The following is a 279,296-nucleotide window of genomic DNA, read 5'->3' as shown; positions in this document are numbered from 1 at the left end:
AACATTACTGCTATCATTAAAAATGAGATGCCAGTTGGGCATGGTGGCCCATGATTTTAATCCCAGTACTTGGGAGGCAGAGGCCAGCCTGGTCTGCAAATCGAGTCCAGGACAGCCAAATAACACAGAGAAAGCCTGTCTCAAAAAATCACGAGGGGGGGGGGCATGCAATGATACGAATATGGAGAGATTTATTTGGGGAGAAAGGAGATGGAGAGGAATTGGGACCTGAGTGGCCATGAGGGTGGGGAGAGACAGACGGGAGGGGGGCACCCTTAGAGAAAGTGCCGTTTATAGTCTGGCACACACCTGGTGGCAGGCGATGGTGTCAGACGCAGCCTAGAGGGAGGCCGTTTATATGCCAACATTCCTCCTTTTCCCTATAATTAAAAAAATTGAGGATATTGGATTGCTTTTCATGCAAGGTGAGTTAAAGTGTGTGAATATAGGTTCATTGGAAGCAGCTCTTGGCTGCCACACAAGGAGGGAACAGAGAGAGAAGAGAAAAAAGCAAGAGTAACAAAATGCCCAGATGATGAGGGGAAAGGAAAGGAAAAGCTCCGCCCTGGAAATTTCAGGGTAGAGGGCAGGGTATGTCAGCCATGTCCTGCAGCAGCCAGGGACTGAAGAGTGCTGGGAGCACCTGGAACTGAGGAGTGCTGGGAGCACCTGGGCCTGTGTGTCCCGGGCCTGAAGCACCAGCCTGTTGTTGATAATAAATGGATGGATCATCTTTAACTGTCTCCTGCTGACACTAGAGAGGCAACAGAGGCTGAAATGTTGCCCATGTCTGGGAAGGGCAGGCTTTTGTATTTACTGTTCAGGGTCTGAACGTGTGTCGCTCGGAGGGACAATGCAGGTCCAGCTGGCACCATCTGTGAGGTTGGACTGGAGCACCTGTGGGTAGCACCTTTGGCGCTGTCCTGGATCTAGGGAACCTGGCAGGATACTGGAACATATATGTGGGCAGGAGACAAAGTAGGTTAGGGAGAAAATTCCCTCTAGGTGTGTGTACATTTGAAGATTTTGGGAGAGCAAGCAGAGATGGAAGTTTTGGAACAAAGAAGAGAGAAACTTGATCTTCGGGAACTTCTTTCAATTTTACCCAGTTTCTGGCAGTAACTAAAAAGTTCTGAACCAGGTGTGGTGGTGCATACCTTTAATCCCAGCACTTGGGAGGCAGAGGCAGGCAGATTGCTGTGAGTTTGAGGCCAGCCTGGTCTACAAAGCAAGAAAGCAAGTGCAGGACAGCCAAGGCTACACAGAAAGACCCTGTCTCAAAAAAATAGAACAAAATCTGGATCTTTGGATCTGTCATTTAAGGGATAATAAGGCCACATTTGTTTGCAGAGGCACATAAGCTTAGCAGCCCTTAATGTGGGCATAGGGATTTGAAATTCTCCAGAAGGCATGCCATGGAAGGACCATTCCAATGGGGAGAGAAGTCAGTGACCTGTTGGGACGTGCCCTGAGCAAGGTTTGACTCACAGAGATTGGTGCAATCTGTTCTAGCAGCGTGTCAGCGCTAGTCAGAGACCAAAGGCAAGGCCCGAGTAGTCACAAGAAGACAGGCAGTGGTGACACACGCCTTTAATCGCAGCACTTGGGAGACAGAGGCAGGTGGATCGCTGTGAGTTCGAGGCCAGCTTGATGTACAAAGAGAGCTCAAGGACAGCCACGGCTACACAGAGAAACCCTGTCTCGGAAAAGAAACAAACAAACAAAAAGAACATGAACAAGAGGGGAGGGAGATCTCACCCAAAGAAGAGGGTTCTAGATGGAGGGTTTGGCTGATTGGCAGTACTTATGTGGATTCCATTTGACCTGAGTGCTGGATTTCCTGTAGCTTACAAGAATCCTTTTAAGTTTACAACAGGAGATAAATTTTAGACATGCCAGCATCACCACTATTTGTAATCTGCACTGAAATAGGAATTGTAGAAAGAGGTAGCAAACATATATTTATGTGTTATAGCATAGCAGAGGCTTGGGGGAAAAAATCATGGGTTAAAAGCACGAATACTCCTTGGGGTGAGCTTAGGAAAGGCCTCAGGGATCTTCTGATGTCTGTGAAACGGCAGCAGGGGGAGGACAGGAGGACAGGAGAACAGGAGGACAGGTGCCTCCTGTAGAGCAGAAGGGCAGCAGTTCACTTGTTCTTAATTTTCAGCGTCAGTGCACAGCATGAAAGAGAGACATCTACCTCTGTCCAGAAGACAGAATGTATATCAATGTAGCACAATGAGAAACATTTTACCTATACTTAAAAGACAAACCTCTGGGCGGTGGTGGTGGTGGCGCACACCTTTAATTCCAGCGCTCGGGAGGCAGAGGCAGGCGGATTGCTGTGAATTCGAGGCCAGCCTGGTCTACAAAGTGAGTCTAGGACAGCCAAGGCTACACAGAGAAACCCTATCTTGAAAAAACCAAACCAAACCAAAACAAAACAAAACAAAACAAAAAACCCTACTAGATGCTTGCTCTCTTATTTAAAAAGGCGAACAGGGTTGCCTTACTCACAGACCTCATGTGAGGCTCCAGGTACCTTCTCAGTCTTCTTCATTCGCCAGGGACCAGGCCTTAAGTCTCACTCCTAAACCCGCTACTGTCAGGTCTAGATACAGTGTACTTTCTTACCAGACTTAAAAGACAGATCTCAGTAACAACATTTTACCATTCTGTTTTTAAAAGATGTATTTATTTAGCTGGGCCTAGTGGCCCATGCCTTTGATCGGAGCACTCAGGAGGCAGAGGCAGGTGCATCACCATTAGTTTGAGGCCAGCCTGGTCTACAAAGTGAGTCTAAGACAGCCAAGGCTACACAGAGAGACCCTGTCTTGAAAAACAAAAAAAAACAAAACAAAGATGTACTTATCACTCTGCCTGCATGTACAGCTGCAGGCCAGAAGAGGGCATCAGACCTTATTATAGACGGTTGTGAGCCACTATGTAACCGGTTGCTGGGAATTGAACTCAGGACCTCTGGAAGGGCAGCAGACAGTGCTCTTAACCGCTGAGCCATCTCTTCAGCCTCCTTTCCCTTTCTTTTAGCTAAAGGACAATGACTGCTCATAGCAATGTCACCTGTGTTTTATGGTAAATAATTAGGTAAGGCTACAGAAGTTTATGTTAGAAACTAAAGCTTCTAAGAAAGTGTTTTGAGGCTGGTAAATGCAAGTTATGAAGGTCGGAGAGTCCAAAGGATGTTGTAAAGTATCCTAAATAGTTAAAAATGCTTCAGATTTCTTCCTGTTGCTGTGATATTGTCATATTAACTGCCTAGAGCTTTGGCATTAATCACTGGATCTCTGATTTATTAATCTAACTATGTTTGTAAAAATTCCACTATATGATCCACTATTATAGCTCCAAGCTCAAGATTTTAAATTTCCTTTAGTTTGTCTTTTTTTTTTTTTTTTTTTTAAGGGTCTCTCTGTGTAGCCTTGGCTGTCCTGGACTCGCTTTGTCACACTGGTTCTTAGCATGACTGAACATGTTAAAGGATTTGATCATTTATAAGATCTTAATCATTAAGGATTAGGACTTTAGGTTTTATCCCTGTGAAGTTGGAGCCTCAAAAACCATAGTCCATAAAAAGAGAACTCAACAGTTTCCTGTGTGATTTAGTTTATAAAAAGTCCACATTGTCAGGCATGGTGGTGCACACCTACAATCCCAGCCCTTGGGAGGCAGAGGGAGGTGGATCTCTGAGTTCAAAGCCATCCTGGTCTACAAAGTGAATTCCAGGACAGCCAAGGCTACACAGAGAAACTCTGTCTCAAAACAAACAAACAAACAAAAAACTGCATATCTTATAAAAGTCTAAAAGTATACTAATAGATTAATAACATTACCATATTCAGAAAACAAGGTTAAACATATTTTTTGAGACAGTGTTTCTCTGTATAGCCTTGACTGTCCTGGATTCGATTTGTAGACCAGGCTGGCCCCGAACTCATAGAGATCTGCCTGCCTCTGCCTCTTGAGTGCTGGGATTAAAGGTGTGTGCCACCATGCCTGGCTGGCTAAACATATTTTTAAGGCAGTTACTTTTAAGCTTTTGAGAATGAAGGGAGGCGCTTGATAATCAAGTTGTAACATTGTAAACAAACGAAGGCCTCTAGAATTACCATATCACAGTTTCCAGGGCTAGCAATATAGTGGACTACTGTAGGACAATTTTAAAATTATATTTGAATTCATTATATCAAGCCTATTGGCCAGGAAGAGTGCAGGTGAACCCAGAGCTGCTGGCAACAGGAGAAACTACATTTATCCAAGCACTAGTTAGTGAAGACATATGTAGCTAGACACAGACTTTAGATTAGCTTGTTAAGGTTAATTTTATAACCTTGAAATAAAACATCATAGCTGGGGGTGGTGGCGCACACCTTTAATCCCAGCACTCGGGAGGCAGAGGCAGGTGGATCACTGTGAGTTCAAGGCCAGCCTGGTCTACAAAGCAAGTCCAGGACAGCCAAGGCTGCACAGAGAAACCCTGTCTTGGAAAAGGAAAACAAAAACCAAAAACCAAAGAAAGCATTCTGAGTCAGGGTTGAATTATATATGTATATATGCAGCATGTTGTAAAAATATAAATTTGAATTTATATAAAAATCTATACCAGTTTAAAATGAGACTTTAAAAAAAACCCAGAAACTTAAAAGGCAGAAGTTACATTTGGAGTTGAGCAAGGATTTGAACGGGAATGGCAGCCCTCAAAAAGGATGATTTTGTCATTTGATTTCCCAACATGGTAGATCTGCTGGCTAATTTTATGTCAACTTGACAAAGGCTAGAGTCATGTGCGCCGAGGGAACCCCCACTGAGAAAATATGCCTCCTTAAAATGGGGTGCAGGCAGGCCTGAAGAGCACTTCCTTGTGGCACCTGCGCCACCGAGGTACCGAGTCGAGGGCGAGGAACTGCGGATTTAACACACACACACACACACATACACACAGTGGGTCCTTCGTGCTAAAAGAGCAGCAGCTGCAGCAGCCGCAGCAGCAGCCATGGCAGCAGTTTATTATTCTCGTTTCTTCAGAGTTCCAAAGAGCCTTCTTATACGCAACAAAACAGGAATCCTCCTCCCAGGTGAAATCCCGCAAGAGGTGATTGCACACAGGAGGAAAAGTCTCGAGGAAGGGAGGGGTGTGTTCTCAGAGCACTAAACACAACTAGCTAACCAAGATAAACACAGACATGGAAGCTGCTAGAAACAGGACATGAAACAGCAAGACAGGCCGGCAGCCCAGTCGGGCCTGGTTCGTACACTTCCTTAATTAGTGATTGATGTGGGTGCAGCCCATTGTGGGTGGGGCCATTCCTGGGCTGGTCGTTCTGGATTCTATAAGAAAGCAGGTAGAAGAAGCCTGGCAGTGGTGGCAGATGCCTTTAATCCCAGAATTTAGGAGGCAGAGGCAGGTGGATCGCGCTGTGAGTTCGAGGCCAGCCTGGTCTACAAAGTGAGTCCAGGGCAGCCAAGGCTACACAGAGAACCATGGGAACAAGCCAGTAAGCAGCCCTCCTCCATGACCTCCGTATCACCTGTTCCTGCCTCCAGGCTCCTGCCCTGGCTTCCTTCAGTGATAGACTGTGGAAGTGGAAGTCACGTATACCCTTTTCTCCCCAACTTGTTTTGGTCATGGTGTTCTTCACAGCCACAGTAAGCCTAACTAAGGCAGTAGGTTCTTTGTTTTATGGCTTTTTTTCCCCTGCTTCAGCGTCCTAAGTGCTGGGGCCTTTGTTTTTGCTTTACTTCAGTCCTCAGCCTTTGCTAAGATCTCAACACCTAAGGGACTGGCATGTGTGAGACAAGGGTTAAAGGTTTAGTAGCAAGGACAAAGCCCTGTCCTCTCCAAAGTATGTGCCATCACTTAGGCTGTGGGCCTTTTATTTTTGTTTATTTTTTTATTTGTTTGTTTTTATTTTTCCTTTGAGATAGAGTCTCTCTGTGTAGCCTTGGCAGTCTTGGACCTGCTTTGTAGACCAGGCTGGCCTCACAGATAGCCAAGACAGCCAAGGCTATATAGAGAAACCTTGTCTTGAAAAAATGAACAAGCAGACAAAACCCGTTGCCCTCTGACCTCCACCTGTGCAGCCAGCAAGAGGATGTACAGTAGATAAGGCATTTAAAAAAAATATATAATTCATGGCCAGGTGTGGTGGCACACGCCTATAATCCCAGCACTCAGGAGGCAGAGGCGGGCAGATCTCTGTGAGTTCGAGGCCAGCCTGGTCTACAAAGTGAGTCCAGGACAGCCAAGGCTACACAGAGAGACCCTGTCTCAAAAAAAATATATATATATTACACACACACACACACACACACACACACACACACACACACACACACACAGAGCTCCTGGGGAAAAAAACCTTTAAAATGGCTCACTAGCTCCTCAAATTTTTCTTTTCTTTCTAAAAGAGATATATGTGAGCTGGGCAGTGGCGGCACACACTCTGATCCCAGCACTCAGGAGGCAAAGGCAGGCAGATCTTTAAAGTTTGAGGCCAGCCTGGTGTACACAGCGAGTTTCAGGACAGCCAAGGCTACACAGAGAAAAACTGTGCCTGGAAAAGTAAAACACGAATTAAAATAAAAATATTTATGTGTTTGAGTGTTTTGCTTGCATGTATGTATGTATAAACCACCTGTGTTGTGCCAGTTGCCCACGGAGGCTGGAAGGGTTCAGATCCCCTGAAATGAAGGCCCCCCGAATGATTTGGAGCCACCTGTGTGCTGGGGACTCAACCAGGGTCCTATAGAAAACAAGCAGGAACGCCACCCCACACCTGTTTCTATGGTAAACTATGTAATGTTTCACCAAGCACACTGACATTGTTTAACGGTTGCCGCCTCCTGAAGATTTTTTTTATCTTCAATTGAAACTCTGTTTCATCAAACACTGATGTCTCCTTTTACAGAAAAATTTGCTCTAGTTAATAATACTGATCAGCTTTTGGCTCTCCCCCCCCCACCACCTCACCCCGATCTTTTCCTCCTCCTCCTCCTTGGAGAAGGACAGTTTGGCACAGAGGCTTGCTGTGTAGCCTAGGCTGGCCTCAAATTCTGTTTTCCTGCCTCAGCCTCCTTTCCTTTCCTGCCTCAGTGCTACATTTACAGGCCTTCATTACATGCAGGCCCAGCTGGAGTCAAAACAAAAGGAAAAAAAAATCCTAGTCAGGGTGTCCGGTGGCCCACGCTGACCTTAAATTCCTTACAGACCTAAACTTCTGGTCCTCCTGCCTCCATCTCCCAAATGCTGGGATGACAGGCACGCACCACCACACCTGGGTCACATGGTACTGGGGTTGAACACAGGGCCTCACGCATGTTAGGCAGGCACTCCACCAACCCAGCTACCTTCTTAGGCCAAGTCAAATGTGTGTGCTTGTATGTGGGATCTGTTTTTGTTTCCGTGTGTGGGAGAGGTGCATGGATACTCTTCAACATGCATGTGGAGGCCTGAGGAGTGCAAAGGGTGTCACAGTCTACCGCATCCACCTGACTCCCTGGAGAGGAAGCCTTTCACTGAACCCAGATAGGCTGGCCTCCAGGGAGCTCCGGGAATCCCCGTCGCTACCCTACACAGTCCCGGGTTTACAGACACACATGTGGCCATGTCCTGCCTTTAACATGGGTGCTGGGGCTTCAGACTCAGGTAAGAACCCAGTAAGTGCCCTTCCTCACCGAGCCACCTCCCAGCCCCGAGTCAAATGTTTTTAGCATCACAACCTACTATCTAAATTTCTTGAATTTTTATTTGTTTTGGCAAAGCATTTGCTATATGCAATGTTACTGTTATCTAATAAGTTCTATTCATCTCTACCAGTAGCCACCATTCTGAGCTGGGTAACAAGGCAGGAGACTGGATTTATTTTTTCAGCTTAATCATGAGGAAATTGTGGGGGATTCTGTGAAGCAGAGCTGGGAGAGGAAAACACAGAGAGGTCAGATGAAAGGTCAAGGCTGTGCTGGCCTTAGTCCCGTCACTTTGTTTGATGTCCCCAGAGTCCCTGTCCTCTAAACACACTGCAAAGTGTCACAGCAATGTCACAACACTTTGAGGTTAAGGCATTTGGACTGTCACCGTGTGTTGAACAACTGAGCAGCTTGTGATTTGTATCTGCCCCAAAGATCATCAGTCCTCCATGGGCAGGCGGCTTCTTGGCTTCTCATCACCTGCTGGCCAGGCCTGATGTCCTTTCATCCCCACCCCACACTGATTAGTAGGTAGCCAGCTCTGAGCGACCCAGCCTTTGCCAGCTAAGGTCGTTTACGTCCAAGGACCTGTCTCCACAGCTCTGTCTGTTGACTCCCGCGCTAGCCAGGTTATTTGATGGTTAAGTGGAAACTAGGAGCTCCTGGGGGAAAGCTGGAAAGTTCCTGAGTGCAGCTGAAAGCAGATCCTGGAGTGAATCTATGGGCAGCTACTGGGATTGAAGGCATGCACCACCATGCCTGCACCTAATTTTTTTTTTTAAACCTCATTCTTGTTCTATGCCAGGCTGGCCTTGAGCTCAGATCTGTTTGCCTCTGATTCTGGCTGCTTCCACAGACTTATGCCAATTCAGAGGAGCCTTGTAGTTTCTGCTGGACTATGCCCCTTCTACAGACTCATGTTGCTGTTTGGTGTTAGCTATTGGACTGGACTGTGGTATCCAGACAACACAGGGTGGAACTGGCTTAAGGAACTATGTCAAAACAGGTCCACAGTCCCTTTTTCCTATTAACATTTTTTTCTCCCCTTCTTCTGGTCGGTGGGTTGGAAGTGGGGTTGAAGTGTTTAAAGTAGGTTTTGAAAAATCTAAGTCTACACATGCCAGGCAGTTCACTGTGTAGCCCAGGCTGGCTTCAAACTGGCAGCACTCACTGTGCCTCAGCCTCCCCAGTGGTGGGACTGCAGGCAGGCACTACCACGCTTGGCTTGAAGATGTGCATGGGGCTGGAGAAGGGACATATGCTCTCTGTGTATGTGGGTACCTACGGAGGCCAGAGGAGAAGGGACATATGCTCTCTGTGTATGTGGGTACCTACGGAGGCCAGAGGAGAAGGGACATATGCTCTCTGTGTATGTGGGCACCTACGGAGGCCAGAGGAGAAGGGACATATGCTCTCTATGTATGTGGGTACCTACAGAGGCCAGAGGAGAAGGCCTGGAGTTGGGGCTACTTAGAAGTTCCAGGCCATCATGAGCTACATAACAACACCTTGTCTCAAATAATGAAACAATAACAACAACAAATCTGTTCAGAGCTGGGTGTGGTGGCGCACGCCTTTAACCCCAGCATTCAGGAGCCAGAGGCAGGTGGATCTCTGTGAGTTCGAGGCCAGCCTGGTCTACAAAGTGAGTCCAGGACAGCCAAGGCTACATAGAAACCCTATCTTGTAAAACCAAACCAAACCAAAGAAAAACAAACAAACAAAAAAAAACCAACCGCCCCCCCAAATATATATAGTGTATGTATGTTCAGAACCCTGATGCCAGGCTACAGTTGGGCAAGTTCATAAATACAAAGCCTGTTTGATGACACAACCGTGAATGTCCCCTACAACTAACAAATATTAGCAGTGACAATCGAGGTAGCTGTGTGACTCTGCCATGGGACTGTCATACTTAGTCTTGCTATGAAGCCCAGACTGGGCCTGAATTCATAGCCATGCCCCTGCGCCAGCCTGGCTCATCATGGACATTCTAGGTACTCTGACCAGCGAGGCACAGGCTGTGGAATGGTTGGGTCTACTCTTTCCTGGGGGGCTGGTGGCCAACAGCCCACGAAGGCAGGAGGAGAAGGCGAGGTGCAGGGCTCTGAAGGCCTTGACCACGATGGAGAATGACCCTCCTGGATCCACTTCAGAAAGATAGTTCAGCTTAATTCAGGGAGAACAAAGGCTACATAGTCCTTGGGGAGTTGGGGTAGGGGGCGACTCCCAGGATAGGTGTATATAATTGGCTGGAACTAGGCACTTCAAGGATGCTTGCTTTGGTTTTGGCAGCATGCTATTACATGAACAGGAACACAGCACCTAGTTATCCTGTAGGCTCAGGAAGGGGAGAGCTAGGGGAGAGCTGTGTCAAAGGCCATATGTCAAGTGTGGTCAGAGGCATCTACGCCTAGAGATACTGGCCAGATGAGGTCAGGCAGAGAGCAGGAGGCCCTGCTGGGGAGAGAGAGTCCTGCATCTAACGCTGAGCTCAGAATGGCTGTCCGGACTAGGAGCAGTGCAACCTCAAACAGCAGGGGCCTTCCAACAGTGAGCTGATGTGTCGGGCTCTACACACAGGGCCCTCTCAGGACCTAGGACACATACTGTTCCTTGCTTCCCCGTCACAGTGGACTCCATCTCCTCAAATGGAGTTAGAAAATACACCCTCCTTCCATGCCTCAACTTGCTTCTTCTTGGGAGCTTAGTTCCAAGAATTAATTTAGCATGCCGGGCGTGGTGGCGCATGCCTTTAATTCCAGCACTCGGGAGGCAGAGGCAGGCGGATCGCTGTGAGTTCGAGGCCAGCCTGGTCTACAAAGTGAGTCCAGGATGGCCAAGGCTACACAGAGAAACCCTGTCTCCAAAAACCAAAAAAAAAGAATTAATTTAGCATCTCATTTAGTCCCAGTGAGAAAAGTAACTAATACAAATGTCCAATGTCAGGAGGGACCTAGCAGAACAGAAGACCGAGGCCTTATCCAGCCAGGGGTGGGTGCATTTCTGCATAGGGCCAGACCGACTGTGTCACAGGTTACCCCACCTGCTGTGGAGCACAAAGGCTACCAACATCAGGGCCATGTTCTAACCCAGCTTATTTGTGGACACCACAACTTGAACGTTTATATAAACGATTTATCTGTAATTTGAATTACTTTGTGCCGTGGCCCCAGAGACCAGAGAGGTCTGGTCCTCCTAAAACTGCAGTCACAGGCAGTTGTGAGCTGCCTAATGTGGGCGCTGGGACTAGAACTCAGGTCTGCAAGAGCGAAATGTGCTCTTAACCGCCAAGCCATCTCTCAGCCCTGAGACTTGGATTGTTCTAGATTGCTGTCATGTAGCTTCCTTCTCTAAACTGAGACATTCGCTCCTGTGGGGAGCAAAAAGACTCAAAAGGCTCAGCTCAGCCAAACAGGAGCTGCAACGCCTAGCTCCAAGCTTATAAAATCAGTAAATAACCAGCTGGGTGTGATGGCGCACGCCTTCAATCCCAGCACTTGGGTGGCAGAGGCAGGTGGATTGCTGTGAGTTTGAGGCCAGCCTGGTCTACAAAGTGAGTCCAGGACAGCCAGGGTTACAAAGAAACCTTGTCTCAAAAAACCAAAAAAAAAAAAAAAAAAAAAAAAAATATATATATATATATATATATATATATATATAAAAATAAAAAAAAAAATATATATATATATATATATATAAATAAAACCACCAAGAGACCTGAGCAGACTGCATGCGGTAGCTGCAGCAATGAAGTTCTTCGAGTTGCCACGCAGGCTGCAAGGGCTTCTCAGGGATCAGGCCTGTGAGGAATTAGCTCCCTGGAGCACTAGACTTGGTGTCATTTCTTTGGTCTGTTGTTGGTGCCTTTCTGGGGTGAGTAGGCCTGATCACATTGGCCCAGGAAAAGTCATGTGACACAACTGATGCCTGAACAGGACAGACAGAACTAAAAGCAGAGGGGGACGCTGGTTGAGTGGTCCCCAGCGGGTGAAAAGAGGCAACTGAGGCTCAGCTTGTCTAGCTCTGCCCAGAAAGAGAACCGGCTCACACAAGGGAACAGTTGTGAGAAAAGGGACACAGCGACGCTCCACTCTGCATGAGCCTCCAGTCTGGCAGGAAAGGATGTAAAGGGGGTGACACTGAAGTGTGGCCTTTCTGTTTCTTACAATGTCAAAAGTTGTGGTCAGTTGTCAATTTCACACCTGGGTAGAGAGATGCCCAGTTGAGGAATACCTCCATCAGAATAGCCGGTTGCCATGTTGGTGGGATTCTGTCTTTTTGTTTAGTTTTTTTTTTTTTTTTTTTCTGAGACAGGGTTTCTCTGTGTAGTCTTGACTGTCCTAGACTCGTTTTGTAGACCAGGCTAGCCTCAAAACTCACAGTGATCCGCCTGCCTCTGTTTCCCGAGTACTGGGATTAAAGGTGTGCACCACCACCAACCACCAGGATTCTGTCTTAATTACTAATTCATGTAGGAGGGTCCAGACCACTACGGGCGGCATCATCCCTAAGCAGGTGGGTCTGGACTGTAGCTGAACATGAGCCTGCGAGCAAGAGAGCAAGCAGCCTTCCCCTGGTCGCTTCCACCTCAAGCTCCTGCCTTGGCTCCCTTCGATGGCAGACTGTAAAGTGTAAGATGAAATAAACGGCTTCCTTTCCTAGTTGCTTTTGGTCGTGCTGTTCACCACATTACCATAAAAGAAAACCAGACCCAGAGACCATATTACAGATTAGATGTGTGCTAAAGAGGCCTTTCTGGGTCCAAAGATCCTCCTGCCTCTCAAGTGCTGGGACTGCTGACATGCCCACCACACCAGCAGTTCTGGAAGGACCAGGCATTCGGTCTGGTGGAGACTGCTGTACACAGGTCTTTGTGCAGGTGGCCTCACTGGGATGCTGCAGCTCCAAGTAAATCCGTATGTTAGTTCGTACAGTGGCACAAGCATGGGCCCTTTTTAGCCCCCATGTATGTGTGGGTGCGCGCGCTAAGGTTCACATATACATGGCGGTCAAAGGGGATTGAGGGAATTGGCCATTTCCTTCTCTATGGGTCCCCAGAACCAAACACAGGTTGTCAGGCTTGGTACCAGGCAGTCTGACCTGCTGAGCCATCTCACCAGCACCCCACCCCCCTTTTTGAGACAGGGCCTTGCTAAGTAGCCCAGGCCAGCCTTGAACTCACAAGCAATCCTCCTACCTCAGTATTGGGAATTCAGGTGTAAGCCACCACACTGGACGCAACCCTCTCTCTCTCTTTGTTCTTTATTTTTCTTTTCTTGTTAATAGCAGGGATTGAGCCCAGGATGCTACGCATGTTGGCCAAGCATTCTATCACTGAGCTCCAGGCCCTGGTGGTTGGTTGGCCTCTCTTTCTCCCTTCATTCCTTCTCCCAACCCCACCCTCTTTATAGTGGGAGACAGGCACAATTCCAGCACTGAGCTACAGCCCCAGCCCCAGCCAGTCGACACTGATACCGCTAGCTGGTATAGAAGGCAAGACAGAAGTTGACCACCACACCCTGTAAGCACGCAGGGGGCCAGATGGCCAGGTGGTGGCTGTGTGCACCTCTCAGTGCCAATCTGCGGCTTTCCCTGGAGCTCCATCTGGGTGGGCGGAGGGTGACCTGGAGGCTGTGTTCACAGCAGGGAGAAGGTACCAAGTGGACAGACAAGCCAGTGGTAGGGACAACAGTCACCGCTTCTCTGGAGGCTCTCTGAGGTGCACACAAGCTGGGGACCAGGTGTCCTCACAGCATCTGGAAGATTGTTTTCAAAATGATCTGCAGCAGGAAGAGAAGACAGGAAAGCCCAAGAATGGTTGGCTACCTGACTCACTGGCCAAAATCAATCTATAAGCTTCAGGTTTAGTGAGATGCCCTGCCTCAAAAACGATGAGGGTAATTGGGTGGTGTGTGTGTGTGTGTGTGTGTGTGTGTGTTGTGTGTGTGTTGTGTGTGTGTGTGTGTGTCTGGGCGCGCACGCACGCACCTTTTATCCCAGCATTCTCTGAGGCAGAGGCAGGCAGATCTTTGTGAGTTAGAGGCCAGTGTAGTCTACAGAGTGAGTTCCAGGACAGCCAGGGCTGCACAGAGAAACCTTATCTCAAAAAAACCAAAACCAAAACCAAACCAAGCCAACAATTAAAAAAAAAGAGAGAATGACTAAGGAAGATACCTCATGTCAACTTCTGGTACACACACACACACACACACACACACACACACACTCTCTCTCTCTCTCTCTCTCTCTCTCTCTCTCTCTCTCTCTCTCCCAGGTTCAGTTCCTGGCACCCCAAAACAAAACCAAACTAGTCAGGTGCCCCTCCAAAAGAAAAAGTTGTTCCCCCCAGACAGGGTTTCTCTGTGTAGCCTTGACTGTCCTGGAACTCACTCTGTAGACCAGGCTGGCCTCAAACTCACAGAGATCTGCCTGCCTCTGCCTCCCAAGTGCTGGGATTAAAGGTGTGCGCCACCGCCGCCCGGCTGAAAAAGAAAGATAATACCTGTCAGATTCATAGCACCAGTTTTCTGCTTATCTCTCTCATAGCCCTGTTCTCATGTGTCTGTTATCTCTCTCATAGTGAGACACTGTCTCAATATAAACACTAGCCGGCTTTCACTTCCGCACCGGGACACAGGCCAATGTTTCTCCTCTGCCCCGGCCGCCCTGACCGTGGCCTTGTTTAGCTCCCTCCACACAGAACCATCCCACTGTGAGGAGAAAGTGGGCTACAGAAACCTGGGGTGCATTTGCCTCCTATGTCAGGGGCCAAGGACCCCAAGCTTCTGTTTGCCCAGGTAAGCCGGCTCTTCCACGTAGCCTTCCTCTGCGTTAGGGCAATGGGATCTACCCACCCTGTCCATTCAGAAGGGCTGATGGTGGTGGGGTGGGGGTGGGGGACACAGAGGATGACTGGATGATGAGTCCCACCTGGGTGAGCGCGTCATCCTCCTGGGCCAGATTCTCTATGATGTCAAAGTGATCCACACCGTGCAGCTGCTGGAAAGAGGCCTTGTACCCTCCTCGGAGCAGTGTCTGGATAGGAATGCGGGGGAGCAGGCACAAGAATAAGGATGTGAGGGGCTGGAGAAATGGCTCAGTGGTTAAGAGCACTGGCTGTTCTTCTAAAGTGCGCAGGGTTCAATTCCCAGTGCCCACATGGCAGCTCACAACTGTCTGTAACTCCAGTTCTAAGGGATCTGACACCCTCACAATAACGCACATAAAGTAAAAAAAAAAAAAAAAGAATAAGGATGCGGAGGTGTCCCGTGGGTTCAGTTAAATGCATTTGTTCAATGAGAGACTGACTGGCTTGAGGTCCAGTTAGACAAAATATGTCTACTTATCACAATCCTGGGGGTTGCACCAGGGCCTTGCTCATGCGTAGTGTGAGTACATTACCACTGAGGTACACCCCAACCTTTTTCTCTTTTCTTTTCTTTTCTTTCTTTTTTTTTTTTTTTTTTTTTTTGAGACAGGGTTTCTCTGTGTAACAGCTCTAGCCGTCCTGGAACTCACTCTATAGACTAAACTGGCCTCGAGCTCACAGAGATCTGCCTGCCTCTGCCTCCCAAGTGCTGGGATTAAAGGCATGCGCCACCACCACTGGGGCCCAAACTTTCTTTTAAAACATTTTTAAAGACAGAGTCTTACTAAGTTCCTTAGGCTAGCCTCGAGTTCACTTCACACCCCAACCTCATGGTCCTCTGGCCACAGCCTCTGAAGTAACTGGGATTATCTGTGTGCACCACCAAGCCCGGCTCGTTCGGGAAGAATAACCAGAAAGATATGATGACCTGACACTCCACCAGGGCCATGAGCTAGATGTGGGCAGTACCTCATAGAACTCCCTGGACTGCCGGTGGAATTCTGGGGAGTCATGCTGACCCACAAACACCAGAACAGGGCAGGCTGGAGCCATGGGCCGGGCTGGAGCCACCTCCAAGCGCCGTTGTGGACTGTTTCTCTGAGCATCTTCCCTGAGGTGGGACAGTGACGAGGTCAGGACAGAGGGAGACAGGCTTCCGGTAGGTGCTGGAGATAAGGGAGTGGGGGCAGACAACTCACAGAGTCATGTGCAGAGAGGCATTCTGGGAGGTAGATATGAGGGGCTCCAGATGATAGATCCCACTCACCAGGAGAAAGCCTGTGAAGGTGAAAGTGCTCAGGCCAGGGGCCAGGCCTAGCAAGATGGACCTGCCCACCCTCCAGGCCAAAGAGGAAGACCAGGATCACAGGCAGAGGGCAAAAAGGGTTTGGGGCCTCCAGGTCAGCACTCAAGTTGTCAGCCTTTCCACCAGCTGCTCAGCCCTCCACCTGTCCAGAGAGGATAAGAGCTGCCTGGCCAGGCCCCGTACCCATGGAAACCTTACAGGTTGGATGCTCAGCCTGGGCTACCTGAGCTCCTGTTTTGACAAACATAAGAAACCTTGGAGGTTGGGTGTGACACCATGCTGGGTCCAGTTGGCCAGGAGCACCATGGCGGCCAGGTGGGCTCCTGCAGAATGTCCACAGAGGTAGATTCCCCTGGGGCAGACACAGAGTGGATTACGTCTACTCCCCTAGGGCATCAGAAGTCTCAGGCTGTTTCCAGCTCCACAGACCCTACCCTATGCATCCCTCGGTCTGCCAAGAGCGTCTTCGGAGATACTTACTCATTACTTGGATATCGCCTCTGCAGAAACACAACACTGCGAGTCACCTGGTCCACCATCTGGTCCAGCGTGCCTGGACCGAGCAAAAAGCCGGGTCAGGATCCACCACAGGCTCCGTCCACACAGAGCTTTGCCCCCTCCCCCCACCTCTAGTACCTTTAGGTGCAATGTCGTAAGCCGCTATCACCACGACCACCCCCTGTGCTGTCAGCGGGTTCACCATGAAGGCCGAGTCATCTTTACTGTGGAAAGACCAAGAGGGCAGGAGGGCTGGAGGGCTGGCTCACGGGTTCAGAGCACCCGGCTGCTCTTCCAGAGGGCCAAGGTTCCATCCTCGGCTCCCTCATGGAGGCTCACAAACATCTGTAACTCAAGTTGTGCTTCTAGCTGCGCACGCACCAGGCACGTATGTGGTGCGCACACATAAACGCACCCACACCTATGCACATGTAACAGTAGTGCTAGTAACAGTAATGATAGAAGGAGGAGGAGGAGGAGGAGGAGGAGGAGAAGGAGGAGGAAGAGGAGGAGGGAGAGAGGAGGAGGGGGGGAGAGAGAGGAGGAGGAGGGGAGAGAGAGGAGGAGGAGGAGGAGAAGGAGGAGGAAGAGGAGGAGGGGAGAGAGGAGGGAGAGAGGAGGAGGAGGAGGGGGGAGAGAGGAGGAGGAGGGGAGAGAGAGGAGGAGGAGGAGGAGAAGGAGGAGGAGGAGGAGAAGGAGGAGGAAGAGGAGGAGGGAGAGAGGAGGAGGAGGAGGGGGAGAGAGAGAGGAGGGGAGAGAGGAGGAGGAGGAGGAGAGGAGAAGGAGGAGGAGGAGGAGAAGGAGGAGGAGGGGAGAGAGGAGGAGGGGGGGGAGAGAGGAGGAGGAGGGGAGGAGAGAGAGGAGGAGGAGGAGGAGAAGGAGGAGGAGGAGGAGAAGAAGGAGGATGAGGAGGAGGGAGAGAGGAGGAGGAGGAGGAGGGGGGAGAGAGGAGGAGGAGGGGAGAGAGAGGAGGAGGAGGAGGAGAAGGAGGAGGAGGAGGAGGAAGAGGAGGAGGGGAGAGAGGAGGAGGGGGGGAGAGAGGAGGAGGAGGGGAGAGAGGAGGAGGAGGAGAAGGAGGAGGAGGAGGAGAAGGAGGAGGAGGAGGAGGAAGAGGAGGAGGGGAGAGGAGAGGAGGAGGGGGGGGAGAGAGGAGGAGGAGGAGGAGGAGGAGGCTGCTAGCCTCGGCTACACGAGACCCAGTCTCACCAAACCCAAACAACATAAAATGAAAAATAAAGAAGTGACCCCAGCACTCGGGAGGCAGAGGCAGGCGGATCACTGAGTTCGAGGCCAGCCTGGTCTACAAAGCGAGTCTAGGACAGTCAAGGCTACACAGAGAAACCCTGTCTCAAAAAACCAAAAAATTGGGGCCGGGCGTGATGGCACACACCTTTAATCCCAGCACTCGGGAGGCAGAGGCAGGCGGATCGCTATGGGTTTGAGGCCAGCCTGGTCTACAAAGTGAGTTAAGGACAGCCAAGGCTACACAGAGAAACCCTGTCTCAAAAAAAACCAACAAAAACCAAAACCAACCAAAAAAGAAGTGACAACTGGAGGCAACTTGTGCACACTGTGCCAAGGGAAAAGAACAGCCTGCCCTCAGTACGCACTGTAATCTCTAGGTGACTCCCTCCCTTGGAAGAGGAGACAACCATGTGCTCTTAGCAAGCTGTGAGTTGAAGATGAAAAGGGAGAGTTTAGAGTGGAATAAATGTAGCAGCTGAGTAAGCCGGGGGGAAAAAGATGAGCATGCAGGAGGGCGGATGGATCCAGCCCACAGGCGCGGAGAACGGCAGTGTCCTCCAAGAGCCCGAACACCCGCTTCTCAACTCAGGGACACCAACTGTATTCAGTGTGCACGCAGTGTGTGTGTGTGCTGGTGTCACAGGGATGAGCCATCACACTCAGCTATACGCGGTGCCAGCAGGGGAACACAGGGTTTAGTGCAGACCACAGGCATTGTTCTGGCCTAGCTATATCCCAAGTTCTTGCTTTGTGTCTTTGAAGACTGGGCTGGCCTCAGACTTGCAGTAATCCTCCTGCCTTAGCTTTCCTGTTCTTATTTTCCAAAGCACTGAACCCTCAGTGTCCTTTTGGTCCCAACAAACCTGTGTAATTGGTCACTTAGACACCCTTAGACAAGCGAGTTCAGTGGACGTACAGAGCGGAACTATCTCCTGAAAACACATGTCCGAATCCTGTGCCCGAGAGCTTAGGGCATGGTCGTACATGGAAACAGAGTCTCTGTAGGCTTGTAGAGAAACTTGATCTATTGAGAAGCTGAGGGGAGCGGGCTGGAGAGAGGGCTCAGTGGTGAAAAGCACTAGTTGCTCTGGCAGAGGACCTGGGTTCAGTTCCCAGCACCTACACGGCAGCCAGGATAGCTGATGCCCTCTTCTGGCCTCCTTCAGCACTGCATGCATGTGGTGCGCGCGCGCGCACACACTCACACACACACACACACAAACTCTTTCACAAATAAAAGTGTGTATGCATGTGCGCATGTACATGTTGGGTGGTGCACGTGTCACAGCACATGCGGAGGTCAGAGGACGACGCTGGAGAGTTAGTTCTTTCCTTCCACCTTTACGTGAGCTCCAGGGATCGAACTTGGGTCATCCGGCTTGCATGGCAGGCACCTTTACCCACTGAGCCATCGTGCTGACTTGAAATGGACAATCTTGAGATCATTTAGTTAGGGACAGGGATTTCTAAATCTAAGATAGTGCCTTTAAAAAAAGACTTACTGCCAAGTAGTGGCACATACCTTTAATCCCAGCACTGAGGAGGCAGAGGAAGGTAGATCTCTGAGTTCGAGGCCAGCCTGGTCTACAGAATTCTAGGGCAGCCAGGCCTACACAGAGAAACCCTGTCTCAGAAACCCAAGAATGAAAGAGAAAGACATTACTTTTTTTTTTTTTTGGTTTTTCGAGACAGAGTCTCTCTGTGTAGCCTTGGCTGTCCTAGACTCATTTTGTAGACCAGGCTGGCCTCAAACTCACAGCAATCCTCCTGAGTGCTGGGATTAAAGGCGTGCGCCACCACGTCCGGCTAACATTACTTATTTTTAAGTCTTGTGCATGTGTTTGTGCACATGAGTGCAGTTCCCCTGGAGGCCAGAATAGGGTGTCATATCCTCTGAGCTGTAGAGTTCTGGGAACGAAGCTCCAGTCTTCTGGAAGAAGAGCTAGTGCTCTGAACCCCGAGCCACATGTCCAAACCTAAGATGGTGTCTTCCCCCCCCCCCCCAAGACAGGGTTTCTCTGTGTAGCCTTGGCTGTCCTGTACTCGCTTTGTAGACCAGGCTGGCCTGGGACTCACAGAGATCAGCCTGCCCCTGCCTCAGGGAGTGCCGCGATTACAGGCGTGCGCCATGCCGCCCAGCTCTAAGATGGCATCTTTGTGAGGAAAGTGACCGTGTGAAGATAAAAGCAGAAGCTGGAGACACCGCCACAAGATGAGGGACACCCAGGCAGAGCAGAGTGCTCCTGCAGCCCTCGATTCTGACTTCCTGCCCCACGGATGTGAGAAGTTACTCTTGCTTTCCCCTAGTTCCTACATCCTGACTCACCTTCCACTCTGCCAGTATCCTCCATGAAAGAACACGAAGAGCGGGAAAGCTGAAACAGAAAGCAGGTGGTGCTGGTGAGCCAGACATCCGGCTGCCTCTGAGGGGGACCATGAGCTCTGCTCGGCTCACCCTTAGAATCCTCATCAGGAAAGTAGATATCCATCTTCTCTCCTTCGCCGTCTCCATAGGGGACATCCAGCTGGTTCCTCCTGGTGGCCCGGGCCTTCTGGGTGGCTGCAGAGGCAGATAAGGTCCTGTCAGTTCAGCCCAGGAGCAGCAAGTTCCAGACAGCACCCTCCTCAGTGATACGTGGTCCTCTGAGGCAGCTCCCAACAGGAGGCTTCCCCAGCCCTGACACCTACAAACTTGTGGCTGCCTCTCCTTTACTGTTGTCTTATGACATACACCACCAGAAAGCACACACTTATCTAAGCATTAGAAAAAGCTTTCTTTCTTTCTTTTTCTTTTTAAAGATTTATTTATTTATTACATATACAGTGTTCTGCCTGCATGTACACCAGAACACCAGAAGAGGGCACCAGATCTCATGATAGATGGTTGTGAGCCACCATGTGGTTGCTGGGAATTGAACTCAGGACCTCTGGAAGAGCAGATGGTGCTCTTAACCGCTGAGCCATCATTCCAGCCCCTCAAAGCTTTCTTTTTCAAATTACTTTTTCTTCCAAGACAGGGTTTCTCTATGTAGCCTTGGCTGTCCTGGATTCACTTTGTAGAACAGGCTAGCCTTGAACTCAGTGATCCACCTGCCTCTGCCTCCCAAGTGCCGGGATTAAAGGCGTGCACCACCACCGCCTGGCTTTAAATTGCATTCTTACTCACGCATTCCATGTGTGTCTGTGTGTGCATGTGTTAAGGTGTGAACTCTCACGGCTTGCTGGTGGAGGTCAGAGGACAGCTAGTGGGAGCTCACTCTCTCCTTCCTGCATGGGTTCAGGGGACAAGTTACAGGAGATCGTGTGTGTGTGTGTGTGTGTGTGTGTGTGTGTGTGTGTGTGTGTGTGTCTGTCTGTCTGTCTGTCTGTCTGTCTGTCTGTCTGTCTGTGTGATGGTGAGGGTGTGACTGCCACCCAAGGCTGAACTCAGGTCCTCAGGTTTGAACAAGCGGCCATTTCATCAACTGAGCCAGCTCCCCAGCGTCACCCTCCTCGCCATCTACCCATCTGGGCGTAGCCTCTGCCTCTCTGAGTGCTGGGATTAAAGGCATGTGCCACCATGCCTGACTTAAAACAGTGCCTTTAAAAAAAGACTTATTTTATGATTTGTAACAAAAACTGGAGCTGGAGAGGTGGCTCAGCAGTTAAGAGCAGGTGCTGCTCTCACACAGGAACTGGACTCGGTTCCCAGTCACCACACTGAGCGGCTCAAAGGTAACCCCAGCTCTGGGGTGTGAGACCCCTCTGGCCTAGGTCAGACTGTGTACCATGTGGAAGCTACCTGACCAGCGCGGCTCCCTTTTGTTGAGCAAAAGGTGCCGGGTCACCTAAATATTGAAATGAACCCTACCTCACACCACAAAGGCAGCTACAGATACGTTAAACATGAAATAGACTTTCATAGGAGCCAGTGAGATGTCTCAGCTGGTAAAGGAGCTTGCCACCAAGCCTGAAGATCTGAGTTCAGTCCCCGGACCCGCACGGGGCAAGGAGAGAAACGATTTCCTCTGACTGCAGCACACGCTTAGAAAAGGACAACGGGCAAACAGACCTTCACAGCCCAGAAGTCAGCACAGACCACACATAGCCAAGACCCCGGGGAAAATATTCAGAAGAGATTTGGATGTGACCTGTCAGCACCAAGGAGGCTGAGGCAGGAGGATCTCTGTGAGTTAGAAGCTAGCCTGGTCTCCAGAGCTAGTCCAGGACAGAGCCAGGGCTACACAGAGAAACTCTGCCTTGAAAAACAAAAGCCAACTGAACAAACAAGGGTTCCCTTCTGTAAAGAGCAGGGCTACAGGTTACACAGGCCCCATACGGACGGTCACAGCCATTCCTTCAACCAGCCACATCACGGTGTCCACGCTGCTCTGCCCTGGGGTCCTCTCTCTGGAACAGATGCTCAGGACTCTCTCTCCACAGCCTGTCCTGCGTCAGGCCCCTCTCCCCCCAGCACTGAGACCCCCGTTGACAGCCCTCCCTACTCTCCCTGCTTCTCCGGAATACCGGTAGCCGTCCTGCACCTGCCACAACAGAAAGCCCACGCCATCCCTGGCCCTGTAAGGGGTACCCTGTGCTGCCATAACAACACATCCCAACCCAGGGCCTGAACAACACCAGTTCACTCTCCCCCAGGTCCAGCAGTTGGTGTTTGATGAGGACAGGCCTTTGGCTGGACTTGTTTCCATGCCCAGGGTGTCACAAACCCTGCTGGTGACAACAGCCTTGTCCATCCTGTGTTGACCCTGGGAACAAGTACCCACAGGAAGTGTAACTTCTGGGTCAGTGAGCAGACATGCTTGTCACTAGGAGGCAGAAGGAGTTCAGATAGTTCAAGGCTGGCCTGGCTACACAGAGAATACAAGACCATATTAGTTATTAATATTATTGATAATACATTGTTGTTGTTGTTATTATTATGTTACTGTTTTGCAAACTTTTGTTTTCTCCATCCTAATTATAAAGGTTGCTAATCAGCCAACATCAAATTCCACCTATGTGTACAAACACACACTCACATGAACACAGGCACAGGTGATTAATCAAGGCATGCCTGAACCACAGGGAGCAGGAACCGCACTAAGCCCCAAGTCAGGGCACCTCTGAGGTAAGCCCAGGCTGCTGATACACCCAGTGTCTCCCAACCTGGCTTTTGTGTGTGGGTCACCTGAGCCCTCACACGGCCACTCAGCTCTGCAAACCAGAGATCCCAGAAGGAATTCAGACAGCCACTGAGTAGAGCCCCACACACAGAAGTAAAACAAAATAAATCTTTAAAGAACATAGTTGTGGCCGGGTGTGGTGGTGCACAGGATCCCAGCATTCGGGAGGCAGAGGCAGGAGGATCTCTGTGAGTTCGAGGCCAGCCTGGTCCACACAGACTCTGTCTTAACAGCAAGGTAACTAACACCACAGCTGCTTCCTGCTCTTCTGTCCCTGCAGGGAGGTTTCCTGAGTTGTCAGGAGGATGTTTCTCATTTTCCGCCAACACCATCTGTTTACAGCCCTCTTCCATTTCCTCCTTTCCTCAATGATGCAGCCTCTGAGGCAGCTCTGAAGGAGCCTTGGGATGGTCTATGGACTCAGACGAGGGAAGTGGCTTCTGCTTAATTAATGGGATGGCTAACTTGACCTCATCCTGTAGGCAAATGGGACACAAACTATAAGAAGGGGCTGGGGAGAGAGAGGAAGACAGACAGACAGATTTCTAACAACTCAATAATTAAGGGCAATATTTTATTTATTTATTTATTTATTTATTTATTTATTTATTTATTTATTTTAAGGGCAATTTTTTTTTTTTTTTTTTTTTTTTTTGTTTTTTGAGACAGGGTTTCTCTGTGTAGCCTTGGCCATCCTGGACTCACTTTGTAGACCAGGCTGGCCTCGAACTCACAGCGATCCGCCTGCCTCTGCCTCCCAAGTGCTGGGATTAAAGGCGTGCGCCACCACGCCCGGCGTAAGGGCAATATTTTAATGCAATACCAAGTTTGAGGATTTATTTTAGTGGGAGCAGGCTTAAGTTCTGAAAAGGCTGATTCTATTATTATACATTTATTAGAAGTTATGGCAGTTATGGGTATACCTATACAAATTAAGGCTGACAATGCTCCAGCATATGTCTCTAATAAAATGAAATATGTAAACAATTTTTTACATATTGTAATATAGAACAACACACTACCAGCGTACTGCATACTCAGTCCTTGAATGCAATCTTTGCCTGGTGTGGTGATGCACACCTTTCCTTTAATCACATCTGGGAGGCAGAGGCAGGCGGATCTCTGAGAGTTTGAGGCCAGCTTGGTCTACAAAGTCAGTCTAGGACAGCAAGGACTACAAGAGAAACCCTGTCTCAAAAAAACCAAAAGAAAGATCCAATTGTACTTTAAAAGAGTTACTTAGCAAACAGAGGGGTATCAAAGACCCCCAGAGATAGAGTACATAATGCTTTATTGACTTTAAAAATTGGGGGGCTGGGGGGTTAGAGACAGGGTTACCCTGTGTAGCCTTGGCTCTCCTGGGTTTTCTTTGTAGACCAGGCTGGCCTTGAACTCACAGAGATCCATTTGTCTCTGCCTTCTGAGTGCTGAGTGCCTTCTGAGGCCCCCTTTAAGTCTTGGTCACACACAGAAGACCAAATAGGACATAACTTTCTGATCCCTTCACGTGGGAATAGCTCTGCTGAGACTGACTGGGACATATAAATATCTCCAGCCAGAACTTCAGCTGTGCCTAGTCAATAAATCTTTTGTTTGTTTGGTTGGTTGGTTTTTCAAGACAGGGTTTCTCTGTGTAGCCTTGCTGTTCTGGACTCACTTTGTAGACCAGGCTGGCCTTGAGCTCACAGAGATCAGCCTGCCTCATGAGTGTTGGGATTAAAGACGTGTGCCACCACGCCAGGCTTAAAATCGGGTTTTGTTTTTTGGGGCCAAAAAATCTTGTTGGCTACAAAATGCTCAGGACTTATCACGCCAGTCTTTTAAGTGGCATAAATAAAAATTGTCCTACAGTTTGGCATAAAATCCAGACTGGCTTAAAAAAATGTGGGGTGCTACTGGAGAGGTCCAAGTCTGGCATACCTGGATAGCCCACAAAGCTCGGTCTATTATGATAGACTCCCTTTCTAAATGAGGTTCTTCTCCTGATCTGGGGACCCCGAGATTCCCTAAGGAGCATCACATAACCCTCAGGGAAGATTACAGGCCCAACCCTCTCCTGATAGAACCTGTTCAGCAAATACCTGGAGATTCCTGGAATATTCCAACCTATGCTAAGAAGAGCCTAGCCTTAAGCAAATGACCTTTGGGCCGGGCGTGGCGCACGCCTTTAGTCCCAGCACTAGGGAGGCAGAAGCTGGTAGACTGCTGTGAGTTCGAGGCCAGCCTGGTCTACAAAGTGAGTCCAGGACTGCCAAGGCTACACAGAGAAACCCTGTCTGGAAAAAACAAAAACAAACAACAAAAACAAAACAAAACGAAACAAAAGCAAATGACCTTTAATCATATCTAGAAGTTCTTCCCCCGACCATAGGATAACTAAGTACTGTGTTTTCCTTATAGTGACAGGACCCCCATGCTACTGCACGTAAACGAGGCACTGTACCACTGCGTGAAGATGAAGACTAAGTATCCTGGTACCGTTAACCTCTACTAACCAGACACATTCACCCACAAACCCCAGACAGGATTTCTCTGTGTAGCTCTGGCTGTCCTGGGCTTGCTTTGTAGACCAAGCTGGCCTTGAACTCGCAACGATCTGCCTGCCTCTGCCTCCCTGAGTACTGGGAATTAAGAGTGTACCCCACCATGGCCCAGCTAGTTCTAATTTTTGTAAAAAGCTGCTATTACAAACTGTTTAGGATAATTAAGTAATGCAAGTTAACAGTCAATCAAAGTCATAGTCTTGTCAGTTATTAGCCTAGGTTATTACAGGAATATATACCCTAGGTTTAAGAGATAGCAAATACCTAGAAACAAACGTTTGCCTGTTCAGATTTACTATCGATAGATAGATGATTAAACTCTATGCAAATATAAATAGGTAGATGGTCTTCAAATACTTCAGAGACCTACAGAATATGTCATTTAAAGAAGTTTTAGTATTTTGCGGATTCTTTGACAATGAGACATGTCAGCTCCTGGCAGCGCCCCCAGCTTCAAGCGTGGCCTTTGCCTCCTGAGTGCTGGGATTAAAGAGGTACGCCACCATTCCCCCATCCTACCCCTGTCAGTTTGTTTGTTTTGATCGGGTTTTGTTTGTTTCTAAGACTGGGTGTCATGTAGTCTATGCTGGTCTCTAACTCACTAAATTACTCTTAACTTATGCACGAGGCACGTTACCCCCACCCCCCGACAAAAATAACTGCACACAATAAAAAAGTAATAATTAATTTTTTAAAAGTCACTTTTTCAAATGCTAGGGGCTGGGGTTTGGCTCAGTTGGTGACTGTGCTCTCTGCACCCGCACAAAGAGGAAGACAGCAGGAAGACAGCTGAGGCCTAAGCCTCCCTAGCACACCGGGTCACTGTGCAGCCCTGGCCGCCTTGAGCTTACTGCCTGGATCACACTGGCCTTGCAGGGTCAGCCTGAGGTGCTGCACTGACAGGACAGCCCTGCTAGCATTTGAGAGCTGACCACTGGGGCTCTGAGTGAGCAATGGCCTACACTGTCCCCTCTGAGCTGTCTTCCTTCCCCCTCCAGACAAGACAGGCAAACGGACTCCCTCCAAGCCCACGCCCACGCATCTCCACATATTTACTGACATGGCCACGGTGAGGACCCTTCAGAGCCCCAGAAACAGCTCCAACCCACACTAAGGGGCTAAGGAGCAAGACAGAATACAGATTGTTTGGTCAGTCTGCTGAGATCAGGCAGTTGGCCAGCGTTCACAGTCCCCCCTCTGAGCACACAGCCAGCTGCCTCCACAGCCTACTTCCTCCTTGAAACTGCTTCCCACGCAGCATGGATGCCTCCACGGATTATAGCCACAGCAGCAGAGCACTCTGGGACAGGGGGAAGACTTCACAGTCCCAAGATCTAATTGCTTTAAAGAAAACAACACAAGGGCTTAATCTCCCTTCTCCCTCCCTTTCTCTCTTTCTAGTCATGGCTCATGTATCCCAGTCTGGCTTGGAATTTACTACATAACTGAGGATGACCTTGGACTTCTGCTCTGCCTCTCTGGAGCTAGACTTAGGGACATGACGACCACGCCAGGCTTGACGGCACACTGAGAGTTGAACCCAGGGCTCTGTGCACGCTGGGCCAGAGCCACGCCCATCATGCTGGTTCTCCACCCCCTTAGTTGCTTTCTATACATAGCAACAATATGATCCGGGCATAGTGATTGGCACCGGCGATCCCAGCAGAAGTAGGCAGATCTCTGTAAGTTTGAGGCCAGCTTGGTCTACAAAGTGAGTCCAGGACAGCCAAGGCTACACAGAGAAATCCTATCTCAAAAAAACAAACAAAAAAGACAATATTCTGCTTTCTTTCCTATCTTCAGTTCACATTTCCGTGCCCACCGTAGCATGTCCCCTTAGAGCACTGGTCCTCAACCCTCCTAACCCTGCAACCCTTTAATAAGGTTCCTCAAGTTGCGGTGACCCCACCTCAACCATAAAATTATTTTCACTGCTTCTTCATAACTAATTTTGCTGCTGTTATGAATTGTAATGCAAATATTTGACATTTCTGATGGTCTTAGGCAAACCCCTGTGAAAAGGTCATTCCACCCGCAAGGGATCGCGACCCACACATGGAGAACCATGGCTGTAGAGCTGGGAAGCCCTTGGCCAACCATCACGGCAGCCTGGGTGTCTCACTAGAGGCCCCCACCGCAAGCCTCTGCTGCCTCCAGCTACATTCCCACCTCCGACTCCAGCAGAGGGTTACCCTGACATAAGAGAGGTGCCCCTCCACCTAGGGGTGCAGCCCCTCCCCCACCGTGATAACTGTCCAGTGTCCACAGTACCGCGGCTCCCTATCTGCACGAAGGTCCTGACGACGTCCTCTGCTTTCATGCGGACGACCCATCTGCTGGGCGAGTAGTGCTTCTCCAGCTCCTGTGGGCAGGACAGCTCTGTGAGACTCTCCCTCTCGGCCCTCAGAAGACCCTCTCCAGTACACTCAGCCCCTCCACGTCCCACTCCCTACACTAGCCGCCCCCAACTAGGTATTTCAGGGGGACACAGATTTGTGTCCTCAGACTTGTGGCGAAGGGCTGTTCCAGTGGCAGCCATGCCTTTAACCAACTAACAGCCTTAATGAGCGATGACGTCTGTAAATGTGTTCAGTTAAAGGTAATGGCATGGGGGAGGGGGGAAGGGGGATACACAGGGGAGGTGGGGGCACATTCCTACACAAACTGAAACCACAGGGAAGCAGACAGCTCTGTGGTCACTAGGGATCAAGGCCATGGGCTGAGCTTTCCTGGGAGGACAAAATTCCGATCACAGGGAAGAACTGGGTCACTGGACAGAGGTGAAGAAGTCAAAGGTCCTTTGCTAACGCTGCTCCGCCTGCCGGCTAAAGCTAAAGCGCAGGGTGGGGTGGAGGGGGGGAGGGGATGGGGAGGCTAAGCAGCTGAGGCTCGGCTATGCACAGCTGTAGTCCCAGCACTCTGCAGGCAGGAGAGTTCCTGGGTAGCCAGGGCTACAGACTAAGAAGGAGACAGATTACAGTAAAGGGCTCTAGGCCTCCATCACAGGAGTCCTGCACACCGTCTCCACAACCTTTATCACTTTCCTGTTGTCTCTAGCCTCGGTCTCCTCATTGGGCTAGTGGGGTGCTAGCTGCCTTACGGGCTGTCTCCTCATTGGGCTAGTGGGGTGCTAGCCGCCTTACGGGCTGTCTCCTCATTGGGCTAGTGGGGTGCTAGCCGCCTTACGGGGTGAAAAGGGAGGAGGTGTGTAGGAGAAGCAAGGTAAACTGCTCAAACACCATTACCTCCTCCTGTTCAATGTACTTCAGGTCAGATGTGTTCAGAGCTATAGAGCCCTCTTTTTTTTTTGTTTTAGGTTTTTCGAGACACGGTTTCTCTGTGTAGCCCTGGCTGCCCTGGACTTGCTTTTGTAGATCAGGCTGGCCTCGAACTCACAGCGATCTGCCTGCCTGTGCCTCCCGAGTGCTGGGATTAAAGGCGTGCGCCACCACGCCTGGCTTAGAACCCTCTTATTGAGGTCCATCCCTGCTGGACGCTAGGCTGCCCTTGGCCCCTGACCAGTGTTACTTTTTTGTTGTTTTGTTTTCTTGAGACAGTCTCTTGAAAAACTATGTAGCTGCCCAAGTGCCGGGATTATAGACATGTACCAAAATCTTTTTTTTTTTTTTAATGTGTGTTCCTGTAGTCCGTCAGGGCATCTTCTGGAGCTAAAGCCGAGGGCTGTCTGCTGTGGGTGCTGAGGATCTAGCTCGGGTCCTCTGGAGGTGCAGTGTGTGCTCACCAGCTAAGCCATCTCTCCAGCCCCTTGCTGCCACTATAGTTTTTTACTAGTAGGATTTATGACTGGCAGGTTTTTGTTTGGTTTTGATTTTTCCAGATAGGGTTTCTCTGTGTAGCCCTGGCTGTCCTGGAACTTGTTCTGTAGACCAGGCTGGCCTCAAACTCAAAAGACCTGCCTGCCTCTGCCTCCCAGTGCTGGGACTAAAGGTGTGCGCACCTCCCTGCCGATTGTTGTAAGAAGGAGTACGACCACACAGGGTCCCTAACTTGCAACAGATTTTAAGCAGTGTCTGCCTGTGGCCAAAACAAAGACCTTGTTTAATTAATACAAGCTACCCCAGTCAAGAAACCGGAATGGACTAGTAATTACAGCCGTAAAGTGTCGTGCTTTGTGTATGCTGTTGGTAACTTTTGCAACCACACAAGGCAGACTAAACAACTCCTGAATGCAAGGAATGCTTCTGAGCATGCTCAATGTTTGCCACAAGGATTTTTTTTTTTAAAGCTTTTCAAGACAAGGTTTCTCTGTGTAGCCTTGGCAGTCCTAGACTCCCTTTGTAGTCCAGGCTGGCCTTGAACTCACAGCGACCCACCTGCCTCTACCTCCCAAGTGCTGGGATTAAAGGCGTGTGCCACCACGCTCGGCTAGAGCCATTAGGATTTTAGCAGAAATTAAATGAACATTCCGAAGAAGCTCAATATTGTCTGTCCCTGAAGGTGTTTGCCTTGCTTAGGGATTCACAGCACGGACCCCCCCCCCACTGCCCCCCAGCCTTTCATCTTTCAGATTTTACTTATTATAAACATAGACCCACATTGCAAGACCTCGGAATATGGTCCAAACCCGTTATTTCTGTCGAATTTCAGTTTTCACTGTCTGTTTTCAAAACCGGGCTAACAGGCTAAATCTGCTCTGCAACGTGACAGTGAAGAAACGTGGCGCTCAGGGCTTGGAAATCCCGCACACGGGCACCGGAAGGGGTGGGCTAGTGCCTTCCTAAAATTCCAGTCAGGGCTCAGGGCGGCTGCACCACACCTACCTCTGCAGACAAGGTCTTCCAGGGCGCCTCGCCCGCGGAAAGCGCACAACGGAGCGCCATGGGTGGGTCTGGAGGAAAAAGCTGTGCTCCTGGCTTTTCACCCGGACCCGGGCGCGGGGGACTGCCCCAGACGGGGCTGGTCCTCGTCACGCCCTGGCTTCTGATTGGTCGGCGTGCAAAGAAGGGGGTAAAATTAAAAGGGAAAGAAAGGCGCGCGAAGTAGCCAACGCTCCCATCCTACAGACTCCGGAGGAGCTAAAGTTTGCACAGCCGCTATGAGTTGCATCAATCTGCCCACCGTGCTGCCCGGCTCCCCCAGCAAGACCCGGGGGCAGATCCAGGTGCGGGGTCTGGTCTGCGGGGGTCGGGGTGGAGGCTGGTGCGGGGTGCGCGCTCCTGAGGGACAAGTCTAAGGTGACCTCTCTCCTAGGTGATCCTCGGGCCCATGTTCTCAGGAAAAAGGTAAAGAGGGGGCCTCCGGGGCGGGTGGGCCTCCCTGGTGGTGCTTCTCTCCCGCCTCTGACTACGCGGGAAACCCAGCCAGACCTCTGTGTGGGCTTTCCCGCCTAAATTCTTGTTTCTTGGATTCTTGCCTCCCTCCCGCCCAAGCCTCTTGTCCCCGAGAATTCCTATCTTTGCGGAGGCGGATCACATCCGGGTACAACTGAAGCCCCCAGCTCACACACCCCAGAGCCCACAGGGCTACCACACGTGTCCGCTGGGGGTGGGCGGTATGTGGACCCCCTTCCACCATAGTGTCCTTATGTATTCCCAATTCTCCTGAAGCCGCGGAGCCAGATTTCCTCTGAGGTGAGGGTCTGACCTCTGAGAGTCTCACTGCTCAGGGTTTATTTGTTTTATTTTGAGTCTATTTATTTATTTGTTTGTTTGTTTTGTTTTGCTTTTGACTCAGCGTCTTTCAGTGTGACCCAGGCTGGTCTCAAACTCTTAGAAATCAGCTTGACTCTGTCTCCCAAGTGCTGCCATTAAAGGGGTGCACCAACACTACAGGCACCCCTACTATTCTTAGATGGCCTGATGTCACCTCAGTTTTGTCCCTTGTTCTGAGAGTGCAGCTCGAGATCTGGGGCCCAGAAACAAGTTCTTTGGCACCTCTCTAAAAGGCTTTGTGAGTGAAGTTCATTCCGAAAACTGTAGTTTGTTCCCTACAGCTGGGAGGGTAAGCCTTGATTAATGGGTGCGGTTTGGGCTACCCGCCGCTAGGTGGTGGTGGCTACCCGCCTTTTCCTCGGGGGTGGGGTGGAAGTGGCCTCACCTGCCCTGGTGACTTTTGCAGCACGGAGCTGATGAGACGAGTCAGGCGCTTCCAGATCGCGCAGAACAAGTGCCTGGTCATCAAGTACGCCAAAGACACGCGCTATAGCAACAACTTCTCCACACATGATCGGTTAGTCACGGGTGCCCACTGAGGCTGGCAAAAGCTGGGCGCTCCTTGGGTAGAGGCTGCAGCCATCTTGATTGACCACACAGGTTCCCACCCACACACCCCCCCCCCAGCCCCATTGGCTCCATGACGTCAGGTGGTCATCACCATTCCAGCCCTAGCACTGGACACTTCTGTCTGCAGCCAAAGGGTGGGAGATCAGTGGCTGGGGTTTGGTGGTGTGTGGGCACGCCTTCCTGCGGCCAAGCCTGAGCACAGGCTGGAGCGGCACCCCAGGGCCTGAGCACTGGTGTAGGGCAAGGTTTCGGAAGCAGAACAGGAAGTGGAGAATGTCCAGGGCTTGGAATTGGGTCTGGAATTCAAGCCATGCTTGCTGCCAGACCCTGCTGTGATCTTTACTTCTCCGAGTCTGTAACCGTGGTGTGTCCAGGAGGATGAAAGCAGAGGCGGTGGCAGGGTGGCACCGTGTTTGGCCTGGGCCACAGCCAGCTTGCCCTCCCTCTGCTCGGCTCTGCTAGGGCACAGAGGAGAGGATTAAAGCATGAATATTGTATTAGCTCTTTTTTGGGGTTTGGGGGGGTCAGGTTGCACATGTGCACACATGTGCCTATACACATGAGTTTGGAGACAGCCTTGGTTTGTGAGTTCTGGGTTCCAAACTCATTGGTCAGGTTGGGCTTTTTTTTTTTTTTTTTTTTTTTTTGCTTATTCAAGGCAGGGTTTCCTCTGTGTAGCCTTGGCTGTCCTGGACTCACTCTGTAGAGCAAGCAGGCTGGCCTTGGACTCAAAGAGATTCACCTGCCTCTGCCTCCAGAGTGCTGGGATTAAAGGCGTGCGCCACCACGCCGGCTGGAGCTGCTTAACTTGTAGGAATACCATTGCACACTGCTTGTCTGTTTTGGGAAACTGCTTTTTTCTGAGTTAGTTTCTGAAAGTGAAGCAGATGTGAGGCAAAAGGCGCTGGATCCAGCCCGGCAGTCCCCTCCTTAGAAACCAGAGAGGCCAGTTCCTGGCCGTATCCAAAGTGGCTTTCAGCCGCCTGGGGGGCGGTTCCTCCTCCTGGGAAGCAGTCTGTGAGCGGGGACTCCATGTCCTGGCTCTGCCAGCAGATAGCTGCATGATGTGGAAAGCCCTTTGACCTGGATGGAGGGGAGCGGGGTCGCACTCTGCTGTCTGGCTTCCAAGCCCACCTGCCGTTCCGGATACAGAACAGGACACCCCACTTCCCAGTTGCTGCTCACAGGCATGTTATAGCTTCCTGGGAGCTGGACTCTGGCTTTTGTGGGCTGGAGAGGTGTCTCAGTGGCTAAGAGCACTTGCTCTTACCAAGGACCCAGGTTCATTTCCCAGCACCCACTTGGTGGCTCACAACCATCAGTGACTCGTGTTCCAGAGGCTCTAACACCCTCTTTTGGCCTCTGTGGGCACCAGACGTACACATGACACATACATACGTGCAGAAAAACTGCTAATACACATACCTGTTTTTAGACTTTTGCGGAATATGGTGGCACACACCTTTCTAGCATTTGGTAGGCAAGAGGCAGGCGGGCAGATGAGGCCAGCCTGGTCTATGAAGTGAGGCCAGGACTATAAGAGAAACCCTGTCTCAAAAAAAAAAAGTAAGTGTTGAACCGAGAACTTTGGAGTCTTTGTTGAGCTTAGTAGCAGAGTGTTAATTTTCAGTTACCAGAGGTAACCGGTATTAACTGGTTTTCTAAACGAGGCCCTTTATTCCCCATCCCTCCCCCTGAGGACCTGATACAACACCACAGGCTGCTCTGCCAGACCACGGTAGCACCACACCCTGCATTGAGACCTAGGGGTGCCTTGCTCATCTTCTGGCCTCTTTTTCCAGGAACACCATGGATGCGCTGCCAGCCTGCCTGCTCCGGGATGTGACCCAGGAAGCCCTGAGTGTGGCTGTCATTGGCATCGATGAAGGGCAGTTTGTAAGTTGGCTTGAAGCATAACCCCCAACTCATGGGTCAGGGCCCCCCTTGTACTGCTGGTCCATCTTCTGGGGAGGTCGGGAAGTTCACTTGTCTGCACTGCCCGTGTGCCTACTGCTGTCATACGGGGGTGGGGTGGGGAGGGTATGGAGTGTGGAGCAAGGGTTCCAGCCTTGGCTTAGTCTCGGTGGTGGGGGGTGGGCACCCCTCCCCACAGTTTCTCTGCGTAGCCCTGGCTGTCCTGGAACTTGTTCTGTAGATTAGGCTGATCTTGAACTGCCTCCTGAGTGCTGGGATTAAAGGTGTGTGTGCCACCGCCACCTGGCTTTATCTTTTTATTATTTTTCTGAAAAACTCTTGCTCTTCTCCTCTCTAGCCTGCTGCATTTCTGGTTTTTTTTCCAGGACATCCTCTGACTGGGGTGGGAATTGTCCTTTCTGGTCTTAATTTCCTCCCATGGAAAAATAAATAAATAAATAAATCGGGCCAGTGAGAGGGCTCAGTGGGTACAGGAGTTTACAGCACAGCCTGGTAACCTGAATTTCGTCCCTAGAATCCATGAGAGGGTCAAAGCAGAGAACCACCTCCACAGAGCTGTTCTCTGCCCACCACACACGTGCTGCGGCACACAGGAGCCCCCGCCCCATGCATCATATGTAATGATACACATTTGAGAACAGATAGGTGGGCTGACGAGAAGACTCAAGTGTGAAGAGCACTTGCTTACTTTGCAGATGACCCAGATTTAGTTTCCAGCACCCACACTGGGCAGCTCATAACTGCCTATAACTCCACCTCAGAGCATTTCTTCTAGCCTGTGTGGGTAGCCCGCGTGTACACACATACGTACAAGTACACGCACATATACATGATTCTAAATATAGTTTAGCTGTCAAATAAAGATGGACTATATGTCCCAAGCATGTCACCTGTGGCAACATAATAAACTACTCAATAGAAGATAATTTCTCACCGGGCGTGGTTGTGCACACCTTTAATCCCAGCACTTGGGAGCCCAGACTGGTCTACAAAGTGAGTCCAGCACAGCCATGGCTACACAGAGAAACCCTGTCTCAAAAAAAGAGAAAGAAAAGAATTTCTCGCTGTCCCGTGGCTCCAAGTGGCTTGCTCACAAAGCTGAATGGTGGCCCTGGGTGGCCTGGGGTTTGGGCCAGAAGCAAGGTCACTTGCTGACCTTCCAGGCTGGAATTTGCTATGGCTCTCTGTCCACTACTCTCCCACTGTGCCCTGGCAGGAGCCAGACTGGTTGGGTTTATAAAGAAAGGGGCCCCGTCTGCTCCACGTACATGCCTGCCTCTCCTCATCCCTAACCTTACACACACAGTAAGGCAGGTCCAGCTCTGATGCCCCCAGGGCAGCCTTTCCTCACCATGCTGTGACAGCTCTCAATTTCATTCCCACCATGAGGCTGATGGGGTGACTCCCTGTGAGATATGCGTGCCAGCTGTTGGCATTGCCCATCCACCTGGGCATGGCAGATCTGTTTTGTCCTCAGCACAATGGCTGTACAGACGTTGACTTGGTAGAGTCAGCTCCTCTCCTCAGGCCGCCTGCTGCGGCTCCTGGTGTTTCCTCAGGCCCAGCCAGTCTCCTTAGGCACCACTTTCCTTTCTTAGCTCTTCTTGCTTAACAGTCTCGTACCCAGGTCTAGCACTAGCCTACCAGTTGTCACAGCCCCGCTTCCCATCCTAACCTAATGGAGAGATTTATTTCTACTTCTCCCCACCAATGGCTAATTCATTTAGTAGATATTTTGATTTGGGGTACAGGGTCTGTCTGTGTGGTTTGGGCTGGATTAGAACTCCTGAGTGCCGGACTAGTCGTGGGTTTCCATGCTAGGATCTCCCCATTGCAGAAGAAAGGGACCTCTGTCCCTTCCTGTGTCCTTGCCTTAGACAGTGGGTAGAGGGTTGTTTAGGGCCCCTGAAGCCACAGCTGAGGATCTGAAGCCTCTGTGTGTTCACTTGCCAGCACCAGGGCCCACAGACTTCTTAGCAGGAGAAGAAGCTATGCATGCAAGAAAGAACTTTGCTTCTGCACTCGGGAGGCAGAGGCAGTCAGATCGCTGTGAGTTCAAAGCCAGCCTGGTCTACAAAACGAGTCTAGGATAGCCAAGGCTACACAGAGAAACCCTGTCTTGGGGCGGGGGGAGGAAGGAAAGAAGAACTTTGTTTCTGTTTGACACAAGTAATGACAGGCACAATAGGAACATACTAGAAAAAGGAAGTTTGCCACATCAGCATCTTTGAACCAGAGACCACTGGGAACGCCCTGCATGGGCCATATCGTGGGTTCTAAAACCTGCTGCAGGGCAGACACTAGTCATGGACCGGTGGGACTCTCGGAGAGGGGAGGGGCCCTCTTGGGTCCTTGTGGAAGGGCTGGAGCCTGGCTTTGCTGAGGGAGGGCCCTGTCTGGCTCCTCCTGGCAGAGACTGATGTTCAGAAATGACTGAGGGAGGGGTCTTTATTCATGGTGGCCAGGGTGCCGGGCCTGGTATTGGCCAAAGATACTTTCAGCCAGTGCCAGGACTCTGGTGAGTGCCAGCCCAGCCTGGACGCTTCTAATTATACACGTGTGTTTTTATAGAGCTGGCCATGTCACATGCTGTGACTATTGTGGGAATGGCTGGGTCCAGGGACCAATCACATCTGGTCCAAGTTCCTGCCCTTTGACTGTGGTGTTCTGGATCTGAGGACAAAACTGCAGCTTCCAGCTCACCTGGGAGGGGCTAGGGAGGGAGGAGGACGAAGAGCCAGGTACAGTGGCAGGCTGTAAGCTCAGCACTCTGAAGGCTGAGGCAGGAGGACTATTATACAGTGACAACCAATCAAAAACAAGAAACAAAGGATGGGCCGAGGAGACAATTCTGTTAATGAGCCCTGGGTCTACAAACATGAGCACCTGAGTCTGGGTCCCTAGGGTCCATGTTAATCACTGGGTATAGCCATGTGTCCTGAGTCCCAGTGCTTAGGAGGCAGAGGCAGGCAGGTCCCTGGAGCTCACCGTCCAGGCACCTAGTGAGAGACCAGTCTCAAAAACAGGGTGGAGCCGGGCGTGGTGGCACACGCCTTTAATCCCAGCACTCGGGAGGCAGAGGCAGGCCTGTGAGTTCGAGGCCAACCTGGTCTACAAAGCGAGTCCAGGATGGCCAAGGCTACACAGAGAAACCCTGTCTCGAAAAACCAAAAAAAAAAAAAAAAAACAAAACAAAACAAAAAAAAAACAGTATGGAAAAGCCAAGCTCAGTAGCACTTGCCTCTGATCTTAGAACTTGAGGGGCAGAGCAAAGAGATCTCTGAGTTCAAAGCTAACCTGGTCTGCACAGCAAGTTCCAGGCCAGGCAGGACTACGAAGTAAGACCCTGTCTCCAAAGCAAAAAGAGAAACGAACAAGATGAACTATTAAGGAAAATGTCCCACACTCTTTCCTGATGACCATCCCCAGCCCTCTCCGAAAGTCCACTTTAAAAATGGGCTGTTGGCCAGGTGTGGTGGTGCATACCTTTAATCCCAGCCCTTGGGAGGCAGAGGCAGGTAGATCTCTGTGAGTTTGAGGCTAGCCTGGTCTACAAAATGAGTCCAGGACAGCCAAGGCTACACAGAGAAACCCTGTCTCGGGTGAAAAAAAAAAAAAAAAGCTGTTAGCCTCTAAGGCTACTCTAACGGCACTCAGCATGGGCTTTAAGAAAAGTGTTGGCAAGGCAGTGCCTTCAAAGAACTGTGAGGGAAAGTTCTAGCCTGGTGGTTCTCAACCTTCCTAATGCTACAACCGTAAAATTATTTTCATTGCTACTTCCTAACTGTAATTTTGCTACTGTTAAGAATCAGTAGTGTAGATATCTGAATCGAAGGATATCTTGAGATGTGACCCCTGGGGGGTCGTGACCCACGGGTTGAGAACCACTGTCCTAGCCTTTCCTGTCAGGTGCTGGCAAGCCTGGGTAGCAGCAGGCCTGCGGGCGGGGTGTTTCACAGGAAGAGCGGCGTGGCCTGGTCTCTGGCTCTGGGCTGATCCTTGTGCTCAGATCCACCAGGGTCTCCATGAGGCCCTTGCTCGGGTAGCTCACCACTTCTGCCAACTTTCCCAGTTCCCTGACATCGTGGACTTCTGTGAGCTGATGGCCAATATGGGCAAGACAGTGATTGTGGCAGCGCTGGACGGAACTTTCCAGAGGAAGGTAAAGTGCCTGACTCAGGCCTAGGAGTGGGGTGGAGTTCCTGAGGAGCGTGAGGCAGTGCACAGGTCTCCCCAGGAGTAGGTGTGCTCAAAACAGAAGTATTGGCTGGTGGGCGCTCTCAACTGCCATGGTGCAGAGCACAGGACGGCGTGGCTCTAAAAGCAGGGTCAGGATGATGTAGCCTGAATCATAGGGTTTAAAAGAGAAGTGTTGGGGACCGGGCGTGGTGGCGCATGCCTGTAATCTCAGCACCCCTCTGGGTGCCTCTGGGGAGGCAGAGGCAGGAGGATCTCTGAGTTTGAGGCAGCCTGGCCCACAAAGCATGTCCAAGACAGCCAAGGTTATGCAGAGGAACCCTTCCTCAAAAAACCGAAAAAGAGAGAAGTGTTAGGACTAAGGAGAGCTCGGGCGGTCATGTGTTTGACTTGTAGAACACTCGGGCCTGCGTTCAGTCCTCAGAACCCTCTTTTTTAAAATGCTGGGCATGGTAGTATACATTATTACCCGCCATGGGAGGCAGGGACTGGCAGATCTTAGCTACCTAGCAAGCCAGCCTAGCCTACAGGGCAAGCTCCAAGCCAGCGAGAGACCCTGTTGTTAAACAAAACAAAAACCCACCAAGGTGGGCAGTGCTAGAGGACAGCACCTAAGGTCACTCTCTGGCCTGTACCCACATGTACATGTGAACACAGGCAGGAAAAGGAAGTGCCTGGCTACATGTCCAAACACACCTGCTGTCCTGTGTGTAGGCTTTTGGTAGCATCTTGAACCTGGTGCCCCTGGCCGAGAGTGTGGTGAAGTTGACGGCCGTGTGTATGGAGTGCTTCCGAGAAGCTGCCTACACCAAGAGGCTGGGCCTGGAGAAAGAGGTACCTCCATATGTTTCTACCCAGGGAGTGGGGCGGGCATGGGCTTCGGAGGCCTGCCCTCATCCATCCCTCCCTCCCACCAGGTGGAGGTAATTGGCGGAGCCGACAAGTACCACTCTGTGTGCCGCCTGTGCTACTTTAAGAAGTCCCCCCAGCAGTCTGGGCCAGACAACAAAGAAAACTACCCGGTTCTGGGACAGCCCGGAGAGGCCTCGGCTGCCAGGAAACTCTTTGCCCCTCAGCAAGTCCTACAGCACAACTCTGTCAACTGAGGGGACCTGGGGCCTGCCAGCTCCTGACCCGGTTTGGACTCTCAGAGAGTGGGAGAGGGGCGGGCCCTGCAGTTCCGCAGTGCCCTGGGCAGGCTCATCTGCTTGTGGAAACTGCTTTTGTACCTGTTGGCTGGCAATAGAGCCACGTGGTGCTGGCTTCTTCCTTCTTTATGGCTTTTCACTGCTGTGTTTCCATCTCAGTCCTCTCCCAGCCCTCCCTTTGTGCTGCAGCCTGACCTAGGCTCCCACAATGGTGTCCAGAGCCAGTCTTTGACTCCGGTGGCTGTGGTCTTGCTCTGCTCAGAGCCCCATGCCCTTAGTGAGCCAAGGGACCATGTTTCTTGAATACATTGTATAATATGAACAATTAATATTAAAGTATATTGTTTAATGAGAACATGCCTCTCTTTAGCCTGGGTTCCCCCCAGTCCTGCAGCCAGCACCCACATGACTTGAGGGCAGAGATTTCTTCCCTCATCTTTTTTGTAGTACTAATGGTCTCGTTTCTGTCTGGCTGGTTTTGGGACAGATAGAAAAAGAACCAGCTCAGATAGTCAGGGGCGGCGCTGCTAACCGGCCCAGGAGGTCAGGTTTTGTGAAACAGACACTGGATAGCTTGAGCTGAGAGGACAGCTCAGATATGCCTTGGAAAGTGGGTGGGGCCGCGCTCCTGAAGACCAAAGCCCCGGGTCTAAGACATGCCCGTGTGTCCAGCTTGCCTGCCACCTGACTCATTAACTGCTTCAAAGCATGCTCTAGAGGTGAGGCCTACAGCCCAGAGCCTGGGTGTAGGGCCCTGCCAGTTTATACTTTGGATTTTGAAAGACACTGTCTGGGCTTGCTATTAGCCTCATCATTGCCCAAAAGCCAAGAGCTGCCTCCTGATAGAGAGGTCCACTCCCTGCCATGTCTCTGAAGGCTACAAGAAGGGGCCGACTCAACCACACACACACACACACTGTTGCCCTTCACAGAGGAGGTGGTCAGAGGGCAGCGCCCAGAGGCCCCAGGCAGGCAGCTGAACCCTGGCAAGCTGTCCAGAACAATCCATCTTATTCACAAGCCGACACTGGCTATTTTAGGATGCGGCAGATGGCAGTGTGAAGAGTGAGACCCCAATGTGGGGCGCTGCCACCCCAAGTTCAAAGTACATATTCCATCTGGGCATGACGGCTTACAGCGTCACTCCTAGCAGGTGGAGCTGAGTTCCAGCACAGCCTGAGCTACAGTGAGCCTGGGCGTGGTGGCACATGCCTTTAATCCCAGCACTTGGAAGACAGAGGCAGGTGGATCGCTGTGAGTTCTAGGCTAACCTGGTCTACAAAGTGAGTTCAGGACAGCCAAGGCTACACAGAGAAACCGTCTCAAAAAACAAACAAAAAGCTGGAAGCTAGCTCAGTAGCCTAACATGAGGATGGAGGTTTAAAAACCAAGTGTGGGGTTGGAGAGATGGCTCAGAGGTTAAGAACACTGGCTGTTCTTCCAAAGGTCCTGAGTTCAATTCCCAGCCACCACATGGTGGCTCACAACCATCTATGATGAAATCTGGCGCCCTCTTCTGGTGTAAGGGACATAAGCAAGCAGATTACTGTATAAATAGTAAAAAAAACAAAAAAACAAAAAACCTTTGGCTGTTTGAAGCCTTGTCTCTCAAAACAGTACCATAGTGTATTTCTACCCTAAGCCTAAGGCGCCACCAAGGACAGCACACTGAGAAAAAAATGTTTATTCCATCTCCAAATTAGTCTACAGAACCTGAGGGCAGGGGTGTCCCCACCAAGTCTCCAATACATTCAGTGCAGGGGTCCTGCCCTCCCACTAATACCTAACAATTGCTAGGGAAATATTTACATAAAGCTGGGTGTTATCTCCAGGCAAAGCCCCTCCCTTCTGCCAGGGGTTGGAGTGAGAAGGAAGTGATATCTAGTCCCCAAGCCTGCCCCACAGCTGTCAGGCAAGCAGCCTGGGGACAGTTGGCACAGTGGTGACCCCAGAAGACATGGTGAGCATAGAGCCCAGGCAAAGCTGGGTAGTGAACCTGAGTGAGAAGTGGGGAGCCTGAGCACTCCAAGGAGATAGTGCAAGGATCCCCAACCTTGTCTTTGGATTAAAAAAAAAGTGGTCGGGGCTCCCATAGCCTCCAGCTGAGGGGAAACTGGCATGTGTCAAAAAACCGCGCCTAGCAGGCACCTGCATCTGGCTCTCAGAGATGGGGCTTAGGGTTATTAAAAGCAACAGGGAGCAGAGCACATAGCTGGATGGTAGCACTGGTTAAGCAAATTCAAGGCCCTGGGTACCATCCCCAGTACTGAGGGGGGAAATAAAAAGATTTAGTAAAAACCCTCTCCTAAAAAATACCCCCTGAGCAGCGAGCGGGGCAGTGGTGGCGCATGCCTTTAATCCCAGCACTTGGAAGGCAGAGGCAGGGGGAAATCTCTGTGAGTTCACATGAGGCCAGCCTGGTCTACAGAGTGAGTTCCAGGATAGCCAAAGCTACACACAGAAACCCTGTCTAGGGTGGGTGGCGGCGAAGCCCATCTGGGCACAGGCACTTGAGGTGAGCTGTCTGGCTGCAGCTTCGTTGCAGAAAGGCGTGGACTCTGCTGTCAACTGTAACAGGCAGCAAACCTTGAGAGAGAAGTCCAGGGTAGAGGGGTGGCCCCAAACACCCGCCCTGCCTCTGCCCCTGGCTGCTCAGTACACAGGGGGAGGCTGGTAGCCCTCGGTGGTCTCCACGTTCTGAGTGAAGGGCGGCTGCTGGTAATTTTCCACAGAGGCAGCACTGGGGTAAGAGGTGTAGGCTGTGTTGGGGTCTGGGGTGGGGTCCACGTAGTTCTGAATGAAGGCATCCACTCCGACCTTGTAGCGCTGGTAGGCCAGGGAAGCCAGTACACCCTGCGGTGGGAGACCCAAGGTGTAGGTAGGGCAAGGGGACCTCAGTCTTCACCCAGGCCCCCGCGGTGCCCTCCCCAGCCCACATACCCAGGAAAAGATGGAGAAGAAACTGAAGGTGATGGCTGCCCGTGCCGAGTCTGCTCCCACCCGCACATCTTCAGAGCTGGTGGCTGCCCACTGGTTGGTCAGGAAGCAGAAACCAACAAACCACAGGAAAGTCCAGAGAGCTAGAGAGACAAGGAGGGAAGACGTGGCCCCAGGGCAAGGGGCACTCAGAGAAGAATTCTCTCAAGGCCTTGGGCCGTGTGACCTACAGAAGCGAGGGAAGTGAAGGCTGAGGGGTCAGCTGCTGGGCGGGATGGAGGAGTCCCGAAACCTGATGCCATACCTCACCCTTATGCCCAACACCCTTGAGTTTCTGAAGTCAGAATGCCTTATGTGCCACCCCCAGGTATAGGGGACCCAGGAGGAGCCTCAGGGGAGGTTCATGACCCTGAGCCGCTGACAACAACCCCTCCCAACAGTGCCAAGGCCCCTCAGTTTTGCAGGCTGCATGTACCAGCGCCACAAGCATACCTGAGAAGAGCAAGTCACCAATGACCAGGTACTTGCGGTCAGTGGCATTGCTTATCTGGGAGAAAAAGGCATCGACCACGAGGAAGAAGGCAGAGGCCAGGAAGGCCAGCACCCCGATGGCACTGCTGTAACGGCAGGCATCCTCGTTCTGGTTGAACACACAGTACAGCTGCCCAGACTTGTGTGTGTTGCTGTAGCCCTCACCGAAGATGCAGGAGAACACGATCAAGGCCAAGACCTGAGGGGAGAGGAGCGCTGATGGGCAGATGTGCACGCCTGCGGCCATTTCTGTACAGACCCCTCGTAGGGCCCCGAGGTGAGCGTGTGCTGCAGGGCATCAGATGTCTCTTGTCCCTTCTGAGATTCCTGGGGCTGAGGTGAGAGAGGCCGACTGTGCCCAGGGCATCATCAGTGTGGGTGCTCACTACCAGGGCCCACGGACAGAATGGGCTATGATAGGAGGGGGCTGTCCCCAGCTGGCTGACTACTACGGTCTCATCTAGGCTTGTAACTAAATACATCTCCATTTTGAATGAGGTTTGGGGTCTGAGGGGGGCTGTTTTGGTTTGTTTGTTTGGGGTGAAGGGGGGGGTCTCATTTAGCCTAGACTGGACTCAACTTTGTAACCCAGGATGATCTGGACTTCTGATCTTCCTGCCTCCACTTTCCAAAAGCTGGAATTACAATCACCGTGCTCGCTTGGGGTTCCCCTCATGGCCTATCCCCTCCAGAGTAGAATGCTGGGATTAAAGGCCTTTGGTTGTTTTAAGATAGAGCCTCAGGCTGGAGAGATGGCTCCTAAATTAAAAGCCCTGACTGCTCTTACAGAGGACCTGAGTTTGGTTCCTGCCACCCACACGGCAGCTCACAACCACCTGTAACTCCAGTTCTGGGGGGGGGAGGGGTAACTGCCTTCTGACCTCTGGACACCAGGCATGCACACTGGTCCACCTTCAAACATACAGGCAAACATATACATAAAATAAAAACGAGTAAATAAAAAGACAGGATCTCACTTGGGCTCAGGCTGGCCTGAAGTTCATGACAATCCTCCTGCCTCAACCTCCTCAGTCTTTGAGATTACAGGTGTGAGCTACCACACCCCATCTGAGTGACTCTTTTTGTTTGTTTTGCTTTGTTTTTTTCGAGACAAGGTTTCTCTGTGTAACTTTGGCTGTCTGGACTCGCTTTGTAGACCAGGCTGGCCTCGAACTCACAGCGATCCACCTGCCTCTGCCTCCCGCGCGCACCACCAAGCCCGGCATCTGAGTGACTCTTAAACAAGATGGGCCACAAAATCACGGAGGCAAAACTCAAGCGTTTCATCCAACCCTGACCGCAACACCCTGCCCAATGTCAACTCCACAGCATCAACCAACACCTTCCAGAACACCCTTCAATTGCAGCCCTGGCCCCTCCAGGACTCCCCAGCTGGCCAGGGTCAGTCTCCCTACAAGGACTTCCCTACAAGGACTTCCGGCTTCTTTGGCACGTAGGCCACCCTCTCTTCCAGAGAACTACTAGTCTGGTTCCCCATATAGAATAGAGTTCTTGGGGTGGTCAAATTCACTGATCTGTGAACCAGCCTCAGAACCACCGCCCCCCCCACCCCCCCATCCCCCCCGCAGGAGCCAGGGCGGAAGCGGGAAACTCACCGGCTTTAGAAACTGTCCAGAGTTTGGGAAACAGCCCCTCTGGAATCGTCCTAGTAATTTCGCCTCCTCCCCACAGCTGAAGGCCACTGCCCAGCTAACTTCAACGCGGCAGAGGCAGTCTGTGGGCACCCGGCTGCCTCCAGAATCCCGGGGCCAAACCTAACCGCTCTCAATAGGGCCATGGAAGTGGCAGTCACAAGCCACGCCCCCAGTCGGAGATGAAGCCGGAACTCCAGGACTGGGCGCAGAGTCTGGGTCAGGACTCCTGGCACTGCCATCCTGACTGACAGGGTACAACCCAGGACGGAGTCTACTAAACTCCCTCGCGAGCCTGGGAGGCTCCGGGAAGCCATGCCACTTCCAAGGCTCCAAGCCCAAACTCCCTGGGAGCCGTAGGCCCACCCTCAATCTGGCAGCTAAAGCCTCGGTTTTCAGTGTTTTCGTCGTCCCAAGATATGGAAACCAGTCCTACACGCCTCGTACTAGAGGGCTTGACCCACTTGTGGGGAGGGAGTACATTCCGGGTGCGTTAGCAGACCTGTTGCTAGGCTGAGAGGGCGCCAGGCCCCCCCTGCCCCCCCCTTTGCACCCCACGTGGCTTCAGAAAGTCCCTTCCAGGTGGATTCCCAACGCTGGGAGCTGGCGTGGAGGCCACCTGCTGTGGCGTGCCCCCCCCCAGCCCCTCCCACTGCCAGCAGGGCGACAGGCCTGCCTCCCCGGGGCACCTCGGGGACATCCCGCACCAGAGCGGCCCGGAGGAGTGGCTGAGGGTGCGGCGGGGCCAGGGCCGGAGTGGGGGGTGGGGGGGAGACAAGGTCGGGAGCCACGCTGTGGGACAGGCGACAGGACGCCCGGCCCGGAGGGGACAGAGACGCGGAGGTCTCCGCCAGGCCCGGGACGCGCGGCCGCCGCCACCTGTCGCGCTCCGAGGCTGGCGGCCCACGGGGCCTGGTAGCCAGGACGCGCGGCTCCGGGTCCTCCGTGACCGACTCACCATGCTCACGACACGCGTCACCACCTGAGGCTGCGACACGAAGCGCCGCAAGTCGAAGGAGCCGCCCGCGTTGGCCGCGCCATAGGCCCCGCTCTCCATGTCGCCGTCGCCGCCGAGCCGCGGATGGCCGCGAACCAGCCGGATCACCCCGCCCCGTTCCGCCTACGTGGGCGTGGCCTGCCGCGGACGGAGGGCGTGGTCTACCTCTGGGCGTCATTGTAGAGTTCCCCTCGGTACCTGCTGTGGTGGTAGGTGGCAAAAACTTGGAGCTGCGCCTGCGGCTCCAGAGTGGGGCAGGGGGAAGTCTGTCCTGCTAAGTTCAACCACAAAGGATCAGAGAGAACCCCCAGGAAGAGACATCCTTGGCGGCCCCCGCTTTGCACTTAGTGTCCTGGTGAAAGTCCTCTCCCGGAAGTTCTCTGGACACACGAATCCCACGAATTCAGAACCTAGGCTCATAAATACTCAGATTTCACCCTTCTGCTCCAGACCAAAGGACTGGGGCGTCAAGCTCTTGCCTAGATGTCAACCCCTCCTCCCTGAGTTCCAGCCTACAGTAATAATAGGTATGGCCTCCACCAATCTGGTTACTCTTCTCTGTGTAGCAAAAGCCGGGTCTGGGGTCTGGGGTGGAGGGCAACCCCTTTACCCGTTCTTCCTGGACCTGCCGGGCAAAAGCCTCTGAAGGGCAGAGTCCAAACATCTCTAGATATCAAGATCATTCAGGGCAAAGCACCTGGCAGTTATCTCAGGAGGAGAAGGAGGGCAGGAGAAGGAGTTCAAGGCTAGCCTGAGCTATCTGAGAGCCTGTCTCAAAACAAACAAGCACACACAACACACGGAGTAATGTAAGTTTAAAAATTAAAACAAACAAGGTCATTAGTCCATAGACACCCCCTCCCAAGCTCCCTTCAAAATAACCTTAAGAAAGGGGATTAGGAGCTTACTCTGAAGGGGTGTGTCAGGAGCGTCACACTGACCACCAAGAGGCCTCCAGACATCCTAACGTGGACAACACAAATGTGCTGTCAAGGCACACATGGCTGTTGAGGGGTGTAGAGGGCTGAAAAGTGACTAGGCAAGACACAGGGTGAGCACAGGGCCACTCCTTGCTACCTACCTCCTAAAATCTGTACACACACACACATACCATGAGTGTTTGATTAAAGAGTCCTGGCTGGCAAGACTATCCCACACCTCCCTTCCTTTTTCTTTCTTTCTTTCTTTTTTTTTTTTTTTTTTTTTTTTTTTGGTTTTTCGAGACAGGGTTTCTCTGTGTAGCCTTGACCATCCTGGACTCACTTTGTAGACCAGGCTGGCCTTGAACTCACAGCAATCCGCCTGCCTCTGCCTCCCGAGTGCTGGGATTAAAGGCGTGCACCACCACGCCCAGCTCTCCCTTCCTTTTTCTGTCATTTATTTTTTTTCTATACAGAGAAACCCTCTCTTGAACCGCCCCCCCTAAAAAAACTGTTTTCATTACATTTATTTACTTTTTTTTGTGGGAGGCATGTGCCATGGCATATGTGATAAAGAGGACACCTTATAAGAGACAGTGGCTCCCTGTCACAATGTGGCTCCCTGGAATTGAACTCAGGCTGTCAGACTCGGCAGCAAACACCTTTATGCATCTCAAAGGCCCTGTTTTTAGATTTTTATTTTATTTTGAGAGAGTCTCACTATGCAACCTGGCTGTCCTGGAACTCACTCTGTAGACCAGACTGCCTCTAACTCACAGGGATCCTCCTGCCTCTGCCTCCCAAGTACTAGGTGTGCACTACCACACCTAACTAGCACCTCAATTTTTACTTTTATCTATTTATCTGTTTACATCTTTGAGATGACACTCATACCAAGAGTGACCCTGAACTTCTGCTGATCCTCCTGCCTCCACCTCCCACGCTCTGGGATTATAGGTCCAAGCCACAGCACACAGATACCTTTTATTGTTGCCAAATTGTTGATGACCCCCCATTTCTTCAGTTACGCAACCCCATATGGGGTCATGACCAGAGGTTTAAGAAGCTGGGTTCCAGTGCATCAGAGAGCAGGCACACCCACTCAGTTACTCGTATTTTTTCTGGTAGCAAGAGCCGCTCACTACTCATGTACCAGGAATCCCCCACATACAATTTTATTCCCTTTGGGCCCCATTCACACTAATGCTCTAGACTTCTGGACCCCTTTTGGGGTGCACTGCTTTTGGTACCCTGGTCTGCACCTCCTTTTTTTATACATGCACTCCCCAGGCTCTCTTTTGCTCCACTGGCCGGTTCTTGTGTAGGGCACAAAGGCAACCCCGTGGCTCTGTCTTCCGGTCACAACCTGGTGACAAGGGAGTTGACAGACCAGGTCAGACAGATGCATTCATTCCTGTGGCGCCCAGCGCATCCTTGAGCTTACTCACCCTACCAAATGCACTGAGTCACCAAGAGGCCTCTGCACCCATTTTACAGAGGGAAACAAAGAGTCTCAGAGAGGCAGCGAGCGGCACGCTCTCCTATGAGCCTGGCCTCTGGGTAAGTTAGTCTTCCGAGGAAGAACCAGAAGGTCAGGCAGGTGCCAAGCTGAGGTGTTCAAGGACACAGAAGCCACCACCACTCAAACGTCAGTAGTGTGTGCACAGACATCTGCGGTGCCTGGAGCCAGCTCACACAAAGGCCCTGGACACCTTACATATAATAGATGTGGGAAGCCTGGGAGGCCTCACCTCTGCAGAGAACCTGCCAGGTGGGACAGCTGTGGAGGGGCAGAACTCCTGGCCCACCCCAGGGATGAAACCCACAAGGAAATGCCACCCCCCCCCATGTTGGCTGGGAGCCATGGTTGGGGTGGAGTGTGCAAGGCATCTGCCAGACCCTGTAGGCCTTTGGCTTTAATAAGTAGTTTCAGGTTGGGTCCTTGCAACCCATCTCACAAGACTAACCTGCTGTTCCCACTCAGGCCACTGGCTGATCACAGAGGTCACCAGCCGCTCGCCCACATCAAACTCCCGTGGCTTACCAGGTCAAGCTCAGCATCCCGGAGCTAACGACTGCAATGGAGATGAGGCTGCCAGCCAGAACGTAGGTGGGTGTCAGGGGCAGCTCCCCTGGAAGGAGGGCAAGGAGCTTGGGTCAGGCTTCTGGTAGGCAAGGGGCAAGAAAGGTATGCAGCAGCCTGCTGGTCAGGCCTGCGCTGGGCAGTGGCCATTTCTGCTGTTCCCCTGCCCTGACCACCTGCTTACCTGGGGGCAGTAGGATGCGGGCGCTGCTTTCCACACTGACGTTGTTTGCAGCTTCACAGTGGAACCAGCCCGAGTCCTGGGACAGCGGAATGGAGAAGTTGGCAGCTTTCCCATGGAGTGGCCTTTGCTGTGCGTGTACACGCCCGTCGTTCCCCACCAAGCGGTAGGTGATGGGCGGGCTGCCTGAGGATGCCAGACAGGAGACCTCCCCAGTGGGACCTGAGTCCCCATCGTGCAGAGTGAAGTCAGTCTGCAGCTGAGAAACGGGCTCTGACAGGGTAGGAAAGGGCAGCATTGGGGTGATGGAGAGGCTTTTCACAACCCCCAATAAATTCCTTAGCTTGGGGGGGCGGGGCTGGTGTACACCTAGGATCCCAGCACTCAGAAGGCAGAGCCAGGCATATCACTGAATTCCAGGACAGCCATTGCTCCACAGGGAAACCCTATTTAAAAAACAAAACAAAATTTCTCCTCCTTGTATGTCAAACAAGCCCAGGGACTTAGCGGTGACTGCCACCTCTTCCCTCAAGCAAACTGCCACAGTGTCCTCTGCACTACATGTCTAGGCTCCTAGACAGCTTACACTGTATGTTATTCAATTTTATCTTTAAAGTGTATTTTAAAGAGATTATTGTGGTTGTTGCTGTTGTTTTTGAAACAGGGTCTCTCTGCGTAGCTCTGGCTGTCCTGGAACTCACTCTGTAGACTAGGCTGTCCTTGACCACAGAAATCTACCTGCCTCTGCCTCCCAAGTGCTGGGATTGAAGGCATACACCACCACCGTCTGGCATTGTTAAGTAATTTTTAAAGTTGTTTTGGACTAAGGACCAGGCTAAAAATAAAAGTGGAGTCACAAGAGCTAAGTCCCACATCACCAAGCTAACACCAAACAGTTTATCTGAGAAGGCAGAGAGAGCAGGCAGGCTCCCAGGCAGCTTAAGTTCCTAAACAGGGACCTGGCAGGACCTGGCAGCACATGCCTCAAGTCCTAGCTCTCAAGAATCTGAGGCAGAAAATAATCAATCAATCAATCACTCAATCACTCAATCAATCAGTCATCAATGCAGGGGCTGAAGAGATGGCTCAGCCATTATGAATCTTTTTATTTAAAGATCTTCTTTATTTATTTTATATATGTGAATGCTCTATCTGCATGCCAGGAGAGGCCATCAGATCCCAGTGTAGATGGTTGTGAGCCACCATGTGGTTGCTGGGAGTTGAACTCAGGACCTTTGGAAGAGCAAACAGTGCTCTTAACCGCTGAGCCATCCCTCGAGCTTACCATTATGAGTCTCGCTAGAAGAAGAAGGAGGAGAAGGAGGAGGAGAAAGAAGAAGAGGAGGAAGAGGAGGAGGAAGAAAGAAAAAAATAACAGTGCTTACTGCTTTTGCAGAGGACATAAATTAGATTCTCAGTAGCCATGTTGAGTGGCTCACAACCACCTGTAACTCTTGCTCCAGGGGATCTCATGACTCTGGCTTCCAAGGGCACTTGTACACACCATACATAATTCTAAATAAACAGGCTGGAAGCTGGAAGCCTTTAATCTCAGCACTTGGGAGGCAAAGGAAGGAGGATCTCTGAGTTCGAGGCCAGCCTGGTCTACAGAGTGAGTTCCAGGACAGCCAAGGCTACACAGAGAGACCCTGTCTTGAAAAAGCAAGAAAAAAGCCGGGCATGGTGGCGCATGCCTTTAATCCCAGCACTCAGGAGGCAGAGGCAGGTAGATCGCTGTGAGTTCGAGGCCCACCTGGTCTACAAAGCAAGTCCAGGACAGCCAAGGCTACACAGAGAAACTCTGTCTCAAAAACCAAAACCAAAACAACAACAACAAAAAAGTACTTGCTGTTTTCGAAGAACCCCAGTTTGGTCCCCATAACCCACTTGGCGGCTCACAACAGTCTGACTTCAGTTACTTCATGGGGTCTGAGTTCGTCATCTCGCCTCTACGGCACTGCACATGCGCAGGACACAGACCAACAGGTAAAGCACTCATACACATGACGTAAAAAAGAATCTTTACACTAGGCTAGGTATGTAGCTCAGTGATAGGTGCTGGCCTGGCCTGACACACCTCTGCTCAGGCACTAACGGTGAGTGCTCTGGAGCAGGACAGCAGTGCTTTCTCTTGGTCCAAGGAAAGTCCTTCAGGACAAACGCTGCCACATAGACGATCAAGGTGTTGGAGTTTCTGCCAGATGCCCTGAGCATCCCTACTGACCAGTAGCCAGCTGTCCCACGCCTGGTCTGTCTCAGTGCAGAACACCAGCCCCCTCAAGCCTTTTTAAGCCTGGGGAGGGGAGGGGAGGGGGGAGCGGCCACCCTGTAAGGACCTTGCTGCACAGACAAAGCAACTAAGGCCCAGATGTTGAGAGACTTGTCCACACCACCACAGCCAGCTCATCAGCCTTCCAGCAGCTGGGCTTCAGACCCTGTGCACACTCTGTTTTTGGTTTTGTTTTTCTTCCCCTCTCTATTTTGGTTTTCTGAGACAGAGTTTCTCTTTGTAGCCCTGGCTGTCCCGGGACTTGCTCTTGTAGACCAGGCTGGGCTCGAACTCAGAGACCTACCTCCTCTTCCTCCCACATGTTGAAATGAAAGGTGTGCACCATTGCCAGACCCTGTGTGTCTTCTTTTAGCCTCTTTGTTTTGGCAGGGTTTCCGTTCGTTTGTTGTTTGTTTTGTTTTGTTTTTGTCTTTTGTCTTGTTTTGTTTTATTTTTGCCTGCACATATGTCTATGTGAGGGTGTGAGAGCCCCTGGAAGTGGAGTTACAGACAGTTATGAGCTGCCATGTGGGTGCTGTGATTTGTACCCGAGTCTTCTGGAAGAGGTGCCAGTGTGTTTGACTGTTGAGCTATCTCTCCAGGCCCTCTTTTCTTTCTTTCTTTTTTTTTTTTTAATTAAAAAAAAAAAATTTTTTTTTTTTTTTTGAGACAGGGTTTCTCTGTGTAACAGCTTTAGCTGTCCTGGGACTCTCTCTGTGGACCAGGCTGCCCTCGAACTCACCAAGATCCTCCTGTCTCTGCCTCCCAAGTACGGAGATTAAAGGCATGCGCCACCATGGCCTAGCTTTTTTTGTTTTTTTCTGTCTTTATTTTTATTTATTTTTAAGCCAGAGAGTTAAACCTTGATTTTTTTTTTTTTTTTTTTTTTTTCATGTAGAGAGGGTACTGTGTGGATCAGGAGAGCTGCCTCAGAGTTCTGCCTGTCTTGGTGTTTTTAAGGGGAGGGGTGATGGACCCATGGAGGGAGGCTAGCAATACTTCCTTATTTGTATTAACAAGGGAGTGGCAGCTGTGGAGAAGGGCCTGGGCTGGGTAGTGTAGCGGTGAAACCAAATGTGGCCACTTGCAGGTTGTCTAAGCAACGCTCTCAACCTCAGAGAGCATCAGTTTCACACACACACACACACACACACACACACACACACACACAGCTGATGGAGAACCTGGTGCCTCCCAGTGGGTCTGGACAAGGTAACTAACAGCAATGCCTTGATTACCAGCCCCATGTCAGCCCCACTGTGCCTTCTGGCTCCTGCCTGGAGGCTGTGTCCTTCGTCATCATGAATTGAGTACAGGCTTGGAGGCAGGCAGTCTGTTGTCTGCCCCCACTCTGCTACCCTCCTGCTCTCTCCTCTAATCTCCCCAGCTCACAGTCCACGTTCCCTCCCCCAGCCCCTCCATGCATGCACATCTCGCCAGCCTCACCAGCCCACACCCCCAGTACTCACTGGTCCACAACTCCCAGTACATCTGCAGCCTGGGACTGGGCCCATAGGTGGCCCACTTTGAGGCTGCCTGGCAGGAGTAGGTGAGCAGGTCTGGGCTGGACTTGAGTGTAATGTGGATGTTGAAGGAGGCCGGCTTGAAGTCACGAACAACCTTTTTTGCCACCAAGACACCTCGGCTAGCCACGAGAGAGTAGGTGATGGGCCGGCGGGCCTCCGGGATGTCGCAGGTTATGAGGACTCGATGGCTTTGGGCATAAGCTTCCAGTACTTTGTAGGCAATGGTGATGTCTGGGAGGCAAACCAGGCAGGGAAAAGAAGAAACCAAGATGGGTCAAATACCTTAAAGGGAACTCTGCTTGAGCTGGGCGTGGTGGCGCACACCTGTACTCCCAGTGCTTAGGGAGGCAGAGGCAGGCAGATCGCTGTGAGTTCGAGGCTAGCCTGGTCCACAAAGTAAGTGCAAGACAGACAAGGCTACAAAGAGAAATCCTGTCTCAAAAAAGCCAAAAAAAAAAAAAAAAGGAAACTGGTTAAACAGTTCTTCAAGAAGTTAATTAACTGGAACTGGACAGAAGGCTCAGCGGTCGAGAGCACTTCCACAGGACTTGGGGTTTGGTTCCCAACTCATGTCAGTCAGCTCACAGCGACCTATAACTCCAGGTCTCGGGGATCAACGTGCTTTCCTGGCCTCCAAGGACAGTTGCCCTGAAGTGGCTCACAGACACTCACGCAGATACAAGTACACATAGGCAAATGGAAATTTGAAATTAGTGTAAACCTAGAGGTTGAGGGTGTGTTTCAGTGGTAGATACCAGGCTAACAATCCTATAACCCTGGGTTCTCTCTCCAGCACCATAAAAAAAAGGGGGGGGGGCAAAAAAAGAAAAAAAGGGTAAAAAGTTTAAAAGAATTAGTGATGGCCCAGCAATTGTACTCCCAGACGCATCCCAACAGAATCAAAGACAAACTCGGACAGACCCGTCACACATTCCTGTGAGAGCTACCCGTCACACACGTGTCCAAGCCACCAAGAGAGGTAGAAACAGTTTCAGACCCTATCATTGGAACAAGATCTGTGCAAGAAGTGTGATTTGGGAAGGAGGAAGGAAGATGTGGAGGTGTTTGGTATCTGCAGGGCCTTCAGATTGATTTCCAGTGAGGTCAAAAAGAAAAAGAAAGAAAGAAAAAAAAAAAAGAACGAGCCCACCGGATGCCACAGCACCAAGTTCACATGACCCCATGTCTAAGAAGGGGCATGATGGGAACTGTTGTGTAAGTGTACATTTGGTTTTTTTTGGAGGGGCTGGGGAGATGGCTCCGTGGTTAAGAATGCTTGCAGCAAGCCGGGTGTGGTGGTGCACACCTGTAATAGCAGCACCGGGGGAGGCAGAGGCAGGTGGATGTCTGTGAGTTCAAGGCCAGCCTGGTCTACAAAGCAAGTCCAGGACAGGCAAGGCTACTCGTGAAATGCTGTGTGGAAGAAGAGGAGGAGGAGGAAGTGACTGCCTTCGCTCCACTGGGCCACCAGGAACTGTACTATACAGTGGTGAGGCCGCTCCTGTGGGGAAGAGCTCAGGCCCTCACAAACATTGCCAGGGAGTTTCCAAGGATCTGACCACTGCACACTTTCTTTCAGATCCTGCTTCCCATGTTCCCCTCAGGGGAACTTGTGTCTGTCTGCTGGCCTTGGAGCTGAGTACTGAGGCTAGAGACACACAGCAGGGCACGTGCTGAGACAGCCACTCTGTGGAGCTGCCTGCGACCCCAACACAGCCCACTTCTTCCGGGGTGTTTTGAAAACTTCATTAAGTACCTCTCTTTGTAAGGGGGGATTGCTTGTTTGTTTGTTTTGTTTTGTTTTTTTGAGACAGGGTTTCTCTGTGTAGCCCTGGCTGTCCTGGACTCACTTTGTAGACCAGGCTGGCCTCGAACTCACAACACTCCACCTACCTCTGCCTCCCAAGTGCTAGGATTAAAGCTGTGTGCCACCACTGCCCTGTCTTTTTTTTTTTTTTTTTTTTTTTTAAATCAAAATGGAGTTCTAATTTGAGATACTGGACCTAATGATAATGTTGGGTCCTCTAGGTTTGGCAGACTTGTGACAAGAGTTCCACCAGCTTAGCATTTGGGGACAGCAGATCTCATCAGGGGTCAAGGAAGGTGTTTGGGGCTGGACTCTGCCTCCCTGGGGAAATGAGCTCCAGGCCAAAGTGTGGCTACATGTCTGTTGCTTTTCTCCTTTCTTCCAGAGGGGTAGTGAGCTTGTCTCACAAATGCGAAAAGGCAGCCAGTCTCGCTCATTTCCATTTCGTGGCTAGGAATAGAGGTTTGGTTTGCATGTGTGCTGACTGGACACGCTGAGAAAGTGCAGTTTGCTCCCAGAGGAGAGGACAAAAAACCTCTTCCTCAATGCCGAGCCTGCTGCGCGACAGCTGCTGCGCTCGTGTTGGCGGTGGTGGTGGTGGTTTTGTTTTTGTTTTTTTGAGACAGGGTTTCTCTGTGTAGCCCTCCATGGCTGTCCTGCAATTCACTATGTAGACCAGACTGCCCTGGAACTCACAAAGATCCTCCTGTCTCTGCCTCTTAAGTGCTGGGATTGATTAAAGATGTGCAACCAGGACTGACACCCTCCCCCTTGAGCTAGGGTCTCACTGGCGCCCAGGCTGGCCTCCACCTTGCTGCGGACAACCTTGTACTTTCGCTTCTCCGGGTTTCTAACTCCCAAGTGCAGGGACATAGGTGTGGCCACCCCACCCATGGATGCTCTTAGCTCTAACAGCCTGGAGCTTTCATTCATTCCACTTTCTCTCTCTCTGTCCCTGCAGAGAGGCTGGGTTTTCTTTCTGCACCCGGTTTTAGCCTGAGAGTCCTGGAACAGTGCTAACAACCAAGCATCCTCCTCGAGGATTTGCGAAGGAGAAAGGGATTGGCCAGCTTTTCAGAAGCCTCCTTGGCAGGACTCCGTTAGCAGAGCTGAGCAAAGGCCATGGGCTGAGGGGACAGGAAGGCAGGAGCACCTCGGCCCAGGTACTTTCCTGAGACACAGCCGCCAGCTCTTTTTTTAGCAGTGACATTAATACACTTTTTTCTTTTTTACAGAAAATGAGGAAACGGTTGTCTGGTCTGTGCCTCATCAGAGTGAGATCTGCGTCAACACCGCCCTGCACCACCCCTTAAGCAGAAGAGGAGGGGATGCCCAGGGATACCAGGTGAAAGACTAGACAGAGCGATGACTGCCTGTCTCCACTCCGAGGGGTGCAGGAGCTGCGGATGAGTCTGAGGACCAAGGGTGGGGTCCATTGGGGCGGGGGGGGGGGCGGAGACAAAGAAGATGGAGCTGGCAGAGGATGGGGTAGGCCAGCCAGTGACCTTTTCCTGAATTCCCTCCTTCCTGGCTTTGTGCCTGGACTACTGGGGAAGAGGAGAGAGGAAGGGAGGAAGGAATGAGAGAGAAAAGAGGGGAAGACAAAAAGAGGGAGAGAGAGTTGAGGCCAGCCTGGTCTACAAAGTGAGTCCAGGATAGCCAAGGCTACACAGAGAAACCCTGTCTCAAAAATCCAAAACCAAAACAAAACAAAAACAAAGGGGCTGGAGAGAGATAGCTCAGCAGTTAAGGGCACTGAATGATCTTCCAGAGGACCCGAGTTCAATTCCCAGCAACCACATGACAGATCAAAACTATGTGTAACTCCAATATCTGATACTATCACACAGGCATACATGCAGGCAAAACACCAGTGCACACAAAATAAAAATAAATTATTTAAACAAACAAACCAAAAGAAAGAGGGAGAGAGGGAAGAAAGGAGAGAGAGCTAGAAAAAAAATATATTACACATACATATTTAAAATTTTTGGTTTGTTTTGGTTTTTTGAGACAGAGTTTCTCTGTATATCCCTGTCTGTCCTGGGAACTCACTCTGTAGGCCAGGCTGGCCCTGAGAACATACATATTCTATATAATATATTATATATACAATATATAATATATACACATTATATAAAACATATATATCATATGTAAGCTGGGCATGGTGGCATACACCTTTAATCCCAGCACTCAGGAGGCAGAGACAGATGGATGGCTGTGCCTTTGAGGCAGTCTGGAGGGAGTGGGGCGGGAAGGGAGGGAGGGAGGGAGGGAGAAGACCTCTTCTCCGCTACTTCCAGAGTAAAGCAGCTTCCTCTCTAAGTTCCCTGGACATCCCCAGCTCCCTCACCACCTTCCTCCTCTCTTGAGGGGCCCTCCTCCCTGATCTGTGCACACTGGCACTCCATTCCCTGACCTCTGGATTCCACCCATCGGGCAGAGCTGTGGGGCTCAGAGTAGGTAGATTCTGTTTCCTCTGAGGACCTGGGCCTGGCCCCACCCTGCCCTGGAGAGGTGGAGGCCAGAGTTACCCACCTGGGTCCTCCCACACCACTTCCTCTCCATCTGTAGCCTCTTTCCAGTGAAGGCACCTGCCACAAGTGTGCCGCTCTGGTGGAGGTGTCCCCAGCTAGCTCCTTCTCCCTGCAGTATGGGGGCTACTCACCTCCTGTCTGCTCCTCTGAGAAGCCACAAGCAGCTGTAAAAGAGGAGAGGGTTTGTAAAGGAAGCAGGCAGAGGAGGGAGACAGCCGCGAAGGCTTACCGCCCAGGCTGACTCCTGACAGTAAGGCTACGGGGGGAGGGGGGGGCGGTTGGCATCTCTGATCATGAGTTCTTGTTTTCTCTTACTTTACCCAGGGCCTCTCCTGTATTCCAGGCTGGCTTTGAACTCACTATGTACCTGAGGGTGGCCTTAAACTCCTGATCTTCCTGCCTCCGCTCCCTTTGCATGCACTACCAGCCAAGCTTAAATAAGAGCTCTTTGGCACACTCTCGCCCTTGGAGTCCCCATCACAGGGAAGTTCATGGGAACCAGGGCTGCAGGGATGGCTCAGAGGATAAAGGGCTCGCTGTGCAAGCCTGAGGACCTGAGTTCAGGTTCCCAGTATCCACCAAAAAAAGCTGGGCATGTGCTAGGCGTGGTGGCACATGCCTTTAATCCCAGCACTTGGGAGGCAGAGGCAGGTGGATCTCTGTGAGTTCGAGACCAGCTTGGTCTACAAAGTGAGTCCAGGATAGCCAAGGCTACACAGAGAAACCCTGTCTTGAAAAAACAAAAACAGGGGCTGGAGAGATGGCTTAACGGGTAAGAGCACTGACTGTTCTCCCAGAGGTCATGAGTTCAATTCCCAGCAACCACATGGTGGCTCACAACCATCTATAATGTGATCTGATACCCTCCTCTGGCCTGCAGATGTACATGCAGACAGAGCTCTGTATACATAATAATAAATAATAATAAATCTTTAAAAAGAAAAAACAAAAACAGATCAGGCGTGGTGGCGCACGCCTTTAGTCCCAGCACTCAAGGGGCAGAGGCAGGTAGATTGCTGTGAGTTCAAGGCCAGCCTGGTCTATAAATCGAGCCCAGGACAGCCAAGGCTAACACAGAGAGACCCTGTCTCGAAAAACCAAAAAAAAAAAAAAAAAAAAAAAAAAAAAAGCTGGGCATGGTGCATGTTTTAACCCCAGTGTTGGGGGAGCAGGGTAGAGAAGATGGATTCCTGGGACTTGCTAGCTACCCTAGCTGAAACTGCAAGCTTCAGGCCAGCAAGAGCCTCTACCTCAAAAAATGTGAGGAAGTGACTGAGGAGGAGACCTGATCTTAATGTCTGGCTTCCATTTGCATCCAGATTGGCAAGTGCATGTGTGCGCGCACCCACACACACAAACACACACCATACACATACATACACACACCATACAGACTACACACACTCACACATACACACCATACATACTACACACACTTACAAACACACCATACACACTACGCACATGACAGATGGTACCAAAACAAGGCCATATACGCATAAGCTGTCTGTCTGATGTCAACATCCTGCTCAGAGCTGCCCACAGTCTTCCTCTCTCCCTCTGGCTTCCAGGATGCGTATGCCTTTGGGTCTCTCTGAACTGGACTGTCCAACACCATATTCCCTGAACCGACTTACTCAAGGCCCCTCCCATGATATCTGCAGGAGACTCACCCAGAATGGCCGAGGACAGTAGCCGAAGAAGCAGCCTCATGTTTCTGTGGGATCCGGGCCGTATGGGGCCTCTGGCTTGGGCTGTCAAAAGCTTCCTGGTCTGGCCTCTCCACCCTGAGGCCCCTGGATGCTCCTTGGGCGGCTGCCTGCAGCTAGGAGATAACTTCAAGCTTGTGGCTATCGGGGAAGGGGGAACCCGAGTACCTGCAGAGCAGCCTTCAGGGATGGTCTGTGTCCTCCCCATTACCTGTGGGGAGGGAGTAAGGTTGTCCCTGAGTTTGGGACGTGTGATTATCCTGGGGCACCTGTGTAGGCCTAATGTTAGTTAACACAGTGCTTTCTTTATCCAGGTGCCTGGGAGAATCAGTGAGCTCCTGCCAAGGGCCAGGGAGGAGGGGTGATTGGCTCACTATTGATCTCTGTCTGAGGGCCACTGACTAGGCATCATCTACTGCAGCTGCTGAGCTCTGTCTCCACATTCGACCTCAGGCAGGATGAGGCTCTGGTCACTTGAGAGTGTGGAGCCCTGTGCCCACGTCCTGTACTTAAAGGGGCCTAGAAAATGGTAAGGTCCTCCAGTGAGGGCCTGAGTCCAATCTGATCTGGACAAAGGAAAACAGGCCATGCTCCCAACAGTGCTGTGGCCTGGGCAGTGCCAGCCCGTCCAACCCTAAGGCCACAGCAAGGCTGGACTCACACACAGGGTCTAAGGGACACAGAGAGCCAAGGAAGCAGGCGAGATGGGCACTAGAGCGTGCTACCCCACGGGAGGCTGCTCAGATCTGCCCATCCGTGTGGCTGAACTCTTCACCCCAGGCTGGACCTGGGCCTCCTGCAGACTGGCCTGTGGCTTTCTGGGGAGGCCTAGTGACTGCTTAGGAAACACCCATTTTGGAAGCTGCTTCTTCTTCTCCTCTTCCTCCTCCTCCTCCTCTTCTTCTTTGAGACAGGGTTTCTCTATGTGTAGCCTTGGCTGTCTTGGGCTCCTTTGTAGACCAGACTGGCCTTGAACTCACAGCCATCCTCTGCCTCCTGAGTGTTGGGACTAAAGGTGTGCACCACCAAGCCCGGCTAAAGATTTATTTCTTATTTATACAGTATTCTGTTCTGCATGTGAGCTAGCAGGTCAGAAGAGGGCACCAGATCTCATTCTAGATGGTTGTAAGCTACTATGTGTTTGCTGGGAATTGAACTCAGGACCTCTGGAAGAGCAAACAGTGCTCTTAACCTCTGAGCCATCTCTCCAGCCTCCCCTTTGGCAGTTTCTTCACAGTTGAGGTCCCCCTGCTGCCCCAGCCTGTGTCATGTGTAGATGCTCCATAGAGCCTGGCTGGCAAGTGCACCCTAACCCTGGCCCAGCCTTACCCCCTAGGAAGGCCAGTCAAGCCTGGTCCCCTCCTGCCATTCTTGGGGGACCTACAGAGGCCTGGTTTTATCAGGAAGCTGTCTGATCAGTAGTCCACAGCCGGGAGCAGAGGGAAACGCCATGGGAAGAGGCAGCAAAGGTGTCGTCAGATCACCAGGACACCAGCTGCGTTCCTCGTGGTGAGGCTCTTTGTGCCACCCACCTTGAGTCACCTCTGCCTCTGTCTGTACCAATGCCCATGCCACACCCACCTCTGTTTCTCCAATGGGAACTGGGGGAAGGAGAGAGATTTTGACTTAGTTCACCACAAGATTTCCTTTCTTTAAAAATTAACTTTTTATATTTAAAATATTTATATTTCATAAATATGTCCTGTGTGTGTGTGTGTGTGTGTGTGTGTGTGTGTGTGTGTGTGTGTGTGCAGGAGCCCATGGCTGTAGGAAAAAGGTATTGGAGTTCCAGATGGTTGTGAGCCAACATGTGGGTGCTGGGAACTGAACCCAGGTCCTCTGCAAGTGCTCTTGCTGGCGGCCCCGTCGCTCCAGCCAGGGTCTCACTGGTGCTGCAGACACATCATTGCACAGTGCTCCTGCCATCTAAGCCCCGTGCCATACACTACAGGTGCTGCCTCGGCCTCCAGCTCCCTCACCGCCTCTTTGGGGGCACAGCTGTCCAAGCCTGGACAGTGTAGCTCCTCCAACCCTCCTCAGTCCCTACCCGTCAATCCCCTCCTCATGCCCCCTCTCCCCAAAGCTGAATTTGAGATGACTCCAAGCCACACCCTCCCTTGGAAGCCCTCCGGGCAGAGGGCCCAAGGCTTTTGGTTGGCAGCAGGAGGTCTGATGTCCCCTTCCTACCTCTCCTGTTTGGGTCTTTGGGCAAAATGTTCCAATGTTTTACCCAATTTTGTGATGTTATTTATAGGTGATTTGTTTGTTTGTTTGTTTGAGGCAAGGTCTCACTTTGTAAGTTGTCCTGGAACTTAGTAAATAGACCAGGCCTGACTTTGAACCCACAAAGACTCGCTTATCTGCCTTCAGAGTGCTGAGACTAGACAGGTATGCCACCATGCCTGGCCTTTTTTTTGGGGGGGGGTATTTGGCACAAGTTCTACCCTGTGCCCTGGCTGGCCTATAACTCAGTACATAGACCAGGCCAGCCTCGAACTCATGGCTGTTCCACTGCCTCTGCCTCCCAAGTACTAGGATTATATGGACGTGCCACTGTGCAGCACTGGTTTTGTTTTTGAGATAAGGACTTGCTGTGTAGTCCAGGCTGACCTCAACCTCATAATCCTCCTGCCTCAGCTTCCCAAGTGTTTGAAATAATAGGTGTGAGCCATCAACCTTAGGGTAAAAATACACAACAATAAACAAAACCCCCAAAATGAACAAGTAAGTCAAGAAGACAGTGCTAATTTGGCCCTTAGAGTTCATGGTGTAGACCAATGGGCCCAGACTCTGTGTCCATCCAGCTCCCAGGTGACTCTGCGGCTGCAGCGGTTGTCCTAAAAGCTCTTCTCCCCTGGACAGTTTGTGACCTTCCTTCGACTGAGCACCAGAGACTGCCTGGGCCCCTCCAGATATCCCTGCCCCAGGAACAGGCCCCTGCACCCCTGCCCTGCCCTGTCTTTGTGGCCCTAGGAACGGGGACACCACCTTCCAGGGCCATCTCCTACAGTTCATTTCCACACGTCTCAAAGCATAGACCTGTGTACATGCCACTGAAACCCTGGCATTCAGAAGCACTTAACTGGGATCTGATTACAGGTGGTGGTGGGGAGGCCATGTGATAGCCAGGCAGGTGAGGCAAGGTCAGCCACAGGAGGGCCTGAACTGTAACAGTTCTGAACTCTGGCTGCTTGCGCCTGGGTGCTTTAAAATGTCCCCATGGAGCTGGGAGCACAACTTTAATCCCAGCACCTGGGAGACAGGCAGGAGGATCTCATGAGATTGAGGCCAGCTCGGTCTGCATAGTGAGTTCCAGGATACCCAGGGCTATGTAGTTGAGACCCTGTCGCAAAACAAGCAAACAAAACCAAACAGACAACAAAACAAACAACCCCAAACCCCAACCCCAACCCCGAAACAAAAACTGTCTCTGAGCCTGGCTACATCCAGATCAGTCGCCTCAGAGGTAGTAGATCTGTTCGCTTCTGAACTGAGTGAGCATTTCCTTCTGTGTTCTGGGCTCAAAGCCACTGCAGCAGGAGATGGGATGGGATGGAGAAAAGGAGTTCCAGGCATAGCTCCAGGGGCACCACGAACATATCCCTTTCTGGGGTCACCTCCCACAGCACACCTTCCATAGGTCTCAGACCGCAGTACCTTGCCTCTGAGAGCCTGGTAGGGTGTGCACTTTCACCTGGCGGGGGTGGGGAGTGGGCGGGGCGAGGCAGGGGGGGCTCACAGGGAAGGTGGAGGTACAGAGGTGTGGGCCATGGGCCCTGATCTGCTTTTCCTGAGAGACCCAGCCTGTCACTCAACTTCAGCAAGCCACTCTCCTCAGAGCTGCACCCGGGTTTAGTGTAGCTTTGGAGTCCAAGTATCTGGTTCCAGCCTACCTCCCGCTGAGCACAGCTTTGCCTTTGTGCACAGGTAGGTGGACGGTTAAGCCGGGTACAATGTGGGGTACAGAAGAACCCTCAGCCCAGATTTGTTCAAAACCAGCTCTTACAGCATCACGGAGAGGGGTACACAAACGTTTCTGAGTAGCCCCTTCCTAAGAAATTTAAGTCTTTCGAAAAAAAATTCATATTTTTAAATCGCATCCATGACTTAACATACGTACCATTGTGTACACTATAAAACACTCAGTGAAACATTTGAAGGTATGAGCCAGAATAAAATAGAGGTAGAAATGATCATATTCTTCCTGCTGACCTGAGGACTTGGCCTGCTTTGGAGAGTGTTGACAGATGTCCAGGAGCCAGCTGTATAGGTAGTGGTTCCGGGGGCCAGATGTCGTGGGGGTAAGGAGGTGGAAGGGCTGGGAGTGGAGGAGGGGCTGCAGGAAGCTGCGGAAGAGCTAGGGGAAGTAGGGTGGGTGCTACAGCTCTGTGTGGTTAGGGAAGTGAAATCTGGAGGCGGGAACCGAGGCGCCGGGGGCTCCCAGGCTCGTGGAACTCAGCCTGTTGGAGGGTTCCAGCCGGGACGTCCTGGGACCCGGTGAGCCTGGGCACGGGAATCCGGGGCAGAAGGACCGTGGACGCGAAGCTCGAGAGTGAGGGGACTCGGGCTCCGGGCTCAGCTCAGGCAGCAGCCGCGAAAGGTCGTCCACCAGATGCCACTTCTCCTGGACCTGCTGCAGGGAACCAGAGACCAGGCGTTAGCTCGAAACAAGCTGTAGCCAGAAGCCACGCCCACAAAGCAACCTGAGGTCACGCCCCCGCCAGGAATTGTTCTCACCTCGAAGCCCCGCCCCTGACCTAGGACCGGAAGCATCGCAGCACCGCCCCCAACGCGCCCGGGCCCCGACTTAGACCACGCCCATAACCTAAGGCTTTGCTTCAACCCACGGCCAAGCCTCCACCGAAGTCGGGTGTCGGTTACAGGAGGCAAGGGTTCCTCCCTAACCTCGGGGGGTACACCCATCGCAAGGGAAAAAACCCCGCCTTCCTCAGCCCAGTCCTCCAGTCTAGCTACAGTACACTCGGCAGGGCCGGCCGAAGTGCAGCCACTCACCCACACCAGCTGCTTCCGCAGCGCTTGGATGGCTCTGGCATTCGCCCGGGTCTGGGAGACGCACACGGTCAGCACGAGGCTTAAAGCAGTTAGGACCCCAGATCAGTCATCTCCCAGGCAGGCCAGTCATTCCCAGCTGACTTCCTTACCTCTCCTCTAGTCTGTATCTTTGAGACAGGGTCTTGTCATGTAGCTCAGGCTGTCCTGGAGCTCACTCTGTAAGTAGGGTGGCCTCAAAGTCACAGCGATCCTCCTGCCTCAGGCTCCTGACTGCTCGGACAACATGTGCGCCCAGCTCTAACTGTCTCCATCTCAGGGCAGTGTGTGTGCCCACCGCTTCTCTGACGACCTCCCCTTCTTCCCGTAGCCCCTCACTCTGTGTCTTACAACATGGCAAGGCTGGTTCGCCAGGGACTGTGTTTCCCCAGTGGCCGTGCAGTCCTCACAGCATCTTTGGAGCCTAGAGATGCCTACAGTACACCCCAGGGGTCGCCTGTCTTTGAGCCCATGTGTCCCTAGCTCCTGCACCCCGCGACACAGTCTACAGATGCTCAGGTGTACACCACCCTGGGGTTTCTCCCTCCACGTTGTGCCTGCTGTCTAGAGTCACCTTAGCACAATAAGGAGTGGGAGGCTGAAGGCGTGGGAACTGAGGTAGTGGAGGGCACGCTGGCCAGGGAGCGGGAGCTGAAGGGCCACCAGCTCCGGTACCACTTGCCAGGGGCTGGAGTAGTTGGAGAAGAGGCCGCAGTCCCAGGAGGAGTGGGTGCTGGAGAGATGGGAGCGGGCAGGGTTGTCAGAGTCTAGGGTAGGAGTTGCTGAACCAGCCTCCCGGCCACCAGCCTTCATCACCTGCTGATGACGTAGGCCAGGGGAACTGCAGCCAAAAGCAAGCCTAAGAGCAGCACCAGTTGGAAGAAAAAGGTGGAGCTGGACGCTCGGAAAAGCCTCGCGGATGCCTTGGAGTTCCTCAGGAGGGTGTACTGCAGGTGGGAGACAACAGGACTCACCAGCATGTGTTCTAGACCATGGAGTCTGAGGTCCAGGAAGGGGAGGGTAGAAACAGGATTGCAGAGCTCAGGATGCCCACGGGGCCACCTGCCCCAACCCCCTCACCTTCTTGATGTAGAAGGTGAGAAAGAAGAAGACACTGGTAAGTAGTGGCAGTAAGGGGCAGTAGAAGAGGCCCATCCAGGTGACAGTCTGTGCAGCCACGATGTCCAGCACATTCTTGGGCACCAGGAACTCCTCCCGGTCCAGCCAAGTCCAGAACCAGCCCGAGAATCGCTCCACTAGCAGCCTGGGGTAGGGGGATCAGGGTACACTCCAGGCAAGACGGGTATGCGAGACACATAGGCCATCGCACCCTCACTCACGCCGTCCCCTGGGGCGTCCCCATGTAGCTCACCTCCGAGGCAGGCTGACCAGGAAGGCGAAAGCCACGGTGAGCAGGAAGTTGAAGATGATTAATTTATATACCTCTTCGCCCACCGAATTCTCCCAGCACTGCAATGCAGAAGGAGGGGACCCATCACTATCCTCAGGGTTGCCCGAATGCTCTTCCCTCACCCACTGCTTGCCGGGACTGGGGTGGCAGCGGACTGGTGCCTGAAGTGGGTCTCAGTGCCCGTTTGGAGTCAGACATGACCTCGGGTAGAACTACAGCAGAGGACGCCCAAGCCAGGAGAGCGACAGAACATCTGGAGCGTGGTACAGGGCGCCCCCTGCGGGCATGCCCCGGAATGGCAACTCGGCCTCCAGCTACGCACAGTGAGGCTTTGTTGGGAAGCAACCGGCTGCCACGCACCTGGTAGTCGCAGGCGTTGTAGCCGTAGGACTCGCAGCTGGTCTTGTTTCTGCCTATGCAGAGCACAGTCTGACCCAAGGAGAAGGAGAACATCCCCAAACTGGCCAGCTTCAGCACCACGCACCTGCGGACGGGGCATGGGTCATGCGAGGGTCGGTCGGGTTCTATCCAGACCACAGAGTGGCTGGTGTCTGAGATCCTATGTCCTGGGCTCTGCTCCTTTCTTAATAAGAGCTCAGCCTCCTTTCAAGCCTGCTTCATCTCTTGCCAGTGTTTCCCAAAATGCGTTCCTCAAATCTGACCTACATAATTCTCAGCGAATGGGTCCTGTTTCTAAGCCACAATTTTAGAAACACTGAACCATGCAGCTCTCCTCCCCGGTGCCAACTTTACAAATAAGGCGTATCCCTGTAATCCCAGCATTTGGGAGGCAGAGGCAGGCAGAGTTTGAGGCCAGGCTGATCTACAAAGCAAGTCCAGGACAATCAAGGCTACATAGAGAAACCCTGTCTCAAAAGACAAAAAAAGAAAAAAGATGCGTCTTGCTAGAGAAACTATGCACCTTCCTGGTTGGCTCGGAACTCACTAGGTAGGCCAGGCTAGCCTCAAACATATGGAGATCTGTCTGCCACTGCCTCTGTGGGCTGGTGTTAAAGGAGAGCACCACCATGCCTAGCCGTGCGTGTGTGTGTGTGTGTGTGTGTGCGTGCGCACGCGTGTGCGTACGCGTGTGTTGCATGTGTGTTGGGTACACTCACCTGCACATGTTCATGAAGTCAGACGTTGACTGTGTGTCTCTCTTTATTGCTCTCTGCTTAAATTTTAAAATTTTTTAATTTTGTTTATTTATTGGAAACATGGTCTCACTATTTAGCCCAGGCTCACCTGGGACTCATTCTGTGAACTGGGTTGACCTCAAACTCAGAGATCTGACTGTCTCTGACTCCTGAGTGCTATTTTTATTTATTTAATATGTATTTATTTATTTACTATATGAGTGCCCTATCTGCATGTTCACCTGTAGGCCAGAAGAGGGCATCAGATCCCATCACAGATGGTTGTGAGCCACCATGTGGTTGCTGGGAATTAAACTCATGACCTCTGGAAGAGCAGTCAGTGCTCTTAACCTCTGAGCCATCTCTCCAGCCCCCTGTTTTTATTTTTTTAGTTACATGTTATATGTCCATGTGTGGGTATGTGCATGTAGCTGTCAGTGATGGCCAGAGGCATCGGATCACCCCGGAGTCAGAGCTGTAGGCAGTTGTGAGCTGCCTGATGTGGGGGCTGGGAATGTAATTTGGGTCGTCTGGGAGAGCTCTACCTAATCCTAACTGCTGAGCCATATTTCTACTCTCAATTTTTAAATTTAAGTTTTTGTTTTGAGCCAGGGCCTCTCACTGAACATGAAGCTCAGTGTTTGAAGTTTGACCGGCCAGTGAACTCCTGGGATCTACCCAGGCTGGCTAATGACCTCCCAGGGTCTACCCATCTCCCTGACCCCAACCCTGGTGTGGGGTGTGGAGTGTTACAAGCTCTTACACAGGCACTGGGATCTGAACTCAGGTCTTCTTTCATGCTAAGCACACACCTACGGTTAAGGTACTTCCAAGCCCTACTTGCTAACTCCTGGGCTCAGTGCTCAGACCTTATGCGTCAGAAACACATGCCAGATGTAGTTTCTGGATGTGTCAGGACCGCATTGGTCTGATGGCCTGAAACGATCACGTGTCTATACTCTGGACAGTGCCGTGTCCAGTGCAGTGCTGTACAGTATGGCTAGAATGGCTGGGAACCGAGGGTTCAGCAGAGGCTGAGAGCAGGGATACCTGGGAGTTTATTTGTTACTCTTTTACCTTTGGAGCACCTTTAAGATAAAGAGGGCCAGGTGTGGTAGCGCACACCTTTAATCCCAGCACTGGGAGGCAGAGACAAGCAGGTCTCCATGAGTTCAAGGCCAGCCTAGTCTACAGAGCAAGACCCTGTCTCAAAAACAAATAGAAAATAAAGTCTTGAAGCAAGGCCTCTCTTCTCTAAGGCTGTGCTGTGTACTCCACGCTCACTGGCCTGAGAGCTCCCAGATGATTCTCCTGTCTCTTGCCCATCTCAACACAGGACTGTTGTGGTTACACATGCGTGCTAACACGTGTGGCTTTTTACATGTGTCTCAGGCTCAGGTCATCAGGCTGGCATGGTGTGTGCTTACATCCGCTGAGCCATCCTGCCACATCCTGACTTTGATGGGTTTTGATGGCATCCAGGCTGACTTTGGATTTGTAATCCTCCTGCCTCTGCTTCTCAAGTGCAAGGGCTGTGCCACCGTGGCTGCTACAGTTCGAGCTGTTTCTGTTTCAAAGCAAATCAGATGATGAAGGAGGCAGAGAGGGAAAGAAGGCAAGGCCCACAGAGGCGAGACCGGAGAGAAGCTGGCAAGGCACACAGGATTCGTGGGGAACACCCCGGGTGGGGCTTGCAGTGCAATCCTGACCAAACAGCAGAGGTAGGGGGAAGAGGGTGACCTGGGCCAGGACACGTCAGCAGTGCAAGCCTCAGTTTACCTGCCTCTCAAACAGGCAGGAAACTGGTCCAGTGTTCTTAGGCTGAGTGAGGGTTGTCAGGGTAAGGTGCCCAGCTCTCATGATGTCCAGGAGCTGTGACTCAAATTGCCAGGTTTTTGTTTATTTGTTTGTTTGTTTTGGTTTTGGTTTTTTGAGACAAGGTCTCTCTGTGTTAGCCTTGGCTGTCCTGCTTTGTAGACCAGGCTGACCTTGAACTCACAGCAATCCTCCTGCCTCTGCCTCTCGAGTGCTGGGATTAAAGGCATGTGCCACCATGCCTGATTTTTTTTTTTTTTTTTTTTTGAGACAGGGTTTATCTATGAGCACTAGCTTTGTAGACCAGGCTGGTCTTGAACTCACAGAAATCCTGCCTGTCTCTGCCTCCCAAGTACTGGAAATAAAGGTATGCGCCGCCACTGCCACATGGCAAATTGCCCGATTTTTAAAGTGTACACAGCTGGTTCTTGACTCCCCAAGGCCAAACAGCACCCTGCCCCTCTGAATGGCCCTCTGCTTGATGCAGGTTGCTGGCTCCCTTCAGCAGAGGCCTCGAGTGTGGGTCCCTGAGGCTGAGTGGTCTAGAAGCACTGCCCACCTCCCCTTTGGTGTGGTGGTGAACATGAGGGTCTCCCAGTTCACAACCTGGGGACCCCCATGATGCACCTGCGTGCTCACCAGATCAGGGTGAGGTTGACCTCGGTGCTGGGGGAGAAGTTCTCCAGCTGGATCAGGACTGTGAACACTTGGGGACCCAGGAAGTTGACCAGGGCAATGACTCCAGGAGGCAGGTACTGGAGCACCAGAAAAAGGGACTCCTGTGGGGAGAAAACCAGGAGGTCAGGGTTCCGAAGACACATCCTCCATTTTATCATCCACAAAGTGGGGTCACCTATCTCCTCCCACAGCTCACACCAGAAGAGCGAACAAACACGGAATACAACCAACCATCCCACACCTCCTTGTTGTCCTGTGAGTACTTGGTGGCCCAAAAGATGGCACTGATGGCTCCAACCACTAGGAGTAAAATGAGACCATTGGTCCGCAGGTGGGCGAGCAGGTGGCAGGCCTTCTGGGCCCGGGTCCGCTGTTGAGCCAGCTCCGTGCGGCGGCTCTCTTCCAGTTCCACCTGAAGGGAGGAGAGACGAGGCTGAAGCACTCCACGCCCACACCCACCCTCACCCCGTCACTAGCCACTACTAATCACAGACACGCTCTCGCTCAGCTGAGTACATGGTGCACACATGGAGGTGTGAGTGTGTAAACACCATAGTGTACACATGGAGGTGTGTGTGTGTGAACACCATAGTGCACACATGGAGGTGTGTGTGTGTGTGAGTCTGTGTGTGTGAACACCATAGTGCACACATGGTGTGTGTGTGTGTGTGTGTGTGTGAAGGCCGTGGTACACACATGGAGGGATGTGTGTGTGTGTGTGTGTGTGTGTGTGTGAAGGCCGTGGTACACACATGGAGGGATGTGTGTGTGTGTGTGTGTGTGTGTGTGTGTGTGTGTGAAGGCCATGGTGCATACATGGAAGTGTGTATGTGTCCATGTGTGAAGGCCATGGTGACACATGCAGGTGTGTGTGTGTGTGTTTGTGAAGGCCATGGTGACACATGGAAGTTACAACTTTTAGGAGCTGGTCCCTTCCTCTCACATGTGAGAGCCAGAGATTAACGTCAAGCCAGCAGTCTCCACAGGGTTTTGTGTCATATCTTGGCTGGCCTGGCACTTATGTGACTGTAGCCCAGGTTAGTCACAAACTCATGGCCACCGTCCTGGCCCAGCCTCCTGAGGGCTAGATCAGCCATGCACAGCATACCTAGACCCATTTACATACTGACTTACTTTAAGACAGAGTCTCACTACGCAGCTCTGGCTAGTCTCGAACTCACAGAGATCTTCTCGCCTCTGCCTCCCAAGTGCTGTGATTAAAGATGTGCGCCACCAGGCCTGGCTCACACACCCTTATAACATGTACAAATCACTCTTGTTCACAGTCACACACCACCCCAATCACACCCGTTGTCATCTAAACGCCCTGTCACAATGCTTTCCCACCCTGCACACAGACAGACACACAGAGCCCCTCGCCTGGACAGTCATCACCACACGCGCTCTGCCTTGCACACACCTTCAGTTCATTGCTGATTTCATGTCTCTTTATGGTGGCGGCTTCCCGCACCCGGATGCAGAAGTCCCATGATGAGAACACTTTGGTGCTGAGGGGAGCCCTGTAGCCCCGGCCCAGGAGTGGCTGCTGTGGGAGCCCCTCTACCATCCTGGAGGAAGGGAGAAGGATTGCTGTGGGGTGCTCCTTCACCCACCAACCTTGGAAGTGGCTTGGGTGGGGGTTCTGGCCTCACAAGTTGGGGCAGGGACTCCTGTTCTTGGAGGCCAGCTTCGCTGTACGGGGGGCAGGCTGGGGGACCAGGGTGAGTCTTACAGCGCAGCAATCTGTCTGCCAACTGAGGGGCTCCTTGCCCTGGGGAGGATGGCCAAGGGTAGAGACAGCGTGGGTTTTTTTCCCTCACCGCTGCAGTGTCCCACAGAAGCAGAGGAGCAGGCAGGCCATCGGACTGAGGAGGTAGGCTAGGCGAATGCTGTATGCGGAGCTGTGCTCTGGCTCTGCCCGGTAGGCACCGTAGAAGAGATAGGTGTTGTTGAAGGCCTGGGGACACAGTGAGGGCACGTGAGTGCAGGTGAGGTCTGGGCCTAGAAGGACATGATCTCCCTGTGCTCCCCCGGCGGGCCTTGAACTTGTGATCCTCCTGCTTCGGCCTCCTGAGGGCTGTGTTCGCAAGGTATGCAATGCTGTGCCTGGCCTAATATTGTCTCTGTTTTACAGACACTCAAAGAAGTTAGGTGATTTACCCAAGGCTGTACAGTTTTGGATCCAGATCTCAAGATACTGGCTCAGCGGTCCCCTGGGATTTGGAGCTGCTCTCCCCTCTGCTCTGCTGCCCCCCCCCCCACCTTCTCCCTCCTTCGCCCAAGCCAGACAGGTTTCTCCATTCTGGAACTTACTGTATAGCCCAGCTGGCCTCAAACTCGGAGATCCACCTGACTCTGCCTTAAGTGCTGGGATTAAAGGAGTGCGCCACCACGCCCAGTGGGAGGAGGTGCTTATCTTAGAGGCCCGGACGCCTTCCTCCAGTTTTTTTCTTGCTACAAGCTAGGTTCTGTGGGTCATGGGGACATGTTCCTATTATGTCCCTATATCTGGCCTGGCTGGCCTGTGTAAGACTCTCCCTGAAAAGGAAAAATATCTCCTGAGGAGCTGGGGTCCTTTCAGACTGGAGTCTCCCAGATGCCCTGGAGCATAGCAGTAAAGACCTCACTTACCCTGCCAGTTAAAATATTCCACACTGGGTTGTGGAACCTTGGCATGGCCCTCTGGGGCAGGTGGCTGCCAGAGCACTGGAGGCCTGCTGAGGATGAAGAGAAGACCGTCTGGGTAGGGTCCCCAAGGTACACGTGCCGCGCTATCTTCCAGCCCCTTTGCCTCTACCCTAATATACTGAGGCTGTCTAAGGTTGTGTTGGGAGGCATCCGTGCAAGTCCAAGGCTAGCCCAAGCAGCATGCCCAGGCTGAGGCCCACAGGGTCAGAGCAGTCACAGCACTCACTCATTTTCAGGGCAGGGCCTGGCTCAGGAGGGCCGAGCCAGACCAGGGGCAGCAGCACAAAGCAGGTGGTCAGCAACAGGGTCAGCAGGTTGAGCAGCAGCAGGAAACGAAGGAACGTGAAATAGGACTGGATCCCAGTCCCGAAGAGACCTGTGGGAGCAAAGTAGGGAAGGGTCAGACACCCGTGTGAGAATCCCAGGGTTGTGTGATCTGTTTGAGTGGGGACCAGCCCAGGGCAGCATTAGAGCAGCGTCTCCCAGAGGGCTGTCACCCACCTAGGGGTGCACGGGAGGTATCCGAGGATTGTACAAGGAGGAGGGGCTGACTAGGGAGGTGGGAAGTGAGGGTCGCCATGGGATCCTACCCCCAATCTCGTAGAGAGCTCCCTCCCAGAGCCCGAAGCCCCGAGACAGCCGCTGCGCTGCCTCCCTCAGGTGCTGTCGCGCCGCCTGCCTCCTACGATGCCACCGCTGCCACCAGGTCTTCACCGCCTCGGGCTCCCGCAGTTCCCTACAGGACCGTGGTGATGGGGGCGCCCTTGAGTCATCTATCTGACAGGTGCATCCTCCGGCGCTCCCTCTCCCCCCCACCGCAGCTTGTCCAATGCAGCACCCACCGGATGAAGCGCTTGTCCGCCATGGCGTAGGGCAGCATCCGCACCGGCGCCCGGGAGGCGCACAGCCGGTCCACTTCTTGCTCCCACAGCTCTTCCGAGGCCGCTTGGGACTCAGGCCTTCGGGGAGCTGGTCCTGACTGCACTGACCACTGGCGAAACATCCTCGTAGGCTCTCGGGGACAGACAAACAAGATCTTTGCTGGCAGAAGGAACGAGAGGGGCCCTGGCAATGCCCACTAGTGAAAAGACGCCCGCTGGGGTCGGAGCCTGGGCTGTCCCCTTCCACTTCTCAAACAAATACACAACCAACGCTTAGTCTCCCTGCCTGTCAAGTGCAGTGAAGAGCCTCCAGGATGTGAGGAAAGAGAAGCCTGTCATGAACTTTAAGCTTCGGAAAAAACGCAATCACCACTCTTTTCCATGTGCTAACTGGCTTTTTGGGCAGTCACCCCTATCTGAAACTCCACAGCTCCTAGAGCCCCACTTCCTGCAACACCCCAGCTTTGGATGTACTAGGGCCCTATTCTGTGTGTTCCTTCTTGGCCAGCCTGGGCTTCCTCTGGTCTTCTTAAGGGACTCAGAACAGGAGGTGTTCTCAACCATGAGAAAGGGAGAAACCCCTAAACCGGAGGAAGCTACAGCCTTGGCCTTAATTCTTTCCCCTCTCACAGTCCTTACCTCTACACCGAAGGGGCAAAGGACCAAGCTCCCCAAAGAGCCCCCTCCTGCGACCAGCTCCTAACACACCAGGCAAGGCTGTGAGAGAGTGGGATGGGGTCACGTGACAGGAACGGGGAGGGGGGCACGGCGCCTCCTCCTCTCCACCCACTCCCCCCCCTTCTCCTCCCCCGCAGTTTCCTCTGCCTCTGCGTACAGACTTCCTGCACCGCAGCACCCGAGGGGCCCGGGCACAGGTGAGAGGCACTCAGTGGGCACGCACCCGGAGGACTTGCTTCCCTGTGCTTCTCCTTCTGCCGTTCCCCTTCCTGGCCTCCCTCCCTTATCTGCCCTCCTCAGTCGCTCCAGAGAGCTCGATAGTGACGCGTGGAGGGTTCCAGCGCATGCAGCTGCTAGCTCCCCGGAACCCTGGAGTTCTTTCTTTCTTTTTTGTTATTTCAAGACAGGTTCTCACTGTGTAGCTCTGACTGTCTTGGAACTTACTATGCAGACCAAGCTGGTCTTGAACTTACAGAGATACTTGCCCAAGGCTGGTATTAAAGGCCTGTGCCGCTATGGCAGGCTGGCAGGTTATTTCTGAACTCCCCGCCTTCATCTAGGGACTGCCCTCCCTATTACTACGCCCTGGCCAAGTTCTGGCGCCGAGCCCAGCCTAAGGGCTTAGGAAGCGGCTCCCTGCCAGTCACTCTTTAGAAGTCATCTTGGCCAATTCCCAGTTCTGGGAGCCCCAGCCCTTCCTCCCTGTTCACCTCTTTTAAGGCCTTGTCATCTCAGCTCTGGATTCTCTGAGACTCCTCGTGTCCCTGCCCAGTGGCTCTGTATCGAACAAGTTCATGCAAGAAGGCTCCCCAGGAAATGGCTTTCCGGGTGCGACTGACGTCATGCAAAATTCAGTCTAAGTGCAAGGAGACAGACTGAGGAGGGCCGGGGTCTGGAGGCCAAGACGCCTGGTGCCAAGACACAGCTTGGTAAGCCTACCCAGCCACATAGGGACAGTTGCCAAGGAGCTGTCACCTCCCCCGAGCTCAAGTGAACCCTATTATCTCATCTTTGTACCCCACACGTTTTCTGCGTCTGTTATCCTTTTTTGGGAGGCGTGGCCATTCTGTTTCTCATGGGGGAAGGGGCTCGATGGAGCATCCTGGTCGCCAAGTCCCCAGCTCCAGCTGGTGACACTGGAGGGAGGTAAAACTTTCTTAGGCTCAGTTTCCTCATCTGTGAAATAGAAAGGTCATTGACTATTGTGTTAGTCACAGGCGATTGGCACAGCACTTGGGAGATGGCTACCGGAAACAGCTTAACTCTAGCTTTAGAAACAGACACCACGCCCAGGGCGGAGGAGGCTGTAACCCCGTTCCTCAGTGAGCGGTGGGGGGACAGTTAACCCAGGCTGGGAGAACGGGATTCACGATTGCGTGTGGGAAGGCTGGGGACTGGTAAGTAACTCTAGGACGTGGGTGGGAGTGGAAATACGGTCCCGTTTAGAAACTTGGAGAAACCGACTCCCCGCCAAAATTAGGGACTCCACCTAAGGGTTGTATACATCCAAATACTCCGACGCACCCACTTTGCTCAGTCTTGAGAGTAGATGGCTGGCGGGCACAGGACACTGTTTTGAATGGGCGGGGCCTACACGCGGGCGGGCGGGCCGGCGCAGGTCATGTGACTTTTCCGGCAGCTGCCACGTGGGCGGGTGCTGGGGCTACCTCTACCTGCCAGTCTGAGAATTATCAAAGATAGTTCTTTAATTACTGTACCCTTCAATACTGACTGTTGACTATTCTGGTGGTGGAGCTGAGACTGCGGTTCTCCGCGATCGGTTCGCGCACAGGTGAGCCACTTGGGGGGACGGGATCCTGCCTCCAGCAGGTCGCCTGCATTGGGGTGTAGGGTCGTAGCTCCGGTGTGGGGGTGGCTGCTCCCACCAGGTAGCTGACAGCTTGGGTGCAGGTTCCCGGAAACTGCCGCTCCCGGCTTCTGCTTAGGGCGCAGAATGGTGCGCCGCGGATCTGCGCGCACCTGGCTGGCCCCAGGAGGAACTGATGACCTAGCGCCCAGGCAGATCCGGGGTCCCGGCCCTTAGCACTCCCAGCCCCTTGTGGAGAAGAAGTGTGGGGCGGCCTGGGGCCGTGAGCCTGAGAAGTACTGTGGCCAGGGAGGGGGCCTAGGAACTAAGAGGGCACCACCTCTCCTGGCTGCTTTCCATCCGGGCGGGGCCACCTCTGGCTGGCTCCAGGCTGGCCTGTCCCTGCTGTGCTTCACTGCTGTGCAGGCGGGGGCGTGTCGGGCGCTAGTCTGGTTTGCGCAGGGGACTCTTGGCCGTCGGGAGTGCTCTGGAAAACTGCGAGTTCCTTAGGCGAAGGAAGGCAGGGAGGATCGGCTGGGCTTGCTTTCTAAGGGGACAAACCTTCTGGAGTCAGGTGATTGGTTGCTCTTTCTGCTTAGGGCCTTGGGCCAAGAGGACAATAAGCCCCTAACAACGCTCTCGTTGTAACTGTGCCGGGTGATCGTGCTGGACAAAGGGAGCTTGTGCTAGCTCAGCTTCCTCCTCCAGCCTTCAGCTGCTTTGGAAATGTGGGGAGGCAGTCTCCCGAGGACAGGAGGAGCACCCAGACCCGAGTGTTGGGGATTCGGTTTCAAGGAGCCCTGTGTGTGGACCGCTGCCTCCGCGGCGCTGGGGGCAGGGCTTTGTGGCTGCCTAGCCGCGCTTCCTGCTAGAGAAAGCACTTTGGGGTCATAGGGCGGGCACAGGGAAGTCCTCTGAGCCTCGGAGGCCCTTCTCTAAAGGGGATGGCGCTTTAGGGCCACGCCTGGGAACAGACCTGAAAGGGATAGTGTTCTTAGCCCTCTCCCCCCGGCTTCCCGGGACTGGCGACATCTAGGAAACCAATGTGGGAGCTACGGGCCGCACCCTTCCTGTTTTCTTCCCTTCCCCAGAGCCAGTCAGTCACTGGTGGGAATGTTATTTGGGGCCACTCGTTTAACCTTGTGTTTAGTTAGTTAGGGCTGTGTTTAGTTAGTTAGTTAGTTAGTAAGTTAGGCTGTGTTTAGTTAGTGGGAATTCCTGGAGTGTGTGTCTCTGCCTCAAGTAAGGGCCCCAGGGAGTGGGTGCCAATTATTGAAAGCTGATTTTGTCTCAACAGATGGTCTGTGTGGGGTCCCACAGTCTGCATGTAGTCTCTGAGCTTCCTTAGGTCTGCAGACCAACCGTCTGAGGCTGTACCACAGGCATGGCTCAGCCACTGGCTTTAGCCCTGGATGTCCCAGAGACCACAAGGGATGAAGAGTAAGTACTGGTTCCGGCGGTCTGGGATGTATTTGTATCTCCTGGTCTGATGTGAAACCTTCTGGAAGTGGGAGAGGCCTGAAGCATGGATTCCCACGTACTTCTCCCCCGTAGCCTGGATCCCAGCCCCTATGAAGAGAGTGAAGTTCACGACTCCTTCCACCAGCTCATTCAAGAGCAGAGTCTTCGCGTGGCTGAGGAGGGGCTGGAGCTGCTCCCCTTGGCTCCAGGTGAGCCTGCTCTCTGGCCTGGTGCGGGCAGGACCTGGGAATACCTGCCCTTGCGTGTTACAGACACGAGGGGGGCTGCAGCTTCTCCTTCATCCCTAGGCAGAGGTTACCAGCCCCTCCCAGCCTCTGAAGGTGTCCCTGCCCATAGCACTGCCACTCTCCGCATCTTGGCCAGCATGCCCAGTCGTACCATTGGTGAGTAGGGCCCTCTGCTCTTGTGCTGGCCTTCACCCCAGCCTGGGCGTCCGTTCCTCCGGGCTCCCAGCCTTCCTGTTGCTGGGGCCTGAAGCTCAGCATATCACTCGCCACTCTCACCTTTACTGGATTCTAAACATGACAACATTTGTCATGAGGGGAAAAATACGCTCTTGGGTTTCTGGGTAAAGGGTTTCCCCCGAGCCCTGCGAAGGGCTGAGGGACAGGGAGACCTGGTGCTGAGGGCTTTGTAGAAGGGTCTGAAGCCAGTCCTATTCCTGCCCTCTGCTACCCTGCCACCTGTATTCCAAGGTCGCAGCCGTGGGGCCATCATCTCCCAATACTACAACCGCACGGTGAGGCTGCGGCGCAGGAGCAGCCGGCCCCTGCTGGGCAATGTGGTACACTCTGCCCGGCCCAGCCTTCGCCTGTATGACCTGGAGCTGGACTCCGCAATCCTGGAGGAGGATGGTGAGTGAACACAACAGCCAGGGAGCCTCTCTCTCCTGCTGCCTGAGGGCTACCTGGATGTGAGGCCACTCTTGAGGAACCTTTCATATTGGACCTGAGCTCCAAAGGTCTTCTCCAGGGCAGGCATACCCTCCTCACCTCAACCCAACCTCCCCCTCCCCCATCCCTGAGTGCTGGGGAGGCTTCCAGCCTGTGATGGTGGTCAGGAGACCCAGCTGTAGCTTTTACTTCCTGCTGGGTGAGACAAACACGAGCTGAGTCAACGGGGCATCAGGAGACTAAAGTGCAGAGGCACCGCGGGAGCAGCCAAGCCTAGGGCTCCAGGGCTGCTGCCTTGAGAAAGAGACTGGAGCGGAAGAGGCCAGTGCCAAGGCCCTCAGGCCCAAGGCTCCCGATGATAGGAGCGGAGTGGGTTAGAGTGCCATGGGCTCTGAATTCAGGTGACTGGCTCAGCTTCTCCATGTACTCTGCCACCTGGCCATGTCACATTCCTGAAGGCCGCTCTCCCCTGTGCCTGTCTCTTTCCCTCCCAGTGGATGGGACCCAGTAAACTGAGAACTAGGCAGCCACTGTCACCAATCTGTCTCTAGGTCCTTGGTGACTGAAGACAGGGCCGAGGCCTTGAACTCTGGTGGTCCTGCCTCTGCAGATTATTTGTCTGTAAATTTGGAGTTAGAAAACTCCCCCACCCCCCCAACAAGGTAGTCATCAACATGAAGGTGGCATCTGCCGGAAGTGTGGTTAACAGTTTCTCTTCCTGTCGCCGTGATAAATGCTCTGCCAGAAGCAGCGTAAGGGACACAGGTTTACTCTCCCTCACAGTTGGAACTGCAGTCCAGTGTGGCAGGGTTCCAGGTGACAGGGCTTAATTAAAGCAGCTGGTCATGTGGTATCCACAGTTAAGGAGACTGAGCAGATGCTGGGGCTCAGCTTGCCCCCTCTGTTATATACGGCCCAGGATCCCCTGCCCAGCGGTAGGCTGGGTCTGATTGAAATAATTGAGTATGACCCGGCATGCTCCGGGACCCATCTTCAGGTGACTCTAGACTGTCGCGTTGAGAGAACTAACATCACAGCCCACCTGTCCCTATTCCCCCTGTGACAGGCTTAGGATCTCTAAGATGAGGGAGAACACCACTGGTTCCCCGAACCTCATTATGTTGAGTCCTAAGTACCTTGATCACATGTCCTGAGAGGTGGGGGGATGGGTGGGTAACAGCTCCCCCTTTGGTCAGGCCCTGCTCTCCACTGTTATTAAGTACTGAACACAGCTGGGAAGTACTGGGGTCCCCTGGGCCTTAAGGACGTCACAAGGATCTGGTGGGGCCTGGAGAAGGCCTCCTGAGCTGGAAGGGTAGAAGAGTGAGGGAGGGGGCTGTCGGGAGCATGGTCTGGACTGTTGGCCCAGGTGCGGCTTTGGCTGTATGGGCAGACTGGGAGGCATCTGGGTGGGTCTTAGAGGGTTGTGTTAGGCTGGTGGCTGCCCAGAATCCTGGTCAGCATACAGCAGGAAGGATGCTGGGGACTGAGGGACCTTCTTCCTCTGGGTAGAGAAGCGGAGCCTGCTAGTGAAGGAACTTCAGGGTCTGTCGGTGGCCCAGAGGGACCATATGGTCCGGAACATGCCCTTGAGCCTGGGTGAGAAGCGCTGGCTTCGGTGAGTGCCTCGTGGCCTCAGGTGGCCTTCCTGGGCTCTGGGGGTGGGGGATGGGGACACGTGGGAGGGGGGAGCCACATTCTTCTGTGGTTTAGGGGTTTGTGCTCTAGGTGTTGTTTCTGTCCCCAGAGAGAAAAGTTGGAGCCCAAAGGGCAAGCGGAGGGGCCAGCAGGGCCGACATGGGGCCTTCTCCTGCTGCAGCCGGCTCAGATACTCCTGCTTCTTGGTAGGGAGCTCTGAGCCGTGAGGTCACCTGCTGTGGATGTGGGCAGCTGGGGTGTGGACACCCTGCCCTAATGCTGTCCTATCCAGGGACTTGGAACTCCAGCCTTTTCCGTGTGATCTGTCCTGGCGTCTCAGTCCTCAGGGTGTTCTCCATCTGTCCTTACAGGCTCTGCACAGCCTGGGGCTGGCACTGCTCTCAGGCCTCTATGCCGCCAGGCCATGGCGCAACGCTCTGAAGCAGATCAGCGGGCAGTTTGGCTCCAGCGTCCTCTCCTACTTCCTCTTCCTCAAGACCCTGTTGGTCTTCAACACCCTGATGTTGCTGCCTCTGCTGGCCTTCCTCGTGGGTGTGCAGGCCGCCTTCCCGCCTGACCCATCAGGCCCTGTCCCTACCTTCTCTGGTCTGGAACTCCTCACAGGCGGGGTGAGGCCTTCAGCTCCTGCCTTGGCTGGCCTCTTGTGCCGTCTTGTCCCAGTTTCCCTGGTGGGCTCCTGCCGGTTCCTAGGTGTCCCTATGGGTGGCTTTTCCTTCTGGGGGCCTGAGAATGGGCTAGGACAGTGGTTCTCAATCTGTGGGTCGCAGCAACCCGTTTGGGGCTCGCATATCAAATATCCTGCGTATCGGATATTTTCATTAGGATTCATAACAGTTGTAAAATTACAGTTATAAAGTAGCAACAAAATGATTTTATGGCTGCGGGGGGTGGGGGGTCACAACACCATGAAGAACTGTATTAAAAGGGTCTCAGCCTTAGGAAGGTTGAGAACCGCTGGGCTAGGGGAAGGGAGGAAGGGAGGGTCCGTGACCTTCTGTCCTCCTGCCAGGGCCGGTTCACACACACGGTCATGTACTATGGCTATTACAGCAATACCACGCTGAGCCAGTCATGTGCCTCCCCGCGGGAAGGGGGCCAGTGCAGCCCCAGGTTGGGCAGCCTGCCCTATAACATGCCGCTGGCCTTCCTCTTCACTGTGGGGGCCGTCTTCTTCATTACCTGCATCGTGTTGGTGTACAGGTAATGACCTCAGCCATGTGGCCCTCACTCTGAGCACCAGTCTTCCCTCCAGCGCCTTGCCCGCCTGCCCGTCCCCTCATGCCTGCCACCCCATGTTGCCATCGAGCCGCTCATCCACCCACCCATCTGTTTTCCCATCCATCTCTCTGTCTCGGTTAGTCTTTCCTTCTGTGCACTCGTTCTTCCATTCCACTCGTACCCACCCATCCACTGGCCTGTCCATCTGTTTACCCGCTTACCCATCTAACCATTCCTGCGTCCCCCCACTCCTGACCCCCCGCCGAGTGTTTTCTTCCGTCAGTCTGCCCATCCATCTGCCCATCTGCTTAGCTACCTGCTTGCCGACCCATCCTTCCCATCTGTGCACATCTGCCCATCCGTCCACCTGCCCATCCACCCGTCTACTCATCCGTCTCCCCATCCTTCCCCATGGCTCACCTCCTGCTTGTCTCTGCTGCCCACTAGCATGTCCCACTCCTTTGGGGAGAGCTACCGGGTTGGCAGTACCAAGGGCATCCACGCTCTTACTGTCTTCTGCTCCTGGGACTACAAGGTGACTCAGAAGCGGGCCTCCCGTGTCCAGCAGGACAGCATCTGCACTCAACTAAAGGTAAGCAGCTGCCTGGCCCATCCATGGTCACTCAGCTTCTGCAGACCTGGCCTGAATCCTCTTAGGATCAGATAAATGGTCAGATCTGTGTGGGAGTGGTGGCCAGCTGATGTGGAGGTTCCGGGCTGTGGTGGTCTTTTTCTAATGGTGACCAGGAGCTCCTGCATTCTTTCTTCAGTTGGGTTGCCTCTGTGGCTTTAGTGCTGAGCTCCAGGGACATGAGGGAGCTGGAGTTACAGGTTCTCCAGTGTGCTGAGGCTTGGGCAGGAGGGGCTGTGTCTGCTCAGGGGCCTCTTTGTCGGGGGACTCTGCCTACCTGTAGGAGCTGCTGGCTGAATGGCAACTTCAAAAGTGCCCTCGGAGCGCATACGGGCAGCTGCGGCAGGTTGTCGTCCTAGGTCTGGGATGGCTGCTGTGTCTGGGGTCCACAGTGGGCTGTGCGGTGGCTGTCCTCACCTTCTCCGAGGTCATGATTCAGGTAAGGCAAGGGACAGAATGTCCAGTGGCTGAGACCCCATGACCCCATCAGGCCAGGGTCATACCCCATGGTTCTCACTCTCCTCCTTGATTCCTCTGTGGGTGGAACCGAGGCCCGAGGCGAGCTGTGTTGTCTTGGGGGAGGGTTGCCACCTGCCATGTTACCCCATCTTTCAGCCAGACTGTTCCGGTAGTGCCTGCTCTCACAGGACAGCCACAGTGAACATGTCCCTGTGAGTGGTATGCTTTTTCCAACCTTCTCTGCTCTTACAGTCACCTGCTGCTGGCGGCCAGGGCCTGGAGCTGCTCGCCTTGCCCCTGGTGGTCAGTGTCCTTAACCTGGGTGGCTCCTACCTGTTCCGCGGCCTGGCTGCTCTGGAGCGGCATGACTCCCCTGTGTTGGAGGTATACGTGGCCATCTGCAGGTGTGTGGCTGGGCGCATGGGCTGCCGGGTAGGGCTCCTGGCGTATCTGTTGTCTGGCTTCTTCCCCCTTAGCCTCCCAAACCTTCACCCTGTACAGGAACCTCATCCTGAAGATGGCTGTACTGGGTGTGCTGTGTTACCACTGGCTGGGCCGCAGGGTGGCCGCCCTGCAGGGCAGGTGCTGGGAGGACTTTGTGGGCCAGGACCTGTATCGCCTCATGGTCGTGGACTTCCTCTTCACACTCTTGGACTCCCTTTTTGGGGAGTGGATATGGAGGTGAGAAGGCTTCTGGTGTCCTGCCCTCTGGGCCTCCGGGACCCACCTAGGTCAGTGGGGGAGGCACAAGTGGGCCAGAGCCAACGTGTGCTGGGCTAAACCTGCCAGTCTGTGAGCACTTCTCAGACAAGGAGGGTGGGAGGCCGGATGGGAGGCAGTTTCAGCTTAGAAAGGAAAGTTAAGGTTTCAGTGTTGCTCGCAGGCAGCAGAAGAGAGAGGAGGGGCATCTTTAAAATGTCACGGGCGGGCCCTGTGGGTTCTAGGTCTTTGAATCCTGCTGTGTTTTCTTTGAGAATATAGTTTAATGAGAGTTGAAAAGTAAGATAACTTTTTCAAACTTTTCTTTTTGGCTTTTGGAGGTAAGGTTTCTCTGTGTAGCCTTGGCTGTCCTGAGCTGCCTTTGTAGACCAGGCCGGCCTCGAACTCACAGAGACCCACTTGCCTCTGCCTCCCGAGTGCTGGGATTAAACCCATGTGCCACCATGTCCTGCTCTTTATACCTGCTTTATTGTGTGTGTTTTTGTGCATGTGTGTGTGCACATGTGCTCTGGGGAATGTGGAGGTCAGTCATCTTCTAAGGAAGTGGTCCTGGCGACTGAACTCAGGTCGTTAGGGTTGGTACACCTGCTGAGCCATTTTACCAACCTTTTCCCTCCCTCCATTTGAGGTAAAAGCCTCACGTTAAACTTCAATCTTCCTACCTCATTGTGATTTCTGAGGAGCCGAGATTACAGACCTTATGCTACACAACCCAGAAGGCTTTGTTTTGTTTTGTTTTTTGTTGTTGTTGTCTCTATGTAGTCCCAGCTGGCCAACTCCCTACACAGACCAAGTTGGTATCAAACTTACAGGCCTGTCTTTGCCTCTGGAATGCTGAGATTAAAGGTGTGAGCCACCATGCCCTGCCACTTCTTGGTTTCTTGACACGTGGTCTCACTGGTCTTTCCATGTAGTATAGGCTGGCCTTGGCCTCCTGAGTGCTGGGAAAAAGTAAAGGTTTATTGTTTGTTTTTGTCTTTTCTGAGACGGAGGTCTGACCGCCCTGGGGCTCACTATGTAGTCCTGGCTTGACTTATTATCTCGGCCTTCTGAGTGGTGGAATTTCAGATATGTGGCAGCTTGCCCATTCCATTTTTATTGTATCATTTATGTGTATTTTCTGTGCGTGCATGCGTGCGTGCGGTGATGGAGGCTGTTAAAAAGGAGTGAGATAATCCCTTCCCAACCCACAGCTGGAGCTACAAGCAGTTTTTGAGCTATCTGATGTGGGTGCTGGGAATTGAACTCAGGTCCTTTGGAAGAACAGCAGGTGCTCTTAACCACTGAGCTGTCCCCTCCATTCCTCCCATGCCAATTCTTTGCTTGTTTGTTTTGTTTTAAGGTAGTACATCACTTGATGCTGGGTGTCTCTCTTAGAGGGCAGGCTTAGAGGAGCTTCTGTGGTGACAGCCCCCAGGCCCGGGTGGACACTGTCTCTCTTGACATTTGCTGGGTGCTAGCCTGTAGTGGTGCAGGTGGCCAGGTGCTGTGGGGATGAGGCTCCCCGCCCTCAACCTTCAAGGGCTTCTCCATCCAGGCTCATTTCAGAGAGGAAGCTCAAGAGGAAGCAGAAGCCGGAGTTTGACATCGCGAGGAATGTTCTGGACCTGATTTATGGGCAGACACTGACCTGGTGAGGGGTTCCCACCTGCTTCCTTGGGCTACAACAGCCTTCTTTTGGTGGTGGGTGGGCAGCGGGGAGTCCTGGTGGGTGGCTCTCTGGGCAGGGTTGGAAGGATGCTCACTAGCCGTCCCTCTGCCCTCCTCAGGCTGGGCGTCCTGTTCTCACCGCTCTTGCCCGCAGTGCAGGTCGTCAGGCTCCTCCTCCTTTTCCATGTCAAGAAGGTAACCGTCAGGCTCCTCCTCCTTTTCCATGTCAAGAAGGTAACGTGGCCTAGGTTGGTGTTGGTGGGCAGTTTTACTCCCAGCAGTTGGGAGGCAGAGGCAGCCAGTCACTGAGTCCAAGGCCAGCCTGGTCTGCAGAGCAAGTTCCAGAGCAGTCAGGGCTATATAATGGGATCTTCTCCCCACTGCCCTCCCCCCAAAAAAGAGGGTAACTTGGTAGTAGGCTGGGCCTGTAGCACTGGGCTGTCCCTCCATGCCATTCCTGTTTTAGGCACGCTAGAGACATTTGCTGGTTCCCACATCTCTTGGGAGTGACTCTGGGTCTCTCTCCTCAGGTGGTGTGCTCAGGGGCTGATGGGTATGTCCAGCCTTCTGCCTTCTACTGCCTCTGGAGAAAGCTTTTAGTTCAGCTGTCTCCTTTCAGACTCTAGGCCAGCTTCTACCAGAGTCTTCTCTTGGCACCCACTAGGATGAGGGGAGCAGGGCCTCTGTCCTGTCCTGGCTTCTGGCTTGGGGCCTGGCTGCAGGCTCAGCTTTTGTCTCCCTGCGCCTTTCCTCCCTCTTTGTGTTAATGGAGCTTAAGGGGGGGGGGGGAATGGTTTATTTTGGCTCATAGAGGGTGCTGTCCTCTGTCACAGGGCAGGCATGGCAGCAGGAACACGAGGCAGCTGGTCACGTGGCATCCTCAGTCAGGAGGCAGAGAGGAATGCTGGGGTTCAGCAGGCTTTCTCATTTTAATGCAGTGGAGGACCCCAGCTGTGGGATGGTGCCAGCATTCAGGGTGGGGCTTCCTACATCAGTTAAGTGAATCTAAGTATGCTCACTCACAGGAGTGCCCAGAGGTTTGTCCACCAGATGAGTCTTGGTCTTGTCAGGTTGATAAGCAGTATTAACCATAGTCTTAGAGGACCAGGGTTGGGGGGAAGTAGAGTCTGCGAGGCAGGGCCTGGTGGTCTTGGCAGAGTGCAAATCATGGCCTTTGTCTCCAGGCAAGCCTGATGGCCAACTGCCAGGCACCACGACGACCCTGGCTGGCCTCACACATGAGCACCGTCTTCCTCACCCTGCTCTGCTTCCCGTCATTCCTGGGCGCAGCGGTTTTCCTCTGCTATGCTGTCTGGCAGTGAGTGGAGGCTTGTTCTTTGGCTTGGGGGTGACACAAGGCATGTCTCATCCTGGTTGAGAGTGGGACTGTTGCCTCAGGGTTCCCGGTCTTCTCCTCCTCCAGGGTGAGGCCCTCAAGCATCTGCGGCCCCTTTCGGACTCTGAACACCATGTACGAGGCAGGCACGGTCTGGGTGCGACGCCTGGAGCATGCCGGTTCCACGGCCTCCTGGTTGCCCTGGCTGCACCATCTCCTGGTGGAAAACACGGCCTTCCTTTTCCTGGTGTCAGCCCTGCTTCTGTGAGTCCTACAGGTGGGGTGGCAGTGAGGCTGGCCTGGGGTAGTATCCTGTGCTGTCCTAGTCCTGCCATCACCCTGAGCCTGAGCCTCCACCATCTCCTCAGGGCTGTCATCTACCTCAACATTCAGGTGGTGAAAGGCCAACGTGAGGTCATCTGCCTGCTCAAGGAACAGATCCGGAATGTGAGTGCCTGCCTGTGCACCTTGCTTACCAGGTGCCCTGTGCTCCTTCTATTATTTCTGGAGATAAGAGTTTCACTCTGTTTTTAAATTTTAGACAGGGTTTCTCTGTGTAGCCTTGGCTGTCCTATACTCGCTTTTTAGACCAGGCTGGCCTCGAACTCACAGCGATCTGCCTGCCTCTGCCTCTCGAGTGCTGGGATTAAAGGCGTGCGCCACCACGCCCGACCAAGAGTTTCACTCTGTACCCAGGCTCTCCTGTTTTTATTTTTTTCCCTGAGACAGGGTTTCTTTGTGTAGCCCTGGCTGTAACCTCGAATTCACAGTGATCTGCCTGCCTCTGCCTCCCTAGTCCTGAGATTAAAGGTGTGTGCCACCACACCCAGCTCTGGTTGGACTTTTGATCCACATTTTAAGTTGGTGCTGGGTATTGCACCCAGGGCCTCCTGTATGCTAGGTAAGCACACTGCCGAGTTACATTTCCAACCCTTATTTTTTTTAAGAGTTTATTACTTTGTAAAAATTCTGTGTAGAGTTGGGTTCTCCCACTTCTTTGTGGGTTCTGGGGAGTTTTCTGCGGATCCTTTGGACAGCCTTGGTCTTTATTTTTGAGATAGGGTTCTACTTTGTAGCTCCGATTGACCTTAATCTCAAAATGATCCTCCTGTCTCAGCTGCTTTAGTACTGGGGGTTTGTCCTCACACATCTGCCTGCCTCTGACTCCTTCACTGGAATTAGAGGTGTGGGCCACCATACCTGAGGAGCCCCTCTTTGGTCTCTGTCTACTCTTTGCCATATTGTACTTCCTACATGAGCTCCCCAGAAGCCTGGAACAGGTCAATTCTGGGGTGGAGGGATGAGCAACTTCTGTCTTCTCAGGCTTATGTTCTGGCCTTTCAGGAGGGAGAGGACAAGATCTTCCTGATCAACAAGCTTCACTCTGTTTTTGAGGAGGAGGGAAGGAACAGGTGATGGCTGAGGCCTGGGTGGCCTCTGTGAAGGGACTGGGGAAGAAGGAGGGTGGGTGGAAAGTGGCACTCCCCGTTTCAGTGGTGCTCCCTTGTTGAGGCACCTCTGGATTCCAGGTGTCAGTTTCTGGCTTGCCTCAGCCTCTGTTACCTCAGTTAAAGCTGGGATTGCAGCTGCTGAGATGCAGGGCTTTGTGCAATCAAGGTACCCTCAGGGGTAGGGCATGGGGGAAAATGGAGAGCCACACTCAGGCATCACTAAGGCAGGCCAGCTTTATTAATTTAAATATTTAAAAATAATTTTGTGTATATGGGTTGTGTTTTGCTTGCATGTATGTCTGTGTACCATGTGTGCCTATGGAGGTCAGAGGGCACTGGATCTCCTGGAACTGGAGTTAAGCTGCCACGCTGGTGCTGGGAATTGAACCTAGGTTCTCTTGAAGAGCAACAAATGCCTTAAACTCTGATGCATCTCTCCATTTCCAGACCCGTTCTATAGTGACGTTCAAAGCAGAAGAATCTCTCTGCTGCGCGGCACACAGACACCATGTTACACCACACACACACACACACACACACACGCGCGCGCGCGCGCGCGCGCGCGCGGGGGGGGGGGGGGGGAGGTGGGAGCGGCTTGCAGCCCCATCCCCGTAGTAAACTGAGGCTTGTTCCCTCAGGTCATGTCTGCAGGTTCTCTCTGCAGCTCACAGTGAGGCCAACGAAGGCATCTCAGAACATCCAGTCATCATGGGCCTTGGGCTACCTTGCAGGGACACCCAAGCAGAAGCAGCCCTGCCCTTGACTTGCAGAGATTGAAGTTCCCTTAGTTTTGACGCCATCTGGTCCTCACAGCTGGTGTACGTACTACTCTCCTTGAGCCCATGTTGATGACAGGCCTTTACTGAGGCCCATAAGGCTGCTGATATGCTATACAAGTGGCCAGTCCATATGGCCCAGCCTCTCTCCCAAGCAAATCCTGGAATGTAATTCCTGGTTCTTTACACTACTCTTCCAGCTTGGCCTTCTCCACTGCTCCATGGGCCTTGACATGTATGATCTGACTCGGTTCCTCTGCTGGACCACCACCCAAGCAGCTTCAGGGGCTTTACGGTTGGTCACCCTGACTTTTGTTTCTGGCAGGCCTGGCAGAACCCAGGAGGCCACCATACCAGCTGCCCTGACTGTGGATGGAGGGGACACAAAGGAACCTTGCACCCCGAGTCACCATGACCCTGCAGGCAGAGGCTTGGACCTGAGATCCCCACAGGACATGGCAGTAGAGTGACTTTCTACAGACTCAAACTGGTGAAGGAGCAAGGATGTAGGCCACTCCCCAGGGACCCTTTCCTGCATGGGGTCCCCTTCCCCTGGCCTTTTTTGAGCCCTGGCTGTTGGGAGTGAACTATGTAGACCAGGCTGGCCCTGAACTCATATTTACTTGCCTCTGACTCTCAGGTGCTAGAACCAGAGGAGTGTACTACCACACCTGGTTTTCCCTTTCCCCAACTTTTTAAAAATTTTATTCTGATTAAATGGGTTTTGCAAAATGGGGTTGTGTTTTGGGATGAGCTTGTGACATGACAGGTGCTTGGTGCCCAGTAGGCGTTCCATGGGAAGCTTGGGGCTAACTGAGGGTTGTCCTCTATTGTGGCCACATGCTCCTGGGCAGGATGAAAGGTGTGTGCCTGGGATGAGAAGCCAGTCAGTGGTGATGTTCCATGGACAAAAGTGGAGGGAAGACTTAGGGAAAGACTCTGAAGGGATGACTTGACACTTGGAGTGAGGAGACCCTCAGTAAAGGGACCACAGTGCCCCATCTAGGAGGAGGTGGGTGGTGCCCTCCCTGGGTGGACAGAGAGCTTGGGGAGCCCGAAGGCCACTCTCACTCTGAGACTGCAGCCACAACACCCTCTGAGTGGATGGTCTTCATGAGCTCCATTTGTTGGGGAATCACCTTGGGTTGTGACATGCCAGCAGGGCTGGTCCCGTGTTTTTCTCCTAAGGCCATAGAAAGCTGGTGCCATGGCTGTGTCAGCATGACAGTTTCTCTGTCTGTCACAGCTGACCCAGGCTGCATGAGCGGTGTCTCCAGGCATACGCCGTGGACACACTCCACATTTCCTAACCAACCTGGGGTCTCCACAAAATGAAGAAAACTGTGGATGAGGACGGGACTGCCATCAGTTCAGACCTTCTGAGCCCAGTTGTGTCTCATGAGGTCACACACCACTGAGAAGAGAAAGGTGCGCCCAGGGTGTTTCATAGAATCACCAGCACTGGATTCTATCACCCAGGCCCAGGTGTGGAATGACTCCCAACCCAAGGATCCAGAGCTGCAGAAGCAGACACCACTCCAGCTGGCCATGCTTTGTGTGCCCTGACCATCATTCCTTGCCCTGGAATGGGGCTCCTGTGAGAGCTTACTTAGCACCATATTCATTGGGCTCTACTGCAGCGCGCCCCTCCCCCCCCTTCAGTGTTCTGTAGGCTTAGGGAGGGAGGAAGGATGAGTTGACTATTAAGTGCCAACTTGGAAACTGCAAGCTGCTGCTTAGCAGGTAGTAGTAGTTCACACTGAATACATGTCTTTAGGTTCCCCTTTTTGGAGTGGGGTCTCATGTAGGCCAAGAATGACCTTGAAATCTTGATCCTCTTGCCTGCACCTCCCTAACGTTGGTATTAGAGGCACCATTGCTGTCACCACTGCTGCTTGGCTTTGGCTCCCCAGAGGAGCACAAGGGGGGGGGGGTCTGAAAGCACTTGTCCCTGGGGCTACCCCAGAAGACCCTTAATGAATACACAGGCCTAGCAAAATAGTTCTAAAAGTTTCTGGGTGATTCTAAGAGGCTCAGCAGAGAACTGCTCTGGCGGCAGTCTAGCAGCATCTGTCACACACAGACACCTAAGCTGAAGGCTGTTCACAAGGATGGGTTGGCAGGGCTCAGGCCAGGCACACTTCCCTTACTGCCACCAGGAGACAAGCCTGTGAGGATGCCTTTATCAGCAGTGACTCCCCGAGAAGCACTGGCACCCGAGTCTGCCTTCTTCACAGTAGCTTCTACCCTGTCCCATGCCCCAGTCAAGGGCTTGCCCACCTCTGCTGGCCTCTCCTCTCCTCTGCCATCCCACCACCTTGATTGGGCACCTTCTGCCTTCACTGTTGTGCCAGTCTTGTTAGAACAGGGTAGTGACAAGGCAAGTCCAAACCTGCTTCCTGGATCCTGACATCAGGCCTACTTCATCCACTCCGGTCCCATGAGGCCCTTTCCATTGGTCTTCATCTCTGCTCACTGTTAAAATCCAACACAGTCTTGATGGCCAGGACAGGTGGCACCTTCTCCACAAAACCCACTGTTCATTCCGTGAATGTCTTCAAGGCACTGGGTGGCGGACAACAGCATTTCACAGGTGCAAGCAGGATCCTCTAAGCCACTTCTTGACCCACAGGAGCTGAAAACACCTGTGTATGGCCAGCTCTAGCCTGGCCTCGGTCTGTTCTTCTGCTGAAGCTGGGGCCAGCAGAGCTGGAGGTTGCCGAAAGGCCAAGGGCAGCCTGACATTCTTAGTCTGATTCCTCCTATGTGGTCAGGGCCCCTTCGGTATCTCCGTGGTGGAACTAAGAGCTGCTTCTCTGCTGAGAGTCCCCTGTCCTCCGCACATGGAGGGTGAAAGCTGACCTCGAGTTTCTAGTTGCAGCACCACCATGAGCCGGCTGACAGTGCTGCCGTTTTTTTTTGTGTGTGTGTGTGTCAGGATGTTTTTAGCGGAAGGATCCACATATTATCAGCAATGCCAAAGAGCAAAGGCTACATACAACGCCAAGTCAAACAGCCAAGACTGTGAGATTAACCAGGAATGAACACACACTCAGCAGAGACGTAGGCTGTCTCCACACCAAGTGAAAAGGAAGTACCTGCCTTTCACAGATGAAAGACACAGCAGTATGTCAACAGCCAAGAAAAACTGCAGTTTATTAAGACTCAACACAGCGCTCGGTTTTTGAAAGCGACCTCTGGCGTGCGTCCAGCCACCACACTCCACGAGGAGAGCACTTTGCGCCACAAACTTTTTTTTTTTTTAAGTCTTAGAGACATTTTAAATTCAAAAGGTTCAAAAAGGAAAAGAAAAAAAAGGGGGGGGGGAACCCACAAAAACTGAAAACATCCTTTACTTCCATCCCCAGTTTTAAACCATGAGTTCTTCTACAACTCCGTGCTAAATGGCAGCATGGCAAGCTGTGTGTCTGGGAGCACACGCACGCACACGCACATATTTGATATACATACTTGGATATGCATACATCAAATACCCAGGACGCACGTCAGGGCCATGAGATGCGGTCACTCTGAGGACACAAGTCTTGAACGCAGGTGTGCATAGTTCACGGCCCTCCTGAAAACCAGCGCTTCTCTGCAATCTTGCAGGACTTTTTTGTTTTGATAAAACCATTAAAAAGCTAATTAAAAAATGTAATGCACAAGTTTCCTGACCACATAGGCAGGAGTACAATGTTCATATATTTTTTTAAAAACATACTTGAGGGTGTGTTATTTCATTGTCTTTCTTCCTTGCAAAACAATCAAAACATTGATCATCTTTAAAACATAAAGCAATTTTTAATATATAAAGCACTCTTCAAACATCTATTTCTTTTGAGTCCATTATTTGGTAAATATGTAACTGCTACACATTAGAGATTAGGTATTTTTCTTCTTTGTGTGTGTGTGTGTGTTTTTCGTTTTTCTTTCTTTTCCATTTTTTTTCTTTTTTTCTTTTTTCTTTTTTTTTTAAATAACATCTTCAGTGCTAGGAGTTGGGTTTAAAAATACATGAAATGGTGTGGAGCTGCCCTCTGGAGCCCTGGCTTTCCTGAGAGCAAGCCGGCATGTGCAAGACAGAGACTATAATGCCTCGTCACCTTGAGGAAGGGGTGAAGACAATCAACAGAGTCCGTGATGGCTGGAGGGGACAGCTTGTCCCATCCCAGAGCTCTGAAGCAACACATCTGTATTCTGAAAATAGGTTTTTGTTTGTTTGCTTGTTTTTTTTTTTTAAACGATGAAAGTCTTTTTTTTTTTTTTTTTTTTCTTTTAAGATTTTAAAATTTTTTTAAAAGTTTTATTTTAAAGTCCGAAGGAGAAAAAAAGTCTGTAAACAGGTGGGAGCCCAAACCACAGCTCCTCCAAAAGCAGTCACAACCCACGTCCAAGTGCTTGTTCCTGCTCCTTGCGGGAACACCCATCCTCTACAAGTATCTATGGCCACAGTTCAACAACAGGTTTGTTTTTCTCTTTAACTTTATATTCCAGATGGGAAATGGTGCAATACTCTGGTAATAATCTTCTTGCATTAGTCCACAATGAAAAGCTGCTAAAGGTAGATAGACATATTATTTCTCCAGAGATATACACTGTAACTTTAAATGCAATAACAGAGTCCTTGAGTAAACATTTACACATGAATTGTCACCAGCCCTGTCCCATGAACTCTCTTTACTGTTTTACTGTTTAAGATTAGCTAAAGGACGGGCAGGGACACCTCAGTGCAAAGTTAGAAGCCAACAACAACAATGAGAACGTTTGACCAATGCGCATTAAAAAAAAAAAAAAAAAAAAAAAGCATATACGGAATAAAAGGGAAACCCACAGTTAAATCCCTCACACGCTCTGAAACACAAGCACACAGTAAGCGCTAACTGTGCAAGAGCACGCGCATACACACTGTTCCACACGCGCACGCACACACGCACGTACACACGCACGCACATGTAGGCTATAAACGTAGACATTTCCTAGAGCCTGTTTCTGTGCACAGATGTCAACGTGGAAGTGTTCACATTTCGGTATTGGCCTGCTGGGTTCAAGTATTTGCATGTTTGATATGTCTTTTTTTTTTTTAACTTTTAAAAATATTTTTTTGGGATTAAAAAAAATGACATGAAAAAGTAATGAAACAAGGGTAATGTGCATAGGCAGATCCAGGGGAACAGAGAGCACTGGCCATGTGCCTTGGCTCTGTGCCCACACAACGCAGCCGCCTGTTCCACCCGCTGCCTCTGGTAATGTGCATAATCATCACAGGCTCACTTTAAATAGGCTTCAAGTCTCCCCCCACCCCACCATAAAATAACCCTTTCCAGCCCACAATCTGAAAAGTGCCCTTCATGATAGAACTATTCTAAGCAGCTTTTATACTTAAAACTCAAAATGACAACACACCATACAAACATAAGACAACATAAAATAAAAAGCTATGAGGAACATCCTGTCATTAGCACGTGACACTGACCAAACACAGCCCGCACTGTCTTCAACAGTTCTCAAGGGCTGAGGCCAAGGTTCATCTTCAGAACTGGACAGAGGTACTCGAAGGGGCAGCTTGTCCATCAGGTGGAGCCTCGGAGCTGGGCCTGGCATGGTCAGCTCTCTTCTCCCCAGTACTGTGACCCCTACATGGACTCGCCACTGAGCAGGTCCCCAGGCAGCAGAGTGTTGAGAGGCGTGGGGCTGCCGATCACCCTGGCATCATCAGCACTCGGAGGACCCCAGAGACTGCTAGAGTACTGGGGCACCCCACCCCACAGCAGCTCACTGCTGCCTTTGCCACTGAGGCATGGGGTGTTCCAGTGGGCAGTGTCGCTGCGCACTAGGCCATGGGTGCTGCCCGAGGTGCCCAGCCTGGGCTGGCTGCCCCCGCTGCTGGATTGCCAGCTGGAGGTGGGTGGGAGGGCTTGGCCTTGGGCCAGGAACCGGTTCACTTCTTCTTCACCAGCAAACTCAGCCAAGATGGTGGTGTTTCCCAGTACACACCTAGAAGGCAAGATGCCGTGTAAGCATGGCACCCCTAGTCCTGAGTTCATGCTACCAGGAAAGACAGACAAAAGTATCATCATGTCACAAGCTACCATGACTTAGCCTGTGTATCTTCTCACTTTAGACTCCTGGCAGCCACAGAAGACTGATGTGTGAAGTGCATGCTTAAATTAAATGTACTATACAATGGGGGCTCAGCTGTCACCAATGTCCCACAGCTCAGGTGGCACTCCAGAACAGGTCTATATGTACTCTGCATGGAAAGCTCCCTCAGGGGGGCAGTGGACTGCTGTGAGCAACCCTGGAGGCAGGGTAGGTAGGGGCTCTTTTTTGACTCTTCCTAGGGGACATAAAGACAGACAGACAGACAGACAGACAGACACACAGGGACGACATGAAGACACAGGGAGAGGATGGCTGCCTGCAAGCAGAAGTGGGTCTCAGAAGGAGTCAAGTCTGTCCACACTTTGACCTTCGACTTCCAGCCTCCAGGACTAAAAAAGGCACAGTTCTACTGATGAAGGCACTAGCTGTGGTGCAGTGTTGGGGTGCCACAACACTCATCCACCCTCACCTAACACTACTGGGCAGTGTGGTGAGGGGGCTGAAGAAAAACATACATGTGCAGAGACTTTTGGGCCTTGGCGGCTTCTTCCTTGGAGCTGTAACGGACCACAGCATTGCCTTGGGTCAGATTCAGGTGGAATGTGATGAGAGGCCCATGCTGCAAACACAGTGTCCGCAGTGTAGAACCATCAATCTGAGGAGGAAGCAAAGGGTGGGACGTGATTTCCTCCAAGCCCTTGCTGTGCTTTGCAGCAGCAGTACAGCACAGTATGAAAACTGGATGGAACACATCTCCTTTGACTGCAACTGACACTGAGAGAGCCTCTGTGGCCTGGCAGCTTAAATGTGGGCTGCTGCACTTACATTAGCCAGAGGAAAGGGGCCAAAGTCCCATTCTGGATTCTGCAGCTTGCAAAAGGCACAGCAGCAGCCTGGTAGCCTTGCAGTGATAGGCTAGTTCTGTGCCAGAGAATGGTGATACAAGCTGACCGTACAGCTGAGGTGGCCAAAGCTTCAGAAGGGCAAATGAGCCACCAGGAACATGTCTGAAAGTAAGCCCACACTTAGCTGTATTCACACTTGCCCCTGCCATGTGGACCCTGGGGGGAAGATGTCCAACAGACAGCTACCTGCTCAAGGGGCAAAGTAGGTACCTTCTTGGCCATTGTTATGACATGATAGCCCCCTTGCATGGTAGCAGCTGTACCTGGGGTGTGAGGTTGCGCAGAACGAGCCAACTGCTTGTTCTTCCTGAGGTGTCAGTACTCCATGCAGAACCTGTGTGACAAGTCCATGGGACAAGAATTCAATTGACAGGCTATCCTTCTGTCTGACTGAAAACAATTAACAAGCTCTCGTCTTTTCACCCTGTGCAAGCCATGGCATCTTTGATAAGCCCAGTCTCATAGTCACTGCAGAGTCCAGCCATGGCCCATGAACCCTGACTTCCAAATACGCTTGCCAGCCCAGGAGGCCTGTCCTTTTCTGTTTGTGTTGGGGTGGGGGAGGTGGCAGATTTGAGGGGTACCTGAGATTCTCTACCTCACTCTGTCCAGTCCTCATTTAGAATGCACAGACTTGAATTCTCCTTAATGAAATGAGGCAAAGGCAGCGGGGCAGGTGTGCTGCTCTCAGTGTGCACAGCTCACTTAAGACCAAGTGCTTTGGTTTCTGTGTAGCCAAAGGAGCTCAGTGATTGCACACGGGATACAAACACCTGGGGGGAGGGGGCTCTACAGTGCTACAACACTGCCAAGGGGCCTCAGTTTTTGATGTTTCCACAGAACCTTGCGGAGAAATTAAGACCTCCGTGCTAGCTTAGGTGGGTAGGAAGCCTAGAATGGCCGAATGGTCTTTTTGTGGTATGTGTATCCAATGCCTTGCCCATGTAAGATGCTCTTTGGGGTTTGCTGTTTTCAAGACAGGGCTTCTCTGTGCAGCCCTGACTGTCCTGGAACTCACTTTGTAGATCAGGCTGGACTCAAACTCAGAGATCCACCTGCCTCCGCCTCCCGAATGCTAGGGTTAAAGGCGTGCACCACCATGGCCTGGCTGTCCGACTCTCTCTTAACCTCCCAGGCTCCAGGGGTCTGATGAGAGGCATGGGATCAAACAGGCACATTCCATGAATCATGTGTACAGTAGCTTTGAGTGCCCTGTACCCTTACCCGATGAATAGGAGCTGGTCCAGCCAAGGGGGCTGGTGCCCCAGGTGGAGGAAGGCTTGGGATTGGCTAAGCCTGGAGGTGGCCTGGTGGGCGCAGTAGTGTTTCTGGGTACCTTCCACAGCTCATGAGACAGAGAGGCTTGCGTGTGAGAGGCTGGGCCCGAGGACCATGTTGATTTAATGTCGGACAGTTTACCTAAAGGGAGAGAAACACAGCACATGTATGAGCACTCCCAGAGAAATGACTGCAGTTTGGGAAGCTGGCAGATGAGACACTGCAGATGGGGACAAAGCATCATGGACAGAGTCACTCTCTCACATGCTGTCCCTGCCTCTGTGCTGCCCAAGCTGGCCTCCAACTGCTGGGCTCAGGTGAGCCCGCTGCCTGCCTCACCTCCTGGGCTGATGGACTAGTGACTGCCACTGCACTCAGCTTTACTCTCTTCCGCTTTCTGGTCAAAGACATTGTGCGTGTCCTGTGCAAACTTTGCTGAACTGCTGCTAACATTTGCTATGAAGAAAACAGAGGTTTCAAAGTTGAAATCTTTTTATAATTTATTATAAAAATTATAATTTTATGTGCCATATAGCGCTCAACTGTATGTCATTCAAAGACATCAGGTCCATTTGCCTACTGAGCTAGAAACACGGTATGTAGTTTAACTTTTTAAAATGCAGTAGCTGTGCTGAAATTTTTTTTTTTTTAATCATTAACACTTGAAGTAATAAAACAGGCTTCATTTATTAATAAAAAAAATGTTGTGTTTGTTTGATTGAGATAGGTTCTTCCTTTGTAGCCCAGGCTGGCCTTGAGCCTGTAGCAATCCTCTGATTCTGCCTCCCAAGTGCTAGGATTACAGGCATGTATCTCTAGACCTGACTGACTTGGGAATGGAATCCAGGGCTTAGTGAATGTTAGGTAAATACTCTACCCACTGGGCCACACCCCAGCGCTCTCAAGTTCAGTCTTTAGCTTATCAGCAGCAAGCTGTGCTGGGATGGTCATGGTCAGAAGCATGGCCTCCACATGTGCTTCCTGTGCACTCTCTAGGGGCATCAGTTCCCTGTCAGAGCAATGCTCCTTCTGACACACACTTCCCCCTTGCCACTGTCTAGCTGTGGACACGGATGTGCCCCCTGCTTATGGACTGAAATGCAACACCAAGCATGCTGGCTGGGGATGTAATTATTTGAACTCACTGGGAGAAACACAAAAGCAATGGCCACCACAGGCCCACAAGATCCTTCATCTGCCCAGATTTGACACCATCCCCTGTGTGTTCCAGAGACACATCTGCAATACAGATATGTCCCCCCAGCCTGGCCAGTGGGAGGACTACAGCACTCCCAGCAAACACATGCTAGATACACTGTAAACTAAATGCTAAAAGGAAGGTGATTTTTGTTTTGTTTTTTCAAGACAGGGTTTCTCTGTGTAGCCTTGGCTGTCCTGGACTCACTTTGTAGACCAGGCTGGCCTCGAACGCACCGTGATCCACCTGCTTCTGCCTCCGGAGTGCTGGGATCACAGGCGTGCGCCACAGCACTTGGCTACTTTTTTTTACACTGCTCTCTTCCCCAAGCACAGAGCCTTACAAGAATTCCCCAGAAAGAGAGGTTTCAGAACTATACTCTTGTGGCAGCTCTGTGCAGCAGGGTACATTACACTTTAAATATCTGGATGAGGTTTGATGAAATACAGGTTTGCCCACAAATCTAAGACAGTGTGTGTACATTTCTTCTTCATTTTGGTTTTTCGAGACAGGGTTTCTCTGTGTAGCCTTGGCTCTCCTGGACTCACTTTGTAGACCAGGCTGGCCTCGAACTCACAGTGATCCACCTATCTCTGCCTCCTGAGTGAGTGTTGGGATTAAAGGCATGCATTAAAGCTGGGTTAAATCCAGGATTACATGCCTGGCTGTGTATGCATCATCTTAAGAAAGTTTTTATAAGGCCTACTGTCGTGGCACACGCCTTTAGTCCCAGTACTAGGGAGGCAGACACAGGTGACTCTGAATCTGAGACCACCTAGCAGGGTTACGTAGAGAAAACACTGTTGCGCGCGTGCGTGCGTGTGTTTTCCGAGACAGGATTTCTCTGTGTAATAGCCCTGGCTATCCTGGAACTCAATTTGTAGACCAGGCTGGCCTCAAACTCAAGTGATCCACCCGCCTCTGCCTCCTGAGTGCTGGGATTAAAGGTGTGCGCCACCATACCAGCTCCAATTCTCATTATTTTAAAGTTCAAACAAAAGATACAAAAAAAAAAAAAAAAAAAAAAAAAGCAAACTTCTCAATATGAGCCTTGGTATACATAAAAATGAGAACTTTGCTGATCTGTTCCACCTCCCTCAGGGACCTAGGGTAATGGGAAGGCATCTGTCCCAGGCACTATGTACACCCAGAGCCACAGCCTTCTGTTCTGAGACCCTTGTCCCTGCACCTACAGGACATGTGGGCTACACTTGAGAAACCTGGGTTCCTCACGGCTTGGTGGGCTTCTGACTATGTCTCTTTCTCAACTCTTTTATAAAAAAAAATCAAGACCCTGTGTGAAAATGAGGATGGGGATGGTGCCAGATCTGTTGGAAGCAGGGCAGAAAAGCTTTTCCAACTCAGACTCAGGCACAGCTGGACTGTTATGCCCATATACACCCACAGAATCAATGGCTTCTTAAAAGCTATGGTCCCCCAGCTCAGCCAGCTGCACCTCTGCACATGCTAGAGCTCAAGACAGCAAACATAACTGTGCTGTCTTCAGTTTTACATGACGTCTGCTCTACCAACAATCTTAGCTACTTACTCAGCCCATCAGCCCAAGGATCACAAGATGGGCGGCCCTCATGTCTCACAGAGCTGTGCCAAAAACAGCATTAAGAATGAGAATGAGGCGTGGAGCCGAGAGTGGTGACGCACGCCTTTAATCCCAGCACTCGGGAGGCAGAGGCAGGCGGATCGCTGTGAGTTCGAGGCCAGCCTGGTCTACAAAGTGAGTCCAGGATGGCCAAGGCTACACAGAGAAACCCTGTCTCGAAAAACCAAAACCAAAACCAAAAAAAAAAAAAAAAAAAAAAAAAAAAAAAAGAATGAGGCGTGGGGGCCTGGAGAGATGGCTCAGAGGTTAAGAGCACTGTCTGCTCTTCCAGAGGTCCTGAGTTCAATTCCCAGCAACCACATGGTGGCTCACAACCATCTATAATATGATCTGATGCCCTCTGCTGGCCTGCAGGGGTACATGCAGACAGACTACTGTATACATAACAACACATAATAATAAGTAAATCTTTAAAAAAAAAAAAAAATGAGGCATGGATACCCGGTGCGGTGGCGTCCGACCTTTAATCCCAGCACTCGGGAGGCAGAGGCAGGCGGATCGCTGTGAGTTCGAGGCCAGCCTGGTCTACAAAGTGAGTCCAGGAAGCCAAGGCTACACAGAGAAACCCTGTCTCCAAAAAACAAAAACAAACAAACAAACAAACAAAAAAGAATGAGTGTGGTGCCGAGTGTGGTGGTGCACGCCTTTAATCTCAGCACTCGGGAGGCAGAGACAGGAGGATGAGTGGGAGGCCAGCCTGGTCTACAAATCAAGTCCAGGACAGCCAGAACCACTAGAGAAACCCTGTCTCAAAAAACAAAACAAATAAATAAACAAAAACACCAACAACAAACAAAAAAGAATGAGGCAGGAAAACAGCCTGGAGCCAGCAGTGGTGGTGTTCACCTTACCATGCCTTTAATCTGGATGCAGAGTCAGGGGGATCTCTCTGACACTGAGGCCAGCCTAGTCTACATTGTAAGTTTTAGGACAATATGGTAAGATCTTTTCTCAAAAAAGTAAAAAAAGATCAGAGGGATGAGCGAAGGCTCAATTTCCTTCCAGTTTGAAGACAATTTAAAAAATTTGTCATAAAAGGCTAATGGCTTGAAGTTGTTTTTCTTTTTGGTTTTTCAAGACACGGTTTTCTCTGTGTAGCCTAGACAGATCTCATAGAGATCAACCTGCCTCTTTGAGGGCTGGGATTACAGGCATGTGCCACCACGCCCAGCTAATGGCTGAAGTGATTGTCTAATGATTTAAAAATGATTAAAAAAATACGAGTAACTTGCTGGTTGAAAACTCTTCATCCACAGAGGATTTTTTTTGAGTGTCAATGTGGTGGTTTGAATAAAAATGTACTATAAAAACCCACAGGGCTTGGCACTGTTAGGAGGTGTGGCCTTGTTGGAGGAAATGTGTCACTGTGGCGGTGGGCTTTGAGGTCTTATGTGGTCAAGCTCCACTCAGTGTGACTCTCAGTCTTTCCCCAGCTGCCTTTGGATCAAGGTGTAGAACTTTCAGGTCCTTCTCCAGCACCAGGTCTGCTTGCAAACTGCTACAGCTCCTACCATGGCATAATGGGCTAAAAATCTGAGTGGTAAGCCTGCCTCAATTAAACATTTCCTTTTATAGGAGGCGTCATAGTATCTCTTCACAGCAATGAAACCCTAACTAAGACAGTCATGTTGGGTTTTATGTCTGCAAACTTCCAGATCTGAAGCACATGTGGTCCTGAGCACTCTGGCTAAGGGACACTCAAGCTGAAGCTGTGTTAGCTCACTCAACATAAGTAAACATCTTTGCAGCCTTTCCACAGGCTTTGCCTGTCATCTTCTGATGCCACAGTGGTCAGGTGAACAGATTAGGTACTGACCAACTACGTTTGATGCCACACTTGCCTCGCAGCCCACACAGTCAGCCTGGAGACCTGCTCACAGAAGGCAGGGGTGACGGACCTCCTTACTGCCGTTCTGTTTGCCATTCTGTTTTTTTTTTTTTTTTTTTGAGACAGGGTTTCTCTGTGTAACAAGCCCTGGCTGTGTTTTCTAGACCAGGCTGGCCTCGAACTCACAGAGATCCACCTGCCTCTGCCTCCCCAAGTGCTGGGATTAAAGGCGTGCGCCACTATGCTAGGCTTCTCACCTCCACTCTTGAGGAGGTAGCGGTTGACATCCTGGATGGTGGTGTTGATGGTAGGTCCAGTAGGGACACTTCCAGGAGTGACATCAGGGTCATTCTCGGGATCAATATTCTGAAGCCCTTTCCACGGCACTCCAGGATGGAACTCTGTTCATGGGAACCAAAACGAGGCTGCAAGTAGAGCACCTTCACACTGCATCGTGACATTTAAAACTCAGATTTTTCATATTTGCAGAAATTTTAAGAATCTGATAATTAGGCTCAGAGGCACTCTCTGCTTACATACAGTTCATTAGATCAGCTATTCTTTTGGAACAATCTAGAAACAGCGACCACATTTCAGGTATGAACAACGCTGGGCACCACCACACCCTATGCAGTCTCAAGGGAAACCCAAAAGCTCTAGATTCCACGTTGCAGACCCAGGCTCCCCCAGCCCTAACTAGGCTTGGGGTGCACTTGACTCTACTGTTGCTCACGAGTGTCATGCAGTCTTACCTGGGGGCCAGCTAATGCTGGAGCCGTTTGAGATTTTATCGCTGTCAGATTTGGCACGTGACCAGCTATGGGGAACAGCTACTGGAGGACTGGCTGGTGACTCACTGTTCTGGATTAACTCGTACCGGCCATAGGAGTCATCCATGGAGGACTTACCTGGAGGCCCAATGCTTAGACCTCCAGGGATAGCACCTACAAAACAGGAATCAGGAACATGGTGAACACTCTTCCAAAGACACCCACAAATATAGTGCAACCTTCCCTTCCAGGCCCAGGATCTCACCCCTTGCAGAGTTACGTGGACGGGAAGCCTTAGGCTATGTAGGGTTCTCTAAGAACTGCCAGTGAGCCCAGACGTGGTTCTCAGATGACTAACCGCCCCCCCCTTTTTTTTTGGTGGTGCTAGGCACCAAGGGCCCCATGTATGCTAGGCACCAAGGGCCCCATGTATGCTAGGCGAAGCTTCTACCTGAGAGAGACACTTACTAACCCATGTATTACTAAACACACATCACTATTGTTATTGTTGAGTTTTCTCCCCTTGAGACAGGGTTTCTCTGTCCTGGAATTCACTCTGTAGACCAGGCTGGTCTTGAATTCAAAAAGAACCACCTGCCTCTGCCCACTAAGTGCTGGGATTAAAGGCGTGTGCCGCCACCGCCACCCACATGTGATCATTATTACTTTTCAGTGCTGGGGATCAAATCTAAGGCTTCATACACACTATGTTGTAAGCACTTTATCACTGAGCTTTGCTTTTTTGAGATGGTGTCATTTAGTCTGGATTGGCCTTGAACCTCCTATGTAGCCAAGAATAACTCTAAACTCCTGAGCTTCCTGCCTCCGTCCCCCCAAACGCTGGGGTTATAGGTGTGCGCACTGTGGACTATTTTAGTCTGTCAAGTTGGAAGGTTTGTTTCTTTCTGAGATAGGGTTTTAGGGTCTCAAGTACCTGAGGCTGGCCTACACTTGCTGTGAGTTTAAAGATGATCTCCCTGATTCTGCTTCTCTAGTGCTGAGATTACAGGCATGTGCCACCAGGTTTGGTTTAGTGGTGCTGTACATTTTACCCCAGGTTTCCTGCCTCCCAGGCAAGCACTCTGGCAGTTAAGGTAATGACCCAGCCCATAAACTTAAACCATTTTGACCTGTGTATATGCCTGTGTGCATGCACAGAAGCCAGAGGCTATCAGGTGTCTTGATTTCCTTGAGACAAGCTCTCTCACTGAGCCTGGAGCTGGGCTGGTAGCCAGCAAGCCCCAGCTACTCTCCCATATGCTCCAGGAACACTGGAATCACAGGCATGTGACCACACCCCATTTTCATATTTGAGGATTTGAACTGAGCTTCCCATGCTTGTGCAGCAAGTGATCTCATCTGCTGAGCCATCAACTCCCGTGACACCCTCCCTCACCTTTTTATTTTTAAATTTTCCATCTTTTTTTTTTTTTTTAATTGTATGAATGTTTTCCCTGCCATGTACCATATGTCTGTTTACCATGTGTGTGCCTGATCCTTGTGGGGGTCAGAAGAAGGCAGATTCCCTGCAACATGAGCTACAGGTAGCTGTAAACTACTATTTGGTTGCTGAGAATTCTACCCAGGTCCTCTGTAAGAGCAGCCAGTACCCTCCCCACCACCACTCTCTCTCTCTTTTTCTTTTTTTGGTTTTTTGAGACAGGGTCTCTCTGTGTAGCCTTGGCTATCCTGGACTTCCTCTACAGATCAGGCTGGCCTCGAACTCACAGCAATCTACTTGCCTGTGTCTCCCAAGTGCTGGGATTAAAGGCGTGCATGACCCCCTCGCCCAAGTGCACAGCCAGTACTCTTAATCTCCAGCCCCTCCATGACTTTTAAAATCGACTTGTCCAGGCAGGCTTGAACACTCAGGCTCAAGTGATCCTATTGTCCTGGTCTCTTGGGTAACTAAATTCATGTCAAACATCCAGTGAACATGAATTTTATATACACACACACATACATACATACATACATATAGGTATATATTTTTATTTATTTTATTTTTTATTTTTTATAGACAAGGTCTATTTGCAGCCCTGGCTGTCCTGGAACTCACTATGTAGACCAGGTGCCCTCAAATTCAGAGATCTGCCTGACTCTGCCTCCAGGAGCTAGGATTAAAGGCATGTGCTACCACACATCTTTTGCACTTCTGGCTATAGACATAGATTCTTGGACTCTCATTGACTGAGTTACAACCCTAGCCACATTGAAAAGCTTATTTAAACTGGGTGTGGTGGTACATTCTTTTAGTCCCAGCACTTGGGAGGCAGAGGAAGGTGGATCTCTGTGAGTTCGAGGCCAGCCTGGTCTATAAGGCAGGTCCAGGATAGTCAAGGCTACACAGAAAAACCCTGTCTTGAAAAACAAACAAACAAACAAACAAACAAACAAAAAGCATTTTTTGAGATAGGTCTCATGAAACACAGGCTGACCTCCAACTTGTAAGTAGCCAAGGATGATCCTAAATTCCTGGTCCTCCTCCCTCTAACGCCTACGTGCTGGGATTACAGAATACCCCCTATCCTCCCAAGCTGGAAATCTTTATACTTTGAAAAGCTGTCCATCGTAAGTCTTTCTGAGGACAACATTCGTGTCTTCCTGATTAGTGATCACTTTTGCTGGTATTTCTATGACCCCCCCCTTTCTGTAGTGGCTCCCTACTATGCAAGAACAAAGTGGGTACTGATTTATACAGAGTAAACCAACAGTGATGGGGACAAGTAAAGGACCCAGATGGCACATGGAGATTTTCTTGCTAAATTAAACATTAGGGGAATGGTTTTTCCTTTTAGATTACTTTATACCAAGAGAAAACTATATGCCCTAGTACATTTCTTTTGTTCCTTTTTGGTTCTGGGGATAGAACTCAGGACCTCATGAATGTAAGACTAGTGCCCTGCCACTGAATCGAGGTCACTGGAGGCCAGGTCAGCTCCCTTACACTGAGCTACACCCTAGCCCACTCTAGGCCAATATGATGGTTAACAGTTATGTTTCTTTCTCCTGAGTACTTGATTCTTTTTGTTTTACTTTTTTGAAAGGTAATCCTTTTTTAAAAACCACTATTTTTTGACATTAAGGAAAAAAAAAAATCTTAATTAACATATTTGTACATCCATGTGTGGGTAATATGCACTGAGTGTAGGTACCCATAGAGGTCATGGAACTTCAGTTACAAGCAGGTGTGAGCCACCCAACATGGTGATAGAACTCAGGTATTATGCAAGAGCAGTACCTCTCTTACCCGCTGAGCTCTCTCTCCAGCGCTCAGTAGGCTCTTTTTGTTGGCAGAAAAGGAGTTAACTAAGGAGCACTGGGCTCCGACCTATCCTCTTTGGTGTTCTGGAGCATTTCCAATGGTTTGTGGCTTTGGAGCTAAGATCTGATGGTGAGCTTGCAGGTACTGACAATGGCAGACTCCCATTCTTCTGTTTTTGGAGCTTCATTCATAGAAATGCATAGAATGAACATCATTTGTCAGGGTTCCCTGACAGTATGCAACTGCAACCCTCTGTTAGCCGAGAATTCGGCCAGGGCATACATACCATGCTTGCTAGGATTCTGGTCCAGGGGAGAAGCAGCACTGGACAAGTTACCCATGGAGTTGGGATGTGTCCACTGAGGCAGGCGTGACTGGGACTGAGATGGGTCCTTCACAGACAAACCACTGCTCATGTCTATGCTGTTGACATTCATGTTTGGGTTCAATCCAGCTGAAAGCACAGACATCATTAGTATTTGTCTCTCCCCTGAAGGATTTCACTCAGAGCCCTCTTGGAGAGTCAGCCTCCAGCCTCAGGCACAGTCACACACTTTCACTGTAATTCCATCCCCGGCCTCCACTATGTAGCCCTAGGTAGCCTAAAACTTACAGAGCCTCTGTCTGCCTGAGTCTGAGTCCTGAGGCTATAGGCACGTGCCACCACCACGTCAGCCTTTGGTTTTGCTTTTTTGATTTTGAGACACGATTTCACTACTGTAGTCCCTAACTGGCCTGGAACTCACTGTATAGACCAGGCTGGCTTCCAACTCACAGAGCTCTGTCTGCCTCTGCCTCTAGCCATGTGCCGCCGTGCCCACAACTCTCTCTTCTTTTTGAGATAAGAATTTGACGTACAGCTCCTAACTTCTATCTTCTTGCTTCAAGCTTCCCAAATGCTGGAATTATAGGTGCGCATCTGGTTCAACTGCATTTTTTTCCTTAATTTTAAGTTTCTTGAGACAGAATCTCAGCGTGGCCTAGGAATCATGTCTGTGTAGTCCAGGTGAACCTCAGAATCATGGCAAACCCCCAGCCTCAGCTTCTCAAGCTCTAGGGTGATTACAGGCACTGACTGCCATTTGCCCCCCTTTTGGGTTTTCTGAGACAGTCTTTCTCCATGTCCTGGACCTAACTGTGTAGACCAGGCTGGCCTCCAACTCCCAGAGATTTGCCTGTCTCTGCCTCCCAAGTTCTGGGATTGAAAAAATGTGCCACCACCACTGGGGTTTAACTCTAAATTTTAATGTTGGGGGAAAATGTTTGTTTTCTTCTTTACATACTTTTTTAAAGTTAAAAAAGTATATATATTTACATGTGTATGTGTATGTATGAGTGTTTTTTGTCTGCATCTGTATCTGTGTATCACTTCATGCCTGGTGCCCACAGAGGCCAGAAGAAGGAGTCATGCCCTATAGCTGGCATTACAGAGTTGTGAGCTATCATGTAGGTTCTGGGAATCAAGCCGAGTCCCCTGAAGAAAAGCCCATGCTCTTAACCACTGAGCCTTTCTCCAGACCCAGCTGGGAATGGACTGGACACTTAGCAAGGAGGAACAGTCAACAGCAGAGAAGCCAGAGCTTCTACCCTCTCTCTGGTGTGAGCTCCTGTGCAGCCACAGGACCTGGTGTGCTCACTCCACAATTCCAATGTCACTACAGAGGGAACTCTACCACTTAAGTAGAGTCAAACATTTTAGTTCTTAGTTTCGGGGCAGGGCATGGGAGTATGTGGGTGGGCAATGCAGATGAAGAGCAAGTAGGCCAATGGGCCTAAGGGCTTGTCCTATGGCAAACTGAACAGGTCCTGCCCTGCCAAAATAAGGGTGTGCTACTGGACCAAATAGATGCTGCCATATGCAATGCAGGTTATATGCACCCAGGTGGCTTTTCCCTTGCTCTGTTTTGGAGACAAAGTTTTTTTATGTACATAAACCAGGCTATCCTGGTCCAGAGAATTGGGATTAAAGATGTAGCCTATGACACTAAGCATGCATCCCAGTTTCACTCAACAACTGAAGTGCTTCTACAGTCACATACTTGTGAGATTTACACTCTGTAAAACTGATGCTGCCCAGGCACTGCCTCCTCACGGCCTCTGCTGTCTAGCCTTCACTTCCTCATATAGATCCACCAGGTAAAACAGCAGCAAGGGCTGGGAGTCGCGGGGGTGGGGGGCTCTAAGGTCCTCTCATTGGGACCACCTCTGAACACAGCAGGGCACTTCTTTGCTATACCCTGTTACTAGAAAAGCTTCATTATTCATGAAATTTTACCTGTTTGTTTAGGGCTCAATTTAAAATTTTAATCTTGGACCGCTCAGCCACACTACCTGCATTAAAGTTTTAATCTTATATATTTTTTAATTTTTTTGTTTTGAGGAAGGGTCTTGGTATATGACCTGGTTGGTCTGGCATTTGCTACAGGTGAGGCTAATCTTGAACTGACAGCAATCCTCCTGTTTCAGCTCCTTAATGCTAACACCACAGGTATATTTATCTTTAGCCTATCACAGTGGTGGCAGTGTACCTTTCCTTCTTGAAAGCTCTTTTTTATTTTTTTCGTTTGTTTGTGTGCTTATTTGCTTTTCAAGACAGGCTTTCCCTAGCTGTCCCATAATTCACTCTGTAGACCAGGCTGTTTTTGAACTCAGAGATCTGCCTGCTTCTGCCTCCTGAGTGCTGGGATTAAAGGTGTGTGCCACCACCACCTGGCTCTTGAGAACTCTTAAAGGCCACTAGGGTTACTGTTCCTGTTGACACCATCAGATCCAGTAGGTAAGAGACACTACAGCTTGGACTGTCTGAATGAAAGATGCGGACAAGAGTCCAGAGCAGCATGGGCTTCTGGTTCCTGCCATAGGCTGCCACAGAAAAGCGGTTCTTCAGCATCTGTGCTGTCATAGAGAAAAGCCAAGAGCCAACAAGACAGACCATTTTGAAGGCAGCTTCCTATACCTAATGAGCTGCTAATTTTAAATGTTATATCTTATAGATATTAAATATAATTATAATGTCAATGGTTTGACATTTTTATAAAAATAAATCTTTCCAAGATTCACTGCATGAGGTAATTCCTAGAATTAAGAAGCAGGTCAGAGGGCAGGAACACCAGGTCTGAAAGAGACATTGTGGGATGGTGAATAGAGTGAAATCTGCCCTCAAGAACCATCTTAGGGCCGGACATGGTGGCGCACGCCTTTAATCCCAGCACTCGGGAGGCAGAGGCAGGCGGATCGCTGTGAGTTCGAGGCCAGCCTGGTCTACAAAGTGAGTCCAGGACAGGCAAGGCTACACAGAGAAACCCTGTCTCGAAAAACAAAAACCAACCAAACAAAAAGAGCCATCTTAGAACAGGATCCACCACACACCTGATATGCTTTTACTGTACAAACCACAGACACAGATATACACACATGTTGGGAACAAGGGAAAGAAACTTATTCTAAGTCCTACCATTTTGTTTTCAGACTCTACTTAATAGTCACAGGGAGAAACTAGATTCAAGGTCCCAGGCCCTAGGGCAGCTAAAGACTTCTCAATAGCTGAACAGCTTCTGTTGAAGGAAACAGTTGTCTTGAGTCCAGACACCTTAAGGACAATGTTTCTATCTTTCTGTCAAAGTAAAAAAAAAAAAAAAAAAAAAAAAAAAAAATCATGTTCCAAGGACCTACTCCTGTCCTGACTGATAGAAAACCCCCTGCTCAACCCTTTACGTCAAAATATAATCGGACAATGCTGCAGCCCACCCCACTCCGCCTCTCTCTACGGGTTTTACCCCTTAAATATGCAATATAGCTTCCCCTCAGGGGTGCGGTTCAGATCCCCAACTGGCTGCTTCACTTAGCTCAGAAAATAAAGCTTTAATTTTAAGCTTCTATATCTGAAATGAGAGTTTTCCTGGCTTCTACCCTGAACCCAACAACACATGCAAAAGTGCATGCATACACCATTTTATTGACAGAAATTCTGTAAGCCAGGCTGGCCTGGAACCTACGGCTCCCAGTGGCTCAAACAGCGCTGTACTGGGATCACCGGTGTGAGCCACCAAGCCCAGCCGCACACCTTTACACATTATTAGCTCATGTAATCTTTCAAAGAACCTCGTGTGATAAGTACTTCTATTTCACACGGAAGGAGACAGGATGGAAAGAACGACCAGGCAGTTGTAGGCGTCAGCAGTGGTCCAGGTGGTGGGAAGTGGGAGCCAGGAGGTCTGAGTCCTAAGTCTGGTCTTGCTTCTCCCAGTAAGGGGGCGGTAACAGGCAGGGCAACAATGGAGGGTACAACCCAGCTCTGCAGTGTTTAGCCTGATTGCACAGGCACTGTACATTTATTACATACCAAGCAGGAAGACAAGACATGTAAAAATACATACCAGCGTTCTAAAGAGGGAGGCAATCCACTGCCATCCAGCTGGCCTTTGCTCCTTTGGAGATGCATGTTTGAAGCTACTTATTCCCCTTGCCCTGTGTCCACAGATTTTGCCAGCGATTAGCAACACTCCTCAAACGGTTCTCCTAGCTCCTGCTAACAGTTCTCCCCGGCTGGCACCAGAAGGCCTCCAGCACCACGCCTATTCTGACAGGTCAGATGCTATGTGCTGGGCAGTAAGCACACAGCTGTACTGTAGGGATGCACGCCAGCCGCCCGCTTACGGACACCTGTGTTATCCGTTTGGCCATCCCTGGCCACATGGAACACACTCCTCTCTGTAACTGAGGACGGAGGCCTGGCGCTAGCAAGAACAGTAGAGACCTGAGAGCCAGAAGCAGGGCGAGCGCTCAGGGTTTCAGTTAGCTCGGGCGACAGTCTGAGATGTGTCTCAAAGGAAGAACAAGAACAGAAACAGTCAGCTTAGATGATAAGCCAGAGCAAACTGGACGGACACTGCTGTAACAGAGGGCTTTTCACAAGCACTGCTCCTCAGGCCCAGGCACCAGGAATCAAACCAGACCCTGTTATACAACTCAGGCTAGTCTTGAACTCATAGCTGTCCTGCCTCTGTCTCCTGAGTGCGGGAATTATCAGTGAGTGCTACCGTGCAGGCCTTCCCACACACTGCTAACTATCTGCGGCGCTAGTGAAACCTGTGCTGTGCTGAAGGTGGTGCTGCTCCCTCAAGACGAAGCCCTGACAGGCCCACTCTTTGACTCTGCCAGCCATTCTGTCTACCGCACAGCTTCCTGGTTATCGTAAGAGGGACACCAGGAAACCTCTACCTGGTGTATCTCTTTAATCCACACAAGACTCACCGAGAGGATAAGGAGCAAAGGTGTTGGGTGAAGACTGCTGCTCTTTGGTCTGCAGGTCGGGGAGGCCGGGAGCCTGGGGGTGAGGGGGGAAGCTATCCATGGCCGATTTGCCTGCAGAGGGGTGCAGAGACAGGTGCGGCGGGGGCGGCGGAGGTGGCGGCTGCTTTACAAGCAGAGCCTGGGCCAGCTGGCGCTGGTGCTGCTGGATCTGCTGCTGCAGATTAGTGATTGTGCGCGCAACCTGGTGGGAACACACACAACTTACTCACATGTTAGCCAGGGTTGATGCAGGGCACAGGGCTGACCTGCAGACGGAGTATATTCATACCTCAGCTTCAACCAGCTGGGCTAGCCTTGGTCCAAACCCAGCTGGTCCTAGGACTTTCTAAAGAGGAGGTTCAACTGGAGGAAAGCCAATACCAAGCTAAGAGCTCATCCATTGGGATTTCTTCTACTAGAGTTAGAGCTAATGGCCAAAGTCAGTCTCAGGAACACTTACTTGCTGCTCCTGTTGTCTCATGGGTCCGGAAACATTCCGCTGGGCCTGTAACATCTGCTGCTGGATTTGTAAACGTTGGTATGCCTGTTGATAGAGAAGTTGGAACATCATAAGAAAGATGTCAAAACAAGTGATTTAATATTCTTTACATTTATAAAACTTCTTAGACTGATCTAGACTACAGACTGAAGTGGACAGACACTGTGGCAGCACACTACAAAGCCTAGCTGATCAATATGCATCAAGCAGCCCTGAAGCACTTGGTGGCCGGCTCCTCAGAGGCTGGGTAAAATGAGCAGACTGTGCTCACGCACAAAGTCTCTTGTCTGGTTATTTAAAAATGCTGGCTGAATACTGATTGTTTTTCTGTACAACACATATTTTGGGAGACTTCTTGGCTAGAGGGCCCCTGCAGCTACTTCCAAATCAACAGCCCTGGATTCACAAGGCCCTCAGTGAGGTGACATATGCGGCCGGGAGGAGAGTGCCCTGTGCAGCTGCTGCAAGCTGTGCAGGAAGCTCAGGGGGCAGCCTTGTGAGCTGCCACCCATCCTGGGGTAGCTTGTCAGGGGTACAGCTGCCCAAGCCCCCCATGCTCCTCTAAGTAACTCCATTAAGTTCACTGCTCACCAATCTAGACTCAGGTGCAACTGTTTCTTTCTTTTGTTTTTGGGACCCACTGCTCCCATACAGAACCAAACAGAGGTGCACTACACAGTTAATCATTATCTGTAGATAAGGTTTTCACTTAAGGATTCTCTCGAAGTCCTAAAGCTGTAGCAAGTAATAAATTTCATATCTCTAATTTTTATAAAGAAAAATTTATGACCAGAACACACTAGGTGCAGACAGCCTTTTCCTTCATTTCACAGCACAGGGCAACCATGCTGGGAAACAGACTCTGTATGTCTGCCCCAAACCCAGCTCTGGCCTGTGAATTCAGCAAGCTCTGCAGTCACCCAGACTTGAGCTGTGCAGCTTCCAGTAACTCTTTCCTGTCCTGAGCAAACTCGCCCCCTGCTACTGTTGTTAGTCCAGGAAGCAACATGACTTTGTAAGTGTGTGGCCCACTTCAGGGATGCCTCCCCGCAAGGCCATAGGCATGTGACTCCTTAGTTATGAGTCTAGAAACAGCCTGAGGATGAGACCACAAGCTGTGTGAGTCCAGAGGCCTATGCCCTGAGGACAGCAAGAACATACACGTCTCTGGACCACTTGCCTTTGTCCTGGCTCCCTTGCTATCTACTGAAACGTCAGACCCTTCCATTTCCTAGAGGTGGGGCCAGGGATGCTGTTAGACGCAAAGGTCTTTGGTTAGCCTTCTGTCCCCTGCAGCCTTCTGCTTGACCTTCCTCATTTCTTTCGCTTCCTTCAAGACTCATTTTCCAGGCAACAATGTTCCAAGGTTAGACGTGTAAGCAGACCAGGTGGCTAGACATTGAAGAAGGATAAGCATGTGTGGTGCCCCAGTGGACACACATTCACCGTGTGTGTGGCCAGGGACACAACGGTTGCCATTTAATCGTAAAAACAGGGCTTTTTTTAAAAACTGAAAAATCAAGAATTCATGTATGTTAAATCACACAACTTTTAAGAGCTCCCGGGTCACACATCACCTGTTCTTGACTGAGGTTCTGAGTCTGGATAGGTAGGCCAAAGCAAATGTTCCAGGTATGGCAGTGACTCTTCTCCTCTTACATCCCATGATGGTACTGTGTATACCACCCTTGGGAGAAGTGAGAACATATTCACCCACGTGGTGTTTTGTGTTCTGTGGCTCAAAGGAGAAACTCTGAGCAGTCAAAAGGCAGGTTGCAGATCTGTGAGACCATGAACAGGAAGGAGCTGAGACAATTTCAGAGCTTAGGAACAATATCCTTGAGCAAAAACCTTCATTAACAGTCACAAGAGACAGGCTGGAGAACAGTGTGTTTCTGCTGCCTGCTGACAGAGGTCTTATCTCTAGACTCCATCCCACTTACCAGCTGCAGCTGATAGAGCTGGTTCAACATCGTCATATGCTGAGGGTTAATTGGCGAGGTTAATAGTGCAGGGCTGAGACCAATGTTTTTTGCTGCAAACTGCAAAAGCTGTGCTTGAACCTATTAATAGAAAACATATCATTAACCACCATCTTTATGGAAACACTTACTTGTCTGTGTAGCTTTGCTTTTGGACTCAAACTGGTTACCTGACAATTTTATTTGTTTGACAGCTGAACTTGAGAGGCCATTAGAACATTTATGGACATTTAAACATTAGTAGTTAATATGTTCAGAATACAGAAGACAGAAACTCTTCTAAAACTAATGCACTTTTTCAGTTGGGTGTGGTGGCAGGCAGATCTCTATGAGGCCAGCCTGGTCTACAGAGTTCCAGGACATTCAGAGCTACACAGATAAACCCAGTCTGGAGAAATAGATAATTTAAAACTTTTGTTAATTTCTTGAGACAGGATTCTTACATAGTTTAGGCTAGCCTCAAATTGGCTATGTAGTGAACGGCCTTGAACTCCTCCTGGTCTTTTTGCCTCTACCTGCTGAATTCTGGGATTATGGGCAAGGGTTGCCATGCCAAGCCAGCTTCCAGAAGACTTCTTCCTGTAAATACTTTAGCTGTATATGTGCTTCCCATGGCTTGCGGCCACTGCTATCAGAGGTTAGGACGCATTAAGGCCCGGAGGAGAGAAGATATTAGCCCAGCTAAGGGCTGCCTCAATAGGAGGAAGGTATGTCATTTCATATAGGCCCCAAACAGTCTCCACAGGAGTTGCAACATCCTCACTAATAAGTTTAGCTGTTTTTCTACCAAGTTCCAGCCATTTCAACTCAATATATAGACCTGCTGTTTTCCGCATGTCAACACTGTTTTCCTATGTGATAGGGACAAGATATATGTCCCCCATATTCCTATGTGGTAGCCAGAAGAAGCAGGAATTCTGGCGGTGTCTGGAGAGATGGCTCAGTGGTTTAGCGTACTTTTGCTCTTGCAGAGGACCTGAGTTCAATCCCAGTAGTCACATGGTAGCTCACAACTGTCCGTAAGGAACTCTAGTGCCAAGGCTTTAGATACCTTCTTCTGACCTCTTTGTACATCAAGTACACACGCGTGCACGTAAAACAGCCATACACATAAAGCTAACTAACTAAGGTGGGAATGTTGGGAGGTAACTAGGTTATTGAGGGCTCTGTCCTGGGTGGGATCACGAGTGCCCTTACCAGTAATGCCCAGGGAAGCCTGCTGCTTGTTCAACACTCTGGATGCACAAACATTTAGGATAAATAAGCCCTCCACAGGTGCCAAATCCTCTGGACCCTTGCCCTTGGACTTTCAGCCTTCAGAACGACAAGCTACTTGTCTATTATCCATTTCAACAAACAGCACAGCAATGGGAGCTGAAGGCTTAGCATGCTCTCTTTTTAAAGCAGATGAGGTTCCTGAGCTCTCCCTTAGTGTTTCCTTGGTAACAGAGGTCCTATAAAAAGTAGCTCTACCCCTGTCAGCACAGTGCTAAGTAGAGGTGGGGACCTGAGGTCACTCTTGCTCTTTCCAGGCAGGATCTCATAACTATATATTGACTGAATTCTGGTTACCTCAGGTTCAAAGATAGTATCAATATGGACTAACCGATTACTATGCTCTTAATGAGGGATAAGAAATGTCATTCTGGGAGCTAGAGAAATGGCTCAGAGGTTAAGAGCACTGACTACTCTTCAGAGGTCCTGAGTTCAATTCCCAGCAACCAAATGGTGGCTCACAAGCATCTATAATGTGATCTGATGCCCTCTTCTGGCCTGCAGGCATACATGCAGGCACTGTATACATAATAATACAGAAATAAATCTTAAAAAAAAAAAATTCGTTCTATTGGGAGGCAGAGGCAGTTGGAGCTCTGTGAGTTTGAGGCTGGACTGCTCAACAGAGAGTCCAGGACAGCCAAGGATACACAGAAAAACTGCTGTTTCAAAAAATAAAAGCAAAAACAAACAAAAACATTATTTTATCATTTAAAAAATAGTCCAAAGGCTAAAATTATTAATGTTCCAAAAGTAAATAGGGCTAATGTGAAAAAGTTGATAAATTTGTGCTACATAAATCAACAGTATCCTTTTCTTTAGTTCTGCTTGACTTTTAAGAATTTCTTTCAGCGAACTGGAGAGATGGCTCAGTGGTTAAGAACACTGACTGCTCTTCCAGAGGACCTGAGTTCAATTCCCAGCACCCACACGGCAGCCCCCAACTGTCTATAACCCCAAGATCTGACACCCACAGACATACAAGTAGGCAAAACACCAATGCATATGAAATAACACTGATTAAAATTTATGATAAAAAGGCAGGTTCATGGGAGGAGGTCAATGAAGTTGAAAGGCTGGGCTGGGGTAGGGACTTCTTAAAGGGGAAGGAGTAGCAACGTGATGGCAAGGTATCAGGGTTATGGCCTTATTTGGTGAGTTTAGGGCCCTGTAGGTGGTCTTAGGTTCAGTGGTCATTTTGGAATCCAATGTTTTGCAAGAGCTTTTGCAAGCCCCGGCTCCTGGCCAGAATAGAAGGGCAGGGCATCTCTTGGCCCATGTCATCTTCGTCTCCAAACCTCTGGCCTAACACCCAGAACTAGTGACATCATGGATCTTGGAGAACCTACAACTGCCACTTCACTAAATCAGCACAACCCCAGCTATACGTATTTGTCTTTACACAGCAAATGTGTGCAGCCCTCAGCCCTCATCAAGGAAACTCCTTTTTCCAACAGTCAAGAGACCATTTCAGAGAACCACAACTCATTACAATGCAGAGTTGTGGAGTACAGTCCCAACTAACATGTCTACATAGAACTCCTGCACCTAAGGCTCAGGGTAATGTACAAGTGGGTTGGAGGCTGTAAGAGGCAGCGAAGCAGTAAGTTTGGTGAGTATGGGACTGCCTCCTAGAATGTCAGAGAAGCTGTACAGATGCAGCTTCACCAGCATGGCTGCCTACATAAAATCCAAACAAGGACAACGACAACAGATATGCTGATGTGGAAGTGGACAGCTCACGAGGCTTCAATCTTAGACGAAGAATCACAGACTTCCAGCACTCAGGAGGCAGAGGCAGGTGGATCTCTGTGAGTTTGAGGCCAGCCTGGTCTACAAAGAGAGTTCCAGAACAGCCAGGGTTTCAAGAAACTCTGTCTCGAAAAACTACAGACGACTAAGGGACGCTGAGAGTACGGGAAATAGTTTTCCCCAGAGAAAGGCACACCAATTAGTTATCCAATACCAAATGGTTAGCCCTGAAAACACACACACAAGTAACATTATAGAAAACGAGCAGGTTATATTTAGAAATACACACACACAAGCCGGGCGGTGGTGGCACAGGACTTTAATCCCAGCACTTGGGAGGCAGAGGCAGGTGGACTGCTGTGAGTTCAAGGCCAGCCTGGTCCACAAAGCGAGTCCCGGACAGCCATGGTACACAGAGAAACCCTGTCTTGAAAAACAAAACAAAACAAAACAAAAACAAAAAACAAAAAAAAAGAAAGAAAACAAAAAAGAAACACACACACACACACACCCCACACTACCACCACCAATAACAACAAAGAGGCCACAAATTTGTGTAGTTTTTTTTTTTTTTTTGAAACAGGATTTTGCTGTGTAGCCCTGGCTGGCCTTGAATTCAGAAAACCCTCCTACTTCTAAGAGGCCATACATGTGACTGAGAACAAGGGTGGAGGGAGGAAAGAGATGGGGGTAATTATACTTTAATCTAAAAACACAGACACACAGACACACACACACACACGTATCTCTATGGGTCTGGGCTAGACAAATGGCTTATCAGATAAGAGCACTGACTGCTCTTGCAGAGGACCTGGATTTGATTCCCAGCACCCATCTGGCTCATAACTGTCTGTTACTCCAGTTCTAGGGGATCTGACACTCTCTTTAGGCCTCCAGGGGCACCCAGCATGCATATGGTGTACATACATACATGTAAGTTTGTCGGTATGGTGTTGCACACTGTTAATCCTAGCACTTGGAAGGTAGAGGCAGAAGCAGATGGATCCTTGTTAGGTCAGCCAGGTCTACATAGAAACCCTGTCTCATACATACCCTGTTTCAAAAAAAAAAAAAACAAAAACAAAAAAAACAAAAAACAAGAAAAAGATAAAAAAAAGAAAAATTGCAAGAAAGAAACACATGGTGCTGTATAGTTTCATGTCCACTTGAAACAACTTAGAATCATCAGAGGAATAAGACTCAGTTGAGAAAAAAATGCCTCCATAAAATTGGGCCACAGGCAAGACCAGAGGGCATTTTCTAAATTAATGGGTGATTGGGGAGGGAGGACCCAACCAATTGTGGATGGTGCCACCCCTGGGCTGGTGGTCCTGGATGAGTGGGATGAATGAGGCACAGGGAACAAGGAAGCAAGCAGCTTCCTCCATGGCCTCTGCATCAGCTCCTACCTCTAGGGTCCTGTCTTAAATCAAGAGTGATTTGGAAGCAGAAGCCAAACAGACGCTTTCCTCTCTAACTTGTTTTGGTCCTGTTTCATCACAGCAGTGCTAACCCTAACTAGGACGTATACCATAAAAACAACAAACAAACCCTCCCACCCCCCCATCTCATCAGGCAAAACTGATCAGCTAGTAAATACTAACTATAATCCCCAATCTGCAGCATACATACCCCCTCCCTCAAGGTTTCTTTGGGTAGCCCTGGATGTCCTGGACTCATTTTGTAGCCCAGGCTGGCCTCAAACTCACAGAGATTCGACTGCCTCTGCCTTCTGAGTCGGGGATGACAGGTGTGTGCCACCATGCCTGGTGCACACACACACTCTTACACTCCCAACTGAGATCTCGCTGTGGCTTTCTTGATGCGCTATATCAACAGCAGTCAGCTTGTTTTCTTTCAAAATAACCCAGACTTCTGTCAGGTTTATCACAGTAATTTCCTTAAGCCAGAGCTGGATAAAAACCATACCAAGCACAGTGTACAAAGCTTATTGGCTCAGACCTGAGGGGATAGAAACTGAGGCACTTGAGCGCGGAGGCTGGGCTGGGAGGAGTTAAGAGGCTGCACTGGAGGCTGCTGCATGGTCCTGGCTTGTGCTGCTCCACTATTGCCAAACACACCCAGATTGCCACTCGGGATCTGCAGGAGACAGAACAGCTGTTAGGAGGTGGGGGCGGGCAGGCTGGGGCAGGTTTCCCACTATGAATGCCATGGTTTTTTTTGTTTCCTGTCCCTTCAACTTGGTCCCTGTGTGTACTCTGGGTGAATGTTATTTCTTTTCTTCTTTCTTTCTTTCCTTTTTTTTTTCAGACAGGGTTTCTCTGTGTAGCCTTGGCTGTCCTGGACTCATTTTGTAGACCAGGCTGGCCTCGAATTCACAGCGATCTGCCTGTTTCTGCCTCCCACATGCTGGGATTAAAAGCATGCACCACCACTGCCCAGCATGAATGCTATTTCTTTCTTTCTTTCTTTTTTTTTTTTTTAATTTTTTTTATTAATTTATTCTTGTTCCATCTCAATGTTTTATCCCATCCCTTGTATCCTCCCATTCTTCCCTCCCTCCCATTTTCCCATTCTTTCCCTCCCCTATGACTGTTCCTGAGGGGGATTACCTCCCCCTGTATATGCTCATAGGGTATCAAGTCTCTTCTTGGCAACCTGCTGTCCTTCCTCTGAGTGCCACCAGGTCTCCCCCTCCAGGGGACATGGTCAAATGTGAGGCACCAGAGTACATGAGAAAGTCATATCCCACTCTCCACTCAGCTGTGGAGAATGTTCTGATCACTGGCTGGATCTGGGTAGGGGTTTAGAGTTTACCGCCTGTATTGTCCTTGGCTGGTGCCTTAGCTGAGCGGGACCCCTGGGATGAATGCTATTTCTATAGGTTATGGAGGATGGAAAAAACAGCTCAGAGAGCTGTCTATGATTTTAAACCACAGGACGGGGACACACACACACACACACACACACACACACACACACACACACACACACACGTGTGTTTTAAAGTGCCCCCAACCCAGGCTGCCACAGCTAAAGAGATAATTAATAATGTTTCAAAAATAACAGTAACAAGATATGGCCTGGGTAATACACTCCCTTCCCCAAAGGCTGTGTGCAGTCAGACAGAGAGAATGCATGGATCATTGGTAAGCAGCAGAAAGTCATGTCATAGTGGGAAATGTGGCAGTTACTCTAACAAACCCTGAGGCTGAATCAGTCAGAAAAGATGGATAGTTAACCTGATGTCCAATAGGCCACATATACATGGGTGTGTTCTCCATACTGTGGCACAAGCCGCCTCACTGACAGGGGGGAACATGATGGCTCTCTGTTGGAAAGCTGGCAGAGAGGCGTTGAGTGGCAGAGCCTGCTATGCCTGTGCTGTGCCTCTAATAGGCTGTGTGTTTCTCAAATTCAAACTTGCCACTAAACTTTACCAAAGAGCTGCCAAGAGCCAACAGGTCCATGACAATCCTACAGTGACCTCAGGCATGCTAGGGACAGACAGCTCAGTCTAGTAGCAAGCACCTAGGTCTCTCAGTTTCTTTCTTGGGACCTCTCACACAGAACATGAAAGGATTAGGCAGCCAGAAGTCTCTGAAAGTTTCATAGAAGTACCTTCTGTTTCTGGGGAGAGGGCCCCCATGATGAAGACCACTTAGTAACATACCAGCACGTCAGACAGTTAGCTCTGACTGCAGAGAAGAGCTCAAATACATTTTACTCCAGTATAAAAACAACCCTGAAGCATTCCTGTAGAGAGGCTAAATTTCAAGAACTGTCGCTGCGTTTTGAGCTCCCAGGGGAGTCCCGAGAGCATTTCAGCAGCTTACACGTTCCCTTATATTGTGAGATCAAAGTTGAACCAATGGTTCATTCTCTAAGAGTTTAAACAGTGAGGAGAACGAGTGCAGACCTCTGCTGCTCTTCTCCAACAGCCTTACCTGTCTAGAAGAGTTCAAGTTTTGCATGCCCAGCCCTGAGGCAATCCCACCCAGGGCCTGATTGGGGAGTGCACTGTTGGAAAGGGGGAGCTTCAGGCTTGGGGAAGGCAAAAACGGTGAAGTCGTGGGCTCTTCCACGAGGCCGCCATCCTGATTGGAGAAAGAAAGGGTGAGCTGTGTGCAGTGCCCGCCAGAACGCAGAGCACCAAACAGTTTCCCATGGAAATAGTGGGGGTGAGGAGGATGATGGATAAAGAATTGAACAGTAAAAAAATGTGTGGATAATGAGGGGATGGAGGACATGGGCAAAGGAAGAGGGGAAAAGAAAGAGAGAAACAGGATTAAGATGCTGCTTTTGTTAAGACACTGACAAGCACATACTTTAGCTTCTAGCATTCTCCCCACTCTACTGCCCTGCCCTGCCCTGGCCTGGCCTGGCCTGGCCTAGTGTGGGAAGGGACAGACAGAACAAGTCTAATCTGCAGATTCCAAGAGCACAGCTTCCTAGGGAGGCTAGCTTCCACCTCCACAGAGTGCTTGGTTTCCTCAGAGTGTTCCATAAACAGAAAATGTTACCAAGTGCCACTCTCTGAAAATCTAGCATCTCATTAGCAGCACCACCACCACTCTGCAGACAGAGGGCGCTCAGGGTCCCAGTTACACTTCCAGATCCAGCAAATGAAAATAAGTGTAGTGCTTGACAACTGGAATCTCTGAATTCCAGAGGCTATGACAGGAGTAGGAGACCAGCCAGTAATTTGGAATTTCAGATGAAACTTTTTAGTGTAAATGTGCTCCTGATACATGATACAGCTCACCTGTCTGTGCAGAACATAAGGAGACTCTGGGACCAGCAAGTCAGTCAAGGCATCAAAGGCCCTTCTGTGGGCAGAACTTGGATGGACGCTGGGCTCCAGTAACCACTAAGCTAACATCCCCACAAGTTTTCCCTTTACGTGGAGGCAGGGTCTTGCTCATTAATATAAAGTGGCTCTGAACTTGAGATCCTCCTGCCTCAGTTTCTTGAGAAGCTGGGATTATAGGTTAGTACCCCCTCTTTTTTTTTTTTTAAAGCCTCTTTTTAAACAAAACAAAACAAAACAAAACAAAACATTTGAGCTGTGAGTTCAAGGCCAGCCTGGTCTACAAATGAGTCCAGGACAACCAAGGCTACACAGAGAAACCCTGTCCTTGAAAAACCAAACAAAAACAAAAACCAAACAACCTTCCCCCTCAAAAAAAAAAAAATTGTCTTTTCTTGTTTCAGTTTTATTTTCAGGGCTTAACATTGAAATTGAATTTAATATGGTGTTTTCTCCTTTTAGAACCATGCCACTCTGAAGAAGAGACATCTTCCAGTGACACACTAACGGGGATGGAGCTTTGACTGGAGCTAAAACAAGCAGGGAGTCTCCCATGGGTACTGAATGTGGCTCCTGGGAGAAGGGCCAGCTAGACATAGGTGCCTAACCCTAACTCTACCACTCCCTTCTGTTTGGTTTGGTTTGGGATGCTGTTGTTGTTGTTGTTGAGACAGGCTTTCTCTGTGTAGTCCTGGCTGTCCTGAACTCCCTCTGCAGAGCAGGCTGGCCTCGAACTCACAGCGATCCCTGCCGCTGCCTCCCTATGCTGGGATTAAAGACGTGCGCCACCACCAACCGCCTCCCATTCCTCTTCTAAGGCTAACCCTGCTATCTATCATTTCCAATCACAGGAGCTGAGTACTCCAAGCAAGACAGAAAAATGCAATGACCCTGGCTTAGTTCATGTGCTGACAAACAGAGTCAGGTCTCAATCCCACCACTGTGTACTCCTTGTGAAACCATGTGCAATGCAACAGCATCTGAGGTAAACATCCTCCCCCCCCCCCCCTTTTCTTTTTTTGAGACAGGGTTTCTCTGTTTAATAGTACTGGCTGTCCTGGACTCGCTTCGTAGACCAGGCTGGCCTTGAACTCACAGAGATCCGCCTGCCTCTGCCACCCGAGTGCTGGGATCAAAGGCGTGCGCCACCACGCCCGGTTGAATTAAACATTCTTACGTGTTAGGGAAAACTAAGGTAAAAGCGCTTAAGTGTCACCACTCTCCATCTGACTCATGTTAAGAACACAGCTCAACTAACAAGACTTCCTGTTGAAGGCAGAACTCGGACAGCTGCACAGATCCGTACCTTGTCGAGGAAGGTGGGGCGGTCCATGGAAGACTCTTTGGAGATCGGTGGGCGGCAGCCGAGGGGTTTGGTGACCATTCCATTGTAGTCGGTCATTCCCAGTCCACGTTTGTCCATGTCCACCTTCTTTTCCAGCAGAGCACCTGGGGTACGACATAGAGAGCACAGGATAGGTGGCAGCAATGGCCTTGGGAAGAAGGATGCCTGCTGGCTGCTAACAAGGAGCAGGGACATCGTGAGCCTGAGCTGTCCCCCAGTCCCAGGACCATCTTGTACACCTGTGACTGGGCACCGTTCCTGTCCATTCTGGCACACTGCCCTCTGCCCGCCCCTAAAGAGCTCACTCATCCATCATGCTCACTCCTAGGATGAACTCCTCTGGTCCCCAGGTCGTCCTTCCTCTAAGCCACCATCTCAATGATGTGACCTGAGAAAACTCCCCACTTATTGTCACCGCACTCACTGCCTGTTTTGTGGGGAGCTTTTGATCTAGTGAATTGTGTTTGGGTCACTTTAATTGTACTATAAACATCTAAGCAGTTGGACATCACTGCTTCCACTTGCCTGTTTTCTCTGCCTTATGGTATGTATAACATGCACTGGCATTTTTACATAAACATACTACTGCCTGTCTCCATCATACATGGATTCTGTACTTGCTCACTGTAGCCTGTTATGGTCACTTGTTGACCCCTGTAGGTTGGTAGTAAACTTGACTTTGTAAACAAGGGAGTGCTCTGCATTCTCACTCGACCTTACACTGGAAGTGTCTGTGGTAGATTTGGTGCTACATTCTTCATAGCTGTCTGGTTTTGTTGATTATGGCATTTAAAATGCCCCGTGGTGTGGTGCGATGTAGCATTCCTAATGCAAGAAAGCTAGTTGTGATTTGCAGAAAAACTGTATGCACCAACTCATTTTCTTTCAGGGTGAGCTACATCACTGTGGCTTGGAGTTAGTTGTTGTTAGCAAATCCCAGCAGAGAAACCACAGAGGACAGGCTGTCACTGGGAGGCTGCTCAGGAGGTGCTGAAAGTTGACACCCAAAGCATGACTACAGCTGAGACAGTGTGAGAAGCAGGTAGGGGTAGTGACACTGGCCATGTGGCTCAGCAGTCAAGAAGCTTAGTGTGCACGCTTGGTGATGTGAGTTTGATTCTCAGAGTCCAAAGAAAAGTTGAAGGAGAGATCTGACCTGTGCCATCACATGTGTGCCCACACTGACTCCACATTCTTTTCTTAAAAAAAAAAAAAAAGATATATATATATATATATATATATTCTGCCTGCACGTATGACTACACACCAGAAGAGGGCACCAGATCTCATTATAGATGGTTGTGAGCCACCCATGTGGTTGCTGGGAATTGAACTCAGGACCTTTGGAAGAATAGACAGTGCTCTTAACCACTGAGCCATCTCTCCAGCCCCGACTCCACTTTCACCTATGTGCTATCACACGTGTGTCCACACATACTTCATGTACATACACAATTAAAAATATGCATGATGAACAGTACATTGAGAGTCTTGGTACAAAACAAAGTAACAGCCACATTACCCAGGGTCAGGAGACACTCTAACCCACATTTATTATGAAAACATGCTAAATAAAGTGTTCCAAAATACAAACATACATAAAATAAGGGTGTGTGTGGTTAACAGGCTTGTGGGGGCCTCTATGGGTTACCCTAGAAGAGGGCTCTGTATTGGTTAAGGCAACACTATTACTGGCTTTAGAAAATGTAATAACTTTGGGTGGCCTCCAACACATAGAGATCTGCTTTCCTCTGTCTCTTGAGTACTGGAATTAAAGGCATACACTTCCACAGCAGCTAAAAAGACAGATTATATTTTACAGAAAATTGATACAACAATAACTTTTTGGTAGCTCAAGAACTAGGTTGTTTCCTGACTGGCACTTGCGGCACTGTGTCTGCCAGACTACTCCAGGCCAGGATGGGTGGGTGTGCTCAGTCTGGCCTGGGATGCTAGCACTGCACAACACAGATGAACAATGTAATGGTTAATCTTAACTGTTAACTGTACCAGCTTGAGAAGCCTATGGCAGTGCAGCAGATCTGTGTGCATCTAAGAGTGGTTTCAGAGACAATCTAAGATGAGGAATGGACTGCTTCTATGAATTTGTAATGTGACAACATTACTACAGACACTGAAATACACGGGGCCTGGTTGGAGGAAGCAGGCCACAGGCATGCATGGCGTCCTTGGGGCTGCACCCTTCCCGCCTCTTCTCTTACTTCCCTGTATTTCCCATGTGCCTGTGCACCGCACGCTCCTGTCATCATGATGCTCCTGCTCAAGTGCGAAGGACCAAGTGATCAGGGATTCAATTTTCTAAAATTGTTAGCCAAAAGAACAATTTTCCTCCTTTAAGTTGTGTTTATCATAACATGAAGAGCTGGCTAATATAAAATGAGCCTTTTATTTGTTGAAGTACCAGCAAACAAATAAAACAAGCAAATATGCTGCCTCCGTGGCACTGGCCATTTGTCTCCACAGCTCGCCTGTCCTTAGATACCTGCCATATGATTGATGTGTTCTCTGCTTGCTTTCTCCCTGAACGGCGTCTGTCTACCACACCATCCCTTCAAGCTTAATAATGACTATAAGCAAATGGTTCTACAAAGCAAAACTTCCCAGATGCCCTGTCACTTACTCATGGCCTGGTCAAGGTTCATACTGTTGCTCTTCAAGGCCTCTTCAGCTGGCTCTCTCTGGAGGGGTGGGTGGGGGGAAGAGGTGGGGGTGGGGCGGAGACAAAGCAGAACTCTTATTAGCAGTGCACACAGACAGACCACCAGAGTAATTCTGGAACATCTCAGCACTCTAGCAGAGGAAGCAGCTACTAGTACTAGTTTTTTGTTTGTTTGTGGGTTTTTGTTTTTTGAGACAGGGTTTCTCTGTGTAGCCTGGCTGTCCTGGACTCCCTTTGTAGACCAGGCTGGCCTCCAACTCACAGCGATTTGCCTGCCTCTGCCTCCCAAGTGCTGGGATTAGAGGCATGCGCCACCACGCCCAGCTTAGTACTAGTTTTTGGAATTGGAAATGTCTGTTTCTGTTGTTGAGGTCAGAGACAGCATCTTTTTTATTCTTAAAAACAAGGTCTCAAAACAAAACAAAACAAACCAACCAGCCAACCAACCAAAAAAAAAAAAAAAAAAAAAACCCAAGGTCTCATCAGGCATGGTGGGTTATCTGTATGTAGATCCTGCCTCTACCTTTTGCATGCTACAGAAATGGGATCTTATTTTAAAAAAAAAAAGAAAAGAAAAAGAAAAAGAAAGAAAAAAAAAAAAAAAAAGAAAAGAAAAGAAAAGAAAAAGAAAAAGAAAGAACTAAAACGGATTGCACTGAGTCTAGAATGGAGAGCCAAGAGCTCATACTTAGCTCGACACTGCAGGTCATGACTTTAATCTCAGCAGACACATCTCTGTGCATTTGAGCTACTCTGGGTTACAAAGGAGATCTTGTCTCAAAAAGAAAGAAAACTTGTATTTAACATCCTAGAGACGAAATGTGGGGTTGCTTGTGAGCACTCCCACACTTGTTTCTGCATAGCACTGAACAATGACAATCTGGCAGAACTGCAGAGCTGTAGACGTTCACATGCAGGTCCCTCTTACTCTGAGTGCCAGGAGGTAGGGAACACCAGCCTATTGAATATCATCAATGCCAGCTGTTACCATTCAAACTTTGCCCAAGAAACAAAAAAAGCAATCAGATCAGATTCATGTTGGCAACTGTCTTTTTATCAGAACAGACTAATTTCTGAAGAAAACCAAAGTTGCTTGCTAGGGGCCAGAGAGATGGCTCAACAATTAAAAACTAAAACCATTCTTGCAAAGGACCATAGTTCAGTTCCCAGCATCAACATTTGTTGGCTCACAAATGCCTATAACAAGTGTAGTTCCTTGGGGCTGGAGAGATGACTCAGAGGTTAAGAGCACTGTCTGTTCTTCCAAACATCCTGAGTTCAATTCCCAGCAACCACATGGTGGCTCACAACCATCTACAATGAGATCTAGTGCCCCCTTCTGGTGTGTAGGTGTACATGCAAGCAGAATACTGTATATACAATAAATAAATAAATCTTTAAAAAAAAAAAAAGGGTAGTTCCAAGAGATCTGACTCTTCTTTTTCTGGCCTCTGCAGACACCACACTCATACATACAAACCTACACTCAGGTACACATACATACACATGAGAGCGCAGGCTGCTCTTTCAGAGGAGCTGGGTTAGACCCCCAGCCCCCACAAGGCAGCTCACACCAGTCTGTAACTCCAGCTTTAGAAGATCCAGTGCCTTCCTCTGACCTCTGAAGGCAGCAGCCACATGTGTGGGATAAAGACACAAAGCTGACAAAATATCACACACATAAGCAAATTAATGAATTGAAAAATAAAAATAAGGGATGGATAGATGGCTTAGAGGTTAAGAGAGCTTACTGCTCTTTCAGAGGACTTGGGTTCAGTTTCCAACACCCACAAGGTGGCCCACAACCTTCTGTAACTCCAGTTCCAAGTGATCCCATATCCACTTCTGGCTTTTGTAGGCTCATAAACTCATATAGGCTCACATACATGTACATAAATTTAAAAATAATGTAAACATTTGAAGCAAATCTTAAGAAAAAAGAAAGAAAACCAAAGTGAGCATGCTGCGATGCTCAATAAAATCTTTTCTAGACCTCCAGAGAGGCTGTTCCATAGGGTAGTGGCCTGCTTAGCTTATATATTACAAGTGTAAGGCATGAGGTCACTCTGGACCTTTTCTTTTTCAGGCACAAGTACAGTGACTGAGTAATAAACGTGTATTAGAGCAAGGACTTGGGAGGAAGGTATGAAGGGCTTATGTGTGGAACACGGGCAACAGCCTGCTCTCTGGGCTGCTGTCACCTGACTTGAGCACTGAAAAGCTGAGGTGTTCCTTCAGGGGACACCTGGGCTCTGAACTTAGCAGAAGAGACTGACTTGTGAGGCTACTGTGGGGAGGTGTGATCCTTAACTGTACTCAGCTCCTTGCTGGGGCTTTTCACTTACTATATATGGAATCAAACTAACTTGTAATTATAAATCATAAAGAAACATGAAGTTGTCTACAGCTGTGGAAATTGCAAATCATGTACAGTCTTTTGTTTAGGAAATGCATTCTTGATGGAAATTTAGCAATTCTTTGCTGTACTTATGGCCCAGGTCAAAAGGAACTCAAGAAATGATTAGCTAGTGACTTCATTAGCAAAGCATCTCTGCTTCATCACACAACAGGCTGGCTGGGGAGGGCTTTTGGGTTAGAGCATCAAGATGCCAGTTACCGGGAAGCCCATGTCTGTGAGTTGTTTGATCAGTCGGCTCATAATCCAGGCCTCATCCTGCTTGCCAGGTGTCTTCATGCCCTGGAACAGAGTGGGCAAGGGAAAAGTCAGGAGTTATTTTTAATGTGTCTTAGAAATGGGTGCCAGCATCTGGTGGTGGTGTCGCATGCCTTTAATCCCAGCACTCAGGAGGCAGGGGCAGGAGAATCTCTGAGTTCAAGGTCAGCCTGGTTTGAAGAGTACTAGGACAGTCAGGGCTATACAGAGAAAATATGTTTTAAAAAACAAAAACAAACAAACAAACAACAACAAAAAAAAAACACCAACAACCAAAGCAAAGCAAACCAAACAAAACAATCCAAAAACAAACCAAACAAAAAATGAGCCAGAGAGATGGCTTAGCAGCTAGAAGCACACCCATACCCATAAAATTTTTAAAAAGAAAAAAAGAAAAAAAGGGGAGAAAAAAAAAGAAGAAGAAGAAATGGGTGATAGCTCAAACTCAGCGACTGCAGCTAAGAATCTTATCAACTGCTGTTCCTCAGAGGTCAACATCATCTTGTAGTTAACACTGTGGAAAACTGCAGGGAACATTTGCAAGCTGACTAATCTGTGTCATTTATGGATTAATAAAAAGCAGGGTAACTATTTCTCTTTTTATAAAATTACTTGTCTCTTCATTACATATGCATTATTTCCATAGGTCATAAGGAATGCCTCTGAAACTCAGCACTAAGTGAGGTTTACTAAAGACTACATGTTTTTACCCTTGAATAATAAGCTTTATTCTCAACAATGACAAAATGCAGATATCTTGTTCCACTGAAATTAAAGAGCCACATAAGAGAGTTAGAATAAGCCTGTTATCTTATTAAGTATCCATCTTTATACATATTCTGGCCCTCAGGTGGGAGGTAAGGAACATGAAGGAAGATGTTTTTAAAAAAGGAGAAAGGCCAACCACAGAGAAAGGGCAGCCCAGAGGTAGGGGGCACAAAGGGTGCCATGAGAACCAAGTATTTCCCTAATACCAAACAAAACCATACTAAAAAAAGCCCCGCCCTCCTCTTGAATTTGCTTCAGCATGTTGGCCTTCCCCTTCCCTTGTCCTCTTTCCCTGTGTTCTCTCCCCTCCCTCTCTTCCTGTTGAGACCGGGTCTCAATAGCCCAGGGTGGTTTTAAACTTGCTTTATGGCTGAGGATGACCTTGAACTCCTGATCCTTCTGTCTTCTTTACTGCCCAAGCGTTTGGATCACATTTGTGCAGCTCCACACTCTTTCACCCTGAGCCTGCTGTAATGCCACAGCGGGGAGCACGGCACCGTGGCAGCCAGAAGGCATTCTGATCCCTCGCAGGAAGCTCAGCTGGAGGGAATGCTGCCAGGGCTAGACCCTACTCCTATAGTTACTGCTTTGGGATTTCTGGTCCCCACTGCAAAACAACTTCTCTTCATGTCTGCAACTATTTCTACTTCTTATCAACAGACAGGCTGGCTTCAGCGTCTAGGTTCTGCATGTGCTTAATGAAAACTTTCAAAAACTATGATTTTGTTTTTTTCAAGACAGGGCTTCTCTGTGTAGCCTTGGCTGTCCTGGACTCGAATTGTAGACCAGGCTGGCCTCAAACTCAGTGATTTGCCTGCCTTTGCCTTGTTTTTTGTTTTTTTTGAGACAGGGTTTCTCTTGTACTCCTGGCTGTTCTGGATTTGCTTTGTAGATCCTCCTGCCTCTGCCTCCTGAGTGCTGGGCTTAAAGGCATGTGCCACCACGCCCAGCCAAAGACTAGTTTAAAAAATGACAATAAATTCATAATTCTAAATTACAAAAGAGATAAAATGAAAAACTCCTCCATACCATATCATTTGTTTATATCCTCATCTCTCTAAGAAGTATATCTTTATTTCCAGAGAACAAAAAACGTGGAACACTGTATAGAAGCTGCTACATGTGCACACACAATGATGTCCCCCTTTCATTTTCCTACAAACCGGTGGCCTGCACATGATGCCTTCCTCGGTACTTTGCCCTCTCACTAAACAATGTCGCTTGCTGATGTCTTCTTCGGTATAGATGAAGTACTTGGCTCCTCATATCAGGATGCAGAGACAGATTCTAATTGGCTGCCACACTAAAGCACATTCATTTTCATGTTTGACAACAACGTTACAGAAGAACTACAAGACAAACGGCAGTGCTGTGTCAATGCCCAGGTGACCCTGTGTATGACTGCCAGAGGGTGCAAGTGAGAGCTGAGGTCCCACAGCCTGGAGAATAGATCAAGCTTACATTTCCTTTCCTTTCATGTTCTGTGTAGCCCTGGAACTCACTCTGTAGACCAGGCTGGCCTCGAACTCAGAGATCCACCTGCCTCTGCCTCCTGAGTGCTGGGACTAAAGGCGTGCGCTACCATGCCCAGCCATGAAAATAGTTTGATTTGGCCAATGTACAGAAGAGATTAAAGTCCTAATACTACAGAGCAAGTTCTGTCTTCCTAGCAACAGCTGGCTCTGCCTAGACTGCAGGGCAGGCCTCCTGGCTGTCCAGCCTCCCCAGCAGCACCTACCTTCTGAAGTCCTTTTTTTGAGGCATTGCCCCAGGAGCTGCAGGATGAGCTGCTTTCTTGGGAGGCGGCGTTACTCCACATGTCCCCATCCTCATCCTCCCACTGGTTGGTGCCCAGGTTCATCTCGTCCCCACCACTGCCCCAGCCTTCTTGCATAGATTTGGAAGCTGGAAGAGAGCAGACAGGCACTGGTCAGATGCATCTGCCCTGAGAGGAAACATGCGTCACTATAACTAAGAGCGGTGGCAAAACCAGGACTCTATTGTCTTTAGCGACTAGTTCCTCTTAGGCAGGGATAAGACATATGCACAGCATTGTCCTTGTAACTCCAGCTGCTTCAAATCTGCTCAACACATCATCTGACACACAGGTCTTCTAAAAACAAGTCCTGAGAAACTACAGGGGAGGCTGTAATCTCATCACAACACGAGAATGCACTAAAATGTGGACTCCTTTCAGAAGGCTAGAGAAAGGCTCACCAAGTAGAAACAATTCCTGATCTTCTAGAGGACCTGAGTTTGGAAACTCATAACTACAATTTAAAAATGTTGTAACCTGCTTAGAACTGTAGCTCCTCTGTTAACACCTGCTTTTGTCTTTAGCAAAACAGAAGCAATTTTTGTTTTTAAGTCTCTACTTTGATCATAAGGTGAAATTAAGCTCATGGCTCCCAGGCTCTAACTGCTTGGGAGTTTGAATAGCCTTTTACTCAAAACTTGCTGAATGTTCTGCTTAACCCTTAACCACAATACCCTGCTATGCTCCTTTCTCCCTGGAGGGTGAGGATATAATATATTTACAAGACTAAAAAATAAATTCTTCTTGTGTTAGCTAGTCAAAATGATGAAATGCTGCCCTCCTCTTGCTTCTCACCTGGTTATGCTTTTTCTTATAAAAGGCCTGCCTTAGAAACAGTTAAGCTCCTGGGTTCTTTGTGCGGCCCTGATTACACTCACCCTGCCTCGGGGTGTACACTCACTCAGCAAACCATCACTATCTCACTGAGATTGGTGCTCGAGTGATTGTGTGGCTCCAGGACCGACCTCCCTCTTCTGGCCTCTGAGGGCACTTCATACAAGTGGCATACATTCAACATTAACATACACGCATGAAAATACACATACATCTTTTGTTTTTAAGATTTATTTATTTTGTATATGAGTGCTCTGTCTGCATGTACACCTGCAGGCCAGAAGAGGGCATCAGATCTCATTACAGATGGTCGTGAGCCACCATGTGGTTGCTGGGAATTGAACTCAGGACCTCTGGAAGAGCAGACAGTGCTCTTATCCACTGAGCCATCTCTCCAGCCTTTGGTTTTGTTGTTTCTAGACAGGGTTTCATTTCTCTGGGTTGTCCTGGAACTTACTTTGTAGACCAAGATGTCCTGGAACTCACACAGCTCCATCCTCCTCTGCTTCCAGAGTACGGGGAGTAAAGGCATGCACCACCATGCCCGGCTCATCTTTTTTTTCTTTTTTTTTTTTTTTTAAAGACAATTTGTGACTGAGGACAAAAGCTTAAAGTGATAGACTGCCTCAAAAAACCCGCCCCCCACATCCTGGCATCCATAATTTTCTTTTCCTCCAGCTTTTTAACAAAAATTAACAAGAATGGAGTAAGAATCTCCAGGCTCAGTCTGGTGATTTTATGTGGTGGTTTTAGGTGCTGTGTGGTGTCTTCTACCATGTTATAGCACATCCACAGGCTTTTACCAGGTGCACTGCTTAGGAGCTCCTGAGCCTCCAGAGCTGTAAGAAATAAGCTTGTTTGTTTTTTAAAAACAGTGGATTTTTTAGTCTGCCTAGAACTTGACTGTGATACAACACAGGAATGAAATGTGGAATTTTCTACTTGGGAGTGTCATGCTGATGTTCAAAAGTGTCAGATCTTAAGAGCATTGTGGATGCTATAAAAAGGAATTTTGTGTGGGTTTTATTTTTTGAGATAGGACCTGAATACATAGCTATGGCCTGCCGGGCGTGGTGGCGCACGCCTTTAATCCCAGCACTTGGGAGGCAGAGGCAGGTGGATCACTGTGAATTTGAGGCCAGCCTGGTCTACAAAGTGAGTCCAGGACAGCCAAAGCTATCACAGAGAAACCTTGTCTCGAAAAACCTAAATAAATAAACAAATAAAACATAGCTATGGCTGGCCTGGAACTCACAGAGATTTTCCTGTGTTTGCCTCCCAAGGACTAAAGGTGTGTACCTCCATACCCCAGCACATAGGAACCTAATCAAAATACACACTCTCTTCCTTTGAAAAATTAATTTTTAAAAAGGTGTGATTTTGAAATTCTACATTTGAGTTCCAGGCCAGCCAACAGACTACACTGTGAGCAAGACTATCTCAATAAAACTAAATCCCTTTGTGTCATGTATCAAAAATGACAAATATTGTTTTATAGTCTTCGCTTAAAGTTTAAACATATTGACAAAAAATATTCTAACTATAAATATTTAATTATTAAAATTCAGTATGGGCAAGAACTCAGTGGTAGACTCCGTACTTAGCACTAAGGTGTTTGTTTCAATCCCTAGCATCATCCTCCAAAAGCTAAATTTAAAAACTGTTTTTAAATGAAAGGTATGCTAACCTGGGTTTTGGTGCATGCCTTTCATCCTAGCACTGAGGACGCAGACAGGCAGATCTCTGATTCAAGGCCAGCCTGTTCTACAGAGTTCCAGGACACACACAGACACACAGGGACTGACACACACACACACACACACACACACACACACACACACACACACACACACACACACACAAACAAAATCTCAAAAAAAAAAAAAAGTAAAGTTATGCCCTAAAATTCAGTGATAAATACCCCTATAAGCAGAATACTCAAAACTATTTATTTTTATGTTCATGTGTGTGACACATATATGCTGGTGTGTTAAAGGCACATAAATCTATGGATTCATGGCCCATGTGAGTGTGTATGAAGGGCAAAGGAGTGCACCAGGTGTCGTCTTCTATCACTTTCCACCTCATTCCCTTAAGACATGGTCTCCCAATAAAGCTAAAAGCAGCCACTTTGGCTATGCGAGCTGGTGGGTAGCTCCCAGGATACACCTGTCTGTCCTGCAATGATGAGTTTACAGCACGTGTAGCTATGCCTGGCTTCTTATGTAAGTGCTGGAGATTATTATTCAGGTCCTTATACTTGGACAGCAAATAATCTTACTTACTAATCTATGTCCCCAGCCCCATGAACCATTTCTTACCTGTCAGGTCCAGGCATGCACAAGGCTTGGCTTACCTGGTTTGCACAGGGCTGGAGCAGCAGCAGGAGCACTGGCTCTTCCAAATGGCACCACTGGCTCAGCAGGATGGTCCCATCCACTACTGGGAGGCTTCCCCCATGCTGCTGTGCCGTTGTCGACCAGGGCAGAAGGGGAAGATGGCTCTCCCCATGAGTTCTCAGCCTTGGAGTGAACACTGGGCATCTCTCCCCAGCCGGATGAAACTGGGAAAGGAGGAGAGTGCAAGTGAAACCGAAAAGTCAAGCTGTGACTTCCCAGATCAACTTAAGACACTCATCACTTTGTACTGCCAAGGTACCTCTGCCTCTGCAGAAAGTGACAAGGGCAGTCAGTGCCTGGTGTCTGCAAACTCCATATAGTATACATTAGCTCAGAGAGACCAGAAGAGATGACAGCACAGGATACGGCCAGTTTTAAATTGTTTGGTCTCAACATGAATATTATGCCAAATGTGAAAATTGCTAAGTTTCTTACTAACGGTAGTATGGAATTGGTCCCCATGGTACTCTTTATTCTAATAAAATGTAGTAACCCCTGATAAATGCTGATTAATGACAAAAGGACACACACACACACACACACACACACACACACACAGAGTTAAAAGCTCTCTGCTGAGCAACAGTTTAAGCAAACTGTCAACAATAACTGGTAAGTTATCCCAAACAGTTACTGCTGACAACCGCTTACAGTAATTACATGGAAAGCAGTAGCCAAAACTGGGAAGCAGTTTTACAAATTTAAAGTGCAATTAAATGAAAATTCTCACAGCTGATATGTTACTGTGACAATCAGCAGAAAAGTAATGAGTTACCAGCTGAGAGAGTAGTGATTCTCTTGACCTGGCATTGCTCCACGCCATGTCTTCGAAGGCCACAATACAAGATACTAACAGAACAAGTAATTAAGTTAAAACTAGGAATAAATAGTCAGATCACATTAATTAGTTAATCCATTTTTGTAGAGAAAACCCTACACCACACTTGTATGTAGCAAAGGATATGCCAGCTTCACATTTCAAAGCCTGCGGGTAAGTGGAAGCATAATTGCTGACTCGAAAACCAAGCAAACTCTTTTCCTGGGCTAAGCTGACCTCTGGTAAGACTCACAGAGACCTAGGGCCCAGCCTCCAGAAGAAATGTGATAAACTGAAACAGACAGAGTAATTCTGGTGCAAAGCCAGCACCTATAGACAATAATTTTAAACACACAGTATTAAATAATGTTCACTGCTTAAGTGTTATTGCTAGAGCAATCATGACATCTTTTGGTAAAAAAGTTGAATTGATCAGGCAGACCAAACTTTACTCACATTTAAAACATTGATATTAGTCGGGTGTGGTGACGCACGCCTTTAACCTCAGCACTCGGGAGACAGAGGCAGGTGGATCGCTGTGAGTTCGAGGCCAGCCTGGACTACAAAGTGAGTCCAGGACAGCCAAGGCTACACAGAGACACTCTGTCTCGAAAAACAAAACTGATATTAAGTGAAGAAAATTATTCCTCAGGGGCTGGAGGGTGGAGCTTAGTAAAGAGCACACAGCACCCACAGCACCCACGAGACCTGTCCATTTCATCCTGAGCGTCCCAAACTACCACCCACCCAACAGAAACCCAGACAAACAGCCCCTCTGAAATTCCCAAATGCTATCTTTTTTTTTTTTTTTTTTGGCAAAACAGGTTTTTTTTTTTCTTCTTTTGTATGTGTACACTTTTATAGGCTTTCTGGAAACCGCACTGTATTTCCAACTGTGTTACCCATTTATTTTTAAATGAAGGCCCTGAAGTGGGAGCCTGTGTATGACGTTGACAAGCTTTCATGGTTAGGCACCCTTCCCACTTCTGTAGCAAGTCCACCAATCCCCACAGCCCTACAAATACAAGGAAGCAAAATCCCTCTACCCCTAGCTACAAAAAGTACAAATCATTCAAATCGCTTTTGTTAAAAACTATTGCAGTGTTGCTGAACTGGAAGTCCTCCAGCTGGTGACTGGAAGCTAACTTTAGAGTCAGCTTTTAAAACAGCGTCACACTGATTCACACTGAGTAGAGTAAATAAGGTTCCTAGGATGGAGGTCTTGAAGCAAGAACACTGATGGCTTTTGCTACTCCGCTCCCCCTGCCCCCCCCAAAGGGTTCTCTGTGTAACAGCCCTGGCTGTCCTGGACACCCTTTGTAGATCAGGCTGCCTCCAACTCAGAGATCTGCTTGCCTCTGCCTCCGAGTGCTGGGATTAAAGGCCTGCACCACCATTTAAGATCACCAGTCACTGACCTAGGTAGAAGTCAGGCTTTCCCAAGTTGCAGTGTGGTGAAAGTGAAACACGCTTTTCCATGATTAACTCATACAACCTCAGTCTTTATGCTCTGGCTAGGTACCACTGGACGACCCAAATGCAAAGTCAAGCTTGCAGTTAGCCTCAGCCTTTCCCGAGCCAAGCCTCCTGGTGAGCAGCAGGTGACCTAAGGAGTAAGTGCAGACAGCCAGCAGGATGCAGGAGCACTTTTGAATAAGCTTCTCAGCAGAGCTCTTCCTTTGCTTAGACTTCAAGTCTCACAGGGAGCTAATGTTTTACTCTGGCACGACTGTCTACAGGCTCCAGGAGAAATGTGACAAACTGACACTTTAGTGTTGGACAACAACTCAATTTCCATGAGCCCATGAGAGTCACTGATCTTGCTTGGATCAGCTATGTTGCCCTCCGCATGCACCTTTCCCCAACACCAAAACTACTCAGAACACTAAGGTAAAACTACAATACTCAGGGATAAAATCTGTAACAGCCAGAAACGGTGGTGGTGAATGCCTGTAATCCCAACACTGGAGGCTAAGGCAAGAGGATCTCTGCAGGTTCAAGGCCAGCCTCTACTAAAACACAACACACACAATACAGCAAAACCAAGAAATCAAGAGACCCACCCCTCTACCAGCAAAACAAAACCTAGCCCAATCTAGGTCCCAGGGCTGCAGTTTGAGACCCAGCTACACTGAGGACCTGTACCCTGAAGAGTTAATATTTCTATTCACTGCTTCCTGTGTAACTGAAGCTAAGCAGCTGCCCTAGAATACCTATCTCCAAGTATATGAGAAAACCAGGCTGCCTGGCATTCATCAGAATCTGCTTTAACCCCTTAGAAACAAATAAATGCAGAGTCCTTCTGCCAAATAGCATACTGGTTCCGAGGTGATGTAAGAGACTCAGGTTCTGCCAGACAGCCTGACTGACACTCAGGTAATGTCACCAGGAGGAAACACTGTGAAGTGCACTACAGTGCTGTGTGACTCGGCATCCTGTGTCAGTATGGCCTATGAGTGCTCCACAAGCAGTTGGGAATCTGATTAAATGACAGGCACAGGGACATCTCTTCAGGCTATTACCACTGTTAAAACGCTGAAGTGGGGCTGGGGGGTCAGGTCCAAACAAGCCGGTTAGCCAAACTACAAAAACTCTCCTAACAGACATGGGTTTTACTGAGACTCCCAGAAAATGAGTAAAATGTAAGAACAAGGCAAAACTCTCTTGTAGCATTTACCCTTGTAAGACTAAATACACAAAATTATGTTAATAGAGAGGCCATATTTTTCTAAGACAGGGGAGAGTAATACTTTCCTGTTAATGACTAGCAATTTATAAAGCAATTTAAATCTAAACTCTGATATAAACAGAATTACATAAAACCCGGACAGGTCAATAGCAAAGCAGAATACCTACAAAATACCAAGTTTATCAACAGCAAAAATGTGGTCAACCACTAAAAATGACGAACAGCTTTTGTCTGAATGAAAGATCTCAGTAGAGCCATAACAAGCTCATGCTGTGAGCCTGTGCTTGTGCCCCAGCCAGTTTGGCAGTTGCTGTGGCTGTCAGCTAGCAGTGTGTGAAGCCTGTTTGTTCCTTCTCTGGGGTTAAAGAACAGTGCCACCTAATAAGCTTGCAAAGACATGGGCAGGTGGTACACACCTGTGATCCCAGCACTCAGGGAGGCAAAGGCAGGCAGATTGCTGTGATTCAAGGCCAGCCTGGTCTACAAAGTTGAGTCCTGTATAGCCAAGGCTATTTACTACATAGAGGAACTCGCGCGCACGCGCACACACACACTCACACACCAAACAAGCAAGACACAGGTGCTCATTACTTGTGACACTCAAGTGCCTTGCTTTAGGTCTGAGATTTGAATACCACTGGTAACGTGTGGCAAAGTGCAGGCAGCCACTCTCTTCCAGTGGGAGAAGAGAGATTGATATTGTAAGAAAAACACATGACACCATCACCTGCTATACCACACACTAAACTTGACAGTTTCTATACAGACAGAGGCTGACCAGATGGGGGGAAAACAAACAAACAGACAAACATAATTCTTTGTTAATGGTATCTAAATTCACAGCAGCCTCTATGGCACCGCTGTAGCTCTAAGAATATGTGGACTCTACAAGTTGGAGGGGACCCAGGGACTGGGAAGCAAATTCTGCATCTGGAAGGAGTCGTCATAATACTTTTTCTGCTTGTATATTTGGTAGTCATGTGTGCTCTGATAAGATATAGTTATATTGTGAGCTCTTGTAATCCCAACACTGGAAAGACAGGAAGATCCAATCTAGACAAACTGAGAAGCTCCAGGGTTACCACTGTCTCTCTTAGGTGTTCTTTAGGATGACACCTGAGGCTGCCCTTCAGCCTCCATACTCAGGCACACACACATTTACATACGCCTGCACGCACACACGCACATGTATGGTGGGGCACGACTCATCATGCTATGAGAGCCATGATGGCACCCGCTCTTTTTTGAGACAGGGTTTCACTGTGTAATTCTGGCTGTCCTGGAGCTTGCTATGTGGACCAGGTTGGCAACAAAGTTAGAGATTCTCCTGCCTCTGCCTCCCAACCCTGGAATTAAAACCATAGGCCACAACCCTGAGATTGTGGTGGCTATTTTCAAAGATTTACTGATTTATTATGTACACAGTGTCCTGCCTGCACGTCATGCCTCCAGGCCAGAAGAGGGCATCTGATCTCATTACAGATGGTTGTGAGCGATCATGTGTTGTTGAGACTTGAACTCAGAACCTTTGGAAGAGCAACAGGTGCTTTTAACCTCTGAGCCACCTTACAGCCCAATGGTGGCTATTTTTAAATACTAAATTTTCTCAAGAGTACTTTCCATCTTTACCACACACAGATCAAAATTTAGTATTGGCCTCTCTTTTACTACATCGCGTCATTATTTTTTAAAACCAGATTCTTCCAGGTAACTCTGGCTGGCCTTGGACTTTAACTACACATTCAGGTTGGCCTCAAGCTTCTGATCTTTCTGCCTTTTCCTCCTGAGGACTGAGATTAGAGGGATGTGCCGTTATACCACATACTCCATACATTGCATTTTAATTTTCAAATTCCTCCTCCTCTGGCTCTCCTATGTAGATCAGGCTGGCCTCGAACTCACAGAAATCTACCAATCTCTGCCTCTTGAATGCTGGGATTAAAGGCATGCACCACCACGTCTGGCTATTTGAGTTTAATTCCCAGCAACCACATGGTGGTTCACAACCATCTATAATGGGATTTGATGCCCTCTTCTGTCATACATACAAATAGAACACTCAAATAAATAAATATTTTTTTAAAAAAAGATTTGAGTGCTGTGCCGAGTGGTGGTGGCACATGCCTTTAATCTCAGCACTCAGGAGGCAGAGGCAGGCAGATCGCTGTGAGTTCGAGGCCAGCCTGGTCTACAAAGCGAGTCCAGGACAGGCAAGGCTACACAGAGAAACAACAACAACAAACTAAAAAGATTTGAGTGCTTAGAAACAGTCATTTTATCAGTTTACAAAGGAAAAAAAAAAAAAAAAAAAAAAAAAAAAGAGCAACTGGGACCTGAGCTCAGTTCCCAGCACCCATCTCAGGCAGCTTACAATTGGTCTATAACTTCTTCTCCAATGCCTCTGGCTTTTGGGGGCACTGGCACTCATGTGAGCACATACCCACATGTAGACACACACCAACAAATAATTAAACAAACCAGGGACCACACATTCAGATGGCCGAAGCAACAAACAGCTAGTTAATATTAACTGGGTTCAGCAGAAACTGGCCCAGAAATTTTTGCTAGTGTTCAAAGACCCAGTGCTGAGGCCCTCTGGGCTGCGGCAAGAGTGTAAATAGGAACACAGCCCTTCATTCTAGAAGGCATATGGGAAAAAAAAAAAAAAAAAAAAAAAAAAGGCACATGATACCATTGTGTCTACCCTTCAGGCTTCTAGCAGACAGAACTAGTTTTTTCACTAAAAATGCTGATTCACAGGAAAAAAGATGTTCCAGCCGGATATACTTGTGAGTCTGGGTACAATATGTAACTCACACCTTTCACTCAGGAACAAAGAGATACAGACAGATCCATCCAGGATTCCTATGTGGCGAGCGATATTAGAAGGTGCAGTGAGCTGTGGAGTATAAAAACACACCGGGGCAGACTGCAGGGTCGTGACACATAAATGAGCACAGAATGGGCACTCCTTCTATGCAGCTGCTGACTGCTAATGAAAAGCCAGCAGCTGGTCAATTACCAGGCTTCATAATTCTCCATGGCATGGCCTCCCTCATGTCACATACAGACTTCACCTGCTTTGGCCCTCACTGGCCTGTAGGCCCCACAGGGCAGGGCATAGCTGTTTTGCTATCTTCTGTGACTCTAGCATGAACAGAGGGACCTCTCTATTTGCATCCACACTCTTCTCTGCATGCCCCTTTCTACTGGCTCTTAAATGTGCTCAGTTCTGCTACCTGGAGTGTTCTTTGTGGGGCTTGGGACTGAACCCAAGGGCCTTCACCACGTTATCAGGAATGCATTTGTTCACTGAGCTATAGCCCTAGCCTTAGTAATTTTTGTTGACCATAACTACTTATTCAGTTACTCTTCCACAGCTGTATCTTCAGCTTACTCTATGCTGAGACCTCACCTTCCATAGCTAGTGTCATCCCCTCCCAGCTGAACAACCTCTTGCCTCCTGTGCGCAGGAAATGTCGGCAAGAACACTATTTTACCTGTGTCTTGCCCCACTCTGAGCCACTTCTTTGCTTTCCCAGCCACTGTTCCTTTTAAGTGCCCCCGCCCCCCTGCCCCATTATAAGTGGCATTATCCCTCCAGGCTGCCTGTTTTCCTGTGTGGATTCCCATGGAACCAATCTTTGTCTTCTAGTCAGAACAAGTGGCTACAATACGTAAGCCAGTTTTCAAGCCCTGTTGGAAACTTTAATGCGTGTTGGGGCCTCTTCTCAGGCGGCTTATTGCTGTAAGGCCTTCTTTATGATGTCCAACCACTCAACAATTCCTACCTGTTCTTTTCATTTGTCCCTGTACACATCATGGAATGAGAGTGGAGAACACGGAGAGCATGCAACTGTTTCTGGTAACGGTATGGACCAAGGTTGCTGCTGATTGTCCATTCAGCTCTTGCTCAGGAGTCCGACCAAGTACCAGTGGCAGTCAGAGAACAACTGTGGGAGTTGGTTCTTTCTTTCCATTATGTAGGTCCCAGGGGTCAAACTCATGGCAAGGCTTAGAGGCAAGAACCTTTGCCTGTTGAGCCATCTTGAGGCCACTTAAGCCAGTCAACCAGCACTCAGGACCTACTCTAATGGCCTCTGTAATCCTCTACCAAGGCACACGTGGAAGGGACACTCTCTTGTACACTGGCTCAGAATGACCATGAAGAAATCTTAAAGATGCCTAGGTGGAAGACTTCTTCCTCTTGTCTTTTATGGTACATTGAAACTCAGGGGGAAGCCTAGAGAGATGGGTCAGTGGGTAAAGTGGCTGCCATACAAACAAGAGCACTATAGTTTAGGCCTTCACATAATCCCAGGGCTCAGGAGCTAGAGAAGGAATCCAGGGAGCAAGCTGTCTAGGGGACTACTTGAATATATAATAAGGTGGAATGTGATTGAAAAAGACACCTCTGACCTCTACAATAATATAAATGTACACCCACCCACTCACATGTCCACATACATACGAACACTCATATACACACAAGTGTACTACACATACACCCCCAAAAGTCTCCAACAACCCCAAATCCCCAAGAAACAGGAAGGAAAAGCTAAAACCAGTAGCAGGCCTCTACACCTGGGACCTACTGACAGTCCTCAGGACAGAGTAGCTTTACCAAAAAGCAACCAGGCCTTAAGCCTGATCCGACAGGAACACGTGGCATGGCTCAGAGTGCAGCTATGGGATGAGGGGTTGCAGTCTCTGCCAACTGCACAGCATGGCACATACTTACAGCAAGGACACAGCTTTGGGTACAGCCTCCTGAAGTTCACAAGACCACTAAAAACACCAGAAATTATACCTACAGGAAAGCACTGTAGCAAATGAGAAAAACTGCTGCAGAATGGGTAGACAGACAAAAGTAACCTCAGTCAGTTGCTCAAGTTCTGCAGTATTGTCTCAAGGACAGAAGTTTAAATGCCAACTACAGAAACGAGGCTGACTCAGGGCCTGGCTGACTAAGGAAGAAGACCGCAAGGCAAGGAAGTCAATCTGTGCCACAAGTTGGACACTATTCCCTTCCACATACAGGGAGCGCTGGGATTTGCTGAGTACAGTTCTCATGAGGCACTAGGGTGACTTCATGCCTGGAGCACAGTACTTTGTACCATGGACCAATATACCAGTTAGACATCTAGGGCTCCCACTGCTTCTCCAAAGTGCACCTGCTCTACCTCTGTCACCCATGCTTTAACACTGGGCTCTAGTTCTCTCACAACTACTCAAGCTGTCTGTGGCACTGGTTGAATTATCCCAGCATCAGCCAGGCGTGGTGGCGCACGCCTTTAATCCCAGCACTCGAGAGGCAGAGGCAGGCGGATCGCTGTGAGTTCGAGGCCAGCCTGGTCTACAAAGCTAGTCTAGGACAGCCAAGGCTACACAGAGAAACCTTGTCTCAAAAAACCACACACACACACACGCACACACACACTAAAAAAACAAAAAACAAACAAAAATAGACAAAAAATAATAGTAATTTAAAAAAAAAAAAAAAAAAAAAAAAAAAAAAAAAGAATTATCCCAGCATCTTCTTTTCCACTTTTTTTGTTTTTGTTTTGTTTTTCGAGACAGGGTTTCTCTGTGTAGCCTTGGCTGTCCTGGACTCGTTTTGTAGACCAGGCTGGCCCGGAACTCAGAGCAATCCGCCTGCCTCTGCCTCCCGAGTGCTAGGATTACAGGCGTGCGCCAACACACCTGGCTTCTTTTCCACTTTCACAGAGCAGAAATTCCACACTTAAGTCTCAGTCTGATTTCGCACCCACACCCACGCCCAGCACAATTTGTCTCTCAAATGAAATAAAAATATGACTTCTATAATGACTCTCATATTTTACAGACTTTTTTTTTTTTTTTTTTTCATTTTTAGGGTAGAACTTTAAAATTACCACTGAAGCAGCTTTGCTGCAGATTCATTAGATTAAATCAGTCTCTGGGACCGATCGCCCACCCCAAACAAGTGCCAAGGCGATTTAAGTCAGGGCTGAGAACTACTTGGCTTATCCAGTAATAATGACATCTTGCATACGAACACACATTAACAAAAGGGGTCCCAGGCTTCCCTGAAGGGGATGATGCTTCCTTCCCCCCAAATATCATCAGTGCTGGCCCTGTCATGCAAAGTTACATGATATTATGGGGCAGACCCAAACTATTTGCATAGAACAGGGCAGAAAAATGAGCTTGCACCGTACTGGGGAGATGACTGCAACCAAGAAAAACTTCATCAACTGCGAAAAGGTCAAGTGAATGCACAGAACCACTAAGAGGTGATGTAGGCAGACAGGAAGACCACAGCTGCATGGCAGAAAGACTTCAAAGTCGCTCCTATAGAAGAATGTCAACTGCCCAACTGTTCCGTAACTGATAAGGAACCCAGGTAAGCGGAGGATAGCACAGTAAAATATAAGCTCAAAGCAAAATTAGCCTGTGGTTGTTAGATGATGAAAAGGACCAAACTGGTTGGAGCATACCCAGCATTTCTTTTCCCTGGGAAACTGCTAGAGAAATTTGCTTTGTTCCTTCCCTTGGAAAACAGCTATACTTAGTGATTTGCCAGGAGAGTGCCAGTCCAAGGAATCACACATACACATAGAGTACACGCCAGTGGTATGACCAGAGGGCCCCCAGCATACCTGGCCCAAGCAGTGGTGACCGATTCAGCTGAGTGCCAGCCTGGTGTGAAGGCGGCGTCTCGGCCCGGTGTGCAGTGCTGCTCGAGGTGGGGGTCGTGGGGGTGGCAGGGGTTGTGGTACTGCTCTGGATGACTGGATTGTTTCTGTCCCACATGTTTACAGTTTTATTGTTGTAGGTGCTTGGGTCCCCCCAAGCTGAGGTACCGTCATCAATTTCCATTTTGCGTCGGATGGAGGGTGGGGAAGGCTCCTCCCAGCCAGTCGCCTCACTGTCCTTCTGCCTGACTGGCAGTGGCCCCCCAATCCACCCTGTCCCTGTTTGCTTAACAGAAGCAGCTCCTCCCCAGTTACTCACATTGTTGTCTTGGGGCTTGTGAGCCCAGTTCTGCTGGGGGCCAGGCTTGAGAGACTCCCCCCAGTTTGTACCTGGATTCACCTTAGCATTTGTGCCACTGCCCCAGCCACTGGTCCCACATCTTGTGGCATCATTCCAACTAGACCCTGACCTATTACCATCAGCATCCCATCCAGATCCATTTTTCTTCCCATCCCCTAGATGTCCAAGGGCAGATGATGAATCTGCCCAGTCTCCTGCTCCTGTGCTCCAAGCTGGGTTTGCTCTTTGTCCATCTCCCCAGTTTTGGGATTTGGGTTTCTGAGGCTCACCCCAGGTGGGTGATTTGTCCTCCTGGTTTACGGTCCCACTCCAAGCATGGCCACTCTTGGTGGCAGCAGCATTGTTAACAGCAGTAGAGCTTATCGAGTCCCCCCAAACTCCTGGGCCACTTGGCGCTTTGTTGTTGCTGTCTCCCCAGCTTGTGTTTGCTGGCACGGCGGCAGGTGGTGAGCTGACCCAGCCCGACACTGAAGAGGTATGTGTACTGTTCATGCTGGACCCATCACCCTTCCCCCCTGAGTCTGAAGGCTGAGTAGCTGCACTACCCCAGGCCTCTGTCCCATTGTCATTTTTCCTTTCAGACCTAGGGGACTCTTCAAATTCCCAGGCAGTGTTTTGCTTCACAGGAGTCTGTCCCCAACCAGTATTAGACAGAACTCTTGGGTCAAGATCATTCCTTGGCAACTGGATGTGCCCTGGGTCTATAACCCCTTTGTCTCGTCTCCTGCCCTCTCCTGCTCCTTCCCTCCCAGTGCTTCCTTCATTGTGAGTGCCAGACCCGTCGCTGCTTCCTTCACTTGCTGTAGTTCCAGAAGATGCGGCTTTGGCCCATGAGTTCATGTGTTCACTGCCAGGCTGCAAGGCAGGTGTCTGGCTGGCAGCACTGGGACTGTCCCACCCTGTTGATCCTTTCCCATTGATGTCACTACTGGAATGCTGGTTTGGGGGCTTCCCCCACTCCCCATTCACACCATTAGAAGAACTTCGGTTGGGGTGGCCCCAAGCTCCTGAATGGATATTACTAATGCCATTGTTGCCACTACCCCTTCCCCAGGCAAGGATGCCAGGACCTGTAGGAGGCCCCGAGTCCCAGGCACTCCCTCCATTCCCTTCCTTTTGCACAGCACTGCTGGATCCATTCTGTTTAGCACTTAATGCTGAGTTCACAGTGTCTCCATTCCCCTGACTGAACCCAGAGTTGTTATTTCCTGTGGCAGGGTTACCAGGGGACAGTCCCCACACAGAACTGCCCATTCCTTCCCCACCACTCCCACTGCCTTGAGAGACTGATGATCCGTTAGCACCAGGAAGGCCTTGCAGGTGGGGCGGGATGATGGCCCCCATACCAACAGCCATGCCCCAGTTTGGCAGTCCATTTGTCTGCATTGCATTGATAGGGTTTGGTGAAGAGTTCATGGGGTTAGTGTTATTTGGTCCATCAGTGTTAAGGTTCTGAGGTTGTACGCTGAAAGACACATTCTGAGAAGCGGATGTCTGTGGTTCTGTGCTCTCTTGGGGCAGCAAGTTTCCCCAGGCACCTAGGGTGCCCACTGGGTTCCCATTCTGGCTGCCCATATTCTGACCTATGGCACTGACTGGACTGCAAATACTGGAAGGGTTGCCTGTTGCCACAGTTCCTTCATGCCCAAGTACAGGCCAGGCAGCTGGGTTGGCATTAGGATTAAGGTTGAGATTAATGCCCGCATTGGAGTTGGAAGCACCCCAACAATTTTGACTTCTCCCATCTCCAATCATGTTGTCCATTTTTCCATCTCCACCACCAACAGAGCAGTGAGCCAGGCCAGAGCTGGAGCCCGTGGCTACACCCCACACCCTGGCCATGCCTCCACTCCCACTGGCTCCCCCTGCCCCAAGGGCACTCTGAGCAGAAGGACTTTGGATGAGTGCGCCATTGGTGCCATTATTGCCGTTTGTCTTCGTGGGGTGTCCTGGGAAGCTGCCCTGGGCGCTCCCTGTAGCCATGCTACTCTTCTCTGAGCCACAGTTGGAGGCAGAGTCAGTGTCTGTAGGACATTCTGAGGCAGAGTCAGTCTCTGTTACTGGGATGGACGGCCACACCTCCTGGTCAGTCCTGTCTATTATCGCTTTATCCCAGCTGCAGTTGGCATCACTTCTGTAAGAGGGCTGCTGTCCCCAGTGGGGATCTTCATAATGATCTGCCAATCCACTGTGACCAAGATCTGAGAAAAGAGGAAACAGAACTCAGAATTAGATTCTCCTCCCATTGCCAACAAACCAATGAAGAACTAGTTTTGGGAGGAAAACTAGCTTTTTATCTCAAGTTCTCAATTCTGAATGGCGAATTCTAAGATACAGCCTTAAAGGGGCTGTGGGTGCTGCTCAGTTATAGAGCACTTGCCTAGCGCAGGTAAATTCCTGGGTTTCATCTAGCACTATAAGAAAAACTCCAAACAAACAAATAAACCCCATAGAACTCTGCATGTTTTCTTAACAGCTATATTGATGACATCATGCTGCTTGGACTACGTATACAGGAGGTAACAACCAAAATTCAAGAACCTTCTATCTCGGTGAGATTCTTAGGAATCTAATAGTGTGGGGGCATGCAGAGATATTTCTTCTAAGTGAAGGTTAAGTTATTCCACCTGGCCCCTCCCACCACCAAGAAAGAAGCACAAAATTTACCAGGCCTGTTTGGATTCTAGAAACAACGCATTCCTCATTTGGACGTGTTACTCTGGCCCATATACTAAGTGACTTGGAAAGCTGCTAGCTTTGAGCGTTGCCTGCACAGGAAAAGACTTTTTCTTTTTCTTTTTTGCGATTTTTCAAGACGGAGTTTCTCTTGTAGACCAGGCTGGCCTTGGACTCACAGCGATCCGCCTACCTCTACCTCCCCAAGTGCTGGGATTAAAGGAGTGTGCCACCATGCCCGACTTGGAGAAGACTTTTCAACATGTCCAGGCTGCTGTGAAGGCTGCTCTATACTTGGACTATATGATCCATCAGACCTGATGGTCCCTGAGGTGTCAGTGGCAGATAGGGATGCTGTTTGGAGCCTTTGGCAGGCCCCTATATGTGAATCACAGAGGAGACATTTGGGATTTTGAAGCAATGCTCTACCCTCAGCTGCAGGCAACTATTCTCCCTTTGAAAGACAGCTCTTGGACTGCTATTGGGCCTTAGTGGAAACTGAACATTTGACAGTGGGCCATTAAGTTACCATGCAACTTGAACTGCCCGTAATGAGCTGGGTGTTATCTGACCCACCAAGTCATAAAGGAGACGTGTACAGCAGCAATCCACTATCAAATGGAAGACAGCCCTGAGCCCCAGATGCGACAACATTATCCAGTGTTACCAGGAGCAGGCTGGTGGCAGGTTGATTACACTGGAACACTTCTGTGGAAAGGGCAACACTTTGTCCTAACCAGAGAAGATACTTACTCTGCTTACAGACTTGCCTTTCCTGCATCCAATGCTTCTGTCAAAACAACTGTCTGTGAACTTACAGAGTGCCTCACCCATCATCATGTCATTCCACATAGTATTGCTTCGGACCAAGGAATTATTTCATAGCCAGAGAGTGCAACAGGGGACCCATGATCATGGAACCCACTGGTCTCACCATGTTCCCCACAGTCCTGAGGCAGCTGGCTTGATAGAAACATAGAACGGCCTTTCGAAGACACAGGCACAGTGCCCATTAGGTGGCAGCAGCCGAGGGCTGGGGCAGCGCTCTCTAGGAGGTGGTACATGCTCTGCATCAGTCTCCAATATCTCGTACAGTTTTCCCCAGAGCCAGGCTCCACACGTTCAGAAATCAAGGGGTGGTAAAGGGAAGTCCCACTCACTATCACTAGCCATCCACTAGGAAAATGTTGTTTCCTGTTCCCACGCCTTAAGTTCTGCTCGTCTAGAAGTTTTGGTTCCAGAGATGGGGGTGCTTCTGCCAGGAGCCATACAAACATTCCAATCAACTGGAAGTTCAAATGTCCCCCTGGCCACTTTGGGATTCTGATGCCCTTAAGTCAATAGGCTAAGAAAGGACTAACAGTGTCATGAGGATTTATTGATCCAGATTACTAAAGAGAAATTGAATTGCTTCTCTACAGTGGAGGTAAGAAAGATTATGTCTGGAGTTCAGAAGATCCTTTAAGGCGTTTCCTGGTGCTACCATGTTCTACAACAGCCTAATGCAGGCAGGATAACAAAGGACACAGACACTTCAGGAATCGAGGTATGGGTTTTCTCTTTCAGGAAAGGAACCAGGACCTGCTGAGGTGCTTCCTGAGGGGAGAGGAAATGCAGAATGGGAAGGGGAGGAAGGCAGTTATAAATAGTAACTAAGGCTACGTGACCAGCTACAAAAACAAGAATTATAACTGAAGAATGTTTCTGTCATATTTTGTTAAGAATGTGTTTCTTTTCCTCAATTTCTTAATGTACTAAAGCATCAATTAAAATAATATCAGTGGTCATCATATTTAAGTTTTGAGATACTAAAACAATGTCCTTCAAGGGACATTGCTGCCTCTTCTAAAATTTCTCATGTGTTTGTGGTTCTACGAGGGATAGTTTATTATGGCAGGTGTAATTATGACCTAGTTAAATATATAATGCATTTGTGATCATATGTGGGATAGTTGTATCAAGGTAGGCATAATTATGACTGGGCTGTTGTTTTCATATGGAAATTTAAGTATGACATGAGATATGACTGTGTGCTTGTGATGGCTGTTCTTGGTTGTTAACATAGTGCGCATGGACTTAACTACAATCCAAGCAGGTGGGCACACCTGTGAGGGATTTTTTTCTTAATTAAATCATTTGAAATGTGAAGAATCACTTTTAGTCTGGGTTCTTTTAAGGTAGGAATATCCATCTTCAATCTGGGCCACTTCTGTGTGTAGCCTATATAAAGGAGATTGGAGAAGTTAGTTTGCTCTCTTTGCTTGCTCGTCCATCCCTTCCCTGGCACTGGAGCTTACTTCTTTAGGATTCTGCTGCGTACAGCAGACCAGCTGAGACATCCAGCCTGTGGACTCAACAACCACTGGAATGGTGGACCCTCCACTGGCAGACAGCCAATGCTGCATTAGGTTCCAATACATTCCACACAATACTTTTCATTCTGTAAGTTCTGTGCTTCTAGAGAACCTTGACTAATGTGCTCTCCTAATTTCGATGGCGCTCACAGAAAGTCAAGGCCACGTGAAGAACTATCACAATCACTGGAAAGGACACACTGTGGCCAATATCAACCTTTGGAAACAGAGCTTTATTGCCTAACATAAAAGTAACATAGCTGGGAGTAGTGGGGCATGCCTGGAATCTCAGCATCTGGGTCCTCAGGCCATTTCAGGTTGTCCTGTGTAGCACAAGGACACACACACACACTTCTCTCTCTCTCTCTCTCTCTCTCTCTCTCTCTCTCTCTCTGTGTGTGTGTGTGTGTGTGTTTCTCTGTCTCTCCCCTGCCCTAAGAATTATTTATTTACCTATATAAGTATTTTGCCTGCATGTGTGTATGTGCCCCACATGTGTCTATGGAGGGTGTCTGGTCCTCTGAAAGTGGAATTATGGATAGCTGTGACCTGCCAAGTGGGTGCTGCTGGAACTCTTAACTCCAGTCTTCTGCAAGAAGAACAAGTGCTCTTAAGCACGGAGTCATCTCTCCAGTTACACACAGAGGCTAAAATCTACCTATCCAATATGCATCAGGTCTGAGAGTTGACAAGTGAGAATCTTCACATCTTTCAGACATCACACACTTAATAGTACTCTGAAGAATTTCCATACATGCCAGCTTAAGTGAGCCTCAAAAACAAATTTTGTCCATTTTGCACATAGAGAAAGGTAAAGGAGGTGGTGGGGTGACTAGCTAAAGTCGGGACTCCTAAGTAGTGAGGAACTGAGGAACCAAAACATGTGCTTCAAAACAAGACTCTCCTCCTAGCTACCACACATCAACACATTCCCCTAATTAAAAAAAAAAAAAAAAAAAAAGCCAGGCAATGGTGGCACACACCTTTAATCCGAGCACATGGGAGGCAGAGGCAGGTGGATCGCTGTGAGTTCGAGGCCAGCCTGGTCTACAAAGTGAGTCCAGGACAGCCAAGGCTACACAGAGAAACCCTGTCTCAAAAAACCAAAACCAAACCAAATAAAAACAAAAACGCAAAGATAAATGAGATTCAAATGTAATGCTAAATTCTCACTGATTCTTCTGATTAAATGGCTTATATGTTCTACAAATAGGAGTCTCTATAAAAATCTAAGCAACATAACTATCTTAAATGACTAAATAAAATAGGATTAAGTAACAGCAGGAAGGGCAAAGCTTCCCTTTTGATTTTTAAGAACCCAAATGTTACCATATGAGGACAGGATTCCCCCAGAAGCTACGGCAGGCCAAGTTTAATTGGGTATCAAATCACTCGTCTAGGAGAGTGAGGACAGGTGCTGAATGCTCTAACTGGCACTGACAGTAAGGGCATTTGTTCTTTATCACCACAGTTTGTTTTTTAACTGAAATCACAAAGGTAATAAACCACAAACTGTAGAAAGCAGTAGCTGGTGGTTTCAACAGTTGATCATGTGTGCGTGTTTCTTAGCATTTCCTAAGAGCACAGATTCCTTGCTACCTGGTTTTTGGGGACAGGGTAAATAAATACCATGGCTGTCTTCAGCTCTTGAGAGCTTCCCTATGTAAAATGTTTACTTCATGTAAAAATCCAAGGAAGAAAGTACTTTCTGTTCTAAAGTCCATGATGGAAGGGCAGAATCTCTTACCTCTCATCTATCAGCTGCTACAAGCCCAAGCAAGCAATAATGTTCAATAGAGCAGAGATTTGCTGCAAACAGGAACATGTTTAAAAACAATCTGTTACTGTGCTTCTGTATAAGAGCTTACTTCTCAAGGTTGACAAGACGAAGAGACCATAGGAAATGATGTAGGGAGGGTGTGCCTGCCTGAGTCACTGGGAGCAGGGTCCGAGTGCCATGGACATAGTTCTGCTTAGTGCAGCCCTGCAGCCAAGAGCTGCTACACACACTCCAGCTGAAGAGAAGCAGCCACTGCAGGCTCAGGGTCTGTTCTGTCACTCTTGCTTTAGGGCTCAGGAAATACCTGTAGACAGTGTAGCCCACCTCCCAGGAGCTGCAGCATCTTGCAGAGTGGCCTCTGGCATCTGGGGTTTTGACTGAAACACTGTCAGCCACCTCTTGTGCAGCTGCATGCTTGTTCCTGGCTAGTGTGGCTCAAGCTGCCCACAGGCACCAACCATGCCAGCCTGGAGTAGACCTGAAGCTGCTTTGCTATACCCTTCCAGCAGGGGTAGAGGCATCCACGGGCAGCTCCTTTAAGCTTTGACGATCTAGTCATAGTTAACACTAAGCCATCTTCCTTTTTAAATTCTGTAATTGTCAAAAACATTTTTCTTCAGTACTGAGTGACAATCAGTACCACAGCTGCCACCCTCTATTTTTTTGAAAGCTAGTCAAAAGAATAAAGACATGTTCCCTATTGGGTAAATACAAATAATCTGGTATTTCCCCACCCACCTTTGCTTTACATTGCTCCTTGCCCTCCTCTATACGACCCTTCCCCACCTGCAGACCAGCACTGTAATACTCTATGCAAAGTCCACATGTAAATTGGCACGAGCCCAACTTCTTAATCACTTTCCTGCCTCAATCCAAAAAGGGTCTAAGAAGCACATACTAGTCAGAGCTTCTGTTTAAAATGTACAAAGCAGATACGATACATTGTTCTACTTAAGGCAGAAGGAAAGAAAATGTTTTAAAAATTTTAAAGAAAAAAGTTACAGGTGGCACATGCCTTTAATCCCAGCACTTGGGAGTCAGAGTGGATCTCTGAGTTCGAGGCCAGCCTGGTTTACTAGAGTGAATTCCAGGACGGCTACACAGAGAAATCCTGTCTTTTTTTTTTTTTTTTTAAGAGTTATTTATTAGGTATACAGTGTTCTGCATGCCAGAGGAGGGCACCAGATCTCGTTGTAGATGGTTGTGAGCCATCATGTGGTTGCTGGGAATTGAACTCAGGACCTTTGGAAGAGCAGACAGTGCTCTTAACCTCTGAGCCATCTCTCCAGCCCCACAAGAAACCCTGTCTTTAAAAAAAAAAAAAAAAGTTCTCAAGTGCTTCAAGCTGAAGTTATCCTGAATCCTTGCAAAACAAGTCTGTAGAGAAAACAACACGACAGAGTGTGCTTTTCCAGAAACACGGCACTGTGTGGGCCCACCTGCCCAGGTAAGTGCGTGTGGTCTACACTGTCAGTTTTGCCTGCCTTCTTTATGCCCATGGCTCTGGCTAAGGGTGCAGGAGGTTTTCCTTTGGTGAAAAGAGATGGTGTAAAATGGAGGTGTTTGTTTGGAAGTCAAGAGACAGTTTCTCTTTTATACGCATTATACAGATTGATTCAATTTTCGGATTTTTTTTTTTAATCCACAAAGTGAGTTATAGTCTACAATTTGTGTGTGTGTGTGTGTGTGTGTGTGTGTGTGTGTGTGTGTTTTGTATGGTGATCAGGCAAGTATCTAGATATGTTCCCTGCCCACTTTGTATGTGTGAATTTATGTATCTATATATTTTTCAAGACGGTGGTGCAAAGGCTTCTGTCAAACTCTAGGACACAAAAGATTCTCTCACCTCAGACTAAGTAGTAGGGACCATAAGCTCATGGAAAGAAAGCCTCAGGGTTGGGGGAGCAGTGCAATAGCCAAGCTCCTGCCTAGCAAGCACAAGGCCCTGGTCCTATCCCTAACACTGCAGAAGGAAAAAAGTCCCATTTTTCATGGTTCTTACCTGGTTGGAGTTTGCTGGGATGCTGCTGTGGCCCAGCTCCAAGGACGGGAGGAGGGCTGGCCCCTGCAGATCCAGCAGCCTGTGCTGGGCTCACACTGGTCAGAGTCCCTGTGGGTAATGGCTGGCCTCTCTTTAACAGCTGCTTCTGTTCTTGCTGGCGAAATCGTGGCGGCACCTCCCGAGGCAAGTAACGGGACGCAGCTGGCTGCTGGCCACAGGCAGACGCACGCTTGCCATTGCTGCTGCTAGAGAGAGTGCTGGTGGAAGTACTGGTACTGGTACCGGCAGGTTGGGGCTGGCTTGAACAGGTCTTAGTAAGTTCTGGCACTGAAAAGACCCAAAGGAAAAAAATTACCCAAAGCTTCAGTAACATCTTAAAACTTAAATAAAACGAACTTAGCTCCTGGGGAGGCACTGCTTTTGTGTAGTGCATATATATGTGTATGTTGACCACCCAAGTGAGTGAGGTATGAGCATCTATGCGATGACAATATGGCCCTTTGCCTCTTAGGTTATGGCAACGACAGAGTGCGCACCATTTGGGTCTCAGGGCTGGCATGTATGGAGACCATGCCTGCAACACTCCTGGGCTCTGTCACAGTGTTGTGGACAAGGATCTGCTTTACAACACTAACAAGTGTGTCAGTGCAAAAGACAATTTGTGTCAGGTGTAAAAGATCTGGCGTTCAATACTCAGACCCACCTTTATCTTGAATGTGAATCATTATCCAAAATATATAGAGGGAAAGTTTCTAACTGGTTAATTTGTGAATGTCTTTCCTTTTATGGATGAATTAAAGCTTTGTACAAATGAGTTAAACAATTCCAGGTATCTTGTTTTTATGTGCTGAAGTGTTCTGACTGCACATGCAGCATGTGCCTGGTGCCCATGGAGGCCAGAAGAGAGTAACAGATCCCCAGGAACTAGAGTTACAGATGGTTGTGTGCTGCTGTGTGGATGCTGAGAACGGAACCTGGGTCCTTTGGAAGAATGGCAGTGTGCCTGGCTGTTGAGACAGCTCTCTAGCCATTTCCAGCACCTCTCTTAGGTACAAGTAAATCCTTCTGAGTTACAACTACTGTACGCCAACACCACTTTTTCTCCTTTCCTTTTGTTAGCAGCCCCATCAGCCTGAGTTTTGGTCTTCTAGTATGGAGTCTGTTGTATATTAGGTAACCATTATGCTGTCAGTGACCTCAGGACTTCTTTCTGTCACTGTGCCTATCAAGAAAGCCACTGAACCATCTCTCTACAGTGACTCAGACTGAGACTCTTAGGGTGCCCTTTCTAGAGCAAGGACTGCCTTCAGTGCTTCTCACTACCCCATGTGTTCCTGCATCAACAATCCATCTGAAGGGTGGATCTCACGCCCACGATTCTACTGCATTGCCAGCCTGCCTCAGCCTCTCATTCCCACAAGATCAATCTGACTTTACTCTGCAGAAAAAACTAAAGCAATTAGATAAAAACTTTGAGAGCTTCTGCCACTACAGCAACATGAGCAGCACACTGTTGTCTGTGCTACACATCTGTCAACTCTCATCTAACAATAGGACTGTGCATGACAAATTCCTCAAATGCTAACAGCGCACAGAAGCACGGTCTGTTTTCTTAGTGGTCTGGGTGTACTTGGTGGGTCTCAGGATCAGTGGCTGGGAAAGAAGATGGGTGGATAGTACCTTCATGTGCCACGAATTCTCTACCCATGACTCTCCAGAGCAGAAACAAAGGCCTGAAGATTGGCTCTTAGATGAACCTGTTTTATAGATGTTTATTTTTTTCTTGCTTTAATATAGCATACACCATTATTTCAAAAGAAAAGCATTTAAAAACCACAGAGATGACTAAGCTGGATCAGAACCAGAAGCCATGCCTTTAAGTACAGGTCCAGGTGTCTTCTATTATACCACTACTGTTTTTACAAAAGACCAAGAGACAGGAAGATGGCTTATCAGGTACAGTACTTGCCATATAAATCTGGTGGTGTGAGCTCAATCCCTGGAGCCCAGGTAAATATGGAAGCCAAGAACTGATGCCACAAATTGTTCTCTGACCTCCACATGTGGCTATGAAATGCACATCTTCCTGTCCCACACAATAATATCAACTAACTCACTAACTAGACAAAAAGACAAATTCAAGATTTTTGTTTTGTTTTGTTAAACACATTATAGAAAAATAAATTCACATTAAGAAGCAAATGCTGTAATTTAGTCACTTTATTTTCAGTCTAAGCCATCAAAATCTAAGACATATAAATACAGGATATTCAGTTCTCCCATGCTGCCTGTCTGGCATACTAGGTGTGTCTGATATCTGGGAAGCCTCCCTTCCCCTTGATAACTGCTACTGGGAGAGAATAAAGACTGCCAGAAACTCAGAGAACGCCTCTCAGTTTTAAAGGGCAGGAGAAAGACAGCAAAGACTACATGACAGAGAACACTCATGGTCTCCTAAGTCAAACAGTTCCCAACCAGCGCACTGAAGGACAAGTTTGCTGTTTACTGGTACAGGAACAGAAACTATTTTGTTATTGTTAGAGTCCTCCAGGAAAAGACTGCAGCCAAGCATCCCCATGTCCCCTATACATATTACTTCAAAGCACAAAAGTGATTTTAAATAAATATGAAACCCAAAAACCCCCAATCTCCTTTGCTGCAAAGATCTTGTTCATCACCACAGAATGAAAGGGGGAGGTGACACTTTTAATAGAGAAAGCCCCCCCCCCCGGGGGAGGGACGACGACATTAAGGGGTTTCTCTTCTCTCTATCCCAGTAGTGCGTTCCAGGCACAAGAGAGCCACACTCACCAGGCTGGTCAGGAGGAACTTCCCATCTCTTATTGCTCTTTGGGTCTTTCACACTAACAGACTCCAAATTTTTCTTCTCAATCATGCTCTGGGCTAATCAAGAGTGGGCACCCACACTCACACAGACTCCTCTTTGAAGCAAACACAATTTCATTGCTGCTTCCAGCCCTGAGTCCAGGCTTTATCATCAGCTGACAGCCACTTGGAAGTCATTTCCCTTCCAAAGGAAGATATCCAAGAATAAAGCAACAAACTCCTGGGGATGAGCCAAGTGTTTCTTTCTATAGGAGAACACTGAAGCACACACAGCTTACGGTTTCTTACCCAACTAAACCAACGACTGGGGAAAGAAATGTAACCATACAAGGCTTCTGCATGCTAAATGTACTAGCTGAGATGCGCTGTGCATCTAAGACAAACTATCCTCAAGACCAGGTGTGCTGGCATGAGCCTACAGTCTCAGCACCAGGTGTGCTGGCATGAGCCTACAGTCTCAGCACCTGGAAAGCGAAGGCAGAATGGTGAAGAAGTCAAAGCAATCTCAGCTGCATGGCGAGTTGAAGGCTAGCCCAAACTATGCAAGACCATGTCTCAAACAAAACAAAACACAAAGCCCAGGTTGATTTCACACTCCTGGGTGATCCTCTGCTTCAGCACCTATGTAGCTATAGGCATATGTAACCACTGAGAGCTAAATTTCTTCTCTCCTCTGTCTCTCCTTCCCTTTTCTCTTCTCTCTCCTCTTATTCTCTTCCTCCTGAGGATCAAACCCAGGGCCTCACACACACTAAACACCCACTCCACCACTGTGATGCACTCTCAGCCCTTTGCATTATTTTTCTTTTGGACAGTACCAAACCAGAAAATGGCAACGTGCTCCTTAAAAAGAAAAGTCTGAATAGGCTTCTCAGAAATATATTATACTTAAAAATTTGTTTTCTGTCAGGCATGGTGGCATACACCTTTAATCCCAGGACTTGGGAGGCAGAGGCATGCAAATCGCTGTGAGTTCGAGGCCAGCCTGGTCTACAAAGCAAGTCCAGGACAGCCAAGGCTAACACAGAGAGACCCCGTCTGGAAAAGCAAGCAAACAAACAAACAAACAAACAAACAACAACAAAGACTTTGTTTTCTTAAAAGTTGAAACTGAAAGGTCACAGGTTGTTTCAGGTGACAGGTTTCTCTTACAGCTCTGTGCTCCACACTGATGTCCTAGCATATTGTGACTTGCATGGAAAATATCATTTAGTCTATCACTAACGAAAAGACTGGGGGTCCTGAAGAATAATGTGAACATGCTCTTGTCTACGTGTTTATTTTCACAGAATGTTTTCAGCTGCTTAAAGTCTTAACATCTTGGGCTGCTCATTTGAGACCCAAAGAAAAAGGAGAACCAGCGAAGCAGTGAGGTAGCCAGCCAAGGATCCTGAGCAGGGCCAGCTGCTCCAGAGGAGCTGCTAAAGCGTCTAACTTAAGGCAGTATGTTTTAGCTCTCTGCTTTTTACATATCTAAAGTTCTAGTTCTATTCCTGCCCTAAGACATAGGCTGTAAAGACCACTCTGCCATCCTCTTCTTCAGACAAACGTATCTAGGGCCACATTACAAAAGAACAGTTACATTCTTTCGGCAAGCTGAAAATTTTAGTTCCACAGCTCGTGTTTTCTTAAGTGAGGGCGACACCTGCTGGCATAAAGTAGGTACTTCTAAGAAAGCAACAATTTCTGAAAACTTTCTAGAAGTGATTTTGTTTTCCCTTTAAGGACTTCGGCAGCCCACAGCACTGAGTGCTCCACAGACCAGGCTGCAGAAGATCAGGTGTCACCTGGGAAGCCCTCCCAAACTTCCAATCTCAGCACTGAAGACAAGAGCTGCCTCTTGAGCCACAGTCACAACCGTGCTCTTATATTCCCTGCCTCCTCCCTGCTGTGCTTGAGTCTGACTATCAGCCTGGCTCCCAGCTTCCTAGCACGGCAAGACAAGATGGCACTTGCTGCCTGCCCATTCCTTCCTATGGTCTGTTGCTACAGAGTTCTCAAGGAAGTGTGCATAGTCAAACTACTGTCACTGTTTAAGACACAAAGCCTAGCAACTCAGATCACCTCTCCTATGTCTTTTTTCACCTTATGGTCTTCTGAGGTAGAAGGCATTCATTCGTTCAACAGACATATGAATTGATTTATCCAATTGTTGGCCTGGGGCTGTATGGAGGATGCAGCTCGGAGCCAAATGTGTGATCCAGAGGGCATGAGAAGCATGTTTGGAGGTATGTTCTGTCCCAGTGCATCACCAGTTACTTGGAAATGGTATTAAAATTAAATTGCCACTCTCAGTATAGTGCCCTAGATAACATTAATGCTAAATGTAAATTTATTTTAATAGTAGCTACTAACAAGAATTATTTTACTCAAAAGAAGGTTGAAACTATGTTATGTTAAAGCCGAGTGAGCAATACAGCATTAACACCTACTGGCCTTTCTGAGCTCTTATCCATGTCAGTTTCCACTAAGGAAACACACTGGGCAGAGAACCAAGGATGTGAAAAGCTCATGAGTGCCTGCACTGCTCTCCTCTCCTTTTTAGTCTGTCGTATCCTCTGTGTGAGCTTTGGGACAAACAGGGCTTTCTCCATCTCAGAAAGGGACTTGAGTAGACTTGTGTCTCAGGTGTTCCAGGACGTGGATATGCTCAATACACCTTCCACAGAGCTGTGTGCATTATCTTTAATAAACTGGTAAGTTGTGAAAAAGAGCTAAAATCCTGGTCTACTTCCCAGCGAATGTAGAATTGTGCAGCCCGCCAGAAGAGGGGGCCCATGAGAGAAGTTGGTGAGGGAAAAGGAAAGGTCCCAGTGCAGAGTGCTTTGAAAAGTCAATGCTCTGGCAGGCCAGCACCCTGTAGCCTTGATCACACTCTCCCCTGCCAGCTCCTCAGGTGCTGCACCAACCTTCTGTTTGGTTCTGTAAAATGTCCTACCACCCATCCTTAATCCCAGCAAAGCTAACTTCTCTCCCCCTCGCACATCCAGGCTTATTAAGCCTTGGTCACTTTTCAGACCTCAGTTCGGCACTGCCCACAGACTCATTCCATAACTACCCGCCTACTGCACTTTCCCTTGCCCTCTGCTTTCATCCAACCATGCTGCTGTCTTGCCCAGCAGCTACTGCAGTTGGCAAAGACACATGGAGTAGATGGTTGCAATCTACATCCATCCTCTGTAGGACACTTGGGCCCACAAGGAGAAAGTGTTTTCTTCTTATTTTCCTCCTTCCTCAGACAGGGTCTCTCTATGTAACCTTGGCTGTCCTAAAACTCATTATGTGGACCAGGCTGGCCCCAAACTAAAGATCTACTTGCTTTTGCCTCCCAGGCTGGGATTAAATTTGTGAGCCACCATGCCCCACTCTCTTCCTGCCTCTGCCTCTGCGTCCTGAGTGCTGGAATTAAAGTTGTGCACCACCATGCCTGGCTCTGTTTTATTTTTAAAAGTAGATAATCTTCCAGTTAAAAAAAAAGATTTATTTATTTAATGTATATGAGTGCTCTATCTGCATGTAGAACCGCAGGCCAGAAGACGGCTATATAGATGGTTGTGAGCCACCATGTGGTTGCTGGGAATTGACCTCAGGACCTCTGGAAGAGCAGAAAGTGCTCTTAACCTCTGAGCCATCTCTCCAGCTCAATCTTTCAGTTCCTTTTTTCGAGACAGGGTTTCTCTGTATAGCCTTGGATGTCCTGGACTCACTTTGTATACTACATTGGCCTGGAATGTACATCAATCTGCCTGCCTCTATCTCCTAGAGAGCTTGTGCCACCATGCTGGGCTCAATCTTCCAGTTCTTAAGAGGATAGAAATACTTAATAAAAAGGTGATTAACTGTAAATCTTTTTAGGTAGAAAGTACAACAAGAGTAAATCACAGCATCCAGAAGTTTTATTGCATTCACTTGCCTATGTATCCAACCCTCCACTAAACTATTTGTGAGAACAAGAAACTTACCGAGGGCATCCAATGGGTCGTTATTAACCTGCTAAGTTAGAGAATTAGCTAACAGGTAAACTCCAGTAGCAGAATGTGACTAATGCAAGCTTGTACTGTGCAAGAATGGCATCATCTTTCAAAGTTATCAAGTCACTGCACGTCCAGAAAGAGGACAATGACAGAGACACCAGGCAAACAGGAGACAGTGCTGACCCTTTCTGTGCAGCTCAGGAGGACAGCCGAGAATCACAAGTAAGATAAAGGTAAGCAGCTGATGGGAACAGACACTTACTCCTCAAGGATGATACGCAGATGGCAAATAAGGACATGAAAATCATGTTCAACACTGGCTGGAGAGTTTTATGTTAACTTGACATCCGCTAAAGACATCTGAGAAGAGGAAGTCTCAATTAAGGAAATGCCCCATAAGATCAGGCTGTAGCAAGACCATAGGGCACGCTCTTAATTAGTGACTGATGAGGGAGGCCTCAGCCCAGTGTGGGTGGTGCCATTCTTGGGATGGTGATCCAGGGTTCTATAAGAAAGCAGGCTGAGCAAATCATGGGGAGCAAGCCAGTAAGCAGCAACCCCCCCACCATGGTCTATGCATCAGGTCCTGCCTCCAGGTTCCTGCCCTATAGGAGTGACTATCCTGACTTTCTTTGATGATGAACAGGGCTGTGGAAGTGCGAGCCGAGTAGACTCTTCCCCTGCTAACTTGTTTTTTGGTTGTGGTGAAATCCTAAGTAAGACAAACACCACTGATTACTAGGAGTCACACCACTGCGATCCTAGCCCACTAATCTCACGAAAGGGGTCAGAACCAAGCATCAAGGCACTTGCTTTCACAGATGATCTGACTAACTTTGAGCTTTTTATAGGAAAACTTATTTCATGAACATAGAAAAGTAAGCAAAAACCAATCATTTATGTGACTGTGGTTAATTCTGCCTACTACATCCCAAATCAACCCATGAAAAAGCCCCAGAAAACAACATAGAAAATTGAGACTCACAAAGTTCACATACAAAGCTATTATTATCCATACCCAAATTACAGGCAGGATCCTAAATAAAGAGATTGCTGCTAGTTGGATACCAGTTACTGAACAAGGCAGCAGTAACACACAAGCTGGCAATGTTTCACAACAGGATTTCATCTACACCACCCTGCTATGACATCACTGGGAGTCTCATGAGGGAAGGAGGCTTGGGTATTAGGCTGCCCTTCTTTAGTCACTAATGCAAAGATGATGTGCAGGAGAATTTACCAGGATGATCCTGTGTGTGAACAGGCTGGCAGAAAGGCTTTCCAATGGCTTAGTATTTAGGCATGAAGGGAGTATAAATGGTGGATAGCAGTGGGTTCTGTGCACTTACCTGAGTACATAGTGAGACAGAAAGGATAGCTAATAAACATTAACTGGCAAACAGCTTAGGGTACAGAAGTTTCTCTTAGAAGTGTGTGTGTGTGTGTGTGTGTGTGTGTGTGTGTGTGTGTGTGTGTGTGTGTACATTTTTGTGTGAGCATGTGAATACCAAGAAGCTAAAAAATGATCCTGGGTGTCATCTACCAACCTCTACCTATTTTTTGAGACAAGCTCTCTTGAAGAACGCGGAGCTCACCAACTGGCAGAAGTCGCCCAGAGAGCCCAGGAACCTTGTGGTCCTCAGTTCCCCAGAGAATGAGTTACAGGCTTATGCACATCCCCAGTATTTACACGGTGCTGGCATCTGAACGTAAAGTCCTTCTGCTTATTTAAAAAGCACTTTAACACTGAGCCATAGTGATCCCCCTCCCCCTTCAGGCAAGCTCTCCACTTTGTAGCCAAGGCTAATCTTGGATTCATTACCCTTCAATTTTTATCTCTCAAATGTCTTCAATAAAATTAATTATTTTTTATTGTTTTTTTTTTTTTCCGAACAGGAAGGCATTAATGAAGAGTTGACTGTAAGAACAGAGGTAGTGACAGTCCTGAGGGAGAAGACAAGAGTGAACACACCATTTGCAAGCTGAGCTCCAGAGAGGAGCAACAGTGTGTCTCCTGTCTACAAAGAAAGCAAGGCTCCCCCTGGTACAGCCATGGGGCATGATGACTGAAACAGGATGTTCCACAACTCCTCTAGTTGGCCTGATCTTTAAAACAAGAATGAGACTTCCATAAAGAAATCACAGGCCAGGACTTGAAGAAATAGCCAGGTGCTGGAGAGATGGCTTGGTGGTTAAAGGGCACTGACACTTTTACAGAAGACCAGGCTCTGATTCCCAGTGCCCACATGGCAGCTCACAACTATCTCTCTTGCTCAGGGGACTGGACACACTCTTTTCCAGCCTCTGCAGACATACATACAGCCACAATGCCCAAACACAGCAAATAAAAATATATTCTAAAAAAGATAGCTAGAGACAATCTATATTTTAGTTATGATTTTGCAAAGCAGACCTTCTAGACACTCCACTTTCAAATCTATTAAGGGAGAGAGAAGCAGAGCGGCAATGGGGAGGGTCCCTCAGCCCCCCCCCCCCGCCTGGAGCACTGCTGCCCTTCTCTAAATGCCTTCCCAACACGGACTACCCTGAAGCCCACTGGCTGCAGAGAGACAAGGTGGGCATGGGCTAGCCTCTCCTTGCTTGATAGCTAACTTTGTAGCTTTAGATTACTGGTCCTGGTAACAACCGCAGCAACAAGGAGAATCAATGCCAGGGCCTAGAACAGGGCGACTGAGTGAGGGTTCTGGGGAAAGTAGGAAACAGGCAGGTGTAGCCCCTAAACTATGTACTGCTAGGCCATGACAGGGGAAGCAACAGAGTCCTGGCAGGTTATACATGCAAACCTATATTATGTTGCTATATAACACATCTCATCACTGCCTAACACCAGCACCCAGACACAAATGTCACATAACAGCAGCTGATTCTGATAGGACTGAGTAATGATGGAATCTGAGAAAAATGACAACCTGATGCTGCTAATATTCATCAGAAAACAACCTAGGCTGGGGAAATGGCTTGGTGATTAAGAGCATTGTATGTTCTTTCAGAGGACCTAGGTCTGTTCCCAGCACCCATATGGCAGCTCATAACCATCCTCCAATTCCAAGGGATCCAGCCCCTCCTTCTGGCCTCAATGAATGCCAGGCACACATGTGGTGCACATACAAACATGCAGGCAATACACTCATACATATAAAATAGAAATAATTAAAAACAAAAGTACACAGAAGACTTTATAGTCTCTATAATTCTAAAAGCATGTTCTGTTTTAGAAGGACACAAACAACTTTTTTAGGACAAGTCCAAAAGCCAGCTATAGTTACCAACAAAGTGTCCCTAAAGAATCAGCAATCTGGAGAAGGTAAAAGAGCCCAGCAGACAGTCATCTGCAGTGCAGTAACAGAAAGCAGTAACCCCACGAGAACGAACAGGGCAGTGTAGTTCAGTCACCACACAGTCACTGCCTGAGAAGTAAACAATTATAAAGGACAATGGGAACACTGTGAAAATGGCACACTTAGAGGGAGAAGAGAGAAAGGATATGGAAAGAGGTCTGTATTTGTAAATGACAGTAAAAACCACTGTTTTAATTTGATATCATAAATTCAAATAAGCCATGGCCAGTTATTTTGGACCCTTCTGAAAAGACTCTACAAGCAGAGGAAGATGCTCTTGTCCCACTACTTCTAACATGCCTCCTCTCCTGCGGTGACCCTAGTAATGAGTGTAAGGCTGGCGCACAGGGACACAAGCCCAGCTGTACCAGCGCTGCACTTACTCTAATAAAAGAACTCAACTCAGTCCTGCTCAATTACAAGCTCAAGGAGATCCATACATATAATTCTGACTTTGAAAACTACATGATGCCAACTAGAAGTGAAGGATTAGGGCAGAGCATAGCTGATGGAACTCTTGCAAAAGTCCTTGCAAAGCAAGCCTCACCTGAGCAGCTATGTCCAAGGGAAGACAAAGACTTAAGTCCAGTCAAGTACAACAACCCTTTTTTTGAGCCTCAGCTACAGTCTAGGCATCAGCCCCTTTCCTGTGTGGGCTCATCTGCCTTTACAAGAACTTTATGAGGCAAGATCTCATTCTAAAGATGTGATAGCTGAAGCTTAAAGAAGCACTTTGTCGTGGGTGGACAGAGCTGGTCTCTGTGATCCATGAGTACATGCTCTTCACCATCAAAGTCCCTGCTGTGTCAGTGTGAAGTGGAAGGCCTGGGGTACAGCTTCCCTGAGCTCACTCTGAACCTCGAGCACACCTAGCATGCCTGAGCCACACTGAGAGCTGCCTCTGTTTCTACCAGCACCGTTAAGACAACAGGCAGGCAAGCTCTGGAGAGAAGCCTCTTATATGTCAGTAAAAAAGGAACAAATAGCTGGTAGTAAGAAATTTCAAGCTTTAAAACAATTCAATCTTGGGCTGGAGAATGCTCAGCAGTTAAAAGCATAGCTTCCTCTTCCAGAGGTACTAAGTTCCATTCCCAGCAACCACATGGTGGCTCACAACCATCTATATTGTGATCTGGTGCCCTCTTCTGGCCTGCAGGTGTACATGCAGATAGAGCACTCAGATGTAAAATAAACAAATAAATCTTTAAAAAAAAAAAATTCAGTCTTCTTTGAGTCTTCTCACTCCTAAATTCAATCTTTACTAGGTGGGACTGAAACTAAAAGGAAATTAAAGCCCAGTTGCTGCAGTGCTGGCGCACGCCTTCAATCCCAGCACTTGGGAGGCAGAGGCAGGCAGGATCTCATTGAGTTTGAGTCTAGCCTGGTCTACAAAGTGAGTTCCAGGACAGTCAGGACTGTTATACAGAGAAACCTTGTCTCAAAAAACCAAAAAGAAAAAAGAAAAAGTGAAAGTAGAGTCAAAGACAGGTAAGATCCTTTGTTTTTTTCCCATCAACTATCAGTTAAAGTCAGCTTTGGGTCTGGAGAGGTGGCTCACTGGTTAACAGCATTTGACGTTTTTGCAGAGGACCTAAGTTCAATTTTCAGCACCCCCATGGTGGCTCACAACCATATTAATTCCAGTTCTAGGGGATCCAAAGTCCTCTTCTGGCCTTTGTGGATGTCACACACATTTGTTGCACAGACAGACACACATATAGGCAAAACGCCCATAAACATAAAATGAATTTTACAAAAGTCACCTCATTGCAATGTCTGGTACTACTATAAAAAGTGTGCCCCTCACAAAATACACATTAAAAGCAAGTGAACAAACAAAACAAACTTACCTTTGGTTTTTTGATCAGCAGCCTGAAGGAAAAACAAAAAACAAAACAAAAACCAGAAACTCTTTAGAAACAATTGTGTGGCATGTACACATTGATAAAAGTTTATAAGCAGATATTTCATTACTTTAGTTTCTCTCTCCCTCCCCCCACCCCCCCTCTCTCTCTTTTGGTTTCTTTGGGGCCTTGACTGTGCTGGAACTCACTATGCAAACCAGGCTGGCCTCTAACACAGAGATCTGCCTGCCTCGGCCTCTTGAGTATTGGAACTAACACCTTTAATTCTTTCCCCCTTTCTTCCCTGCCGCGCCCCCCCCCCCCCCCCCGCCCCGACAGGGTTTCTCTGTGTAGCCTCGTCTGTTGCAGATTTGCTTTGTAGACCAGGCTGGCCTCTAACTCACAGCAACCCACCTGCTTCTGCCTCCCAAGTCCTGGAAATAAAGGCATGTGCCACTATACCCAGCTCAAGACTTTTAATTCTTAACAATTTAAAAGCAAGCCTTTTATTCAGCTAATTTATAAATGTGAACAACTCTTGACTACATAACAGTGCTGAAAATGTTTTATGGAGGCCCCTGGGCTCCCTATCTGCCACAGTCTAGAAGGGCTTCAAACCACAGGCACATCACATAGGCGAAAGCAAAGATAGGGGGTATAGTCTGGTTATTTTACATGAAACAAAATGGAAATCTAACTATAAGGTTTCAAGACCTCTAAAAGATAGCTTTTAGTTATGTATATGTGTGTGTGACTGTGCAGGTGAACACAGGTTCCCAAAGGACACAGAAGAGGGTGCTGGATCTCCTGGAGCTAGATCACGGGTGGGGGATGGGGTGGGGTGGGGTCCGCGCTTCTGATGTGAGCACTGGGACTGAACCTGGGTCCTCTGGGTAGGCAGCAAATGTTCTTATGTGTTGAGTCGTCTCTCCAGATTGCTTTACAAAACTGTTTGTTTTTCGAGACAAGGTTTCTCTATGCAGCCCTGGCTGTCCTGGACTTACTTTATAGACCAGGGTGGTCTCAAACTCACAGAGATCCGCCTGCCTCTGACTGATCTTCTTATTTTTAACATTTATAAATAGGGTTTATAAAGAATATTTACTAAAACTGCAAAAATAATTTCCAGCTTTTCTACGCTGTCTGTTTCAAGGTCAGATGGGGTTGCTCTAGGCTGGGTACCGCCCACTCTCAGGAAGAATCATGAACATTCTTTACACATCAACAACACAGCCCCTGCAAAAAACGGCTTCAGTACATCTGCCTAGCGCTTTAGAAAAGATGTTTTGCAGCTGGCATCCTATACTCACTTAACTAGCCAAATAGCTATTATTTACTAATGATAGATTTAGCATATTGATTTAAAACAGGAACAAAATCAAAGATGGCCATGAGATAGCTATGCGGGTGGACGTGGAAGAAAGAACTCTGCAGACCTTTTTCTGAGCACCTTCCTTCTTTTTCTTGTCTTCCTGCTTTTTCTTTTTCTTTTCTTCCATCAAACGTTCCTCTTCTTGTGTTTCCTGTTCTTTTACCCTGTAAGACATCCAAAGAGTGGCATCAGCATGACGACTACTTTAAGGCCAACTAAGGAACGGAAGGACAGCCAGGACTGGCGGCACAGGGCTATAGTCCTAGATATTTGGGAGACTGAGGCAGGAGAATCACAGACTTAAGGTCTGACTGGCCCCGAGGATAAATCTGAGACCAATCTGTGTGTAGGAGGACGCTATTACAGCAGCTTAGCAGTTGAGTGCCTGCTTGCCTTGTATGTGAGAGCCCCTGGGGTTTGAGACTCAACACTCAAGATAGAGGATAGGAATATTGTTTGTACAGAAAGAAAGTCCTGAGCTAGTCAGTGTTCTGTATAGGATAGAGCCTTTTGTGTTTGTTTCAGCACCAATGTTATGATTAAAGATTAAGGCAGCAAGATATAAGGTAATAATAAGGTACCAGGCAGCAGATATTATGTTATAGAGGAGTTTATTAAATGAGCATGGGGGAGAAGGCAAGGGGGAAGGGGTACCCCAGAGGGGGGGGAGAGGGAGAAGGAGAGGGAGAGGGAGAGGGAGAAGGAGAGGGAGGGGGAGGGGGGAGAGAGAGAGTGTGTGTGTAAGTAGAGAGAGGGGAGTAGAGAAAGTAGAGGAGCGTGAGAGACCACATGGAGGTTTGTCCTTTTATATGGACCCTGGGCAGGGCCACACCCCCATGGCAGGTAAGCAATGACATCATGGGTAGGTGGACTGAAGCAGAATGCTAACAGAACCAGTTTGAGAGAATGTCAGAAATGGGAGGTTCAACCCCAGGACTATAGCAATTGTCCTTTTTTTTTTTTTAAGTGGCTTTAGTTGTGAAGAGTCAGATTAGCACAGGGCATTGCATAGGGGTTCAGAGTAAGCTACAACCCATCAGCCTAGGGTTTTTCAAAATATTGTCTCAGAGATTGCCATCACTGGGTGTGACCAATTAAAAATGAACACCTGTGGTTTCCATCTACCCTACCCAACAAAGCAGGCTCTTTGGAAGTGATTCCCATGTATGCTCTAATTTCACATTTGTTTGACAAAAGGATTATCTTTCTACATAGAATCCTGTTCAGCTGGAGACCTATTACAAGATATACATCATGGAGGAATTCTGCCTTAAAAGATCATGACAACTTAGCAGCTGGGCTGTGGAGCTGTAACTAGCCCAAGAGGTCTGTCAGTGGTCACTATCACCGGACAGCTCCATGTCCTCCCAATAACACAGGCTCTGGTCCTCCTTCTTTCAGTCAGCACCATGGAGAGCTTTCTCATTAGAGGGTACTGAGGATATCTGCTGATATACTGAGGGCCAGGTTGCTATCTGATACTGTGGCACTGCAGGATCAGCCTGTGGGTATGAAGGTCCAGAGATGGCTACAGACCTAGGCCTAGTGTAGGCAACCTTGCAGCTTTGGCAGTCTAGCATCCCATCCAATGCACTCTCAACACTGACCTTATTATTTCCAGGCCTCTCTCCCTCTACCTACCATCTGTCTCTCATGGACCTCCCAATAAAGTGGCCCTCCTTACAAAAAAACATTGGGCTCCAGGCCTGCTGCACTGATACCGGACCAAGACACCTAGCCATGTACACGCTCAGGGCTCCTTTCCCATAGTTGCACAAGCACCTGGCTGAGGGCTGCTGACTGTGGCTAACTGGCTTGAGTTTTCCAAGTGTGTTCCAGTTGAAGCACAAGGAGCTTCAAGTGCTTCCTGTTGCTCTTTCAGCAAACCTGTGCACTACTCTGTGAATATGCCAGCTCCTCAGTACCAACTCCCTTTTAAGACAGGGCTTCACCTGCTGGGCAGCGGTGGCGCACGCCTTTAATCCTAGCATTTGGGAGGCAGAGACAGGCAGATCTGAGTTTGAGGCCAGCCTGGTCTACAGAGTGAGTTCCAGGACAGCCAACAAATAAACTACAAATAAACTACAGGAATGAAAAAAATGTGCCCAAAAGCTCTCAGCCAAGTATCATTCACCCATGCATAGATGCTGCTTTGTGCTTAATAATTTTGCATTTATCAATGTGTTTTATATACATTTAAGGAGTATTAAGCCAGAGGGAGATTGTTCATAACAAAATACTATCATAATAAAAACAATTTAAATTGAAATGGTGGAGGTATCTGTGAATATTCTTCCTTCTAAACAATGGTTCCTCAGTCTTTGGCTTCCAATCAGAATTAACTTGGGAAGTTCAGAAACTTCCAAAAGCAAGGTTGCTGCAGCCCATCTGAATAAAAGCTTTTTGTGAACAGGACTCTGGCACTAGCAGTTAAGTATTTAAAGCTCCCAGACGACCTCAGAATCTCTGCATATTATCAACTCTAGAAAGTGACTATTCATCATCTTAGAGATGTTTGCATGCACAGGATTCTAGCTGTCAACAGCTTAGTGTGAGCACGTGTGCTACAACCATGCAGCTGCAGCCACATGGCGGCCCGCTGCTCCAGCCAGGCTTTAATTTACAGCACACTGAGAAGAAACGTAATAAAGCAGGTAGGTAGGGCTCTGAGTTACAGAGGTATTCATTAGGAGGAGGAACACAATGACTCCTGCTTAATTCTATTTATCTGCAAATTAAGTAAGGAAGGCCAGCTACTCGTCCAACTGCGCATGTTTACGTGGCAAAACACCCCAGCAGCAATCACTTCCAACTCCTACAAGAACAGCTGTCATTTTATTATTAATTTAAAAAGCCAACATCTAACCACACTTACTTTATAATATAATACATGCCCATGGGAAAACACGCATTGTGCAACGATTAAAGTAGAGCCTCTTTTTCCTGTGTATCAACTGGTGTCACCTTAGAAGCAACGTAAGCTGAGGTTTCTTGGGTATCCTTGAGAATGCTCTTTGTGGGACTGGGGTTAGGTGTCAAAGCACATCTATGGCCCTGGGTTTGGTCCCTGGGTCACCACCCTCCATAAAGGAAAAGCAGCTGTGGTTCTAACTGCCACAGTGGTGTGCCCCTAAAAATCCCAGAAAGCAGGAGCGTCTTGAAATGGAGGCCAGCCTCAAAAAACAAAATAACAACAAAACTGAACCAAAGCAAAAAATTATTCATGTGCTTCTTTTTAAAAGCAAGAAATGATATGTACTTATTATTCTCTTTATTCTACGCGACCTGCTCCAGTGCGTCTTGTTCTCGAGGGGTTGGGAATGTTGGGTGGGGCCTGTGTACGTGTTAACATCCTGGGAATGGGCAGCCAAGAAATACCACAAAGCCAGGCCACACAACAAACCACACAAGAAGATTTACTGGGAAAGACACAAGAGGGTGGCTGCCTCTGCTTGGGTGAGAAGTCTGGAACTGAGCAGTAGGCAGGCTTATATATAGTTTCTTGCAGGAGGGGTAGGGACTGGTGAGATTTCTTGCTTGTTTTGAGACAGGGTTTCTCTGTGTAGCTCTGGCTGTCCTGGACTCACTTTGCAGACCAGGCTGGCCTCAAACTCACAGAGATCCACCTGCCTCTGCCTCCCGAGCCCTAGGACTAAAGGCATGCGCCACCCAGCTGGGATTGGTGAGATTTAAAGTGAAGCCCAGGGATTGACTGGTGGCTTTTAGCGAATTTTAAAATTCAAAGTGGGCTCTGATCGTCACACCCTACAGCCTGGTTCTACTGTTTCTTCAAATAGTGAACAACACACCTAGCACATGGAGGTCACTTTTGTAACTTTGTTGTGGACCTTTTTCTGACCCTTGAGGCGGGGTTTCACTATGTAGTCCCCCTTGAGGCAGGGTCTCACTATGTAGCCCCCCTTGAGGCGGGGTCTCACTATGCAGCCCCCCTTGAGGCAGGGTCTCACTATGCAGCCCCCCTTGAGGCAGGGTCTCACTATGTAGCCCCCCTTGAGGCGGGGTCTCACTATGCAGCCCCCCTTGAGGCAGGGTCTCACTATGCAGCCTCCCTTGAGGCGGGGTCTCACTATGCAGCCTCCCTTGAGGCAGGGTCTCACTATGCAGCCTCCCTTGAGGCAGGGTCTCACTATGTAGTCCCTGTGGCTGGCTTGGAACTTACTATGTAAATCAGACCAGGCTTGAACTCATACAGCTCCACCTGCTTCTGCCTCCCAAGTAGGATTAAAGATGTGCACCACCACACTCAGATACTGTTTGGAGTATTTTTAATTTGTTTTTTAATATTTAAAAAGATCGGAAGAGGGAGCATACTGGGACATCTACAGCTAGATAATGCTGCTGAGACATGGCAGGGGAAATGTACCCATGATTACCTGAACAGGACCACACACGAGCTGACATGCCAATGAAGACAGGGAAACTCCACAAGGTCCTAGCCCTAACGGAGGGCTACAAATGGTCAGTGGCTGCTACGAGAATCAGTTTCCTCCATGGACAAGCTCCAACACAGGTTGTCCAATCCCAAGAGGTCAACCCTGGACATATGTACAAACTGGCAATGCTAAACGGACTCAGTAGATTGCATATTCATGTGTGTATATATGTGAGTATACACACACAAATATATATATATATATCAGTAATACTTAAAGAGAAAATTGTTTGGGAAGCAGAGAGCATGGGAGCAATTAAAGGAAGAAGTAAAGTGAGAGTGGCCTTAGATGCAGCGCTCACGTATGATGGCCTCAAAATAAATTACAAAAACTAACACATAAACCGGGCGTGGTAGTGCAAGCCTGTAATCCCTGTAAAACCTGGAAGGCAGAAGCAAGTGGATCTCTGTGAGTTCAAGGCCAGCATGGTCTACAGAGTGAGTTCCAGGACAGCCAGGAATACACAGAGAAATCTTGTCTCAAAACACACACACACACACACACACACACACACACACACTATGGCTTAGTAGTGCTATCTCATCCCAGTGCTGTGTAACTAGCATGCTTCCCCTTTCAAATAGAAGCTCTGAAGCCAGGCAGTGGTGGCGCACGCCTTTAATCCCAGCACTTGGGAAGCAGAGGCAGGGGGAATCACTATGAGTTTGAGGCCAGCCTGGTCTACAAAGCGAGTTCAGGATTGTCAAGGCTATACAGAGATACTCTGTCTCGAAAAACAAACAAACAAAAAAATCAAATAAAAGCTCTGTCCATTCCTCTCTTCCAGCCTCTACTTTCCTTCTATGTAAATCTGACTATACTAAAGTTAGTACAGTCTCATTCAGTTTTGATCCTAATCCTCTTATGTTTTCAGCAACGCTGAGCACACTGTCATATGCTACTGGCATTCTGTACATCCAGGGTCCTAAGGTCACTCTTTTATCAAGGTCTAGTTATTTTTCTATATCCAACTTCTAATTTGAATCAATTTTTAAAATTACAGATATTTATTGTATCTGTATGGGTGTTTTGCCTGCATGTATGTATTTGCACCATGTGCATACATAGCCAGTCTTGGACTGACCATGTATAGTTTTTCTTTTTAAAAAGTTATTTTCTACTGCACTTCCCCCTCAACCCCCTCCACATCCATGTCTCTGTCTCTGTGTGTGTCTGTGTGTCTTCCTGAGGTCCTGTAACCCTAGGGACACTTAATAGCCGAGGTAACTTTCCTCTCTTGACCGCTGTTCCTACAACACCTTGACACTGTTCTGCACTTGGAGCCTGCTCTGTTCCAGCTAGAGAGGAAGGCTGCCCCTGCTTCCCTCGGACTCTCCAATCTGAGGAGCTCTGTGTGCATGGATGGACTGATGTCACTGTGGACTGTTATCTTAGAAACATCAGTCAAGGAGCTGTCTGGTGTGCTAACGCAGCCTCAAATGCCAATCATGTTGTTACCCCTGGTTACCAGGCACTTGATCTAGTATTAGGTGCTAGATCTTAGCTACTCAGAACCGCCTTGCTGCTGGAGTTGTCTCGGACTATCCTTGACCCTGACGCTAACTTCCTGCCCATATTCCTATTTCTACCATATCTGTTCTTGGCCCTCACTGAAACTTCTATTTCCTGACTCTTCCATGTCCTTCCAAGCTGTTATCATTACTTGTGTTCGTAAAGAGATTAAACTTTCAGGACCATTTTGTATGTCCACTAATCCAGTCTCATAAAGAAGAAATGACTGATGAAAAACATGCTACTTGTTGGGGAGGGAACTAAGGAGTGAGGGGCTGGCATTTCTGGCCAATCCCTTGCAACTGCTCTAAAACTACATGCACGAACAAGGCAAAGGTCACACATCTAAATGGCTCTAGCAAGCTACTGTCATCAACACAGCTCCCTGTCTGACAGTGAGGACGGCAGAGGATGCACCTGCAGGCCTGGGGTGCAGGCCTTCAGGACAGCCAAGGGAGCAATAGGCTCCTACCTTTAAAACAGCTTCCTCTGTCTTCTGGGCTGTTGGTGCCCTGGTGGCAGACTCCTCTCCCGTCTCTCTGGCCCCAAGAAAAATCTAGAACCTCTTGAAGCTTTTGTGTGCACCCCACTCCCCCTTTTGGTATCTAATCTCAGCTAATGCTTACAAAAAACAAAATCTTCCATGGGTACATTCTTATCTGATACGACCAAGTAATAATTAGTAAGTTACCATCTCTCTTGCAAGGTTAGTGAGATTATAAATTTGAATTTGGGAAGACTTCTGGACCTATAGGACAGTTTTGCAAAAAGCACACACTGATTACATGAGGAGTAAGTCGGTGTTTTTTGTTGTTGTTGTTTTTAACACTTTGTGTTGGCCGTGTCTGTGTGTGTAGGTACATATGCATGTGTGTGCATGTTCCTGGATGCTGAGACTCATAAAGGAGGTCACCCTCAATCTCTCTCCACTTTCTATATTGAAGCAGGGTGCCTGCTGAACCTGGAGCTCAATGGTTAGCTAGTCTGGCTACCCAGCTTGCTCTTGGTTCCAGAAATTTCCTATTGCCATGCCCCATATTAGAACTGCGGGCAGCCACTCTCCCCCTCCCTGAGCCATCTCCACAGTTCTAGAATTTCATTTATTTATTTTTAAATTTTTTACTTTATAGATAGGGACTCAGTATGTAACTCAGGGCTGGTGGAGAACTTGCTATGGAGACCAGGCCACCCTTGAACTCACAGAGATCAGAGGTAGCCTGCTTCCACCTCCTAGTGCTAGGATTAAAGGGAGGTGGAGGTACAATCTTTGTCTCTGATTCCCTTGACTCTGACTTATCCTTTTTGCCCTGTCTGTATCTTCATCCTCTCACGTATTCCCCACTCCAGATAGCCCATGCCAACTACCAAGCCTCTATCCTTCTGTGTTTTCACAAAGGGCTTTATTTAATTGTTGTTTTGTAAAACTGGGACCCTGTTAACATACTCTGTTTTTGCTTTTCTTACTGTACGCCTATGGTGAAGGAATCCCCTGCTCCCAGCTGACAATCAACCCTATTCTTTTTAATGAATGGCTCCTCAAGACACTGCAGTGTGACTTACCACAGTGCACCAAATCACTCCTCTGTCCATACATGCTCTTTCTATTATCTATCAGCTTACCCTACTACGAAGGAGCTCCTGCCCCTCTGCCCAGCTTCTGCTAAAGAAAGCAACGTTGCTATGATTGGCAGTGTAGCTTCCGGCTCTGTAGCAGTGGAAGCCAAGTAAGGAGACAATGCAAATGTGGGGCTCTAAGATCACAGCCAGGCTGGACTTGAAGCCCCTGTGAGACATTTTTCTGGGTGGTGAAGGCACAAGGTGGGGATGAGTTTCAAAGGTTTTGGTGAGTTATAGTTGTTCAATACATTCATTTGTTTTAGTCTCAAATATTCTGTTAACAGCAGTCATGGATTGGAGGGCGGAGAAGGCCAATATTCACATCCTAGGAGCAGCAGCAACAAGAGAGAAAAGAAGAGCTTCTCCATAAGGCCTGTGGGCCACATGTCAGTGTTCTAAAGCCACTTTCCCCCAGAGGAACAAAGTCTTAAAAGACTGAAGAAATTATGTAGCAGACTGGGGATCCAGCTACTTAATGCAAAGCCAGTCTAGATAGGAAATGCTCTGCTTTCTTGACTTCTTGTTAGTTGACTATTCCCTGTGTTTATAAAGTAGGAATCAATAGAAGGACGGGGGCTTGTGATTGCCTCTGTGAATTAGTTACATGGAAGCAAAACCATTTCTCACCCTGAGTCTCATCTGCAAGACACACAAGAACCCACATTCTGGACTAACCCGGCTGTATTCCAAGCTTACCCCATCCAAGCATTATCTAGCTCATTCTGTGAGTACAGGAGGGTACAGGTTGCTGTCATCATTTAGAAAATGTGGCTAATTCAGGAAGACTTTCCTTGGAGTGTTTAGGTTAGTTAGGAAAGGCTGGTAAATGTTATCAAACAAACTAAAAAGAGAACGGGGGAAGGAAATGGTATCTTGTCCAGTCATCACAAATATTTAAAGCTCTCACTTCATTAATCTTATGTCACCTGCTGTGCTCAGAAAGCATGTGCTAGACTCTGCGGGAAAAATAGTCAAAGATCCCAAAGAGGAAAAGTCTAATTGAAAAGGGAGCAGCATGGCCATTTAGTACCTGATTGACCACGGAAGTCCTGGGAGTGAGTGAGTTTCTAGAACTCTTGGGTCACTTGGCAGGACACATTAGAACTAGAGTGGGGACCTATGTACTTAGTGCTTCTGAAGGACAGGAGCAGAAGGCAAGAGGAAGCATCTCTTCTGAGGATGGGAAGGGTAACAAGCCTGACAGACTTCTCTTTAGTGTGAGAGGGACAACCTGTACTTGCTTCTAACCATTAGAATATGGCAAAGATCTTTGTCATTTCCCTCACTATGTGACAGAAACTTTGTGCTAGCAGAATGACTTTAAGGTCTCCCTCTTGATTTGGAGGAAGACTGAGGACTGACCCTTCCCCACAGGAGCCTTGGGGGGTGGGGGGCAGCCCTGCCTGGAGTGTAGCCCTCTAACCCTCAGAAGCTATGAAACACTGAGTAGGTAGGTACTGCTGCAAGCCACAGGTATGCTGTAAGTTACTCAGCATAAAAAACATGAGTTAGAAAAAAATAAAAAACATGAGTTAGGACTTCTGAGGCTGATTCTCTTTCTTGCTGACTGACAATGACAGCAGAGAAAGTGTAACAAATACAAACAGAGAGGAGTCAGCACAATAGTGTGCGCTCTACTCTATACAGTGCTGAAATGTAGGAACCAACCTGTGTGGAGGCAACTTTCTCATCTCTCTTCATTTAACTTCTAACCAGGGTCTAGTTTGCCCTCAGAGCTGGGCTGTGGTGGACAGAAACCCAGTTTTCTCAGTGGAAGAGTAGAAGGGGCCTAGTCGGGATTGAGTGATGCCTGGGAGCAGTCAGATAGGGCTTACCTCTGGTTCCACTGTACACAGTGGACACAAACAGCACAGCAAGGCTGTGAGACGTGACCTCGCACTGCAAGGTCAACACCTCTCCAAGTTTCACATCCATTCCCCGGTGCCAAATGTGCCAGGTAGTGAGCAGAAGCCTAGAGTGCAGGGTTGACCCTGGAGCCTGTGCCCACAGAATGTAATGGTCGGGGCCAACTGTGACTTTTCCTTTGGAATGTGGAAAAGGGTCCGAGATCTGAACAGCCGGATTGCTGCCATTTGGTGCTAAGATGGCTTCAGACCCACGTCTCACTTGCTAAGATTTACTACCACTATAGCCTCCTCACAGCCCGAGGCAGACCCCAGCAGCAGCCCTCAGTTTACCTGATTTAAGAAGCAATGCCTCAGCCAGGCATGGTAGCACACACCTGTAATCCCAGCACTCAGGAGGCAGAGGCAGGCGGATCTACAAAGGGAGTTCAGGACAGCCAAGGCTACACAGAGAAACCCTGTCTTGGGGGAAAAACAATAATAATCATAACCATAAATAAAAAGAAACAATGCCTCCTACTGCTCACCTTAGACAAACGAGCTTTGTTTCCTAGATACTGATTGGTCCCACAGGAGTCCTATGTTCTGCGTGATATCCTGTTGTGTAGCTTTTTAAAAAACATATTTTATTAATCTATTCATATTACATCTCAGTGGTTATCCCCTCCTTGTATCCTCCCATTCCTCCCTCCCTCCCGCTTTCCCCTTACTCCCCTCCCCTATGACTGTGCCTGACGGGGACCTCCTCCCCCTGTATATGCTCATAGGGTATCAAGTCTCTTCTTGCTTTTTTTTTTTAAACCACAGGACAGCTGGGTTTCATTTTTTCAGGCTTTCCTCTGTGAATACGGTGAGCACGCATACATATCACACCTTTCTTTTCCACACTGGCAACTGCACCTCAATTTCCTGTAAAGGAGCCACTTCAATCCAAAGTCCTTGAGGGGCAGTAGCTTCAAGGAGGCATCGTGTGTGTGTGTGTGTGTGTGTGTGTGTGTGTGTGTGTGTGTGCGTGTGTGTGTGTGTGCGTGTGTGCGTGTGTGCGTGTGTGTTTTGCTTTAAAGTAATAGAAAGGAAAGCCCAACTAACTTTTGGGAGCCAGTAGCCTTTGTTGCTTGTCCTGCTGTGTATGTTACTAACAATGACAGGATCTCACTGCTTGCTGGGAAGTCTGACAACTTGTACTATGTACCCATGACAGCACTTCCAGCTGCTGAGGCATTTGGAGGTGGAGAATTAGCTGGTTGTTCACTTACTACCCATGGTGCCAGCTTCTGCCTCTTGCCTGCTCTGTGAAAATGATCTGTGGCACTTAACTGCTTTTCCTTCATCAGCTGGTGCAAAGCCCAGCTTCTCTGGCAGAGGGCGCTGGAGAGAAGCAGAGGGGCACGCTCACCTCCCAGCTGGGCTCTCCTGCAAGCACACACAAACAGGGGCTCCCAGGAACTGCTTTCATAGTGGAGTGTAGCTTTCTGGCAAGTTGGGTGCACACGGCATCCACCTCGGTGACTTCTTTGCCCTCTGCAGGGAGGGGGGCTCTTTGCCCTCTGCAGGGAGGGGGGCTCACCTTCCTACTGCTCTAGCCCGTGCTGCACTTGCTGACTCTCCAGGCTTGTTTCCTTGTTCACATGATTACATGTCTGTTTGTTTTCTCTTTACTTATAGAAAAACCTTCAAATGGCAGTTTATTTCAAAGCCTGCCAATAAACTGTAAAGTTTAAAAATACTATCACACCCATAAACAAATTCACAGATGTGTTTAAATGATGAATAAATTAAGTCAGTATAAAACTATAAACTGAACTTAACTATCAGCACATAAAACTAGAATCTCAGACCAACAGACAGAATGAAAGCAGCACTATTGAATTTACGCCATTTCTATGCTCTAAAACTTATGGTACAGGTGGGTTTAGGAAAAGCTCACCCTTCGAGACTGTGAAAGAAAAAGGACAAAGCCCAATACCAGAACCACAGGCTAGTGAATGAAGGGATGAAGCAAGCCAACGTGGGAACTAGACCGCCAGTCATCTGTCTCCAGGGGACCTGCCTATTCACAGCCCCTGCAATTCTGTGAACTAGAAGGGCTGTTAACACAGCCTTTCAGCTTCAGGAGTCATTAAGCTAACTTATGTTCAAGCTGGATTCTAATTTGGGAAAGGCAGGAGGCAGATAAGACCTGAGCAGAAATAGCTTGAAGACAATCTATGCAAAGGAAAAATCAAATATAAAAACAGATCATACCAGCATGGGGGGCGGGGTCGCCTACCTTTAATCTATGTGGGTCTATGTGAGTTCGAGGCCAGCCTGGTCTACAGAGTGAGTTCCAGGACAACCAGGGCTACACAGAAAAACTCTGTCTACAAAAACAGAAAGAGAGGGGGTGGGGGGAGGGAGAGAGAAGAAATGATACCATCCTCCACCCTATTCCTTGATCTAGAAACATTTAAACCTGAGGGCTTGCCTTCAAAATAATCAAAGCCGGGCTGGAGAGTAAGAGCACTTGACTACTCTTCCAGAGGTCCTGAGTTCAATACCCAGCAATCACATGGTGGCTCACAACCATCTATAATGAGATCAGGTGCCCTCTTCTGGCCTGCAGGCATACACACAGACAGAACATTATATAATACATAAATCATAAAAAATAAACAAAGGTGTAAGTTCAAGCACAGTTGATGCAACTTAACAACAGAAAAGGCTTCTGCGACTAATTGTAACTGCAAAAAATTACTACTAAAATATTTACTGATAGTTTCCATTGAAAATGTGAAATATAAAAACTGTTTCAGAAAATACCTGAAAGATATCTGTTAAAATACTAACTTTTCATTCTATTTTCAATTCCACATCAGATTTAGATCAGAGGATAAAAAAAGTCTGAATAGCGATTGAGAACAGTGGTTCTCAACGTGTGGATCGAGACCCCTTTCCAGGTTCCAACAACCATCTCACAGAGGCCACCCGTCAGATATTTACACAATGATTCATAACAGTAATAAATTAATTATGAAGAAGCAATGAAAATAATGTTATAGTTGGGGATCACCATAACATTATTAAAGGGTTACAGCATTAGGAAGGCTGAGGACCCCTGGGCTAGAGGAAGCATGCAAGAAATGATGAAATTTGGTCTCTAGTCATTTGTTCAACAAACACAAAGCCATATACTCTTTACTGGACCAAACAGATGAAACCAGAGAACCTCCCACTTTGTAAAGAGTGTTTCCTGCCACCAACTCATGTTCCTGCTCCTCAAACTCCTGTATGGAAATCACTGCTTTAAAGTGACAACTTTAATACTGGAAGGAATAAGCATGTGAGCCTGCAGCGACCATGTGACTGACACCAACACAAAAAAGCAAATGTTCCCTGTTACTCTCATAAAATCAACATGTTACCAGCTGGTTACATCGCATCCACAAGGAAGCCACAGATACACGTGACTGCTCCGTTCCCTTTCTCCAGCGGCACGTCATGAACAAAGCCTAGCACTTCAGTTTCTCCTAAGTACAGTTAAGACATTTAAACTGTCATTGTGACTCAAATTTCCTAAGTGGCACTAATATAAGTGAGGAACTTTAAGAAAGTCCAGACAAAAAGTATAATCTCTGCAAATGCAAGAGCATTGCTCTCCTGTAGGCGGCATATGTCACCCACACAAAAGCATGCATAGGAGTCAAACTTCAAGTTTTTTACATAGAAATCCAGGATTCTCAAAAACTTGAAAGACACAATGACAGCCTTCACTCTACAGAACTGGTCTGGGCTTCACACAGCACCTAGGGCCCCAACCCTACTGCTCATCAACAGCACTGTGCCCAGCTCCAGCCACGCAGCTCCCTGCTCCCTAATGCCTGTTCGACACCACTTGTGACATCCTCTCCTGTCAAAATATCTTCTTTAAGGCAATGAAATAAGACTGTGCTAAAGACACAGATGCTAAGAAAAGGAATGCTGAGGTCTCCGTGGGCGAGAATTCCAGTGGAAGCAGACTGCAGTGGAGTGGGGGAAGTAGGTCTTCAGCTTGGCCTACTGAGCCTGCCTGCGCAGTGCCTCCTCCCCCCCACCCCCGACAGGGTTTCTCTGTATAGCCTTGGCTGTCCTGGACTCGATTTGTAGACCAGGCTGGCCTAGAACTCACAGCGATCCGCCTGCCTCTGCCTCCCGAGTACTGGGATTAAAGGCGTGCACTGTGCCCCTTAAAGCCTGGCTCCTGTCCCTGTGGTTCCTGCACAGCCATTCAAACAATGGGGTCCTGACTGAGACCTCATTTTACATGCAGATTTATGTCTCTGAGGTAAAGTATAAAAACTTGGGCTGTAGCTGTAGCTCAGTTGGTAAAGCCATTTGCCCAGAATGTAAAAAGCCTTGGGTTTAATCCCCAGCACTATGTAACCCTGGGTATAATGACACATGCCTATACTCCTATAGAGGCAGGAGAACAAGAAAACTCAAGGTTTTCCTCTGTTACATAGTGAGTTCAGGGCCAGTCTGGGCTGTATGACCCTGTTTAGAAAAAAAAAAAAATTATGAAAAATTTCCTGGGCCAGCAATATGGCTCAGCAGGTACAGATGCACTACTGCGAAGCCTGGACCACATTAAGTCCCAGAAACCCACCTGGTGGAAGAAGGGAACTGACTCTCAAAAGTCAAACCATCCTCTGACTCCCACCTGCATGCTCTAGTATGCATGCACACGTACAAAAAATTATATTAAATAAAACACCATTAATTTTTTCTTCAAAAAATTAATGTTGTTACCTCACTGTCATTTATCTCCATACACAGGTACCATTAAGTAAAATTTAAATGTGCAGCACCCAACAAGTGAGGCCCAACAATAAAGGGCAATGGTGTTTCAAATCCCACTGCATGAGTTGGTTCCAGTGTGAAATGTAACCTGGGCTCCTGTGTTAAGATGCTAATTACTACCGCATCCTGAGCTTAGTAATACATAGACAAAAGTAAAACAAAGCAAAGGCTGGAGGGAGTCGTGTGTGTTTCTGACAGGGCAGTGGCTGAAAGTTCAGCTGTAATCCTCAGTGAGAGTGGACGCGGGAACCAACAGGCACAGAGGAGACATTCTGAGGGTGAATGATTCAGTGAGAGAATAAATAGCTCTTAGACACATCTACCTGACATGAGGTCACAGGGACACAGTAAAGGACCATCCTAGTTTACACTCACAAGAATGCTGTGGTCCTGGGCTGGAGACAGGGCTTAGATGTTAAGAACATGTGCTGTTCTTGCAGAGGACAATGGTTCAGGTGGCTCACAAATATGCCTGTAATGCTAGCTACAGGGGGTCATCTGCACTCAAACACATAGTTAAAAATACAATTTAAATGTTTTCATGTCATTTGTTATTTTTATGTGTATGAGTATTTTGTGCACATGTCTATGCACCTCATTAGTGCAGTGCCCACAGAAGCCAGAAGATGGTGTCAGATCTCCTAGCACTGGAATTACAGATGGTTGAAAACAGTGGGTACTGAGAGGCAAACCTGGGTCCTCTGGAAAAAGCAGACAGACAGACTTTTCGGACAGAATCTCACTAAATAACCCTGATAGTCTAGAACTCGCTCTGTAGACCAGGCTGGCCTCAAACTCACAGAGACCCACCTGCCTCCGCCTCCTGAGGGCTGGAATGCTGGGATTAAAGGTGTCCATACCATGTCTGGACTTACTTTTTAAAGAGACAAAGCTTCATTTGCTTTAGGGGTATTCTAAAAACAAAAAACAAGACCTCATAGTATCATAGATTTTCATGTAAATCCTCTTAGTCAAGCCTCACAAACCTAACTGTTAAAGACAGTATAGTATTTTCATGGTTGAGACGGTCTACAGTTTAGTTACATCCCAGTATTGTGTCAGTGTTTTTATGCCACACCGTTTATTACTAACACTCACAGTCTATATAGCTTTTTCTGTGCTTTTGATCGACATTTGAAAGGATGCCTCAGAAGCTGACTTCTCAAAGGGCTCAGCATATTATTCAAATGCTGTCCCTAAGCACCTTAATAATGTTTTTCCTAGCTGAGCACCAATGTACTTATTTTTAAACTTCCTCATAAATACCCAACATAATTTTAATCTTTGCTAATCTAATTTTTAAAAAAAACCTGGGGCTGGAGAGATGGCTCAGAGGTTAAGAGCAGTGACTGCTCATCCAAAGGTCCTGAGTTCAATTCCCAGCCACCACATGGTGCCTCACAACCATCTATAATGTGATCTGATTCCCTCCTCTATCTGATGTTCTCTTCTGTCATGTGGGCATACATTCAATAGAGTGCTTATATACATAAATAAATAAATCTTTTCTTAAAAAGCTATCTCCATGGTCATAATTCACTATTTTGATTATGAATGACATGCCTCCCATATTTACTAACCTATATGAACTCATTTTCCCGAGAATTCCTCCTCTTTTTGAAATATGGTCTTATTCCATATCTCTGGCTATCATACACCATACTGACCTTAAACTGGTAGCAAAGTTCCTTCCTCAGCTAGTGGAGTTTTCTTTTTTTTTTTTTTTTAAATCAATTTCTGTGAGTTTTTATATGTATTAAGAAGTAACCTTTCTGCATTTTCAAAGTTTACCTTTTTATTTTTTACCTTCAGAAGTATTAAATTCTTATAAATGTCAAAAAACTGTATGAGATTTTTCATGTGCAGAACTTTGCTATCTTATTTTCCAGTTTCTTTATTTTCTTTGACACAGATGGTCCTGTCTTTACAATCTGTCACTTCAGATGTCAGCACTGGGCTCGGCTGTTCTTCCTTAAGCATCTGAGGGCCACACTAACATTCCCAACTTCACAAAACTGCAGTCACTACTACTAGTTCCCTTTTTAAAATTCTTTATTCTTTTATCCTTTCAAGTTAAATTTACAATCATTTTGTTATGTTTCAAAAAGAAAAACATTATGTAGAGTGGGGGCTCAACAGGGAAAAGTTCTTGCCACTCAAACCCAATGACCTCTAAGTTCAATCCCAAGAGCACACAGTGAAAGGAGAACCAACTCACAAAAGTTGTCTTGTGTCCTCCACATATGCACCAACACACACACACACACACACACACACACACACACACACACACCCCTGCTGTCTCTTACATACAATAACACATTTTTTAAAATTTGGATAACTTTTTGGAATTATGAATTGAAGCAGGTCCAGTAGCCCGTGCCTCCAGTTCCATCCTTCAGGAGGCAGAGGCAGGCAGATCTCTGATTTCAACACTAGCCAGTAAGGGATACATAGTAAGAACTAATTTCAAAATAAATTAAGCTGGGCAGTGGTGGTGCATACCTTTAATCCCAGCACTCAGGAGGCAGAGGCAGGTGGATCACTGTGAGTTCCAGGACAGCCTGGTCTACAAAGTGAGTTCAGAATAGCATAAAATTAAAAACCAGAATTGCTTTAGCCAGGAATTGTTACAAGCTTCAAATTCCAGGCACCCAGGAGGTAGCAATAGGACCATTTTGGGATACACAGTAATACTTCAGCTCAAAAAGCCCAAACCCAGAAGTGCCTTAAACCCAAAGTAATTAAATTGACAGCTCAGCAGGATTTAGTTTTCATATTTATCAACACTTCTCCATTGCTTTCTTTTCTCTTTCAATAACACTGTCATTTTATTGTATGTGTGTTAATGATGACACCCAGGGCCACACCTTCTACCAGTGAGCTATACCCCACTTCATTTCTTTCACATGCACTTTTTATACACAGTAAGTTCAAATGTGTTACATGATTTTAATGTTCTTATGTATAAGACCAGTTATTACATGTAGTGCATAAATGGTAGGCGTTTAATAAAGTTACCTACTTATTTCTCCTTTAAATACTGGCTAACTGGGATTAGAAAGATGACTCAGTAGTTAATAGTATTATTTGCTGTTCTTGCAGAGGACCCAGGTTCAGTTCTTAGCACCAACATGACAGCTAAAAGCCACATGTAACTCTAGTTCCAGAGGATCTGATACCTTTTTCAGGCACTTGAGCGTGCACACATATGTGCACAACTACCCAGCCCACTCACGGAGGGGGGCAAAGAGAATATGAATAAGAAAAACAGCTAAATTCTTAGGTGCTTTTTCTGGATTTTTCAATCTGTAAATTACAACTATCTTTTTATTTCCTTATTTTTATTTTGTGTTATGAGAGGTACACTTTTCAAGAAATGTGCAGGTGTTATTAAAGTCCCTGGTCAGCTGACTTCAAGACAGTGGAGCTACCCTGGTAGACCTGACCCAATCATACAGACCCTTTAAATCTGGATTTTGTAGCAGAGAAAGAGGATGAAGTTCTAAGTATGATGAGGCTTTAACACATTTCCTGATTTGAAGACGGGGTTGTAAGGAGCATTTCTGACAGCCAGAAAGGAAATAAAGACCTACAACTTCAAGGGACTGAATTTTGCTAGCAACAAGAATGAGTTGGCAAGTCTTTTCTACAGAGGCTCCATCTGGAAACTTTGCTGTGCCACCATCCCTGTTGGTCCTCTGGCCTACATGACAGTGACCTACAACTCACTACTTTTTAACCTCTAAGTTGTGGTCACTTGCTATAGCACAACAGAAAAACAACGCAACTGTCCTGGACTTTAAAGGCAACTCTGAGGACTAGGTAGAAACACTGTTCAGGAGTCTTGTTTTGTTTTGTTTTTTGAGACAGGGTCTTGCTAGGTAGCATTGGCTGGCCTGGATCTCACTATGTAGACTAGGCTGGTCTCAAACTCACTGAGATCCTTTTGCTGCGACCACAGGCATGTACCACCATGCCCCGTCCTGTTCAGGAGTCTTAGCAGTCAGGAATAGCCAAGAGTCAGAGATCATCCCAGTAATTAGAACAGAGTAGATTTACTATAAAGATTTATTAACTATTCAAAAGATGGTATGTCTTAAGGGGGCTAAAAGAGTAAAATGCAAAATGCATCTTGTACTATGCACAAGATGAACATTTGTCTATGAATCAGAAGAGGCTAAGAACTGCAAAGAGCACCCACCCCCTCTGCAGGGTTGAAGAGGGTGTGGCCCCATAGAGCACACAGCTGATCTACAGGCAGCCAGTGATGGATGAAGGATTTCAGCAGAGGGCACAGGTCTGAGTTGGTCCATAGAACCTTATAAGTAGGCAGAAACTTCACAAATGCTTGTAGATCATTGTTCCAGAAGCTACATCAGAAGCAAGCACACCAAAAGCAGGGAAGGAAGTCTTCTCTGTCCCTCCCTTCTCTCTACTGTCCCTACACTGTCCTTTATGGAGGCCTAACATGAAGGCAGCTGGCTAAAATGGAATGTTCACAGTGCTGGCTGCATGAAACTGTTTCCAGTGTCCTTTGCCATGTTTGCAATTGTACAGTTAGGGGCACTTCATGTTGTCTTACTTATTTTGCCTCTCAGTGCTCTTCTCCCCCCACCCCCCCTTAGACAGGGTTTCTTTGTATCACCTTGGCTGTCCTAGACTAGCTTTGTAGACCACATGGGCCTCGAACTCACAGCGATCGGCCTGCCTCTGACTCCCAAGTGCTGGGATTAAAGGTGTGTGTCACCACACCTGGTTCACTTTTTTTTTTTTTTTTTTTAATACTTCCACTAAAGAAAAATGTCCTTCTACACAAAGAAACCTCTCTGACTTCTATTTACTCTATAAAGTAAATCTTCAGTCTTTATTATTGATCCTTTGATGGTAATTTGTCTTCTTCCTCCTTTGGCTGGTTGAGAAGGGTCTCACAATGTTACCCAGATTGACCTGAACTCCTGGGTGCAAGTATCCTTTGGCCTCTACCTCCTGGATAGCTGAAAGTACAAGTGTGTCCCACCATACATGGCTTGCTCCCCTAGAGGACATGGCAAACTTTTGCCTTTTGTTTTAGCCATCTCCCTCCTCTCCTTCTGTCCACCTCTCACCCTCATTCTGTACAGATCTACAGTGATTCTTAAATCTTTAAACTTTTGGCTGAGAGTCAAAAAAAAAAAAATAGTAATTAGTTTTTTTAAAAAAATATTTATTTTTATGTGTATGGTGTTCAGCCTACATGTATGTTTGTGCACCACATACATGCAGTGCCTGTGGAGGCCAGAAGAGGGCATGAGATCCCTTGGAGCTTGAGTTACAGATGGTTGTGAGGCACCATGTGGGGGGCTGGGTCCTCTAGAGGTGCTCTTAACCACCAAGACACCATTTCAGTCCCAGTAATGTTTTTTGTTTTGTTTTGTTTTAATGAACAGCTCCTAATTTACTCTTTCCCCTATCTTTCTGAGATTTCAACTATAAATATTTTACACTTTTAACAGTGCCCCACTTACTTCTGGTGTATTTTTGTTTTTCTTTTAGTTTCACTTATGTCCTTTTGGCTCATGGCTGGGGGATGAGGATTTTCTACTGGTCTATCTTCCATTCACTAACTCAAGTCCTCCTGCAAATTTTCTAATCTTAGTGACTATACATGTAAAGCCTGTAATTTCCATATAACACCTCAGTTTCCAGTCTTCTGCTGAACCCCATCATTTACTCAGCACCCTTCTGAGGTCCCCACCTGAGCAGGCTAATTTCTGAGTCTCCAGTGGGTGACATCCCGCCTGCCTTTACTCTTGATGTTATCTCACACATTTTATGTCTGGCTGTTGTTTTTATGTGTGAAAAGCTGTAGATTATGTAAGCTTCTGGACAAGGTTACCTTCCTCTAGACAGAGTGTAAGTCTATTCTGACAGGCATTTAATACAAGAGTGATTCACTTAATTCCAACTAATTCAAAAATTTCAGGTTTACTCTACTCCAAATCTGAATGTAAATATCTGTGCCTCACCACCATGATTTCCAACCAAAAAGCTGGGTTGCATGTAGGGTCCTCCCTTCTTTGTCACCCTTAAATCACAGTTTGTAAGCTCCAGGTTTGTGTGCCTGCTGTAACTCTCTTCAACATCTCAATTTTGCCCTTCTGTCCCGCCCTTCTGTTCCTCCCTTCTGTTGGGGCATGCAGTTGGCAAATGCCTTTGAAGGGTCATATGACACCAGAAATTTCTCTACCTCCTTAAAACAAGCTTCAACACCTTCAAACAGTGTTACAACCATGCACCTGCCTTCCGGTCTTTGATAGAGGGTTGGTCTGCCCAACCCAGAAGAAGCAGAAGTCGAAAAGGAAACTGGCTTTTTTGTAATTATCTCCAGCAAGTAACAAGATAAATTTACTCACTTGACCTGCTACAGTGCTGGAACATCAGTAGAGTTCTTTGTAATCCTAAGGGAGACCTTCCTTCATCTTAATGTTCTTTTGTTGTCTTCTTCTGTGCTGTGCATGGAACCTAGGGTTCTCAGTGTTTCTGCCACTAAGACATGTCCCCAGCCTATTGCAATTGTGTTTCTCAAATTCTCTTTAAGTACCTGATTTTAAAGAAATACCAGGCTAGGCAACAGTGCCTTATGTCTTTAATCCCAGCACTCCAGAGGCAGAAGCAGGCAGATCTCTGGGAGTTCAAGGCCAGCCTGATCTACAGAATGTTTTTTTAAGACAGCCAGGGTTCATGCCTTTAATCCTAGCACTCCAGAGGCAGAGGCAGGTGGATCTCTGAGTTCAAGGCTAGTCTGGTCTACAGAGTGAGTTCCAGGACAGCCAAGGCCAAACAGAAACCTTGTCTCGGAAAAAAAAAAAAAAGAAAAAAAGAAAAGAAAAGAAAGAAAACATAAATAAATACCAATATTAGAGCCAGTGCGATGGCTCAGGGGTGGGTAAAAGCACTTGCTACATATGCCTAATACCTGATTCCATAGCACTGACTTTTGCCTCCATACAAGTGGCATGGCGTACACATGTTCTCTCCCTCTCATACACACATATATCCAATTCCACACAGAGAGCTGAGGGAGTAAAAGAGGGAGGGAGAGAGGTGGGGTACTAATGACTAATATCAATGAGTTATTATTTCTGATTAACTATGACTGCTAGTCTTGGCTGTCAACTTGAATACATCTCGAATTAACTAAAACCCAAATGGCTGGAAACATCTGCAAGGTTTTTTTTTTTTTGGTTTTTCGAGACAGGGTTTCTCTGTGTAGCCGTGGCCATCCTGGACTCACTTTGTAGACCAGGCTGGCCTCGAACTCACAGGGATCTGCCTGCCTCTGCCTCCCGAGTGCTGGGATTAAAGGCGTGCGCCACCACGCCCGGCTCGATGGTTTTGGTTTTTTTCGTAATTAAATCATTCAAAGTGGAAGACCCATGTTTAATCTGGAGCACATCTTCTGCCAGCAGTATCTGTAGAGAGCTTCTCTCACTCTGCCTGCTTGCTCTTCTTTGACTAGCAAGTCTACTTCTTCTCTGGCCTTCTTTGGGATCCTGGTATGTCCTGAAGAAGAACTAAGACATCCAGGCTTGTGGACTGCACAATTACTGGATTCTTGGACTGGCCTCTTGGTTTGTAGGCAGCCACTGCTGGCTCAGCTAGACCACAGTCTGTAAGCCATTCTAATAAGTTCCTCCTCTCACTAGAGAGAGCTCTGTCCCTCTAGAGAACCCTGACTAATATATAGTAAGCTTTACAAAACACTAAAATATGTACTGTGGCTTTTTTTCTTTTTTCTTTTTCACAACTAGCTTCATAAAATAGATTAGACCAGCAATTCTTTCTAAGTTTGCAGAATGACTTACCCCCCAAAAAATCCAACAGGTATGCAATTCTGAAAAGGAGAAACTTAAAAGTTGGTTTATTGGGCTGGAGAGATGGCTCAGTGCTTAAGAGCACCGTGGCCTGCTCTTCCAGAGGCCTTGAGTTGAATTCCCAGCAACCACATGGTGGCTCACAACCATCTGTAATGTGATCTGATGCCCTCTTCTACAGATAAAGCACTCATATACAATGAATAAAATTTTTAAAAATGTAAAGTTAGTTTGCTTGCTTCTTTGATTGTCTTTTGATGCCAGGAACTGGCCTTACATGTGCTGTGTGTGTGTCTTAACTATGAGCTATACCCCCATCCCGTAGGAGAGAAATTATTTTATCAACTTCCTCCTTTGTTGGTTAAGCTTTTGGATTCTAAAGGAGACTGACTACTTGTAAAGGAGATCCCACTTAACACTAAGTTAGAAATCAATAAATATTTATCTCCTTCCTACTAAAAAAAAGTTACCTTAAGAATGGGGGATGGGGGTGTTTGCAGAGATGGTTCAGCAGTTAAGAGCAATGGCTACTCTTCCAGAGGACCTGGGTTCAATTCCTCACACCCACATGGCAGCTCACACCATCTATAGCTCCAGTTCCAGGGACTCCAATGCCTTCTCCTGGCTTCCACAGGCACCAGACATACATGTGGCACACAAACGTAAATGAAGGTAAATCTGGTCACCATACATACATATAAATAAATGTATGTATGTACGTATGTATGTATGTATGTATGTTTGTTTGTTTGTTTGTTTGTTTTGGGGCTGGGACAATAGCTCAGTGGTCAAAAATACTTGTTGGCTCTTGCAGCAAACCCAGGTTCAATTCCTAACACACACAATCATTCATAACTACAGTTTCAGGGAATCAGACAGCTTTTTCTAAACTCCAAGGACACCAGGCACACATGCGGTGCACATATATATACAGGAAGGCAAATCACTTACACATATAAAATGAACAAATCTTTTTTAAAAAGGCTTAGCATATGTTTGCCTACCGTGTATATATGTATATTATTTGTGTGTCTGGTACACATGAAGGCCAGAAGAGGATGTTGGATCTTTTGGAACTGGAGTTCAGATGGATTTGAACCAACATGTGGGTGCTGGGACCTGAACTCAGGTTCTCTGCAAGAGCCATCACTGCTCTTAACTGCTGAGTCATCTCTCTAGCCCCCAAAAGATATTTCTTAAAAGCCAGGTATGACAGCATACACCTGTAATCCCAATACCCAAGAAGCAAGCAGGAAGAGTGAGACTCCAAGGGAAGCCTGAGCTATGTAACGAGAGCCTACCACAGTTAAAACAAAACAAACCACCCCACACCCACCCAGCTCAGTAACAGAGCATTTGCCTGGCACGAGTGAGTCCCAGGTTCCATCTTCAGCACTACCATTTTTTTTTTTTTAAGATTTATTTATTTGTTATATATATAGTGTTCATGTACAGAGGGTGCCAGATCTCACTACAGATGGTTGTGAGCCACCATGTGGTTCCTGGGAATTGAACTCAGGACCTTTGGAAAAGCAGCCAGTGCTCTTAACCTCTGAGCTATCTCTCCAGCCCAGCACTACCATTTTTTTTTTTAAAGGGATTTTTTGCTTTTTTTTAACCAGTCATAAAAAATTGTTTTTTTTTGTTTTTTTTGTTTTGTTTTTTGTTTTCTTTTTTATGATTCTGAGATAGGGAGTTGTTTCTTATGATCCCAAACATTATAATTCTGGAGATTGGGGACCTAGAAAGAAATCAGTGGAACTGAAATGAGATGCTATTGCTTACTGTTCTTTCCTTATCACCCAAAGCTCATGTAGTGACCAGGGTAGTCACCACAGAGCTCCAAAACATGAATATTCAGTGTTTAATCAGCCAATCAGTATTTACCAAGTGCCTATTGTAAGTCAATAAGCTGAATTTTAATTATTGTAAACACAAACCCTGATTACAAGATTAATAATCTAAGAAAGGCAAAAAAGTATAAATCTATGATCATTATAAAGAAGGAAGTCAAGGTACCGCCCCCCAAAAGACACTGAAACATATATGACTAACAGTTTCTGCCAAGTGAATGCTGATGTCAACACCATGGGAAATATTCTATTTTCCCCTTTCACACACCTCTAAAATGAAGGAGGAAACCAAGCTACACAGACAAAAAGATACATACATGTACGTACACACACATGAGGACACACACAGTGACTGTGCATATTCACTGCTGAAGTGCCCAACCACCACCACATCACAGAAATTAAGTGCATCGGAGGCAGGTTTATAAGTATTTCTCAAACCTTGACTGGGTTCTCTTTGTGAATACAGGACGTGAAACTAATGTTGCAGAACATAGCCTAGTAGTCTTAACACAACAAAGACTGTAATTTCCATCCCTCATCTCCTGCTTGAAGAATAATTTTGTATTTCGGCATTTGTGGATGTTTTCAGGGTAAAGAAACTTCCTTCCCCACCTTACATATTATACTAATCAATGACTATAGCCATGTTCATGACAGGGTTAAAGTAGCGCCACGCTGTAGACTTGAATGGCTTCTTTGAACATATAGTGATGCATACACAAGTAGGCAATTACGGAGCAGACGTGTGACTGAGAAACAGGCCCGATGCGCCTTGGTGCTGTATGGTGAGCACACGCACACTGCACAGGTTCACTATTAAGCATCTCCTTCAGCACAGAGAGCAAAGGCACCCAGACACTAAACCAGCCACCTCACAGGTGACGTATCTAGGAGCACACACCAAAAGTGACACTCTCAAAGCCATATCTGACAGTGCTTGCCAAAACCTGGCACCAGCTGATCAGAGAGAGAAACAAGAATAAGGTCGAGTTTTCATGGCTGCTCTTCCTAACTCAAAGGACTATGCTGGAAGACGCATCTAAAACACTTTACCTTGACTGTCATCTTGACAAGATGGAGAAGTGCCTGGGCATCTATAGGGCGTTTTCAGGGAAGTTTAACTGGAAAAGACTCGGGGGGGGGGGGGGGGGGAAGAAACGCTAGCACTCTGTCCAGCTGAGGGTGCCTCAGGCTCCCACTACCATGCCTTCTTCACCAAGACCAACTATTAATAACCCTTCTCTGTCTCTAATGCTCTGTCAGCCCTCTTGTCACAGCGACAACAAGGGTAATTCTTCCCCCCTCTTTTTGCACGACCATATACTCTATTTTTACAAAGGAATGGATGTGCTTTCTATTCACATATCTTAAAAGACAGCCACCAATAGCTGGGCATAGTGGCATAGTCCCAGGACTCGGGAGGCAGAGGCAGGACAGCCTGCCTTGAGGAAACAGAAGAACAAACAAACAAACGAAAGAAAGAAAGTATTAGCTGCCATTTTTGTCAAAACTATACTTGTGTACAAAGCCCCAAAGTCTCACAACCACATGTGTTTCTGTATTCTCATAGTCATCTTTCCTCCCTCCTTTCCTCTATCCCTCAGGCTGGCCTCAAACTTAGAGCAATCATTAGGGCTCAGCTTTCCAAGTGTTGGGATTACGGGTGTGAGCCAGCATATACAGATTTATATTTTCTTTTAAAAAATATTTATTTATTATGTATACAGTGTCTGCCTGCATGGACACCTGCACACCAGATCTTACCATAGATGGCAGTGAGCCACCATGTGGTTGCTGGGAGTTGAACTCAGTACCTTTGGAAGAGCAGCCAGTGCTCTTAACCTCTGAGCCACCTTTCCAGCCCAGATTTATACTTTCAAAAGAATATTTCAGCTGCACATAGTGGCACATGCCTGTAATTCATCAAGAAAAAAAGAGAAAGAAAGAAAGAAAGAAAGGATTCTAGGATTATTACTTTTCTAGAATAATGAAAGGTTTTTTTGTTTTGTTTTGTTTTTCTGTTTTTTGAGACAGGGTTTCTCTGTCTCTGGCTGTCCTGGAACTCACTCTATAGTGCAGGCTGGCCTCTGCCTCCCAAGTGCTGAGATTAAAGGTGTGCGCCACTACCGCCCGGCAGAATGAAAGATTTTAATATTTCATCTATATTCAGCTACTTTTATAAGGTAGAATCACAAGACTGTTGGGTCCCAATCATGCCAAACTAATTGGACCTGGAATTAACTAAGAGACATGGCACCTGGGGATAGGTCTGTGTGGACCTTTCTAGGAAGGATTAACTGAAGGCCGGAAGGTCCTGGGGAAGCAGTGCTGCTCGCCTGCTGCTTTCACTGTCTGCTGGGCATCGTACCTCCAGTGCTGCTATCTTTCACTCATACTGGACTTCAGCTTCTGCAAGCTGTAACATAAAATGAAGACTGGCAGTGCCTCAGAAGCATCCAGATCTGAAGCACCAGACTGGGACACTACTGAGGCATCCATCTTTGAAACTGAAGAGCTATAGGTTTTTGGCCTCTCCATGTACAGACAGCCACTGTTGAATTGCCCAGCTCTTAACTGGTTGTAGGCATTCTAGAAAACCCTCTTTTATACTATGTATCAATCACACATTCTATAGGGTCTGTTCCTGGAGAGAAGAACCCTGACTAAACTAGTGGCTTCCCTAGTCCCTCTTCTACTGTCTTTGCAGGGCGGTCCAACTTTTAAGACATTGCTTCTTCCTTCCACCCACACAATTAAAAACAAAAACAAAAACAGACTGTTATTACCCCGATTGTGAAGATGATTTTACAAGCACATACTTATCAAAATATACTTACTAGCATATTTTAAACATGTATAGACTAATTTATGAAGGGAAAAAAAACCTTAGCATATATGCTAAACAAAAAGAAAACCTCAGTGGGGCAGTGGTAGCACATTCCTTTAATCTCAGCACTCGGGAGACAAAGGCTGCAGATCTCTGAGTTCGAGGCCAGCCTGGTCTACTGAGCTAATTCCAGGAGGAGTGGGGCTGGAGAGATGGCTCAGAGGTTAAGAGCACTGGCTGCTCTTCCAAAGGTCCTGAGTTCAATTTCCAGAAAGCACATGGTGGCTGAAAACCATCTATGATGAGATCTGGTGCCCTCTTCTGGAGTGCAGGTGTATATGCAGGCAAAACGCTGTGTACATAATAAATAAATAAATATTTAAAAAAAGAAAAGAAAAGAAATCCTGTCTCAGAGAAATAAAGAAAGGAAAAGAAAGAAAACCTCATGAGAGGAAAGAAGGTTCTAGTCTTTTGATAGGCATCATTACTTTACCTCCTCTGGGTCTGCAGCTGTTCCCACTGCACCACCAGTCACTGGGAGAACCTCTCTGCTCAGCTTCCTTAGGCTTGTATTTACATTCTGCCAACTTAGGAACTTTTGACTTTTCTTTGGCTTCTAGCAAGAAGATCATCATTGAAAAAAACATTTGTCAGCTGGTATGCTTTATAAATTTTCTTCTTTTGGTAGTTGTCTATTCCCAAAGGCACAGAACTAGTTTCTTCAAGACTTGGAATTGAGTCTGGCCTTAGCAAGTCATACCATTTGTTTCTTGGTTTTCTCTACAGAACTATGTGTTTGTTCTCTCCACCTGCCCCCTCTCACTATGTAATTTCTCTTTCTCTGTCTCCCTCCCTCCCTCCCATTCTTTCTTCTTCAGTGCTGAGGTCACTGCCTAGAGCTCTAACTTTATTTTATTTTTCTTAAAGTCTTATTTATTTATTATTATGAATACAGTGCGTGTACAGCTGCAGGCCAGAAGAGGGCACCAGATCTCATTACAGATGGTTGTGAGCCACCATGTGGTTGCTGGGAATTGAACTCAGGACCTCTGGAAGAGCAGTCAGTGCTCTGAAGCGCTGAGCCGCCTCTCCAGCCCTAGAGCTCTAACTTTAAATGGTTTACATTAGTTAAGATGATGGTTGGAAATGCAGCAGGTAAGCAAGAGCTGCTGCTTGTTGCTTGTCACTAACACTGTCCCTGTGAATCATCATGACCTTGATCACGCTAATGCAAACCTAAAAACTAAACAAAACACAGTCTTCCAGATTTTTAGCATAAAAGCAAAACTGTCAGAAATAAAAGCATTATCAATTTTAGTATGCACCAAAGCTCTGAAGTACATGACTCACCTCCCTGCCTCCCCCCCCCGACCTTTAGTGAATTTTCAGAGTTGTGTTGTCACAGTGATTAAGCGATTATAAGAATTTAGAACATTATTATCTTCCAAAGACCCCTTATGCCCATTTCTAGTCAGCACCTTCTCATGTCAGCCTCAGACACCCACTGATATACTTTAAGTTCCTGCAGATGTGCCCTTGCTGAAACCATCATAGACGTGAACTCTAGCTTCTTTACTTGGTACTTATTTTTGTCTGCTTTGTTGTGCAGTGATGAACTCGATCCAGGGAAAGAACTTTAACACTGAGCAACACCACATCCCAGCCAGTATATTTTTTAAAAGATTTATTTATTATGTATACAGAGCTCTGCCTGCATGTACGCCTACACACTACAAGAGGGCACCAGATCTCACTATATAGATGGTTGTGAGCCACCATGTGGTTGCTGAGAATTGAACTCAGGACCTCTGGAAGAACAGTCAGTGATCTTAACCTCTGAGCCATCTCTCCAGCCCCCAGTCAGTATATTTTTAAGACTTACCCTTAATTTTAGGATTACATTAGATTACTACTACTGTTGCTGCCTCGAATGAGGGGTGGGGGTGAAGTGTGCAACAGAGACAAAGAGCGATAGAGTGCTCCTGGCCTGAAACTGGCTATATAGGTCAGGATGGCCTAGCACTCATAGAGATCCGCCTGCCTCTGCCCCCTAAGTGCTGGGATTAAAGGCAAGCACCACCATATTGTTCCCAGTTCCATTACTTCTATCTATCTATCTATCTATCTATCTACGCATATAGTGTTTTTGCCTGCACATACAACTGCACTCCCCAAGAGGGCACCAGATCTCATTGTAGATGCTTGTGAGCCACCATGTGGTTGCTGGGAATTGAACTCAGGACCTTTGGAAGAACAGCCAGTGCTCTTAACCTCTGAGCCATCTCTCCAGCCCCGGTTCCATTACTTCTAATTATTGAGTAGTACTCCAAAGTGTGTACCACACTTCTTTATACATTTACCAACTGACAGTCATGTGGATGATCTCCATCCCTCCAATTACAGTCTTTTGGTGGTGGCCATTCTAATAGGTGTAAAATGGTGCTTCTCTGTAGTCTCAATCATTTCTGTAATGTTTAGTGTATGTCAGTCATCTGATGAAGTGTCTGTTGAAATCTCTTGTATTTTAAAGTAGGCTATTTTACTACTAACTTATGATGGCTTTTTGTTTTGTTTTCCAGGCATGGGACATGTCTGTAATGCCAGCACCTAGGAGGCAGAGTTAGAAAGATCTCTGTTTAAAAAAAAAAAGCACCAGGCAGTGGTGGCAGATGACTTTAATCCCAGCACTTGTGAGGCAGAGGCAGGTGGATCTCTGTGAGTTCAAGGCCAGCCCGGTCTACAAAGTGAGTTCCAGGACAGCCAGGGCTATCTATACACAGAGAAACTCTGTCTCGGAAAAACAAAAAACAAAAAACAAAACAAAACAAAACAAAAAACAACAACAACAAAAAAAAGTTCTTATTATTTTGCCCAGGCTGGTCTCAAGTGATCTTCCTGCTTTTCTACCAATTTCAATTACTTAACATGTGTTCTCTACTGAAAATCACAATAGCAAACTAAAAAGGTAAAACCCAGCCAAATAAACAAAAAAACAACATGCTTATCCCAAAGTCAGGTGTATGAATCTCCCTACCTGCTAAGACCTTGAGGCTTACAATACTACCTTCCTGTGAACTTCTGTGTTAAAGAACCAAAAGAAAGATAACACAGCTCTAGAAAAATGGGTCAAGTGAGGGAATTGCTTTCCCACTGAGATTAGAGATTGAACAGGAAGTGGCTGAATTAGGCAGAAGAAAGGCAGGCGTCACCATGCACACATGGCTTCTGTATATCAAAGGCTTGGCTTCCTTTGCACTTGGCCCATTAACTAAAGCATTCTAGTTTCAAGGTGACAGAATCTTCCTCCTCCTTCTTCACAGCAATGTCTTCCCCTTTATTTTAATTTACATTAAAACTAGAATCTTTAAACAGACTTAAATTTTCAGTTATATTAGTTTCCAAATAACGCTCTAAGGAAAACCTGCTGCTATAGCAGAATAAAAATAACCCACAAGCTCTACTTACTAAGGGCTGGCACGTTCCTGCCTGAGCCATCATGATGCCACAGTCAGGAATCTGGGGAAGAACATTCACACTAGGGTGTTCACATATGAGTCCTGTTTCTTCTACACACATCAAAGTTGTTTCATTTAGAGCCCCAAATGACACTGATGGGGCTGTCAACTTCAAGCCTCATTAGAGACACATGTATCCCTGGTTAAGAGAGCCTTTATGAATAGGCCAGACACTTCAGATCAAATACAGGGTATCAAAGATCCCCTAGCTGTTAAGAGTTGATAGAAATCACTCAGCCAGTCTGAATCCGAGCCGTGGGAGTGGGGAGAACTGCAGACAGGTAGGTCGGGCCTCTTCTCTCGTCTGTGTGGAGAATACACAAGGTACTGTGACCTGAGCTTGGCACTGACAAGCACTCCTTAGCTGGCGCTACAGGGACATCTGGAACCCTTTCATGGGCTGCAGTCTTTGGACTAACAGACTGTACACTGCTCCTGCATCCAGGATTTCTTTATTCGGTCTCTGATGTACAGGACAACAAAAGGGAAAGGGGGTAAGGACAATATGCTTTCCAGGAGAAGCCAATGAGAATTGTGAGTGTATCTGAAGGTTGAATTCTGAAACTGATGTGTGCTAAGACTAATTTCAGATTTATTTAGAAAAAAAATTATGCAACCTTAGGATTTACCAAATCAAAGTTCTACCAACAAAGGTTAAACAGACACACGGAGGCTACTTAAAGAGCTGGACCTGGTCCTGGCACTACAGCTCCGTGGGAAGGTCCTTGTTCAGCAGGCATAGACGCTCAGTTGGGTTCTCAGAACCACAAACATGAGTGAAGGAATAACTACATGTAAATTTTTTATAAGACTAGTTAAGAGTCAATAAAAAGTGCTTTCAGGAAAAGAGTTTTGACAACATCCTTTAAAAACCCTCTTACTAAGTGAACAGTAAGCTTTACGTATATGCTAACCAGGTGATTCAACTTGGTCAGAGGATGGACCCGCTCCTTGCAACTGTGCTCATGTTTTCAATGGGCTTGTATCTAAAGTCAGTTGTCCAATGTGTTGATACAACAGTTATTATTTTTACTATTTATCAAACCTAAAAAATTTAGTGTCTGTGAGAAGTACCATGTGCTGTTCTTTCTCAATTTTACTGGGGACATTTATTGGCAGCGCCAGGGCCTCAGGGTGCGCATTCCTCCAAGTACCCACACAAAAAATGATGCAAAGATCTCCATGATATCTAATGAGGTGGACGCATTACCCTTCTGCTGTTCCTCCCAACTAGGCTGGCTAGTTGAAAACTCGGTCATTATCTTAAAAGGCTAAACCTGAGCAAAAGGATCAATTATCAGCTCCCCTCTTTTCCTTCCTGACCATCTGTGGAAGCAGCCATCGCTGAAGAGCAGAGGACTCAGCACTGAAACTACCTACTTGTTTATGAGTACTCTAGTCAGGGAACCTTCTCTAGCAGCCAGCTATGACAATGGTCACTCAAAGGGCAGTGTGAAGATTGTATTACTGTGTCTGTGTAAGCACACACATGTGGACAGGTGTTGTGGAGCCAGAATGGAGCAGCAGATCCCCTGAAGCTGGAGTTCCTGGAGGTCATGAGCCACCCTCTATGTGTGCTGGAAACAGCTCTGGTCCTCCGCAAGAACACCCAGTGCTCTTAACTGTTGTGCCATCTCTGCAGGCCCTGAAATTTGTTACCTGAAAATTTACAGAACACCATAGCTGTTATAGGGATCACAAAAATCAACAGGTTATTCCTAACAAGTAACTCGAGCCGAACAAGAAAATGATCACTATAATGAAGACATTTGCACTAATGTACATCCAGGTCAGTGCCAGACTTAACAGATGTTAAGCACAATGATGGCTAAGGTCCTTCTCCTGTCTGTGGAAAAAACAAAACATTTTAACCTGTTTTAAAGTTTTCTCCCTGGCGCACACCCTGTAACCCTAGCACTGGGGAAGCAGAGGCAGATGGATCTCTGTGAGTTCGAGGCCAGCCTGGTCTACAGAGCAAATTCCAACACAGCCAAGACTACACAGTAAAACCCTGTCTCAGGAAAACAAAAACAGAAACAAGAACTTTTCTCATGCAGAATGTAGTGGTATGCCTGTAATCCCAGCACTCAGAAAGTTGAGGCAGAACAATAGTGAGTTCAAGGCTAGCCTGAGTTACATAGTAAGACCTCAAAAACCCACAGCAAATAAAAAGCTTCCTCATTCTATGCTAGAGGAGAAAAAATAAAAAATAATTAAAAAAAAAAAGGAAAAAGCTTATTTTGTTTTTGTTTTTGTCTTTGTTAAACAAGAATCTATTGTTCCTTAAGTTTATGGAAGTTATGGTTGTCTAACATATGTAAAATGTTGTAACCTAAAAAACAAAACAAAACAAAAAAACCAACAAAACTAGTAATGTAACCATAATGTAACATGTGATAACCCAGCCTTGCGTTTGTGCAACTTTGAAAATGTTTGCTTTTTCTTTCTTTTAATCAATATTCCATGTCCACAGAGTCAAAAGTGTATCTTGGGATGTTATGTAAGTTGTCTGTTTCTTATGGTAGGATACTCAGAAAACTTGCTTTCCTCTGAGAGTGTTCACCATAATCCGAAGCAGAATCTCACTCTCACATGCCTGCCTGCGTGCCTGGATTTTGCTGTGATCCAAATTTCTACCCCGGGACAAAACTTCACACAAGCTCTCTTGCCCCAACCGTATCTACCAAGGATGTGCTGTATTTAACAGCACATTTCTATATGGCTTCTTAGGGACTTTATTTTAAGCCTCCCAGGCACACCCTACAAAAGAACAGCAAGCCATACCTTCCTTCTGACAGTCCACCCTAGCTCCGTGTGTTTTGTCCGGCAAATTCTTTGCATCTCAGTTCCAACCCCACCATTATGCAACCCAGGCCACCTGCCTCACACTGCCAGTCACGCTGGCCATAATTTCAACACTACATCTGTTCAAGGGGTGCTCCTCATCCATACTGCTCATGTCAAGCCCATCCACAACCATCGATAGTGTCCAAGTAGGCAAATAATGCTGGTTATACCCAATATTGTCCCTACTAAGCCTCACCACCACACAAAACTAACACAAAACTTACCAACAACACAAACATAAGGTCCCAGTGCTTATTTAAGTTATTAAGTACACGGAGTCCCTCTGTGTCTCAGCCACGGTGTTTCCTCAAACTTGGTTTGCTCATTGTCTCCTTGCAGAATTATCACTTTCATCCAAGGAAGTTCCATCTTTCAGGACTAAGACTTTTCAAGCCAAGTTTTGTGTGCCCACACCATTACCTCATCAAGCCACTTTCCCTTGTGACTGATGGGAATGCCATCAGCATTTCCCGTTCCCTTGAACTACAAGTCAGTCTGGAGAGAAACTGTGCTTGGTGGTCATACTGGGCTAGACCTCTCCAAGCATCTATTTTGAAGCTCACCCTTACAAGGAGGATGTGGTAAGCACACGACTTCATTAGTATGCACCACCATAGACTTCTGCCAGTTCCTGGATGAGTATGTGGCTTGCTTCAAACCTTTCTTGTTTTCTCTCTTTGAACTCCACCACCAGTAGGTCAACTCTAGGAAGTCCACAAGTCCCTTCTTTCACTGTGGCTGTGCACACAAGGCAGCAGCAGGGAGCAAGGATAGCACTGGTGTTAGAGGACCTGAGGCACACATTGCAGCCAACAACAACTCAATCTACACCAGCCAAGTTTCCTCACATCTACACATGACCAGAACGCCATGTTTAGCTAACACAGAGACAGTGCTTGGAAAGCATGATGTCAACACTAGCTGCAGGATGGGTGGAACACCACACAAAGGAAGTGAGATTAAGAGGCTATTTTAAAGCTACACTATTTCTTTATGTAAGGGCTTTGAGGTGCATGGAGTTTGAATCCTGGCATCTCCTACAAACTGCAAGATATTATGGGAATTACTTCTTCCTGTTTTTCCACTTGCTCACCTGTGAAACTAGAGCGATAAAGGCAACCACTTTAAATAATAAGTAATATAGTCTTGACATGGAGCCACAATGAATGTTAGTTATGCATTTTTGAAGACTTTGCTCAAATGGAGATCTGAGTGACAGAGCACTGACCACCATCCCCTACCTCTCAGCTGTCCTCAGTGGCTCAGTGGCACTAGGGCCCACAGAACCACCACATTCTTTCCTCAGGGCATATTCCTTAACAGAAGAAGCTTTGCTCCAAATTATCAGCCTACAGCCTTCGTGTTCAGAACAAAGCTTACCAGGTCTGTTCCTTGCACTCTTCCTTTTTCTTATATTTCACATTTCATTTGGACTTCGAGGAAACAGCATGTGAGATCCAAGAAATATTCCTGCACCCCACTCCCACAGCTCCAACCTGCAGATCTAGCTTAATTCCTGCCTGCTATTCTAACTTGGATTCTCTTGCTTAGTTCAAGGAGTGATTAAGGGGCTGGAGAGATGGCTCAGAGGTTTAGAGCACTGTCTGCTCTTCCAGAGGTCCAGAGTTCATATTCCCAGCAACGACATGGTGGCTCACAACCATCTATAATGTGATCTGACGCCCTCTTCCGGCCTGCAGGTGTACATGCAGGCAGAACATTGCATACATAATAAATAAATCTTTTTTTAAAAAGTGATTAAAAAAGAATAATCTTTGGGAATAAAAAGCACATAATGTCTTTGCCAGGCAAGCCAAGCAAGTGATTTATGCTGTAAACGATGTTAGCCTTACTAACCTGGACAGTACACACAGAATGAGGCACACATTCTCAAGAACTACTTTGCCATCAATGTCCATTTGTGTCAGTCTTGTCAAAAGAGTGCAAAGGACTTCACCAGGGATAGTTTCTTGCTGCTGAGAAACACCTAACTTGATGCTGTGATACTGCAGGTCCACAGCTCAAGCCTTCTGAGGAAGGATGCATGACTGTATGAAGAATATCCTTGCTGAGCAGTGGTGGTGCACACCTTTAATCCCAGCACTCAGGAAGCAAAGGCAGATCTCTGTGAGTTCGAGGCCAGCCTGGCCTACAGAGCAAGTACCAGGACAGCCAAGGCTACACAGAGAAACTCTGTCTCAAAAGAACAAACAAACAAGCAAACCAAACCAAACAAACAAAACAAGAAAGAAAGAAAAGACTACTCTGATGTGGCCAATGGACAGGACCTTCTCCACAGTTATGTGGAGAGCAGGGACTGACTCCGACATGAACTCTGATGCTCCATATGTGACCACTTCCCCTTGGTGGGGAGGCCTGGTGACACTCAGAGAAAGGATAAACAGGCTACCAAGATGAGACTTGATAGCCTATGACCATACAGTGGGGAAGGAGGTCTCCCTCTGTCATAGACCTAGGGGAGGGGAACAGGGTGAAAGCGGGAGGGAGGGAGGAACGAGAGGATACAAGTGATGGGATAACAATTTAGATGTAATCTGAATAAATTAATAAAAAAGAAGAAAAGAAAAGAAAAGGACTATTCTCTGTCAGAAGGTCTAAAAAAGGAAGACTGAAGGCTCCTGGGGGATCATTTATTACACAAAAAGTTGGTGGCTACAAAGAGTGCTATTGGCTTCAATGACAGAGAACTGACAATTATAAAAAAATTGTTGTGACAGAAAGGTTTATGAAGAGGCAAAATGGAAAGTAAAGCCCATCAGAGCAACCCAGCCTGTGCTCTGGGGAAGCACATCCCAAAGGGCTCCTCAGCCTGTGACTGTGCACGGCCAGGTGAGCTCATGTGTTTGTAATAGGAAAGATGTGTTACAACAAATAGGCCAAAAGGGGGAGAGGGTGATGTGACAACTTCATATTCTAATTCATAGAGAACACATTTAAATTCATTGGACTGCAAGAGGCATATATTTCAGAAGCCACTCCTAATCACAACTGTATCGCAGCTGAGACTGAGAGCCCCAGAATTCACAAGAGCAGGAATCCTGTTTTCACAGGGCTGATTCTGCTGCTGCGGTGTCAGCTGTGGAAAGCGGGCTCAGGAGAGTGTGCACACTGTCTGAACTGCCTCAGGGATGTTTCATGGCTGGGTGCCCAGATTGTCTAGCTCTGCACACAGCTCTGTGGTGTTTTGAGGGCTACACGGGAGGAATGCATTCTTAAATTAACAAACAGCTCTCCATCCCTACATAGCTTCTTCATCCTCTGAAAGCCTCTGAGGCCAAGAAAAGAAGTCACTTTTAGTGCAATTCCAAAAATGGCCCAAAGCGTATAGAGTTGCATAGCACTCTAAACATGCAAAGGCTTGCTGTACTGAAGTGGAGGATGAAAAATAAACGACACACTCTGGACAGACACTACCATCTATCTGTTTCACATCACTTACATGGATTCTCTCCAAGATTACACAATCATTTCTGCCAAGTAATCTTCGCATTTTTAAGTAATTATATTTATGAAAAAATTGTGTATAACCTGAAAATGTATCAACGAGAATACAGTTATGTATTAAAAGTATATTTTTTAAAGTATATTATTTTATAAGAAACACTCTCCTCACAACAGCCCAAGTATTTAAAGCTAATTTGTTAAAAAAAAAAAAAATTTAATTTGCGTACTCAAACTGGCTTAGAGAAAGTAAATCTGGAAACATCTACCCCCTGAATGGTGACTAGCTCACAAAGGATGTTCCACTCTCCTTATTCAAATGATGTCTTCAAACAAGGTGATTAAGATGTTAAGTACCCTGAAGTCCCCTTCACTGAAGCCACTCATCCACCTGTTTGCCTCTCAGGAGACTTCCCTCCTGCTCACCTACACACAGCAAGGCCCTCAGAAAGAATAAGGCCTGTCTAACTGTCTCAAAGCAATTCAGTCAAAGGAATCCAAACCCAACCAGAAAACAACTGTCACCTGGCTTTTCTCAGCTCACCTGGAACTTTCCAAGCTCTGGCTGCTGGGGGCTCTACCTCTTGCTCCCTCCACTCACAGCTCTCTGGGCTCCCAGGGGCTGCTGCAACTCCTGCCTCAAGTCTTTTTCATGCTTTCCCCAAGCTTAGTCTTCCTTACTAGCTTCACCCCTATCACCAATCTCCTCTCCTACAGAGTCTTCTCAACTATCACCTTTCCACAGTGAGCCCTGACTGCGTGGTCATCTTCCCACTGGAGAAGGTGGTAGTCTACAAAACAGCTCTTCAGCCTCAACATGGTAGGTTATAATGGAGCTATTTATGATGCCAAAGGCATTTAACACACTCAAATCAAATCACAAAATCTACTAATCTTGCCAATTGCCCCAATATCAACTCAGGTCCACTGAAGACTGAGTTCTCCCCAGCTGGTGGACATGAATAGCTGGGAAGATACGGACACTCAATTCTTAGCCAGTATTGCAGAAATTTTATCTTCCACATAAAGCTCCCTTCAATGAGGAAAAAAGCTGCTCCTCACTGCAGTCCTGACTTCCTCCCTGTACTTCTGGGTGACAGTATTTGTAAGAAGACACAATTATTTCAGTAAAGGCCACTGCTTAACAAAAAGGTAGCAGCAATGAGGAACACTGCCTTTAAAGTTTCAGTCTCCCGATTGCTTGGCTACTTTTTAGCCAATGATGTCAAATGAAACAATGCACCTTAACTTCAGCATAACCAGTACTCAACTACTTATTTCAAAACGCCAAGTCGCTCAAGCATAAATATAAAGCAGTCCTTTTATTACAGTGTGTCTGCCTCTGTGACAACACAACAGTAAACATAAAGAGGACGACCAATGTTGACTAGAGTCCCAACAACCACCAAAACATTTACACCCCCAGAAACTAAAGTAGAATTAAGATGAACCCTTTGGCAATCTCAGGACCTAAGCTTTGATACCTTATTAAAGTCAGGGGGGGGGGGGGTCTTTTCAGTACGGATAAACAAAGTCGCAACTATTCAGATCTCCCCTTGAACAATAAAATCAATTCTGTCAATATAACAGAATCCTACATTTTGTATAATTTTCCTCAATAAAAGCATCTTAGTGGGTATCACACTGACATGTCCAAAGCAAAGACCACACTTCCTCTGTCCTGGAAAAATGTAATTTTCTTCAAGGTGCCCTCTGCCAGCCAAGTTCAACTGGCTTGGGCTGTCTTATCTAACTCAGCCTCTCACTTCGTAAGGAAGTCTGCAATCCAAGAATATAATTGTTTGCCAGCACCCCCACATAGTTCAAACTGTCCTCTGAAGTCACTAGAGTCACATTTTCAGGGTCTCAACTAATTAACTAATTACTCCAGGCGAAAGACAGGAAATTGCATAAAACAAGGTTCCATTCAGAGATGTGGTCATGAACGTACTAGATATATTGGCTCAAGCTGGTGCACACCAAATACCCAGAAAACCACCACCACCACCCGGAAACTGGGCAATACAATGGCGCAAACCAGCCACGAAACTCCCATTTGCAACTCCTTCAAGATGCCCAAGCTGGCCATCAACGGAGCACCATATATAGTTTTGAATCTACGCTTCACGCCCAGAAGGCAACCAGCAGACCACTCAAATGGAGGTTTCATCTGCCGAAGGCAAAGGTTGGGGACAACTCAACTAATTACACACGGAGGCACCAGCAACCGTCAGCTGTCTTGGGACGCCATAGGTGCAGCCCAGCTCCGCCGGCTCCTCCTCCCCGGGCTCCCGCACAGCAGCACCCCAGCACCATCCTTCATCAGGATTCCTCCGCTACGCGCAGCGCGCGCGCCAACCGTCTCTTCGCCCGGCCAACGCACAGGGGGGGGGGGGGGGGGGGGGGACGGTGGGGGGGGGGACAGCTTCAGGTCCACACCTGCAGGTTTTAACAGCTGCGGATGCATTCGCTACGTCTCACCTACTTGGCGAAGGCACGGACCAAGCATCCCTAAAAGCAGAGGCGGCGTCGGGCGCTCGGGTTTCCTTATCTGTTAACGGGGCCGGGGTGGCTGCAGTGGAGGCGCGTCTTCCTCGCACGCAGCACTCCGCAGTCCGTTTCCAACACCGTTACATATAAATCCACCTCAATTCACAACTGCGGGGGGCGGGGGGGCCGGGGTCGCGTACGGCTCGCCAAACAACGCCACACTACGGATCGGTGTAAGCCACCGTTTGGAAACGCACGGTCTGCGGGGGACCGTGCAAGGAGACCGAGTCTCATGCACTGCATTAGTTAAAAAAAAAAAAAAAAAAAAAAGACAAGAGAGAGCGGGGCGGGAGGGACCGGCTAAGCGTCCGACCCCTGGGTCCCCCAACCCAGTGCCGCACGCCGGGCCCGGCGCTCGCCGCCCGCGCCTCTTCTCCTCCCGCCCGTCAGCCCCGGCCGGCGTCGCACGCGGGTCGCTCGGGGCCGCCGCGCTCCGGCTCGGCCGAACAAAGGGCCCGGAGACCTCCGGGCGCAGCGGCGGCGGCGCTCTCACCTGGGCTCCGTCCCCGGCGGCGGCTCCGCGGGGCTCCGGCGGCGCGGGCCTGGCGGTGGAGAGGTCGCTCTCGGCCGCCCGGGGCCCTCGGGGGCGCTCCGGCGGCGGGGGCCCGCTCAGTGCCGGCGCCGCGGGATCGAGTCCGGGCGCGGGCGGCGGGTGGGCGGCGGCGCGTCCCGGCAGGTCCAGGTCCAGTGCCCGCGACGCCGCGACGCGCCCTGTTCCTCGGGCTCAGCGGGCCGCGGCTCGGACGCAGCCCGAGTATGAGGCGGCGGCGGGCGGCGGGGCGCGGGGCCGCTCCGCTCCCTCCGCCTCAGGCTCCGGCTCCGGCTCCGACTCGGGCGGGCCCGCGGCGGCGGCGGCGGCGGCGGCGGCGGCGGCTGCGGCGGCGGCGGGAGCGCGACGGCGCGGGGACGGCCTGTCACGGGAGCGGCCCGGGAGGCCCGGCGGCTCTCAGGGCTGCACGGCGACGCGGACGGCGGCGGCGGCTGCGGCTCCCGGGGCCGTCGCGCTGAGGTGCGGAGCTGCCACCGCGGCCATCTTGTTGCTCTAACTGACAAGAACCCCCCTCCCCCCGCTCCAGCCAGACGCGGCGCTCGAGCCCCCGGCCCCGCCCCGCGTGGGCCTCCAACAGGAAGTCGTACCGGCCCACGGCACGTGACCCCCACCACATCTGCATACCGGAGGGCAGTCTGACCAATCAACGCCCTGATCTTGAGCTCCGCCTCCAGGCACCACTTAATAGTCCATTGGTTCCTCCCGAAAAGACCACGCCTCCCTTGTCCTCCCTTAATACCCGCCCGCGCTGTGGCTGCCCAGACCGCGCGGGGAGCGCGCGGGGGTGCGAGCTGCGCGCTCTTCACGCGCCTCGGACGCGCGCCTGTCCCGGGCTGGCGCTCCTTCGCGGTCAGTGCGTAGAGCCGTGCGGAATGCTGCCCGTGGCCGCTTGCCCTCCCGCGCCTGGGCACTGTGCCTCCGCTTTAGCGTGCCCACCAAAAGGTCGCAGACTCGGTTCTACGCGGCCGCTAGGTGCTCCGGTTCTGTGCCCCGCGGCGTCCGGGCTTAGCCCCGCGTTTTCGCCCGGCGGCGCTGCCCCCTCTGCGCTGCGGCGCCTTGAACCTGGCGCACGTACCGGCGCGCGTCCGGCCCGTGCCGTGCACATGCCCTGCACCTCCCCACGGTGCACACACGTACGTGCGCGGGCCGCGGCCTAGAAAGCTCGCTGCGCGCTCCTGGCAGCCGCCTCCTTGCCCCCTCCTTTTCTCGGCTGCTCCCCAGGGAGTGCCCCGCTGCGAGCCAAACAATCCCGGCTGCGGAACAGCTCCCCGGGGAGGCCTGCTTTCCTCGCAGCTCCCACACCCCACTACACGGAGCGCGCAACCTTCCCACCCCCAAGGCTCTGGGCTCCGACTACTACACACCCTGCGTTTCCTTCCTGGCTCTCGGCCGCCCGCGATGGTCCTCCATTCCTTGGCTCCTCCTCGGTATACATAACAATCTGTGGTGGGTAAGGTCCCGCGCAGTGTGCGCTCCGAAGAGTCTCAAGTTTCTGTTCAAGACTCCGGAAGATTTTGAAAGCTCGTATTTTTTTCCATTTTCATGGAAGGTCGTGGAAGGAACCTAGTTTCTCTCCACTCCCCACTCCCCATCTTGCTGTTCTAGAAGATCGGCGATGCTTCTGAAAGTTGTCGGTGCTGTAAGAGGCACTGTCTATGTGTCCCCTTCCGGAAGAAGAGACAACGCTCTAGTACCTTCGCGATGCAGTTTTGCTGCTGCCAGTGTCATGCTTTGAAATGTTTTTGGATGAAAGGGACACAACAGACTCCCTGCTCTCGTTTCCCTTCAGGGTCCCATGAACTCTGTACACTCTTTTTCTTCTTCTTCTCCTTCTCCTTCTTTCTGCTCTATTTTACGCCCTCGAAGTCAGATTCGCTTACTCTCTGAAGACGTCTTCAAACGTCTGTCTGTTGTGGTGTGTATTTCCCATCCTGAAAACCCACGTCCCCTAGAAAGATCTGATGGCAAACGTGGCTCACACAGAGACTTCTGCCTTTTCTATTCAGCATTTATTGACTTCAGTTTAATTCTTGACTGCTGAGAACCTGTATCTTTTGTGTTTCTCAAAAGTACAGATATTATCACATGATTGGAAAGGAGCACAAATAGCATCCTGCAGATACACAGCGTGCACTAGGTAGACTGCTAAATCCAGAAGGAAGCCAGGGTCTGGGTGGAACCACACTGTAAACTTCAGCTATTGGAATATTGAACAAAATGGCATTTAACATTTGCCCTTGCTGTTGACTTTGTGATCATGACCTTTCCCCTCTTCCAGATTCCTTTGTTATGGTTCCCTCCCCTCTAGCTTAGCCTGCCACAGTAAGGATGTCTTCCCACCTTAGATTACCAAACATCTGCAGAAAAGGCAGGCTGTATTTTTTTTTAATGCAAAATTAGACTCATAGTTTGGTAAATGGACCTGTAGTGGTAGAAAGAATATTTAAGAGTGGAAGTATGGCTTAGTGGTAGAGTCTTGCTCAGCATGATCAAAGCACTGGGTTCGTTGCCCAGTGCTGGTGTGTACACACACACACACACACACACACACACACACACACACACACACACACACACACACACAGAGCCAGGCATAGTAGCACATATCTGTAATTTTGGTGCAGGGCTGGTCATTGTGATGCACACTCGGCATAAAGAGACCTCTGAATTTAAGGCCAGCCTGGTTTTACATAGAGAGTTTCAGGTCAGCCAGGGATACATAGTGAGACAAAAACAAAAATCAAGGTAGATGGTGTCTGAGGTTGTTCTCTGGCCTCCATATACATATGCAAACACATACATACACGCACTCACAATACACAAGTAAGATTACCTCCCAGGGAGGTAGCCTGTCTCCTAGACACCTTCCCAGAGGACCTATGGTCTGAGTCTTGAGGGAGGCCAGGGAAGCCATAATAGAAGCTCACAGAAGGACACTGAAGAGAGAAGCCACAGCACACATCAGGAAAACAAGGGCACCGGGAGCGTGGTGCTCTCAGGGCCTGCAACAGCTCAGGAGTGGGTGGTGGGTGGCGGCAAATCCCAGCGAGCAGCTCATGCTGGCAAAGACAAAGGAGACCTTTGGGTTGCTATGAACCTTCCTGGGACATACGGCAGCTAGCCTGGAGCAGAAGGACCAGGTGGGTTGTGACAGTGCTGGGCAGGAGCCCAGTGAAACCAGCCAAACCAAGTACCAAGAATGGCGGGAGAGGGCAGAGAGGAGGGTGCACTTGAAAGTGAGTCTGCCTTAGCCATGAGGTTAGGTACGGTCTAGCTTCCCAGTGGGCTTAGTAGGTGGTGGATAGAGGCAGAGGCCACGGAGAACAGGTAGAAATCAAGCCTGGGGTATGCTCAGTTCTGTTCTCAAAGACTCGGAGGAGGGATACAAAGCTTATGATGACTAGCAAGTCACAGCGTGGAGGTCATCCATCCACACAGCGTCCTGACTACTTCAGAAAGCCCACTGATCTGAGCCCTGCAGTGACGGGCAGGTGCCTTAGGGGTACTGCCACTTCTTCTATTCAGTTCCACCAAATTGGTGATCTGGCCCAGAGAGACATAAGGAGATTTGGGGTGCAGGCTTTCTTTTAGAGGGAGGAGAGAGATTTGCTGGCAGGCTGGCAGGTTTCCATGGGCCCCTTTGCAGCTTCAGGATTCATGGTAGAGGCAGTGGCAAACTGGGAATGGGCCCTTATGTCACACCTGGGAAACTACCTGTTTTGCTATCTGAACTCATTACCAGCCCCTCTGTTGCAAAAACTCACACCGACCAAAACCAAATAGACACCTCAAGCTCTGCTCGCCTGAACTGTTGACAGCCTGCACCACGCAGGGTATGGTGAATATAGAAACAACTTTGCCTGTTTTCTATTTCTTCCTTGTTCCTTTCCCCTTTCCCCCTTCTCCTTTCCCTTTCTGCGTCTAAGGCTGCCCTGGAGTTCACTGTATAACTCAGACTCATGGCAACTCATGGCAACCCTTCTGAGTTCTAGGGTCATAGGCGTGAGCTACCATGCCTGTGGGCTTCGACCTTTCCCAAACCTACTTTATTTGATGTTCTTTCATGCTTATACCACTCTCCCGACCCACCTACCCTAGATAGGCGAGAAAAGAGGTTAATGAGAACAGGAGACGTAGACCTTTTTGGACTGAGTTCCTGGGAGCGATTCCCCTGGTGTAGTCGGCAGGATTTCAGGAGACCAGCAATTCCACCAAAGTTGCTGCTGGAACCTGGAACAGCAGCGGGAACCAGGAGCCCCGAAGCGTTCTCTGGAGCTGTTCTCTGTAGGAGCTTCTCGAAGCAGAGCGATGAACAGCCAAACAATACCAAGACCCAAAAAGCCCCGCCTCCTGTTTTGGGCTCATATATGTATCTCCTCTCTAAGATGTGTTTCAGCTGGCAAAACCAAGTCTCCCCCCCACCCCCACAGGTGGTTCCTCTTCTAGTGGATAAACATCACCTGCTCTCTCACAAGTCTCTTCCGCATCCCACATTTGGGATCAAAACAAAAACATGTTTACATCCACTGCAATGCCTGTGTGGGTTTGTTGTTGCTGCTGCTTGTTTGTTTGTTTGGATTGTGGGGAGGTAATGTCTTAGTTATGTTGCTCGAGCTAGCTTTGAACTCCTGGCCTCAGCCTGAGTGCTGGGGTTATAGGTGAATGCCTCCAAGGCCATCACTACTTTCACATTTGTAAGTAATGTTATGTTCTTCTTTCTTGACTTTTCTGACCCAATGTCACAACTTCTGGATACAAGGGATGGCTCTTGTCTTAGTCAGGGATACTGTTGCTGTGATGAAAAACTATGACCAAAAGCAAGTTAGGGAGGAAAGAGTTCATGTGTCTATGCGTCCACATCAGCTCTGGTTTTTCTATGCTACCTCCCCTCAGCCTTTAGTGTTCTTGTCCCTGAAATGAACAAGATTTTTTAGTATTAGAATTTAGGGTAAGAAAAACAAATTTTTTAAAAGGAGCCAGAGCTTTTTTAAAAAATGTATTTACATTTATTTTGTGTACATTGCTGTTTCACCTGCGTGAGTGAGGGAGTCAGATCCCTTGGAACAGGAGTTACAGACAGTTGTGAGCTGCCGTGTGGGTGCTGGGAATTGAACCTAGGTCCTCTGGAAAAGCAGCCATTGCTCCTAACCACTGAGCCACCTCTCCAGCCCTAAGGTAAAATTTATAAGCAGATAAAATAAACACATATAATGAATGCATTATCTCCCAGATTGGGAGGAAATAAAGAATAGGGAGCTAGGTTGGAAGCAAACCATGTTGAGCCAGCAGGCCAGGCTTGAGGGACAGCTCAGAGAACACTCGTGAGCCCTTTGGGTTCCACCCCCAGCATCACAGGGACAAAAAGGAGAGAGCCATCAGGCTATGAGTCAGAACACAACCACTAGAAGTTTGAGGCAGGGAGGTGACACGATCAAAGCTGTACCAAGTGATGGCTTCCTAGGCTGCACCGTGGTTGAGCAGATCAGAGTGAGGGTCACATGGCTGTTCAAACAATTGGTCATTCATTCATTCTTTCTTTCATTCATTCAACACTCGCCTCTTCTATCAGCTGCCCCCCCTCCCGTTCCCTTCTGACCTCTGGTGACCCCTTGTCCCTCCCCCCACCTCAGGCTTCAGCTTCCCTCTTCCAACTGCATCCACGCGGTACCCGGCACGAGGCGGGTTTTTAATAACTGCTTGTGAAGGAAGAGCAGAGTGAAGCTTGAATGGGGTGACAGCCACAACAAGAGAAGTGGAGGCGGTTCAGGGAGAGATGTAGACTCGGCCACTAGCGGGAGGATAGGTCACTAGCGGGGCCATTGTTACTCCGAGTGGTGGGCTCGTGTGCAGGATGGTTCTGGAACAGAGGTGGAAGGACTTGTTCCTCAGATCGTGCCCCTCACTGTGCCTCTGTTACCAACAACCGCCCAAGGGAGGTTCAGCCTCAAGATACAGCCCTTCTTGCCTTTTGCAGCTGCTGCTTCATGCAGTGTGTATAAATACATATGCATGTGTAAATACACATATGTGTGTGTACATATATACATGCATTACTTAAACATACAAATGCACGCACGTACAATTGCATATGCATGTGTAAACACTTCTGTAGTGAAGTGCCACGCTATTTCCTCATTGTCTTTCCTGCTTATTGTCACACTCCTCTAAAAGACAAGGCTAGAGAGCATGTCACTGATCAGTTTTGTTCCCGGGAGCAGGCCAAAGACTTACTTATTTTTATTTTATGTGTGTGGTTTGTCTGCATGTATGTGTGTATGTTACATGGTTGCTAGCTATCCTCAGAAGCCAGAAAAGGATGTCAGAGTTGGAGTTACAGAAGGTTGTGATCTGCTGTGTGGATGCTGGGAACCAATAGGTCGACTAAGGAGAGGAACAGGGCCAAAAGCCTCACTGGCTTGTTGCAGCTGCCCAGGCCCTGCCTTTCAGCAGTTGGTGGGCTGGGCAAGGGGGCCAGGTGTACTGCATCATGACCACCAGGGACAGGTCTCATCCTTGTCCCTTCTAGAGTGCGGGCTTTGTTTGGGAGCCATTACTGAGCTCTGCCCTGCCTGTGTCCTTGTGAGAAGAGTCGGCAGTTGTTCCATCTGCCTCTCAGGAGGTAGGGTTGAGTTCCCTACGCATTTGCTCCTCCAAGTGTGGATCCCAGCAACCCAGACATGTATATCTGCTGTGCACTTGTGCAAGTGCACACGCACACATGACTAGACCAGAGGAAAGGGAAAGAAAAGCCCAAGAGCAGTGACATTCAGGAGTTGCCAGGCTTCTAAATTTGGACTCTGGTGTGACCTGGAGTCAGCCAGCGGTCCTGAGTGTTCCTCTTGAACAGCCTGGGCAGGGCTCCCAGTGGCTAGCTGTCAGCCCGGGAGTATTACATGACACTAGACCAAGGCAGGAGGCTAGAGAGCAAAGTTTACACCCCCTCTTCTCACCATAGTGACCACTTGTTTGTTTATTTGGGTTTATTCTTTCTACATAGAAAGTAATATATCCCATGAAATTATGTAGAAAATATAGAAAGTTGGAAAGATGAACAATTCTCCGTTTGTCCCCAGTCCTGAAAGATGCCTATGTTTGCAATGAAGAGTGTTTCCGGTTGGGTGTGGTGGTGTGTAAGTGGTGGAGGTAAGAGGGCCCGGAGTTAAAGGCCAGCCTCGGATTGCGTGTGTGTGTGTGTGTGTGTGTGTGTGTGTGTGTGTGTGTGTGTGTGTGTGTGTGTGCACGCACACGTGTGAATATTATATATATATCTTCAGACTGGGCTACATGAAAACCTGCCTCTAGTAAGAGCACCGGCTGCTCTTCTAAAAGTCCTGAGTTCAATTCCCAGCAACCACATGGTGGCTCACAACCATCTATAATGTCATCTGATACCCTCTTCTGGCCTGCAGGTGTACGTGCACATTCATACATTAAATAAATGAATCTTTAAAAAAAAAAAAAAAAAAAAGAAAACCTGCCTCTAAAAACAAACAAGCTGCCAGTGCTGACATCTACTTTGAGTCCTTCACTCAGGAGGCAGAGGCAGGCAGATCTCTGAGTCGGAGGTTAGCTTGGTCTATGTGTTGAGTTCCAGGCCCGGCAGGACTACCTAAAGACTGCCTCCTTCCAAACACATGCCCTGGTATAGTTTTCAGAAAGCAGAGAAATAAGGGCAGGGCAATGGCTCAGTGGTTAAACGTTTGCTGATTAAGCATGAGGACTAGACTTTGGATTCCCAGCCCCCACAGAAATGCTTGGTGGGCACCAGAGCTCACCTGTAATCCCAGCACTTGGGAGGCAGAGGCAGGCAGAACGTTGTGAGTTCGAGGCCAGCCTGGTCTACAAAGGGAGTCCAGGACAGCCAAGGCTAACACAGAGAAACCCTGTCTCAAAAAACCAAAGGGAAAAAAAAAAAAGACCCTGCTCCAGGAAGGGGAGACATCTGATTTCAACCTTGGATCTTTACGCGCCCACATATGTATCACACACACACACACACACACACACACACACACACACACACACACACACACCTCAAAACAGGGAAATATAACACAAGTTGTTTTGAACACTGTTGGGGAAGAGAAATTTGTTTAGCCTATGAATAAGAAATATTTCATGGGCTGGAAAAATGGCTCAGCAGTTAAGAGCACGTAGTGCTATGGCAGAGGACCAGAGTTCAGTTCCCAGCACCCACATAGCAGCTCACAACTATCTGTAACTCCAGCTCCAGGGGATCTAATGCAGACAAGCTCATATGAACAAATGCACACACATAAAAAAAATTTTTTTTAAAACCCAGAGTTTTCACATTGAAGTCTTCCACAGTGATAACTTTATGGCAAAATATTTGCATACCAGGCCTATTGTTTTGCTCTGTGGCTTTGCAACTGCTTGCATAATGAACTTACTTTCCGATGTGAAGTCGGCTAAAGTGAACGCCAAGTCCTCCTCTCTGGGACCTGGAGGAGTGATGCCACAGAGGGTTGCTGACATCCCACAGCCATAGTGTGTGTTCTGGGGGTCAGCACTGTTCTTCCACAATATGCCGAGGAAACAGCTCCCTTCCCTTTTCTCTACCCATTTAACAGTCAGATTTACCCACAAAGAACAGGCTGTAGCCCTAGTGAGGACTTTTATTCAAGAGACTCTGTCTGTTAGCCCTCTTGTTCAATGCAGAGAAAATAAGGAGTCAGCTTTCTAGAAAGGAGTCAGATGGAAACAGTTCTGCCATCAGCTTTGAGGGGCTCCACCATTGAACAGAGCCACTTTCTGAGGTTCATGGACCCCAGGGCTCTGGAAGGCCATTTGAGTTCTTTTTGTTTTGTTTTGTTTTGTTTTTTGAGACAGAGTTTCTCTGTGTAGCCTTGGCTGTCCTGGACTCGCTTGGTAGACCAGGCTGGCCTTGAACTCACAGTGATCCGCCTGCCTCTGCCTTCTGAGTGCTGGGATTAAAGGTGTGCGCCACCACGCCCGGCTTTTTGAGTTCTTTTTTTTTTTTTTTAAATATTTTTACTTATATGTGTATTTGTGCCTGTATCTTTACACAGAACTCAGAAGAGGGCGATGGATTCCCCTGAGGTAGCATTGGGAACTGAATGTGTGTCCTCTGGAAGAGCAGCACATGCCCTTAACCCCTGAGCCATCGCTCAGCCGCAGGCCCTGTTGTGATTTCTATTTGTGAGAGTCAGGGCTATGGGGGCTGGAGAGATGGCTCAGCTAAGAGCACTGACTGCTCTTCCAAAGGACACGGGTTCAATTCCCAGCACCCACATGGTGGCTCACAACTGTCGGTAACTCCAAGATCTGATACCCTCACACAGACATACATGCAGGCAAAACACCAATGCACATACAATAAAAGTAAATAAATTATTAAAAAAAGAAAATAAAAGAAAGTCTGGGCTATTCCTCTCCAGAGCTGGAGCTTGGTCAGGCTTAGTTTTCTTGTTGTCCTTCTAAGTCTCCCCTCCGGGGCCGGGGCAACAGCTCAGCCAATGAAGCACTTCTGACACAATCATCAGTGTTTGAGTCTGACTCCCCTGAACACACGCGAAAGCAAGGAGAGACAGCAAGCCTGTAGTCCCAGCACTGAGGAGACAGACAGGAGGATCCAGTCAGTCTAGCCAAGTCAGCAAGCTCCAGTTTCACTAAGAGACCCTGCCTAAAAAAATATAAGGTGAGCTGGCGTGGTGGCGCATGCCTTTAATCCCAGCACTCAGGGAGGCAGAGGCAGGAAGATCGCTGTGAGTTCAAGGCCAGCCTGGTCTACAAAGCGAGTCCAGGACAGCCAAGGCCACAACACACACACACACACACACACACACACACACACACACACACACACACGTGTGGAAGCAACTGAGGAAGGCACCTGATGTCAACCTTTGGCCTCCACACAGGAGTACACAGGTGTACACACACACACACACACACACACCATTTACCCAGCTCTGCAGAGAAGATACAGCATGCAACTTTAGGAACAGTTTACCCTAGGGAGAGTGTAACCCTTTAGAGTGTATTTGCACCTGACAGTGTATTTGTCACTGGAGTGATGACATGGGACTCAGAGGTAACCCCTGTGTCATCCTTGCTATTCCCTAGCCAGAAGAACAGGAGGGAAAAAAAATCTCTCCAGACCTCAAGGAGTCAACTCAGGCTCCTTTTACCCCAAGACTTCTGTGGAAAGATCCACTGGGGCACAAGCAGGCCTTTGTGTGTTTGTGTCAAACATAGTTCCTAACTGGCAGCCTACACAATGGGCTTCTGTGTTTGTCCCCAGAAGACAGCACAGATCTGCAGCAATGACACATGTTTTAATGTTAAATAAAGAAAGAAATAAAGCACCAGACCTGACATTTTAGCAGAGCTCTCTTCGGAGACTCACAGATTTATCACTGAAGACCTTGTTATACACTGTCCTCATGGCCGTGGTGACATCCTACTATCACCTGGAAGGCTGCTGTCACAGCAGACTGGAAGCATGCTATGGATAAAGGGCAGTAACTATTAGCACAGGAGGTGTCTCTGGGCTGGGCTGCCACCAAGTGCCTGGAGTCCAACTGGGACTCCAAGCTCAAGAACTACCAGGAAGGAGGGATTCACTGTGCCCAGCCACTGTGCCCAGTCACTGTGTGTCCAGCCACTGTGAGCCCAGCCACTGTGCCCAGCTAATGTGTGTCCAGCCACTGTGCGTCCAGCCACTTTGCTCAGCCACTGTGCCCAGCCACTGTGTGTCCAGCCACTGTACCCAGCCACTGTGTGCCCAGCCACTGTGCCCAGCTACTGTGTGTCCAGCCACTGTGCGTCCAGCCACTGTGCCCAGCCACTGTGTGCCCAGCCACTGTGCGTCCAGCCACTGTGCCCAGCCACTGTGTCTAGCCAGCAGCCAGCTTTGCATTTGGAGCTTCTGTGTGTGAGGTCCCTGAGGACCTGCTAGGAGAACATTGACTGAGCTGGGGACAGCTCTCACTCCTACTTGTAGCAGGAGTGTGGATGCATGGAGTTTTCAGGTACATTCAGGGCTCCAGCAATCATCCTTTCCTTTGCATCTCAACTCTGATGGTCAGTGGAAAGCAGAGAAGGTAGCGGAGCCAGCAACTGAGCCTCATTATTTCTAGATGAGAGGGGGAAGAGGTAGAGAGAGCGAGAGAGAGGGGAAGACAGCAAGAGAGCAGAGAGTGGGGGGTGGGGGGAGGAGAGAGAGAGAGAGAGAGAGAGAGAGAGAGAGAGAGAGAGAGAGAGAGAGAGACTCAACTAATGAGCTGATTCCATGGCTGTGGGGCTGGTAACAATCAGGATAGGCCTGTTAGACAGAGGCCCAGGATGAGCCAAGGTTGCCTTCTTGAGTGCAAAGTGAGTTCTTTCTTTATTGGAGAACCTTGGGCTGCTTTCTATTAAGGCCTCCAACCGAATGGGCAAGGTCCGCTACATTACACAGAGGGCGATCTTTATGCAAAGCCCACTGATTTAAATACTACTCACATCTGGGCAGGGGATATCAGCTGGTAGCGTGCTTGCTTAGCAGACACAGGAACCTAGATTTGATCCCTGGCACCCCATAAACAAGCTGTGCACGGTGACACATGCCTTTAACCTCAGCACTTGGGAAGTGGAGCAGAAGGACCAGAAGTTCAACGTCATCCTTGGCTACACAGTGACCTCACTGCCATATGTAAATGGTGTTTAACCAAACAACTAAATGCCGTACTCTAGCCAAGTCACAGTCACATAAAACTAACCAGGGCAACCTCCATAGTACATACAGTGACAAACTATAGATGGACCCCCAAGGGAGTAAGGCGGCACACTGTAGCTGGACGCCCCCCCACAGTGTGTAAGGCAGCACACCATAGGTGGACCTCCACAGTGCGTAAGGGCCACACCATAGATGAACCCCCACAGTGCATAGGTGGCACATGGTAGATGGAGCCCCACAGTGAGTAAGGCGGCACACGGTTAATGGACCCCCACAGTGTGTAAAGTGGCACACAGTAGCTGGATTCCCCCCACACATAGTGTGTAAGGTTGGACAAGGTAACTGGACTCCCACAGCATGTAAGGCAGCACAACTGTAGATCGGCCTCCACAGGGAGTAAGGTGACACACCATAGACGGACCCCCACAGTGTGTAAAGCTGCACACCATACATGGCCACTCAGAGTTTGTGAACTCCGCAAGTGATGAGCTGGTGCTCTCTCTACGGTGTCTACTCTAGCTGGTATCCTCCATGCTCTAATCTGTGATTTGGCTGTTTTGCCTCCAGGGCACACAGTAGGTACGCAATAAAGAATGAGTGAATGAATGAATGAATAGGAAGGGCAGCAATACCCACAGGCTGAGCCCGAAACCACTCAGGAGACGCTTCCATGTGTGGGGCCATGTGAGGTGGCACAGGTCCTAAGCCTGCTGGCACACCAAGCTGGCCCTGCTAACTTACGTCACCCCAAGAGTACTTTTATCACTGCAGTCATTGTTGTGTGGCAGACTTTTCCTCCCACACAGCAGCCATGAGACTTGCTGCAAGGCTGGGGCCAGTTCCAGTTAGCTGGATTCCCTGGTGCCTGGCACAAACCGAGCAGCTCCATAAAGTGCTAAGCGATGGAGCAAACTGGTCAGCGACTTCATTCCTAATCCCTCAAGATCTTTGGCAGCTTCCAAGTGGCCATTTCATCCGTGGCTTCTCATTGCTCTCCACAGGAGTGAATGCATGGCCACGGTGCTAAGGAGCTCCTCGCTGCCTGTCCCTCTGTAATGACCAGTCCTGGGGGTTTCTTGCATGCTCTGCCAGTTGCTTTCTGTCCTGAGCCCGGGTGGAGCTCCCTTTCGTCTGAGTCTCCGCGTAGCTCCCTAAATCAGGGAGAGGGCAGGGCTTCTTGTGGGTCTGAGGGATTTATGGACACCTATCCACTGTCCCTGGCATCTTACAGTGACTTAGATCTATTAAATGACTGTTGGGAGAGAGATTAAATTAAAGAAACTGAGAAGATAGCCAGCCACTGGCCCCTTGTAGCTCTATCAATTATGCCCAGTGGCTTAGGGAGTTGTCATCCCAGCCCATTAAGGAGAGTGTCAGAGAGGGTGAGAGTGGGTCTCTGAAGAGAGTCTGAGGAGGAGAGCCATGTTCTCGGATGAGCTTATCCCCGAGAGTACCTGGTTGAAGCTGGGAGCCTTGGGAATGCCATGACCAAACATCTTCTGTCTCACATTGCTTTTGGAAGAACAAGAAAGAAGGTGACTGAAGTCCTAAGATGTGAGGTCACTACTATGCTGGCCTTGATGTCTTCATTTCTATTTGGGTTTGTAAAATGTTTTAAATTGTTGTGTTTTGGTGTGTGTGTGTGTGTGCATGTGTGCGTGTAAGGCACCCTCAGAGACCAGCAAATTATGTCAGATCCCTTGGAGAGCAGCTGTGAACTGCCCACTGTGGGTGCTGGGAGCTGAACTTGGGTTCTCTGGAAGAGCAGCAAGCATTCTTAACCACTGAGCCATCTCTCTGGTCTCCCAGGTTAAACTTTGAAAATACTTCAGGTTGTATTTTTAGAATAGCACATTTTTTGAGCTGGGGAGATGGCTCAGTCAGTATAAAAAAAACCCTTGCTATGTACATAAAAATAAAATAATAACACAAACAATGAACTAAGAATAATAACGTTTTAAAATAACCTGTTACAAAACAATTAGTCAGGTTAACACACATCATTTCAATGTATTATTATGCAGATATTACATGTTTACAAAGCTGTAGGCAAGGAGGGAAAGTAAAAAAGAAGTAAGAGGGCTCCGTGGGTAAAGGCACTTCGTGTAATGGTCAGAAGGAAAGAGCACTTGCCATGGCATGTACATGTATGCATACACACAATAAATAAACAGTTGAAAAAGAAATAACACATAAAACACACGTAGTAGGGCTTCTTGAACATATGCAAGGCCTGTTTGCCTAGAAATTTTTATGCAACCTCAGGTAAATAAAATAGGTATACAGTAAGGCCAGAGAGATAACTCAGTGGTTAAGAGAACTTGTTATTCTTGCAGAAGACCCTGGTGTGGTTACCAGCACCTACAAGGTGGCTACAACTGTCTGGGTACTGCATGCATGCATATGATATGCACACATAGATGTATACAAATATATAAATGCAGACAATAAAAATATTTTAAAAATATTAATAAGTAAAACAGGTGTACAAATAAAACACATACTTAAAGCAAATTGCAAGTAATGCATTAGAAACAATTATTTGATGTACATATAACTTTATTACTTATTTAAAATTTAAATTTATTTTTTATGTGTGTTTTGCCTACATGTACATTAAATATACTTACACATATAAAAGAAGCTAGAAGAAGAGCCTCCCCAAATGCTAGCAGTCTCTGTGTGGTGAGATTATTTGTAACTGTTTTTATCACTGTATTTTAAAAATGTGTTCATTAGTATTGTGTGCGGTACAAAACTGTGAGCAAAGACCCTCTTTCTCTGTCAAGTAAGGCATGTGGGTTTGAGTGCCATCCCTACAGAGCTCCTAGTGCCTGACTAAAATGTCACTTGAGGAGAGATACAGAGCAGCAGCCACGTCTCGCGCCTGGGCACGGTGCCGACTTGGCTGTGAGGGCTAACCTCAGTTGTCAAGTTTGACGAGATTTAGAATGGGATTCGAGCCCCGCCCTTAAGGGATTATCTTGGTTAAGTTAATTGAGGTGGGAGAGTCATCCTGACTGTGGGCGGGACAATTCCTGGGTGGGAACTGTGGCCGGTGTAAGACATGAGAAGCTGAGCTGTGTATGAATTAGCCCTCACGGCTTTTTGTCCCTGACTGCGGATGTGATGTGGCTTCCCGCCATGGTGGACCACACACTTCAGCTGAGAACCAGAACAGCATCCCCATCCCCATCCCCCACCCCCCTATCCCCCTCACACCCCACCCCCACCCCCCACCCCCGTTTCCCCAGGCTGCTGTTTGTCAGAATACTTTACCAAGGCAAAAGATGGGCAGGAAGAGGAGGGAGCCGCCAGGCAGAAAGTTGGGAGAGGAACAAGGCAACTGTGCCCAGGAAGCGAGGAGGGAGAACATTCCAGAACCAAGTCATAAACCCCACCCCATGCTCTGTGATAAAAAGGAGTGGGGGTTTCGGCACCACGGACACTAGGCTTGGTGGTGACCATCACTAGAGAGCTTTGACAATGACATCTGAGGTCACTGTGGGGGAGCTAAGCAGTGGGGAGTGGCTTACGCTGGCAGAGCTAAGCTAGAGAAGACTTTGGGGGACACCTGTGGCTAAGCATCACTGGGGGAGGCTCAGGAGGGGGACACCTGTGGCTAAGCATCACTGGGGGAGGCTCAGGAGGGAGCCTCACCTCTCCAGTCCAAACCCACTTCCAAGAAAAGCGGAGAGGAAGTCACTGCATGATAGAGACTACGGGATGGAGGGCGAGCTTGTCTCTCTTTCACAGAATAAGTTTGCGGTTGGCAGAGGATGTAGTTCAGTTGATAGAGTGCCTACCTGCCTGTGTGCACAGAGCCCTGGGTTGCATCCCCGGCACCATGGAAACTAGGTGTGGTGATGCTCGTGGTAATCTCAGCATTCAGGAAGAGGAGGTAAGAGGGCCAAAGGTTCAAGGTCATCCTTGGATTTCAAAGTCCGCCTGGTTACACGGTTAGGGTCCTAGAAAGCCAAAAATGGGTCCCGGAGCGATTGCTCAGCGGGTTAAGTGCTTGCTGCACAATTATGAGAACCTGAGTTCGAATCCCCAACACCCGTGTAGAAATCCAGGTTTGGTGGCGAGAACCTGTAACTCCAACACTGGGAAAGCACAGACCAGAGAATCCTGGGTGCTCACGGGTCAAACAGTACACCAGTCGCTGAGCCCGGAGCTCACCGGCAGACCCCGTTTCAAACAAGTAAGATGGAAAGCCATTGGAAAAGACACCTAACATTGACCTCCGGCCTCCACAATGCACAGGGGGCAGAGACATTTGCATGTGTATACGCAAATATTTGCACACACACACACATACACACACAGAGCCCCACCGCGGCTACCCAAGCTATGTCACATTAGATCAAATCAGTCCTTGTGTGCCGAAGACTCCTTTTATTCTTAAGCCCTATATGTTTGGAATAGTTGCTTTTTTGCTAGTTTGTTTTGTTTTGAGACAGGGTCTCACTATGTGGCTATGGCTGACCCAGAGCTCAACTATGTAGACCAGGCTGGCCTTGAACTCAGACATCTATCTGCCTACCTCTGCTTCCCAAGTACTGGGATTAAAAACATATGCTACCATATCCAGCTTGTTTTATGTGTTTAAACAAGAGGGCCTTGCTTTGTTGCCCAGTGACCTTAAATGCCTGGGTGTTCAGAAATACCACTGTATTGCATTTACAAAGAAAGGATTTGGTTTCATTAGTGGGAAACTACATTGAATTCAAACAGTCAGAGAAATAAGAGATAAGCTGTATACCACACTGAGTTACATGATTTGTGTACGGTTCAGGGGACGGTATTTTGCTTACACTGGGCAGTCATATTTTTCACCCACTGAGGCTTACCACTTGTCCTTCAAGAATGAAGGTGCAGGGCTGGAGAGATGGCTCAGAGGTTAAGAGCACTGACTACTCTTTCAGAGGTCCTGAACCACATGGTGGCTCACAACCATCTATAATGGGATCTGATGCCCTTTTCTGGCCTGCAAGGTGTACATGCAGACAGAACACTATACATAATAATAAATAAACAAATCTTTAAAAAAAAAAGAATGAAGGTGCAGTCTAGGAGTGGTGGTGCAAGTCTGTAGACCCAGCATGTAGAAAACAGGCAAGGGCCAACATCTGACTTTAAGGTTAATCTGGTGTGCATGAGTTCCAGGCCAGCCAGCTCTACACTGTGAGCACTGGCTAAAAACAAACAAACAAGCAAAAACAAACAAACAAATAAGCAACAGGGCTGTAAAGAGCATTCACTGGGTACAGGCACTTGCAGCCAAACCATCTAAGTTTGGTCCTCAGGATCCACATGGTAGAAACAGAGAACCAACTCTCACAAATGACCCCTTGACCTCCACCCACTTGTGGTATGTGTGCAGTCATCTACCCAAAAGCACAGTATTTACCAATTGAATTAAAAATGCAGGTGGTGGTGGTGCCGGTGGCACACACCTTTAATCCCAGCACTCAGGAGGCAGAAGAAGGCAGATCTCTGGATTTGAGGCAAGCTTGGCCTACAGGGTCAGTTCCAGGACAGCCAACTAAACACAGAGAAAGCCTGTCTTGAAAAAAAGGGGGTGGGGTATATAGCCCATGCTTGGATAAAAATGTTAAGAACCAACCAACCAAACAAACAAACAAACAAAAAAGGCAAAATAAGCACACCACCAACAAAAAGAATGAAGGAGCAGGGCCCAGGTAAACCTGAAATGCGTTGGGCCAATGCACACTGCTCTCTATCTTCAGGTGTTGGGAGAGACCAGGGAGGAAGAAAACTGGCCGCCCTCTTCTTCACCCAGGACCCTACCTGCCTGGTCGCCTGTAAGGCCATCCTGTGCTGAATGCTGAACCCCAGATGTGCTCCCTGGTGCCGAGCCCCAGGGATGCAAGGGTTTGGATGGGAAAGGCTGGTGCATGGAAGCAAACACTCAGAGCTGGATAAGGGTCCCCGTGTCTCCAATGCGCTGGAACTGAAAACCTGTGCCTGAAGTTCCCATATGTCTGCAATGCCTGTCTCCGTTCTGAGCGAACATCAAAAGTGGGGGCTGTGGGGGAGCTGAGGCCGAAGCCAAACCCAGAGCTCACTGCGCACTTCAGGGCGAGCCTGGGAAGTTTGCGATCTACAGGCATATAGCCTGGGATTTGGGTTTAAGTAGGGAGGTGTTCTAGAGTGAGAAGTGGGCGTCTATATTTCCTTTTGTTTCCAGCAAAACAGTAATGGCAATAGAAACGTCAGCCAATAAATAAACAAGCAAACAATGAATAAACCATCAAGTGCCGCCTTGCGTCTCCACTGACAGTAGGATTAGAAGGTTTGAGCAGATCATCCAAAGTAATAGCGATGGCGCAGAGGGAGGCAGCTCCACTCCACTGATGCTGCCATGGGGTGTGGGAGCCAGTCACTGCTCTCCCTAGGTAAGAAACAGGCAGAAACCAGGAGGGCTGGTTTGATGTGGAGGGCTGAGGAGGGAGACCTTCCAACTGACTGAGCCCCAGCAAGCTCTAGGCTTCACAGACCCGGAGTCGGTCTCCTGAGGGAGGTGAGGTGTCTGGTTTTATTGAAAATTGGACCGTGTAAAGGAGGGTCAAATTAAGGGTACCTTTCTCAGCAGTTACCTGAGGGACCTCTTCTCTCTAATTACTAAGATTGTGCAGTTAAAAAACGAGCCCCGTTGTTTGTTCTGCTTGCCTCTGAAAAGGGAGCCCTCTCTCAGAAGGCTCTGAAACGCAAAGCAACAAGCCTATCTGGTGTCCTCTGAAGTGTCTCATCTACATGGAGAGCAGGGGAGCAGAGGTTTGTTAGGTTAATTGCTACTGGAGAAAATAATAATAATAAAATAAAACACCCTACCAACCTGCTGGGAAAATACATTGGGAAACAGCCACATAAGACTTGAAAAACTAATTGTAAAAAATTGTGTGTGTGTGTGTGTGTGTGTGTGTGTGTGTGTGTGTGTGTGCACGTACGTGCTTGGGGGGGGGCGTGCTAAGGTTTGAGTGTGGATGTCAAAGTACCAACTTGCAAGGTGCCAGCTTTTTCTTTCCATCATGTGACTTCTTGGGACTGAACTCGGGTTGGCAGAAAGCACCTTTATTTTACCTGCTAAGCCATTTTACTGGCCTTGATACATAAAATTGCAAATAAATTGGCCAGGTGGTGGGTGGCACACACCTTTAATCCCAGCAGAAGCAGGAGGATCGCTGAGTCTCTAAGACCAGGCCGGCCTGGTCTAGCGAGCAAGTTCCAGGACCATCTCTAAAAGCAAGCAAGCAAGCAAACAAGATCCTGCAAACAAATTAAAAGTGTGGCCACAGACTTTGCCTTCTGTGAATTGAAGTGTCTAAAGGTGTAGAGACCAGAGCTGTAGTGACTCAGTGTAAAAGCACTTGCTGAGCTGGCTGGCGAAGCTGGCTCACAGCCAGAAACCACGGAGAAAGCTCCATTCACACCCTGAATGGAGGTGGAGCCAGGAGACTCACCTGGAAGCTCGCGGGTAGGTAGGGTCTTCCAGTCGCTCCCCACCTTACTGAGTCAGGCTCTCACACTGAACCCAGAGCTCACCAAGTTGCTAGTCTGTCCAGGAATCATCCAGTTTTCATCGACCCCCCACTGTGGGTCTACAGGTGTGCCTTGCAGCATCTGGCTTAAAAAGATTTAGTGTGTGTGTGTGTGTGTGTGTGTGTGTGTGTGTGTGTGAGTGCACGTGGGCCTGGGTGTGTACCGCCCATGTGTGGGAGCCTGTGGAGGGTCAGAAATATCAGATTCTCTAGAGCCAGAGTGATGGGCCATTGTGAGCTGCCACGTGATGCTAGGAACTGAACCTGGGTCCTCTGCAAGAGCGTCTCTCTGAGCCGTCTCTCCATCTCTCTTTATCATGAGAGTTCTGGGGCCCAGAACTCATGGTCTCTTGCTTGCTCAGGAGGCACTTTATAAGCTGAGCCTAGCCTTTAGCCCCTGATAAACTTGTTTTAACAGTAACTATAAAGATACACCTTCACTTATAGAATGAAATGCATTTTCAGGTGTCCCCACCTCTCTCTCCCTCCTTATTTATGCTTTGTCTCACTGTCCCTCTCCTTCTCTCTCCCTCCTATTCCTCACAGTTTTGGAATACAGAAAGAACACTTAGATTAAGCCAGGAGGGATGCTGAGAGCCCTTAGGAAACACTGGTTCGCATTCATTTAGCAAAATAATCCCTGCTTTCCTGCGGTCACATCCTGCCATCTGAGCTCCCGCCCCTGGGGAGTAGCAGCCACAGCAGCAGTGGCGGCAGCGAGAGCTTGACTTTGGTGTCATGAAGCTGGCACGTGTGATTCCTCACCACTCCCTCGCCACCCACCCGCCCCACCAGTGGCACCCAGAAGCCTTGAGTAACTGACTGCCCTTCTCTCTCCCAGGACAGTGGTGAGAAAACCCTGCTTTCTAAGGCACTTGAGAGCAGCGAGGGAGCTAACAGGCAGCAGAGTGTGCAGTGACTGCCTAATAGACAGTCAGCTCTGGGGCTGGAGAGATGGCTCAGAGGTTAAAATGGCCCAGCAGCTGCTCTGCCAGAGGACCAGAGTTTAATTCTCAGCACTCACGTGGCAGCTCCTGTGCAATTCCAGTCCCAGGTGATCCAACGTCTTCTTCTGGCCTCTTCAGTCACTGTGTGCACGTAGCACACAGATAGACAAACATGCAGGCAGAACACGCACACACATGAAATAAAAAATAAAGGAGAAACAATACTCAACCCCCCCACATACTGTCTATCAGTCTCTATTTGTCTCTGTCTCTGTGTGTGTGTATGTGTGTGTATATGTGTATGTATGTATATGTGTGTGTGCATGTATGTGTGTGATTGTGTGTGTAGATGTGTATGTGTGCATGTATGTGTGAGTGGTTTTATGTATATATGTGTATGTGTGTATGTGTCTGTATGTGGTGTGGTGTGTGTGTGTGTGTGTGTGTGTGTGTGTGTGTGTGTAGTTCCTGGATGTCCTGGAATTCTCTGTAGACTGGCATACTACACCACCACATCCAGCTTCAGCGCAAAGCCTTTGCCCAAACTGAGAGTATCTTCTCCTGGTGGGCTGGGACCAGAGTCGTATGACGTCAAGCAGTGTGTTTCAGATGTCCAAAGTGCATCCTCCAAATACAGAGAACATAGACTTTCTTCCCGTTGTCAATCACGGGGTAGAAATCCGGTGTGATCTCCGTATGGTGAAGCTCATCAGCATCCGCAGGACAGGAAGGATGTGGGGAGTGAGGGAAGACTAGCCTTGGCCACAGCAGAGCTGAGCTAGCAGACTCTCCTGGGTGTCTGTTTGGGTCTGTGAATTCAGACAACATCCATATGAGCCTAAAGAGAACCTAGAACCCAGATTTTCCCCTCGCCTAAGGGGCACTTGTCAAAGCACCACGTTCATTAGTGTTAGCATTCTGTTTCAGTCCACCTACCTATGATGTCACTGCTTGCCTGCCATGGGGGTGTGGCCCTGCCCAGGGCCATATAAAAGGACAAACCGTGGCCCACTTTATTCCTCTTGACCCCTTTCTTCCTCTTCCTCTTTCTCTCTACTCTTCTTCTTCTTCTTCTTCTTCTTCTTCTTCTTCTTCTTCTTCTTCTTCTTCTTCTTCTTCCTGTCCCTGTCCCTGTCTCCGGGGCACCCCTCCCCCTTTTCCTTCTCCTGGGGCACCCCTCCCCCTTTTCCTTCTCCTGGGGCACCCCTCCCCCTTTTCCTTCTCCTGGGGTACCCCTCCCCCTTTTCCTTCTCCTGGGGTACCCCTCCCCCTTTTCCTTCTCCCGGGGTACCCCTCCCCCTTTTCCTTCTCCCGGGGTGCCCCTCCCCCTTTTCCTTCTCCTGGGGTGCCCCTCCCCCTTTTCCTTCTCCTGGGGTACCCCTCCCCCTTTTCCTTCTCCTGGGGTACCCCTCCCCCTTTTCCTTCTCCTGGGGTACCCCTCCCCCTTTTCCTTCTCCCCTCATGCTCATTTAATACACTCCGTATAACATAATATCTGATGCCTTGAATCTATCATTATCTTACTGCCTTAATTATTAACATATAAAAATTTGTCCCTGGAACTCGGGGCCATCGGTGAAGATAAGGAACAGGAAACCGTGTCTCTGGTTGCGGCTTGCCGGTGTGGGCTCAGTGGGGCTGACTCTCAGCCTGCAACCAGCTTACTTACCATGTGATTGTGAAGATTGGTGATAGATTAGAAAAGATAATATTTTGGTGCCAGAGAGATGGCTCGACTGTTAAGAGCACTTATTACTCTTGCGAAGGACCCAGGTTTGGTTCCCAGCACCCACACGGTGCCTCACAGCCGTCTGTAACTCCAGTTCTGAGAGTTCTCATGTCCTTTCCTGGTTTACAGACCAACTACTCACACATGGTTGTCATTCATAAATGCAGGTCAACATTTAATAAATGCACATAAAAGAAAAATAAATATTAATTTGAAGAAAAAGAAAGGAGGAGGGATCGGAGTTAAAAGTACTTACTTGCCTTGCAATCACAAGGGCCTGAGTTCGAGCCCTAGAACCCACATAAATACGTTGGGCGGTGGCCTCCATTTGTAAGCTCAGCACTGATGAAGAGGAGGCCGGAGGATCCTGGAAGCTGTTTGGCCAGCCAGACCATTGTAATTAGTGAGCTCCAGGCCAATAAGAGACTGTCTCAAATGAGCTAATGCTTCTGAACATGACAGAAGCAGTCCTCCACAGACACACATGTGCAAGAACACACACACACACACCTGAACACGATGAGCTGGACATGCACATCCACACGGACAAAGGAAAAGAAGGAGAAAGCGAAGCTAGGATGAAGCACCCTACCAGCACACAGGCTGCAGGGCAAGCTTTCCTGTGGTAGGTTTACTTCAGTGTTTTAGGGATGAGCAGGCACTTAGGTTACTTAGCTGAGATGCTGTGCGTGCCTCTGACCAAGAGACTGGCTCCAGAGATGCTCTGGAGAGAAAGGGAGGGAGCTTAGAGTTGGCACGCTCTCCCCTGGCCGAGCTAAAAGGCCAAGTCATGTGCCTAAGCTTCCTGGCTCTGAGTCTGTCCAGGCTGGCTGTGCTGAGGACTTGTCTTCTGCCAAAGCCTGGTTCTCCAAGCTGTGGGCTCCTAGCCTGGCTCAGAAGACCATAATCTTAAGGCAAGACCGGAGAGCCAGAGGTCCTTATTGGCTCTGTGGCAAACAAGAGCAGTGGGTTTCTGGTCTAGGAGGTATCTGGAGAACACCTAAGCTGTGCTGCCTTTGTCTTCTTCCTCCCTCCCTCCTTTCCTTTTCCAAGGTGTGGGCCCAGCAAGAGGGCGTGAGAAAGAAAAGAAACAGAGGGAGGCCTTGGCTGTGCAGGACAGTGTGAGCACAGGGTAGGCCAGGCGGACATGCCTTACATTCCTCACCCCATCCTAAAACAGAACCACCAGCGTCAATGTGTTTCCAGAAAAGCCCTCTTCTGGCTTTCCTTCCTCTGGGAGATTTCTAGGCTAAGAATGGGAGAGTTAACTGGCTGGCTCCTTGCTTCACTTTCTCGCTAACCAGAGGCCCTGCCTCTCCAGTGCCTCAGGGTCTAAGAGGAAGCTGTGAGAGCCGGCAGGTGCTTGGCCAGAGGGATTTTACAAAGCCTCTCAGAGGCCCTCAGGCCACAGCTGACCCAGACTCTTTCCCGCTCCCAGAACTGGGGAAAGAACAAGTCTAAGCAGAAACTGCCTGGGTGTTTTGTAGAGCCCAATCCAAAGGGGGTGCACCTGCCCCCACCCTTCTAGTCGGCTGAGGAAGGAGTTGGGACTGCAAGTGCATGGATACACCCCTTCACTGGGGTGGTCAGGGGCAAGCAGCCAAGCTTGGCTGGGGCTGTCCCCTAAGAAGCCATGTCCCCCAAACCCCTCTCTCTCCACATAGCTCTGGAACAGAAAGATCCTAGGGCCTCTGAGAAAAAAATTTCAAGAAGTTAAAAGCCAGATTCTACCAGCCTCTGTTCTCAGTATCGAACTTCTCCTTTGTAGTCAAGACTGCCTCAGGGCAGCCCTGAGTGTGAGAGAGACAGGCATTACAGACAGTGGAGGGAGTGTGTGCTGAGTGTTTATATGTGAGCATGGGACAGAGGGAATGTGTGTGTGTGTGTGTGTGTGTGTGTGTGAGCGAGTATGTCTGTGCATGCATCTGTGGGGTGTGTGTGTGCGTGTGATCTGCGTGCACATATACACATGCCCAATGCAAGCACTTACGAGGCAGAAGCAACCCTGAGGAAAGCAGAAACACATCCCTGTGTCCTACTCTCCGATGACCCCCTTTGAGTATATGACAAATAGTTAAGGCCCCATTTAGCTTTTATGCCTCCAATTCACAGTATTCATCCCAGTTAATTACAGTGATTTAAAAACATCCACATTTACTGAAGGCCCCTCCTCCCTGTTTTCAGTGAACTTCCATTCTATTTTTCTTCAGGTCCCTGAGCTGACACGGACATCATCTCCAGGGAGTAGAGTGTGGGACCAGGGAAGTTAGCAGGGCGAGGCTTCATCAGGTTGGAGAGAGTGGGGGGCAGGTAAGAGGTGCAGCAAGAGTGGAGTGGGGCAGGCCTCCTCCCCAGCAGAGAAATCCCACATTGGGAAGAGCCAAATCTAGAAAGAAGTGGTTAATTTAGGAGTCCTTCATTAATTGGCAAAGGAGGAGTTGCAGTCAAGAAGAGTTTATGCCTGTAATCCCAGTGCTCAGGAGGCAAAGGCAAGCAGATCACTGTGAGTTCGAGGCCAGCCTGGTCTACAGGACAGCCGGGGCTACACAGAGAAACCCTGGGAAAAAAGTGTTTTACGCTTTTTCGGGCATCTTTCTTTGCTTAGGGTGAAAGCTGGAAGAAGGCAGGAGACAGAACAACAGGGCAGTTGGACTCAAGCTTCCAAACTGACACACAGGCTGGGTCTGGAGCCTTCTATTTTTTTTTTTTTTCTTCAAGATAGGGTTTCTCTGTGTAGCCTTGGCTGTCCTGGACACTCACTTTGTAGATCAGGCTGGCCTCGAACTCATAGTGATATGCCTGCCTCTGCCTCCCGAGTGCTGGGATTAAAAGCGTGCACCACCACATCCGGCGGGTCTGGGGGTCTGGAGCTTTCTTTGCCACCGCCCTCCCCCACCACATGTATATGTTCATGTGTGTACATACATGTAACCATGTCTGTGTGTGTGCGTGTGTGCGTGTGTGTGTGTGTGTGTGTGTGTGTGTGTGTGTGTGTGTGTGTGTGTGTGTAGACCGAAGGTCAGCACTGGATGTCTTCCATAATTACTCTCCACCTTATTTTTTGAGGCAGAGTCTCTCACTGAACCTAGAGCTCACCACTTTGGCTAGACTGCCCCCAGCAGGCTGGGATTACAGGCACACAACCACTGAGGCAGCTTTTGCGTGGATACTGATGACTAAGCTTGGGGTCTTTGTTTCTGGGAGCTTTTGGTAATGACTAGCAGTCAGCAGAGCCATGGGTCACAGTACCTCTCCCTGGCAGCCCATGACGCTGTAAGAACCATTGTGATCCAAAGCTGACAACTCACGGCAAAAGTTTTCACTAAGTGGACTTTTAAGCGATGGTAGCAAACGTGTGAGGAGCACAAAGGCCAAAGAGAGGCATACGTTTTCAACACCAAGATGGCAATTCAACCCCCAGCACCGCCAGAGAGTTTCAAGTCTTTCCAGAACTGAGTGTGTGTTGGTTCTGTTGGGCAGCAGGGACACACAGCTTAGTGGGCCTGACAGCAGCCCCAGGGGTCCCCTCCTGCCTAGGGACACCACTCAGATAGAGCTGGATCCTTGCTTACGGTACAGAAGAGAATTGAGCACAAGGCAGCAGGAAGCAGCACCAGTGTATTAGGCAGAGTTAAAGCTTGTCTGCGCCGTAGATCGAAGGGTACAGGGCGCTTCCAAGCCACGAGTGTGTGCTTCTCGAAAGACTCCTCAAGATATGTGCCTTTAAAATGGTTTGATAGGCAATTCTGTGACTTACTAAGTTACACTGCTCAAAGGATGGAGTTTCCATGGGGGACATGGGGATATACGTCTTTAATCTGAGCACTCAGTAGGCAGAGGCAGAAGGGTCTACACATAGCAGGTTCCAGGCCATCCAGGGAGACCCTATCTAAACAAGAATAAGCAGCCGATCGTGGTGGCACACGCCTTTAATCCCTACACTCGAGAGGCAGAGACAGGGGCATCTTCATGAGTTCAAGGCCAGCTTCGTCTACATAGTGTGTCCAGGTCAGCCAGGTCTATTACACAGAAAAAACTTGTCCCGAAAAACGGAAAAAAAAAAAAAAAAAAAAAAAAGAATAAGCCAAGTTTAAATTAAGAAACATTCAAGGAGCTGGAGAGATAGCTCAGTGGTTAAGAGTACTGCCTGCTCTTCTAAAGGTCCTGAGTTCAATTCCTGGCAACCACATGGTGGCTCATAACCATCTGTAATATGATCTAATGCCCTCTTCTGTCATGCAGGTGTACAGGCAAAATAGAGCACTCACACACATTAAAAAAAAAAAAAAAAAACAAAAAACTCACTACTGGAGAGATGGGTTAGATGTTAGGGCACTTGCTGCCCTTACAGGGGACCCAAATTCAGTTCCCAGCACCCAAGTCAGATGGCTCACAACACTGCCTGTGACTCTAGCTCCAGGGAATTCCACACCTCTAGCTTGCACAAGCACCTATACTCACGTGCAGAAACCCCCTCCCACACACACATAGGCAAAAATTAAAACTGAAGTAAAGAATTAAGCAGGGCAGCAGCACTTGCCTTTAATCCGAGCACTCAGGAGGTGGAGGCCCGCGGATTTCTGAGTTCCTCTGAATTCATGGACAGCATGGAGGCCTGGAGTGCTGGCTCAGCGGCTAATAGCACCCACTAATTGCCTTTGCAGAGGGCCTGAGTTCCCAACACCCCCAAGGTGGCTTCAGGGGATGCAATACTCTCTTCTGGCCTTTTGGGGTGTCTATATCCAGGTGCTTGCACACACACACACACACACACACACACACACACACACACACACACACAGAGAGAGAGAAATGGGAGAGTGCAAGTTTTCTGAGGTGCATTGTTTCGGTTTGGGAAAGACAGGCATGCTGGCACAGCTAAACTCAAGGCTGCAAACACTGTGGCTCTAAGTAGGCATAGTCCACTTCTTAAATTAAACTTTCTTTAGATTGTACTTGCTAATGCATGTGCACATGTGTAGTACTCAGAGGGTAACTTTATGGACCTTTTTTGTTTTTTGTTTTTTCTTTTTTCCAAGACAAGGTTTCTCTGTGTAGCCTTGGCTGTCCTGGACTCGCTTTGTAGACCAGGCTGGCCTCTAACTCACAGTGATCCACCTGCCTCTGCCTCCCAAGTGCTGAGATTAAAGGTGTGCACCACCACCTCCTGGGTTTTCTTTATTTTTTATTATTAATTTAAAATATTTATTTATTTATTATGTATACAGTGCTCTGGCTGCATGTACACCCGCAGGCCAGAAGAAAGCATCAGATCACATTATAGATGGTTGTGAGCCACCATGTGGTTGCTGGGAATTGAACTCAGGACCTCTGGAGGAACAGTCAGTTCTCTAAACCTCTGAGCCATCTCTCCAGCCCCTTTTTTGTTATTCTTAATGTCCCTATTTGAGAAATCTCTGTGCTTCTCTCTATAGGTAATTTGGGCTTTGTTAGTTATATTGAGATTTCTTTTCTCTTTTAAAATTATATTTATTGGCGTATTAATTTATATGTGTGTGCATATATGCCACAGCATACATGGAGTGGTCAGGGGGGTACTTTGTGGGAGCCAGCTCTCACCCTCAACTATGTGGGTCCCAGAGATCTAACTCTGCCCTTCAGACTTAGAGGCCAGCATCTTTACCTGCTGAGCCATCTTGAAGATACATATTTAAATTTCTTGATATTTTTTAGCGGGAAAGGCAAACTAGTTCTCTGGGGCTTCTCTCTCCTCATATCCCTTTTATTTATTTATTTATTTTCTGTCTTTCTGCCCTGCCTCTTGCCTTTTAATTCAATGAGGAAATGCTTGTTGGGGCCCCCACTTTGGAGGAGGGAGGAGTGGGGAGGGTGAGATTTGCCAGCCCAGTCCCTCACTAGGGAATCAGCTCTGAGCCTGGGAGGCAGCTCCCCAGGACTAGGGAAGGGCTCCCAGTTTGTCTTTGTAGATTGTTACTTCCTGGCTCTTGGTCTGGAACCCTTGAGTCTGTGATGCTCTCTTTCCTCTGCTCTTAAGAAGAGGAGCCCCCATACAGGAGAGGTGGTGGTTTGCGTTGGCCTGGCAATGTCACAGTCTCGGGGATGGAGAGGTTCATCTTGCTATCCCTGTATCAACCGGTCTGCCCCCCCCCTCCCCCTCACAGCAGCAGCAGGAAGAGGCCAAGCAGCATGCTAATTCTCTCTGGAACACAACCAGGCCTGACACTTCCCTGCTCTATGCCTGATGGGTGAATCCAGGCACCTTGGAGCTCTGCTGACATCATGGAAAATCTTAGCTGCATGGCCACAGAGCACACACTAGGCCAATTAGCAGGGAAGCCCACAGAGGAAAGAGGTATGAGGTTTCGAATTATCCCTGTGGGAGACAAAGGGCCATTGCCTGATGTCTGAGAGAGGCTGCTCTGTGCATGGCCTGGGCGGCCCACATCCATGGTGGCAGCAGGCCAGACAGCATCTCTTCAGACAGGAGGAGGTGGGAGCAGGGAGCTGCCTTTGTTTGTCACAGGCACCTGTGCCCCCCGGTGGAGCTACCTGGATGGGAGGGGGGTGAAGGATGGCAGAGGCGGGGGAGGGGGGGCTCTTGCGGGAAAGTGGAAATGACAAATGTCTCCCACTGGGAACCCTGCCTGCCATCGGCTGGAGCATTCATCTCAGCTGCCAGGGATTTGCATTCCGGCAGGGTGGGGGCATTCTTGCCCACTGCTTACCCACCCCACTCAGTTGCCACTCCAGCTCAATTCACAACGGGGGCTGGTCCAGGTAACCCCTGGGGTAACCCCTAAAGCCTTTAAATGACTCCCCAAGGGGCACTACTAAAGCTCTCCCGAAAGCTTCTGGTAAAAGGCCAAAGCTAAGGCCGGAGTGGAGGCTCTTGCCTGTAATTTTAGCACCCGGGCAGGCTGCGGAATGAGGGTGGCTGAGTTTAAGGCCAGTCTACACAATGAGTTCCAAGCCAGCCTGACTTATACCTGGAGACCCTTTTCCTAAAACCACACTAAATAGGTCAAAACTTGCAAGGTGACTCAGTGGGTAAAGCCAGGCAAGGCCAGGCAGGAGCCACATGGTAGAAGAGGACTGTCCTCTGACCTCCAGGGGTGTGCTATGGCAGGCAATACACACAGTGGAGACACAGACACACAGCACAGACACAGACACGAAGGGGGGGGGGCAATAAACAAATGTAAATTTAAAAGCATAATGGGTAGGCAAAGACCTTTCTTGACTGAAGGATGGGGCCAGGGGAAGGGCTTCAGGATAGCGACAGGTGAGCCGCCATTTCGATGCACCAAGAAGCCTTTGTCTCAGTCAGGGGGAGAGTCTGTGTGTGGGGTAAAGACTTAGTGTCATAACTGGCTTTCCTGGGCAGGCACCGCATGCAGGCTGCTGGCTGACAAGGCCTGCCTATGCACCCTGTAGCCCTGCAGGGTCCCAGTTCTGGAAGGCCACAAGTACCTCCCTGTTTCTTACCCTGAGAGCTAGCACCTGCAGTCTGGAGCACTGGGGAGCTGGGTTGCTGGAGACACAGACGCTCCGGTTTGCAAGACTGGTCAGAGCCAAGTGTCCTGCGACAGGAGCTCCTGGTTGAGGCCTGCCCCTTTAGGCGTGAAGCCTGTGTGAGGGATCTAAGAGTTGGTGGCCTTAGCAGGCCTGTCAGGGAGGCTGGGCTCAGCAGGCTGGGTGCTCTGAGAAGAAAGGGCTGCACAGGGACCCATCTGCTGCTGGGACATCAGCTGAGCCTTCCCATAGCTCTCTTGCAAGCTGCTCTGTGTGGGGCCGAGGAAAGACCCCTGCTGCTTTCTGCTCATGAAGGGCTTGGGTCTTCTCATAAAATTCCCTCTTCCCCTCACCCTCTGCCCACATGTTCTCTCTGAGACCGAGAGGCTCAACACTGCCCTGGATGCTCCCCCCTACCCCCGGGCCCCTGACAACCAAGGGCTAGAGGAAAACTTAGCTTTTGAGCCAAGAGAACGCCCTTCCTTCTTCCTGGACAGCGAGAAACCAGCGCGCTACAGGAGTAGGCATGGGAGCTGTCTGTTCCACATGCCAGTGATGAGGACAGGCAGTACAGGGGGCAAGTTTCAAAACAATATTAAAACCCACAGAAAGCTATTCTCCTCTTTATTAAACATCACACACCTAATACTGAGCAAGTCTGATTGACATCAGTTGTTTACACTGAAACATGCAGTGTCACTGTGGACTACTAAAGTATATATAAGTGTCAAATTAGCACACTTTAAAAATTAGGTATCTTGGCCCCCAACAACAGACTGGATGCTTGTGTTCATCTGGAAAGTAATTCCTTATGGTTTGAGACTGCCCTGCTTTGCCTTTAAAAAATATTCGAAGAGGCTTGAGAGATGGCTCAGTGGTTAAGAGCACTTGCTATTTTTGCAAATAATGAGAATTTGGTTCCCAGAACCCATCCTGGGCACATCATAACTGCCTGTAACTCCAGCTTCAAAGGACCTGATGCTCTCCTCTGGGTTCCATGGGCACCTGCACTCATGTACACACATATACACATATACACACATATACATACACACACACACACAAAACCACACATGCACATGTCGGGTGAACACACTGGCACGCGCATACACTTTAGAATAGCCAAACTTGATGGCTCACTCTTTCTGAACACTGGGGAGAGGCAGGTAGATCTCATGAGTTTCAGGGCAGCCTGGTCTACACAGCAAGTTCTAGGCTGGCCAGGGATGCATAGTAAGACCCTTTCTCAAAAACAAAACAAAACACATATTTGTGTGTGCACGTGGCACCTATGTGAGTATGCGTGCAGGCACAAGCATGCTCAGGTATATGTACTGAGATCAGAGGACCGCTTTAAGGACTTGGTTCTCCCCTTCCACCTTATTGAAGAAGCATCTCTCTTGTTCTTCCCACGAGTGTGCTGTGTACCCAGCAGCTCTCCTTTCTCTGTCTCCTCTCTTGCTGTAAGATCATTAGAATGAATCACAGATGTGTACCGCTTCATGGGTTCCTGGGACTGAAGTCAGGACATTCAGTCTATGTAGCTAGAGGCCTTACCTCAGCCTGCAGGTGCCTCTATATGACCTCACCTGCAGGATCTCACTCTCCTGCATTGAGACAGCGGAGCCGTAATGAGCTACAACAGCACGGTGCTGGCGTCACTGAAGGAACAGAGCTTGGCTCCGATCCCATCAATCTGTGGGAGCGTGCATAGCTTTTATTTCTGTTTCAGCTTTAAAACAATGAAACAGCACGAACTGCGGTGAGAAATATTTATGTTTGGTAAATGCAAATTTTAGTGCACGCATGAAATATTTTATTGAATTTGATTCTTTAAATGAAAATTTATTCTTCTATTAAAATTATTGTTAAGAATCACAAATCAAAGGAAGAGTGATTGTGACACTTTACTGCGGTATTAGTTCCTTACAGCGGCTGTATCAAATTATCCAAAGCTTGGCTGCTGAGATAATAAAATTTATTATCCTCTAGTTCTAAAGGCTAGGGTGTTTCATGGAGGGCTAGAAATGTAACCCCATGCTTGTGTGTGTGTGTGAGGTGAGAACCCCACTACTAAACCACTGCCTGGCCCCTCAGATGGAAGAAAAATCAAGTTTTGTCAACTCTGAGACTCGAGGGTGAATCCTAATCTCTGCCTGCCTTCCACGGCTCATGGTCGCATCCTGTGTGTCTACTACAGTCTCAGCTTTCAATGGCGTCAAGTCTGCTCTTAAGGTTCCACCTCTGTGCCCTTTTCCTAAGAGTCTACATGAGAACTTTCTGTGATCCTGGGTAACCTCCCATCGCCAAATCCTCAACTTGATCTTTTTTTTTTTAATTTAGTTTTAGTTGTGTACACTCATCCGTGAGTGCGGGTGCCAGAGGATTTTTAGAAGAGAGCGTTTGGTCCCCTAAAGCTAGAGTTACAGGCATTGCTGAGCTGCCCAATGTGAGTGTTACAAACCAAATTCAAGTCCTCTGCAAGAGCAGTATGCACTCTTAATTGCCCTAGACACAAAATTTTAGGGTTCTCTAGGAAGACTGTACCAACAGGCCACACAGAGGAATGTCTTGTTTCTACCTCGCTTATTATGGAAGGCTGTTGCTTTTTCCTTTACTTCCTTCCCACAGAGTCTCTCAGAACCCAGCGCTCACATGGCTGCCATTGACTCTCGGAATGGCTCAGTGAGGAAAGTTCAATGTGGTTCCTTGGATGGCTCATTCAGTGTTTAGCTGAGCTCCTTTCTAGCTACTGTGAAGTGTGTTGGGACAAAAGACTCTGTGGCATTTGAATGCGAGTCGCCCTCATTGGCTCAAATATTTGAATACTCAGTCCCCAGTTGGAACTGTCTGAGAAGGATCTGGGGCGTGGCCTTGTTGGAGGAGGTGTGTCATGGAGGTGGGCTTTGAGGTTTCCAAAGCCTCCTTCTGCTTATGGATCAAGATGTGAGCTCTCGGCCATTCCTGCCGCTGTGTCTTTGCTCCTCGACGACATGGACTGTAACCTCCTACAACTGTAAGCCCAACTTCTATCAGTTGTCTTGTTCAGGGCATTCACCACTGGAAATGTAATTAGTACATCCATGTTGGAGGTGCTCACCTGCAATTCACAGGAGCTAGAAGACTTCCATTTGTACTTCTTTCTAACAGTTTTCCTTTCTCTAAAGTGGGCATGTATCCCAGCATCCCAGGAGCCTCCCAGCTCTACCATCTGGAGCGAGGCCAAGGATCAGGGCAGGCAGCCGTTCATCTCTCACAGCAGCAAGGAGTGATGGGGTGTTAGTTCCATTTTCAGACAGATTCTTGTCTCCAGGCAGCTCCACCTGGGCCTGAGAATTATCTGAGGGTCACTCAGGTTATTTATTATTATTATTATTATTATTATTATTATTATTATTATTATTATTATTATTAATGCAGGGAGAAACTGGGCTTCTTACTGCAATCCAGATTTTTTGCAGTCTTCCCTATTCCAAGGGAAACAAAACAGATATGGTAGGAAGAGGAGGGAGAGCCTACAAGAGAAAACAAAGTAAGAGCACAGGCTTGACGTCCACAGGTGATGCGCACAACAGCAGTCTGGGCTTGGTAAAGTGCAAGCTGGAGACCTGAGTTGGAGCCCCAGCACCTGTGTAAAAAAGCCAGGCATGGTGGCACATGCTTGGAACCCCAGGACTGGGAAGGCTGAGATGACAGGTCCCTGACCAGCCAGCCCGGCCCATCTGATAAGTTCTGGTCCAGTAAGAGATCTTTTTTTAAAACACAAGGTAAACAGTGGCTAAAGAATGACACCTGAGGCTGTTCTCTGGCATCCACACGTTAGGGGTACACACATGCACATACACGTGCACACAGGCACGCACACACGTATTCTCTCTCTCTCTCTCTCTCTCTCTCTCTCACACACACACACACACACACACACACTTGCTCTGTGTCTACCCAGGGTTGAGGCAGGAAGGGAGTCTCAGAAAGACCACCTGAGTTACCCAAGGACAGGCCCGAGACACCCAGACCCAGACGGGAGGAAATGCCGGTAAATAAGATCCACCCCAAAATGGGCATAAATTACAGCTGAGATTCCATGCCAGTACCCTGATGACATGAACCAGGAGAACAAAGCGGAAGGAGACTTTTAAATGTCAGCGCTCGGCTTCTCTGTGGGGTTTACGACTTTGTTATTTATTCTACCCTGGCTGGGACACGTGGTTCCCTGCATTTGGCAGAGCTGTGGGCTTTCGGCCACTCTCCTGCTGGGCTCCACACAAAAATGTCTCCGTGGCCATTTGAGTGGTTTATCTCAGAGTTGTTAGAAGGAGGAAGAGAATCTGCTCTTTTTCATCCTCCTCTAAAAGGTCCACAATCACAACAGACCAGAAAGAAAGCGCCAAGAAGGTTGAAGTAGAGGGAATCACGATTGGGTGGGTTGGCCTCACCAGCTGAAAATCTCTGTGCATCCCTGTGGGGTTACTCTGTGCACCTCCACTCCCCAGGACACTCTGGCTTTGCTTTGTGTCCTGAGCTGCCAAGCATGGGCTCTGAGGAGACAGATCCAGACAGCTTGCCTTGCAAGCGCTGAGGACCTGAGTTAGGATGCCAGACCCCAGGTAAAAGGCCAGGGGTGGTGCTTTACACTTGTAACCCTGTGGAGGTCGAGACAGGAGGATCCCTGGAGCTTGCTGACTAGGAGGCCAATCTATGTGGTAGATTTCCAGGCTAGTGAGAGTCCCTGTCTCAAACAGAAAGTGGAAGGTGCCTGAGGAACAACACTGGAGGTGGTCTTGGTCCTCTGATCTCATCCTTGTGCATTTACACTTACATGCGTGTATGCACCTGCACCCACATGCACCCCTCACACACACATTTATTTGTACCTCCCCTCAGATGTTTGTGGCCAGTTGCTGGGTGTTGCAGGTGTCAGAAGCCACACACACACACACACACACACACACACACACACACACACACACACACCACCTCTGTATGAAGCCTTGGCCTGGCTTCCTGGAGACCCAGGTGCTTCTCTGCAGCCTTGGGGACAAGGCATGTGAGGCAAGTGCTGAGGTTGGATAGCCACAGCCTGGCCGTGTTTCACTTTTACACCCATCCAGCTTCCTTCTGCTTCGCGAATGGGAAAATCAGACAGTGCGCTGAGCTTTCTAACAAGCCTCAATTCCACGTCTTTAAAATCAAGACAAATGAGGCGTGCCTACAGGTTTTTGCCACAAAAGGATGTGCAGGGATCAGGCCAGGTGGCCAGTGCGTTACTCACAGCTCTCTAGTAGGCTATGCTGTGAACTGGTCCCCTCCTTTCCCCCAGCCAGTCTCTTCAGCTTCAAGTTCAGCTGGTTTCTATCACTGCCTGTGTGCTTTTCAGCTCGGCCTTGGCCCCACTTGTTATGAGACAGCTCTTGGAGGGAGCTGTGCTGTGCACGTTAATATATATATATATATATATATATATATATATATATATATATATATATATACACACACACACACATATATATATATATATATAATTTCTGCTTAATTGATTTTCTTAAAAAGTCTATTATGTTGCTGTGAGCCTATTGACCTACAGCCCACAGAGGTAATGAAGCAGCCTGGTGATCAATAAGGCCAAAGTGTGTCTGCTGGGCTCTTCCACAGGGGGTTGTGGAGGTGGGGGTGGGGGTAGAGCAGTTGGGGTGTGGCCAGCCTGATTCCCCAGCCGGCCTGTGGGCCAAGTGATGACAGAGATGTATTTGTCTGTATAAACATAACAGATGGAACCCTGGTGACTTCCTTACTCTGAAAGCGATGAGGAATAGCATCAGTCATAGCATCAGTCATAGGAACACAATTTGCCGGGTGGGGGTGGGGTTGGAGAGGGGAGTGAGAGAGAGAGACAGAGACAGAGACACACAGAGAGACAGAGACACCGAGACAGACAGACAGAGACAGAGAGACACAGAGAAAGAGGAAAGAGACAGACAGACAGACAGACAGAGACAGACAGACAGAGAGAGACAGAGAGACACAGAGACAGAGATTATTTTTTTTTTTTGGTTTTCCTTTTTTTTTTTTTTAGAAAACAAGCAAAAACACACAGGGCTTTATTTCCATTCTTGGGGCAGGGCTTGGCAGGGCAGTGAGACAGTGGGCTCCCACAGACAGGAGGAGGGCCTCCTCTCTACTTGCCCGCGATGAGTGGGTTCCGCAGCACCACGATCGGTCCTTGTTGACAGGCTTGGACTTCTTGCCCTTGCCGCTCTCGGGGACCTCGGTTCACATCTCCTTCACATTCTCCAGCACCATGTCGCAATGCCTGTCAAAGGGCTTCACCCGGCCCAGGAGCTTCTTGTTATTGCGACAGTTAATGAGCACTTGTGTGTTGTTCTTGACCGACTGTGTGAGCACCGACAGGGGACCTGTGTTGAATTCCTCCTCCTCCCACTTCTGCAGCTCCTCTGGGGTCATCTCGCTCTTGAGTTTGTTGAGGAGACTCATGGTGAAGATTTCACTTGCAGATCACTCCTGCTCCAGCGCGTTGCTTCGGATGTAGCTTTTTTTTTTTTTTTCCAAGACAGGGTCTCTCTGTGTAGCCTTGGCTGTTCTGGACTCGCTTTGTAGACCAGGCTGGCCTTGAACTCACAGCGATCCGCCTGCCTCTGCCTCCCGAGTGCTGGGATTAAAGGCGTGCGCCACCATGCCCGGCTCTCTTTTTTCTTTTCTTTTCTTTTCTTTTTTTTTTTTTTTTTTTTTTTTTTTTTTTTTTTTTTGAGACAGGGTTTCTCTGTGTAGCCCAGGTTGTCCTGGACTGAGTTTGTAGACCAGGCTGGCCTTGAACTCATAGAGATCCGCCTGCCTCTGCCTCCCGAGTGCTGGGATTAAAGGCGTGTGCCGCCACTGCCCGGCTCAGAGAGAGAGAGTGGTTTTGAACCTTAGTGCTTGTTCCCTCGTTAACCACACACTCAAGAACTGTTCCACTACTTAGCTCCTGTGCCTGCTCCTTTGTAGTTATACCTGCCTCCCCCCGCCCCCCCCCCCCGACCGCCCCTGCAGTTCTGGCTGCTTTCACAAGTCCTAGAAGGTTTTTCTGTCTTGCCCATGAATACAAAGTACAGGCACTGCAGCAGAGGGCTGGTAGCTCTGTTAGGCTCGCTTTGCTCTCTTACCCTCAAGAAGTAATAATGTTGAGCGAGATAAGACGCCTGCAATAACACTCTCCGCACAGTCACGGGTATACACCAACAGCCGCTGCTGTTGCCTGCGCTTGGGAAGTGATCTTGGGTGCTGGTAACTCCAGAATGTATCCTTTGCACTCTGCAGGCTACTGCTGGGCAAGAGGCAAGCTGGTCCTGACAGATTGGATGGATTTGGGGCCACGCGTGTTTTGTGTGTGAGGGGGGGAGTGGCTGTGCTGACCCTCTTCCCCTCTGATGGTGTTGGGGGAGTGGCTGGCTGGGTGGGAGTGGGGAGCGCAAACCTCCAGTCAGCGTAGTTTGAAAGACTTTGCTGAAGAACACTGTGAGCCCTCTGGAGGGGTCTCCATGAAGGGAAGTGACAAGCTGAGCAGCTGTCCTTGGCTACAGTGCAGAACTGTACCTCTTAGCAACTTTCTCATTTTTTTAAATACATGTGTGTGCACCAGTTTATGTGCGATGTACATATGCATGCATGCATGCATGCGGAGGCCAGAGGTCAGCATCAGGTGCCTTCCCCAGTTGATTTTCACCTTAGTGTTTGAGGCTGGGTCTCTCATTGGACCTAGAGCTTGCTGGGTTGTCTAGACCAGCTGGTCAGTGAGTTTGGGCATCCTCCTGTCTCCACCTCCCAGTGCTGAGGTTACAACACACACATCACATGCCATATCAGCTTTTACACGGGTGCCGGAGACCTGCATTCTACCCTCGTGCTTGGCGGGGCACCATGGTTAGTCTTGAATGTCAGCGTATCCGGGAGGAGAGAACCTCAGTCGAGGAACCGCCTAAAGTAGACTGGCCCGCGGGCATGTTTGTAAGGGCATTTTCTTGATTGTTGTCTGATGTGAGGGGGCCCCAGCCCATTGTGGGCGGTGCCACTCCTAGGCAGGTGGTCGTTGCTGACAAAAGGTAACTGTGCCAGGCAGAAGGGGCAAGGCTCACGCTCTCCTAGGCCCCTCCCAAAACTCCTGGGCCATGCCCAGAAGTCCGGAGCCCCGCCCATGCACATGCAGGCCACGCCCACTCTCTCCAGGACTCGGCCCACTCTCCCATGGTCTGTGCCTCACTTTCTGCTCTAGGTTCTTCCTTCCTTGGCTGTTTCTCTGAGGGGATGCAATATGAAATCAACCTTCTCTACTCCGGGTTGCATTTTGGCCATGGTGCGTGTTACGTCACCAGAAGGTAGTCTAGGACAGATGGCAAGCAATTTACTGACTGCGCCGCCTCCTCCCTCATCTCTGGCTTTGTTTTGGGTCTCACTGTGTAGCAGGAGCAGCCCTAGGATGTACTATGTAACCCAAGCTGGACTCGAACTCACACATGTCCAACTCTTAGCACCTCTGTCCCTGCACACAGAAAATAACGACGATGACGACGATGACAAGACTGACACAATGGACAAGCTTTGCTCCAGGTCTTGCAGAACACAGGCTGTCGAAGCCTCACAAGGAACAACCTGCCAGGAGTTGCTATTCTCTCATTTCACAGATGAAACTGAGGTGGGCTCTGGACAGTCCCCAAGGTGGGTGACCATCACATAAACTGCACAACCTGAGGCGGGTGTGGGATTTAACCCTCCTTCCTTGGCTCCCCAGGAACCTTGAAGGAGACTGCCTGATTGGTAGCACCCAGTGACTCTCTGAGAGAGAGAAGGAAAGATTTTAGTATGTTTTTTTTTTTTTTTTAAGCCCATCTCCTTAGAAGCATTTGAATCGATATTAAAAGTCCCATGTGTATGCCTGCCAGCAGGTCAAACGGATCCACTGCGGAGGGTGGTGTGGGGACTGGGCAGCTGCTGAGCAACTGAGCACGGGCGGGCAGTTATCCTTTTATCAATGCCGAGCCTCTATCTTGGATCAGCACTCCTGCCCTGGCCCCATCAGGGTGCTCCAAACCTTCTCTGGCCTGGATCTCTCCAGGCCACAACCTCAGGAATAGGACTAGGTGTAGAAGATGCCTGGGGGAGCCCCATGGTGGCAAGTGGGGGAGGTACAGCACAAGAAGGAGGTGAGGGAAAGTTAGTGGGGGGACTCTGACGAGCAGAGGCTTCTGGGTCTCAGCCCTGTTCCTGACAGGGAAGGAGGACAGCACCCTCCTCTGCCCCATGGGGAGCTGACCCCCACAGTGTGTATTTACACTCTAGGGTGATGTCTGGGGAGAGGTAATGGGTGAGCCAATCTCTGTCTTCCCATGGTGCTGGTCAGCAGGACCCAGCTTTGTGTGTTGGTGGAGCCTGCTGGCTCTGAGAGGTCCCTGCCTTAGGGCTGGGTGCTCAGCCGCCTACAGCCGTCCACGCTTGGGGCTGAGCCCCTGTGAGAGGCCAGTGGTCGGGTCAGAGTTACTGCTTCCCACATCAGATCTCGCCCATCTTCCTGTCTCAGTAGGATGGACGTTACCACCCTTTAAAAGTTTTTTTTTTTTTTTTAATTCTTGTTTGTATGTAATGTGAGTGTATAGCGTGTGTCCAGGTGCCCATGGAGGGCACAAGAGTCAGATCCCTTGGAGCTGGGTAACAGGGGGTTGTGAGCAGCTTTATATGGGGGATCAGAACCCAACTTGGGTCCTCTGTTAGAGCAGAGAGTATTTGTAACTGCTGAGCCATCTCTCCAGCTCCTTAATTTGGTGCTTGTCAAGTATTTGGTCACAACAATGAGAAAAGTAACTAACACAGCATGTGCATGTATATTCCTATCTATATACGTGTATTTATGCTCATACATATCTACGTTCATAGCTATGCAACAGATAGCTATAGTATTTATATATATATATATGCACGTATATTTATATCTACCTAAATACATAGTCATATATATGCAAATGTATTTTTATCTACCTACACACATATGTACAGTTATCATATATGCCCATATTTTTATATCTGTCTAAACACACACATACACATATGTGCACATATGTTTATATCTGTACACAATCATGCACGCATGCACACATGAGCTTATTTTGGTACTCTCTCCTTGGCTAGGGTATTGGAGGGATTTTTTTTTCTCCATAGGACAATATCACAGTAACTTTTAAAGCTGTGCTTTTTTCCCCTCTAAATTCTTTCCTTCTACCACAGGACCCTTAGCTTGGAGACAAGTGTCTTTGCCTACTGAGCCTTCTTTCCGCCCGAGGCTGGCTCTGTAGCCACACTCCCTCGGAGAAGTAAGAATGACCTGGTCCCGGCCTGCCTCCCTGGTGGTGGCCAGCAGGTCCCTGAGAGGCTCACGTCAGTCATCTGGCCATCCCTCGGTCCGAAGCAAACTGCACCAGGAGTCTCTGAGGTGCCCAACTGGCAAATGGATGGGAGCATTTGGAAGATGTCAGACCTGACCCGCACCTATGAGGCTTAAAAATATGGTAATGCAATTAGCAACCTCGGCAGCCTAATGAAGCTGCTCTAAAACGCTGATAATAAAATACCACCGGAGGAAATGCTCAAGGGCCTCTTCAAACTCCCCCAAAATATGAAGTGTGTCCTTACAGAGAAAGAGGCAATCTAGCCTTCTTTCTTCAAGCTTCAAGATTAATTAGGGCTTATTTAGTGCACGAATGAGGGAACAAATGAACTCTTGGATTGAAAGCACTGAGACCGATTTAAATTTTTTTTTTTTTTTACAATTACATTTCTATCATAAAAGTCTTCATTAGCTATCAGCACCAGCGGGCTTCCTATTGGGGAGGGAGACTGCCCTCCCCTCCCGCCACAGAGGCTCTCTTAACAAAAGGCCCCTCATCCTAAGTCCCAGCTGGGTGTCAACGCCACATCCGGACACCTCAGTGACATCAATGGCATTGAGAACATTTTCAGACTAGACTGAGCCTGGGTGGGTCCTTCACCTGTTCTTGACATTCTCCCTGCATCTGGAAATTAGAGTCATGCTTGCGTGACTACCATGTCACACAGTGGCCACCGGATTGTTCTCCATCACGCCTGCCACCTTTGTATCTCCATGTGGACTTTCCCTGGCGTCAAGATGGGACTGTGCCTGATCAAATGGGCATGGTTCCTCTTAAGATTGTCATACTGAAGCCGGGCATAGTGGCGCACGCCTTTAATCCCAGCATTCGGGAGGCAGAGGCAGGCAGATCGCTGTGAGTTTGAGGCCAGCTTGATCTACCAAGTTAGTCCAGGACAGTCAAAGCTACACAGAGAGACCCTGTCTCAAAAAACACAAACAAAAACAACAAACAAACAAAAAATGGTCATACTGTCTGGCAGGATAACCCTCCCCCAACTGTGCCTGCTTTGACGAAGATGTTGGATAACCTTTGAGATGCTGATGGAGAGGGCTATTTAGCCAGAAGTAGAGGTAGCTTCCAAGTGATAGCCCACAAAGAAAGAGGCCCAACAGCCCACCTACTGCCCAGCTGGGCAGCCTGTAAAGAACTGATTGACATTAACTGGGTGAGTCGGAGGCAAATCTTCCTGTCAGATGATAGGCAGTCCAGACTTTGATGGCAGTTTCATGAGACTCCAGACTGGAGGACCTGGTCCAGTGCCTGGACCCCTGGACCCTATTTTTTTTTTTAAAACTCTATTGTCCTAGGGTCACTTATTACAAAGTACCTGGGAGCTTGTTAGCCCTCACCGGAGCTGTTGGTGTCAAGACAGCAGCCACCCTGGTGAACTCTCCCGGTGCTGAAGAGCAAGGCTGACACCAGCAAACAGTGTCTGACATGTGAGATCTGAGCAGGGCACCTGGATGCGGCTCCAGCCCCATCACATCTTTGCTGGGTGATGATGGATAAACGGCCTAACTATGACTAAAGCAAGCACCTCACTAAACGCTCCCCCTGTGGTTCCGGACAGATTGCAGCTTTTAGGACAGCTCGTAAGGTGTCGTCTGCACAGTGCAGCTGTAAGGCACTGTTTTCTGTGTTTTGTGGATGGGTAAATGGAAGCCCAGAGATAGTAAGAGGAAGTACAAGTCACGTGGCCAGCAAGGAGGCCAGTTGGATTAACCTCCACATCCTTACCTCTAATAGGCATGTGGCCTGTGGGGCAGAGTTGTTTATCAGGTCTGCAATGTTTCTGCAGCATGTAGCGTGGGCAGGATTTCCAGGAGATCCCCTGGTGGGGCATCCATGTCCTCTGTTAACTTCTTTGACTCGTGTAGCTCAGAACTAAGTGTGTTTTTTTCCCTTGTATTAATTTTCCTGTCGCTGATAAAATACCCCAACAAACAGAGCCTAAGGAAGGAAAGGCTTTTTTGACCCACAGTTCAAGGATCCAGCCCACCATGATGGGGAGGGCAGGGCATCAGGAGTGTGAGGCGGCTAGTCACATTGCACTCTCAGGCAGGAAACAGACAGAGACATTGGATTCTTCATTTTCATTCAGCCCAGGACCCCAGCCCTGAGAGTGTCTGGCAGCTGACTGACAAGTCTGTCAACTTTATTTTAACTGTCACATACTTGTTCCCTCTCCCATCATGGGCCACAGGCATGCGTCTTGGGCTGTGCACCCAGAGGGCTGGCCTGGCAGCTGTGGCCCAGGTGAACTCAGTGGCGCCAGGGGTAAGCTGTGGGCAGGAGGGTGGCAGGAAATGTGTGCTGGAGTTGACGTTTGGGTCCTCACTTGTCCTGCGGTCTTGTGCCGTCTGGACTCTAGTTGGTATGATCTTTTCAGGAGTCTATTTGTGGCTAGTGGTCATCTCATTTTCGCGTCTGTGTTAATTAGTTCTGAAAGCACATAAGGTGTAGGTCTTAATCTGCCTGGTTGCCATTATTACCCACCACAGGCGAGGGGCTGAAACCACAGATACTGTGTGGAGGGAGGAGGCACTGTCTGTTGTCTCCTCTTAACAGGCTGCTAGCTCCAGTCTGAGGGCCAGTATTAGCTAACTTTTCCTGTAGAGCTTACAAAGCAGCAAGGATTTATTCCAGTGCCTAGTTTGAGAGTCGGGTCTGGGCGAGGCAGCAAGTGTGAGGCAACTGGTCATACAGCATTGGAGGGCAAGAGACAGAGAGAGACACATCTGGGTGCCCAGCTCACTTTCTCCATGTAATTCAGTACAGGTCCCATCCCTACCCCTCTTCCTGCCCCCACCCATGAAATGGTGCCACCCACGTTTAGGGTAGGCCTTTGGCTTTCCTGCATCGACTAACCCAATTTAGAAAGTCCCTCATAGACATGCACAGAGGCTGGTATCCTAGGTGACTCTAAATGCGGTCAAGTTGAGCCCCACCCCCAAGACTTCCTGTACCGGCTTTAATTATCTCCTAAAGCATTTGCCTCACCATGGGCTAAGGCTCAGACTTACAGGTTTGGGGAAGACACAGTTCTGTCCATAACCTTTTCTTAGTGCCTGCTTTGTTCAGAGGGGCTGGGCGGTGATCAGTAGCATTGGGGATCATTGCTGGTGTGGAGTTTTCAGTTGCAAGCTGTCAGCTTCCCTTGTAACCGGGGGCTTTGCCGAAGGACACCTCCACTTTGGAGGGTGATTCCCACGATGGAGAAATGGGGGGGGGTTGCTTTAGAAATTAGTGGCAGCAAGCTCTGATCTGGTGTGGGCGTTCGGGGAAGGGAGAGGAGATATATGCCAGAGTCCCCACTGTGGGCTGCCCCTGGCCCTGGCTGCCACATTGGGGAACCCTGTGTAATCCTAGCGAGTGCGTCTGTCTTTGGTGGGTCTGTAGCTACTAAGCAGGGCTTATTTCTGAGCCGCCTTCCTATTCTTCTGGAGAGTCTGGGAGAGGAGGAAAGACCAGCCGTGCAGGATGTAAGAAACATGATGGCAGCCGGGAGGTGGTGGCGCACGCCTTTAATCCCAGCATTTGGGAGGCAGAGGCAGGTGGATCTCCATGAGTTCAAGGCCAGTCTGGGCTACAGAGCGAGTTCCAGGACAGCCAGAGCTGCTACACAGAGAAACCTTGTCTTGAAAAACCAAAAGAAAAGGGGGGGGGGGGGGGGGGAGAAGAAAGAAAAAAAGAAAAGAAAAGAAAAAAAGAAACATGATGGCACACGCCTTTAATGCCAGCACTCGGGAGGCAGAAGCAGACGGATCTCCATGAGTTCGAGGCCAGCCTGGGCTACAAATAGAGTTCCAGGACAGCCAGGGCTTGTTACATAGAGAAACCCTGTCTCGAACCTCCCCCGAAAAAATATCGCAAGAAACGTGATGACACTAGCATGGGGTAGGTGGTGTCTGTGGCAGTGTCACTCACTCCCAGGTTTCTGATGTCCCACTGGGCCTAGGCACTGAGATACGAGGAGGGGTCACCTGACCTGACTGTTTTATTCAGTGCCCTCCTCTCTAGTAAAATCCTTGACCAATTTTAAGGACCTGAATAGAACTAGGGCCACCTAAGGCCATGGCCTCTTTGAGAAGCCTAAGCCTTGGTTGGGCCAGTGGCCAGGACAGCTGGCTCAGCCATGCAGTGGGGGTGGGGCAGGGGAATGGGCCCCCAAGGCCTTTTCTGGATTTTCTCACCTTCCGCATTCCTTCCTTTATTTTTTTTAATATTTGTTTTGTTTTGTTTTGTTTTTCGAGACAGGGTTTCTGTGTAGCCTTGGCTGTCCTGGACTCACTTTGTAAACCAGGCTGGCCTCGAACTCACAGTGATCCGCCTGCCTCTGCCTCTCAAGCGCTGGCATTGAAGGTGTGTGCCACCACGCCCAGCCTGCATCCCTTCCTTTAAAGGCCAACCTTCTAGTCCTGGGGATGGGCTGCAGGAGGAGGTCCCTCTTGTTATAATTTTGTCTCCTTCCTGCTCCTGAACATGGCCTTGAGTCCTGTTCCTTCCTTCCCTGTGGCTCCCTACCCGACTCTCTCTCTCTCTCTCTCTCTCTCTCTCCCTCTCTCTCTCCCTGATGAAAACTGCCCTATACTGTTCCTTGGATGCCTTGGGGGAGAACGCCACATATATCACAGCATCTGTTTCAGCAGACCATCCTGACACTGCAAAGATGCTCGGGGACATGCGTGTGCCCACCCTCCCTGTTCTCAGGGACATGCGTGTGCCCTCCTTGCTCTCAAGGTACCCCTGGGCTTTTCGTGAACACCACTGGCGCTTTCCTGGACTGAAAAAAAATGCAGTGGTGACAAGGTGAGGCTGCAGGCTGCAGAGGCGGCAGCAGTGTTGTTATGGGATCTCCATCAGCAGGCTTTGTACCTGCCAGGCTGTGGAAGGTCGGAAGTGGGCCTGCCCCACCCCTGCCCTCTGTGAAGCCCCACTCACCTGCCTTGTTGCCCTTGTAGTTCTTCTGTCTTCGGTGTAAAGAGCTAGAAGGAGAAGGTGGGCCTTAGAAATCAGAGGACTGCAGAGGCTCAGGCCAGGAAAGAAGAGAGGTTCAGACACACAAGGTGTGATTTGCATACACTTTGCATCTCATTTGCATACCACTTTGCATCTCATTTGCATGGGCATCCAGCCTATTAAAGCAGCCTCTCTCCTTCCTTCTCTTCCATTGGCTGGGGCTCCCTTGGTCCTCTCTATAGAACCGGGTTCTGAGCTTAGTTAGGAGGGCAGGACCTCTGCTGGCTGATGTAGGTCTAGCTCAGGGCAACATCTGATCTCCCCCCCCCCCCCCCCCCCCCCCCCCCCCCCCCCCCCTCCCCAAGACATGCTGGCAGTCAGGGAAGTTTTTCTTGCTTCACCTGGGGGCCATTTTTTCATTAAAGCCAAGAGCTCACCATGCTTACCAAAGTAGCATGTGGCTTTGTCTCTTGTTCAGGCCACTTGATCTGGGGGCTCTGGAAAGGGCAAACCCACCTTCCTGAGTTTGAAGGGTCCATAAACATTCTTTTTTGGGATTGGGAATATAACCAGTTGGTATAGTGTCTGCCTATCATGCCCAGGCTTCCATTCCCAGCTCCATAGAAACTGGGCGGGATGATTTGCCGATAATGGCGGCACTAAGGAGGTAGAGACCAGAGAGGCAGAGCATAACGTCATCAGCAGCTACATAGTAAGTCTGAGGCTAAAGCCTGGGCTACAGGAGACGCTGTTTCAAAAACAAATCTTTTTTTTCCCCACTGAGATTACTTAAAGTGGGTATAGACTCTGCTGGCCCCTTCTGGTCCCCAGAAGTCTGAGCTGTGACAACTCCCTTTCTAAACTTAAGGTCTGAGACATTCAGTGACATATCCTAGGCCTTCCAATGAAGGTAATTCACCCCCCCCTCCTTATTTTAAGACAGGATCTTATCCTGTAATTCAAGCTAACCTCATATTTAGAGTAATTCCCCTGCCTCAGCCTCCCAAGTGCTGGAATTGCAGTCATGAGCTACCATGTCTAGCTCATTGATTTGATGTAGAGAGAATTTCTTGTGTATTGTATGGATACATTGCCAGTTGATTTTAAAAAAAAAACAAAACCTACTGCCTATAGGAAAGAATAAAATAGATAATGGGATATCTGGCAGGCAGAAAGGATTCTGGAAAAGAGCCAGGACTGGGAGATTCTCCCAGGAGGATGTGTCGAGGACAGATGCATGGTACCTGAGACAAGGTAACCGGTCATGTGAAAGAATATAGATTAGTATAAATGAGTTATTTTAAGTTATGAGCTAGTCAGAGAAGAGCCTAGTAGAAGTAACATTGGAACAACAAGCCAGGTGTGGTTGGCACACACCTTTAATTCCAGCACTTGGGAGGCAGAGGCAGGTGGACCGCTGTGAGTTCGAGGCCAGCCTGGTCTACAATACACAGAGAAACCCTGTCTCGGAAAAACAAAAGGGGGGAAAACTAGAGCAAAAGCTGCTTGTTGACTCTCTATTCTTTTTTTTTTTTTTTTCTTCTTTTTGTTTTGTTTTTTTTTCGAGGCAGGGTTTCTCTATGTTATCTTCTGCCTCCTGAGTGCTGGGATTAAAGGCGTGTACCACCACTCGTGGCTTTTTCTTTTTCTTTTTTTCTTTTTTGTTTTTTGAGCCAGGGTTTCTCTATATTATCTTGGCTGTCCTGGACTTGCTTTATAGCCCAGGCTGGCCTCGAACTCACAGTGATCCACCTGCTCCTGCCTCCCGAGCTGGGATTAAAGGCATGTGCCACCATGCCCGGCTTCCCCTCTGTTCTTTTCATCCTTTGACCCTTAGCAGCAACTGACCTGGCCCATGGTTTTGGCCTCCAGCAGAGCAACACCCTAGATGGACACTTCCTGGACTCAGTTACTCAGACGTCAAGAGCTTGAGAGCAGATCCCAATCCTGTGACTTTTTTTTTTTTTTGCCATGAGATTCTGTGTAAGCTCCAAACTTCCTGCAGCTATTGCTCTGTGTGCACCGAAATGGAAGAGTTTTGACAGATCTTAGGCCCGAAAGTCAACGACTTCTGTCTGCCTATGCAAAGGATATTCCTTTCTTGTGTATGTGTGTGTGTGTGGTGTTGTGTGTACATGTTTGTGCAGGTGTGCGCATGTGTGACCACCCATGGAGACCAGAGATCAATATTGGGCATCTTCCTCAGTCATGTTTCACATCATTTGTTGAGACAGGATCTCTCACGGAACCTGCAGCTCACTGAATTTGGCTAGACTATCTGGCTAGGCAGCTGCAGGGACCCATCCCAGCACCGGGAGGAGAGGCCTGTACTGCCCGCCACACCCAGCTCCTTATGTGAAAGCTGAGGGTCCCCTACTCAGGTCCTCAGGCTTGCGCGACAATTCTAAGCCATCTCCCTAGCCCACACCCTGCTCTCATCAGCCCCTAGCTCCCAAGGTTCCAGAAATGATGGCCCTGGGTGCCTGCGAATGGCAGATCTCAGCTCATGCTGCCACTGAGCAGCACTGACCTTAGGGGGTACCAGCTACATCTGGTGCATCTGAGAGAAGCAATGTGAGAGCAGGGTTTGCAGCTGAGGCGTGAAGCGCCATAGGCGTCCATCACTCCCATCCCCCACTTACTGAGCAGAGAAAGGGGAGGAGGGTTAGAGTGGGGAGTGGAGATGAAAGAGCGTGAGAGCTGAGAATTATCAAGCAATAAAGGACTTTAAAATAGATTTACTTTAATTATATACTTTGGTAATTTGCTGTAGTTTCCCATCCCATTATTAAATTACAACAGTAACTCATCTACTGGTCTTTTTTTTTTTTTTTTTTCCCTGAGAAAACAGTCATTGTATTTTATTGTGTTTTTGTGCTATAGTCTATGACGGCAAGCCTGTGTGCCCTTGTACCTGGAACAGGCTGGTGTGTGGACAGTGACTGGGGATCAGGGTGAGACTCATGCCTGCTTCTAACTTTTGGTCATTAGGGGCTAATTCTGGGGAGGGACAAGCATTGGGTAACAGAGGGAGGCTGGGTCAGTCCTGGAAGTGAGCATGTAGCTGCTAAGGCAACGAGTCACAGATGGGCAGGATGGACCAATTGGGCTGTGATTTTCCAGAGTTTGAGCAGGCCTACGGGGCAGTTTCTCTACCCATGCCTGGCCAGCTGCCTTTCCAGATGAGACAAAGGCCCAAGGAAGGCACACCAGGCATCCAGGGATGGCCCCAGGCAGTTCATTTTCTCCAGGAAGGATTATTGGCAATGAATTTGAGTGTTGGCGGCCTTGCTCCACCAGCTCTAGGGTCAGGCCTGCCAGAGCTTGGCATGGCAGAAGGGTGCCCTGCGGTATTGCCACTTCCAGGGGGAAGGAAGGCAGAAGTTGCCGGGCTTGGTGACGTCATTGTAGAACTCCCACATCCTCTTCCTCAGCTTCTTTGAGCTGGAGCCACTGGCCACCCTGAACCTCAAATGTGGCTCGTGTGTTTCCCACACTCATGTGTCGCAGGGTCCAAAGTTGTCCCTGGTAATAAAAAGAACAAGTGTCACCAGGCATGGTGGCACACTCCTTTAATCCCAGCACTGGGGAGGCAGAGGCAGGTGGATCACTTTGAGTTTGAGGCCAGCCTGGTCTACAAAGTGAGCCCAGGACAGCCAGGACTACACAGAGAAACCCTGTCTCAAAAAAACCAAAACCAAAACAAATAAAAACAATAGGTGTCGTGGGCTGCTGACTCCTGGATGTGACATGGCTGTTGGACTCTTAAATGCTTAGCAGCTGTGACTTCCTGCACAACATCTGCACAAGACCAGGCCAGCCACCCTATTGTGGAAAGAGTGGGTGCTCATGAGGCCCCCACCAAGGATTTACACACAGTTAATAGTTGCTGGGGAAGGGAGAGATTAAAACATTCTCCCTTTCAGCCGGGGCTTGGTGGCACACGCCTTTAGTCCCAGCACTCGAGAGGCAGAGGCAGGTGGATCGCTGTGAGTTCAAGGCCAGCCTGTTCTACAAAGCAAGTACAGGACAGCTGGGGCTACACAGAAACCCTGTCTCGAAAAACCAAAACCCAAAAACAAAAACAGAAACAAAACCCCAAAAACAAAACAAAACAACAACAAAAAAAATCTCTCTTCTCCCTCTCTCGCCCTTCCTCCCTCCTTTTCCCCCCCTCCCTCCTCCCTCCCCCTGTGGTGTATGTGTGTGGCATATGCATGCAAACATGTGTGTAGTTGTGCATGGTGCACACAGAAGCCAGAGAGGAAGCTGTTGCTTAGCCTGTTCTATCCATCTCGTTCCCTTGAGACAGGGTGTCTCACTGAACCTGGAACTTGGCTGACGACCAGCAAGCCTGTCTCTGCTCCCCACAATACTGGGGTTTCAAGTGCCTGGCTTTTCATGTAGGTCCTAGGGACTTGAACTTGGGTCCTTATGCTAACCCAGCTAGTGCTCTCGCCTCTGAGTTACCTTCCCAGCTCCAGGAGCGACATTAGTAAAATAGCCATCATTAATTACTATTTTTCATCATCACATATAAGGAAATCAAGTGAGTGAGTCGTATAAGGATGGAGAACTTGACCCCAGCGGTGATTCCCAAGCCAAAGGTCAGTGAGCCAAGGAGTTATTCACAGCTACAGACTAGGAGGGCTGCGGTGGGTGGAGCTATGAAGGAACCTCTAGAAAGGATCTCATGTGACCTGCCATCTAAGCTGCTCGCAAGATGATGTTTCAGCAGCGATTGCTGTGCCCTGAGTGGCTCCTGTGGACCCATGTCTTCCTTGCTTCTCCTGACTGGTCCTTTTGTGTGGGAACCTGGTTTGGTGCGGAGCCTGGAGCTCAGAGGTGAAAGCTCCGCACTGGGTGGGGGTCCTGCTGGGGTTGCCCAGGCCGATGATGGTTGTCTTCCACAGCAGTCACAGAGGTGATACACCTACACCTGCCTTGTAGCCTAATTGCCACAGAGGAGGTTTCCCTCTTCAATCCAACCCTAGGCTTTCCTTGGTATGGTACCCCATCTCTCTGCCTGTCACCATGATTTTGCAGGCTTCCCCATGACCTTTCTTTCAGGGGTCAGAGTGACCACGTGAGGTAAGATGCTGCAGGTTCTTCAGGATCAAAGAACCCTGGATCCTGCTTTCTCTGAGGGTTCTGCCTGTCTCACCATCCAGAAGGACAGCAACCTCCCCTAAGCTGCTTGGGGCGCTAGGTTCACCTGGGTTCACCTGAGGGGCGGGTTCCTGCAGGTGTCACCTCATCCTTAGACTCTTTAGGTCCCCCCCCCCTTCCTCCTTCAGTCCCCTAAAGTCCCCTGAGGTGAAGGGTGAGGAAAAATACATGCTCACCTGGCCATTGTCACAGGAGCCAGCCATCCCTGCAGGAACTGGAATCTGTAAGCGGCTGTCACTTTGCCAGGCACATTGGAAGGACAGAGGACAGAAAGCCCCTCTCTTCAAGCGGCAAATGATGACGCCAGGCAGGTCAGAACTAGTGAACAAAACACCAGGGTGTTTTATTCAACAAATCCCTAGCAACTGAGTTTCCTAGCAATAAACAAACAGACAGGCACACTCCTCCAGCCACTTTGAGCTGGCATCAGGTGAGTGTTCCACCTGGACAGTGGAGGCTTCTAGAAGGGAAGTAGGTGGAAATGGGCCTGGGAGAGGAGGTGTGATCAACAGACACTGGCAGCACCACCATAAAGCAAACTGATTGTCTCGGACCTAGTGTTTCTCAGCCATGGCCCCAGGAGGAGGGGAGGGGCCCCAGGAGGAGGGGAGGGGCTTCACTCTGCATGTGACTCACTTGGTCTCTACCTGTGAACTTTGAAATGTTATTTTCCAGTTTTTGTTTGTTTGTCTGTTTAGGGTTTTGAGACAGAGTTTCTCTGTGTAGCTCTGGCTGTCCTGGAAATCGCTCTGTAGACCAGGCTAGCCTTGAACTCAGAAATCTGCCCGCCTCTGCATCCTGAGTGATGGGATTAAAGGCCTGCTCTGCCACCACCTGCTTTATTTTCACACTTTAAATGTGGGTCTGTGCACATGTGAGTGTAGTGCCCACGGAGGTGTCGGACAGATCTCCCTGGAGCTGACCTTACAGGTGCTTGGGAGAAACGGAAGTTGGCATCTGCAGAGTGGTGCAAACTCTTAGCCTCTTGTCCGCCCCTCCAGTCTTCCCCCACCCCACCCCTTGTGGCACTTGTTCTCCATAGCTCTGTCTCAGAGGAGATTTGGAGATATTCTGAGTTCTATTCTGTGCCCTCACTCCTGCCGCAGTACAGACCTTGTGAATCACTATGGCCATAACAGCTATTTTCACCTCTTATGCACAGCCTTTCGTTAGAGCACTCGCTCTCTGCCTGATGGCATTGCCCTAAATGTGCTGTGCCCTAGTTTAGGAACTGTGAGCTGAGGGGAACTCGGGGTAGAGCACAGCTCCCTAGGAAGTCTCAGAGCCCTGCTGATCTCTGTGGGGGCTCCGGTTAGAAGCAGAGCTGAGTCTTTATAGTGAAATTAGAACCGCTTTGTGTTTCAGGGCAGCGGAGAGTTGGTTTCTCCTCTGTGGTGCTGACTAATCATTTCTGAATCGGGGTCTTCCCTTCCCGTTTCCAGAGGGTTACAGGTTTGGTTTCTGGGAGGCAGGTGGAACCTGGAGGTGGGGTGGGGAGTGGGGAGGGTGGACAGCAAAGAACAGCAGGAGGGAAGGAAGTGGGAGAGCTTCATGGGCAGCCACCTGTGCTGTCCTGGGTGGGCCCAGGAGGCCAGTTCTGACCCACCTCCCACCTAGTCCTTAGCTGTGGCCACTCAGGGGAGGGGCTGGTCGTGGGCAGAGCACCTCTAGGCATCCAAGCCTGACACGAGGAAGAAGTGGCACACCTACCACTGAAACTCTGTGTCCTTGGAGCTGGTCTCAGGGAGACCAGGAGTCCAGCCATGGCCATCTCCTTGCTAGCCCATCCAGGTTGCCTTTGAGCTGATAGCCCCTACTCTAATGAAGGAGTCCCCTTGGCTTCTCCAGCCACTGGGACTTTGTAACCATCTTGACAGGAGAGAGACTATTTTAAAGAGAGCTGCACCTGCTACCTGACTATAGAGACAAAGGACCTTAAAGAGTTAGCATTCCCTAGGAATCCCATGCTACCGGGAGGACGGGACAGGAGCCCTGGTGCCACCCAGAGGAGGGACCTGGTTCCCAGGAAGGGAGTCCCAATGATTTGTCAGATCACTTTACCAGGTGTTGGACGGATCCCGGAGCTTGTGAGGAACAGCAGTTGGCCCCTGCAGAGTGGTGCAAACTCAGCCTCTCACCCATCTCTCCCTGAATTAAAGCCACAACAACAGTGTGTCAGGCCTGGGGGAGGCCACGGTTTTTTTTTTTTTTTTCATCTGTCCCTTTTCTATATGATTCTATTTCTAGATTGCACTTATTTATTTATGGGCGGGATGGGGAGGGCATGTGAGGAGGAGGTCAGATGACAAGTTGTGTCCTTTACCATGTGGGTCCTGGGGCTCTAACTCAGGTTACCAAGCTTGACGGCCAGCACGTTCACCCACTGAGCCATGTCGCTGCACTCAGCTGTCCTCACATGGTCACGCTGACCAAAAAAAAATCTCTTCTCTGTTCTTCTCTGGCATCTGTCTTTTTAATTAGTGCCGAGGGACAGGTAGCGGAGGCTCAGCTGTTAGCATTTGCTCCTAAGACCTCAGATACCAGCTCTCCCCTTTGCCTTGGGGGCTCCATGGTGCCTCCTTCCTGCCCATCTTGTGGTTTATGTCAACCCACCTGGATGATTCCTTAGGGCCGCTCCCTCTTCCCATCACGTTCTCCTGGGGTCTGTGCAGCCCTGGCTGTCCTGGACTCACTTTGTAGACCAGGCTAGCCTTGAACTCACAGTGATCCGCCTGCCTCTGCCTCCTGAGCGCTGGGATTAAAGGCCTGTGCCACCACGGCCTGACTAGTCTTTTTTGTTTGTTTGTTTTTTGAGACAGGGTCTCTCTGTGTAGCCTTGGCTGTCCTAGACTCAATTTGTAGACCAGGCTGGCCTCGAATTTACAGCGATCCAAAGGCGTGCGCCACCATGCCGGGCCTCTGACTAGTCTTTTATTTCTTCTCCTACCCTCGGTTTGTTGCCATGCTGGGAGCATCGCACCTACTCTGCCGCTTGGTGGTGTAAATGCATGAGGGGGAAGGCCGGGAGTAGTGAGGTCACTGTCTCATCCCTTGTCTGCCATTTTTTTTTCCTGCTTCAAAAGTCCAGGCATCGGAGACCACCTCAGCAGCAGCCCCCGGGAAGTGGTGACAGACAGACTCAGTGGTGCACGCTGACATCTTTGTTGGCCTTTGTCCTGTTGGGAAGCCCTCTGGACTCCAGAGGCCCCAGGCTCTGTCATTGTGATGGATCGAATGGGGAGTGAGGAGGGGGCGGGGTCACAGCAGCCACTGCTGCTTTTTTTCAACTTTCTCCCCTCTGTGACCCAAGAGTCCCATAAAGCCCCATCAGAAGGGATGAGGAGGACTTAGGGGGTGGAAGGGGTGAAGCTGTCCAGTTTGTTCTCTCTCCCCTCTTTTCTTTCTCATTCCCCTCCCCTCTCTCTGGGTAGCACTTTAAAGGTGAAGTGTGTTTATGTGGCATCTACAGGAGGTTGCCTGGGTTGACAGCAAGGAGAAGAGTGATTAATGGCTGGAATCCTGCTGATAAGCAAGGGGAGCCTTCAGTGGCCTCCCAGGAAGGCCTAGTCAGCTGCTGCTCAATAGGCTTTGAGCCAGGAAGAGGCTGAGGTCTGGAGAGAGGTCCAGGAGGCTTCTGTCCTGGTCCGAATGCTCTCCGCATTGTTGTGTGAGCCTAGCAGCTGAAGGAGCAACGGGCGAGCCCGTTGGTGTGGCATTGAGGCCGAAGTGACCTGGTGTTGGTGAGACTCTGAAGTTTGTTTTGAAAAACCCGTGTTACTCTTGCACCCTGTACCGCCATGTAGTCACTGGTGTCTTAGCGTGGTTAACCTCCCCAGTGCTTATCAGCTGTGTGCATGGCTTCAGCGAGATGTGTCATTGAGGGCTGGAGAGATGGCTCAGCAGTTGAAAGCACTGACTGCTCTTCCAAAGGACCCAGGTTCAGTTCCCAGTGCCCACATGGCAGCTCATAACTGTCATAACTCCAAGATCTGACATCCTCATACAGACAGACATACATGCAGGCAAAAGACCAATGCACATAAAAAAAAAAAATAAATTTTAAAAAAGAAGTGCCATTGATGTTTGGAGGATATCCAGTAATACCTTGGTGGGTAGGTGGGTGGTGGGGTTCCAGTTGTGGGGACCTGGGCTCAAAAAGGTCCCCTAGGAGGATACAGAGAGCATGCTCTATATTGAGAATATGCTCATCCGACCTGGGACACCAGACTCACCGTGAAGGATGAAGCTGTAATGACATCCTAACAGGGTGCCCACCCAAAGCTTGGTGCTCTGTTGAGCATGGAGACTGTCGCTGGGATGTGAGTGTTGAAATCACCTTGCCCAAGTTAAAGAAAGACTCTAAGCTGGTCTACGTCCCTACCAGCCCTTCATCCCTACTGTCACAGGTGTCCCCTTAACAATGCTTCTAAAGGGCCCGCTGCATGCAGACCCACCCTGTTTCTCTCTAGGGACCACAGGTGCTTCGCTAATGGATAGAGACAAGGGGTTAGGGTCTCTGTCAGCAGGGCTGGCTCTAGGAAGGCGTGGCCCTGTGCTGCTTTCCTTAGTTCTGGCTGTCACTTGTCATGCTCCTGCCCTGGCTTGAAGACTTGTCACTCCAATGCCTACCTTAGCGCGTGAGTCTCTGTCTAAACTCTCTTCTTCTGCTTGAGGGTGTTGGCCAGCGGGTGAGATACCACCTAGGTGCGTTGTGACTGTGCTCTAACTTGATTCTACCGGAAACGACCCATTTCCAAGTAAGGTACCACTGATAGATTCAGAATGAGGAGGGGAGCAGTAGTCAGGAGAGGAAGCAGAGACTGTAGTCTGGGGTGGAGCGGGGAAGGACAGAGGATCCTGAGGGACACTGGGCATCTCCCACACGAGGAGCCTGGCAGGATGCAGAGGAAGCTGCTTCTTGCCTCATTCCCCAGGGCCCAGTGGTCTGGCCTTTGTTTTGGACCTTCCTAATCCAGAGGAAATCCAAGCAGAATTCTCCCCAAAAGATATCATGACACCACACTGTTAAACATTAATAACTTAGCTATTTTTGGATTCACAATAAGGATCAATACCCCTAGGGCCATTAAAATGCCACTGTGTTTACATTATTTTCTTGGATGAGCAGAGCTTTGGAAAAGGAATAAAAGGAAACTAGGAAACAGAGAAACTTCTGAAAACACGTGGAGGTAGCCCAGGTGCTTCCTTCTGTCCACATGAGCAAAATTGGGGTCAAGTGACAATCCCTGAACATGCAGTGTGTCCCCCTCTCAGGTCATTGTCCAAGGCGTTTTCTCATCTGACACTCACAGCAGCCCTAAGCTAGGCAGGCAGGGCATATTTACACTTTGGAATTGAGTCCCTCTAGGGAGGGAGGGAGGGAGGGAGGGAGGGAGAGGAGGAGGCAGGGGCAAAGGGAGGGAGAGGATGTTCTCAGGCGGTAATAAGGGGGAGACAGAGCCTTCTGGCTGTGATGCTAACCACACACACCCAGAAGCTAGCTGTACAATGCCAAGGAGCCAAAAGGGATAGCAACATATCTGCCATTTACTCTCTATCCAGAAAGGTTTTGAAATGCCAAGCTGCCTTCCCTCAGCTGGTCCCACCCCTGAGCCATCCTCAGAGGAACTGGGTGTCCCGTTCCCCCCTCCCCTTGCTACCCACGGCCCTCTGCTCCGTTTTATAAGAAAGAGATTACAATGAATAAATAAATAAATAAAATTAAAAAAATAAGAAGAAGAAAGAAAGAGATTGCTGGGGGGGGGGGGGGGGGGAGGATCACCTTGTGATTACAGCGCAGAGGTGGCTGGGTAGAGAACACTTTAAACATTTTTTACCCAACGTTCCATCCCGAAAAGGGGCATTTTATTTCAGTTTCTCTTTCCAAGGTTGTGATATATCCTATTCTTGTTCCCAGTTCTTCCCTCTCACCCCCTCGCCCCTCCTCGTGGAGAAATTCTCATTTCTGCCAGATGGCTTTGCAGTCTTTCCCCCTAAATCCCAGATGCAAAGCCCCCCCCACCCCGTACACGCAGGCTTGGGGTAGCTACGTGACCTGCAAGCACCTGGAGCCCAGTCCCCACAGACCTGTGCCCACGAGTAAGAAAACTGACCAGCCAAAGGCTTGCCATGCACATATGAGGACGTGGGTTCAGATGCTGAGGTCTGAAGAGCCGACTTTCTTTCTGCCCAGGGCTGATGGCAGCATCCTGACATGTTCCCAATTCGGCCATCCCCAGACAGAGAGCTTCCATATGCCAGCACACCTCCCTTCCCTTCTCTAGGGAGACTCTGGGTCCACCCAGGAGCAGCAGTGGCTCTGGGTTGCCAGTCTTAGTGCATTCGTTCATTATAGGAAGCAGTCATTGTGGCATCCACATTATGATGCCATCAGAGTCAGGCCACGTTTAACTGTGCCCAGCATGCCTATAGGTGTCGCTTTTATTTTCAGGTGTCACACAAAGGCATTGTGATGAATGCCTTTCTCCTCCCTCCCTCCTGCAGCCCTACCTGCAGTGGGGGCAACGGGTCAGAATAAAAGGTCAGAGACAGAGTCCCCCCACAACCGTATCCCAGGAAGCTAATGCGGAGGTCAACCCACCAAAACGACATGGTGTCAGTTCCAACACACCACATAGGCTCATTTCATCTCTCCATAACAGAAGGGGCTGGCAGCCTTGCCCACATTCCGATGTCATGGTCCAGAGAGGTGAAGTGATTCCCTGAGGTCACCCACTGTGGGAAAGAGGGCAAAGGCAGGTGGGGGTCAGCCCTAGGTTTCTCTGGGTGTGGAGCTAGGTGCCTTTCCCTTGTTTGGTAGGCTCTCTCTGTGCCTATACCTCCACTATGCCCAGCAGCAGGAGGGCATGGATCTGACTGCTGGCTGGTCTCCATGGCAACAGCTGATGAGCCAGCCTGTATCTGATGATAGCGGGAGCCTTGGAGAAAAAGCTGGACCTGGCAGGGTCTGTAGGGGAGAAGAATGTATTGGGGGGGGGAGGTGAATGTGGGAGGGCCCCTCCCCAGCAGGCATCACCCCAGTCCATCCCTGGTCCTGCAGTGGGGTTTTGTTCACATCTATTTCCTGGATAGATGCCCAGTGTTGGACACAGGGCACACAAGGATTTTGCCCTCAAGGGGATACAGCCCAGGAAAGGAAGCTAGCTGATCGTCAGGGAATCCCAGTGTGCCAAGATGGAAGGGAAGATGGCAGGTGTCTATGGCACGGCGTAGGCCCCCAAGAGAGGTGTCCTCCTCTCTGTATAGCAGGCTTGGAGGAAAGATGGACGGGTGTCTCTGGGGGAGTTCCTAAAGGATGGAACAGTCTGTTAGAGAAGAGTGGGGCCAAAGGATCCAGGTTTAGGTGGGGGAGAAGGACAGGGAGATGAAAGGGAGAGTGGGTGGAGCAGGAAGTGGGGCTCCAGCCTTGGCCTAGGCGGCTGGCTCTGGGAAAGGATAGTTCCTCAGGCAGTCAATTCCTAGGGCTTTGCTGGAGTGTGTGGATCTGCCAGGGTTGGCTAGCTGCCTGTCTCAGGGACTCTCTGACAGAAGGGCCCTTGACCCCGATGATGGTAATGTACAGTGGGCTCCTGGGGGCTGTGTGTGGATCCCATGGAGTCTCTGGGGAGAGCAGCCCCCAGCACTGGACTGCTGGTTGACTCACTGAGGCCTGGGGTGGGGAATCTGCCCTTTTCTCTTTTCCCCTTTCTCCTCGGGTTTGCCGTACACGTGCATTTGCACACATGAGCACAGCTGCACATGATACGTTTGTACACGCACTTGAACACACTCCATTTGGAGACCTACCTGCACATTTTTGCGTCACCCCAATACCTTTGCACACCACACATCCTTGTGTACCTGTGTACCCGCATACATGCATGTGCACTCGCACATCTTGTGCACATGCCTGCATGTACAGCAAGTGTTCACCTATAAAAAGGTGTACAGTGGTAGTGCAATTTGCACACAGTGGCCTCTGCCTGTCTGCCACTGCTCTCCTTTCCGCCCCCCCACCCCCCAGTGTTATCTCCATGGAAGACTCCGAGCCTGTGTCCTTCTCTCTGTCTGCCAGTCCGTCTCCCCCAGAGCAGGACTGGTTCACTTCTCACCCCGAATTGGTTGCAACTGCAAAGTGAGGCTGAGGGAAGCCATGTGTAGGGGCTTGGTGGAAGGAGTGCAAGACGCTACTTCTCCAGGAGAGTGAGACCTACCCCGGAGGAGAACAGCCTGCAACGCCCAGGCCTGCCTGGCGCCCAGTCTCCTGGGCCTCGACCTCTCTCCTTTTGGTGTTATTCTCTGTTTGTTTGTTATTGTTGTTTTTTTTTTTTTTTTAAGATTTGATTATTTATTGTATGAGTGCTATATTTGCATGTACACCTGTATGCCAGAAGAGGGCATTATATCACATTATAGATGGTTGTGAGCCACCATGTGGTTGCTGGAAATTGAACCCAGGACCTCTGGAAGAGCAGATAGTGCTCTCAACCTCTGAGCCATCTCTCCAGCCGTATTCTCTGGTCCTATAAGTGGCTTCGGGTGGGCAAATGGTCCCCAAGGTGCATCCTTCCATCCTCCAGGACTTCCCTGAGGCCTGAGCAGGAGCTACAGTGATAGAAATGGGCCCCAGGAGTTGGACAGTATGGAGTGGCCCCACCAAGTGTCAGCCTAGGGCCTTCCTGTGGCTCTGCCTCTGTCTCAGACAGGAGACCAGGCCTCAAGAGTCAGAGGTTCCTGTCTGAGTGGGCCATCCCCCATCATCGTATCCTGCCAGCCGGGGCAGGAGCTGCCATGCTCGACAAAGCAGGGCCTAGCTGCAAGATAATGCCAGGCTCGGGACATAGGCTTCCTGGCCACCTACTGTGTGCTGGGCACTGCTCCAAGTGTGTTCTGGGTGGCTGGTGACTAGGGCGGAGATTCAGAGAGAGTGTCATACTTCCCTGATCACACAGTCCTGTGGCACAGCTAGAAGACAGTGGCCACATTTGATCTGACTTGAACCCAGGCAGTCTGGCTCCTTGCTCTCACCACTCAGCCACCCAGTCTCGCCCTGAGCTGGAAGCTTGCTGGCCTCATCCTCCCCAGAGGCCTGAGCGGGTCTCCTCCAGTCAGCTCCCCAGAGCCACTCAGGATCTGAGATTTCTCTGTAGGTAGGGAGATGTTGTGGAAGAACTCGGTTGGCTGTGAGGGAGCCTAGAGCAGGTACCTGCTGGCTCTTCTGGTGAAGGCCTGAGGCCGGGTCAGCAGGGAGCTTGTTTCACAGGGGTGCTGCACCCGACTCTAGGCCTTCCCTCACCCCGTAGGCTTTCTTGCTTTCTGACAGGTGAGAAAAGCCCTATTGAGACTAGTTCTCTCAAACCCTGGATAGTTCTCACCAAATTCAGGAGGCTTGTGGTGCCCGGCCATTTTGGTCTCTTATGGGTCAGAAGCATTGTCCCTGGAGGTCACTTACTCAGACTCCAGTTTAGTTACAGATGCCTCTGCACAGGAAGGGATGGGGAGGCTGTCCCCAGTCCCCAGCCCCGCCCACCTCAGCTCAGGATCCTGGCTTCTCTGGCAGTTGCAGGAAGCACCCGGCAGGGGCTTCATTTTCTCTCCTTTCATGGGAACTTTCCCCTATTAACAGCATTTTGAAAAAGGTGACAAAAGAGAGCCAGTGAAAGAAGAATGAAAGCGGTGAGCGAACCCGAGACTGGAAATCCTCTTGGTTCTCTCTGCTGCAGCGAGGCGGGCACAGAGGTGTGTGTGCACACGTGTCACACTCAAATAAAGATAAAATCTTCCTAAATGCAGAATTAAAAAAAAATTTATGTTTTGGCACTAGGGGTAGGGTCTGTCATTTTAGCGCCTTTGAGGCTGAGCCAAGAGGATTCAAGTTTCAGGTCAGCCAGGGCTACATAGAAAGCTTCTGTCTAGAAAATAATTCTTGGAAACATTTTATTTTATAGGTGTGTGTGTGTGTGTGTGTGTGTGTGTGTGTGTGTGTGCCATGCGTGTCTATGCGTGTATCTATGTGCGATCATCGAGTGCATGGATATGAACCACGTGTGTGCAGGAGCCTACAGAGGTAGGAAGATTGGTCAGAGCTCCTGGAACTGGAGTTACAGGTGACAGCGAGCCATCATGTGGGTGCTGGGAACTGAACCCTGGGTCCTCTGCAAGAGCAATGGGTGATCTTGACTCACTGCTGAGCGCATCTCCAGTTCCCACACGAGTGTTTCTGAGCAGCGCCTGAGCTGAGGTAGAGGATCCCAAGCGGTCCAGCGCTCTGAGTCAGGGCTGGAAGGATAGCTGCACATAATGAAGTATTTCAATGTTACCAATGGACAGGTGAGGCCCTTCCTCAGGTAAGCACTTGTCACAAAAGCCCAGTGGCCTGAGTTTATCCCTGGAACCCATGTCAACGTGGAAGTTGTCTCCATATGTGTGCCACGGCACACATGCAAGCCTCAAATAATGATGTTTAAAAGGTTGCCATTTAAACCGGATGGTGGTGGTGCACGCCTTTAATCCCAGCATTCTGGAGGGAGAGGCAGGTGGATCCCTGTGAGTTCGAGGCCAGCCTGGTCTACAATGTGAATCCAGGACAGCCAAGGCTACATACACAGAGAAATCCTGTCTCAAAAAACGAAAAACAAACATAAATAAATAAATAAATAAAAGGTTGCCCCTTAGCTCTGCCAACGGGAAATGGAAAGAACAGAGCTGTGGATACACTCCACTGCAAAGAACCTTCAAAGATTCCCAAAGGGAAAGATGCCAAAGGTGAACAGAATTCTGGAAATCCAGCGAAGAAACTGTGGTGCCCAAGGCCGTGATGGATGGGGCCTTGACCTTGGACCTACAACCATACACACTAAACTACTGTGTGTTTGACCCTAGGCTTTTACAAATCAGAGTTGGGTCAAGGTTGACTTCTTAAATGTCCAGGCAAGAGCCCAGGTCACTTGTCCCAGAGGAAGACCCTACACTCACTGCACCCCCCATCCTGTCACACCCCAACACATCTATCATACATTTCTCCTTTCCCACACTGACACAAGGTGAGCTGGAAGAGTGTTGCTTGAGTGAGGATTATGAAGGGCCAGAAACCATGGAAAGGGCTCAGGACAACCCCTACCTGGCCCTCCCCAGTCCCCCCAACTCCTCCACTCACCACCCCTCTTCTGCCAGCTACAGCCTCTAAGACGAATGCTCTGCTGCCGTTGGTCAGCCACGTGCACCTCTCCCTCATGTGATGTGATGTCATGTGATGTGTGACTCTTATTTATTCCCCCCACCCGCGCTCCCCATGCCATGGTGTAGCTCCTGCTTTCTCTTGCACTCTCTCAGGTTAACTCTGCTTCCGAGCCCTGTGCAGGAAGCTGCAAGGCCAGCAGGAAAAAGGCACAAGTCTTTGTGTTCACGCAGCCGTTTTTAGGCTTCTGGTACTCTGGGCATCTCTCTAGAGCGCTGCGCCACAGCTGCTGGGGCCCAGAGCTGATGTTGAGAGGGCGGGAGTGCCTTTTCCACAGGTGCGACGGTTGCCAGAAGTAACGCATTCCTGCTTGTCTCCGAGCTCTATACATTGCTCATGAGTGTCAAAGGTCTGGGCAGCCTGAATCATCCTGAGTTTTCTATAAATGCATTGTGTGGGTTGTGCATCCTTACCTGAATATGGGGGTTCGGATGCATCCTGGATTTCAGAAGTTCTCCAGTTTTAACATGTGTGCAAACTCTGCCGGCTAGGCGCCCCCTCATCTGATGCCAGGTGCTCAGCCTGAGTGAGCGTCAACAGACCCCCAGCTTCATTTCCTATGTGGACCAGGAATGGTGTGTGAGGATCCTTCCGGCACTGCAGTGACAGCTCAGAGTTCTGATCCCCAGCACAGCGCCCACAGGAAAAGCTTGGCAAGGGGTCACAGCCTTGTAATCTCAGCACTGGGGTGGTCCACGCCCCTGTAAATCCCAGCACTGGGAAGGTCCACACCCCTGTAATCCCAGCACTGGGAAGGTCCACACCTCTGTAGTCTCAGCACTGGGGTGGTCCACACCCCTGTAATCCCAGCACTGGGAAGGTCCACACCTCTGTACTCTCAGCACTGGGGTGGTCCACACTCCTGTAATCTCAGCACTGGGAAGGTCTGCGGCACTTTCTGCTGAGCTACTTCATATAGATCGGTGAGCTCTGGGTTCAGAGAGAGTGAAGGGCGGGAGAGATGAGGAAACAGCTCAGTGCCTGGAAGCCTGTGTTGTGTTCCTGGCCCACACATGGTAGAAGGAGAGAAGAGACTCCTATGCTGCCCTCTGAATGCCATCCTTATACCTTCCCAACCAAATAAATAGAAAATGTCATTTAAAATATTTTAAAAGGTGAGAAGTGATGGAAAAAGACAACTGGCATCCACCTCTGGTCTTCCATACACACACATACACAGTCTCACACACATACATGCGCACACACACATGTACACACACACATACGCACACACATGTACACATACATACATGTACACACATACATGCACACACATACATGCACAGACATGCACACACATGCACACACATACATGCACACACATACACGCACACACACATGTACACACACATGTACACACATACATGTACACACACATACATGCACACACATACACGTACACACATACATGTATACACGTACACACATACATGTACACATACATGTACACACATACATGTACACACATACATGTACACACATACATGTACACACATGTACTCAAACATGTATGAGTCTGGGGGTCTGTTGACGCTCACTGAGCACTTGGCATCAGATGGAAGTGTCCCATAGCTTCAGATGAGGGGCACCTAGCTGCAAACACATACATGTACACACAGATGCACACACATTCATGCACACATGCAGACACACACTCAATGTACATACACAGATGCAAACACATATACACAGAGATGCATATATACATGCACACATATACATGTATATATACATAGACACACAGATGCACACATGCATGCACACACATACATGTACATACACAGACACACACATATATGCACACACAAAATCCCTTACATTGACCTCTATCCTGACAGAGTTTTGTTCTTTGTTTGTTTGAGACAGGCTCTCGTGTTGCTCAGGCTAGCTTCTGACTCACTGTGCAGCAGGGTGTAGCCTTGCAGTCTAACCCTGCATCCACTGCCTCTCAAGTGCTGAGATTCAGGCTGTCACCCACATCCTGGCTTTTCCTGACAGTGTTTACACCTGCCTGGGAAGCCCACAGAGCCCCCTGATGTCAGTCAGCTTCACAGGAGGAGAAGACAGAGGTTGGGTTGCCGCAGCCCAGAGCCCTGATGCAGCCCAGGCTCCCCAGGCTCCGCTGATCTCTGGGGTGTGGTCTCTGCAGCCTTTTCCCTGGGAGGTCATGACATCTGGTCAAGGGAAACCCTGCAAGCAGAGAAGGGCAGTCATCCATCCTCTTCTGCCTTTCTTCCAAGGGCAAGTTCCAGCTCCCTGAACAGCTTGCATACACATACACGCACCCACATGAACATTCATGCACACACATGAGAGTGCAAACACACACATGCACAAGAGAGTGAAACACATGCATGCACACACATGCACACACACAGGGGAATGAAAACACACACACTCATGCACACACATAGCCCTGCTGGGACTCTGACCTCAGTGCCTGGTTGGTTCTGGGAGGGTCATATGTAGGGCTTCATCTCTAAGGCAGTGGCACTGAGAGAGGGTGGGGCTTGTGGGAGGTCCTGGGTCATTTGGGAGGTCACCTTCAGAAGGAGTTAATGCTGGTGCTTGAGTGGGCTAATCTTCAGATCGGATCTGCTCCTGGGGACGCGAGTACGTGTCAGGTGTGTTTGGCTATCTGGTGTTTCCTCTGCTGCCGTGTGCTCTGTCTTGCACCTGGTGTGTTCTCCTCCGTTGCTGTGTGCTTGCTCTGTCATGGTGGTCCCATCATGAGATGCTGCTTGTGTGAGACCCTCACCAGAGGCTGGCAGGGTGACATGTTCCCAGACCTCTAAAACTCAGAACTAAACAAACATTCTTTCTTTATAATTTTCCAGCCCCAGATCTTCTGTGATAGTAATACAAAACGGACTAAGACACAAGACCTACTAAGCCATCAAAGCCATTCTAGTGAAGTTGTAAAATGACTTTTGGGTCGGGGGAGCACTTAAAAATGAAGCCATCACCAGGAGGTGGTGACACACATCTTTAATTCCAGCACGTGGGAGGCGGAGACAGGCAGATCTCTGAGTTCGAGGCCAGCCTGGTCTGCAGAGTTCCAGGACAGCCAGGGCTACACAGAGAAACTCTGTCTCGAAAAAATGGAAAAAAAGAGAAAAAGAAAAAAAGTATTATTTTTTAATACCAATCTAAAAATAAACAGACGCTCGTTTTATTCTTGTGGTGGTTTGAAAGAGAATGGTGCCCAGTTGGTAGGACTGTTTGGGAAGGGTTAGGAGGTGTGGACTTGTTACAGTAGCTGTGTCTCTGGGAGCAGCCATTGAGAGTTCGAAAGCCTGTGTCATTCCAGCTACCTGGCTTTTTTTTTTTTGGTGCGGGGGGAGGGGTTGGTTTTTTGGGTTTGGGTTTTGGTTTTTTGAAACAGAGTTTCTCTGTGTAACAGCTCTGGCTGTTCTGGAACTCGCTGTGTAGACCAGGCTGGCCTTAAACTCACAGAGATCCACCTGCCTCTGCCTCCCAAGTGCTGGGGTTAAAGGCGTGTGCCCACCACCACCCGGCCCAGTTACCTCTTATATTTTGCATTAAGGATGTGTGCCTACTTGCTCCTGTGCTATCACCATGGCCATAGACTCTAATCCTCTGCAACTGTGAGTCACAGATTAAACTTTTTATTTTATTAATATATTTTATTAATTTATTCATATTACATCTCAATTGTTATCCCTAAACTCTTTTTTTTTTTTTTTTTTAACATGTAAGCTGCTTCGGTCATGGTGTTTTGTCTCAGCAATTGAAAAGTAACTGCAATTACCTCACTATTCTATGACTTGTCTGGGCTCAGCTGTGGGCGTCTTGAGCTGCAGCCAGAAATATATTTGATGGAGTTAGAGTCCCCAAGATGCCTCACTCACGTGACTGGCATTTTGTGCTGAGTGTTGGCTGGTTGCTTGGCCAGGGTTGCAGATCAGATGGACTCTGCCCTTCCCAGCTCACAGCATAGGGCGGTTAGTTCTGAGAGGAAAAGACCCTAAGCCAGTGGTTCTCAACCTGCCTAGTGCTGCGGCCTTTAATTCAGTTCTTCATGTTGTGGCGACCTCCAACCATGAGATTATTTTCGTTGCTACTTCATAACTGTAATTTTGCTACTGTTATGAATTGTAATCTAAGTATCTTCCCCCCCCCCCCCCCCCCCCCGGAAGACAGGGTTTCTCTATGTAGCCCTGGCTGTGCTGGACTCACTTTGTAGACTAGGCTGGCCTCGAACTCATAGCGATCCACCTGCCTCTGCCTCCCGAGTGCTGGGATTAAAGGTGTGCACCACCACGCCCAGCCTAAGTACCTTGATGTGCAGGATGTCTGACATGTGACCCCTGTGAAAGGGTCATTCAACCCACAAAGGGGTCAAGACCCACAGATTGAGAACCATTGCTCTAAGCTATCACTGAACGACAGAGAAAACAGGGAGGAGGTAGTAAAGCTCACAGCCTCAAGACCAGAGCAGAACCTCACAGCATCTCTTAGCAGTGCCCCAGGCTCCAGAGGACTGCTCGAGGCTCATGAGGCTGCCAGACCTGTCTTCGGTTGGTTATGGTTGAGGCTCCACCCGTAGCCTCAAGCCTTCCGTTCCCAGGTTTCTCCCCACTCCAGCCCTACTCTGCCTTTTTCGGCCGTTAACTTCTCTCCTCCCGGTTCTGTTCATTTTGCTCTTTGCTTTTTTCCTCCTCCTTGACTCTATCTATTATTCCCGACCTCACCTGTGCTCAGGACCCTCTCAGGCCGTCCTATGGCCACACGTGAGCAATGATCTTGGCTGTCTGCTCTTCTTCCAGCCTGGGGGAGCATTAACACCTTCACTCAGCTGTCTGCACCCCAACACAGTCTCTCTCTGTCTCTCTCTCCCTCCCTCCCCCTTCCTTCCGCTCCACCCCCCCCCCGTGCCCCTACTCTCCCCCACCTCTTTGTCCCTCCCTCCCCCTTCCTTCTCCCCGCACCCCTGCTCTCCTCCACCTATTTGTCCCTCCCTCCCCCTTCCTTCTGCCCCCCCACCCCTGCTCTCCCCCCTCTGTCCCTCCCTCCTCCTTCCTTCTCTTTCTCTCTCTCTGTCCCTTTCTTTTCTCTCTCTCTCTCTCTCTCTCTCTCTCTCTCTCTCTCTCTCTCTCCTAGGCTTCCCACTCTCACACCAAGTCCTCCATGGCATTCTGGGACAGGACAAACACCACATGGGTTGTCAGAAGCCAAGGTTGGAAGTCAGAAAGGAAGTGAGAGGAAGGACTGTCATGGGCCCAGGCTTTCTGGGGAAACAGAGAGAGGGTTGGTGCAAATAAATATGGGGAGAGGAAGTGCACAGCCCAGCTTAATTGGAAACCACACTGGTACAAGCTGAGAGACCCCAGGAATGGCAAGCAGCTTCTCCTTGCTCAAAGGAATTTTCTGGAAACCATAATGGCCGCTGTTTCTAACCGCAGTCCGTCCTTTCTGGCAGAATTGGTGCATGCGTGTGGTCAGAGCGGCCAAGCTGGAGCCGGCCCGGGAGTTTCTGAAATCTGAGCCCCCTCGGTGATGACAAGTGGGGCCTGGTATTCCTGAATGAGGAACAGGCCCTGCCGCCCGATTCCAGGGAGAGAAAGGAGCCTTGACCGACCGACCATCTGCTGAGCCTGATCTTTGTGCGAGGCCCCTCTGCCTCTCAGGGGTATGTGGCTCTCGTTTCCATTTTCATTAGCAGAAGCAGGCTCAGAGGAGCACAGGACTCCCTCAGTGTCGAAGAGGAAGCCTGGTGACTCCGCCAGCTTGGCTGGCTGCTCAGGGCTCTGGTTACTGTAAGCACAGCGATGGCTGCTAGGCTGGGCCTCCAATAGCCTGGCTTGTCCTTCTTACATAATAGCAGTGCATAGGGCAGGAAGGTCCCAGCTTAGTATGTGCATGGTGCCAGCCATTTGCATGAACAGCAGCCAGCTGACAGGTGGCCCACGTGCCGGGCGCCTGCGCACCATCAAGTCATTTACTCTTTTTTACATATTTGCATGGTTAACATTTAATTAATGACACAATATATATGCACAATATAGATGTATATGCACTATTGAGAGCAAGGTCTGCAGAAACACAGTGCCAAGAATCTTTTAAAATAATCTCGTTATGGAAATTTTAAGCATTTACCAACACACAGCTGAGTGCCCTCCACTACACCAGGGAGGGTTTCCTAGGAAGCCCAAGGTACTGGAATTTCAGCGATCTTTCTGTACCTTGAGAGGCACCCAGGGAGGGATCCACCACTGTCCTATGGGCTTGTAAATTTTGCAATAAACAATGACAAAACTTTTTTTTTTTTTTTAAGATTTATGTATTTAGTATACAGTGTTCTATCTGCATGTAACACCTACAGGTCAGAAGAGGGAAGCAGATTTCATTGTAGATGGTTGTGAGCCATCATGTGGTTGCTGGGAATTGAACTCAGGACCTTTGGAAGAACAGGCAGCGCTCTTACCCTCTGAGCCATCTCTCCAGCCCAACAAAATGTTTTTAAAGTTCTTTTCTTTCTTTCTTTTTTTAAAAAATTTATTAACCTTTATTTTATATGCATTGATGCTTTGCCTTCATATATGTCTATGTGAGAGCATCAGATCTTGGAGTTACAGACAGTTGCGAGCTGCCATGTGGGTGCTGGAAGAGTAGTCAGTGCCCTTAAAGCGCTGAGCCATCTCTCCAGTCACACACAGTTCTTTCCTTAAAGCACCCCCTCCCCATAGAAATGAGCTTCAAAGGATCCAGACTCAGGTTCTTCTGCTGCTGAGGCAAACGCTTTACTGACTGAGCCATCTCCTCAGCACCTAAGGATCCTTTATGAGAGGAGAGGTGTGAGGCCCAATTCTAGAAAGGCCCTTGGGCAATACTGCAAACGGGAAGGCTGGGTGACTTCCTCAGTGCATCTGCTGGCCACGTGGACCCTCCGAGGCAATGCCCAAGAGGATAGAAGAAGGAGTCCAGGAGAAGATGTTGCTTTTCTCTCATAAACTCCATAGTCTTTCCCAGATCCTCCAGGAGACCAAGGCTACAGTTGTTCCCACAGTGCTGTATATTCTGTCTTACGGTGATGGAAGTTGCTAGTGAACCTCAAAGTTGGCCAGCTTCCTAGGCCTCTGGTGACATCCTGTTAGTTTCTGCTATACTTGGACTGGTCTATCTTTGAGCAGTTAGTTGGGCTTTCTCATTGGTTCATCCTTAGTTCATTCTTTCATTTGCATATTCATTTCTTCATTTGCATGTTAATTCAGCATTTATTAACTGTGCTTGGTGCTGGAATGCAAGGAGCCCTCAACACAGCTCAGTCCTCCTAGAGCCTCTGGGATGGTGGCCGTGATTCCCTAGATGAGGATGGGCATGAGGGTATAGGGGGTAAGGGTTGAGGAGATAGAGGTGAGGGGTCGGGGGTTGGCTCAGATAGGCCTTGAAAGAGGAGGAGCAGTCTGGAGAGGATGTTCAAATGGGGTTAGTGGTTAAGACTGAAGAGAAAAGAGGTGAGCCTGGAGACCGGAGAATGCTGGGCAGAGACATGCTGTTATAGAGCCTGTGACTGAGGAGTGAGAACACGGAATTATCCGAGCTGAGCATTTCCAGGGGGTCAGGATCCCAGACCCAGTTTCTGGTTTTAGCTGAGGTGGGTCTGTTTATGGAAAGGAGCTGCCTGGGGAGGGAGCCCACCAGTGCAGGGAATATGTCTTTCTTAGGCACGGTCTTCAAACCCTTCTGGAATGTGTCGAGCGCATCCTTGGACATGGTCAGCCAGGAGATGAGGCCCCTGTGTGGAGGTGGACACGAGCGAAGCAGGCCAGGAAGCTGGTCCCACCTGAGCGTTCCAGAGTCTCTCTGCCAGACTCAGGCCTCTGCATCCATCATAGGAACAGATCTTGTGTGCTGATGCCTGTGAGCAGGTCCCTGTCACCTCCTTCCCTCATGTGCTGTCTCAGATCCTTCTCTTCCACCCAGCCAGGACTGGCAAGCCACATGCAGGCTTTCAGAGCCTGTGTCCACTCTGTCTTGAAGTCTGTTTACTCTACGAAATTAATTCCTTTGATGCCTGAGAAAAATGGGACTCATATTAAACAAAGACCGGCTCTGAATTCTGCACTCTAAGTTCTGCTATGGAGGCTCTTAGTGTTCAAACGCAGGAAAACCACACCCCAAGCTTAGGCGGCACATCCACTGTGTGTGACCTCTCAGGGAAGCGGGCACAGCCCTCATTACATCGTATTAGTGGGTCAGCTGCATGCCTTCCAGATTCAAGGCTACAGTCACAGTGGAGAAAGAGACACAGTGGTAGTTTGGAACAAATAGTGAGGAAGCTAAGACCACGCACTCTTGACTATTGAACAAGTGTGTGTGTGTTTGTGTGTGTGTGTGTCTACCAAGGTCTTCCTAGGAGCACCAAAAAGCCCTGTAAGAGCTGAGGATGTTGCTCAGTTGGTGGAGTGCTTGCCTAACACGCAGGAGGCCCTGGGTTTGCTCCCTAGCCCTGCATGAACCAGACCAGATGGCTCATACCTGTAATCCCAGCACTGAAGCAGCAGCAGCAGGAGGATCAAGAGCTCAAGGTTGTGGTGGTTTGAAGGAGAATGGAACCGTTTGGGAAGGATTAGGAGGCGTAGCCTTGTTACAGGAGGCGTAGCCTTGTTACAGGAGGCGTGGCCTTGTTACAGGAGGCATGGCCTCATTACAGGAGGCATATTACTGAAGGTGAGCTTTGAGGTTTCAAAAGCCCATGTCAGTCTCAGTTAGCTCTCTGCCTCCTGGTTGTTGCCATAACGCGTTAGTTCCAATGCCATGCCCGCCTGTCCCCTGCCTTGCTCCCCACCATGATGGCCATGGACTCACCCTCTGAAACTGGAAGCCCCCAATAAACTCTTTCCTCCTCTATGTTGCCTTGAAGATGGTATCTTTTCACAGTAGTAGAAAAGCAGCTAAGACAGCAGTCATCCTCAGTTACACAGTGAGTTTGAGACCAGTCTGGGCTACGTGAGACCGTATTTCAAAACAGAACGGATGCGGAAAAATCAAGCAAATAAGCAAATAGTGACAATGAAATGAAGATCTCTGGAAGGTCACAAGTACTCTGATACGCAGCCAGCATAGAAGGTGCTCTGCACACATCAGCTCAGTGGTGGGTTGAATGAAAATGGCCCCCGCAGGCTCACAGAGCGTGGCACTATTAGGAGGTGTGGACATGTTAAAGGAGGTGTGTCACTGGGGGTGGGCACTGAGGTTCCAAGTGCTCAAGCCAGGTGCAGAGTCTCTCTCTCTCTCCCTCTCTCTCTCTCTGGTTTTCTTCGAGACAGGGTTTCCCTGTGTAGCCTTGACTGTCCTAGACTCACTTTGTAGACCAGGCTGGCCTCGAACTCACAGCAATCTGCCTGCCTCTGCCTCCCCGAGTGCTGGGATTAAAGGCATGTGCCACCTTGCCCAGCCTGACTTTCTCTCTTGATGCTGTCTACTGTTCTGGATGTAGAACCCTCAGCTCCTCCTCAGCACCATGTCTGCTTGCGTGCTGCCATGCTTCCCACCATAATGATACTGGACTTAAACCCTAAACTGTAAGCCAGCCCCAGTTAAATGTTTTCTTCTTAGGACTTGCCACGGTCAGGGTGTCTCTTCACAGCAATAAAACCCTAACTACGACAAGTTCTAGGACCCAAGTTGCTCCATGTCATCAGTGAATTGGAACTTGGATATAGGCTGTATATTGAGGTCCAACCCCAGGACCTCAAAATGTGGATGTTTGGAGACAGAGCTTTCAGAGCGGTGACTTTAGTTATGATGAGATAACCAGGGTGAGCCCGAACTCATGGATACTTTCACAGGAAGAGGAAGTTTTGTCACACAGAGAGAAAGCAGGCATGTGAGAGCACAGGGTAGGCCTGAGGGCTGTCGCCAAGCCAGGGAAGGGAGGGAGCCTATAGTCGTTATATTTTTTGTCAGCTTGACATACACTGGGAAACGAAACTTCAAATGAGCGATCACTCATGTCAAACTGGCCTGTGCAAGATTGTCTTGACCAATGATTAGTATACAAGGGCCTAGCCCACAGTGGGCAGCACCATCCCTAGGCAGGCTAGGCAGGGGGTCTTGGCTGAGTAAGAAAGGTGGCTGAAAAAAAAAAAAGAGCCGGGCATGGTGGCGCATGCCTTTAATCCCAGCACTCGGGAGGCAGAGGCAGGCGGATCACTGTGAGTTCAAGGCCAGCCTGGTCTACAAAGTGAGTCCAGGATGGCCAAGGCTACACAGAGAAACCCTGTCTCAAAAAACCAAAAAAAAAAAAAAAAAAAAAAAAAAAAAAAAAAAAAAAAAAGAAAGAAAGAGAGAAAGGTGGCTGAGCATGAGCCAAGGGAGGCAGCAAGCAGCATTCCTCCGTGGTTTCTGTTTAAGATGCTGCCCTGACGTCCCTTCATGATGGATTGTGATCTGGAAGTGTAAGCTGAAATAAACCCTTTCCTCCTCAAGTTGCTTTTGGTCATGTTGTTTACCATAGCAACGGAAACTAGACAAGGCTTGAGGGAGAATCAACCCTTCTGACACCTTGACCTCTCACCTCTGTCCCCCAGAGCTATGAAACAACACACACTTGTGATTTAAACAGCATCGTGGTGTGGCTCCGTTTCTCCTATTTCTCACAGCGATCCACCTGCCTCTACCTCCCTGAGCACTGGGATTACAGGCATGCACCATATTGCCCAGCTTGAGTCCAGCCTTTTGACATTGTGGCATGACATTACATCTACAAAGTTTGTTAGGATCATGCAACCTATTACAGCCCCCCCCCCCGCAAAAAAAAAAGCCATAAATGCTGGAAAAGACCGTCCAGCCCTTAAGAGTGCTTACTGCTCTATATAGAACCCAAGCTTGGTTCTCAGCTCCCATATCAGGCAGCTGACTTGTAACTCCATCTCCAGGAGATCCAACCCTCTTCTGGACTCCTTGGGCACCTGAACTCACATGTATATGTGCCCACATAGACACACATATATACATAGTTTAAAAATAGTAAAAATAAATATATATTTTTTTAAAGTTTTGATGTCTCAGTTTTGTGTTGGGTAGCACTCACCTCTGTCCTAGGCTGCATGTGGCTTGCAGGGATGGAGGTTGGAGGTCCCTTCAAGCCGGCATGGAGTCACCAGACAGATAATGAGATGCCATCTGTCCTCGCACCAAATGACACTTCTTCATTTTGTCTCAAGACTTGGGTTTCTTCCCCTGAAAACTGAGCTGTAGAGGAATGAGCCTGTGGTGCATGGAACACATGCCATAGAGGCTGGGCAACTTCATTATCTGCTGCTACAGAGGACCACAAGATGAGCAGAAAGAAAGCAAGGAGTCGGGTGTAGTGGCACATGCCTGGAATCCCAGGCAGAAGCAGGTGGATCACTGTGAGTTCAAGGCCAGCCTGAACTACAAAGCAAGTCTAGGACAGCCAAGGCTACACAGAGAAACCCTGTCTCAAAAACAAAAACAAAATGAAAAAAGAAAGAAAGGAAGGGAGGGAGGGAGGGAGGGAGGGAGGGAGGGAGGGAGGGAGAGAGAAAGAGAATATGAAAGGAAGGTAGTTCCTGGCTAAGCAGCTGAGTGTAGTAGGAGGCTAGAGTGATGGGCAGGTCGTGTGAGTGGTCCTGCTCAGCACCAACAGAGGACAGGAGCCTGCTCTAACTTCTATCTGTCCAGCTCTCGGTCCTGAATCCCACCTGTTCCACCTGTGGGCTGGCTATGATCCTTCTTTGATGGCAGAGATGCCAAGGAGCAGTCACCTGTGGAGCAGGAGGTCACACATGAGTTTGAACCCATGGCTGGTTCATGTCAGTGGGGATTACTGGCCTGGAGTCATCTTGGCCTCCAGGTCTTAAAGGAGATTCCCTAAAGGAGTCAGGTATGGTCGTGTGTGCCTGCTTTTCCTGTACTTGGGTGGGTGGGGCAGGAGGATTTAGAATGGCTCAGCTGTTTAGAGTGCTTGCTGTTCACGCCTTTAATCCCAGCACTCGGGAGGCAGAAGCAGAAAGATCTCTGTGAGTTCAAGGCCAGCCTGGTCTACAAGGCAAGTCCAGGACAGTCAAGACTACACAGAGAAACCCTGTCTCAAAAAAATAAAAAAAAAAAAAAAAAAAAAAAAAAAAAAAAAGCAGAGGACCTTGGCTCAATCACCAGTACCCACATGGTGGCTCATAACCATTTGTGACTCGAGTTCCACACTATCTGGTGCCCTCTTCTGACCTCTGAGGGCATCCTTGTGATACATATCACTAATGCTGGCAAAACACACAATACAGGTTGTTTTTTTTTTTTTTTTTTAATCTTAAAGAAAGAAAATATGTTCAAATTACTGATTAGCTTTTTTCATAGTGGGAGAACCAGTCTGCCCATGATGCTTCCCTTGGGGACAGGCTGGGGACTGTGTCTTTAGATTGTATTCAGCCACCTCTAGCCACCTTCTTCGACTGTGTTCTTGTTCCAGCTTTGAAGGCACCAGCGCAGCACACAGTCTCGGGGATCTTGAGACGATGGGACAGTTCAGTGGGTAGGGGGATGGCTGTGGTCAGGTGAGAGCACACAGCATCCTCCGCACTGACTGGAGTGATATTGGGCTAGCTGTAGGCAGCTCAGAGGGACCACTTTCATCATGGCCCTCACCCTGCCATGAGTAAAGCCAGTGTCCAGACAAAGTTCATTCTGTAGGAGTCACCCGGGGTACTAACCTCACCAAATCAAGCTGCCTTGCAGAACTAACTGGGCACAGACAAAAGGGCTCAGATGTGGATGCAGGCATGGGTCTACAGGGAGGAGAAAAGCCACTCTAGCCAGACCTGCTGCCACCTGTCCTTCTGATGCATTTTTAAAGTGACAAGAGGCATGTGTGTTCCCTGTCGGCTACTCAAGCTTTATCATGGTTATTGGCCTAAAGAGCCTTGAAAGCGGCCTTCGGAGTGACACAGAATTTATTATACTTCCTACCTCTTGACAGGCTTCCCCAGGTTTCTTTCTCTGTCATAAAAAAAGAAAAAAAAAAAGGTTCCTGCCAATCTTGCTGTTGCTGTATGTAAGTAGTAATTTATTTGGTCTATGTGATCTTGATGGCTTCCCTGTTGTCTGCTTAGAAACCCCTTTCAGTAGCTGAAGAGATGGCTCAGTGGTTAAGATGCTGCCTCTTCTTCCACAGGACCTAGGTTCGATTTCCAGCGCCCCGTGATGTCGCACGCCATCTGTACCTGCAGTTAGTTCTAGGTGATACAAAGCCTTCTGACCTGTGCAAGCACTTCATGCGTGTGGGGTCTCTCCCAATTGCTCCTCTGTGGCTCCAGGAGGCCAGAAGCTGCAATGCACCCCCTATTCAGAAGGAGTGAGAGAGAAATCAGATGCATGTCCTTTGAAGGGACACCACTTTGGAACCTCCAGGCTTACCCCCTTCCCCACTTCTCTGTGACCACCAATGTCAACCAGAAGCACTTGAGCATATAGGCTGCTTGTAGCTCCTGCTCCTGGGACATGAGAGAGGGGGTGGGGGTGGGGCTGGGAGTGGAGGTGGGGCTGGAGCCCTGCTAGAGAAGCCAGGGAAGGATTGAGCCCTTCTATTACTACAGGGCAAGATCAGCCACAGAGCATGGGGCAGGCCATGGTGAAGACCCTGCAAGCATAAAGCCCCCAACAGATCTCCCACAGAGATCAGCAGAGTCAGGTTTGCAGGCCACCCAGGAGGAGGACTGCCCCTATGCTGAAGAAAGATCCTGGTTTCTGCTGTCTGCTTGCTGGACAGAAGGGTTATCTGCCAGAAACCTTTCTGTGGCCTCTGGGAGAGGATGGAACCTCTGAGGTGCCCACAGCTAACCTTCGTGATACCTAGAGCTGTCCTGTGATTCCGGGTACGGGGGCATGTGACATGTGACCATGTGACATGTGGCTGCATGTGGTGCAGCCAGCTGAGTGTGATGTAGCTCAGACACCCCTGTGGTCCTGAATTCATAGCACTAGGAAGGAAGAGTGGTGTTATGTAAACACACACACACACACACACACACACACACACACACACACACACACACACACACACACACACACCCTAGCTAGTCAGGGGCCAACTTCTGTTTAGCTGAAGTGGGGTCAGCACTCT

The 279,296-nt window shown here is 48.9% G+C and overlaps 7 protein-coding genes, 1 long non-coding RNA gene and 1 pseudogene across 15 annotated transcripts; 2 read left to right on the top strand and 7 right to left on the bottom strand.

Annotated features, from left to right (window-relative positions):
- Positions 1–13,211: 13,211 nt before the first annotated feature.
- Positions 13,212–30,243, bottom strand: Afmid (arylformamidase). 2 transcript variants are annotated; one of them, XM_051159136.1, is made up of 11 exons: positions 30,114–30,243; positions 27,604–27,694; positions 20,083–20,187; positions 19,954–20,002; positions 16,521–16,606; positions 16,365–16,437; positions 16,139–16,236; positions 15,778–15,856; positions 15,548–15,689; positions 14,641–14,745; positions 13,212–13,490 (listed from the first exon to the last, which is right to left on the bottom strand). In XM_051159136.1, exons 1-11 carry the CDS (start codon positions 30,171–30,173, stop codon positions 13,458–13,460), a joined length of 921 nt encoding a protein of 306 aa, XP_051015093.1. In that variant the 5' UTR covers positions 30,174–30,243; the 3' UTR covers positions 13,212–13,457. The 2 variants fall into 2 exon arrangements, with proteins under 2 accessions (XP_051015093.1, XP_051015094.1); XM_051159137.1 differs by lacking the exon at positions 14,641–14,745.
- A 14-nt stretch (positions 30,244–30,257) lies between these two features.
- On the top strand, positions 30,258–38,875 carry Tk1 (thymidine kinase 1). Its single transcript, XM_051159141.1, has 7 exons — positions 30,258–30,454; positions 30,544–30,575; positions 31,411–31,521; positions 33,377–33,470; positions 37,582–37,671; positions 38,421–38,540; positions 38,624–38,875. The coding sequence occupies exons 1-7, from the start codon at positions 30,389–30,391 to the stop codon at positions 38,810–38,812; spliced, it is 702 nt and encodes a 233-aa protein (XP_051015098.1). The 5' UTR covers positions 30,258–30,388; the 3' UTR covers positions 38,813–38,875.
- Positions 38,876–41,224: 2,349 nt separating this feature from the next.
- Positions 41,225–45,079, bottom strand: Syngr2 (synaptogyrin 2). Of its 2 annotated transcripts, XM_051159138.1 has the most exons (4): positions 44,933–45,079; positions 42,284–42,521; positions 41,795–41,934; positions 41,225–41,707 (listed from the first exon to the last, which is right to left on the bottom strand). In XM_051159138.1, exons 1-4 carry the CDS (start codon positions 45,029–45,031, stop codon positions 41,507–41,509), a joined length of 678 nt encoding a protein of 225 aa, XP_051015095.1. In that variant the 5' UTR covers positions 45,032–45,079; the 3' UTR covers positions 41,225–41,506. The 2 variants fall into 2 exon arrangements, with proteins under 2 accessions (XP_051015095.1, XP_051015097.1); XM_051159140.1 differs by lacking the exon at positions 41,795–41,934.
- Positions 45,080–47,060: 1,981 nt separating this feature from the next.
- Positions 47,061–58,010, bottom strand: C16H17orf99 (chromosome 16 C17orf99 homolog). Its single transcript, XM_051159293.1, is given in 6 exon segments — positions 47,061–47,257; positions 47,936–48,056; positions 48,159–48,428; positions 51,894–52,181; positions 56,429–56,461; positions 57,971–58,010. Coding segments are annotated over 6 exon segments (759 nt in total). The 3' UTR covers positions 47,061–47,250.
- Positions 58,011–62,269: 4,259 nt separating this feature from the next.
- On the bottom strand, positions 62,270–71,817 carry Tmc8 (transmembrane channel like 8). The gene is made up of 15 exons (XM_051159129.1): positions 71,626–71,817; positions 71,374–71,519; positions 71,010–71,159; positions 70,727–70,812; positions 69,916–70,052; positions 69,516–69,663; positions 68,337–68,507; positions 68,057–68,196; positions 64,827–64,950; positions 64,428–64,525; positions 64,136–64,319; positions 63,872–64,002; positions 63,630–63,788; positions 63,020–63,098; positions 62,270–62,639 (listed from the first exon to the last, which is right to left on the bottom strand). Exons 1-15 carry the CDS (start codon positions 71,784–71,786, stop codon positions 62,385–62,387), a joined length of 2,169 nt encoding a protein of 722 aa, XP_051015086.1. The 5' UTR covers positions 71,787–71,817; the 3' UTR covers positions 62,270–62,384.
- Positions 71,818–73,125: 1,308 nt separating this feature from the next.
- Tmc6 (transmembrane channel like 6) lies at positions 73,126–87,437 on the top strand. The gene is made up of 20 exons (XM_051159128.1): positions 73,126–73,271; positions 75,447–75,589; positions 75,704–75,819; positions 75,919–76,014; positions 76,327–76,485; positions 78,037–78,142; positions 78,272–78,368; positions 78,534–78,791; positions 79,193–79,383; positions 79,849–79,993; positions 80,316–80,471; positions 80,744–80,895; positions 80,993–81,172; positions 82,749–82,844; positions 82,981–83,056; positions 84,046–84,179; positions 84,285–84,461; positions 84,566–84,644; positions 85,542–85,609; positions 86,750–87,437. The coding sequence occupies exons 2-20, from the start codon at positions 75,534–75,536 to the stop codon at positions 86,892–86,894; spliced, it is 2,487 nt and encodes an 828-aa protein (XP_051015085.1). The 5' UTR covers positions 73,126–73,271; positions 75,447–75,533; the 3' UTR covers positions 86,895–87,437.
- Positions 87,438–90,711: 3,274 nt separating this feature from the next.
- On the bottom strand, positions 90,712–205,343 carry Tnrc6c (trinucleotide repeat containing adaptor 6C). 6 transcript variants are annotated; one of them, XR_007832044.1, is made up of 23 exons: positions 205,321–205,343; positions 164,295–164,394; positions 162,865–162,886; positions 150,835–151,161; positions 141,626–144,223; positions 131,436–131,642; positions 128,168–128,334; positions 125,605–125,685; positions 122,949–123,006; positions 120,269–120,411; positions 118,100–118,273; positions 116,154–116,291; positions 111,126–111,245; positions 109,144–109,227; positions 108,645–108,885; positions 103,678–103,845; positions 100,109–100,300; positions 99,614–99,757; positions 94,656–94,850; positions 93,695–93,765; positions 93,042–93,181; positions 91,898–92,418; positions 90,712–90,976 (listed from the first exon to the last, which is right to left on the bottom strand). XR_007832044.1 is itself a non-coding variant. In XM_051159123.1 (22 exons), the coding sequence occupies exons 2-22, from the start codon at positions 164,355–164,357 to the stop codon at positions 92,058–92,060; spliced, it is 5,694 nt and encodes a 1,897-aa protein (XP_051015080.1). In that variant the 5' UTR covers positions 164,358–164,394; positions 205,321–205,343; the 3' UTR covers positions 91,354–92,057. The 6 variants fall into 6 exon arrangements, 5 of the variants coding, with proteins under 5 accessions (XP_051015080.1, XP_051015081.1, XP_051015083.1 ...); XM_051159123.1 differs by lacking the exon at positions 90,712–90,976 and having other exon boundaries at positions 91,354–92,418; XM_051159124.1 differs by lacking the exon at positions 90,712–90,976 and having other exon boundaries at positions 91,354–92,418; positions 118,100–118,249.
- Positions 204,689–239,898, bottom strand: LOC127200828 (small nuclear ribonucleoprotein Sm D2-like; annotated as a pseudogene).
- Positions 239,899–246,044: 6,146 nt separating this feature from the next.
- LOC127199901 (uncharacterized) lies at positions 246,045–254,274 on the bottom strand. Its single transcript, XR_007832018.1, has 3 exons — positions 254,130–254,274; positions 248,767–248,810; positions 246,045–246,267 (listed from the first exon to the last, which is right to left on the bottom strand). It is a non-coding gene; the product is annotated as an uncharacterized LOC127199901 (long non-coding RNA).
- Positions 254,275–279,296: the final 25,022 nt, after the last annotated feature.

Source organism: Acomys russatus, chromosome 16 (assembly GCF_903995435.1).
Source record: "Acomys russatus chromosome 16, mAcoRus1.1, whole genome shotgun sequence".
Classification (NCBI taxonomy): domain Eukaryota; kingdom Metazoa; phylum Chordata; class Mammalia; order Rodentia; family Muridae; genus Acomys; species Acomys russatus.
This window is presented reverse-complemented; position numbering and strand designations above follow the sequence as displayed.

Bases quoted from the DNA above. Each gene is read 5' to 3' on its own strand.
- Tmc6 (XM_051159128.1), top strand. From the start codon at position 75,534: ATGGCTCAGCCACTGGCTTTAGCCCTGGATGTCCCAGAGACCACAAGG. The intron at 76,486-78,036 runs GTGAGTGAACAC...TCCTCTGGGTAG, and splicing joins CGCAATCCTGGAGGAGGATG to AGAAGCGGAGCCTGCTAGTG. The intron at 84,462-84,565 runs GTGAGTCCTACA...CCATCTCCTCAG, and splicing joins CTGGTGTCAGCCCTGCTTCT to GGCTGTCATCTACCTCAACA.
- Afmid (XM_051159136.1), bottom strand. From the start codon at position 30,173: ATGGCGCTCCGTTGTGCGCTTTCCGCGGGCGAGGCGCCCTGGAAGACC. The intron at 16,607-19,953 runs GTGAGTCAGGAT...GTCTTTCCACAG, and splicing joins GGATACTGGCAGAGTGGAAG to TAAAGATGACTCGGCCTTCA. The intron at 15,690-15,777 runs GTGAGTTGTCTG...GTCCCACCTCAG, and splicing joins GCCTCTCTGCACATGACTCT to GGAAGATGCTCAGAGAAACA.
- Tnrc6c (XM_051159125.1), bottom strand. From the start codon at position 173,504: ATGAGAAAGTTGCCTCCACACAG. The intron at 164,395-173,481 runs GTTGGTTCCTAC...GATGTCTTACAG, and splicing joins AGAAAGTTGCCTCCACACAG to GGTAAAAGAACAGGAAACAC. The intron at 103,846-108,644 runs GTGAGTCTTGTG...CTGTGCTTTCAG, and splicing joins CTTTGCTCCTTATCCTCTCG to CTGGATTGAACCCAAACATG.
- Tk1 (XM_051159141.1), top strand. From the start codon at position 30,389: ATGAGTTGCATCAATCTGCCCACCGTGCTGCCCGGCTCCCCCAGCAAG. The intron at 30,576-31,410 runs GTAAAGAGGGGG...TGACTTTTGCAG, and splicing joins CCCATGTTCTCAGGAAAAAG to CACGGAGCTGATGAGACGAG. The intron at 33,471-37,581 runs GTAAGTTGGCTT...CAACTTTCCCAG, and splicing joins GCATCGATGAAGGGCAGTTT to TTCCCTGACATCGTGGACTT.
- Syngr2 (XM_051159140.1), bottom strand. From the start codon at position 45,031: ATGGAGAGCGGGGCCTATGGCGCGGCCAACGCGGGCGGCTCCTTCGAC. The intron at 42,522-44,932 runs GTGAGTCGGTCA...CTCTCCCCTCAG, and splicing joins TGACGCGTGTCGTGAGCATG to GTCTTGGCCTTGATCGTGTT. The intron at 41,708-42,283 runs GTATGCTTGTGG...CTCCCACCGCAG, and splicing joins TGGTGACTTGCTCTTCTCAG to GGTGTACTGGCTTCCCTGGC.
- Tmc8 (XM_051159129.1), bottom strand. From the start codon at position 71,786: ATGTTTCGCCAGTGGTCAGTGCAGTCAGGACCAGCTCCCCGAAGGCCT. The intron at 71,520-71,625 runs GTGGGTGCTGCA...ACGGTCCTGTAG, and splicing joins GCGGACAAGCGCTTCATCCG to GGAACTGCGGGAGCCCGAGG. The intron at 68,508-69,515 runs GTGTGTGCAAGG...TCCTCCCTTCAG, and splicing joins AAATCAGCAATGAACTGAAG to GTGGAACTGGAAGAGAGCCG.